This window comes from Rissa tridactyla, chromosome 2 (genome assembly GCF_028500815.1).
Source record: "Rissa tridactyla isolate bRisTri1 chromosome 2, bRisTri1.patW.cur.20221130, whole genome shotgun sequence".
NCBI lineage: Eukaryota > Metazoa > Chordata > Aves > Charadriiformes > Laridae > Rissa > Rissa tridactyla.
In genome coordinates this window covers 10,294,189-10,582,546 of record NC_071467.1, presented here as the reverse complement: position 1 = coordinate 10,582,546, position 288,358 = coordinate 10,294,189, and the positions used below count along the sequence as shown (strand labels likewise).

The 288,358-nt window shown below is 41.6% G+C and overlaps 1 protein-coding gene across 2 annotated transcripts; it reads right to left on the bottom strand.

Annotated features, from left to right (window-relative positions):
- Positions 1-150,913: 150,913 nt before the first annotated feature.
- Positions 150,914-279,151, bottom strand: ADCY8 (adenylate cyclase 8). Of its 2 annotated transcripts, XM_054193173.1 has the most exons (18): positions 278,213-279,151; positions 246,817-246,966; positions 228,354-228,484; positions 225,599-225,710; positions 213,499-213,626; positions 204,080-204,238; positions 199,675-199,945; positions 193,309-193,506; positions 186,416-186,516; positions 181,203-181,404; positions 177,786-177,875; positions 176,277-176,449; positions 173,282-173,363; positions 167,586-167,744; positions 164,284-164,430; positions 157,548-157,640; positions 152,898-153,012; positions 150,914-151,401 (listed from the first exon to the last, which is right to left on the bottom strand). In XM_054193173.1, exons 1-18 carry the CDS (start codon positions 279,149-279,151, stop codon positions 150,914-150,916), a joined length of 3,738 nt encoding a protein of 1,245 aa, XP_054049148.1. The 2 variants fall into 2 exon arrangements, with proteins under 2 accessions (XP_054049148.1, XP_054049149.1); XM_054193174.1 differs by lacking the exon at positions 193,309-193,506 and having other exon boundaries at positions 278,213-278,752.
- Between the last annotated feature and the right edge of the window lie 9,207 nt (positions 279,152-288,358).

Here is a 288,358-nt window from a genome sequence, read left to right as displayed (position 1 = left end):
TTTAATTTCCTGAAAGCCACCATTCTCACAAACACAGCTAGGGTGCCCACTCGATGATGAATCTATTTGTATCTCCAGCCTGAGTCAAATGAAGCTACTATTCTAAAATCTATAAGGGTAAGTGGATCCGATACTCACGTGGACACGCTCCTTTTCTGCTGGGAAGCTCTTACAGACAGAAACGTTAACAGGATTTACAAAATCCATTTGTTTGCAAAACCAGCATCTCCGCGTGCATTCAGTGCATTCAGACTCGTGAGTGCCAGCAGGTGCCCGAGCTGCGGCTGGCTCGGGCGGCACACAGCCCGCCTAGTGCTGCTCCCCGATTCCTCCCGCTGACAAAGAGCATGTTTTCGCTCCTGGGATCATGGTGAAAAGCTGATTCGAGTGTGCCGAGTCAGGAAATTCAGAACTCAAATGACTTGAATGGGTGGATTCAGTCGGGAAATTTTGAAAGTCGGAGAACAGCAATGGGATGCAAAGCATTTCTGTTGGCGTTTCCAGAGCCCCTTATGGCGGAGGATCTCTAAGCTCCTTATAGATATTAATGAATTAAAGCTACAGCATTCCTGAGTGCTGGGTAATTTTATTATCCCCTCTGCTAAGAGGAAAACTGAAACACAGGGAAAGTGGCTGGCCTGCGGTTTGTCTGCTCAGCTGCTGGAGGAGGAGGCTTCGGGATTTCAGCACAAACCACACGGCAGCAGTGTTAGCGGAAAAGCTGTTGCTTCCTTTGGGGAGCAGGGATGGTATCTAGTGAGTAGTTCTCCTTGAGGGCATAAATACAACGTATTCTGCCTTTGTGATAGCACCAGAGGTCTTCTCTGCCCCCCTCACTGGGCTTCCCAAAGGATCTCAGCGGGAGAGCAAGTTTGCTCAATACAGACTCCTCAGAGAGGGAGCAAGGAGGGGGGGCCTCACATAAGGGACAGCTGGCATTTATTTGGACTTAGTTCTCATATGGGATAAAAAGGGCCCTTTCCATGTATTCAGCACTCCAGAATTGACCAGGGAATTTATCTTTGCAAACACAAGTGTGAAAAGCTCAGGGCTGCCAAGGCTGTTTTGTTTTGCTGTTTTTCTCAACAGTCTTTTCTTTCCCCTCCATGTCTTTCCACCGATTTTTCTTTCATCCAGGTTGTTTTCATGTCAGAATTTGGACGGGTGTCCCATACCAGCCTCAGCAAAGGGGAGGAAAGCCCATTGCTTCAAGAAATAAAATAATGAAAAATCTTCAGGTGTCAGAAAAATTAGGAAATTATGAAATCAGGCCAAATCCGACTAGTCTGGCAACATATTTCAATTCCCCCAATTCTTTGGTGACTTTGGAAATGGAAATCTGTTGGCTGGCTTCATTCAGGGAATCACCAGACCTGGAGCTGGGGGTCAGTTGTCTCATGGACGAGCTGTATTGCAACGTATGCCAGCATGTGGGAATGGGAATTGTCCCCTCCTGTTTGACATCTGCAGCTGAGCTTGTCCAGTGTCCTCCCTGCATTGCCAATGGGGAAGCATCAGCCCTCTGAGCTCCTCTACATCTGCTGCCTGCTTTAGGATGGGTGAATTATCACCACCAAGTGTCTGCTCCTCTTATTTCATTACTAGAAGAGACTCAGTGATGAGACAAGATGCACTTCTCTATATTTTAGTTACCTTCGTCTCTTCAGATGAATCCCACTCTTCCTGTCCTGGCTAAACCAGGAGCCAAATTTTAATTTACTGTCTGTCATGGTTTCAGCTAGGATGGAGTTAACTTTCTTGCTTGTGGGGCTGTGTTTTGGATATGGTACCAGAGCAATGTCAATAGCGCACTGATGGTTTTGGTTGTTGCTGAGCAGTCAAGGACTTTTCTGCTCCTCGTACTGCCTCACCAGTGAGTAGGCTGGGGGTGCGCAAGAAGCTGGGAGGAGACACAGCCGGGGCAGCTGACCCCAACTGACCAAAGGGATATTCCATACCATATGATGTCTGCTTAGCATATAAAGCTGGGGGAAGAAGGAAGAGGGGGCAAATTCAGAGTTATGGTGTTTGTCTTCCCAAGTAACCATTACGCGTGATGGAGCCCTGCTCTCCTGGAGATGGCTGAACACCTGCCTGCCAAAGGGAAGCAATAAATTAATTCCTTGTTTTGCTTTGCTTGTGTGTGCCTTTGGTCTACCTATTAAACTGCCTTTATCTCAACCCACAAGTTTTTTCTCACTTTTACTCTTCCGATTCTCTCCCCCATCCCAAATGGGGGGTGTGAGTGAGTGTCTGTGTGCTCCTAGTTACTGGCTGGGATTAAACCATGACACTATCAGCAACAGTACTGGTGAGACGTGGTTCTTCATGACTGCTGCAGGCAGTGAGCTGAGGCTCGGCAGAGGTATTCAGCTGAGTTTCACTTAGCTACTAGCAGGATATAAGTTGCAGTGACACAAAGCTTGGAAGCTCATTTACCTTCTCCCTTGGATGCTTTTTGCAGGTCATGAAGATGTTTGCAGCGTGAATGCGGCCTGACAGTTATCTCACTAATAGCAGTTTCCTGTATGCTGAGATTCACTGTCCTCTTGCAAACAGTAACTCTCACTGCACTGTGCTGTGGTCCATATTTCCAAGGCTTCTTCACAATAACCTTGTGTGATGATATTCTAATGAAGATTTGTAGAACTGTCTGTAGCAGTTGTTTTTACGTCTTAGGCACTTGCTTATTTTCCTGCTGTGTTTCTGATGTTTTCTTCTTGCTGTACTTCCTTTTTTTTTCCCTCATACTTATTCTGGGAAAGAGATCTGTGAAGAAGGTGAGTCATGTGCCACGTGGATGGGAAGGGTCATGCTTACAGGCTCATTCTGTTTTCCTGTCAGGGGGGTTGAGTCAAGAAGGAGCTTTTGTCTGGAAATGTTTTATCACCAGCAGAGCTGGGTCAGCGAGTCGTGAATAGAGAGGCTGCTGAAGCAAGAGCAGATCCTTCAATTGCCACCTGAAATAGATTGGAAATGTCAGACCACTGGGGTAGTAGCCATGACCTAATATGAAGGGTCTTTGGCCCGACTGGCAGACAGTTTGCTCCTCCATCTTTTAATTGTCATGGTCCAGCACTTGGTGTCCTCTAGCTCATGTTCCCTGGGGAACTGCTCTTGTTGACACATTTGACATCTGTGCCAGGATGTGACATGCCGCACTTGCATGGTCTGGTCAGATGGCTGGGATGCTGTATTCTGGTGTCACCTACAGAAGAGAAAAGCAGAAGACGGTGGTTGTGTTGGGACTGTGGAGCAGCACTGGTGCCTTCTGCTGTCTGCCTGCCTCCGTGCCAGGGTGAAACCTGGACGTGAGTGCTTAACTAGCCTGCTCTACTCTGAAAGTAACCAGATAAGTGGAAAGGGAGGAGATCAGAAAAGATCAGGAAATCAGGTTGCTGCACAACCACAGGGCTCAATGTGTTTTCTTTTTGGCCATGGCCAGGGTGTGCAGCCTGACAGAAACACCACCGGGACCTCTCCTGCTCCCAGCATGACGCGGTTTCCCATTCAAGGTGAAGCAGGGTGGTTTCTGGTTGGGCTCAAGATGGCAGGGATGGTTTCTAAGTGATGCCCTGCGTCCATGCAGGATGAGTCCAGGTCCCAGATGGCATCATGATGATCTGCTAGCCATCGGGGGAGAGGCAGATGCCTCTGATGGAGGAAGTAGCCCTGTCTGGTTGGTGCCCCATCTGATGTATCTGGACTCATTTTGAGGAAGCTGGTTTTCATCTCACTGTGGGCTCTGTGGTGCTTTACATGCTGCACTTATTTTTTGGATAAAACAGGTGGCACAGGAAACCCAAACAGAGAACTAGTGAAAGCTTCCTTCATTTTCTATTGCTCTTTGCTAGATGCAAATCAGCTCTTTTGGGAGGGCACCTTGCCTCAGTTCTCAGCAGCTGATTTCCCAGGGACGGAGAGGAGAAAGATGCAAATTAAAGGTCTGTGGAGCCTTTCCCCAGTGGTACCCACGTGAGAACGTCTCTGCCTCTGTGTCCTCTCCTCACCGCAGTGCCTGGAAATACCATAGACTCCTACGATGCTAAATAACGTCTGAGGCCTTGCCCACATCTCAGAGAAACTTGACCTAGTTTCTCCATCAAAACACCTGCATTACCGAGCTCACTTAAGCGGCAGATCACAGACTGAGCAAAATCTTAAACATTAAGGATTTTTCTTTTTTCCTTCACAGAATTAATTTAAAAAAAAAAAAAGTGGCTGCCAAACAAAGTCTTATTTCATTTTGATTTATTCTAAGCTGCCCTAAATATTTTGCTTTCCTCTTCTGTTGAGTGCAGTATTTTTTTACTGCAGGCTCATGGCAACACCGCAAAGATCTGGGGGAGGTGGCGATTCTGGATGTGCAAATGCAATGAGAAGCAAGTGGGTGCTGTGGAATATGTCCATGATAATAACAGTTACTCTGAGGTTTCTGTTAGTTTGGACAACACAGAAAGAATTAACAGCATTGACATTTATGTTAGATGTCATGATTAAGGTGCCAAATGTCACTTAAGATTTAACTGCAATGAGGTTAAAGTAGGAGAAAATATCCCTTCTGATTACAGGACTCAGCCCAGGGAAAGAGGTTCACATGTGAATTTTTTTTTTTCAGTGGCTTGGGCTAGGAACTTGGTTCTCTTTAAAAATGTCATGCTTAGATTCTCAAGTCCATGTCTATAATTCGGTATTTTCTGATAATGTCCCAGGCCAGGGAACTGCAGAGCAGTGAAGACAGCAGGCTCCATCTTTATGGAATATATTGCCCCCGGTGTTATCCTCGACTTTATTTCAAGCAAAGAAATCAAATAGTGGCCTGCGAAGAGGGGAGCAGAAGAGAAAGACTGCATGTCTACTTGCAGGGAGGATAAAGATTCGTATTCATATTTCAGTGGGACTTCAGAAAGCACAGCACTGATGTGCTTTTTCTTTCGGTTATGTTGGCCTGAGAGTGGTATAGCCCCAACATTTTCCCTGGGGCTTTACTCCAATGGAAGCACATCCCAGGTGAACTCTCTCTCCATGATGCCTTTCTGTCTGCTTAGTCACATCAGGGCTGGGTGTGGAGGATTGGCGGTAACAATGCTGCTCTCCTGGTCCCTGTTATAGATGGTCTTACTGGAAAAATCTTTTTTTTTAAGGGTAAAGGCTGTTTGCCTCAAAGGATTAGTTTTATTATACCAACATAAAGGTAACTTTGCCAGTATAGCTGTCAGTCAAAGAGGACTTGACCAGCAAAGCAGTCCTGGGGTCGAGGTAACCCAAGTCCTGCTTGTCCTACAGCAAGGTGCACTGCAGTAGCCTGGTGAGGACCCTGGCAGATGTTGAATGTGACTGCAATGGACAGGGAGTATTGCTCAACCTTGGAGAATTTTTCCTCATGTTCAGCATAGTTTATTTTGGAGTCCACTGTTGCCAGGAAGAGCTGCAGTGGGGCTGTAAGGTTTCTAAGGCAGATGTGGGGTGTCTTCTACCAGCATTTTGCTTATCTCATGCACCACCTGGTGTCAGATGTTGTTTCTGAGGGTAACCTTTCTGTGGTCTGGTTATACAGAACAGCATCAGGAGTTATTTTATTTGGTGAAAGTTATTTTGCCAGATGAAACTTATGGCTGAGGCAAGAAGTGATGGATTGTTTTTCCCTCTGTGTGTGTGACAAGTCTGCCCAAGGCTATTTGGCCACGCTTCACACCACAGCAGAGAGAACTTCCCTCTTGCTCATGAATTCATCCAGTTGTCCAAGTTCTTCTTGTGTTGTCCCAAGCTCAAATGCTTCCCTTTTGTCTTTTAAGAGAGGAAGACTTGCCAATTCCCCACATGCGTGTGCTCACATGAGCACAGAGAAAGCACTATTTAATACTCACATGCATTATATTTAACAGCTGCACAGCTTTAGCAAAACAGGAGTTAGACCAAAATGTAGCTCATTGTTTTTAATAAAAGGAATACCAGTCTTGCCAGATGTGGTGTATGCTTTTCCAAATGAACTAGAACAGTGTCCGCGGCTGAGCATGATGTGGGCTTGTGCAATAACATCACTTGTTTTTGCATGTCCATGAATGGCAAGGCACAGACTGGTGTTTAATTGAAGACACAAAGGGTTTTCCTCATGAGAACAGAATGAACATGAAGGAAATGGAGTACAAGCTATTTGCTATACTGTTAGCTCTACTACAGCAGTAGCCAGCCCATGGATCAAGAGATGTTTCTCCCAGCAAAGACAAACAAGGCTGATGGTCTCCCTTATGATGGCTATTGTCATGTCATACTAATGAAAGCTGATGCAACTGAAATATAGAGAACAAGCTGAATGTGGAAGATGGAGTTGCAGTTCTTGAGACGGTTGCTGTCCTGGTCTCCTTGCAAGGTTACAAACAGCATAAACTGAGCAATGTACAGACTACGCTGCAAAAAACGGAGGCATGCAGGCTCAGAAAGGTGTGTGAAGCTGAGCTGATGAGAGCTTTCCTTGAACAAAGAGAAGAGCCAGGAAACATCACTGATGTATGACCAGGTCTCCACCAGATGTAGACTGTAGTAGCATCATTGACTGTGCCTTGATCTTCAAGTACCATACCGTTTCTAAAGCTTTTTCTGCTTGAGCTGTAGGAGACTGCAACGGTTGCCTTGGCATTCTTGGTATAACATCTCTAAGCCATCCTGGAGCTGCAGCTCCACAAAGAATTTCTCTCCCAACACCAGGGGTGGATGTGTGACTCCTTCCGTGTGACTATTCCTGCTACTGTTTGACATCTCCATCCATTGGCAATCTCTGACATCTGGAATTCGCTGGGAGAGGAAAAACAAATATCCTCATACCACACCACCTCTGAAAAGGTAGCCACAGTCATTCTCTTTCCGGTTTGATGTTAGGATTTTGCTAAATGGAGAGGAAGGAAGGATGTTAGGGTCAAGCAGCCTGGTTGTCCTCACCGAGCAGCATAGCCCCCATGTTGAGCTGCTTTCAAGCAGCTCTGCACTTTGCAGAGCAGATGTGTTCTGGAAGAGGGAGTACGTTCAGGGGAAGTCTAGGTACTACTGTGCTGTAAACAAACTTCCCTTTTAAACAGCTTGTTTCAGTGCTGGCGCTGGATAAACATCATCTTGTTTTAATCACCGACTCTTATGGCAGCAGCAGCACCCGCCGCAGCCACTCCAGGTCTTGATCCTGACATCATAAAAAAAATAAATATTTCCTCTCCTTGCTGGTACCGTTCAGACTAAATAACTTCACAGCTTGAGAATGGATTCACTTAATTCACATGTAGCTGGGTTTATGATGTCAATATGCTAATCTGGCTATTATCATCTTTTTTTAAAGCTAGTTACCATAAGGGCAGCAGAGGCAGGCCTGGCCACAGTGATTTCAGAGGCAGAGGAGGGTACATCCTAGCTCAGGTAAGAGCTAATTGCTTTCAGGTGGCCTCACTGCAGCCTGTGTTGGAGCCTCAGGGTCCTAAATCCTCTGGCTCCGCACGCCTTCTCCAGCACAGCTCAATTTCTAGGATCAGCCTTTGCATTCTGTGTATGTCTGGGAAAGCCATTCAGTGCATGGAAAAAAAAAATGTCTTATTTAGTGAAGACAAGGTCTTTAAAAAATGGAGTTCTGGAGGGAGATTTCCCTCATCGGGGCAGAGGCATTAGTTCAACATTTGGCACAGGTGAGGGATAGGCTGGGAGTTCAGACTCTGCCAGAACCAAGTGATTCCTCATCAGGGGTTTAAATGCCACTGTGTTATCTGAGATCTTTCTCAGACTTGTCATCAGAGGCATAATTAGCAGCAATCGCATGTGATTCCTCCTCTGTTCTGGTCTCTTGGCAAATTTGGGCGTGTGCTTTCCATTGCTGACATGTCACAGAGTCATTCCCTACCAAGGCAACTTCAGAGTTTACCGGGAGTGGGAGTATGGGTTTAGGGACCCTCAGTGGCCCCCACCCCCAGGTCTTTGCTTTGAATGCTTCCATGTAGCAGCACTGGGGAAATGTTGTCCCACACCAGCTTGCTGCCAGTGCAGGAGTGACCTGGACTTTCTCAGAGAAGGAACAAAGTTGGGTTATAAAAGACTTGGATGTTCTCATTGGTGCTGAAGTCCATGGAGTTTTCTATTTTTTGTTGTTTCCTGTGTCTCTTCATCATGGTGTGGCAGCCCAACCTTCAGGTTTGCAGCACCAGCAATGCCTTGAGAGGTGCTTGAACCCCAGGATGGATGAATCTGCCCTACACCCACCTTCATTTTCAGTCTGCAAGCTGATAAGTCAGTATAAGAATATTTTAGTTTGTGTTCAGGACCTGGAGGCAGATTTTGAAATGAGTTGCACACAAGGCTTTCTCCATAGTAACTTATCTGTTGTCCAGTGCAGAGCAGCATTTAGCCTTAGGTTGTGTATGTTCCCATTTTATCGCAATAAAAGAGGCAGCAATGTGAAAAGCTACTAAGAGCTCTTTAGAGCAAATGTTTCATAATTGTAGGCCATGAAAAAATAAAAGTCCCTAAAGAATTCAGACAGCACAATTATAGCTCAGAACTCAGCAGGTACCAAACACTGAGAATTAACATCTCCTGCACAGGCAGCAGGCTGGTGTGACTGACTGATGACATAAACACAAAATAGTAAACATATTACTTTAGTTTAGATTCAGATACTGCTCAGTAGAGTTTTTCCTACTCTTTTTTCGCTATGTTCGTTGTCATAATAGTCGATTATCTGATTATTAGCCTACATTTTTCTTACAAATGTACTAGCGTTCAAGGCATGTTATTGGACTCTATGATTACTGTTCATCAGTTTTTCACCCAGACGACCACCCTTCTTTGGATTAGTCCCGGAGTGGATCTGTGCACCTCAAAGGTATGTTCTATCTTCTTCCAGTGTAACTCTTGACAAACATTTAATGTATGGAAACTCTGTAGGAGAAACAGGTCCATCATCACGCTTACGTGCTGGACATGCAAGGGGGAAAAGTATGACAGGAATAGCACTACTGTCCAGGTAAAATGCATGTATCTAGCTATAACAAGCCACACTAATGTTGATACTTTGGGCAGCTTTACAGCAACTGCATAATTTCTTCTAAAGAGTGTAAGAAAGCAAAGCATGAGAAAATTTCCAAGGAAAATGTACATAGAATGAAATGCGACTCTGCAAGGAAACTCAAACTGAGCTCCAGGAATGGGACAAATGTATTGCTTGAGAGGTACGTGATTATTTATTGTAGTCCTAAGGTAGTTATTTTTAATTATTTAGCTTATTAGCTCATTATTTAAAAATGAGTTAAGTATTTTTAGGTACTCCTGATTTTACACCACCTACTCACAGAGCTTTCTCACTCTTACATATCTGTATGGATTTTTTGTAACAAAAAAAGTAAAGATGCTGTTACAACTCAAGAAAGAGATCTTGGAGCCATCATTGGCAGTTCTCTGAAATTGTTGACTTAATGTTAAGTGTAATGGAAGAAAGTCAATACAATGCTGGTGCTCATCAGGAAGGATATTACAGTCATGACGAAGAGTCATTTTGCTGCCATGCTCTGAATCTTGTGTGTGATCCTGGTTTCTACATCTCAAGACAATAAAGAGTTCGGGGAAGTGATGAGGAAGATGACCAAAATAATCTAGGGATTGGAGAAGCTGCCCTATGAGGAGGCACTGGAAAGGCTGGGTCTCTTCTGGATGAAGAGAAAGCTGAAGGGGGGATATGATTGGGATTGACACCCTCAGGAAGGTGGTGGGCAGTGTGACTGTAGAATGGTTACTGACCACATTCCACAATACTGAAACTACCCGACACTCACTGAAACCGGTAGAGGATCTTTTAAAAACACATAGTTTTACATATGGTGTACTGAACTTCTGGCATTGCTGCTATGGGAGACTGTGAAACAGGCCATGAACAGCAACCACAGGGAACTTGAACATCCCTTTTCCAGTGAGTGTCAATGCTGAGGGAGCGTGAGGGAAATAAACCACAGATAGTATCATCTGGGCCTGTGTGTTCTCCCTAAATAGCATCTCCTGCTGTCACTGGTGGAATAGATGGATGATGGATCTGACACAGCAGGGTATTTCTAATGAGCTTATGCTCTTATGCAGAGAGTGCTGATTCATTTTGAGTTCTGAAGAAAACCAGGGAAATTTTGAGCTAAAAGGAGAAAATTTCAGGGGAAATTTTGGGGAGATACTGACAACTTTAAATAGAATCTAAGTACTGCAAAAAATCAGGCATCTTTAACAAGCATGTCACCTCTTAATAGACATTCTACATAGCATACATTTCTTTTTTAAATATCATAGCACCGTAGAGTAACTGGGGTTGGCAGAGACCACTGGATGTCTCTCAAAGCAGGGCCAGCTTCAAAGTTAGATCAAGTTGCCTGTTGTCCCTTTGCAGTACACCTCTGAGAAGTCTGGCTCCATCTTCTCTGTAATGCTCCTTTTAGGAATATAATCATTCAGTGAGCAGCATAAAAGTGATGTGAAGTTTTTTCCATGTGTATTCCAGCAATGGGCTGTGACCTTGCATTAATACAAGTTTCCTGTGGATGGATATATTTTCTATGAGCGTTCCCTTCCCATCTCTCTTCCCTGCAGGACTTTATCAATGCAAGTGTTGAGTGTATAACTCATTTCCTTGGAAAATGCACACTCCATTTTATAGGAAATTCCTGTAGAAACATAAAGAGGAACCTCAGGTCTCAGAACCGCTTCCTCTTTTCTCCAAGACTGCTGCTATAAAGGTGGTGAGAAAACAAAGACTGATTCTGATCTGCTCTCTACTCTCCTCCTCCGTGTTCTGGAAACGATGATGAATGTGCATGGGCTGGTTCATAGCATACGTAGGAGGGAAAACTTCCAAGATTGTTCTTTTAAATAATGCCATGACAAGAGAGAAGTGGAACTGCACCTTCCCAGGGTCTTGCCAGGATATCAGTGCAAACAGGACTTCAAGGTAACAGGAAAAAGGGGAACCTTTCTTGTTCCCCTCGTCTCCTGGCAGGCTGATCACAGATCACGTGTCTTGAGTGTAAGACGTGGTGACAGCTGGCTTTTGAGTAAAACAGGCAAGGAGTGAAAAAGGCTTTTTATGACTTTCTACTGTAAAAGCACACATATGGACGTCTGCAGACAAGACAGAATTGTCCCAAGGACTGTGGGAAAATACATGAATTGCTCTGTATTTTGGCTCTCATTAGCCACTGCTGGGGGGAGTTCAGAAGCAGGTATTCTTGACCCTAAAACCCTGCTTTCTATGATCAGGAGCTGGAGATACTCTGCAGGGTGCCACCATCACTGAATATAGAACAGCCATCACCTTAACATATCAGTGTCGCTAGACACCTTGACTGCGTAAGTTCCTCGGGGATCATTATATAGGGTCCAATTACACAGCAAATGGAGCTCTATGGAGAAATGCCACTTACTGGAGCAGAGGGCAGGACCTTGCTTCGAGGAATGTGGAGGCATTGCAGAAGCAATGATGGCCCTCTCAAAGCGGCTGCTTGCATTTGCTGCAGAGTGGTGCTGCTGGAAGTAATAACACTTAGCACTGACACAGCACTTCATGCAAACATTGGGCAATTAATCTGCAAAGCAGCAGGAGATGCTCTTTGCAACTGGTACTGTAAGCACGACTAACGGACTAGAGTGAAGAGAGCTATTAAAAAACATGCTCACGTCCAAATTGTCCCTTGGCAACTAAAGAAAAACTTCCAGAATTTACCATGTCTTCTTTGTTTTATTAGCCCTCTTAATATTCAAATGAAGAGAAAGTTTTCCAGAGCTGGTCCTCAGCCTGCCCAGCTTGCAGAAGCTTGGCGGACTTCAAAGGAGCTGCAACAATTTATTGCGGTTCTTACTCCAGACATTTTGTGAGGACGAACACATATTCTAGCTGGAAAACAGTTCACTTATAAAGATTATAGTATATCCCAGTTACCAGAACACTGTAGATTATCTGTTTTAATGGGTTTACCCACTTCCCTCCCTTGACTCTTTGTAGTTTAAAAGTTTGGAAACAAAATTGCTTTTGCTACTGAGTTAATTTTCCATTTATCAGCATTGACTGCTTTTTCCCCTCCCCCAGTGAAGCCGCACAGGAGTGGCCGTGGGAGGAAGGAAGGAGAGTTTTGTGGTTACGGCTCAGATTTGGAAGCTGCGATGCCAGGGCTCTGCTGCTGGTCCTGCCCTCTCTTTCCATGCGACTCAGAGCAAATCATGTAACTTGCCTTCCGAAGCGCTCTGTAGTATTTGCTGAGTGCACCATGTCACTGCATCCCATGACCGCATCCTCTGGCTGTATCAAACAAATGATTTTCACTGATTTTATATATGAACACACCCATGCTTTGAAGGCAAAAAAATGCAGGGAGGGTAATTATTTGGCATCCTATGGAAATGTTGAGTTCTCATTCTGGTAAGGGTCCTTCCTCAAGAGTCTGAGCTTTAATTCCCAGGGGTAAAATCCGGACTGCTTTAGGTCCAAATCCTCATCATCCTTGGGACATGGGTGACTGCTACTGTGCATTTAGAGCTGTGTTCACAAGGGAGTGTAGCTGTGGCAGCCCTTGGTTTAGGTACTCCAGCTCTTTGTGCCACGTGGTCAGCTATGGAGAGCCAAGTCCTTGGGCAGAGCATTCTCAGAAACTGGCAAGATTAAGCCTCATCTCTCACTAGTGAGGACAAGTCACTTCAGGCAAGTCAATCATTTTAAAGGGTCTCATCCCTGAGCTTCCCGGGGGGGTAAGCATTGACTTGCAGCATAACAAAGGCTCATAGGAAAGAGAAACAGTAGGATCTTTGCTCCAGTAGCATAACGGTATAGGTGTGGATCTGGGACAGATCCCTGCATCAATGTGCGTCGTTGCTTCGCATAGCAGAAGTGCTTTGGACAGGAGAGGTTCAAGTCGTGCCGTCCTAGAAGGCTTTATACTGGCTGCTGTGGGTCCCTCCTGGATGGTGAGAGACAACAGCTCAAAATCACACAGTTAAACTGGCAAGAAGGAAAAGCGTCAACGGAGAGATTTCTGCTGTCTGCCATTGTGGTAACTCCACAAGCCACTAGAGATTACCAGAAGGAAGGTTTCTCCTAGGGTTTTGCTTCTTAATATCATCCTCTGAAGTTTATCTGCTTTCCAAACTCCACCCTGAACGTGTATTTTCCTTCTGTTTGTATACCCCTTATACCTTTGTGGGCTTAGGAAAGCCTTTTCTGCAACCTTTCTCAGGGAAGATATTTAGATATTTCAGTAATCCTAAATTAGACCCTTTTGGTCCCTTGTTGTTGCTGACATTTTCTGAATTTCCCTCTAATTTGTCAGCATTTACTTCCTCTATTACAGTTCTAATGACGTCTACCACATGTAATGGCTAGCAGAATCACAGAATCACAGAATGGTAGGGGTTGGAAGGGACCTCTGGAGAACATCTAGTCCAACCCCACCATCCAACCTTACCTAGAGCAGGTTGCACAGGAATGCGTCCAGGCGGGTTTTGAGTGTCTCCAGAGATGGAGACTCCACCACCTCTCTGGGCAGCAGAATAATTCAGGAGTGCTTGGCACCTGAAAGTGGAAAGGCGCCTTCCCAAAGATCTCCCAGTAAAAATGTGGAATAGCAAAGAGAAAGTGCTACACAGACCATTATAAATAGTTCAGGCGCTGCAATGACAGCTGAGAGAAGGTCATTGAGCTTCATAGAAAAAGTGAACTCTGAAGGAGATACAGAGCAATGGAGGTCATTGACGGTTAGCAAGAGAGGGAGAAAAGAGATGGAGACCAGTTTGGATTGTGGTCAAGACGCCAATCTGGATGGGTGTTCAGGCAGCCATAGGGAAGAACAGGCAAACTACATTTTTAAAAAATAAGCGAATAAGTGGGAATGCACTTTAAAAACAGACCCTGGAGAGTTGGTGAGGGACCTGGGACAGACTTAGCTGGGCGAGGTGAGGAGGTGCAGAGACAGGTGAGGCACAAACAGGAGAGATATTTGCTTGGCTGCTCTTGCTCTCAATTTGCCTTTTTCCGTAGCACATCCAGGACTATGACTAACATGTCACACGTTTTTCCCTACCCCTGCTCCTCATGGGGATAGAGCTGCATTCCTGGGAGCGGAGTTTGTTGTGGTGGGTTTCCTGATGTCCTTAAACTGGTTGATTTTATCCGTGTAAACGTCTCATTTTCTGTTACTTGCTGTTTCTTTAAGAAGAAAACTATCTCTGTGGTTGCCATGGAAAACCCTGCATATCTCATGAGACTGAACCACAGAATATATAGTGCAGCCACAGAAAATATCTGGAAATATGTTTGCCTGAGAGTTGCAGTCCTCAGGAGCTTGGCAGCCTTGTAAATGGAGATGCCTCAGCTGGGAAAGGAAATTTCTTTTCCCCAGGCCATTAATGTGGGCACGGGGATGGGATGGTGCCTGGAAATCCTTCGCCTCTGTTAGGGGGGCAGGGGAGAGTTGGGGAGCATCTCAAGGATGTCAGGATGGCACGGAGCCATCGCTGCTGCAGAGCGAGCCGGCGACCCGGTGAGGACCATGGCCATCGGTGCCTCTGCATCCCGCTCACCTCCGCCCGGCGACACCTTCTGAAGGCTGACACAAAAATGCACACAGACAACGTGCGCAAGCCCCACTGCTCCGACTGCTAGCCAAAGACCTGATTCCCACACCTTCCTCTAATCTAAAAACCACAGTTTCCCCTCACTCCAGCTGCCAAAACCTACAAGTTCCCCCACAACTTCCTTAACACAAAGCCGTGTTTCATGGCAAAGTGAAACTTGTCAGTGAAATCTATTGGGATGAATATTGAATTTAAGATAGTGCATTGATGGAACTATCCATTTTCATTTTTATTTTTTTTTTTTAAAAGGCTATTAAGAATGCCTCAATCGATAAGTTTAAGGGGTCTGGAACAGAACTAGGGCCAAGTGCCACTTTAAGACTCCCAAACTGTCCTCTATACTGCCAATTTTTATTTCTTTCTTTAAGTGAACATTACTGGCTTATTTTTCCAACCCAAGAGTTAAAGAAAAAGTTATTTAAAAAAAGGAGTAAAAAGAGTAAAAAAAAAACAAACCAAAAAAAGAGAGAAGAACAAAGGCCAAACGTTCATATCTCACCAATCTCTTTGAGGATGGATTCATTAATGTTCTGTTGTCTCTATTTTGGATGGCAAACAAAATGCCTAATTCTAATGCACAGATTTGCCCAAGAGCAGTCTGGGGGTAGTGAATCTCCCCCATGGTTTTTGGGCTCAAAGAGCTCATAGGGATGGAGCAGTTTTACAGCTTTCTCCTACCCCTACAATATGGCTGCCTCCAACCATGCTGTAGCTAAAGTTACCAAACAGTTCTACTATAAGACCTTGCTTTTAAAATACAGCAATTTTTGCGAAGGGTCTATGCAAACCAACATTTTCTAAAAATGCCAGCTGAGGTAATTCTGCTGTTCCCAGGAGTGAGGCACGACCTGGGTGCACTTGGCACAGGTCTCTGGCCCCTGGGAGCTGATTGAGATGTCTCGTGTGCCCAAGGATGGTGAAGTATGAACCAGGGCCCCGTGAGGGACAGCTTTGTGGGTCTGAAAGCAGTTTTGCTCAAAAACAATGCAACTTCCTAGTTCTGCTGCACTCAATGCTTTGCACACACTGCAAAACTTCACTTGCAAAAGAGCCACACACAGGACACCGCTTTAGGGGTGTTGGGGAGTCACTGAAATAAATTGTAAAAGCTGGCAAAGTCCCCATTACTGTTCTTATTCCTTATCTTAAGCCAGCCACTGGGTCTTTCATACACACAGGAAGGTCACGTTGTGGCTCAGCGTCGCCTCAGCCCACATCAGCTCCAGCCCCAGTTCTCCTGAAGACTATAAGGGTATAGCGAAGCTATGCAGGGAGAAAATTAGGAGAGCCAAAGCGCAGCTAGAGCTCAACCTAGCTACAGCTGTTAAGGATAACAAAACATGTTTCTATAAATTCATTAACAACAAAAGGAGGATTAGGGAAAATCTCCCTCCCTTACTGGATGCAGAGGGAAACATAGTCACAAAGGATGAGGAAAAGGCTGAGGTGCTCAATGCCTACTTTGCCTCAGTCTTTAGCAGTGGAACTAACTGTTCCCTGGGCACCCAGCCTCGTCAGCTAGGAGACAGGGAGGGGAAGCTGAATGAGGTCATCACAATGAAAGAGGAAGTGATCAGTGACCTGCTACGCCACTTGGATGCGCACAGGTCTATGGGACGGGACAGGCTACATCCAAGAGTGCTGAAAGAGGTGGCAGATGTGCTCACCAAGCCACTTTCCATGATCTACCTGAGGTCATGGCTAACTGGGGAGGTCCCAATGGACTGGAGGGTAGCAAATATAGCACCCATCTACAAAAAAGACAGAAAGGAGGATCCGGGAAACTATAGGCCTGTCAGTGTGACCTCGGTAGCAGGGAAGGTCATGGAGCAGATCATCTTGAGTGCCATTGCAACTCATGTAATGGACAAGCAGGGGATCAGGCCTAGTCAGCATGGCTTTAGGAAAGGCCGGTCCTGCCTAACGAACCTGACCTCCTTCTATGACAAGATGACCCAATTATTGGCCGAGGGAAAGGCTGTGGACATTGTCTACCTAGACTTTCAAAAAGCATTTGACTCTGTTCCCCATAGAACTCTCATGGAAAAACTGGCGGCTCATGGCCTGGATGAGCATATGATCTGCTGGATCAAGCACTGGCTGGATGGACGGTTCCAAAGAGTGGTGGTCAATGGAGTTAAATCCAGCTGGCGGCTGGTCACAAGTGGTGTCCCTCAGGGCTCGGTGTTGAGACCATTTCTGTTTAACATCTTTATTGACGACCTTGATAAGGACATAGAGTGTATCATCAGCAAGTTTGCAGATGACACGAAGCTAAGCAGGAGTGTTGATCTGCATGAGGACAGGGAGGCTCTACAGAGAGACTTGGATAGATTGGACGGATGGGCCAATGCTAACGGTATGAGCTTCAACAAGGCCAAGTGCCAGATCCTGCACTTGCGCCGCAACAACCCCATGCATCGCTACAGGCTTGGGGAAGTGTGGCTGGAGAGCTGCCTGGCAGAAGAGGACCTGGGGGTTCTAATCGACAAGCGGCTGAACATGAGCCAGCAGTGTGCCCAGGTGGCCAAGAAAGCCAATGGCACCCTGGCTTGTATTAGAAATAGTGTGACCAGCAGAAGGAGGGAGGTGATTGTCCCCCTGTACTCAGCACTGGTGAGGCCACACCTTGAGTCTTGTGTCCAGTTCTGGGCACCCCAATACGAGAGAGATATCGAGGTGCTGGAGCGAGTGCAGAGGAGGGCAACGAAGCTGATGAAGGGCCTGGAGAATAAATCTTATGAGGAGCGATTGAAGGAGCTGGGACTGTTTAGTCTGAGGAAGAGGAGGCTGAGGGGAGACCTCATCGCTCTCTACAACTACTTGAAAGGACATTGTAGAGAGGTCGGTGCTGGTCTCTTCTCACAGGTCATTAGCGATAGAACAAGAGAGAATGGGTTCAAGCTGCAACAGGGTAGGTTTAGGCTGGACATTAGGAAAAAATTCTTCCCAGAAAGAGTGGTCAGACACTGGGATAGGCTGCCCAGGGAGGTGGTGGAGTCACCGTCCCTGAATGTGTTTAAGACTCGTTTAGGTGTGGTATTAAGGGATAAGGTGTAAGGGAGAACTTTGTAGAGTGGGGTTGACGGTCGGACTCGATAATCCCAAGGTTCTTTTCCAACCTAAATGATTCTATGATTCTATGATTCTATGAAATGAGCTTCAAAAAACATAACGAGTTTTTCACGTGATTGAACAGGCTTTGTGAAAAGTGCCTGTGTGTGCACAGCCGCTGCATATCCACATGCAAATAAAGAAAACCTTCCCCATTTCTCTTGGCTATTCCTTTTTGCCCATCCTACAGCATTTTCTTTTCTTTATTCTTCAGGCATCGCTGGTAAGAGCAGCACTTTTCAGTTCTTAAGTAGAGGTCTGTGTGCACTGGCAAATTGCAAAATATTTGGCAATGGAAAAAGGCTGTGTTTATCTCAATGTTACCAATGAAGAAATTACAACAGGAGGAGGACTTTGAAGGGATATATCTTATTTGCAGCATATTTCATTGCTCAGTTATCCTATTTCTAGTAACTGTTACAACTGATAAGAAAAAACTTTCCTTTCCATCAAATATTTTCAGGAACCCAGAAAAATATACTGAACCAAGATGAAAAGTCAAAAGAATGAAAATAATTTGTGGATCAAAAATCCTAAAAATATTTGGCTTTGATGGAAAGCCTCATTTTAAGTATTTGGAAATTTTTCATTTAATCTTTACCTTATTTGCCCTTATTTTCCTTTTTTCCTATTAATGCCTTACTCAAAAATAATCCATTAATTCATATATTAATATATCCATGAACTCCAACAGCGAGCATCTCAGAAGTAGCTGTTACATGTAATGTTGTTTATTTAGATTTACGCTACTGAAAGTAGAAACAACAAAGCAAAACACAATTCAGAGGTTCAGGCTCAGCAGAATGTATTGCTCCCGTCATTAGTTAAACAGTTAGACTTTTTCTGTTTCTCAACACCATGAATTTCCCTCAAACAATTCAACACACCTGGACACAGTTAGGAAGAAAAATATAAAACACCTCCCAAGTATTGCAATTAGGTTTGTTCTGGCACGTTCTGCCTCTGTCTTCTGGTGGCAACTGACTTCTGGCGCAAAAAGTTGTGCCAAAAGTAATGTTTTCTTTTGCACACAACATATGGAGCTTTTTTGCTGAATTCCACCGTGCAGCATGCTTCTGGTAACGTTGTTGTCCAACCTGGGAGTGGGACAGCCCAGCACCACTAGTTACTGCCAGGAGTACCAAGATGTTATTGGTGCTACTAAAAGGAAAGAGTGGCTTGCAAGTTGGTGAAATGACTTTCAACGCAGCCAAAGACTAACTGGTAGCAAAAGGGGGAAATTTCTGATCTACACATGATGGCTATGAGCACCCTCAAATCCAGAAGGTGGAGACGGGAAGGGGATTTATTAAAATGCGAAACAAGGAAAATACTCAACCTGCAAAATTTTCCAGCCTAAGCCTGTACTTGCAAATGGTGAACCTCTGCCTCACGCTGGGTGTAGCTATATCTCTAGTTAGCAAGTATCGTTTTACGTGACATATCTTTGGCCTCAAGAACAAAACAGATTTTCCACACAGAGCGTTTGCAAAGAACTTGATGATATTATTTGCAAAATATTTGTGTTGTTTCAGCTTCCTCTTAAAATGGTATTAAAGCACTTCTGAAGATGGTTTTCAGGCCTCATTCATAATGTAGTCATATTATTAGGTTCAGTAAGAAGTATTTTCTTTGTGAAACTCTTCAGAAACTGAAAGTAAATTGTCACAAGCCACCCTCAGAGTACTCATTTTTTCCTCAACTTTCCAAAACTTGAGGGTAGTAAATGAGTGTGTCACTGCACAAATTGATCCTTGGAGGGGGAGCAGCATCCAGCCCCTTCTGTGTCCACTCACCCATCTTCCAGCTGGTGACTTTGGGCTTGGGCCAGAGTTGAGGCATCACATAACAGCGGGACCTGATTAAAGTGGCCCAAAGAGAAGCTTTGTCATCCTTTCTCTTAGGCTGACAAAAAATGTTGCTAATAGAATAGAAATGCACTTGTGGGAGAGAGCGTGATGCAGATCAGCATGGTTCTGGAATAACAGCCTGAAAGAACAGGGGAGGGATGTGAGGAGAGACTTGTGTGTTGGACCTGGGTGGAGCTGGGAGGGAGGCTCTACCTGCTGAGGTCTAGCTGGAAATACCCACAGCCCAGGTTAGGAGAAAGCCCTGAAGTAAAAATTAGGACTCTGGACACTATAAAGTGTTCAAGCTGAAGAAGAAACTGGGTAATTCAAAATGCAAATTAAAACAGCCCTTTCACGTTCAGAAGCTGGGCCAACTGATCCCAATGAGATGCTGTGAGCCAAGAGGGAGGGCTGCAAGGCAGTTTGGGGGCTTTCAGGACCTGCAGGGAGTTTAGGACCAACAACAGCATGTGTGGGCTAGATGTGGATGTAGGGGCATGACAGAAGCACTAGCAGAAAAGCCTGGTCAGCTTGGCTGAAGACCGAGGAGAGTTTGCTTTCCACCAAAGCATTTGATACAGCCTCTGCAGAAGGAATCATAGAATCATAGAATCATTTAGGTTGGAAAAGACCCTTGGGATCATCGAGTCCAACCATCAACTCCACTCTACAAAGTTCTCCCTTACACCATATCCCTTAACACCACATCTAAACGACCCTCAAACACATTCAGGGATGGTGACTCCACCACCTCCCTGGGCAGCCTATTCCAGTGTCTAACCACTCTTTCTGTGAAGTTTTTCCTAATGCCCAGCCTAAACCTACCCTGTTGCAGCTTGAACCCATTCCCTCTTGTTCTATCGCTAATGACCTGAGAGAAGAGACCAGCACCAACCTCTCTACAATGTCCTTTCAAGTAGTTGTAGAGAGTGATGAGGTCTCCCCTCAGCCTCCTCTTTCTCAGACTAAACAGTCCCAGCTCCTTCAATCGCTCCTCATAAGATTTATTCTCCAGGCCCTTCACCAGCTTCGTTGCCCTCCTCTGCACTCGCTCCAGCACCTCGATATCTCTCTCGTATTGGGGTGCCCAGAACTGGACACAAGACTCAAGGTGTGGCCTCACCAGTGCTGAGTACAGGGGGACAATCACCTCCCTCCTTCTGCTGGTCACACTATTTCTAATACAAGCCAGGGTGCCATTGGCTTTCTTGGCCACCTGGGCACACTGCTGGCTCATGTTCAGCCGCTTGTCGATTAGAACCCCCAGGTCCTCTTCTGCCAGGCAGCTCTCCAGCCACACTTCCCCAAGCCTGTAGCGATGCATGGGGTTGTTGCGGCGCAAGTGCAGGATCTGGCACTTGGCCTTGTTGAAGCTCATACCGTTAGCATTGGCCCATCCGTCCAATCTATCCAAGTCTCTCTGTAGAGCCTCCCTGTCCTCATGCAGATCAACACTCCTGCTTAGCTTCGTGTCATCTGCAAACTTGCTGATGATACACTCTATGTCCTTATCAAGGTCGTCAATAAAGATGTTAAACAGAAATGGTCTCAACACCGAGCCCTGAGGGACACCACTTGTGACCAGCCGCCAGCTGGATTTAACTCCATTGACCACCACTCTTTGGAACCGTCCATCCAGCCAGTGCTTGATCCAGCAGATCATATGCTCATCCAGGCCATGAGCCGCCAGTTTTTCCATGAGAGTTCTATGGGGAACAGAGTCAAATGCTTTTTGAAAGTCTAGGTAGACAATGTCCACAGCCTTTCCCTCGGCCAATAATTGGGTCATCTTGTCATAGAAGGAGGTCAGGTTCGTTAGGCAGGACCGGCCTTTCCTAAAGCCATGCTGACTAGGCCTGATCCCCTGCTTGTCCATTACATGAGTTGCAATGGCACTCAAGATGATCTGCTCCATGACCTTCCCTGCTACCGAGGTCACACTGACAGGCCTATAGTTTCCCGGATCCTCCTTTCTGTCTTTTTTGTAGATGGGTGCTATATTTGCTACCCTCCAGTCCATTGGGACCTCCCCAGTTAGCCATGACCTCAGGTAGATCATGGAAAGTGGCTTGGTGAGCACATCTGCCACCTCTTTCAGCACTCTTGGATGTAGCCTGTCCCGTCCCATAGACCTGTGCGCATCCAAGTGGCGTAGCAGGTCACTGATCACTTCCTCTTTCATTGTGATGACCTCATTCAGCTTCCCCTCCCTGTCTCCTAGCTGACGAGGCTGGGTGCCCAGGGAACAGTTAGTTCCACTGCTAAAGACTGAGGCAAAGTAGGCATTGAGCACCTCAGCCTTTTCCTCATCCTTTGTGACTATGTTTCCCTCTGCATCCAGTAAGGGAGGGAGATTTTCCCTAATCCTCCTTTTGTTGTTAATGAATTTATAGAAACATGTTTTGTTATCCTTAACAGCTGTAGCTAGGTTGAGCTCTAGCTGCGCTTTGGCTCTCCTGGTTTTCTCCCTGCGTAGCTTCACTACGTCTTTATAGTCTTCATGAGAGTCCTGCCCCCTCTTCCAAAGGTCATTTCAGTTTCTTTTGCTACCAAAAATGCATGCTTGCATCTTCCTAGGGTGGCCTCTTCAGTTATCAAGAAGCCATTAAAAGACAGTTCCTAATTCTGACAGTTCTATTAAATACGTGTTGCGATTTTTAAGCTGGTGAATCTCTTTATTTACCTGTGAAATGCTCTGTTTGCAGATGGCGCTGAAATGTGATATGGCCCTACACACGCGCGTCAGTTTTATCTCAGAAAGAACCCTGCTCCCTGACAAGCTAAAGAGGAAGAAATCAACAACCTCTGACATTAAGACACTGAATTTAGAGTCCTGGACAGAGAAAAATAATTTTTAAGATGGTGAGGAACTCCCTTTTCCTCACAGATAAGGGGTGGGTTTAGTTGTATGCTCTAAGCAGAGAGGTTGGTCGCAAATAAAGCCATTGGAGTTCAGCAGAGAAGTGGGTAATCGCCTGTTGAGTCTCAGATTATCTTGTTTCACAAAATGGGTTACGTGACCACAGGGAGGCAAAAGGGAGGAAAATTGCAGGCAAAAATGGTTAAAAAGCTTGTTTGAGCAGGGAGAGGTCTTCTGCGCCCGCTCTGTCCATTAGCTCCTGGCTGCGTTGCTCCCATGGCTGCTGGGTCATGGTCAATAGGACACCGGGGACAGGGATTTCACTCCATGTGGTGCCAGGGAGGTGGGACATTGCCAGTGGACGCAGTCCCAGCTTTCATACGTGAATTTTCAGGGGGGGAATCTGAATCGCTGAGGGACTGTAGCAACCTGGCATGTCACCGCTGTCCCTAATCGAAATGAGCTAATATTGTAGTGATAACTGCCTGTTATTTTGGCATTGCTTCACTTTATCTTTCTAAAGCATTCCCAGGGAAAAAAAAAAAATAATTCGCTTGCTTCAAACCACAAATAGAGGTAGGAAAACACAGAGACCGCAGTCCCACTATGGGGACGGTGCATTAGCGTGTTGCCCAGCAGCGCTAATTTTGATTGAGACCCAGCATAGAAAAACAAACCTGGGAACCACTTTTCCATTGAATTAGCTGAGCACCTACCATGAAGTTCAGGCTGGCTCTGTGTTTTCATGCTGGGTTTAAGCTTGGCTTTGGGATGACAGAGGTCTGTCATCAAGTTAAGCAGTAGAAGCAAGTCGTAACTTTTCCCAGCCTGAAGCCTGTCAGGCTGAAGTCAACCTGCCCACAGGTTTTGAACAGATTTGAGATGGCAGAGCAATTTTTTATTAGATAAGTGTTTTGTATTATGAAGTTGCTGTGGTTCTTATTTGATACCAGCTGTCCTAAAGCCAGATTTATTTTATGGTCAAGCCTTCCTTTCAGTGATTTCTGTGTCATTTGTAGTTTTTCCTTGTAATTCACAGAGGTTTTGGTTTTCTCTGAAAGCTGAATCAAACCTCTGGTGCAAATAAATGACAATCCAATTCAGCTTCTTAGCTCTTGCAGTAGTGACTCTACCTGGTTTGGAAAACGGCATGGCAAAGTGATTTGTTCAGGAGTACGTTGTTTGGTAGAAGCTATTTTGGGAGGGTAAAAGCCTGTGATAATCCTTCCTGTGGTGAGATGGAAGGCTTTCAATTGCAAGGCTGCCACTGCTATGTTTCTCTGTCATTAAGTTACTTAAAAAGACAAGCAAAATATTGCTTCTAATTTTTCTTAAATACAGTTGGTGCATTTATCACAACATTTTGCCTTTTCCTCTTGTTTGGTTTCATTCCATGTCTCTCTTTGTTGCGTGGGTTTCTGCATTTCTACGGGCTGTCCTTTGACTAGTGCTGTCACAAAAAACCTCCAGCTCATTCCTCCTTCAAGAATAGCTTCAGATATTTATACTGTAAAACAAAGTCTATGTTGTGTGCTTCAGTCACCGGTGCCATTTCTACCTAATGTGCACAGTGTTGAACCAAAGAATTAAGAGATTAATGTTTTTTATTAGACATTCTGTGCAATCATATAAACCAGACGCAATGATTTTTGTTACTTTTTTTTTTTTTTCAACTTTCTTCCTCAATCCAGCATTTCCTTTCCATTTTTTCAGGAAACCTCTCTAGGAAAAGGTGAACAAAACCACAGCTGTCTCCTTTGTTTCTCTGGAGGGCCTAAAATACCATGGTATTTCAGCAGATGATACCATGGTAACATTTAGGATGATGTTAGGATCTAGGCAGGCTGAGACAGACCATGCCGTTCTCACTCTGGATCAGTCCTTGGGGTTCCTCACTTCCAAGGAGCATCACCAGGGATGGCCATTGAAGGCCAAGGGTGAGCTCCCACTGTTGTACAAGCACCAACAATGGTCCAGACCGAGGTGTTTCTCTAGAGAGGTGTGTAAGCCAACTTGTAGATCCACACTGTGCCTCCAGAAGCCCACTGTGATGTATCTGTACCGGCTGCACAGGCAACAGCAGCACAGCAGGAAGGATAACACAGAAAACCAAAGTTGCAGTACCCATGGAAACACACTGAGATCTTATTAAAGGTGTCAGAAAACCACCATGATGGAGATGTGCACACATTTTTGAGACTGGCAAATGTTCCTCAGGACACATCTTCATGTTGTTTTGTTCCTTATTTGACACATCCTTGAGGCTACCGAGTTTCCTTTATCACTCACTCAGGGTAGCACAGATTGAGTCAGTGCTTTGCATTTTTTTTTTCTTTCAAGCTCTTTGCCCAAATATTTGAGAATATTTTAATGCTTGCAGCACTGCTCACGCTTAGCATCCAGGACGTGAAGACAAGGCTGAGTAGTAACTGACTTTTTAAAAAACAGCCTGCAATAATCTTGTGGATGTTCAATTTGGATGTCCAGATCCAGGTCCTCTCTTTTACCACTTCATTGACGCCTGGGTAAAACTATGCAACACTACCTTGAAATGAAAGGCCAGGCCTGGGGTGATGAAGTAGCTGGAGGTGGGAGAATAAGAATTTCTGGGCTCTGGAGCAACCGTCTGCAATCCTCCTCCCCACTGCCTTCCACCTGCCCCAGCAGCTCCAGAAAATGGGATGCAAATGGTCAAGGGCAGTTCTGAGGCTTAGAAGGCTATAGTCTGGAATGTCTCTAGGAATTTCAGCAACGTTAAATGAGAATAAAACCAAAAGGTTGACTGAACAGAAATATCCATTTGTCACTATCCCTAGAAAAGTTTCTGAAGAGCAGATTTCCTCTGCACAGAAGATTGGGAAGCCAAATGCCGTCCCACCAGAGAAAACAAAATGGAATGAAGAATTAAATGATGAAATGAAATGAAATGAAGAAGAATGAAAAGATGAAATGCTGTCCCACCAGAGAAAACAAAAGGAAGCACGGACAACTCCAGAGCCAAAGGTCACCCTTTTCCCCCTCAGGTGCAGGTGGAGGTCGCTGAGACCTGCAGGCTGCTGGGGTGGCTGCAGGCTTGAGTCCTGTGTGACAGACCCTGGTCCTAAAAAGCTGGTGTGTGACTGTGTGGGGCAGGTAAGGAAGGAGTGCTGGAGAGGGCTGGGAAAAACTAAGTCAGCTCTTGTAATAACAGCTGCAGTTGTTCGTAGTAGGGGTCCCTGGCAGCTCTGACTTCAAATGACTCTTTGAAAGCAAGTAGAAGTAGTTACCTCATGATCAGAAATGATGCACCAAAATTCCTCTTCTGCCTTGAGGCTTATTGACGTTTATTTCTTTATGTTAGTTCAAGTATTAATGAGATCTCTCTCCTGTTTTCAGCAAGGGCTGAGCTTGCTTTGCAGCCTTCTCCTTAGCTGAGTCCCTCACCTCTAATGTGGCTAATGATGCAGTCATTTTGGGATCTCTTGCCTCCAACCAGATTTGCTTGAGGTTGACCTGTGGGCTCGGAGAATGCACACAGAGACACACACAGGTGGCGAGTCCAAGCAAAGTTGTGTCTTCAGAAAATCAAGTGATAGTTCTTGGAGCTGGGTGTTGTGCTGGTTGTTACTGGAAAGTAATGGATAAATGTAGTAATGGATATAATAATGTAATGGAAAATAATGGATAAAACCAGCCTGAACGTATGGACGGAGGCAGGGATGATGTAGGAGCAGGGCAGGGCAGGTCGAGGAGGGAGGATGTCATCTTGGGCTGGGGCCCCTTTTCTCACTAATGCTGTGCTCTTCCTCAGCATCAGGTTGCCATCTCCATGGCTCATCATGCTACCTCGTCCCAGTCCAGCAGACCCCAAAAGCCAACAAACGTGGAGATGAGAAATTGATAGCATATCAACAACAGGCAAGAAGTGTATGAGCCCACAGAGGGGATGTGCCAGGAGGGTGGGCAGGGTTTTGGAGCTTGAGTTTAACGCAGGGAGGCAGGAAGAGAGAGTCGTGTGACCGGGTGAGGGCTCCTGCATCGAACTGCCTTGTTTGCTTCACTGCTGGTGTGAGAAAAATGGGAACGACACAAAAATGACATCACCTAGGGTAACGTCCTGATCTGTACTTTGCACACTGAAAAACACTTCCGTTTGGGGTTGGGAGAGGGATGGGGAAGCCTGGAGATATTAATTTCTCCACAGCTGCAGTCATAGTTGATACTTACTGGAAAGTGGTGACCGAGTACTCCTTCAGCTCAGTGGTTTGAAGAGTACAGGATGACCTTGCAATGTGGGAAATAACCTGCCAGAAAAATGACAAAGCCATGGACAACGCAGTGTCTGGGGCAACCTTTCATCAGCTGCACTGAGAGAAAACATGCAAGACAACCAAAATAACATCCTTCAGCATTGTGTGACCCAGAAAGATTGAAAATAAAGAGAGAGAGAAATGAAATGGAGACAAAAAAACCCAGTGTTTTTGGAGATACTCATTAGTGGTGACTTTCGATAGTTTTGAGCTGCAGATAAGCCTATGCTTACATGTCTGGGAGCAGAGGCTGCTTTGGGAGGCGCGTGCAGCTGCTCTCAGACCCATTTTCCAGTTCATGGTTCTCCTGTTTCCCCATGGTGCTCAGAAGCCCAGATCATCCGCTTTGGGGAGCAGGTCCACTGCCTGGAGGACATGGGACTGGAAAGGGATTTGTTTGTGTGAGACAACTGGCATCTGACTAATCTGTTCCAGTTCACAGACTGGTGCTTCTCGCTGGGTGTCTCTCTGAGCATCCCAGTTGTGCAGTCTGCAAACGGCTCCTGAGTGAGCCACTGGCCATGAGATGCATTTCCTCCCTTGTTCAAGGTTACTCCTCGGCCCTGACTTGCTTCACCACCTACCAACTGGCCAAATCGTCCCCGACTCTTCAACGCTGCAGTGATTTCAAAGGACCAGACACAAGATTGGCAGGATCTGGCCCTGTGGAAACAGTAGGAGCTGCTCCATTTTCTTTCCCTTAAGTCAGCCGTGCTCTTGGCATTTTTGAACCCATCTCTCATGGCCATCATTATAGTGATTTAACACATCAAAGAGTGCTTACCGTTGTGCCTTGGGAGACACTGATTTCATAATTGATCATCAAGGTAATAAAGCAAAGCAGAGCGGTCCCCTCGCTGCCCGCTCCGAGGCTTTATGTGCTGCTGGGACCACCGCAGGGAAGGAATATTTGTGGGAGAGCTGCGGTGCGTGCAGAGAGGCCGAGGAAATCCCTCTGCCTGAAATACAGACACGGGGGATTGCTTCCGTGCAACTGCTGATCACACTTTATTCTGGCCTGGAGCAGCCAGGCGTTTCAGACATGCAGAAATTTCTCCACTTGCATGTGCTGAGGCAAGAGTTTTGTCAAGGGAAGGGTCAAGTTTCTGCCACGCTCCAAATTATGGTGTTGGGGATAAGAGCTCATAGATGTAACCACAAGGACTAGAAAGAGCATTTCAAGCCTTTTTATCCCGGGGCAGTAGAGGCTTGAGGTACAGCCTGTCAAAAGATTTGTGCCAATTTCTTCTTGAGGCAACATCTTATTTTCGACAGAAGCCATCCAGTCTCCACAGCACAACCGTACCAGAGCCATAGATCTGCTCTGTCTGCCTGACCTGAGCCCTGTCGCACTCCAAATCCAAATGCCATATCAGGCTGCCTCCTCTTCTTCTGCCACCTTTGAAATGAAATGAAAATTGAAATGAAAATGCTGGTCATTCTTGAAAATAATGGTCTCATCCCAGAAATGCGCATAGAAAGTGACAGCAGTCGTAAGTGGTATAGATCGTGACAAACTGAGTTTTCCGAGTCACCTTATTGGAAATCTTTAATTAGAAGCATCTGTTTCACTGGTAACAATGACCTTTAGCATGAGCGTGAGGTGGCTGGTGGACGTGTGGTGTGGAGACCCTGGCCACTGGCCCTGCTAGCGAGGACTGTAGGCAAACTGCCGGGCACGTCGGCACTCTGTCAAAACCAGAAAAATCCTGAGTTAGTCACAGCAGGAAGAGAGACAGCAACATCAGAGCACATTGTTGCATCCAAGTGGTTGGTGACTATTACAGCCTTGACAGTCTTCCAGAGCAAAAAGCTGTACGCAGCAACAGTGCAAGCCCAAGACAAGGAAAGCAGATGTTCCCGGCTCCTCCTCCATCCTTGTTCCCATATGTTGACTAAGTAGGTTTTGTAAAACAGAACATGCTGTAAATCAGAGCTGCACAGAGCTCACCAGTTGGGTTAAATGTGGCTTTTAGGGTGCACAAGTGAACCACTGTCATGTACAAATAAGGAGACTACTGCTTTAAGCTTTCCCTGAATGACCGTGCCGGGACCCAAGTGGAACACCATATGCTTCACTGAACTAGTCCTTACTCTTTTAGAATGATAATTTTCTGTAATCCGCATTTTTTCAGATTACCTGTGCATAGGGATCCCATGTCAGGGTCATCTGAGCAAGAAGTTTCTCAGCTAAAACTACTTGAACGTCTCTGTCTTGTCCTTTGTGCTCAGGACTGCCATGGCTCACAGTGGTATTTTTGCACGATCGAACGGTCTCATTTTGGCCGTTTAGCACCAAATAGTGCATGATGCTGTGATTTTTGGGAAAGCCAAATTAAAACCACTATTTGAATCAGGATGTGTGCGTTTGTCTCTCTCAAAACTGACAGTTTACACTGCACAAGATGATTTGCAGGAGACTGAGTTTTGATTGTCTAGGGATTTTGGAATAACAGGAAATATTCCCAAGCAACGGTAAGCATCTGTTAAAAAAGCTTTTTTAGTCATTGATTCAGTGTTCAGGAAGCTGCTTCCTCTTATACACATTACTTAAAGTCTTTGGGTCCCTGGTGAGCTCTTGTATTGCTCTGCAGCTTGGCCCTTCCTCGAATCGTCCCAGCTCCATCTCCGCAGAGAGGTCTGGGGGGGGGAATCCCACCCACGCAGAATAGGCAGGGAGAAGCCCCATCATGTTGCTCCTGTCTTCACGCAAAGATCTTCCACAGCCTGAAGACCTGTCCTCACGGCAGACCTGCCCAGGGGTGATGCTGGAAACCCACAGTCTGGTCTTGCAAATCATGTGCTCGAAAGGGCTCCTTCCTTCTAATACATTGACTCAAGCACTTTATTAAGATTTATCATCCTGTAACAAATCCATAATTAGCAGTTGAAAGATAACTTCGTAAAATCAATATACTCTAACGTCGTTCATGTAATATACAGCCTTTTAGCTCTATATGGATTTTCTTTCTTATAAATATTTTATCCCTTGTATTTCCCATTTTGCACTATTTAATAAAAAAAATTTGAAACTTTAAAAATTAAAATTTTCTATGGGAGGAAAATCTTTCATTGGAGATAAAAGTGGGCTTATAATCTTCTAGTATACCTTTATTTTCTAATAGTTTAACTGTAAAATATACTCTGTTCTGGTAAAAAAAGGAAATACTTCATTTACAAATGTCACATTCAAAAAAATATCAGACAAAAAAAATCTGTAGAAAAACATGCTGCTAATAAATTATTTTAGTCAAAACAACTTATTTTTTAAATAATACATTTTCATAAACAACTAAGCAATATTAAATTTTAAATGAAATATTTCAAAGTTGTTAAGATCAGGGAACACATCAGATCAAAATAATTTTTTTTTTGTATTTTAGTGAAAATTTTGCTTTTTCCTTGCAATTCAATATGGGAACATGCTGCTGATTCTCATGAAATAGGGGATCCACTTCTATGTCCAAATTAGTTTAAAAATTCTTTCTTTACTTCCAACAGGCCACCAGAATTTTTTTTTTTTAATAGACATTTTATTACACTTAATACACAAATTAACATAAATTCTATTATGGAAACAAATCAATGATATTTTAAATGGTGAATAAGCATTCCTTTACAATCTTAACATGCCCCAAATCACAACATTAGGCCAATGATTGAGAAACTAAGACACCTTCTCTTTAAAACTAGTTGCAAGCAATATCAGAAACACTGTCCACACTGACTTGGAAGTTTTTGAGACACAACAAAATGGTCCATTATGTTTTGAATAAAGCAGTTTTTAAGGGGTTTTCCGGTTTTCAAAGCCAGTTCACACCCGAGGTACCTGTCCACACACTGGTGTCTATTTGCTTACCACCAATGTAAGTATGAGAATCAAATATTACGGCCTGCCTGACCAGAGGACATCGGTGGCCTGATGATTTGTGCTGCAAGGCCTGAAGTTTGGGTGTGAATTCGTGGGTTGGGCAGGGCTCCGGCAGAGGTGGGAGATGCTCCTTCATCAGGATACGGGGCAGCTGGCGTGCTGAGGGATGGGTGCCCAAACCAGAAGTAGAAATTGCACAATCCTGGCTGGTGTCTGAAGCTGTTACACTCCTAAAGGACGGGTGAATTGAGGCTGGGTTGGGCTCAGCACCCTTCTCTGTTTGTGGTCTTAGATATCTGCATTACAGTTTTTCCTCTGGAAAACAAGGAAGTTGGCGAGCATCAGCTCTGGAGTGGTAGAATAGTTGCCCAAGAATGGGAGAACACATTGTCTGGACACCTGCTGTGGCCTCCAAAGTGAGATTTTTACCTTAAGCAGTAGTATTTAATGCACCAAAATATGCTTTTTCCTTCATCTTGGGCATGTGGGGAGGAATCCAGGTCTCCTCGTGATGAGATCCTTTCCTCACTCCCCACAGTGTTGCTGAAACATCACCCTGCTCTCCCGCAGGAGGATGTCTAAAGCCTGCCCCAGGTCCGAGGGTCTGGAGGCTGCTATTTAAAACCTGATAGTGTGCCTTGTGACATGATGAAAGAAAAAAAAATCCATTTCTGATAATGAATCTTGTTATTTTCCTAAACTCAGAGGAAATCTGCAGCACAGCTGGTGGTCCTGGAGGAGAGTGAAGGAATACTGCTTAATGAGAACCTGGTGGGTTAATTAGTCCGTTGTATGATGTGGTTAGTCAATAGGAAAGAAACACTTGGAAATTTTGAACGGCGTAATCATGATTGACCTTAAGGTAGCAGTGGCCTAATAAGCAGTTAAATGTGCCTGAGCAATAGGGGATGTTTGAGCAAGAGAGGATTAGGAGGAACTGTGCTGATGTGTCTCTGCACAGTTTGAAGCAGCAGACCTGCAAAAATGAATGTATTACTGAGGCTTTTAGCAGCAGAAGAGAGACTGCAGCTTTTCCAGCTCAATACGTGGTATCTCCTTGGTGTACTGACCCGCAGAGTTTGCGGGAGCACGCAGAGGGGCAGCAGATAGTGCAAAAGATAGGAGGGAATATAGAAAGGAAAAAAAAAGACAGAGATCTGAGCTTTGGGTTCATGTTTCCTTTTGGCCTACTCAGAGGTCCCCAAAGGGTTTTGTCTTCCTCTCCCCGGCTCAGCACCCCAGTCACACGCACCCACACTGCCTCCTCCACAGACTCCTTCAAAACGCATGCTTTGCAACCTGTACTTCTCCCTTTTGGCTTTAGGACAGTTCTTGCTCTGTTTTTTGGGATTTTTTTTATGTTTGCTTTTTCAAAAAGTCTGTGCTAACTTGAAGTTCCAAGTATATGGTTATTCCTTGCACGGTCATTCTGCTGTGACCTACAAAGTTGCGTAGTCCTTCTCACGTGCGGGTCTTTGGCAAAAGCTGCCACTGCCAGCGTGTGCTTGCTGTGAGCGCAGGGTTTGCCTCCCTGATGCCCCGGGCAGCTCAGTGCGGTCCTCCTTAGGGTCTTCGCTCATACCTCCCATCTCCTCTGACTCAGCTGATTGCTGAGCATTTTGCAGAGCTGGCAAGGACCTGGCCTTGGCCTCGGTTCTACTAGGCCTCCAGCTCCCTGCCATTACTCTCCTATTGCTACTGGTTTCATTTCATCTGCTGTCCCGAGTCTGTTGCTATTTCATATAAGCCTGCCAGATTTGCCTGCATGATTGTTCTTTTGTCCAGATGGATGTTTAGCTCAGGCTATTTAGTGCTGATCTGGTTTTCCTATTGCTTTGTGCGTACCCAGGGGAAGAGGTTTTGTATTAAAATTCTCCTGGAGTGCTGAGTCACTTGAACTCCGCTACTGTGTCATGTGCTCAATTGTCTGAGTACGGGACCTGGTTATGTCATATCTTGCAAAATGTGTTTTCTGTTTCCCCATCGGAGTTTTGCCTGAATGGCTTCCAAATTATCCACCTACCAGAAGCTGGGAAAGTTCTCTCTCATGATGTAATTCCCATCTTAAAAGTCTGTTTTGATTTTTTCCAAGAACCCAGTTGGGGTTTGATAGCTGGGATACTTTTTTGCATGCTTTGCTCTTTCTGTATGTCGCTGGGCACTTGTGAGGATTTGCTCCTTGTGATTTGTCCAGCCGTGTAATCCCCAAGTGCCAACCATTCATACTATTGCCCCATCAAACCATAGCCACGTTACCGTGTGCTCGGAGACGTTCCCCTCATCTGGCAAACTCCTGATTGCACTCTGAAAGACATGTAAATGTTGCTGGTTGGGCTTCCGCTAGGGATTCAGTGTTCAACAGACTCTCCCTGTGGCTCACTGAGGCTCAGCTCAAGCCCAGAGAAATTCGTTATCCGCTGTGCTTCCCCAAAAGTCTTGATGCGATGGTCAGCAGGCAGTTTTGCCTTGAACGAACCAAGTGGTCTGGCTTCGCTCACTGGTAATCAACTGGCCACAACTGGAGTACTGTGTCCAGTTTTGGGCTCCCCAGTTCAAGAGGGACAGGGAACTACTGGAGGGAGTCCAGCGAAGGGCAACCAAGATGATTGTGGGACTGGAGCACCTCCCTTATGAGGAAAGGCTGAAAGAGCTGGGACTCTTTAGCCTGGAGAAGAGAAGGTTGAGGGGGGACCTGATTAATGTTTACAAGTATCTAAAGGGTGGGTTTAAGGAGGACGGAGCCAGGCTCTTTTCAATGGTTCCCAGCGACAGGACAAGGGGCAATGGGCACAAGCTAGAACATAGGAAGTTCCGTTCAAATACACGGAAAAACTTCTTTACAGTGAGGGTGACAGAGCACTGGAACAGGCTGCCCAGGGAGGTTGTGGAGTCCCCTTCTCTGGAGATTTTCAAGACCCGCCTGGATGCAGCCCTGAGGGATGTGCTTTAGGCAATCCTGCTCTGGCAGGGGACTTGGACTAGATGATCTCTAGAGGTCCCTTCCAACTCTGAAGATTCCGTGATTCCGTGATTCCGTAATCAGCAGTGACACTTTTTTTTGCCATTCTGTTCAGTGTTTTTAGGTGGATGCAGATACCCAAGTGTCTGTTAGGCTTTCAGTGCTATTAGACGGGTGAGTCAGTCTGTGCTAATTTCCAGAGATGTAACAATCCATTTTCTTTTCAGCCTTGTCACTTCCTTCCTGAGCGACTACACTGCACATTTCTCATGTCTCATTGGCTGCAGAGATGCTTATATTTATAGCTTCACTTCCTTGTCCGTTAGAGTGCTTGACCTACAGTGGCTGCTGTCTCACCCGGAGGACATTCTCTGGCTCTGCTTTACCAGATCAGGGTTTACATCGTCCTGCATCCTGCTGGGTCCTATAAACCCCAGGCATGTTGTAAGAGTTTCTTGTTGATGGTTTGTATTCATCTGGTGGTTTTAGCATGTTTTTTTTATATCACCAACATGTAGTCACATTTCTGCAGCCTTCACAGAATCACAGAATGGTAGGGTTGGAAGGGACCTCTGGAGATCATCTAGTCCAACCCCCTGCCAGAGCAGGGTCACCCACAGCAGGTTGCACAGGAACGCGTCCAGGCGGGTTTTGAGTGTCTCCAGAGATGGAGACTCCACCACCTCTCTGGGCAGCCTGTGCCAGTGCTCTGCCACCCTCAGGGTAAAGAAGTTCCTCCTCATGTTTAGGTGGAACTTCCTATGCTCAAGCCTTATACTGATGTTTATTGTTGCTGTGCTGAGCACTGCAGCTGACTCCACTGTTTGCATGGAAATGAATCAGTTGCTGATCCTGCAGCCTTGTGGTGGGTGTACTGGCAGCCTTCTTTTCCAGACAACATGAGGCCGCGTCAGGCAGTTGAATTGACCCAGGTCTGTATTATGTTTCTTAACTAGCTTTAACTGTAACCTGTCGTTTCTGGCCTCATGACTGCTACTATCTGATCCTGTCTCTTCAGTAGATCAGCAGGCTTCACAATTTTCCAAGAATTGCCCCAGATTGAGATTTATTTCTCCAAGCTTAAGTTTCCTTGGGGTGAGTTCATCTCAAGAGTAAAACACTTAAATGTACGTTACCTGTAGGGATCTACATATGCATGAGGTCTCTAAGCCTACATTATAGTCAATGAAGGTCCAGTCCAGAGAGCTGAAAGAAATCAATCGGCTAACTTTGGGTGCCTACTTTGAGGCAGAATGGCTGAATGGCTCTCCATTGCAATCTCCATTGCCTGTAGTGACAAAGGAGCGAATGCTGTTGTTTAAAATGACCCGCATGCTGTTTGAGATCCCCTAGGAAATCTGAGACATCTGCAGTGGATTGGCCAATATGACAGAGAGCAGCAGATGGAGACCAGAGCAGATGCTCCACAGAACCTAAAATTACGCTGGACACTTCAGCCTCCACAAACAGGACTTTAGACATCTGTCACACATCTAGACACCCAAGTTTGGTTATCTCACTATCAGAAGAGTGTCTGGGGCTACTTGAAATGCCCCTGGATGCCCCATTTGGCCTCCAGTTGCTGTTCCTGGGCATCTCACGGAGCACCCAGTTTGGGCAGCTGCATCTATCTCATCATGTTTACAAAGTGCCAGAGCATTATCTCAGCTGATTAATTTGCCACATATCTCCACAAACACTGCTATTTGTTTCTGTGGTGTGTTTTTTCTTCCTTTCCCCCCAGTGAGATAATGAAAGAGTTTTCCATGATTTTCTCACCAGAATTCAACAATCAGCTCTGAACAGAGTCATTACCAGCTTTCACTCTTCTCATGCTTGTGCTTCTTCATCGTGCCTTCGTATTTTCTTTCTAGAGGTCACAGCTGTTCCTGTATTTTTCTGTTTAATTCTCATTTATTCCCTGTTCAAAATGAAATGGCCAACGAAACCTCACCTTTTTGTGCTGTGTAGCAACTAACAATGTTTAGGCTTCCATAGCTCTGCTACTATCAGCTATTTGCAAGCTCTTAGTAGCAGAGGTATTTAAGAGTGCAATTTGTATTCTACCATATGTAATTAGGGAGGGTTAGGGATACCTCCTCTAGACTTTTTTCTTCTTTCAGTCTGTACTTCATCTTCCAAAATTCACATACACTTATGAAGGGGTAAAGTAGAAACATTTTTGTTATGCTAAAGAAGAGAGAATGCTGGCAAATATCCTGATAGCCATATTCATGAGGATTATTTCTCACTGTTGAAACTGTGGCTCCAGATTGCATGAAAATAAATATTTCCTAATTAAAACACATAGAAAACAGAAGAATGAATGTGTATATATAATGGTTGAACACTCAGGTATTTTATTTCATTTTCAGTTGTGTCAAATGGAGCACTTAATTGCTCCAGCCACTAGCTTCAGTCGCTGACCTACATTTATGTCAAGAACTGCATTAAAACATACAAAAGTAAAAGACAGGGATGGTTTTAGATAGCTTTTTACATTTTTATCTGATGAATAAGACACTGTCTCTGAATTAGGGACAGGTGTCACCCAAGCCGAGATCTCCAGTAGGTGTAAATGTGACTCACAAAAAAGGGGGATGAAAGATTTCAGGTAATGGCAACAGCCCCCGCCTCTGTCCCCAACCCACTCATGTATGTTAATTTAAGAAAAGCAAACATTTGTAAAAGAAAGCCATCCAGCTAGAAGCATTGAGAACATGTGTTTTCCTTGTTGCAGCACAGCCAAAAGAGACAAAGTTCCATTTACACAGTATCACGTTTTGCCAAATTAACAGTAACAGTACTATTAATATTTAATATTTATATGGCACTGTCATCAGGAGGCCAGTCGGGTCTGATCCCTACTGTGTGAGATGTGCAGACACTGAAAATGATTTAGATTGTTTTTATTTATGTTGAGGAACTATTGTAATGTGCTGCAATCCCATTGTGCCTGCCAAGATGTGGGCCCCAGCTCCAAAAGGCTTAGGTGCATTTTAAGGATAATTTGCTTTTATAACTGTGAGAGTTTCAAGTAAAGTTATTTCTTTGTAGTTTTTTGACATAGCATTAAAAGCTGAGTTTATATGTTGAATCAATCAATTATGGGGCCTGGTTCTGGTGATGTTCAGGATGTTACTGAGCAGTGGCATTTCCCATGGCTGGGATAGAGTTGCAGAAGGAAAGGTGTATATATTTCTGTTCTGACATGGAGAACTTGAGCATCGTGGAGTTTTATCTTCATGTTTGGGTATAAAAACAGGTCAGTTTGAACCAGTCCAGCTGGTGTGAAGTTTTAGTTTACCAAAGCCATGTGAATTTTTCAAAGGATTGGATAACCACATAAAATGAAGCTCCCTGGGTATTGTCCTAACCCTGTGAATGTTCCGTTTCCCTCAATTTAGGCAGTGCAAGGCATGAGCTGTTTGCCATTGTATGAACTGGGTCCTTCAGCACAACCACGAAGTAAGTAAAGATCATAGTATTACTTTTACTACTACTACCACTACCAATCTCCCGTCAGACATCTCTCAGGTCATTTTAGTATCCTTAGCTTAAATTTTAATAGCTTCTCTTTCAACACACACAGGTCTGGTCTGAGGTTCATCCTGATGTTAACTGACCAGGAAGGTTAGTTTCTGGACAGTTGGAATGATTGAGCCACCAACTCCACATAGCTGTATAATCCTAGCAGAATATCTATATTTTTTTTTAGTGTGATGAAGTTACTCCTGTGTTAGTGCCATTTTGGTAGAGTGCTTTGCCTGCTCCTCCCCAGGGAGGGACCCTGGGCAGACACCCCATGGCTCTTCCTCCCAGCCTGGAGCCCATAAAACTGCAGCTGCCATCACAAAGGCATCCAGGATGGCTCACAGGTACCATGGGAGCTGTACCTGGGGCTGTAATCGGCTCTGTGGTCCTGGCTTTGGTGGCTTGGAATAGTCTTTGGTTTTATCCACCAATGTAAGAAAGGAGTTGGAGATTTCCATGAAGCACATTGTTTTCTGAGTTAGCAGCGTAAAAATGATGGGTTTGAAATCAGGAATGAGCAAGCTTTTTGCTTCAAGCTTTGTGCTTTTGACTCTCCTGATCGTCCCCACTCTCCATATTTTGGTTTGCATCAGTTGTTTCAGAATGCATGAGCCAGATCCCTTCAGATGAAGTTAAGCCAAATGATGTGCTCTGGGCAACCAAGCACCTAATGTGCTCCAGCAATCAAGAGGAGTTCTGTCCTGAGGACTAGATTAGCGCTGTCCTGAAGTAAAACCACGAGGCGTGCAGTGTCGCTGTTAGGTCCTTAGCGTAAATGGTTTTGCTGCTGTTGCAATCTGCGATAGGATAACCTGGTGCTCCTGTTGTACCACTTCACTTGTGAATGCAGACGCAGCCTGAATCCGTGTGTATCTGTAAGGAGCACATACACACACGCAAGCTCATTGCCTCTACGTGACAGCCCGTCTCCCAGATCTTCAATGATCCCCCTGGTACTTAGGAGCCTGGGGATTCTTCTTTGGTGAATAAATTGCAGTAGGAAGATGTGTGTGAAATTTCTATCATCTAGGATCCTTAGTAAATTCTCCTGTGACAACTGCATTGAAGAAAACTAGGTGAATATATCTGGAAAGTGTTTCTTAGAGCTACATGCAATGACAGTTCAATGCATTTATATCATTCCTTGCAGAGTTATCTTGCATTACTTCCAGAATGCTTGCTACAGAACAAATTCAGGCAAAATAAATAATATAAATAATATAGTCTCATACAGAGATTTTCCAAACATTATTTTTCCTAGCCAGCTAAAGAGATATCCTCAGCTCTGAAGACAACAGAAGAAATTTCATCTTGATCCAAGTATGCCTATCATTCGGGACCCAGGGAAGCCAAAGCTTTGAACATCCAAAGGCTCTGCTAAGTCCTCATCTGTTCCCGTTCTTACCTGACTTTATTCATGCCCCCAAGTTATACTGTATAGGCATAAAAGCAAACTTCACAATCAAATTAAATGGTTGGCCTAAATTCTACTCTCTCAGGCTATCTACTTTTAGGTAGGAAAGGAGCACTATATTTCATATAGGTTGTGAAGAAATACCATGCTGTGCCTTTAATGTGGACTCATACATAATTCAGGGAGCTTTGTTCACCAGAGCTTGTTGGGGTTTTTTTTCTCGTTGTTTTTTTTTTTTTTAATTTTTTTTTTTTTAAAGACAGACATGTAGTAGCGGTTAGGACTTTTTTGAGGCACTTCACAAGAATTTTACCTCCTCATCTACCAATGCTGTGGCTTTAATACATCATGGACCTATTCCAGCCTCTGGCACAGTTAATAGTAACTTTCAACTTTAAGGCTGTAGTCTTGTAACATAAAAATCAGATGAATATTTTTCATCAGTGTCAATTCTAATAGATTTCTGTTTACTTACAGTAAGACATATTTGCGTTCCTATGCACCACTTACCTTCCCTCCGACCCATCCATCTACTTCTCCACCAAATCAAAGATTTCTGCCTCCAAATGGAAATGATCACCTATCAGAGGCCCCTTCTGGACCATTTTTTCCAGCAGTTTCCTAACCCAATCTGCAGTGCACAGTCATATACGGAGTAAGAAATTGTCCAAGTACGAGGAGGTGAGAATGAAGCCAAAACATGATTTGTGTAGTCCTAGAGTTGAACCTAAAGCTGTGAAAAACATATAAATAACATAAAATATGCTCAGGTTTGAGTAAGTTTTGATTGTTAAGTGTTCTTCCCAAAAGTGGCACGTCAGTGGGTTTAGAATTGTTCCAAAAGTCAGGATAAATTTGTCATTTTTGAAAGTGAGGGGGAGAAAAGAGAAAGAGATACAAACCGATAGATTACTGGATTTAAAACCCACCTGTCTCCTTTCTTTCAATAGTTCATTTGGCAAGGGACTCATTCAAAATGCAGGAAATAACGCTTTAGTTTTCTCATCTGCCTGAGGAGATCTGAGCCCACCTTAATTTCCCAGGAATGGCCCCTAATCACCAGACCGTTCAGTATCTCCCAGCTGAGAGGTAGAGAGAAGAAAGGTTGTTTTTTCAATAGCTCCCATAGAGTATATTCTACTTTGTTTACAATATTGAAATATTCATGAGACTGATGTCCTGCCTCTCTGCTGCAGAGCCTAAACACCGTGATATAGAGTTGTTCTCTCTGGCCTAATGAATATTTCAATATTCTATATACAGTGGAACAACATCAACAGGGGAAAAAAAATCCAGAAAGTATTTCCCAGCTGAATATTCCCCTGTGCAATAGCTGTAACTTCCTTCCTAGGTTCAGATCTCTGGGTGAAAAGTGGGAACTGAACCCCCGTGTCCTACCTCCTGGCTGGACTCTGCAACCACCGAGTAAAGAAGTGGCAGCGCCTGTTTGGGGCATTTAAAACAAAAAACACTGCCATTCTTTTTTTTTTTTTTTTCCCCTTTTAAAGAGGGCAAAATAGCAATACATATCTTTATTTTTCAGCAAATTAAGAAAACCTGTAAAGCCCTCATTGGACCTCGCCTGGTTTTGTTCACAAACTCAAGAATTTGGTAATTTGCATGCCTCCTGATTTATAATTGGTGGAAAAATATCAAAGGAAGGTAAGAAAATTTTGCAGTTGTCTAATGTGAAGATCTAAAAAGCACCGTTTGGAAATATGATGTTAGCAATTTTGGAGTTGCCTTCTGATTGTCTCCTGATGTATAAGATCAAGTACGGTCCATTTACAAATTAAGAGAGTGGTGCGTTGGATTTGTTTCCCTTTACTGGTAGATACAGAAATTCCACATGAAAGTTGTTTGGTCCATGAACATGGGGAGCAGACCTTTCAAATGAGGACTATTTCTGAATACATGCTTTTCAGGGTATTGCTGCTGTTTTAGAAATTACTTCTTGGATTTACTTCAAACTTATCAGAAAAATATCTCTCCTGGACATACACCAAATTACCTGAAATTTCAGGCTGTCGGTGGTTGTCCTGTCTCTATTTTTTGATCCAAGTAGGGGTAAGAGGTTCACAATCTGGTTTATTAAGAACAATGTCTTACTGCTTTAAATGTAACCCTCTTAGTTTTTTACCATTTTACCTTCTTGGTTCGGCTGAATTGCAATTCATGCCAAAAAATGCCCTGCCAGCACTGAGGCTCCTGTTTCATTGCTTTATTAGGTCTTGAGCTACATGATTAGCCTGAGGGATAGATTCACAAATAGCAGCTGCTCAGCTGGGGTGTTTCCTTAATCCATGCCTCTCCCTTTCACAATCAAAGCCATACCGAGGTACGAGAAAATTATCTTTACCCTACAGAGCTCTATGGAGTGAGTAGGGAAGTGAGTAAATGGGCATGTCTCTACTGGAAATCTTGTAGAGGCTCAGATGAGACAGCTGCACTTCAGTGATGGAACTACTCTCTGTTGGCACATTTAATCTAAATTAATTTTTTCGTCTTTATGAAACAAACTAAGATCTAAACTGTCTGGGGCATTGGAAAAAGCAAGCCCCAAAAGATAGCCGTCACCAAGCTGCTGTGTGAGCAGTACCATGGAAGCACTGAGAATGTTTTTAATGCTAATTATTGTACCTAATAAAACATATTTATCTTTCTGCTTTGGGAATCCTGTGCATGTGCTGTATTTGTCCATTCCTACCTCTCTGATGCTTTCCTTCATATACACTTGGTAATATTTTTCATAAGGAAAATTATAATAAAATATAACATATGGAACTCAATTGTTTGCTTATTTACTTTGGCATAAACAACAGTAGTTTCACTGAGCTCAATTGACCCAAACCTCAATTGATGAAATCACTCTGGAGTTATTGGTTGCAATAGAAACCTACTCATTTATATTAATTGAAAAACTGGTTAAATGAAGCTAAAGTGATATGAAATTAAAGTAAATGAGAAGAGAATCAGTGCCATTTATTTATTGTTTTCATACTTAATTTTTTTTCTGATACTATTCTGTGAACTATTTCAATGAGTATTTTACAGCCAACAAAGTAGAATCTGGTGGCAAAAAAATTGTCTATTTTCTAGTTCTAATGAACCAAATTCCTTTCATACTAAGACCACTCTTCTCTGTCCGAAAGCTTTTGGATGTGTTTGGGATGTGTTTTGAGACAATAGGAATTATTGTGTTAGTTGCAGAAAGATTTTCTGTCACTTTATTGGCCTGAGTTTTTGAAGACGGGCACATAGGGTAAGTGGGGCTGCATTAAGAGGTGAAATACGAAATTGAAGGCAGGGAAAACATGACTCTAAATTCTTGGGCTATTGGATTCATGTGGATATGCACCCTCCATGCACACGGGTGTGTTTGTACATAATTGGAGCTCAAGAGAAGTTTAAAGGAGCAGATGCAAGACAAATGGCTCCTGTAAGAGCAACATGCCCAGTACTTTTTTGAAATTTTGAAGCATCTTTCTCCTCCAAAGAAATTATTATAGTTATTGTCCTTTCATTACTCTAGAGGCCTATTTCCTGCAAGGATTCAGAATAAAATATGCCACTGCTAGTGAGATAAATAGTGTTTTATTTCTGCTAGCTGTGCAGAACAGCACTTCAGGGAAAGGGAAGCAGGATTCTGCCCTTCCTTTTGCCTCATGGAGGGAATATCTGACTAGTTTCCCATCAAGACTTCACTCGGTATAGCTATAAAAGTGATGGAATTACAGAGTTGTATTTCAGACAATGATTTGAAGCTTTGCACAGGTCAAAGTCAGGCCATACCCTCTGTCAGCTCGAAGGGAGATGGGTAGGAACTGTCACGTATCTGAAAGTCTGAGGTAAGCTTGTAGCGTCTAGGACAAGCAACCGCAGAAGTTCACAGAGCTGAAGGAAGGCTGTGTGCCCACCAGTCTGCCTCCTTTTTACCCATTATTCTAATTGGTTTGATAAAGGATATAGCTTCTGCCCATGAAACTCTCAGTAACACTTTTTTTCCTGTTAGATATACAGGTTAAACTACGATTTTACTACAATTTTAACAGCTGACTGTTCTTTTTAATCTTTTCTTGCTCGTTGATAGTCAGGTTTGTTTTTTTTTAGTTTGAGAATTGTTGTGTTTTTTTTTTTTTCCTCTCTTTTTTTCCTATGTCCCTGTCTCAGGGGCAAATAGAGTGCTTGCCTATTTGTCTTTTGGTGCCCCATTGCTTTGGTTGTCACAGCTTGATGTTCAGTGATATATATGTGCCTGACTCTGTGTGTGGTCCTCATTGTGCTAATTGCTTCTCCTCTGCGTGAAAGGAAAGCTTTAGATAACTGAGTGCTGCCTCAGAGATGCAAGCATTACGAAGATCTGAGGTTATTCTATTTTTAACGTTTCATAGCTCTGAGTTTGTGCATTGAAATAGAGGAGTCTGAAGGTGATGCTCTGGGATCACTGATGACAGTGCGAATTTTGACATTGGTGTTAATAAGGCGCAAGACTCCTTCTTTGAGAGCTCCAGATAGTCCTTGCTGGATTTGGAGTATTTGCCCAATGAGAACTGTTTTAAAGATAGATCTGTTTCTCTAAATAGCATTTGTTATAGACAGGCACTGATGACAGAGGGACACAGAGCTGGCACACAGCTTACAGCACGCACCTCCCTTCTGCCCTGCAGCACCTCCACGGGGGAGCCGTGGGTCTGGATGGGCATATGGCAAGAGGTTGCCTTCTTTGGTGAGGCTGACTCACCTAATCCTTAAGTGAAATAACACCACACAGAGCAGGCTTCTTTAAGCTGCATATTTGTTTTTTACTTTGCAGCTTACAATTATAGCAGAGCATATGGCAATGCAGATGAGCAGTCAAGGTCCGGACCCCTGGGATGAGCGTAGCTGCAGCCCTACCTCAGTGAAACCCAATGGCTTATGCCAGGGATGACTCTGGTCCCAGGAGCCATCTGCTTCCTTGCTGGGGGAAAGCTGTGCTGCCTGCGTGGAGCTGGCTGATCAGAGACGCAGAGCTCAATGCCCAGCTCAGACACGCAGCCAACTGCAGGAAAATGCAGGGAGTAGCACCACCAGGTCTCCTTTTGAGCGCCTGCGGTAGTGCCTAGAAGCAGTTGAACCCAGGCTATATATCAGTAGTTTTCTGCAGTATCCCGAGGCAGGGGAACAAAGGAAAACAAGCTTGTTAGAATGGTCACGTTTCCTTGTACTTCTGCTAAGGGATCTTGCCCTGTTGCTCAATATGCTGCCATCCCATTCCATCCAGGAGTAATGTGACAAAAAAAGAAAAAAAATCTCAAATCTGTGCTGCTGGTTGGGGACATTTAGTTAGACAATTTGCATTTCAAAAGGATATTTGCTTTAATACTTACCTTTCAGAGCTCTGCCTTTGGAACAGCATGTACCATAAATCTATCAGGTGAAAAATCCTGGCACAGGTTGTCTGTCTGCCTTCGCTGCCTGTAAGAACCGTCTGTTAGCTCAGTTTCTAAGGACAACTTCTAAGTCTGCTGTGGTTTTGATCCCCCAGTGCTGTTTCTTTGTCATCTGTTCACTCCCACTACAGACATCACTCTCCTATCAGTATTTAATTCCTGTGCAGTCTGTGGACCTTGTTCTTATGCCACTTGCCCCAGCATGTGTCAAGGGTGACACCAATTGTGCCAAACGTGGTAGATCTTTTGGCCAGGGTAACTCCACACTCCTGGTCTGAGGGTCTGATTTTCCCCCACCACCATGCGGGGGAGGAAGGAAGGACCCTCAGATGTTTCTCCTGCCCTGCGTATGGTTTTACCACAGCTTTACTCACTGCAGGTGGCTGGTGAGATGCACATCAGCATGGCTGAGTCCAGCTGTTTTGAGAAGGGCCACTGCAATGTGGGATTTATCCCGTGTTTATGTAAATGGCAGCAACTGTTCAACATTGCTAAAGGACAGAGAGCGGCATTTTCAAAGGAGAAGGTTGGTACGACTATAAATCCTATGGAATAATGGGATTTGTATGGGGGAAGTGTCTAATCCCTTTCATAATAAACAGATTTATGAATGACAGATGTGGATAACTAATGAATGCTTCCAATTCAAGATCAAGCATTGAGTGAGCAGAAGAAAATGTGGCCGCAGCTCTGGCTGAATTTTAAGCACCACTTAAAATCTCAGAGTTCAGCCGGCAAGAAGACCTACTCGATCATTTGCTTCTGCCTGTGCTCTTTACTTCATTAGTATTAAATACTTATAATTCTGCAGACACAAGGTGGGCTGAGAACAAAGAGGTGCAAATAACTTATAACATTTCATGCTTTATCCAAAGTGTTCTTTAAAGCTGATTCACTATGAACACTTGAGCACAAACAGTAAGTGTTAATTGAATTGAATTGAGTGTGAATGCACACATCAGGCTTGTCAGCAGTAATAAGGCCAAAGAGAAAACAGCGAGGAATATTATATCCAAAGAAAAAAAATAGTTCGAGAGGCACTCAGGGCTGGATAACTTCTCCAAAGCATGTAATGTGCTTGGGATTTGCGCACATATGGTAAAGTCTTAATAGAGAAATTAGAAAAGGAACTATCTTTTTCTTATTGGGTCACCTACTCAATCTCCCTGTCAAATTAGGATCCTTCTCTGAGGTATTCCCTTCAGGGTTAACTTTCTAGTGTTTTATTAATTCTAATATCACAATTTTGTCTGCACTGACCCAGTGAACACAAGGAACTCCTTGCTGCAGGTTAGCCTCGGAGAAAATCGCTTAGTAGGTTTTTAAAAAAGGCCTCGGTGCATTTGTTAATAACATCTGCACCTGCGCTATTGGCCAATGAAACAGAGACTATCAATCTGGCAGTATCTGGTCTCAAGACAATTTCTTTAATGGTATGCTATAGCTGGTTTAGAAGACATTTATATCAGCGTCTAAAGCATCTCTCCGTTCGCTTAGAGACAGGAAATCAGGTTTTCTAACTGAGCTAATGTATCAGGTTTTCTAGGGCATCCATCAGCAATGTAGCTAAACTGCCCGTGTCAGTGCAGCAATAAATATGAATGCAATCATGTTAAAGGGTGCACGGCGTGATTAAAGCAGCTGCACGCTCAGCACAAAAGATGGCCTCAGACCAATCTCGCAGTGGATGGGCCACATCTGCCATACGCTACGGCAGGGAATGACAGAGAGGGATGCTGCCTGCGGGTGAGCTCCTCCCAGGCACGTGTCTGAGCACCTCGCCGTAGCCAGAGCACGGTGAAGGGCTGTATCCATACCAGTCATTTCAATGGTGTCAGGGAACATTTCAAGGAACCAAAACTTGATCGTTTGTGCTGTGAAAATACCAGCCCAGGCCCCAGCACTGATATGGCTTGGCTCAAATTATCCGTCTCTTAAACCACCCCCCCCTCCCCCGGCCCCTTCTTCACAGGTAGTTTGAATGCAGCCACCCTACTCCACAGGGCAGACACAGGTTGTTCTCCAAACTGTGAGAAAAATGACCCCGGGTGCATCTGACATGCTGATACAGGTGCGGTTTACAGTGTCCCATCCCCACTCCTGCAAGCAGGGACTTCTGGGCTTGGGTCCAGCCTTTGCACTGCTCACAGCAGGCTTGGAGCATCCAGAGCAGAGCATGTGAGAAGCAAAGCTTATGAGAGTTCATAGGAGGATTTTGGATGTGCCTGCTGTCAGGACGATGTTGCCACCCTTGCACGCAAGGTCCCGTGTGGTCTGTTCCTGCCTCATTGCCTTTTCACAGAGCTTTTCTCACTTGCTTGCCTGCCACAACAATCTGCATCACCCTTTGTAATCTCCAGGATTGTACCCATACAGATCCTGGTGCCAAAAAACCCTGCCGCTGTTTTTCCTTTGCTCTTTTCCATGGCCGTCCCTGAAATACGCCCTTTCCAAAAAGGCCTGTGAAGACCAATTCCCATATAGAAGAGTGTAACTTAACAGTCATGTAAAAACAATTCATTGTAAAAGACATGGTCTGCCTATTTATCTATGGATATGAATATATGTGTGTATGTACCTCCACTTATCTTTCACTCTATATATATCTATATCTATCTCCACACACATAGATAGGGAGATAAATGTAAGCCAAGAGGGCAAAACTAACAAAATATTTGAGATGCTTCTGTTGCCCTCCTCTCCTATAGCAAATGAAGTCCTGACAAATTTTGTGTTATTATCCCAACAATTCTTCAGTGACAAAAAGAGAGGAAATGGGCAGGAAGAAAGACAAAGTGGTGGCAGAATGGGTAGTAGATACAGCCCGCCCAAAACCTGTTCACCAGAGCACTGCAAGTGATGTGTCCTTGACCCACATACTCCTGGGTGTCGTAACCAAATGAGCAATAATAATAAAAAAAACAGCCATGCATCCAGAAGATAATCTTTTACAGTTCATTTCAGGGGATTATATCTGAGGTTTCTATTTAATAAAAAATCCCTCAAACCTAATGTCATGTAGACTGATGCGTAGGACTAGGAAAAATAGTTACCACTGAAGTGATTTAGGGTTAGTAACCCAGACCACCTACGCATTATTGGACTGAAAAATGTCCAAGTTCAGTTTTCAAAATGCTTCTCTAAGAGTAGCCTGCATGCCATATGTCTGTAAACGTTGCCTTCTACAGTACGTACAAGGAAATCCAACAGCCTTGGAAAGCTCATATTTCATTTGATGCTGCTGCTGTGTTTATAAGAAACAGAAGAAAAATAATGATCTGATGGCAGAATATGATTTATAGCTTTATGCGTAGGAGTGGGATGAAAACCCTGCCTCTTGGCAGACAGACTCTTGTCCTGCATCTTTCCAGTTGATTGCAACTCAGCGACAAACATCTAAAAGGAGTGGAGTTAGAGCTGACTGAGTTTTCCATTTAGGAAAGGCTGGGAAGCGGCCAGATACCTAAAAATGATTTTTGACTGAATAATCTAGGAGCAGACAGAAGCATTTCCGTTAGCCTTCTGCATTGCATTTTCCTTTTAACTACATTTTGGTTTTGTTTTAGGATGTAATTGCTGACTTTCTGCAGAGCTGACAGAGATGCAAAATCAAACCAGCGTCCTGGATTGGACATTTCACATGTGGAACTGGCACCAAACTTCAAAAAGAAGCAAACACAGGGAATCTGAGTGGCAAACAGTGACAATACAAGTCCCCGTAACTCACTGAGAGGTCCAGTCTTGAAATTCAATCCAGGAATGAGGCCAGTTTACACCAGCTGAAATATAAGAACATGAAACTGCATAGAAGATAGGCTGAGCATCTTCACTATGAATGATCAAAATCAGAGGGGCTTTATTTTCAGTTTTTCAATGGAAAAAGTGTGAGGGACATAATTTTAGCTCAAACCCCAAATCTTGTTGACAGCAGGATGATGCTAGTTAAATGGTTTCAGCCAGGACAAGTCACTTGAAAGCCCATTTTTTTGACTTTGAATAAGTTGTAAGATCTAGCACCTTTGAAGTCCAGAGTTTTTAAATATTTAAGACAACCAGAACCCAACTGCCTTCAAATTACTTCAGTGGGAGTTAGATAGATACCTGGTTTTGAAAATCTGGCTGAAGTGATATATAAAAATGAGACTTCAGTTTGGAAAGATCTTAAAAATTTTTTAATCTATTTCTTTTTCAAATTGTTTAGCATGTAAATGTGGTTTGGCAAAACTTCGTCATAAAATGAAATCCAGGGATAACTTTGGAAATTTTTTTTTCATACTTTCCAGCATCAATGATAACTTTGATAATTGGATATGGTCTGGCCCCATTCCTAATTCTAACACAGAGCAGAGGGTACTTGATACAAAACCGTGAACTATTTTTAGAGAATATAAAAGAAATTAGCTGCATAAATGGCAGCTGTGCAGCAGAGCGCACTGAAGGGTCTTTAACAAAAATATGACAAATCTGGAGGAGGGAGACATGTTTTTGCCACTTGTAATCCGAGTTACTGCAAGGTGAGCGCTCCCTTCACGTTTCTTATTCAGGCCCTAAATCGGTGACTCTCACATGACCGTGCATATGAACAACCACCAGCAGATGAACAGGACGGTTCCTGAGCATCAGCTGAACTGATCTGTCTCTGTAGGCCATGGCACAGTCACTACTTCCTTAAAGCCCAACAATGAGTGGTTCCCTTTTGCATCCACTTCCCCAAACTGGCCCAGGGACACATGAAGCCCCTCACAGCACTATCAAAACAGGAAAGAAATGAACTATGCAACCAACCCAGACATTATTTATCTTTAATATTGATACTCCTGCTACCTCGAGCCCAAATGCAGCTGTGTATAAGATGCAAAGCCAGAGGCCCTGACCTATGCTCATATATCAACTAATAAACATTTCAAGATCAGCAGTGACTAGAAATGTCCATGCTCAATTAAATCAGATCCGGCCTCATAGATGATATCGTCGATGACTGCTCAATGACCTCTGGTAGCTGATCTCTGGTAAACCTCTACCTAAATCACAGATGCTGTCGTGTTTGGTGGTGTAAGCCGCAAGACGAAAGACGTCAATGGCTTGAAGACAGTATTGCTATTTTCCTGCACTGTGGTGTTTTCTGCAGATCAGAGCAAGGGCGTGTCAGCATGGACAGCACGGGTCAACCTCAATCTCAGTAAGAAGCAGTTTATGCTACAGCAAAACCCTTGTACAAGGCTAACTGATGTGGAGTATCAGAAGGCTTTTCCACGAATGTTGTAAACCCTATTCCCACCCATCCAAAATCCTCCTACACAGAAACCCTCCAACATGCAAGCGAGCAAAACAGGGGCAAAATAAAAGTAACAAATGAATGTTTAACACTTAATTTATTTTTTACTGAGTTGGAAATAAAAACCATGCTGCAACATTGCGGCAAACTTTCCGTGAATATTTTTCTTTGTATATTTTGTATTTTGTTTCCAAATGAACACTGCACCCTTTAATTAACAAGGGTGGGAAATACTGTCCTGAGGTCAGAGCAGTGATAAAAAGTGTACAGCTCTAGACTCTGTGATGAGACACGGGTCCTCCATCTGCCAAAAGCCCATGTGTGGTATTAACCAAGTTATTCACAAGTCCCCTGTGTCTATGGCACGTTTTTCTTCTCCAGTGTTTATACATGGGGAATCAGAGGAGTCCTGAATTACAAGCACAGCTTTGTATTTAAATATTCATAAAAAGATTAATGGCTGGCATTTGAGCCACTGGTCTGAAGTTAGACAGGTCCAGCTTTTAAGTATTTAATAGAGAACCATAATAAACATGGAAAACTATTTTTAAGAAGCAATTTTTATGCAGGTGAACTATAACGGATGCCTACTGGCCTTGGGCTCGCTAAGCTTTTGGTGGAGGTCTTCATAATTGCCAAAGGTAAAGCACAGATTGAAAACACAGTTCAAGGAACATTGTCATCAGTAAAATGACAGTATCTGATTATATGACTCAGTGGTTCAACTAACAGATACTTTAAACCAACTCAGATAAATGACCAAGAATGGCCTGAAAATGAAATAAAGAAAAAAAAAAAGAAAGAAAGAAAGAAAGAAAAGATCTCAAGAATTTCTCTTGGTGCTGTCGGAAGGTGTCTCATCTTTTATGGTTTAATGCAAGACCTTTCTGCCTCTGGAAGACTCCAGCATCACCCGCTAGCGTTGCTGAAGCGAAGGTCATGCCTGCCTTTCCATTATAAATCCCTCTGTCTCCCTCCCTTCTCTCTCTCACCGCCTCTTTTTCTTCCCAGAGAGTTTTATAACTCAGCTGTAAGAAATTGCTTCTGGCTGAAACTTGGCAGCAAAAGTCTGATTTCAGGCCAGGAATGATCCCCCTCCCTGCCTGATTTTCAAAACCCTTTTCTTTTGGTCAGATTTAAGCTGCAGAAGAGCGGAGCAGAGGGGGAGGGCAGCGCGGTGGCTTCGGCACAGGAGCTGGCTGGCTCCGGCTGCTTTCATAATGCTTCAGCGCCTCTTTATTTTTCCAGCTGAAATAAGGGTGATTTCTGCATAATGTGGCAGGGATATTTTTGTGTATGTGTTTGTGTTTAAAGCGGAAAATGGCTGAGTCATTGCTGCTCGAAAGCGGTTTTGCTGTGTGAGCCACTTGCTTTCTTTCTGGTTCTCCTTCATTTTCCTTTGTGTTAACGTTTAAAAGGAAGGTCCAAAATAACACGCTCCTCTGTTGGTCAGCAAAAAAATGCCTTCACAAATGCTTGTGTGTGCCTTGAGAGTGCTCCCGTAGTGTCAGAGCTGAACAGAAAAATTGAAATGACAGTACTGTGTCTGATTCTGTAGCCCCTACTACAAGAAAGTTATGGACGTGCTGGAACGTGCCCAGAGAAGGGCCGCGAGGATGATCAGAGGGCTGGAGCACCTCTCCTATGAGGACAGACTGAGAGAGTTGGGGTTGTTCAGTCTGGAGAAAAGAAGGGTCTGAGGAGACCTTATAGTGGCCTACCAGTATCTTAAGGGGGCCTACAAGAAAGCTGGTGAGGGACTTTTTAGGATGTCGGGTAATGGTAGGACTAGAGGGAATGGATTAAAACTAGAGATGGGACGATTCAGACTGGACGTTAGGAAGAAGTTCTTCACCATGAGGGTGGTGAGACACTGGAACAGGTTGCCCAGAGAAGCTGTGGATGCCCCATCCCTGGAAGTTTTTAAGGCCAGGCTGGATGGGGCTCTGAGCAAACTGGTCTAGTGGGAGATGTCCCTGCCCATGGCAGGGGGGTTGGAACTAGGTGATCTTTAAGGTCCCTTCCAACCTGAACCATTCTATGATTCTATGATACCGTCATAACAGTGGTGGCATAGTAAAGACCTGGGAGTGCTTTAGATGGTGTTCCTTGGGTTACGAGAAGGCTTCAAAACCCAGACTAAAATCACGTCTCATTGTGTGAAAAGGCAATGAGGATTAGTCCTGACTTAAAAGCTACCAGCCAAAAAAAGAACAGAGACAAAATAGGAGACGAGATGCAGGGGCTCAGGGCAGAGACCTCCATAAGGTCACCCAGTGGCCATCGGCACATTTGAGCCCAGCAGCAGCAGCAAGAGGGGCATGGTAACACAGCCAGGGGCCCACCGTGGCTACCAGCTTTGTGCGAATGTTATATCCACACCAGCAATATTAAAGGAACGGCCGCTGCTGGGTGGTGCTTACAGAAGGAAAGGTAATGCCGATGCTAAAGATGGCTGTGCAGCCTCTTCTCAAACACCCATATGTGTGTAGAGGAGGCTCCTGCGCTGATTCTCTGCCAAGTCCCAGCAGCTAGTTTATCTGCTCCAGGCAGTTTGTGACCCTGATACTGAAGGGGCACCATCCAGCCTTCAAGTGGCTTGAAAATACTGCTTTTCTCCGGTGCTTCTATGAGGGTTCACTAGAAGGACCTAATTGTCCAAAGCCTGCTGTGACACGGAGCGGGGTACTTGAGGAGGGTCAGCCTCATGCATCAGGTTGTTCCACAGCGTAGCACCTGCTGGCTTCAAGTGCATATGTTCCTCTCTGGACCTGGGACTATTAAGCCACATATCCAACAAAAAACATCAATTAGGCTGTGAAAATACAGGAATTGGAGACTTCCCACGTGGTGTCACAACATGGGGGAAGAGCCCTACCTTGCTGCATCTGAGGGTGTTTTTCTCAACTGTGGGAGCATCTTTGCTGCTGCTTGAGTGGCTCTGCCCTTTTATCCCCGCGGCTGTACCCTGCCCGAAGAGAGGGACTGCTGGGGACATCAGCCCCTGTGCGCAGCGCCGCACCCAGTCCCTGTACTGAAAATGATCTTTAGGCCCCATGGAAAAAAATAGCATGTGGTCATCTAATTAAAGACTGTATCATAAAGCTTATACAGTGGGGCCAATTGTGGTTGACCTGGCGACTTTAATTCTGGTATTTCCAAACTTCAGGCTTTGGGAATTCTTTTGCCTCTTGGTTTTCATTTGTTTGCATCTATGTATTGCCCTCTGCCTCTGATCACACCACTCTCCTCCTCCTAAACATCCCTGTGGCTTCTGCAACCTCTTCTTTTAACTTCCACCCACCCACATCCCACAGCGCTACTGCTACCTACTTCTCCCTGACGCTTGGGCATGGAGAGACACGTGGATCTTGTTTCCAGTATTCGGAACCACAAATATTTGGGGTGGAACTGGAGAGAATAGTTTGGTCAGCCCCTGCATCTGCTGCCCAGAGCACAGCCTGTGTGGAAGGAACCGCTGCTGAATTCAGCTGACTCAGAAGTCTGAGAGGAGAGTGTGCAAAAGGAGATATTTTAGATATTTTCATGGAGAGTAGCAGAAAGTGTATTCTTGCTATCTTAGTGACCTCTGAGTCAAAGTCCCTACTTGTTTCTGTGAGGAATACTGTGTACCCCTCAAACCACCACAATAGTTTGTGGTTTGAAATACCCAATTAAAAGGACTTCTTTTTTAAGGCACCTCTGTATGAAGCCCATAATGCAAATCTGAAGGAAGCTATTACCTTTTTTTTTTTTTTTGCACACCACCATGATCTCCTGGAGGCACAAGAGATGAGCACGGGGAATATTTTAATTCACATGACGCGCTTTGCAAAATGAGACGGGTAGTAGATTACCTACACTCTGCTGTGACTAGGCTCAGGTAGCCACTTCTTAGAGCTGTGTCTTGGTTGCAGAATCACTCTGTGATGGCAGTAAAGATCTCTGCAGTCCTCACTTTTCCAAGAGGCAGCTGTTGAAGACATAAGGATTCAGTTTGAATTAATCCAATGTGAGTTTTGGCAGTAAATTAACATGCTTAGATTAAGGTCACGGTCATCAGAAGGCTTCCTCTACAGACAATGGAAGCATCTCCAGACAGTCATTGGATTTAAATCCTGAAGAGACCTCTGCCTCCCTCTTTAATGATTACAAAGCTGTGGCTCCTGACTCAGGTGCATTTGCTAAATATCTACAGGGCCTTCCTGCCCAGCTCATGCAGTTGGACATGGATGGGGAAGGGAGCCTGGAGGGAAGCCGTAAGCAGAACCAGCCTGATATTTGTTTTCAAAGCATGCAGGGAGTCATCCCCATGGACTGAAGTTTTACGTAGGTCAGGGATGCTGTTGTGTTCATTTTGCCTCTCTCTCAGAACTTCTCGCTGGCAAACCTCCCCACCTTGGGAAGCAGGACTGCCAGCCTCCGGCACTCAGAAATCATGAGTCAGTTATCAGAAAAATCCATGTGACAAGCCTTAAAAGCAAGGAGGTATTAAAAAAAAAAAAAAAAAGAAGAAAAGAGAGAGAGATGAGAGAGAGATGGCTGGATTCTTCTGAGTTTCCTTCTGGTTTCTGAGGCTTTTAGGTTTGACTAAGATTCATGTTTTCCAAGACTTGTCCTGCAACAGTGAGGTCTGGAAACTTAATTTTCTTCAAGAGAAAGCTGAGATTCTTGTGCAATACATGCTTCCAGGAGCAGGGTCTTTAAGAAAAAAAAAAAAATTAAATAATGTGAGCTGTAATAAAAAACATTGAGGTTGGCAGTACTGCAGAAGAGCTGGTGGGCTGTGGCTCTGTGAGAGAAGCAATGATGAGCGAAGCATAGAGTGTCGTTCTGAACTTGAACTCTTGTGCTTATACTGAGCTGAGCTATGTGTGTTATGCCAGATTGGGTCCATAAGAATGTTGAATTTCCTCTTTTTCTATGTATTTAAAACCCTGAATTTTCCTTCATATCCCATCCAGAAATCTCAACACAGTGTTTTTGATTATTTAAAGAAAAAATTGTCACTAAACCAATGGTGCTCTATGTGGACAACTCAAAACTATTCCCTCGCCCTAATTAATTGACATTGGCATCATATTTATTGGATGTGCTTTTAATATTCCTTCCCCCTTTCTTTTTTTCCAATAGGACTGGCCAAATCAGCTATCCTCACTCAGCTCGTGTCGTTTGTGGGTGGAAATTTACAGCTTCTGAAGCCGAGCAGAGATGAGACAGCGAGAGAAGGACTCGGGACGTAGCTGGGAGATCACGTCTTTGTAGTAACTGCTCTGAGCCCCAGTGCAAAACCAGAGATGTCCCTGAATGTGATCTGCACCGCCTTGATCCATAGCCTGCTGCAGGACGAATTTTCTGGGGGAAGGAGAATAAAAGGAAGAAAAGGCAGTAGTTTAATAGGATTTAATCTTTCCATCAGCAGCGCTCAGCGCGGTGCGCGGTCTGACGGGAGAGGCAGTAATGCTGCACAGCCCCCATGAAATTTGCGGCTGCATCCACCCCTACGGTGCAGTACATCTCTATAAACATCTCTTCCCTGGCCTCTCTCAAGCAGTAATTGGTAAAGAGCACTTTAAACCTGCTCCAACTGGCAGTGAAATCCTACTTTTAAAATATTGGCTGGGGCAACTTATTTGTATGTTTTGAACAATACTGCACGAGCAATTGTAGATGCTTTTGAGAAACATTACATTGTGAAAAAGCCCCAGAGAATCTCTTCGTGACCATTAGGATTTAATTGTGGAAGGCAGAAGAGGAAAAAAGCAAAGGACAGCAAGTAATGGATCGTTATGACTCATGTTGCCTCAGAGGCTTTTTTTTCAGCTGGTGCTGTGTGTATGGCTATTAAGTTATTTTATTATTAAATTTGGACTGACTTCTTATGGTAAATTTGGGCTTAAAAATTACCAGCTTGGTACCCATGAAATGTGTGTAAAAGGTGCAAAATACTGATAAAAGGATCCACTATGGAGAATAGAAGGGTTAAACTAATATAGAAGTAGTTTTAACACATGTTAAACCTAAGGATAGATAAAAGCTTGGGGATTTACCGGAAAAAAATAAATCTCTTTACCTAAAAGGCCAAAAATCCTGCCTATATTAAAATAAAAATTAAAAAGGAACATTTCTGGGGCTTCTACATAAAAAACCACCCCAAAACATGAAAACAAAACAAAAAAAAAAACCCACAAACCAAATCAAAAAACCCCCAAAACACAAGAAAAAAAAAAAATCCCTCTGAAAATTAGGAATACTGAAATCTGGAACTCCTGTTTCAGTCTAGATATATATGTAATGCTTTGCAATCTTACCAGTGTTTACCCTCCTCTGCTTCATTTCTGATTTTAAAGCAAAGTTTTTTCTCTCTCGATAAATCTCATTTTGCGTCCTTGATTACTGTTGCTCAGCATGTATTTCCCATTCTTTGGCCTCCCCTCTGAAGCCTAAACTGTAAATTTTTTTGAGGAGAGGGACTGTCTCTCATTATGTGCTATACAGACTTGCGCACTACAGATCTCCAAAGGGTTTAATTCCCAGGGAAAGATGCTGCCAAATTTTTTGCTGGTGGCCCACTTCTGATTTCAGTTTTCAGCTCAGAACTTCATTCCTTGTTGCAAATCCAAGTTCTGGAACTATCTTCAGGCTTCCCAGGAGTTTTGCAGCCCCAATGATGAGGGGCGGAGGTCAGGCTACAGGCACATGGGGATGAGAGAAGGCAAAAAAACTGAAAGAGAGCTGTGGGAGAGGCTGGAAAAGCTGTACAAAGGGGATGGGAGGAATGAAAAATGGTAGATCTCCCTCCTGGGACAAGATATTCCCCTCCATCCTTCTCCCTGCTTAGTAGAAACTACCATCTTACCACCTCCCAGATTCTTCTTGGGTGCATTAAGTAATAACTGTAATAGCAGTAGCAGCACTAGCAACAGCAGCAGCAACAGTAGTAATTAATAGTAATAATAACAACAATTTGTCTTCTTTTCATCATCAGGTGAACCCAAGTGGACTTTCACTGTGGTTCCTTCTATATAGTGCCTCATAATAAATCTTTGTGGACCGTCTTATCTGTCACTCTGTCAAGTGAAAGCTACATCAGTGCTAATACCAAGGTTAAAAGTAAAGAAGGGAGCAATATCTCAATTATCATTCCAGGCGCATGGTGTAATTGTGCTGCTGGCTGCTGGCCATGCAGCTCTTGTGGTAGCAAACAGTACTTTCCCAGCCGCCCTGTTTTCATATGGACCGGGAAGGTCAGAAAAATCAATTAGCAATATGGGATGTTAACGAAAGCCAAGTCCAAATGCAACTTCAGAAACACTTTTCTGAAAGATTAATATATCTTTAAAATACAAACGGACATCTGTGTCATTTTTAAGGGCTGCTTGTGTCTGCTGCTCCTACTAGAAAAAGCCAATGCTCTCACTCTGTACGGCAACGCTGTCACTTATCTGCCATACGATCATACATCAGACGGAGCTTGCTGAACTTGGTGGTGTCCATACAAAATACACAAAAATTACCTCATCTCCATCTGAGATGGGGTTTAGGAAGCAGACAGACACACCAAGTCGGATGAAAACGGAGACAGCGACAAGGTGTGATCGCAGGAGTTGGCCACCTTACACACCACGACGTGCAGGTCTGATGATGCTGCCAGACCCCGGGGCGAGGGTCCGCGCTGCCATAGTTCAGGCTTTGTAGTTAGAGCAGGGAATAAACCTCACACTTCTGAAGTTTATGGCCAATGTAGTGCTACCTCAGGCAAGTCACCTTCCTTTTAGTGGTCTCTAATAGCAACACCTGGCAGGGGCATTGTAAAGTTTAATGAAATGCTTCACTATCCTACTGTTAGAGATGCCAAAGACTGTAAAGTGTCATTAAATTAATTGTCATCTGGCACATCAGTCTTCAAATGGTTTAATCTAAATTGCACCTCTGATTTCTAAAATAAATATTTTATTTCTCTCATGCAGGAATGTGCAAAGTAAAATATAATCTTGCTGCTCCCAAGCCCTATTTAAAGTCATATATAATATATTTGTTAGGTATTCATGCTCTTTTCCTCATGGTTTCCTCTTCCAATTATAAGGGAAATGATTTAGAACTGCAAAAGCTACTAAAATTGTCCCCTGAGCTCACGTCTGAATTTTCCTACCTAGCTGTATCATTCAATTAGAATTTTGCTCTTTAATAGGTGCTTTATATTTTAATGCAATGAACACTAACAAAACCACACTGGGCAAAATGACAAGATCTGACGATTCTCCCAGAAAACAGTACTGCATTTCCTAGGCTGGAACCTTGGTGGGTACACAAACTACATTTGCGCCACTTGGAGAGCATGTTGTGTAAAGAAGACAAGAAAAGTTGACATCCAGCTGATGTGCTTCTTTTTCCTGTTCCCCTGCAAAAACAATAGCAAAAAATCACTTCAATTGTTTCTGTAATTTATTGAACTAGGTGGGAGCATGATCTTTAATGAAACGAGAAAGGAAAGATCAAGTAGGTCAATCAGGGACCTCTGAGGTCCCATTATGCTGAGCAATGGTTGAACATGACCACGTAAGAGGAAGCCTTCTATTCAAATGTAGAGTCACAAACCACGTGAGAATTAGGATTTCTTAGTTGGAAACGAGTAAGCATTATCCAAAGCACCTGCTCTGTTTTGGAATTGACTTGATCTTTCATCCTCCAGAGCCTGGGATCTGGGGCTTAAAAAGTGTCACAGAGAAGGAAGATGGGGGCTAGGAATCATCCATCTTCAGACACATCCACATTCCTCCCCCACGTCACTGAGGATGAAGGGCATGTAGGACAGCTTGGCTAAAGCAATCTGCAGCCTCAAAGGCGAGGAGTGTGCCCTTGAGTATTGCACTTTTCAGTGTAACTCTAAGTGAATATAAATCCACTGATTGCTTGTCATGGCCTAGCCGAAACTTGCTTAGGGGAAAGCTTCATAGGAAGATCATTAACAGTGACCATTAGGTGGAGGTTAAGAGTATTTTGTCTCCTTGGAAAGCTTCTTTTTCAGAAGGATTCCTTCCCCTTGTTTCTTCGTCAGGGAAGTATGCAAAATAAAAAAAAAAAAAAAGAAAAAAGGAGAAAAAAAGAAGAAAATTTTCCTGTCTTTGTACCATTTGATTACCATCATTTAAATAGATCACTGTCTCAAAATGCTCAAAAAGTGCTCAGCCGCTTTTTGTCTCAAAGGCTGGAAAATGATCATTGGGAACACAGCTGTAAGGTAGGGCCAACCCTGATAATTGGTTAAAGATGACATTATCCTGGCTGGGGAATAAGCAAAAACAGTATATGGCAGCTAATTATCTTAACACCATCTGAAGTTAAACCTTTTTTCCTTACCAATCATATGAGTACAGGGAGAGAACATCAGGCTACGGAAAGAAATGTATCAAAAACTGAATGAAAAAAGAAAGAATTATCCCATTTTCATTGTCAATCTTCTTTGGCGTCCCTGGTGCAATTCGGTTTTGGTCAGTCCAGTAAAACAATCATTCCTTTAACTATAGCAAAGAGCAATTTACCGATTATCTGTTTCCTAAAAGCATTGAATGCTGAGTATCCTGTTCCATTTCCTGTCAGATATTTACATGCAATTAGATACAGGCGGTGGGAATGTAATGTGAAATGGGTATTTTGTTCTGAAACATGGCACTGTGCCTGCGCTCTTCCCCATCTCCTTAAGCAAAGTTCAAGTGCCAAAATGAAAGGCGTGTTTAATGCCAAAGGTGATTCAAGTTCAGGCCAAAAATAATTCCAGACAACTCAATTCTGAATTATTTTCCTTCTAAACATTTTTTTGGGAAATGGAAATACTGCCGGCTGTTTGAGGCCGGGATGCTAACAGCAAAACCTCTTGCAAGCTATTCAAATGTCAGCCACTATTGTGTACAAAGTCTTCCATATCACTGTGGAATTTGGAAGAGGAAGCCAACAAAGCAGACAGATTTACTGTGTACTTGCAGAATTTTCCAGAAACGCTAGTTTTTTGGTTTTGTTTATTTTTAAAATAAAAACGTTGTGAGAATGTGCTTCTCCTATAACATTTTTGCCCTGCTTCCAGGATACAGGTTGCCCACATAAAGCGTATTTACTGATATTTGATTTTGTAAAATTACATTTCAGGAAGATAGTCTAGATAGCTTAAACTTGAAGTTAAGAAATTATGGGTTAAATATTGGGTGTGAAATAAAGTACATAGAAAAAGCCAAATGAATACATTTGAAGTGTCTTACTTTTCTTGTACACTACTGCAGAACAACCTTAGACCTTTTCTCCTGTCTTTTTTTCTCTTATGTAGCATTTATTCCCAGTTATTTCAAATGGCTTCTGAGGCAAAGCAGGGGGATTTGTTGCTCACAATGACGATATTTTGAACCACGTATCCAATGGAGATGAAACATGAAACCATGGACTCATTTCTGAGCTTCTTCAATGTGTATTTTTGGATAAGTCCTTCCATCTGAATAGACTTTAAAGACAACGGCTTTGTAGACGGGGACGTGATATGTGATACATCCCATGGAGGGCCTTCAAAATTAGATTTGGGGTTTTGAATTATATTAGATAGTACTGTGTTGGAGTCATGAAAAGGACTGACAAACCAGTGGGTTTGGCCCTAGGTGCTAAAGAAATGTCCTGATGGATGTGATGTATCTGAGTTTTACTGAAGAGGCTTAGCTGAAAAGTAAAATTACTGAAAAGAAAATTGGTTCTGTTTTACCTCAAACCATGATGCCAATTTATTTGATAACCCTGTAATGGAGTATCTGAGCACAAAAGTGGTGGGGAGAGAGAAAAAAAATTGTGATTTTTTTAGAAGGTTCTTCTCTGACAGGGAAAGGTGGAGCCTTCAGCCCATCTGAAGAGATTTCGACTACTAATTACTTTGTCTGAAATGCAAGAATAGCCAGAATCCAAAGATTTTGCACCTTCTCAATTGCAGCCAAGTATGCAAACAAAACCATGAAGAATCATAATGGGGAAATGGCTCCTTCCAAGGACTTTGAAGACAAATGCCCTTGCAGGCTTCTTGGGAAAGAGCAAACCAAAGAGCCAGAGGTTCAAAGACAAAATATTAAATAAACATGAACTAGGCCTGAATGGAAGGTAGAGAGGCAGCATGTAAAAAATATTCTTGGAGTAACCACAGTTAACTGAGACAGAAAAGCTGACAGAGTGGCAGTCTATGCAATGCTGCTCGAAAAAAACATCTAGTCCTGAAGGCCGCTCCAGATGCTGTACAGTTGTGGAGGTTGAAGGGACAGTGGGGGTTTCCATCTTTGCTGACACCAGAGAGCCTCAGGATTAGGAGCGAGAATCCTGCAGGAGATGGCTGCCAGGACAGCCGTTTCCTTGAAGAGTCTGGCTCTGAGATGAATGCCATGGGGGTGTAAGTGTGCGGTGGGTGCAGAGACACACGCTCACTCTGACACTCCTCTGAGCTGGTTGCACCTGAGCTACCTCCAGCAAGAAGCTGTGGAGCTCCGTTTCATGCCGTGCTGAGCCTGAGTGAAGATGCAGAATTGAGCGCTTGGACTCCCAACAACCCCAGTGAAAACAGCCAATTTGTTCTCTGGAACCGGCTCTTCTCTCTGGCCGGCTAATGTCTTTCTGCTGTCATCTTTCTGCTTCTCCGAGACGTACTGTCAAAGAGTCTCAGCAGGGAGACCTGTGAGAAAGCTTTATAAATAATAATCCATGAAAGAAAGATAGAAATCTATTCACAAAAAATGAAATAGTGAGCATGAAACAAAAATTCATTAAAAATGTATGACCAGAGTAATAAGACTAGCTTTGTTTTGGCATTGGCAGCCTGCAGAAAAAACAGGAGGGAGAGAATCATATTACACAGATGAAAAGGAAGGGAGGCAGAAAAATGGATTAAATAGATAGCGATAGCTATACACTTTAGCTTAAAGGATTATCATCGAAAACCATATAAATCTGAGAACGTTAAAAATCAGGAATGCCAAAAGGGGCATTTGGATGATGCAGAATTAATTAAAGAGAAAGAAAGACAAAGACAGAAACTGCACTTCACAGGAAACAGAGAAAGGAGTGTGAAATCTGCTGACTTCAGTGAAATCAGCATCTTGATCTCCTTGCCAAGAGGACAGAGAGAAGAGATGTGAGCAGCTCTTTGGAGACTCTACATAGATGATGGCACTGTTACTCTGTCCTGGGTTGAGCGACACAGGACTTCACTATCTTCTAATACTGGGGAAAACTGCACTTTTAGAAGACTCTAGTGTCTGAATTCATGAAAATATTTACTTTATAGCCAGCTAGGCTATGTGGGATTCAAGGTCTCAGTGTTTTCAAGCCTTGCCAGGTGCAGGGATGAGGAGGAGCAAAGCCTGGACATTTGACCCAGGCTGGTCAACCATGAACATCACATTCAATATAAATGAGAAAGTCTGTTGCATAGTTTCTCTCTCCCTTGATGGCGGTGGTCCAGAGAAACTCCTTGCCCTGATGCGGGACGCCTGAGCCCTTCCTTTCCTTCCAAAGCCATTGCACTCGCAGTGTCCGACATTTGCTGTCCACTGCTGGGAGTGCACAGCTTCCTGCTGGTAGAATTGGCTGAGTATAATTCTTGTAAAGCTTATATTAGTATCAGGATTAATACTGATTCTTTAGTATTATTGTTAATTATTTAGTCTTATCCTATTAAATCTATTTATATTTCAACCCTGGTGTTTCCTTGCTTTCCCTGATTCCCCTTTCCGGGTGGGGAGGGGTCATCGGATGATAGAATAATTGTCTAAAGGACAATAAATTGTTATAGGTTTTCTCAAACCATAACATACTCTCGTACTACTCTTGCACAGTCCTGAGAAATGTTTCCCAGTCTTTTGAGAGCTGAGGCCCCCTTCAGGTAGGTGTAGCCACCCACATCCCCACCTTGTAGCCCTGCCAGGTGTTGTGCCAGATGTTTTCCTATTGGCATCTGCCCTAACCACCCTTTTCTTTCTGCTGTGAGGAGGACTGGTGAGCTGCTAAAGGTATTTCAGATTGTGGCACTTGCTCTGATATTTTCAGGACAAGTAAAAGAAACAGCATAATAATCATCCTTTTTTTCCCAGGTCTCTAGTCTGGCCTGGGGCATACCATAGGCCACGAAACAGCACCATTTCTGCACTAGGCACATCACGTGCCTCAGTGCTAACTGGCATTTCTCATTAGCTGCACTTCCAGGCTCCTGTTTACTTCTGCCTATCAGTAGAGCCGAGTAGGCAGACCCATTTTACATGACAAAAAGTCATCTCAGAAGGAATTGGCCAATAAGCCTGGATTATAGCTAGTGCCATGTAGTGCCAAAAGTGCCAGCTGGTGGCTTCTGGAGGACTTCCTCCAGCCACAGTCTCATGCTCCCTGGTGCTTTGACTAAAGCAGAGGATCAGCGGGGTGGCATTTTGAAGGCCTCGATGCTCCCCAGTAGGTTTGTCTCTGAAATAGTGTGGAAACGAGAAGCATTCCCTCCTTCTAGGTTGCCTCCCTGCTTCCCAAACTGGGAACGACCCAGGGCGGGTTAACCACCCAGCACCAAGGGGTGAAGTGATCAGGTAGTGCTGGTGAGAGATGCAACCTCTGCTCACTCGAGTAAGCCCATGATATACGAGCCCATGGTATTAAATGGTCTGGAAAATAGCATCTATCCTTCTCTGCTTTGCGTCAGTAGAATATAGGACCACTGTGCCCTTTGCTGTCCTCTCCTTCACACGGCTCCCTTTGCTTTTGAGTTTTGTCAGGATGGTAGATTAATATTTTCTTAATTAAGCCAGAGCCAAAACCCAACTTTGTTCACATGGACAGAGAAGATTAAAAAAGAACGATTGAGGTTAATAACACATTACCTCGGTGTGAACTTCAGAAATGAGCTAGCTTGATTCCAAAATACCTTGGTAATTCTTTGAATGGATTACAGATTCTTTTTAGGAGAGAAAACATACCCAAATCCTCCTTGGCTAGGTTTAACTCTCTGTGTCACATTCTGCAATCTTGTACTGAGCCAAAACCCACGTTTGCTCCAGTCAGATTATAGAAACTAGCTTAAATTTGTATCTGGGAGCTGAAGTCACTGTGTGACTTTGAGCTGACACTAGACAGTGTAGAGCAGCTGAAGGCTGGGCACTGGAGAACAGAAGCAAGGCAGGTTTCAAAAGCTGCAGCAGAAATGAGTGGTGAATCCAAGGATACCAGCACCTGTCTTCAGATCTGCTCTCGTCAACACTTGCCCTGCTGCATGCAAGGCCAACGTTAGTAGTTATCTGCCAAAGCATTCTCAATGAAGGCTTTTTGGCCTGACATAGGTATTTGGAGGTCAATAAAGTAAGAATGTATAAGATTTTAATGCGAAGATAAAAGGTCCTAGAGTCTGTGTCTAGAGGAATAAAATCAGGAACAGGCTGGCTTTACGTTTTTAAACGCCCAGCAACTACCATAGTAATCCTAGCACAGCCAGCACACAGCTTAATATTGCATGCTTAGATTGACTTAAGAGGAGCAAATTCATTAAGGTCAACTCCAGTCCTCATCTCTGTCCTTGAAACAGAGAAGTAGCATCCTTAGTCTTCCCTTGCAGTGAGTCCTTGTGATGAGATGGCACCTGCAGCCTTGTCTGGTTGGGGGATGTTTCCAGTCCCTACCCTGAGTCCCTGTGTTGAACACATCATGAATAACATGGTCAGTGTCTGGAAAGCTGTTGGCAACAGTTAGAAATAAATGTACAAGGACATGGTTTTTAATAAAATAACACAAGCCAGAAGCCCCGGTCCAAACCTGGCTCCTGTTTTGCTGCTTATACATAATAATAGAATGATAATCTTTTGATTTCAGAAAGTTTACTGCAAAAATAAGCAAGGTAGGCAAATGTTGAGGAACTAAGGTTTCGTTTTGTTATACAAAGTTAGGAAAGACTGAATCTACTATTTTTTCCCTTTATTCCATCCCGTTGTCCCAGCTATAGGGCCTCAGACCACCACAGTAATCGCTCTTGTTCCAGTTTTGCCCATGTAAAGACCGCAAAGTCTTTTCCGAAAAAATCAGTAGGCTTGTTAAGTTTACATTTTGATGAATACTTTTTTTTTTACAACAATGAGAAAAACAAACAAACAAAAAAGGCAGAACCTCAGTCATCTCAGGCTAAAGCTCACTCTGCACTACCAGCTTGATTTAGAAATGTTTCTGGGAACTCCTCTGTTTCTGCTCTGCTCTCTGGTGCATGGTCTCCTGTGAGAAATACGTTTGTTGTCCAGGAACTTTTAGCTGAATCAGAGCAAGCATTTTTGAGACAGGACTATGAAAAAGGAGACGTTTTTCATTCGTGTTTTGATTTCGGAGGAGGGAGGAGAAGAAGGAAGGAATTAAACTTCTATGTCTCAGAATTCAGGTTAACCAGCCTGAATACTATATATATATGTATGTGTGTGCATATATATATATATGTATGTATTTATATATATAGGTGGTTGGCAATATAGAAAAAATATATATATTGTCTATGTATAAAGATATATACGTGAATACATATAGTGTGTATATATATATGAGTCATATGAGGAGAGGCTGAGGGAGCTGGGCATGTTTAGCTTGGAGAAGAGGAGGCTGAGGGGAGACCTCATTGCCCTCTACAACTACCTGAAAGGAGGTTGGAGAGAGGTGGGCGTTGGCCTCTTCTCCCAGGTGAATAATGACAGGACCAGAGGAAATGGTCTGAAGTTGCGGCAGGGGAGGTTTAGATTAGATATTAGAAAGAATGACTTTACGGAAAGAGTGGTCAGGCACTGGAACAGCCTGCCCAGGGAGGGGGTTGAGTCACCATCCCTAGAGGTGTTTAAGAAACATCTAGATTTGGCACTTCAGGACATGCTCTGAAGGGCAGAGATTGTAGGTTGGTTGTTTGTGGGGTTTTTTTGTTTGTTTGTTTTGGGTTTTTTTTGGTGTCTGTATGGTTGGACTCGATGATCTCAAAGGTCCTTTCCAACCATGAAGATTCTACGATTCTATGATTCTATATATTATATATATATAATATGTTATATATGTTGGCTATATATATTATTTCTATATAATATTTACTTCATTCCTGGCTAAAATCTTCAACTGTTTACCTAGGAGGCTGATTGATTAATTTTAATGCAATCTACAGCAAATACTTGGACCTCTGAGAACTTCTTAAAAACTCAGTAGTATTCACAAACTTTTTCATAGCTCAGGACTTGTGGAGTTTGTAAATACTGCTGGGATCTCTGGTGGAATTTGTACAGTCTGCCAGATAAACTGCTTTGAAGCTTTAGAGCTTACTAACATAGAAATTGAATGAACTGTTTATAAGGTCTGGTACTGATGTCACCCATGTAAATTTTATAGCCATGTTTGAATACAGTGAAATTAATCCTGATTTATTTTCATACCTGTGAAATAATAGCCAGGCACTTAATTGTACAATCTTTGTGGCAATTCATTATTTCATCAGATCTTGCTATAATCAAGAAGTAACTCAGGGAAGGAAGGACTGTGTTGCATTTTCTGTTACATTTGCAAATGCAGCAATTAGTAGTGACAGAGGCTCATGAATAAATAAAAATTTACTGATGGCCTCTCATCTATACATATTTAAGACCCTTTTATGATTTGAGGGAAGCAATTGATTTGGACCCAAGTAAGAGACTGTGTTATGACCACCTCTGAAATGTCTGCAAAGAACTTCCAGCTCTACTCCAATGTGCAAAGTGATTAACCACAATTTAAATGCTATATTGCCTTCACTCCAAACACTGGGCTACATCTCAATAGCCTCATCTAAACAAACACTTTTCCCTTTGTGTTATGACTTCTCAGAGAAAAAGACTGAGTTTCCTGAAGAAATACAGTGCACGGAGATTTGTACCTCCTGTGACAATAATCTGTGGCTGTTCCCCTTTCACTGAGCCGTCACATTCCCAGGTGAGATCCTGGGAGATCAGATGTAGCTGCAGTCTGCTGGGAAGAGATGAAAATGCTTTCACTTGCATTTTTGGGTCCAAGCCAAATGGCAGAGTGATGAGTGGGTCAGGCATGATGTGGCAGCAGCCACTTAGCTACCTCAGCTCCTTGGTCAGTGAGGGACTCAAGGACACGTTTAACTCTTTGCTGTTAAAAGTGCAACTTAGGCATGTACTTGGGTGCTTTGTTAATCAAGAATGGAATTCATTGCATGCTTTGCTAAACTAGTGCTTAAGTTCTTGTGGTTGTTGTTGATAAGACGTTGTCTATAACCTCTGCAACAAAGGCCCAGTCCTTTGAGACTCTTGTCGTGCTCCCTCCCAAATGACTAAAGGAAGTAACAAATGTCCAGATTTCTCTAGGACTGGGATTTTAATCTTTCTCTTTGTTTATTACATGTTTGCAAGTCTATGTAAATGTAATAAAGCATGGTACTATACCATAATGATCGAAAACATAAATATTTAAGATGCTTATACTGTAGAAGACATTCGTCATGGTGGTGAAATTGCAGTCAATTCTTATTTCAGTACAGACTGTCTAGAAACCGATGGCATGTTGAGGATAGATTACGCTCGATAGATTGCCCCAAACTAATGCCTTAAAGTGAGCTGTTTGCTAGATAAATCTTCTTTATCATCTGTTTGTTTTGACAATGTTACTCTTTCATCTTCTAAGCTCCATCTGTCTGTCCTCTATTAAATCTACCAGTGGAAAAAAATCAATAATCTATTACTCTCCCGATGACCCCTTTGTTACATTAGAAGGAAATGCATGTTCACCTGGGTACATAAGGGGGTGAGGGGTGTGTGCATTTGAGATTTCACAATTGCCAAGTACCAGCTAGATGTCACTTGCACCATGTATGCAACCTATAGTTCACCCTTTAAGAAAGACCAACATACTGGTGGCACTGTGAAAGTGAGAAATGGCAGTGGTAGTAACCACTGTCTTAGTTTGCCTTTACCCGCAGGGCCATGGTGGATGTCTTTGGCAGCTGTTAGTAAAGAAAGTGTAGAAGTTTTCCGACAAAGGCCTTCCCTTTAGTTATTTTCTGTCCCTTCCTTCACCCTTACCAGCACCCTTTGCTCCCACAACTTCCACTTTGTCTAAGCAAATCCCAAAGCTCTGCCCACATCTCAGCTCTCTGGAAATAGGTGTCTGCTGCTACGGGGCAAAGGCAGTCGCTGTGTGGCTTCTTTCTTGCACTTTTATCTCATGACTGGGGGGATGTCAAGTGGTGTAACTGGAAATCAGACTGGGGAAACTGTTTTGGTCTTTACACTTCCCCTTCCTCCCCCACTAAACCTACTCTTTCTGACTCAGCAACAGTGAGAACCTGCCCCTCCCCATAACTGAGTATATAAATATACTATATTCTGCCTCGATTCAATGCACTAGGCAGTGGGACACAGAATAAAAACGTTTTGGCTACTGTAAGCTTCCTATGTACCCTTTCCTACATAAGCCAAAGCATTGAGTCTGTAGATAAGAAAACAGAGCCTATTTGGATCATGGTAAAAAATCCTGTTTAAGCTGCCGTTCAGTGCTGTACCTCAGAGAACCCTGATGGATTATGTACTTGCAAATAATGTTCACTCCATGGAGAAAACTTAAAAAAATTCTCACTGATTATTATCCACAATGAGGTTACTTCACTAGCTCTGGGCATAATGAAATGCTGCTTGGTTTAAAAAAAAGATCTGCTGTTTTTGTCTGCTGAGATGACATTAAGGACATAAAACTGTGGAAATTTACCAGTAAAAAAAAAGTCAGAAGTTCACTCAGTTGGAGACATCAGAGACATGCCAAAACCAAAAGCTGATATCCAACAACCCCTCACTGAATTGAAATAAATAAGACTCCTCCTAATTTCAACTAACGCGTTTAAGTATGTGGATGCAAACAACCCTAACAGGCGTCTTCCACTGTGCTCTGTGTCCTTAACTCCTGTTGAGGTCAACATCTGCATTTACTGTCTTTATTGAGATGGCACTTAGCCAGCAGCCCAGCCCAGACCCACTCACTGGACCTTCGCTAAGGTCCTCTGTTGGATTTAGGTGTAGCTGGGATGTGCGCATCAGAGCACTTAGGACCACGCAGGTAACTTTTTGACTCACATATTGCTGTTTAGAACTTTTTCCTCAATGTGCAATCTGCAGGCTATCCACAAGGTTGCTGTGTGGGTGGAAGGCAAACCAGACATGGATAGAAGCATAGAGACGACACTTCACTGTTGCATAGACACAACTAACGAGACTTGGGGGCACATACTAAGGCTAAGTGAGGAACAGCTATTCATTCCAATGACTACATTTTCTAATGAATAAATAACATTTGGCCAGGAAAGGAGAAAGGACTTGTCTGAGTCTCAAGCCCTGTTGTTTGGACTATGGTTCAAATTCCTACATCAATAATTATTCAGAGAATGCAGAATAGCTTTCTATAAAACTCAATGAGATGCTGAAACACAGTCAAGTGAGAGCAGCAAATGGGCTGCTGAGCTAGTCAACCAGGTATCTGGGCAGCCAGGTCCAAAGCTGTGATTTGGGTATGGATTTGGGGCTGGATGTCCTGACCTTAGCAGGTGTCCTAATAATAGCATATTGGCTTTCCTAAAGGAGGGAGAAGCATCTCTCTTTCTTTTTGGCATTTTGACCAGAAATCCTATCCTACCATGGAAACCTTTCTTATGAAAATTTCATCAAAATTGGCATATTCCCAGGAAAAGTCTCCATTTCAACAAACTGGCATTTTCCAATGATAAACTATGTTTCTGGAAAATCCCCAAATAACTCTACTGCTTGGCACCTGTTTAAATTGCTAAATATTGAATCAAGTGGTTCACATTACCACGGAACACCATAGCAATTTTCATTATAAGATACTTGGAAAAAAGCCAGCTATATCAGAGGGGAATTTTTGCTGGGAGTCTCTCTTTTGTAGTACCAAAGAGCACTGTGAGCAGGGATGATCAGGCCACTAAACATGTGAGACTCCCCCTTCATGATCAAAACCCTCAGGCTTTGGTTGCCCAAGATGAAGCACTGGCAGCAATGCCGGCCCAAGGTATAGCTGTCCCTGTTTGCTCTCACTCCCACATAACCCCTGACACGTTTCTGCACAACCCCTTATGATGAGCTGTTTTAGAAAGAAGTCCAATATGTTTCTGTGAAAGTGGGTTTTGTCCACCACAGCTTCATAGACAGTTCTGCCCACACATCCAAGAAAGGACTACAACAGGTTGGGAAAAAATGCAGGTGTGAAAAGGGGCAAAGCAGCCTTATGAGGGTCCTCCTGGCTGGAGGCAACCTGCAAGTCTCTGGGGCAGAAGACCAATGATAAGAAATGTGACATTGTTCCTACCCCAAGAAGGTATTTGATGTAAAGATCTCTTTCAGCCTCTCCTTGTCGGCTTGATTCAAAACACACCAATGTCCACAGGAGTCCTTTTTACTGACTTTGAGAGTTCTGGTATCTAAAGTTGTACTGTTTTCTAGCCTATCAGTAAGAGTCAAACCAAATTATGTTTGTTTGCTTTTGGTAGGATAGAAATAGCAAATCCCTGAGGATATTTTCTTGTTTTCTTTGGAGATCGTGAAGATTTCTTACTCAGATGTAAACCTCAATGGTGAGATTCATCCTGATGTTATGTATTTAATATCTTTACATAACTAATGATCAGGCATGATTCATCTCAGTTACCTGAGATGTCTACTTTGGAATGAGTTGAAAGGCACCTCAGGGAACACTGATTCTGTTGATTACTTCCCGTCTGACCATTACAGGTGAAACCTCTTCCATGGGTTGGAAGTTGAAAAAAAACATCTCTTAATGGTCATGTTAACATTTGTGTCACAGAGCTCTTAACAAGTTTCTTGGTGACTCAGATGGCCTAGCTTCAAAGGGGTGAGGCATGACTAGTCTGAAATGCTTATTTTCTGCCTGTTTATGGACACATACATACACAGAGCTACTTAAAATACATACATGCAGAAAGCCCATTTTCTTCCATAATCTGTAGACTCTCCACTACAAAGACTCGAGTCCTTGATGTCTGGCACCCTGTAGGTTCACTTACATGACTGCACAGTGGATGCTTACTCCTGTTGTGAGTTGTACATCTGCTTAGCACAGCTGTGAACGGCCACATTCAGTACAGGGCGGCAGAGAACCGAGTCCTGTAGAGTTTCATCCTCTTTGACTGCAGGTTTTTTCTGCCTTCAGTGCACAGCCAAAGCAAGGAATTTCCAACAGTCAATCAAAACGTGTACTTAACCCAATGAAAATCTGAGGAAACGTTCCCATTGACAGTAAAATGCGTGACTAACTCAGGGCAGGTCTGACAAAATCATTAAGAAATCATGAGATACATGAATGCAGGTGAATTTCCTTCCTCCTCTTTCCCATTTCAACAGATACAAATTACATGTAATTGGTTATTCTAAAAAAAAATAAAAATCCTGTATGACATTTATTGGTTGTAGGGCATTTGGAGGCTAACATTTTCTATTTATTCCAACAGCATATGGAAGACAAGCAATCACATGGCAGGACATGGGGCTGTGGAAAGACCCCCTGCCATTTCCAGCTGGAACCCTGGATCAATGTAAATTCATTGACCTCTCTGCTACGGCTGTTAAAGTGACTTCTTGTGATGTGGGTTCCTATTTGCTGGAAATGGGACTCTTCAGAGTGGCATATTCTGTAGTATTAGCAGAGCAAGGAATAAATGAATGGCTCTTCCACAGTTTGTTCCCTCTCTCCCTGCTGGTGAGATAATTACTGTTATTACATTGATGACCTGTTGTTCTGTGAGGGGAAAAATGTGAGGAGATTTATATTGGTATAGGCAAACAGTCCACCTCAGATGCTGGAGGGTGCAAAAACGTGGTTTGGCCATTAAGAAAGCCCTCATTCTGGTGGACTTTCATGGTGGGCAAATTTCTCATTCTCTCGGAAATCTTTAGGGGCGTCCCAAAATGCAGAAGTTAGGGTCTGGTAGATAATAGAGACTTTTTCTGCTCAAATAGTCTAAACACTGAACAATTCAACTCCTATTTAGGAACTTTACCACAGAAACAAATAGGATTTAGGGTGCTGGTGGAATGGAGATTTTAAAAGGTTTTTTTCCAAAGCTTTGCCAGTATGTTTAAATTTAGGCCAATATTCAGCAGTAAGCCAATGAAGTAAGCCCAGAGTAGCTTATCTGCAGACACCTGTGAGGCTGCAAAGATCCTTGTGCTCTTCTGTACCAAGGTAACACCATGGGAAGGTAAAAAGCATTGCAAAAGGCCAGTGAAGAGATGGCAAGGTTGGGGTTCACGTCAGCTGAATTTGAATGCGGCACTTGTCTTACACCACACAGAGGTCAACAACTGGGTTAGTCCTTGTGGCTTGACAGGTTTACTTTCCAGCTTTGACACCTATTCCCAGATGCCATGAACTGCCCTGTGGAAATTCCAATTTCTCTCCCTTACTACAGGGAGAGGCTAAACAGTTCAGCTGCAGACACCTACACTGCAGCCCTGATGCCAGCCGAGGTAGCATTTAACATAACAAGAGAAAGCAGCTTATGGAGACAGGAACAGGATCTAAGTTAACATTATGAGCACCAACTCCTCAACATGACTGCGCTGCCCCTTCCAAAGGAAACATCATTTTTCACTGCAGAAAAATGCACCACTTGCAGCTGAAATCTCACAGTAGTTGTTCCCTGCAGTGGTATGTGGATAATACATCAAATGCAGGAAAGGCTGGAGTCTGTGGGGCTCCCAGAGGCAAGTGCAAAGTCACTTTCTGCCGTCATTTTCTGTAAAGACTCCAAACAAGGTTAATGGTTGGCTTGTTTCCAGATAGATAGGATTTTGTAGCAGTTGAGTCATCGCTGCCAGGGCTGAGTCTCAACCTGAGGGAAGTTTTTTTGGGAAAGATATCCTTGTTAGTAAGTACTGAAAAACCTCAGTGTCACCAAAAAAAAATAATCTAATTGTTGTGGGGAGAGCAAGGGTTAAACACACATGGGGATATTTTTTGTCGCACTGCTTTCTTTGCGAGTCTAATTTTTCCTGCCCTTTCCATGGCTCTCTTGGGAAAGACTGGATGGATTTTCCTTGGAAGTCAAGGCAGAAACATGAATGTACGAGCATAAAATGAAAAGCTCTTCAGTCAAAAGATTAGTTCACAGCGAGAGTGAGTGGAGTACATGCTAAACACATCAATATCAATGAGACCTCTCTGATATGCCTTGATATGCAGTCGTACGCCATCTATCAAAAGTGTTAAAGATACAGCTAAAGTGAGAAGAAAAACCCTTAAGTTGAATAAAGCAAAAGTCACAGATCAAACCTTATTAATGCCTGTCAATCACAACACCCACGTCAGAGGAAGAAATTAGCACCTCCTGACACAAATCCCACGTGTACAAAAAACAAGTAATGCACACGAAAAGGCACAAAAAGGGATGAATATTAAAGCAATCACTCAAAGGGAGGATTCATCTCCTGCTCCTAACTACGCATGAAGCAAAAATTAAAATGCCTATAGAGAAATTTTATAGGCAGAAAAGCAGCTGGGTACACCAGGGACCAGAGTCAGAGCGTGGAAGCTGTGAAGAGCAGATGAAGAAGAACTCAGTTTGATCAAATGTGGATGAATAAATATCAGGGAACTGAGAATTAATGAATACTTAGATGAGTAATGGGGCTAAACACTTATTTAAGACTAAGCACCTGTTTAGAAGGAAAAATAGTCCTTTTAAAGTTCCAACAAAAAGCAAGAGGCTGAAGCCAGAGCAGTGACAAATATTGCAGTGATGGAAAGCCCCTACAGTGCTCTGGCTGGAGAGAGATAACAGAGGTAAATAACTTTAAAGTCATGAATTTAAGGGGGTGTGTGTGTTTGATTTTCTCTCTTCTTCAGTACGGGTCAAAAGGACTGGAGTTTGCAATCATGTTGATGGAAATGAAAAGACCAGAGGAGAGCTAGGGAAAAGGAGAATTGCTCTGTGTCTAATTTACTGTGAGGTGAGGGAAAACATAGTGATGAGCCACATCATAGTCTTGTTTAGCTGTTTTGCTGCTCTGTACAGCAGCACTAGAAATACTGATGTCTGGTCATCCATGAACTTTTGGTGTCTATAAATATAACACTGCCCCTTCCTGGCAGCAATGATCAAGTCTCTGAAATCCTCCTGATCTCTAAGAGGACTACTCCAGGGGCACCCCACTGCTGCTGGTCACCCCACTTCAATTGCCTTTATAGTCCCCAGTGTAAGCACAAATCAATATTCTTCTATTAAATTTGGGGACTCAAGAGCCATTGGGGATCTGCTTTTCTAGCTTATCATGGCTGGGTTTGCTGGCAACCTCCCTCATCCAGGGCTCATTTGCTCCTGGCCATGTGAGGCCAAGGATGAGTGTGTGTGTGCACGTGTATGTGTGTCTATAAAGGGAAGGCTGGGACTGTACTTTTTGCTGAGGGAGTTACAGATGCTGCAGCCTACTCTCTCTCTTCTCCTTTTATACTCCTACCCCCATCAGGAGCTAGAAATACTCCAGAGACGGCAATAACCTACGCTGGCTGGGAATGGTGCCAGAGTGGCTGTTGGCTGAGAGTTGCTGGAGTCTGCTTCAGCCTGGCCTTTCATACCCTCTGCACGACCCTCCTAAACCCTGGGGGATTCGTACCCCTCTGAGCCCCATTATACCATCCATCAAAGAGCTCCTCGCATGAGGGAAAATCTCAGTTGGCCAAGGAGAGCTGGAGGCTGGGCAGCACAAAGACCTTCGCTCACTCCCCAGTGGAGGCTCTTAATTTTTAGACTGGCTGATTGCATATATGCCGTGTGAAATGCTCAAAGTGACTACTTCCTGGGATTAGGAATTAAAACAAACAAGTAAACAGAGAAGCAATGTTAGTCTGCTTCTGCCCTACTATTAAAAACAGTTTTATGACCTGAAAATTACACGCCAACTGATTTTGGCAGTGATCTCTCAACTAATCTACTCCGCACATATATGCATCTGTCTTCTTACTTGCAGCATTAGCTGTCACCACGGGACTCTGTCTTTATTTTCTTCAACAGATTTTCAGTGGGTTCTTCAGCCCTAAAAATAAACAAGCTCTCCTGGGGTATGTGTTTGTCTCCTCAGCTCCCATGTGCAGGTTTCTGCACAATTCCTGCTAGCTATATGGAGATTTATATCCCAGAGCTCTGTACAGACCTGCCAAGTGGCAGGATGGGAGTGGAAGCCAACAGATGAACTATGGAAGCTGCTGGGTGTTTGCAGCAAAAGGAACACTGTCTTCCATAGAAACATGGGGACTGATCTTGCTTATCCTTTTGCATTTGATACTGAAATGGTCAATCTGTTTTGGGGTACAGGGCCTTGTACACTGGGACCACCCTGATAGCTGGGGCCTTGGGACCAGATCTGTGGCAAAATGTGGTGAAAAATAAACTGCCCTGAGTCACATGGTGTGCACCTGTCTTAAATATGGAAACTCATTCCTTTTTGCATGCACCTTCAGTTCCATCAAACTGTCAAACCCTTTGGGCCTGCAGAACTCAGAGGACTAGCAAACAGGCCATGAGCCCTACTTCACCATCTGAGCCCAGCTGATGGATTTAAGGGATTTAATTTTTTTAATTACTGCACTTGGAGAGTTGGCCTACATGAAGAGCTCTGAATCACAGAATCACAAAAATGTCTAGGCTGGAGGAGACCTCTGGAGATCATCTGATCCAGCCTTCTGTTGAAAGAGGCCTTAGATTAGGCTATTCAGAGCTTTGCCAAGCCAAGCTTTGAATATTTCCAGTGAGGAAGACTTCACTCCTTCTTTGGGCAACCTGTTGCAATGTTTAATTGTTTTCACAGTGAAGCACATTTTTTATAACCAGGTGGAATTTCTCTTGAAGCCAACTGCCCAGTGCCTCTTGTCCTGTCACTGTGCATCCTTGTGAAGAAAGCACCTTCATCTTCTCTGTAAGTATCTTTAGGTATTGGAAGACTCTGATTAGATTCACCCTAGCCTTCCCTTCTCAAGTCTGAACAAACCCAGTGCCTTCAGCCTTTCTTCATATATCAAGTTCTCCAACCCTCTGATCGCCTTGGTGGCCTGGACTGCCTCAGATTTTTTAGCAGCTCCAAGACAAGTTGCATTTATCTTCATTTCTGTACTCATCTTGGCACCTACTGTCCCTGTTGGGTCAGGCAAAAGAAGCAGCCATACATGAATATGCCACAGAAAGTGACCTGTCTCCTCCTTTACAGGGCCCGAGGCACCTTTGCAACCGTGCTGTAGGAAGCTTCTTTGGCTGTAAAGCCGTAAGTCTCTGGTGCATCAATCCGGTACTCGGGTCTCTGAGGCCAGCGGGCTAGTACACAGTTCATCAGTGCTAAGCATACTTACAGACACACACGCAGACACAAAGTCCCTGTCGGAAAGCTGGTTTAACTGATCTGTTTGGAATGCTCAGGCCATATGGTTCTGATTATTTATATAGATAAGTGTGTGTATTTTTCTCTGCCTAAAAATAACCAGACTTAGGGAAGGAAGATGCTTTTGTGTAAATTATTTAAAAAAGGGAAAGCTGCTAATCCCCTGAGAAAACCCTCACTAGAGTTGCACACAGTGCCAGGAAGCCCCTGAGACGACAGGGCGTAGGGCCTGGTGGGTCAACCATGCTTTAACTATGTCCTTTTACACCCTCAGCATGGCCACCCCAGCTGCTCCCTCTTGAGTTAGTGCACATTCCCGCAGAACAGCTGATGAAAGGCAGCTGCGGGGCAGATATAACTCCTGGCCTTCTGTGTTGTGGCTTCTTTTCTCCCTCTACGCTCTGCGTTTTCAACAACCCCCCTCAAAGTCTCACCAAATGAGGCTCTAATGAGGCTGGAAGGCTGAACGCTAACATCTGTGACTCCTCACCGTCTAAGTTGCCATGGTGGTGGTTGCTCTAAACTGCTTAGCAGCCCCAGGCAGAATGAGCAATGTGGATATGAGCAATGTGGTGAAGAAATTCAGGTCTAAGCTGGGGCTGGATCTATCTAAGATGTAAACTGAGTTGGATGACAGGCCCCCAGGTATGGTTGAAGAACGTGCTCCATCCTCTCTTCTTCTTCTTCTTCTTTGTGTGCTTTGAGGCGGGTATCTAAAGCAGGGCAAAGTATTACCCACATCTCCTTGCAGCCACCATCTTCCCCCTCCATTTATCCCATCCTTGGCTGGCTATGCTATCTTGGCATAATCAAGGAAGGGAGCTAGGCCATGGTTGCCTTTTAACTGGGGATGTTTGCTGTTCTTGGCAGTTGGCTGTCCTAGAAACTGTGTCCTCCGACTGTACCTATGCCTACTGAAGGATTTCATGAGGTTAAACACACTTGACAAGGTCTCAGATGCAAGTGTGAACTTGATGGAAAATGTGCATACTGTTCATTCTAGTACAAATAAACAAACAATTAAACTTTTAATTTCTCCTCAGTTATGGCACCATTCCTTGTGACATTCTTCACAGTGTTGCCTTTTTGCTGATGCTAAGTAAAAAAATCCTCTTACAAGATTTATATAGATCTCTCTCTAACAAGGACTTTCTATCGCACAATTCATAACCTTCCTTCACCCGCTTCCATCCCCAGTCTCATCCTGTAGGAAAGTGTTTCCTGAGGGTGACATTGTGAGGGGACTAGCTATTTCGGTCTCCCTGACATTTCTCATTACAATCTTCCTCATTCCCCTAAATGGTTTGTTTCTGTCAGCGTTGCACAATCTCTTTCATGACAGTGGAGGAGATCTGACATTTAGCTGAGCTTTGCATTGCTTATTTGGGTGTAACAGTGCAGTGAATGGTTATTATTAATATTATTATAATTTTCTGAGGTTGCTGTGGGAATGTAAAAAGTCATCATTCTGCATCCCAGTTCCTCTACCGTGGTAAGCATTGGCCTGGCAGACCGCTGACTCACGCTAGCTGCCCCCAGTTTCACAGAAGATCCAGACTTGTGTCCCATCCAGGACTTCAGATCCCACATGCTTTCATGGCCGTCATTGCTGCACTCTGGGAGAACTTTCTCATTTCATCCTCCCAACACTTCTGTGAAGCAGGGAAAATAGAATTACACCCGTGCTGTACGTGGGGACCTAAAACGTGAGTAGACCATATTAATTTGGTTTTGATTCCACACTGGAAGGCTGTGGGAGGTCAAGAGCTTAGCTCAAATTCCCCCCTTGGAAGCAAGCGGTCTCACCGCTGGATGACCTCTTCATCTCTACAGCTACGTCCTTCAAGCCTACGGGGACCTCATCTTTTGCTTCTGTTTCTCAATCGGTGTTTTCACAGCAGAGCTCAGGCTCGGAGCTTTGCTCTGGGCTGCGTTACAGAGCACTGAACTGGCACTCGGTTAAGGAGATGACTGCCAAGCAAGCGGGGTCCAAAGCCTCTCAGCAGCCCAGTGGATGCCAGCCAGCCCCAGCCACGTGGCACCTTCTTCCTGCACTTTGGGAGCAGGGAGATGGGATTAGTCTTCCCACTTTGCCTTCAGATGGCCAGCAATATGGAATTGATCTCAATCACGTCTCATGAGAGACCAGATCCCCTTGTGTATCTGGTCGGAGCTCCCTGGGTTCAGGTCCAGCAGATGAACTGCCGTACCATGCCATAAGGGTATATACATGCATAATAATGATAAATATGGTGCAGAGAAGTTTTAAGATAAAAATCTCAGACTGTGGCTTGATCTATGGTAGAAGATACTGAGAAGTGCTGAGTCAGGATCCCCTGCTCATTCAAAACAGGTTGTCAGGGGAAACTGTTCCAGTTTCCACCTTCACTTCCTCTGATAGACTCTGGGATTAATTACTGATAAGGAGTCAGAAAAAGAGATTTCATCTCTGCTGAAAACCAGCTAGCCTCTGTTTTCATGCTAGTGGCAGAACTAGTGTTATTGCTTCAAATCCTCCAAAGATATACACCAATTAATAACAACAGCGAGTTCCAGAGATCCAGCGCTCAGCCCCGACCCATTTCTCCAACGCAAGGACTGTCACTGGAAGTTCTCCTGGGAGAGTTTAAAAAAGCCCCAAACAAAACCAAACCTTCGAAGCAACGTGTTGCAGAGATATGTTCAATGTCACAAGGAGCAAGTGTTACTTCTGTGGGGATCTAACTGACAGTCATTCTGGAGCTGAGACAACACCACAAAAATGGGTAAAGATATTCCTTTGAGATGACCTCCTAGTTACCTTCTTTCATCACAAGCAATTCCTAATTGTCAGAAAGCATCCTTTTTTTTTTGGTTGTTGGAGTTGATTTCAAGGGCTAAGAAGAGTAAGAAATTTTCCTCCAGGCAAAGAAAGGTAGCTGGAGATTCACACATGTTTTCAGTGGAAGTACACTAAATCCGCATGTCTACATTTGGAAGCATTCTCTGTTGTTCTTGGACATGAAAGTAATGAAGTTAAGCTTTCTGTTTTACAAAAAATAAAGTCTAATGGAAGGAAATCAGTCTGTAGAGCCAATTTGGGATTTTCTCCTACATTTTTTTTATATTTAAGGAATTTCGAAAGGTAGGTTAACTCCAGCCCAGAGATGAAAAACCTGAAAAATTCTTATTCCACTTCCAACTAATTAGGATAAAATAGGGATGCCTTGTTTTAGGTTTGTTCCCAATACATTTCCCAAATTCCTGTTTTCTCCAATATTTTGGTATATTTTTCTTGCTCGAAATTATTTCTTTGTAGATGTGTTAAAGCCTATCACTAGGTTCAAAAGTAATATGGGATCCTGCTGTCCCCAGACAAGCCTCAGTAGCTCTGCTTTAAACTCCTTTTTAAGGGCTAATCAGCTGCAGGGTCAGCAGGCTGGGAAGAAAATATGTGCAGAAGGATTTTTCAGAAAGCACACCAAGAAGTCAGTTTAGAGCTGAATTTAAGTTCTGTGAAATGAAGATTCAAACCAATAGAAATGTTTCCGTATTTAAGGATTCCAATGAAAACAATTTTGATTGGAATTATTCCCTTGCTGGGTTTGTAAGCCAAACACTGCATCATTTTGCTAGAAAAGAAGAGCCAGATTTGTTAGCTTCCAGTAAGTTTCACAGTCTATTTTCATTCTTTATGTGGAGTGAAATACAGAAAGTAAGTACGGAATGACAAAAATTGAAATGCAAATTAAGTTTTAAAAATTATTTGCTGTGAGCGACATAGAAATGTAAATGCACTGAAAAATATGATCTCAGGGTTGAACATTTCCCCTGCTTAATTTCAAATTGGAGAGGAATTTCTGTACTTTCAAATTGCATTTTATGGATGATGTTTGCAATCCTCTCCCAGGTGCATAATACAAAGGAGTGTTAATTATTTAACGATGTGTACAGGCAGTCCATGGGAATGGGGAGAGTAGGAAATAAGCAAGACGAGTAGAAAGAAGCAAAGAGAGCAACCTAATGTAAATAATGAAACTTGTAAAGCTCTGTCCTAAAAAAACTTTAGTATTACCATAGCAACAGAATACAGGAGCATGGCATGGGCACCATCTCCATCCCCCTCAAAGACAGCTGCTGCTGAAGGGAAGTGAGCTTCTGAGATGAGCTTTGCAGGTTGTTTTTTTTTTGGGATCCTTTGCTTAGGAGGATGGAATCTGTTCCCTTAGATTTAGATGCCTTCCAGGAGATGCATAAATGTTCCTTCTGGCACTCATTCCTTTTTTTGGCAGAGCTTGGACTCTTCCCAGGGACTGCTTCCTGGAAGAGTACTGTCTATGCCAGTCCTGAGAAACAATCTTTCATACCTACTCCAGGCTCAAAGCCAAAATAGAGCTTCACAGCATATAGTTTCTGTACTCAGACCATAAATATCATACCCATGCCCTCTGTCAGACCCCAGACTATAGTTAAGCTAGAGTTCTGTGGACCAAGTCAGAGAGGACTGGAGAAAGTGAAGTTCCACCAATGCTACAAGACCCTGCAGTGGCAGAAATTGATTTTAGGAGTTGCACCAGGATGTTATTTGTGTGTCTACATGGGCCCTGAAAGCCAACTCTATAGATAACCTGGGTAACAAAGAAATTTCCATTTAAACAATCCAACAGGTTAGTGCAGCTTCCACTGAAATTGCCAGGGGCTGGGTTTTTTTCTTCAATGGAAGCAACTCTAAATCTTTATTGCTTCATAGTGTTTTTTCATACATGCTAGAACTTGGGAGAATTAAAAAATTCATATACCAAGTTAAAATAATAAATAATCAGTGAGGGGGCTTACAATTCACAGTACATAAGAAAAGATGGACCATTATAGCTTATTATAAAGTTCCCCTTGTAGCCAAGCCTTGGGGTTCAGTGCCATAACATAATAAAGCCAGTGAAACTGTAATTAAACTCTGCTTCCCCAGCCCCTTGAAATTCAGGTGGGAAACATGCAGGAAGGGGATATGATTCAAATGGTGATGGGAGGGAATGGTAATAACACAGAGTCAAAGAGAGGTCATTCTGAAACACACCTTGGGGACAGCAGGTGTGGTAATAAATTAACTGTATATACTTCTTCAAGGCAGGGCGAAAGAGACGCAGAGGAATTACAAGGAAGAGTAAATTGCACATGGCAGAGCCTGCCAAGCAATAACCTGCTGATTTAGGGTCCATTCTTGGAGGTGCTCCATGCTCAAAATGTCTACAGACAACTGGACAAACAGGACCAGGCTTGTTCTTGCAGTGCGCCCCTTTCCTGTCCTAGTGCCTTTCCAGCATCCTGCATTGATCTAGGAGTGACAGAGATGGTTCCCCCTGGCCAATAAAAGGCATTGGAACACAAGGTGCCCTTGGAGAAGTTTTGGATCCATCATTCCTTCCATACATACACTGAGATAATTGCAGCGCCACCTAATCTATTTAGTGTCCCATGGCTGTGGAGCTGACCTCCTAGTCTAGAAAATAGCTCTTGGGGAACTGTGGTAGCCTGCTCTCCCCAGCTAATCCAGGAAGGGGGGGAATTCATCCCTTTCCATCCCTTATCATGGAGGGTAACTCAAGGGAACAAGGCTTTGAGGTACAGCAAAACTCGCTCTGCCCTCCTGTGTGCCATTATCCTGACAGGGAGGAGCACAGAAACCTGATGGTGCAGACACTTACAAAGACCTAAGACTGCAGTAGCTTGATGTTTTCACCCAAGACTCAGACAGACTCAGTGATGCACACAAATAGGCTCATTACTGCTCATTTCATCCTTGTCCAATGTTTTATAAACTAGATATTGAAAATCAATGTACGACTTGCACCATTTTGAAAATTGTGTGGACAACCCCCTGAACAATCAGGAGAAACCCAATCCAGCGTTAGCAATTGCTGAACAGACAGTTTTATGGCTGCAGCCTTCAGGCTTTGGAACAAAAGAAAAGATTTTACTTGCAGCAGTTATTGCAGTTGAATGTTAATCACCCCAGACTATGAAGTTTTGTTGACATTTGCAGGCTCTGAAATTACCTGACCTAGATTCTGCAAATCCTTTTTTCTCATTTCAGGAGACCAGATTTGAGAAGCAGATCTCTGTTTGTGACATTTTAATGACCTGCAATTTACACAAAAGAATGGGAGACTCAATAGAGAGCTTTTGACAGTACATTTTTTGGTAGGAAGTTTTACTCTACACTCCCTCTTTTGATCCTGTATCCATATGCTGAAAAGTTTTGTGTACGCAAAGATGGTAGGACTGAATCTTAAAAGGAAATCAGAGTGCTTTTCCATCTCTTCTCCCCCAGTGTATGTTGTTTATATAGATGCCATGTTATACTCTAATATAAAGATAGTCTTCTACGTGATAACATTTACAAAATACATCCCAGCTGAACTGACAGAAAGTGGGTAATTTGCCTGTCTGGATTTCTGGAAATAAGGAATTTTATAGTGAAACAAACTTGGCTAATCTTCTCTAAGAGCTACATTTTGCTTTATGTCTGAAACATCAATAGTTTTCTTCAGTTCTCTTTGAGAGAAAGAGACTGTTTAGCATTTTTGTCCAGTCTCTCCCTGCTGAAGGGTGTAAGGGGCTATGGAAAGAAATAAGATATCTTTAGTTAATGGATTTTACATGGTAATTAATGGGAGAAAGATTGGTGGCCTTGCTTTCTACGTACAAGTTTAATTCACTATCAAGGGTTGGTAGAGAAATCAATGATCATAACATGCCTTGGATATTCCTGCCTAAAGAGGAAGAGTCTTTGCCTATAATGTACAGAATAATTATGTTCTTGAGAAATAGCTGATTATCTTTGTACATGTCACGAGTAGAGATGACTTCCTTGACATCCAGATCCAAGCAATAGCACAACACATCCTGTCACAGAAATGGAATTCATATCAGGACAGGGCATGAGAAACAGTTTAGAAAAGGACAGAAAACAAAATGATGCCTCTATGTTATTAGATAGGAGAGAATCATATGTAAGAACCTACTGGAGTACAGGTTAAAAAAAATGGGAAAGAAAATAACTCCTGTCCTACTCAAACTGGGCAATGCAGAAAGAAGCTAGAATTGTCCAAAAGAGGAGAAAAGTCTAAGGAAAACTGAGCAGGTCTCCTGCAAGGGTAAAGGCAGAACAGCCCAGCTATTTTCCAGGAGAAAGAGGGGAAGCTTTTATTAACTACTATGAACTGGAGACATCAAAGAAAGGTTCATTGCACAGATCCTGGAAGACATTGCAAATCCGAGGAGAGTTGTCTCTTGGTAGCAGAGAAGCAAGATGCTGGGGAAGATAGGTGAGCAATGTAAGGAGGATCCTTTCAGTTCTGTAACTTTGGAAGGGAAAGGAAAAAGAGGAGACACTTTTCATCATAGCTCATGTTGCCATTATGAGCCCATATGTGATTCCAGGTCAGAGACAATGCTTGAATACTTACAGATTTGAAATACTACAGTGTAAGATGTTTAGCAGTTACCGCTTCTGCTCAGCTTTCATTGGACTACACAAGTGTCTTCTCCTCAAACATCTGTTTGCAATGTGGGAACGTAAGTGGCAAATCTTAATGAACATTGTAAATTGATTATCTGAATACTCTTGAAGTATCATAAAATTATGATCCTCCAAACACAAGAAAGTTGGTTTTTTTGGGAAAAAAAAAAGACATCCTGTAGGAAAAAGCACCTGTGAAGCATAAACATTTCCCAATTATAAAGAACAGGAAAGAAATGGGAGTAAATAACCATGAATGTAAGTTACAAGTTTAAAATATAAGTGGTTGATAGAAAAAGCTAAAGAATCAGTGCAATAGAAACAATTGACAGGATTACAAACAATAAGAGCAAATATTTTAGGAGAGCAAAAAAAAGCTAAGGTCAGGTATAAGTCATTTACTGGATACAGATGCAAGATCATTTAATAAGTAAATGTAAAATCATAAATAGTAATGTAAAAATGTTCAGCAGATATTTCTGTTATGTATTTGAAGGACACAAAACAAAGAAGAAAACACCAACCCAAGTGATGTTGTGGATGAAAAAGAATTTTTTCTACTCTTATCTGAAGAAGCTATGAAGCAGCACTTAGTACCAGACTTCTTCAAGTAAACAAACCAAGAAAATAATTTACATTCAAGAGCTGAGAAGGGCTGAGGCAAGAATTACCCTAAACCTCTGTGATTAGTTCGTAATTCATCCTGGTAAATAAGGCATCATCAGACAATACTCCTGCGATTCCTATAGTTAGAGAGAAAAGGCATAAAGCAGAGAAGATCAGTCAGCCTGATGTTCCTTGGGGGCCAGACAGTGGGCCAGTGAATTCAGGACTCTGTCAATGAAGAGTTAGAGCTTAAGAAGGTAATTGACGGGAGGCAAAATGCTTTTAATGGAAGGTACATCTTGTTAAACAAGTCCGTTATCTCTTTTTGATAAGATTATAGGTTTGGATGATTAAGACAGCTGTGCTGAGGTGGTACCTTTGGATTTCTCCAAGGCTCTTCACTTAATACGGCCTGACACACTGATTAAAATCTTGCATTAAAAGGAATCAACAGGGCACAAAATAGATGAAAAACTGGCTCACTAACAGACCTTGAAATGGAGTTGTTAATGTAGCTGTTCCTGAGTGAGGCCATTAGTATAGGACCAGCTCTTGGTCTGGTCCCATATGATGTTTTTATCCCTGATGTAGCAGGTGATAATAAATATTTGCTGGTTAACACATGTTGTGAGAAGGATGATTGGAAATGTCTGCTTTTTTAGTTTTCATCCAGAGAATTAAATCTCATGTGGCCTAATCAAGGCACAAAGACAGGAAAGACAGAAAACAAATGTCTCCACAGGGCCTATATGGGAAAAAAAGGGTATGTTTGCATGGGAGTGATACTTTCTTTAGACACAACATTGCGTGGTTCATTAACAAAATATCGCATCCAATTGAGATGACCATCCTTACAGACAGATATGTAAATAACAGAAAAAGTCCAGAAGAGGCCAAAACATTATCTGGAAGCTAGGAAATTAGCCTTCCTTTAGAAAGTTTAAAGAGCACAATCTATTCAGGTTAAAGTGAAAGTGGGAATGAAGGATTTGGTCCTATCTGTGTCCCTGGATATGGTTAAGAACAGATGTCAAATACATCAGCAGTTTAGGTGAAGCTGATCCCTTCCTGGAACAAGGTGAACCAAGGGACTGCTCAGGGTCCTTCCCAGCCTTGTCCTCTATTATGTTGTGACATGATGTGTTATAAATTAGAAAAAAATGGCAATGTCCTAGTTGTGAGATTACTTAAACATTGGAGCAGCTACTAGCAAAGGTGCTGAACTCACCTTTGTTTGAAGGAGTTTAGCTATCTCTATTAAAACTGGACTAAGTTTTTGGGGAAGAATGCAATGGCCTGTGCCACTCTGCAGGATCCTGGTGGCCCGCTGCCTCCCGGCCTTGAAACCTGACTGTTAATCTACAGATTGGGAATATTTCTCTCAACATACCTTTGCTACTTGCACCTCCATGCATCTTCTTCCCTTCTTTTCCTGTGGCACCTGAACATCTCACCGTCTTCTATTAATTTAATATTCACAATCCTGAGGTTAAGGCTCTTCACGGTGCTTCTTCATTATACAGCACTAGCTTCACAAAATTGCCTTTGAAACTGTTAATCTGGACTTTTCGGGGGGCTGAGGTAATTTTAAAAGCCTGATGGGGTGGTAAAATGTTCAGCCGTATCTTCACGCTGCTCTGTGTATCCCCTGAGGACTTGGACACATCTCAACTGCTTTCCTCTGTCACCCTTCGTGTCTGGCTTGGGTCTTCTTATAGGGTAGTACTGCAGTTTTCTTCCAAAATGTTTGTGTCAGGGAAATCTAGCTGCAGATAGATGATTTAAAGTATATAGAGTGTTTTACTTGTTCAAATAAAGAACACAACGTCAGAATTGAATCCTCCTCATTTAACTGAAGGGTGAATGGAGTGGTGGTTTGGGTGCAGACCTTGGGCTCAGCGCTGCGTGGTGGGGAGGAGCTGCAGCCAAAGGACCGCTCTGCACATCCCAGCCTCTCCCTGGCCCTGCAATGGGCTGCCACGGAGAACCTCGCCCAGCAGGTCTGGTTTCCCATTTCTCGAACCTGTTTCTGCAACAAGGGCTTATCCCTGATATACGAAGAAAAGCCAGTCATACTTGGTAAAATTCCAAGAAACTAAGTGTCTTGGAAGAAAATTAATATGCCTTTGCTGTGAGCAGTCATGCAATTATTATAATGCAATCTTGTTCCATAGTTATAGTTTACTATTATATTTAATGTTTATAAAGCAGGTTGGAAGTAAAGTGCACACTTTTATTACTTTGCAGAACCCAATGATCAGAAATATTCTTACAGTCTAGTTCCAAGAAATAATTGTCTGGTTCTGGTTTGTTTGGAAATAACTCAATCCTAAATTATTGGGTTTTTTGCATCAAAGAATTTTGTCTTCTTCTTGTGCTTTATTTTTGCAAGGGATATCTCAAACTGCATTGTCTTGTAATAATTCAACAAGATGTCAAGGCTAGACTGTAGCGCTAAGAAAAACGGATGGCAGGTTTGGATAATGTCACAAATTGTGATGTGGAGAATACAGTAGACAAAATTCACCCTCTCTGCAAAGAGTGTTTTGCAAGAATTCCTCATAGAAACTCCTGAGACTGAAACATTACTGTGAGTACCAATACTGATTTAGGGAACCAGCAGGCTAGGAGGGATTATTTTCTTTTCAAGGCAGTTCCATTTAGCCCTTCTGACTCTGAGAGAAAAGCTAGAACTCTTACATTATCATCAGTCTTTTGCCTTATTTTCTTTTCTGTCCTTGTATCACAGTTTTTCCCCTTAGCAAACAGAAGATACAACACAGTGCTGCTCAGTTAGAAAAGCTCTTTTGGAAAAGAATGGATGCTGTCAAATCACTGTGCATGCTCATTTTGTTTTCTGAATTCATTACTAGGTCTCTAAAGGCAACTTCTGATTTATTACTCCAGGAATAATTATTAAAATTATTAAGGCTCATGGTATCTGGTCTCCTGCTGATAATGTTTCTATTGTAAACATTTTAAAGAAAAGTTGATAACTTAGTCTAATGTACCCTACAAAACCTCATTCCCACTGATTTCAGTGGGAACAGGGTAGCATCAGTTGATTCCTACTGATTTCAGCAGGATGTTAGGAGCCGTCTAAATAGGAATTAGAAACCTAAATACTTTGTTATAGCAGGAGCTTAGGGAGTAATAAGATGGATTTCTGTTATAAGCTGGGAGCTCATCAGCAGGAAATAACTAAGGAGAAGAAAGACTTGTGTGTAACAGTCAGATAAAAGCTGAGCGTGAGCCACAAAAGTGATTCAGCTATAGAGAAGGCAAAGGCAGTCCTGGAGTGTCTCAAGGAAAGTATTTCCAGCAGGAAAGCGTTAAGTTGTGCTGCATACTGCACAGTTCTTGTCACCCATCTGAAAAGAAAGATGAGTTTATACTGCAGGAGTCACAGACAGAGGTCATGGTGGTGACCAGGGAAGGGAGAGTTCATCATTTGCAAAGAGTCTAACTGAGCTGGGGGCTTCTCTGGTCCCGCAGAAGGAAGAGTGAGAAGGGATGTGGCTGTCGGCTACAAATACACCAACGGGTGAACACAAGGGAAAGATCAGAATGAATTAATTTCAGGGATAGAACTAGAAGAACAATTAGGTACCAACTGCTTATGGATAAATCTGGGCTGGAATTTAGAAAAATGGTTCTAATTGTTGTGTCAGTGAAATTCTGGAAGACCCTCTGGTAGTGATAATGATTACAAAAATCCCTCCTCCTGTTAGTTTTTATTTTTTAAGTTGAAACGTGATCAGCTTAAAAACTGAACTCCACGATACAGGGCAGCTGGGGATGAGACTTGGCCCAGGAGATTCTTCCAGTCTCCTGCTCCTGGGGATGTTCAGGATTATTTAAACACAGGATTGTCCTCCTCTGTCTCTCAAGGAGGCAGGGATTTCCAGTGGGGGCTAATTCCTGCCAACTTTTTGTGTGCGACAAGAAGAGCCTGGATCACAACAAAGCCTGCCACCAGTCTCCAGTGTGCCCAGTCTGTGGAGATCTCCCATTTTTCTGGGGTATAGGGTTGTCCTTAAGGATGACTGGGGAAAGCTCAGGAATGTAAAGAGAGGTCAGTACCATTTTTGAAAGTCTCAACAAAGATGCTGCTGCAAGAAGTAGGACAAATGAACAAAAAATGAGGATGAAGCCCGTTCTTTTGCAAGAGATGGGAAAAAAGAAGTCTGTCCTGCATGTCCCTTTGGGACTATTTATCTTTTAAAAAAAAATGGTGTTTTCTCTCACTATTTATTACTGCTTGTTCCTGAAATAAGAAATACTGATTCTGGAGTCCAAGGTGATATAAACTTTTTGTGCATTGAAACAGTCTCATGGCTATCATTCTGACCTGATGGGGTTTTTTTTCTGTTGTTTTGGGAAGATGTCACAGAGCGCTGAGGTCAGCCCTGGCTCCCAGGCTAGCTTGCTCAGCTCAAGAACTCCATGTGCCCGGAGGGAGGCTGCTTATAACTTAACAAGCTGAATATAGCTTGTGAAATCTCATCATTTCCACTGAGCCTTATAGTGCTTAGACTTGTACAACTTAGGTGCCTGTCAAATGAGGCTTTAGGCAGATTTGCTAATGACCTTGAGAGATGGACAGTACTAAAGCAGCGCTGAATGTACAACATTTTCCATTTTAGGCTGACAGAGTTGGGGTTGTTCAGCCTGGAGAAGAGAAGACTCCAGGAAGACCTTATAGCAGCCTTCCAGTACCTGAAGGGGGCTACAGGAGAGATGGGGAGGGGCTTTTTATCAGGGAGTGGAGTGGTAGGATGAGGGGTAATGGTTTTAAACTGAAAGAGGGGAGATTTAGATTGGATATCAGGAAGAAATTCTTTACTTTGAGGGTGGTGAGACACTGGCACAGGTTGCCCAGGGAAGCTGTGGATGCCCCATCCCTGGAGGTCTTCAAGGCCAGGCTGGATGGGGCTTTGAGCAGCCTGGTCTAGTGGGAGGTGTCCCTGCCCATGGCAGGGGGGTTGGAGTTAGACGATCTTTAAGTTGCCCTCCAACTCTAACCATTCTATGATTTCAACATGTTGCACTCCACTGAGCACAGCTCTTCTGTGATCTCCCAGTTCAGGAGAGGGAGACTGAGGCATGATGGTAGCTTACAAGAGCCTTCTTTAATTAAAAAGAAAGTATCTTCTTTAATAAAAAAAAATGTGAAGGTATTATGGTGCTTCATTTGTTGGACATACCTACCCACTGTCTTCAGTCAATCTGAGCTGCAGCTCAGACTATTCAGCTTCCAGAAGCTGAAATTTGCCTTTAGTAATAACAGCCAACTAAATTCTTTAATATTCATTGCAGGAAGCACATTTACAGAAGGTGTTCACGGTTGATCATACTATCAGACAAGTAGGGGCAATGTGCCTGGCCACTTGAGTTATATTTAGAAAAGACAAAAAAAATCCCATTTTATTCTACTATTATTATTTAAGTCACACCCAGGGGGTCCTTAAGCAAACTGGGCTCGTTGTGCTAGATTCTGTACATATGTAATGAGGAGTCAGGAGTCTGGCTCAAAGCCTCTCACAATCAAAGCAATAAAAGTGTGAAAGTGGGACAGAGATGCTGGTAATTAGCCTATTCTGTGAGCCTTGCTTAGGTGTTGTAAGAATTCCCTGCTCTCTGTGCAGATCCTAGGAAATAAGTCCTGATCAGGCTCATTTATCACTCAGATGTCAGAGTAGCTGCTGTAGCTGAAATTGGGCATCTATGGGACCTGTACCTTCTGTTCACTATAAAAGGAGTCCAGATGCTGATGCCTGTTCTGGGGTGTCCTCCTTTTCTTCAGATGAACTGCGTGCTGTGGCAGAGCTGTATCAAAATTTAGTTCATTCCTTGATGGCAGATGCATTTTTCCTTAATTCCTTATAATTAATGGATTTTTGTAACAAGGTGATCGTTCACATACCTGGAACAGTTGAATACAGCTGTTAAATGGACTAGAGCTTCTGTGCATGCTAATGAAACCAGAAAAATAAGACACAGAGAAACAGGCTAGAAATACAGAACAAGAAGTAACACAATAAGTGTCAGAAAAATGCTAGTTGCTCTCATATAGTGAGTGGGAAATAGTTTGAGCAGAGGCATTACGATGATGGGGGACATATAATTTGTCAGTTCGATATTATCAGCAAATAAAGCAAAGCAGAATTGCAGTTAAAGACCAAAGAGATAATTGAAGCTCTTTGTAGCTCTTAGAGACTTTGCTGTAACTGCACTGGGCATATTGCATTAAGTTCTAACCACTGGAAATTAGAAGGCATTCAGGAGAGCAATAAAAATGATTAGGGGCCTGAAATTACTGACCTAGGAAAAAAAGAGGAGGTAGATTAAAGCGCATCCTTGAAAAGATGAAATGATGAGCTAATTGCTCCACAAAGAGCTCCACATGTGGTTTTCCACACCACCCAGAGCTTCAAAGGACCACAGTGTAGGTGAATGACAGTTCTGATGTGTTAGTGATGTAAAAATCCAGTTTAATCCAGAAACACAAGCTTTATTCATTTTTGATGCCTTCTGACCCTGAAATGCTGTTTCTATAACCACAAACCAAGGGCTGTAAAATCCCTTTGAATTTCTTCCTTCAGCCTCTTCTTTTCTAAGTACTTGGTGCCTTTCTTTTAGGACAGAAACTCAGATCATATTGGTGAAACACAATGCTTTTAAAATCTTTATGCAATACTGGCACAAATGGGTTATCTCTCTGCAAGGCCTGTGGGCAAACTTCCTGTATATGCCAATAGAAATTCAGTGAATAGATTGAAGTGAAAATATAGTCCCGAGCAAAGGAACTTTTTTCACAACTCCAAATTTGTCACTGCTCTATTTTGTGGTTTAATTGCCACCTAGAGCATTTGGATGCCAGCAGAAGTCAAAGAACTCATCTGTAAATATTTCACCAGTGCCAGTGGCAAGAGCCTCTAAAAATACACACTAGAGGACAAAAAGCTCGGGCTGACCATCAAACTTATGTCTGAAAATGCCGACAATCCAGTGAATTAATTTCCTGCTTGATGGTATTGTCCTGAGCATAGGCCAACCTGCAGTGAATCAAACTGGAGGACTAGGTATTGTCATCATGCACGCTACCCCCACGGGTAGTAGAAAAGTGCACTGACAAACAGACTGTTTTTCTGGAGGGTGAGCGGCGCAGGGCCAAGAGCTTGAAGCTGACTAGGAACTCTTTGAAGCAGGAGTTATTATTCGCAAGAGCTAGCCGTTATAAATAAACTAAACCACATCAAAGCTGTGGAGGTTATGTGAGGATCCTAACATATCCTTGGCTTTCCAGAACCCACAGGATCTGGGCTGAGCAGACCTGAGACAAAGCTACAAGTGCAAACTCTGGCTGCTCTTAATGATCACACCGTTCTTAATGATGATGCGGGAGAAAGAAAGAAATCAAGATCCAGTTCAGTGGCATGGTGCATCCTGCCTTTAATGTAAATCAAATTCGGATGAACTCCTTTGCATGTGCTCGTGTCACTCTGGAATTCACAGGATTTAAACAAGAGTCATTTTGCAGAGTAAGCATATGGTTAAGTGCTCTCTGAAACAGAGATGCTTTCCTGGAACACGATTGAAATCAGAAAGAGAAAATACTAAGACTGAAAATAAACACTGTGATAAAATAATCCGATCTTCTCTCTACCGGATGCCGTGAAATGTCACCCATGGGATCCTGTGTCACTTCTGTGGAGAGCTGGAACATAATTTTCTTCTTCATTTAAAGATCTGCCATGATGGAGCTCTAGCCTTGAGTTAGTTATGCCAGTGCTTATTTATTCTGTCAGAGCATTAAAAAGTCCCTTATCTCAGCAGTTGTTCATCACTTTGATTATTAAAAAAAGAAACTGTTACAAAACCCCAATGCCTTTTAGGGTCAAATATGTAGGTTAAGAGGAATTGCTTGAACTGAGCCCGTTAACCGATCCCTCCCTCCCACTTCCTCTCTGGTCACACCTTTTAAAATCATTAACTCCTTAGCCATACGTCTGTTCCTCTTGCTTTGGATCTAAAACATGCTTGGGCTCTGTGCCATAGCTCTAAATCAGGAAAGCACCTTAGGAGAGGAATAATATAAAAGAACATTAATTAATGGAGTAGCAAAAGTCTTCTGAGCTCCCAGTAACAGCTACCAAAACTTTGACAGATTTACTCTAAATGTGATCCAAATTGTACTTGCTGTGTGGAAAGCATGGGCTGCAAGGCTTCTCCCAGGTAGTTAAAATTCAATATTGTTCTATAAATTTTAAATGTCAAGTCATATCAAAGAATTTGAAGCCATCCAAGGAGTGCGCTGCAAACACTGCACGCTAAGTGCCCGCAGGTTCTCACAGCCTGCCAGCCAGGTATCTTCTACCTGGCACACACTCACCAAAGGCAGGCAGTCATTAAGGAGGCAGGTGGAGGGATAATTCTCTACCAGATCATTCATTTATTCTCCAGGGGTGACAAATTTGCAGATAGTATCGGCAAATCAGCTCTCTTTTGCAGTATCCAGCGTCCAGCATACTGACAGCGGCCAAAAAACCAGCACGTCACTGTAGTTCAGCATCTTCAAAATGACACCTCCCCTGCAGTCCTATGGCAGTGAATAACAACAAATTCCTGTAGAGGAGAAATAACAAAGAGTCCTTGTATTAATGCTACCCCTGAGCTGGCTCTTTTGCGCTGTGTGTGCTTGATGGACCTACTCCTATTCCTTCTTTGGAGGCATCAGCAGAGAATCTGTCTCCTTTTTCCCTTTGGAAGAGGACATGGTGAAATCCTGGCACCTGCGAAGCCGGTGGGGATTTTGCCAGGGTACCCTGAAAGGCTTTGAGACTGGGTGAAACGATAACCCAATTCTATTATTTGCTGCGCCTTTGTAGGTGCACTTCTGAAAGAGACTGGCTTCATTAAACAAGCGTACCAGGTATCAAAGGGTCGCTGCTGACATCAAGTGTGTTGGAAAAGTGGCCTTTACCACTGCATCAGCTGGGAGAGCTGAAAATGGCCTGGGTGACTCCCGTGGTGCTTTGGGAAAGCCTAGCAACTAATTTTTAAGATGACAGAGTGACACAGATTCACGTATCACCTCTCCCCCTTCATGTATCCCCAGAAATTAAAATAATTTAAAAACATCAGTATGGTTTTCCTAGATTAGCATGTTTTATCTTCACGCGCAGAAGGAATCTTTAAACTGAATGTGATAAAATTTGACTGCCAGTTACTGAGATGTTATTTTATTTGACACTCAGTTCCATCTCCTCTGTTTCTTTCTTGCCCTGTCCTTTCTTTTTACTTCAGTTTCTCACTGGATTTCTCCTTTGATTCTTTCCCTTTTCCTCTTTAAATTCTCCCCAAAGTAGAGATCAAACACAAAAGGTCCAAGTTCTAATCCAACATTTAAAATCACCAAGATGACAGGAAAACGTTCTGTGAATACTTTAGATATATAAAGAAGGAAAAGGGAGTGCATAGCTGCCCACCATTTAATGGGAAGAACAAAAAAAAGGGGTTATTGCAGAGAAGGATGAGAATAATTGCCATTTTTGCTTCAATTCTCTCCCCAAAAAAGATTACTTATGCCTAGATACATGACAAAATTAATTTCAACAAAGAGATTGAAATGCAAATGAGATCAGGGAGTGAACCAGAAGTCAACGGTTATTTATATAAAATAGATGTGTTCGGCTCAGCAGGGCCTGATAAAATTGAGCGGATTTAAAGAACTAGTTGAGGCAGCTCTGAATTGTTGGTGATTATCTCTGAGAAATCAGCAAGGGCACTGTGGTCCCAGAGGACTGGAGGAAAACACATATCGTGCCAGGGATTTCAAGATCAGCTGGTTTAACTTTGTTACCCAGGTAGGTACCAGAAAAGATTATTAAATAATCAATTTCTGCAGGTTTGTAGAATAATAAAAGATGCTTAAAAAGCGAGAGTGTAGGTGTATCAGTATCAAATTGGGCCAAACCAATTTAATTTCCTTTTTTTTGAAAGAGAATTGGAAAACCGTGTGGATACAGAAGATGAGATCTATTTAGCAAATTATAGATCCAGGTTTAGTGATGCTATTGGTGATCTCCCAATCGGCAGTAGCACATAAACTAGGAGAACACAGTTTAGACCACTGACAGCCAATGTTCACTGGCACAGGAGAGGGACAGAACAAATAATGGGTGGTGTTAGTCTGTTTTCCTTCATTTCCACCTCCCCATTTTCCACTAAGAGGGTCCTGGGTTGAAGACCAGGGTCTAAATGATGTCAGTGGATATAAATACAGATTGAGGAGCTACAGAGAAAGAGTGGATTTTCACAGTGAAAGAGGGGTTCAGTGGGGCCCAGTCTGGGCTCCTGTGCTGGTCATCATTTTTGTGAGTGATTTTGATGATGAAGAGACAACATGCTCAGGACAGCTGAAGAGACCCTTGGATGGAAGTGAGCTGTAAGCTTTTGGTAGGACGTCTGCCTTGAAAATAGTCTTGATGCATTGGAAAGGGTGTCTGAAACCACTCAGATGAAATTCAATGAAAGTCAGGAGCTGGGTGCTGTATCTTGGGAGGAAAAGTGGAGAAATACAAAGTGGCTAATGCTTGCATTAGTATAGCAACTACCAAAAACAGTATGGTGAATATAGCAGATCACAAACTGAATCTATATTAAAATGAGGGTGTGTTGCAAGGTTGAAAAATTTTCTTCTGAGAGGTATTGAGTGAGATTTTGGATGTAAGATCGAAGAGGTATGAGTTCCAGAATAACTTAAAAAAGATATAGGCAACATCAAAAGAATCCAAATTAAAGCCACAGAAAAAAATGAAGTACGAAAAGGATGAAAAAGTGCGTTCGTTAATCTAGAAAAGAGAAGGTTCAGTCATGGTCATTCAGCATGTAAAATGGTGTGATGAGGCCAACGAGAATTTCATCATTTGTGCTTATGGTAGGATAGGAAGAAATCAGTTCACATTAGTTAATCTGCAAGGAAAAGGTAAATTACATATTAGGAAAATGTTTCAAAATAAGAAATATGCAAAGCACAGACAGTGTGCAGGTTTTGTGGGATCTTCTTCATTGACAATTTCTAAGACTAGTAGGACAACAAGTTTTCATGGACAATCTAAATATAAATACCTGTCCTTAGGGTAAATTGGTCTATTGTCATTCTTTCTGGTCCTAGACTTCCAGGCATGCCTGATCAAGTGATGAAGTGAATTTACCCATCCGTGCTGCCTGCATACATGTAAAACATTGTCAGGATGTGCTGAAGCAGGAAAAGGGGTGGAGTGGCTGTGGTGCAACATCAGGAAGGAACTGACTCTGGCTTGTAGCGATAAGAAATGCAGAGCCCCATTTTTTGAGACTTTTTAAATATGGCTTGCACAGTACAACTTGTCCTATCTCTGTAGACATCTCGTTGAAGCTATTGGATTGGGACTGAAAAAAAAAAGGTGCTGGAAGAAGTTAAACTGAAATTTTAAGAGAACAGCAAATACACACAAATCCAAGTGATAATTTGCAGTAAGCCTTGAATGAATGACAGAAATGGGATAGCGCAGCATGGAAGCAAGGACGAAAACAGTGGCCTTGTGGCCATGAGCTGGCAATCAGAAAGGGTCCAAAAGGAGACACGTGATGTCTGTGTTTCTCCATGGTGGTGATTCAGAAGTTAGTAAACTTTAGATAATGAAATAAAGTGCACCCAAAATTTCCTTAGAGCTACAGTGTTCTCCCTGGTACCCAGCTTTGCCCAGCACCCACACCTGACATTTGAGTTCCTGGACCTCTGCATGTCTTGACTATCTGGACCTCATTTTAGAGAAAAGCCAATATAAGCTTGGAAAAACTTTTCAAATACATGTCTATGCTAAAAGCAAAACACAAATACTGTACTCATGTCTTGAGTTCAGTATTTCAAGCAAAATGGGTGCAGTGCTCAGGCTCTTCGGGGGGACAAGGACCTATTTAAACACTATCATTCAGCCTTGCTGATACCATCTAAGGTGTTATGATGGAGGGGTCATAAGAAGGTATATAGAGATATGAAGTTCTTAAGTAATTTGTCACATCAAAGTTTAGAACAAAATTTGGATCTTATTACTCTGAGGTTTAGCTCTGATTTTACATTTTCATCTGTTGCGAAGTAGAACACATCTAGATTTTTATAATGACTTTCCATTCTAGCACAACATCAATGAAAATCCTTCATGACTGAGCTCTATTGACCTAAACTTGTTAAAATGCTATTTCTATTTCATTAACTCTGAAGGTATTATTGCACTTTTACTGGCTCTTTCTTTGTAAGACTTATGTTTCAAGGCAATTTTTGAAAGCAAATTTTAATCCACTCTCTCCCATTCTTGCATGTTTTTTTCTTTCTCTAATGAATACTAATGCTGGCAAGGAACACAAGGTTTGACCCAGAAATAAATTTATGCAAAGCTTGTACACTCTTGCTTTAGGAACCTAAAGGACCTAAAGGAACAATAGTCAAAGTCACTTCATTTCTATTTCCACTGTACAGATTAATTAATTTGTGTCCACAAAGTGCTCTGAAAATTTTGGCTAGTGGTGCTTATATAAGTGCTAATGTTAATATTGTGAAGATTTTTTTCCTAGTATGTTTCAATAGACATCAGTATCAGGAGGGAACGCACTGAAATTAGTGGCTAGCTTGCTAGTATTCTGAGGCAGATTATTATTATTGGAGAAGGACAGAAGGTTTAGATGAAGTTTTGCTGAACACTTACATTCTTTGATCATTATTGACACGTGACTGACAGCCGTAACAAAGGTCTGAGATGGAGCAGCATATCTAAGTGACTTGTGTATGTCAATGTCTCACACACGTAGTGTTTGGGATAGACCTGTTGATCTTCACCTACCATTTTGAGGTGGGGTGGAGTAATTTACAGTTTCTTTATCATATTCATCTTGTCCTATATACAAACACTGCACAAAGGGCCAAAAGAAGTTTTCATTAGTCCCAGAGGACTGAAATTTAACTGAATTGCCAGGTTATACTTGTTGGGACAAAGAAAAATGCACACTCCACCATGATGCCTTCATTAAGGACCCTTAGTGGGAGAGAATGGTGAAGGAGCTGGGATGTTTCTAGTGTCTGTTTTTACTTAGGGAGACCCTTGTTCCTTTCTCCAAGCCATAGTCAGTTGTGGCCAAGAAGGCCAATGGCATCCTGGGGTGCATCGAGAAGATTGTGGCCAGCATTTCAAGGGAGGTCATCCTCCCCTTCTACTCTGCCTTGGTGAGGCCGCACCTGGAGTACTGTGTCCAGTTCTGAGCTCCCTGGTTCAAGAAGGGCAGGGAACTGCTGGAGAGAGTGCAGCAAAGGGTTACAAAGATGATTAGGGGATTGGAACATCTCTCTTATGAGGAAAGGCTGAGGGATTTGGGTCTCTTCAGTCTGGAAAAAAAACGACTGAGGGGGGAACTTATCAATGCTTATAAATACTTAAAGGGTGGGTGTCAGGAGGATGGGGCCAGGCTCTTTTCAGTGGTGCCCGGGGACAGGATAAGAGGTAATGGGCACAAACTTGAGCATAGGAAGTTCCACCTAAACAGGAGAAGGAACTTCTTTCCTTTGAGGGTGGCAGAACATTGGAACAGGCTGCCCAGAGAGGTGGTGGAGTCTCCATCTCTGGAGACATTCAAAACCCACCTGGACGTGTTCCTGTGCAACCTGCTCTAGGTGATCCTGCTCTGACTGGGGGGTTGGACTAGATCATCTCTAGAGGTCCCTTCCAACTCTACCATTCTGTGATTCTGTGATATATTCCAAGTCTCCTTAGAGCTGTAGTGTCGAGCTCTTGCAATGGTCATCTTCAAAGACCACCCAGGCTGTGGAGCAGTGGTGGAAAACAGCATCTCCTTGGCCTCTCAGTAATGCAGGGCTGATTTAAGTAGCTCTGATAAAATAAAACTCAAAAAGCTTGAAAGCACAACATAGCTAAATAAAATCATCAATGTTTTATATGCAGACATAGCTCATTTATCAGACCTCACAAGTATCTTCTCTCTAAGTGCGCCAGACTTTATGCTCTGGGTCATGGGACTTGGACAATACACTGGGTTACGTGATACTTGGCCTGGGCCGCCTTCTAGTGGTATACGTTCAGCCACCCTCCACAGTCGTCTTCAGCTAGGGGCTTTGACCCTTCTCACTAGGATATTCCGTTGTTATGTTCTGGTTTTTATTTATACTGTCTGAAAAGCAATGCGGTACTTGCATACAGCTGGTCAGAAACCACCCATGAAGCAGCAACAAGACAACACACCAGAGCACAAAGACTATCAGCTCTGACTTCTCTTACTCATTGACCATTTCATTGTGTTGTGTTACATATTAGCTGATTGACTTTATAGTTCCTACACTTAACAATGCAAATTGCACTTCTGGTATATGCCCACCCATACAATGGTTGTTACTGCTGTTTCAAAAAGCATATAAAAAGGTCAGTTAAATGCCAGGCATTCTGTTTCTGCTAGGCCCTAAATTGTGTGTTAAGTCCCGTCCATGTTGGACTTCTCAAAGTTTAGCTTCACAGACAAGATCTGGGTAATCAACTTCCCTGTTTGAGGAGTTCCCCTGATGAATAGATTCGCTCATTGCCAAACTTACTGCTAGGTTCACAGCCAGGGCTTCTTTAAACACAGTTTTCCATTTTCGTGGCACGTCAGCAGCTGTGATGCAAGCCAGTGCCCCTCTTCCACACTGTGGTGAAGTAGTGCATCCTGCATGGTCCCCTTCACAGGAAAAGGTGAATCTGGGAGGTCTAATGAAGACAGTGGCGGAGAAGTCCTGGATGTGATGCTATGTATGTCCTACCTGTAGGGTAACTTGTGGCAGAAGCCAATTGTGACCCTCATGTTCAGTACATGAAGCTCTGCAGGTCTGTTTTAAGTGTGTGTGCTTTGGTAGTAGCAGAGTTACTGCTTCCTATTTCAAAAAAGGGAAAAAAAGGAAGACTGAAGGAACTAGAGGCTGGTCAGTCTCACCTCCCGTCCAGCAAGATCATGGAGCAAATCCTCCTGGAATCTCTGCTAAGGCACATGGAAACGAATGAGGTGATTGGTGACAGCCAAGATGGCTTCACTAAGGGCAAATCATGCCTGACAAATTTGGTGTCCTTCTACGACAGAGTTACAGCATTGATGGATAAAAGGAGAACAACAGACATTATCTACCCGGACTTGTGCAAAGCATTTGACACTGTCCCACGCGACATCCTGGTCTCTGAATTGGGAAGACATGGATTTGATGGATGGACCACTCAGTGGATAAGGAATTGGTTGTATGGCACTCAAAGGGTTGTGGTCAACAGCTCAATGTCCAAGTGGAAATCAGTGACGAGTAACGTCCCTCAGGGGTCGGTACTGGAACCGGTGCTGTTTAACAACTTTGTTGGTGACGTGGCCTGTGGGATTGAGTGCACCCTCCGCAAGTTTGCTGATGACACCAAGCTATGTGACGCGGTTGACGCTCTGAAGGGAAGAGATGCCACCCAGAGGGACCTGGACAGGCTTGAGAGGTGGGCCTGTGCAAACCTCATGAAGTTCCACAAGGCCAAGTGCAAGGTCCTGCACCTGGGTCATGTCAACCCCAGGCACAAATACAGGCTGGGCGGAGAATGGCTTGAGAGCAGCCCTGAGAAGAAGGACTCAGGGGTGTTGGTGGACAGGAAGCTCAACATCAGTCAGCAATGTGTGCTTGCAGCCCAGAAAGTCAACTGCATCCTGGGCTGCATCAAAAACAGCATGGCCAGCAGACTGAGGGAGGCGATTCTGCCTCTCTAGTCTGCTCTGGTGAGACCCCACCTTGAGTATTGTATCCAGCTTTGGAGTTCTCAGCACAGGAAGGACATGGACCTGTTGGAACAGGTCCAGAGGAGGGCCACAAAGATGATCAGAGGGTTGGAGCACCTCTCCTATGAGGACAGGCTGAGAGAGCTGGGGTTGTTCAGCTTAGAGAAGAGAAGACTCCAGGGAAACCTTGTAGCAGCAGTCCATTACCTGAAGGGGGCCTACAGGAGAGATGAGGAGGGACACTTTTTCAGGGAGTGTGGCAATAGGAAGAGGGGTAATGGTTTTAAACTGAAAGAGGGGAGATTTAGATTAGATATTAGGAAGAAATTCTTTACTCTGAGGGTGGTGAGACACCGGCACAGGTTGCCCAGAGAAGCTGTGGATGCCCCATCCCTGGAAGTGTTCAAGTTCAGGCTGGATGGGGCTTTAAGCAGCCTGGTCTAGTGGGTCTAGTGGGAGGTGTCCCTGCCCATGGCAGGGCAGGGCGAGCAAGATGATCTTTAAGGTCCCTTCCAACACAAACCATTCTATGATTCTATGATCTGCAATAATTGCCACGTGGTCTAAGCAAGACGATGAAGCTCATCTCATTCTCTGACCTTATCAGCTGGTCTGATAGAAGACAAGTCCTATTCCCCAAACTTTGCTTCCCTCTTTGTACTTCTATAAACAACTACTTTCCTATTTATAAACCGAAGTGCTGCAGTGCTAAAGAGCCTCATAGAAAATTCTGGCTTATATTTTCCTTGGATGTAAGTGTGGTCTCCCTCATGTAGTGTCTCCAGGAAGCTCTTTCATGTGCTTTCATGCACAAAGAAATGTCATTCTACTGTTACTATTTATTATCAGGATATAGACATTTAAAAAGTTTTAAAATATCAGCTTTAAACTGGCCCAGTGATTACTCTATTGCTGTAAACCTGCAATGGGGAGCAAGGGACAGAAAGGAAGGAAACCTTTGGAAAAAATAATAGAATAATTCAGTATTTCTTTATGTAAAGAAAAATGGGTTCAGGCTTGTCAGTGTACCATTTATTAAACACTATTTTACTTTTGTTTTGCTATTTACTTCAAATGCCAAAGAACCTCTGAATTGGCAGTGATGAATGGAAGTTTTCTGGCATGCAGCACCACCGAGTTCAAAAGGAACAAATGTGATCAAGGCCCACTAAAACACGTTCCCTGTTTCATTGTATGCAGCCTCTCTTGTGTGTTTATTTAACTTCCCTCTACTCATACATGACAGAAATGATGAGATGCAAGAGTATCTGATAGCCTTCTTGCAAAAACATTGCTATTTTGACCCATCTCAGCAACAATAATATATTCAAAACAGATCTTTGGCTTAATACAATCCTTGTTTTCAAGGTCAGCCAAGGTTATAGTAACAATGCCTAAATCTTGTATGGTGAATTATCCCCAAGCTTGAAAGCACTTTGTAAAAGAAAGGTTTCAATATTAGTAAATCTGTTTTCAGATGGGGACAACGAAGCAAAAGTGAAATAAGTTTCTCCAATAAGCAAGTCAGTGGCAGAGCCAGGAATGAAACTTACTAGCATTATAACTTGAGGGATCTTAACCAACGTTAGACTATAAAACTCCTGAAAGGGGTATTAAAGTTTAATTTCAGCAAAGCTATGAAGTTATGCAATAGCCGAAGAGTGAGGCACTTCTGCAGAAGCATTACCTTGTAGTTTGCACTAGGGAACAACTGGCTGAAAGAGATCTTTGGTGAGTCTTTTTCTTGAGTCACATCAGACTTGTTAAAGCTTACCTGTTCCTGAATCTCAGCAAACTAATAAATAGGTGTTCTGGAGTAGCTTGGCCATGATCTGATGGGCATGGGCTGCCCTCAGGCAGAACAGGCAGTCAGAAGGCTCTCAGCTGCTGCTATAAATAAAAAATGTTATTGCAAGATGTTCTCTGTGTTGTTTATGCGTGAAGGCAATGCTATTAGGATAGCAGCCCTAGTCTGGGAAAGTCTTCTGTAAATGTATGGGTATTGTGCAATAACATCCCAAATGCTTGTGCACATACTGCATGGTTGGGAAAGGAGATAAAGTATTGGCTTTCAGCTGCAAAACTAAGGTGATGGCCTTTTTTATGGGATTGTTATCTGTGCCGTATAGTCCACTGAGAAATGAGAGGTTTTGGTGTGAAATTCAGCATTTCCTAGATAAGGAGCTAGTACTAAGAGCCTTCAGCTCCGAAAACAGCTTCTTCTTTCTTCCTGAACTGTCTGAAATGGACAGTGCTATGTCCCTGACAGTTTAAAGCTACAATTAATTGGCAAATGATTGATAATACCCTCCTTGCCCCCACCGCCAGCCAAGAAATTGGTGGCAAAAAATTAGTAACTGGCTTAAGGCTATGCCCTGTAAGCTCATGGCAAAGGGATGGAGTGACAGCAGGGCATGGTTAGGATGTCCTCATGCAAAACCACTAAGTGTTGGACTCCAGGCTCAACAAGTATTTGCTAAAGGAAGCAGTAATGGATGTAAATGCCTGGAGCAGGAAGGAAGGTGTGAGAGGAGGCCTGGCTACGTGATGGGGTCTGACTGCCATGGAAAAAGGGCCCTGGGGGAACTACCTTGGCATACTCTTTCCCATTCCATTTTTCCCCTTCTCCCCACTGATGTGGCAAGCTGATGGCTGTTGGAGATGGAAAGGGGCTGATATTTCCAAATCTGGGCCCTGGTAATGCAACGTGGCAACTCCTGCCAGTTGAGTGTAGGGACCAAACCCCACTGGCTGTTGTTTAAACCCTGCCACTGCTATGCCATCTCATGCATAGCCATGGAGGAAGGTGGCCTTGCAGAAACCCACTGACCTGCACAATATTCAAGGATGAAACTATGCCACCCAGCCACTTTCTCAGCCCACATTACATCCCATGAGTCTAGTACAGTACCACAGATACATGGCACTTGGCCACCTGATGTTTAATTCCAGGCTTATGCAGTGTTTGACAAACCCTACCAGAAGTTAGCGAACGTGGTTCGGTCCTTCCAGTCCATCTGTCATAAAACAGGTTGCACAAAATGCAAGCTATTTCTTAAAAGGGCCATTTTGGATATTTCAGAGGAAGGTTTATCTCTGAAGTGATCACCTGAAAATCCCTGTCCTCCACCAGCTGTCACCCTGGTCTCTGATAGCCAAATCGTTTCAAATCCTTAAACAGAGGTTAATCGGCTCTTCCAAATCTTATCTCTTTAGTCAGTCTAGGGCAACTTGGATATCAAGACCGTGCCAGGCAATTGCTTGTGCACTTTACCATCTTGCTGAATCCCAGACCTTGACAACTTGCTGTATTACAGGGCAAACAGCTGAATTGCATGTGATGTATGAAAACCTTACTAGTTTTGAACTTTCTATTTTCATTTTTGGGGAGTATCTCCTTGGTCCTGAATGAAAACTGGCAGAACAAGCTTCTTTGGGTGGCACATTATTTCTCCTTCTCACCAAGGAATGACTTTACCGGGGACAGAGAAGGGCTGAAGAGCATCCAGCTCCCTTTCGGCGGCAGCAGCTGCTGCTGCACCTTGGCCAGAGTCTGCTGATATGACTCTCAGTGTAGACATACAGACACCACCCTGTGCAGCCTGGGGGCCCTTCAGGTTAACAGTCCCTCCCTCTTCAGCATCTCTTCAGATTAGGCTTTGACATACATACAAAAGGAGGGACCGCTAGGAGATGCCAATTTTCCCAAATCCCTACTTTGACGCAAGGCAGCAAGAATGATGCAGGCAAGTAATGGCCTGATTCGAGCAAGCCGTTGGAGAGGAATATCTGCCTCCAGTGACAGCCTGCACCCTGCCGTTGTCCTTGATTTACATGAGCTCCGTTCGTGGTGGCCCTGCAGCAGCCCTGGGGGAGCAGCTGGGGACTGAAATGACCCTCGTTAGAAATGAAGGGAAGACACAGAACTTGTGGTTCTCTTTCGTCACAGAGGGAGGGGAAAAAACATTTCTTTCTGAGGAGCTTCAATTGGGCCCAGCCTGTTCTAACTACAAAGATGGTCTGTTTGGTTTGTTTTTTTTTCAGTCCTTAGGAAGACTGAATGACTGTCGCCAGAGATGCTCTAAAAATATCCAGGCGGATCTCTGGACTGCTCCAGGGAGGCAGTGAGCTCCCTGCAGGAGATGACAAGCCAGGCTTAGATCACAGCAGAACCCAGGTCAGGGCTGCAAAGCACTGCTTCCGTCATTGATTGCAGCCTGCTAGCAATTTAGAGGTGCTAATCAAAACTTTGGAGCAGTAACTTGTCCTTCAGCTAGGTGGGAGGAGATATAAGGATTAAACAAATTTCTCAGTCCATTGCTTTCATTTAGGCAAGCTTTGATCTTGTGCCTATCTTCCGAAAAGGTCTCCCAAAGGAACAGTGACTTGTGGTCATTGTGGCTTTGTCCTGCACTTTTTTCCCCTTGCCCTGCCCTTGTCACTCCTCTTTTCCTTGCATAAGTAGAAGGGGCAGGTTTGTCCTTAAATTAACTGAAATGTCAGCTTGTACCTGTAGTTCTTGGCCTCTACATCTTTGTATTGATTCATACCAGCTGGTAAATTGATCTACTTCTCTAATTACTAGACTTAGATACTATACATGAAACCAGTTTGTAAAGACAACATTTTCCTATATTAGTATCTCTATTGGGAGAAAAGTTTTTTTATTTTACTTTCCCTAATGTCAGTTCTGCTTTTTAACAGTTTTATGTTAATTTATGTTTTGTTGTAATAGATTTATGCATGCAGAAAAACGCTTGAAAATTATCATAAAACCTGGGGAGGGAGGGATGAAGGAGAAAGGAACTACAGAATCATAGAATAGTTTGGGTTGGAAGGGACCTTAAAGATCATCCTGTTCCAACCCCCTGCCATGGGCAGGGACACCATGGATGCTATGGGCAGGAAGGACCTTTAGTTTCTGTATATGTGTCCAGCAGCTGTTTTCTGCTTTGATTTTTTTTTTTGCACTGAGTGATGGAGAAGGTCCCCATTTAAGCATTTTGACGGATGTTCCGAGTCATAGGCAGTCTGCCAGAAGTGGCAAGTGGAGTTGTTGCTCTGAGTATATCCCACATGAACAAACTGCCACAGCAGAATCAGGAGGAAGATGCTGCACTCCCATGTGGTCTCTCAGTGATGCTCCATGTACAGTTTTGCTGCACACTGGTAGGCAGCAAGGTTTGTATTTGGGACGTTCAGCCCTGCTGAAGGAATTCCCTTGGAGTTGTGAGATGGTGAGACATTTGCATCTGGTAATCAGGCTGGGAAGTGAGAACAGTAGAATTCAATTGGTAGTGCTCTGTGAGCTGGCAAATGTGAGGCTCCCTCTGGAGTGAGTGCAGAAGAGCATGTCTGGGAAGGAATCATGAAAGAAAGTTTTCAATTTGGTACCTGGTCCCACTTTTCCAATGATTGGAGGGAACCTGGAGTTTGAGGTGAATGGAGACATGGGAGTGAATCTCACCTTTGTCATTAAGTTTGCGAGAACTTTTGTCTCTGTTCTCTGCCCCAGCCTTCTGCTTGGGAAGGCAAGTCCCAAGTGCTCTAGGGTTGACACACACTTCATCAATGTGCTGAACCTCGCCTCTCCCACAAGCAGCTGCACCTGCTCCCAACTGTTTGCATAAGCAAAGTGTGGAGATCATTTATTACTCCAAAAACGAGCACATTCTGTATCATGGACTCAGGTTTGCTTTGCCTTATGGAGGTTCCTTTCTCATGGCTATCTTGTCAGTGTGCGTCAGCTTGGCAAACAGGAAGTTTGTTGAAGGGAATAACAGTGCATGTATATTTAGGAGGGCACTAAGATAGATGGTTCTGACCCAAAGTGACTAATTGCTTCTGATAAAGGACTGGGAGACATTTGCACCAGTGGTTTCTGAAACTGCTGTTCCTGGTGGTGTACCGACAGGTAATGAATGAGGATGCTGCTGAACAGGGATGTAAACAAAAAAAATGGCAAGTTCAACTGCATCATAGCTAAAAACCAGGAGAGAAAGCAGAGAGCAGTGCCTCAGAAAGGTAAAAGGACAAAAATGTGCAGAGAAGAGAAATGTTACTGTCTTGCTTCCAGGATTGCAATTAAACAGGTGATAAAATGCACAGATACTGTGTCATTAATATGAGGTTCCAAGTGCTTTACAAACATTTTAATTACTAGTTCGCAGAATCATTCTGAGCCAGAAAAGTAGCATCAGCCTTTCATAGCCCATGTGGACAGGAGAATTCAAACTGCTGTTTGTCTCTTTAAAGAGGAGAGAGAGATGATAGACACAAATCTTTTATGGGGTTTTTTGGGGGGTTTGTTTGTTTGGGTTTTGTTTGGGTTTTTTGTTTGTTTTTTATGTACAAAATGCTGTTTTTCTGTGCACAGGAGAAACAAAATGAGTAAAGCATCCCCATTCTCTATTCGAAAACCACCCCAGCACTTAACACAAAAGTTCCTCATTTTCTTTCCAGAATGAGCTCTTGGACTCATTCAGTGTGATCCTTCCCTTTTTTATGCCCCCAGACTTCTTCCCTTCACCCCTTGCTCTACTCTGCCTCTTGCTCAAGCAGCCCTGGTATGAGTCAGTCAAACCACTTCAGTGCACCTATCTTGTTTCATACAGTGATATATTCAGGGTGGAACTGTTATGTTTTTATCTTTATTTCTATGAGGAATGTAATTGTTCCTACCAGTAGCCTACAAATAGAAAGATGATGAAGGCCTTATACTTCTTATCTGGGTCAAATGGTTTCCTAAATGCACGGATCAGACCCGAAAGCTTCTTGGTTTTTGAGTGGCTTGGAGAGATACCCCAGAAATCAGGATGTCAGCCCTTGGAAGACCCTTCTTCTCAGCTCTCCAGCTTTCCATGCTTCATATTGCAGCTGCAGTGACTCCTGGATACTGATGGATGCTTTCTGCTTTTCCACATCCCTCCCAGACCACTCTTCTCTACAGGAGCCATCAGATACAGCTCTCCCAGCCTTTTCTTGTTCTCTCTGTGACCCAACAGGTTCGGAAAACCTGAAGTGCTCTTACACCTTCCTTTAATCGTTAGCTTAGAAGACCAGTCTAAGACAGCTAAAATGACAACCAAGAAGATCCTGATTCCGAGGAGCCTTTGACGTCAGCAAGAGGCTGGGACACCTAAAATGAAGACCAAGAAGATTCGGACTCTGAGAAGCCTTTGACGTCACAAAGAGGCTTGGTTTCAACAGGGCTTGGGGATGCTGCTTTGCCCCTTCTTTAAGGCAGTCTTGAGCTCAGACTGACTTTCTACTAGTGAATCATCTGTGTGCTCCCAAAGGGCAATTTCATCTAAATCAAATGTGATGAACAACTTTTAGGAATGACAAAAACTGTGTATTTCCTAGGGGCGATGTCCTCATCTGAACAACAGAGTCACAAGGGGATGGAATCTTAAAACAGGGACAAGATGCTGCTCTGTCTTTCTTCCACCAAATAGTGCTCAGACACTCACCTCACACATGGGAAGGCACTTTAGGATTCAGAACACGGGGATAAACCATGTCTTTGCCCTGCTCAGGCCACTGACATGGCCAGTAAACCACAAGTCTTCCCAGCGCGTGGGTCTCAGTCTGATCAGTTGTTTGGCTTAGCAGGGCCTGAGGCACACAACCAGCAACGTGAAATAAATGTTTGCCCAACCGCTATTTTCAGGGCCCCCCATATCTCTGAACTGCATGTTTTGGGATTGCAGCCGAGCAGCTGTGCAGCCAAATACAAATGAGATGTTAATTAAGTAGAAGTAGGCAGGAGAACTTTTCTTTCTTCTTCTTGTAAGTCCAGGAGTGGGGGATGCCCTTTACCTCGGTGATGCCTTGGCACCTTCTTCACCTACCCTACCCTGCGGTGAAATGACTGGGATTACGCAAGCTCAGCACCTGTGAAAACATGAACCAATTATTTTTTAAAAGCTGGCAGTGAGTGCCTATCAAAGAGCTTTCTGACAGCAGCCGTGTTGTTTAGGAAAGGGTTTGTGTGGCACAATAATTATGTCAAGTTGTCCCAGCCCTGTAAAGACATCGCATACAGAAATGGTTTTGAATGTGCTTTAGAAATGCAGCTGGTCACATTCCCCTTCCCAGCAGCGCTCTCCGGGGATGCTGGAATGGGAGGGAGATGACAGTGAAATGTTGGTGCTGGTGTCAAGATGCAATCCACACTTAGTTGATGCCAGCAGTGGTGCTATCCACCATGCCGGGAGACACCATATGATTAAATATGAAATGATCATGGGGCATTTCACTGCTCAGAGGTGTTTATTTGGGTGGAACAGCATGGTTGTTTCAGAAAAATCCTTTTCTCGCTCTGTCAGGGCTTGCATGGGAATGGGATGTAAGAAAAAAAAAACAAAGGCATAGCAGGGTTTGCCCAGTAAGAGCTCACAAACAGCAGGGGAACAGTGGCAGCACACACAGGGGGTGGCAAGCAGCAGAGACCAGGGCAGGGCTGAGCCCCCGATGGATCCCCTTCCACAGAGAGAGTTGGCAGCATCCCCTGAGCCTGGTTCCTTTGGGTACCGCGCATCCCCCGATCTCTTGCAAGGAGGGCTGGAGGACTCCCTGCTGTGCAGATTGCCTCCCCAAGATTCCTACCTCCTCCCGGCAGCAGGCAGACACAGTTACCTGCCTTCCAGCCTGGGTTTAGCAGAGGAGCAGCAATTCCAAGGCCGGCTCCAGCAGCTCTCTTGCGAGCCCTAGTGATAGCAGGACCTGCCTGCAGACAGCCGGGGCCTGTGAAATACAAGCCTGTTCTGGCAGCGAGCACCTGCTAGGAAAAAAGGGAAAACGTTTCATTCCTATGCTAAGTAGGTTTCTTTTTCCATCCTCCTCTTCTCCCTTTCTTTCCCTGAGAGGACTGAAACACCATCACTGACCTCCATGAAGGTCTGCAGAGTGGAGAGACTTGTATTGTGTTCATCCCCAAGGCAGAGAAAAGAAAGGGGCCAAGACAGAAATGAAAAAGGGAGGGCAGAACTATTTGAAATAAAAATAAACATTTCTTCCTATGACATCTGAAATCTCAAGACATTTGCATTCAGGAGGTTGTGCACCTGGTAACAGCCATTTAGCCCCCCATTCCACTAAGCCATGAAACGCATGCCTTCATCCATGGGGAATGGTTGTGTGGAACAAGGATGGGCACCCAACTGCTGTCCTGAGTGGGGATGCAGTTCCCAGCCAAAAACCTGGCTTTCTACTAGAGCTCAGAGTAGAAACATCCTGATGTTTTTGTGAGCTTTATTTATTCCAGAGGCCTTTTCTCCTGCATTTTATCACAAGTTCACTCTAGGCCTTAGAAATTGGGATGCTGAGTATCGATACACGCACACAAGTAGCACAGGTAGCTTCTTTCTCAAGTAACATTTTTATAACTGCAGTTTTGCTTTACAGGCAAGTCTGGTTCAACGGAAAAATCAAACACCCAACAATTCATATCCAAGTTCATATTCCCAGGCAAATGGTGACGGGGAAAACAGAACATGCAACGTGTTTCGTAATTCAGAGAATGTCTAATTTACCATCCCTGTACTAGAGCAAAATTACTTTTTAATCTGAAAACTGGAATTAACAACTGGCAGATATTGTTAAGGACAATATCTGCCCCATACGTGCTCCTAGTGAATGTGCCTCTGCCCTACACAGGTCAGATCAAAAGGCAGTTGGTGTATCTCTTCAAATCCAGCAGCAGTCTCATATTAAGGGAATTGCTGAGAGCTGTCAGGATATTGCTTCTGGAGTTTCTGAACAACTAACATTTACTTCAGGCTTCTTCCCTCCCATCTGATGAAATTAGAATGACTATGACAGGGGGAGAAAAGAAACCAGACGTAGACAAGGATCTGAAAGCGGTGTGTGTGTACTTGTGTATGTATATATATATATACACACATACAAACACTACTAATTTTTATAGTCATCCTGAGGAGTTATTTTAAATCTTCCTTATTTTGCTTGTTGACATGAAATGGGCAAATTTAAAAAGATAATTTGCACTTTATGGGGCAAGTTCTGGTCTTTTGTAGTATTGTGCACAATATTTACATTTATACCACAATAAAACAACACACTCCCCCCACCATTTATATACTTATATTTACACGATAATAATAAGGAAGATCAGAATTTTGGAAAAAAGTGTATCCTGCATATGATAAAAAAAACCCTCTCAGTTTTCTTTAAATAAATAGACATTTTCCATCTGGCTAGTACTTGGTCTGAAAATACAGTTTTTTTCATGAGCAACTTCCAGAACTGATAAGTCTGAGAGTTCAGAGTTTCCGCCTTGTTCTCAGCCAGCTTCTTTTTTTATTGACAGTGTCTGGGCAACTATAGGAATATAGCAACAAATCTGTTCTTCCTGGACTTCTAATTGCTTCAGTCTTCTAAAAAGCTGTCTGGCAAGGGTGCTCCATTTATCTTCAAGACTGAAATTTAAGTAGTTTGGAGACAAAACAGTTGAACACAGGCCTCATTTTTCTTTTAGCACAGGCAGCAAGAGGTTTCCCACTGACTTAAAACAAGGAAAGCTGGATCTGTGTAGACTTCTGGATATGCTTCATCTAGGCTTAGGCACAAGCATTCAAGGAGACAACTCATCATTCCAGGAAAAATTACCTGGTTTACTCCATACTGACTGTGAAAAGGAAACCAAAGGGGGAAAAAAATGTCAACTTCACCGTATGTCAAGGTGATCCTCTTTATCACCGTGACCATACTGTACCTTACCCTGTGATAATCCAGCTTCTGGTTCAAACCTCTCATCTGGGATGGTCAAAATAATTTAGAGACATTCACTTTATCTCCCAAAACCTGTATGTGGGGAGCATAAAATAACAAGTAGGGGAAAGGAGGAATGTGGGGGAAGGCCTGGTCCTGGTTCCCAGGTACTCTTTACAAATAACCATCCTCTTCCTGTAGAGGGGCAGACTCCTTCAGCTCATGTGCATTGTCTTCAGCCCACAGTATCCCAGACAGGCATCACCTCAGGTTCTCAATCGTGTCTCCCACAGTCGGCAATTAAAAGGAAGGCAAAGCAGTCCAGATGATTCTAAGTAAGGGACATTTTAGTCCTGCCTTGTTGCACGGTGATTACAGAGTGTTCAACAGCTTCCAGGGCTGAATCAGGCCTCTGGTCAACGCCTGGAGAAGTGGTTGCTCCCCTGGTGGCCCAGTCTGTGTGACCATGGAGAGAAAGATTTGTGTGTCCTTCTTAAAACACAGTCTGTTTGGTTTTTAGGGGTTTTTTAGGTTTTGTTTTTTTACGTTTAGGGTTATTTTAAGATAAGAAAACGAGAGTGATGAAACTTATTCTCAAGAAACCACTTTTATCTTGCTTTGCTTAAAATTTTTTTGTGAAATGATAGATAACAGGACTGAAAATCCTCACATGATAGCCAGTGGCATTTAAAGTTCAACCAAAGACTTTGACATATAAATAATAATATGAACCATATTTATCACCTGATAAAGCACTTTCTGCTTTCCATGTACTCTCATAACATCAACTCATTAATCCTCATAACAACCAACAAAGTGTTTTACAGTTGAGAAAACACATGGAGAGGCTCTGTTAAGAGACCAGAATAAGGCTATAAAATGACTTCTGGCCGTTCGAAAGAACACTAAATACTCAAGGTGCTGTGGCAAAATCTGCAATTATATCATAAATAAAAAACCTGTATATACAAGTGCAAATATACACTTCTCTATGTATACAGAGAAGAGAGAGTCTGAGGAGGAGGAAGGAACAACATTTAGCAACTTGTAAGTCTCCTACCGAGATGCGTAGGGCAACGCCACCAGCCTGGTGGCTGATTTGAAGTGGAGAGGTACAAGTCCATGTCCTATCTTCCTCACTGCGAGCCAAACCTAGAAACTGCTGTCAAATGACAATAAAATGGCCATTTGTAGGTAGTATGAAGATCTGTCAGAAAACTACCCTGTGGTTTTAGCGCAGTTTGTTGCTCTGTTCCTCTTGTGGGATTTATTGTTTTGCTAAACTAAAGTCTGACACAAACACTTTGGTATATTAAGTCACAGTTTGTTATAAAAATCCCATTGCCTCTTTCAAAATATGAAATATTGTCTCAGCTACACCTGTTATCATCCATTATTTTGGCTGTTCGTTAGCATGAGGTTTTACGCGCTTATGATAAGCTGTGTCACAAACTTGCAACGTGCTTTGCTAACACAGCTTTAGGCCTGGACAAACTTTTCAAGATCTCATATTTCACCTAGCAGGTTGCAGAAGGCTTGTTGGATTGCTAACCCAGAGCTTGCTATTTCAGAGTTCTGCATTTTTCCTACTTTCCCTTCCGAGCCAGGTTTTATCTAACAGCCAGATGGCTGCTAGAAAACAGGAAGGCCTGTAGGTGGTCTTTATGATGAATATTTTAGTAGATTGGTACAGCTGCTTATTCGATGGTCAAATAGAGATTATGTCAGCCTACAGAAAACATGCAATTAACTAACGAACAGTGAATATAAATGTAACTGTGCATTTTTAAAATTTGTCTTCATTTTGATCTGATGTTTATAGCAGGAACAAGAGCAAAGGATTTTATAGCACGTATCTTTTTAAAGATGATTAGTTATGGCCTTTTATAGCTTCAGTCAACAAATAGACTGAACCAAGCTGGTCTTCTGAAGTCATATTTATAAATTAATTGCTAATATTCACCAAGCTGTGAACTACTTTGAAATGTGAGAAGTACTGCATTAATCCACTGACAGAACCATCAAGAGAAGGATTATTTTACACGTAGGTGTTCACAACACTGTATGAAGATTGCAACCGGGTTTCGTACCCCTCCCTAGCACAGGTATTCCCTCTTTAAGCATCTAACAGCTGGCTAAATCGGATCCGTGGCCAGCTGGTCAGTCCCGTAAGTGGGCAAGGCAACACAGAAGAATACTGAAGTGCTACAAGGAGTGCAGTAGTGCAAAATGAAACAGATGGGGTACAATTTTTCACCTCACTGGAAGATTCAAGACAAAAGCAAAACAAGAAACTAAACCAAATTGCTCTTTGGAGCTGTAAATGAATCTTATTCTGCCAGATTGCAAAACATAAAGCCTATACTCCTATAATATACCTACATACCTATATTGTTTGTTTGGGTGTTTTTTAAGTAAGAATTTTGGAATAGGTCATCTTAATCTGCATGATTAAGACTAATGGATATGTCATTTGTTTATATAAAAACCATATTTTTAGTTTAGGACAATACACATTTCCAATAATTTTTTAAGAATATTTACCAAGGTAATTTCAGGGGGGCGGAAAAAAAAAAAGTACAATTAATATTAGTACCGAAAAAAGACCCAGGTGCAGCAAAACATAGAAAAAGGCAAACAATGCACACAAAACCCATTATGGCCATCTTCACCATTAAATAACTATACAGTTATGGTCAGTGAACACCAGTGTTGAAGAGGCTCAATTAGAATCGATTGCTAAAGAGGTGTTCCTGAGGCATTTGGCTTCACAGTAGAATTAATGTTGAGGTTGCCTCCTATATACAGTTTCATATCTTCTCTGTCTTTAGACTACAATTAAGATTAGACTGCAGTTAGGTTTAACCCTAACTGTTAATCAATTGCTGTGCTGTCTGTGGAGTGTAGCTAAACAGGAGTCTCAAATCTGTGAGCAGTTTTAAGTAGAAGAACAGTCTCACTGAAGCCAGGGAAAGTTGTTTCTCACACTTTTTCTCACTCCTTCCTCACAGCTGCTGCGCAGTGGTTTTTTTCCCTTACTTGAATTGTTATCATGGAGGTGGTACCACCATTGCCGATGGGCTCAGCTTTGGCCAGCAGTGAGTCTGTCTTGGGGCTGGCTGGAGTTGGCTCTGTCTGACATGAGGGCAAGGCCCTGGTATCAACCCACATTTTGCTGTGTAAATACACAGGAAGTAGTTTGGAAACATCAGCTTTGATTGTCCTTCAACTGCCTTCTCAATCTGAATAAAAGGTTACATATCTAGTGGGCATTTGGGAGATGTCTAGGTTTTCGGTCTGGACACATGCAGATGTGCTAGAATTGAGATTTGAGATGCTTCTTCAGGTGGAGTGTGTACAAACTTCATGTGAACGAGAACTGGGAGAAAGGAAGAAGGCAAGTGGCACTCCATGCTGCCTGAAAGCTTGGAAGATTTATACTTGTGAAGATGACTCACCACACAAAATTTTGGCAAGGGATTCCTGTTATTTTTCAGATATACACATACCTCTTTCCTGCTCTGAAAGAATAAATTGTGTGCTGTTAAGATACTGCTCTACTGTGTCATTGCGCTGTCATACGGTCCAAATCCACAACAAAGTTGCCCACTGAACGTAGAGCTGGATAAGCCCTTGAGAAGTTCAGGTCTTCTCAGGATAATAGTCCATGTGCACCACAAGCCAGCAGACACAGATTTAGATATGTCCTCTACAGAACCTGCAGAACATGCCCAGTCATACCCGAACGATGAGGGTAGAGGCAGTCCTCAGCCCTTCCTGAGGCAGCCACGTGGAGACAGAGCACTCCTTGGTTGCACCTGCACTGGGGTCAAATCTTGTGGAGAATAAACTTAGCCACTCATACCACACATGTCCTTGCATGGCTGGGTTATGGCAGCGTGATTAAGAATCCACTGAATCAGAGCCCTAGGGTGGCTGCTGTATGAACTGGAAATATCAATTGAATATGACAGCATGGATCGCACTCTGAAACCCATTTTTTTTTTTAGCAATGACTGTTTCAGTTCAAATTTGCAAACTGTCAGCTTTGCTGGAGAAGTCCCTTTCTTGGATGTTCTTTAGCTTATCATTTTCCATGACATGTGTTGCACTGTAATAGTAAAAGCGTTATCCTGAGAACAGCGTTCTGTGGGTGCTCTCCTGCAAAGTGAGTTTTCTTCAACTTCAGTTCTGCTGTCACTTAGCAACCAAGAGGATAACCAGTGAAATTCTAAATATTATCTTGTCAGGGAGATCAAAACACAAAATGCATACTGAAATTGTTGGGGAAACTGCCTCACCTTTTTGGTTTTGGGTTTTTTTTTTGCCCTTGCTTCAGCATCTCTCAGTGGCAGATGCACAAAATATTGCTAGTCATAGTGATCATGTACTGCAGTCTAAGGATCTGGAAGACAGTTCCAGAGACGGATGCCTTTTAATACTCTTTAAGTCAAAAATGGTCCAAGGAGATATGGAGGTGGATCTGCTGAAGACAGGGTTACCACTCAGGATACTACCACGAGTAATATCCTTTACCTGCTGATGTTGCGATGTGATCAAAGGTTTTGTTCACAGAGATCAGTGAAACTTCACGTACTGGAAGGGTTACATAGAGAACACAGCAAGATTAAGTCTATGCAAGAGTTTTAGAGAAGCAGGATACAATTGTAGATTGGGACTGTGGACAAAGAGTTGGAAGAATTGGGTCCCACTGGCTTAACCCATCATTTTTGCCTTGTGATTTGACTTCCCGGGTCACTCAGGCCCCAGAGTATCACATAGCGATTCTGTTTCACATCCATGACTGAGTTAAAAACATCTTCGTAGAGAGGCAGAGCGGCACAGAATATGCATTTAAAGTTTGATGGTTATTTAATCTCATTGTAAAAAAAGGTTTTCAGTGATTAATTATCCATTAAAACATGCTATTTTATTTCCAGTCTGAATTTGTCTTGCTTTAAAAGAGTCTGTATTCTGTCCTTTTCTATTACATTAAGCAATCTTTATAGTGGTCATCTTTTCCTCATGGAAGCATTTATACTCTGTCATCAAATCATCTTCTCGCCTTCCTTTTTATTAAGTTTTGCTATTGACCTTTAATCTCCATCCCTAGTGCTGTCTCCAACCTTTCCTTAGACCATTCTGGAACTATTGTTTCTTAGAAACTAGAGAAAATAAATAAAAAAATCTCACAAACTGTACAGTTGGTGGAACCCATCATTCTCCAAGTGCAAACATTAGCACTGGGCTCAGTAACCTAGCACTGAGCTCCTCATGCAAAGATAATATTATCTTCCTTTTCCTGACTATCATTTCCTTTCCACAGTTGGGTATGAGGCTGGGTCTGTTTAGTTATTTATTGCAAAAAGAGTCAGTGTCATCTGGCTACCCTCAGGGAAGTAGGAGCTGCCTTTTTTTGAAACATAATTCTTTATTATGAAAGCGCATCTTAGACACTGTGATGAACCTTAATGTAGCCCGTATTAAATGACATATTGCAAGAGTCCATCTTGCATATGTTCTAGATCACACTGGATAATTCATCTTCCCTTAGATAAACTTATCAGGTTTTGAGTCATTCTATATCTTTACTGCTTACTGTTTTGTCATTTCTTCTGGCTAATAACTAGCAATCATAGACTATAAGATTAGAATGGACTTCAGTAAAGGGGCCTACAGGAAAGATGGGGAGGGACTCTTTATCATGAAGTGTAGAGGTAGGACAAGGGGTAATGGTTTTAAACTGGAAGAGGAGAGATTTAGATTGGATATTAGGAATAAATTCTTTACTTTGAGGGTGGTGAGACACCGGAAGAGTTTGCCCAGGGAAGCTGTGGATGCCCCATCCCTGGAAATCTTCAAGGCCAGGCTGGATGGGGCTTTGAGCAGCCTGGTCTAGTGGGAGGTGTCCCTGCCCATGGCAGGGGGGTTAGAACTGCAGGATCTTTAAGGTACTTTCTAACCTGAACCATTCTATGATCTAATCCATTTTGCTGAAAACAGGCAACTAATATCTAATAAAAGTCTTGATCAGGTGAGGTTCAGAGGTTGAGCGAAGTCACTCCAGTTTCATAGCTAGTAGCACACAAGGGCAGGGGAAGATATGATCAGCATTTCCACCTGCCCGTCTTGAATTCTGGGCGTGAGTGATCACGTACCTGCTTACAACTGGATCACTTGGAGGTGGTCTTCAGTAACGGTCCCCAGCAAGGTCCCAGCTCATGCTTTTGAAGCTGGAGGTCCTTGCCGACCTAACAGCAGCAAAGTTGTCCCCTGGCATTCTACTGGGATGGTTGGCAGAATTTAAGACAAACAAGCAGCTCCCTCAAGATGTGGCTCCTGGATTTCAGAAACCAGTGGCCCAAGCAGGCAAAGCTTTCCACGAGAGGAGACTGTTAAAAAGTAGCAGCAGCTACTGCCGTCGAAGACTATGTTGTCATCAGAGCAGAGGACTGTGCAGGGGCGTTGCAGCCTTAGGCCATACAACTGCAATTGATGATGTTAATGTTTCCTGCTAAAATCCATGTGGCTAAGCTTAACTGATTCTGATAGAGTTGTTTCTTATTAAATAGGGAGAAAATGAACAGGAAAAAAACATTTAGGAGTGTGTATGTAGTTCAGAATATCATGAAAGTAAATGAAGAAAAAGCAAAAGAAGTAATTTCTCTCCATTTTCGGTTCCATTAATAGTAGATACGCTGCCTTCAGAGGCCCTGAGGACTCTGTGAAAAAAACATTACCGTCCCCTTCCTGACAAAAGTCACAGAGATAAGGTGACTTGGGGAATGTCACACAATCATCATTAAATATGTGAGTTGTAAAAAACCCCCACAGGTGTCTGACTTTCATTTCTAAGCACTGCTTGATAGATAACTCCTACATTTATTCAGAAAATACATAGGGCTGCTGTCACTGACAAATGATTTATTTCAGCTCCCATTTGTAGCCACACAAATGATAAAATTAATCTATATGCAAGAACTCAGAGGACAAAGTCAACTCACTTCTAAGATGATGTTATGGAGGAAAACAGACTTCCAGTATGTTTTCCTGATCACTTGCCACAAAAGATCTGTCTGATCACCTATTGTCTACTTATTTTATTATTTCCTACTGCCTAACTTTGAGCTCCTTAGACCTCTAACCAGGAAAGAAGACCATGCTGACAAATTTCCAGGATCTCTGGCTAAAATGCTGATGGATTATCCTAAACTGACGTACACCACATGTTAGCCTGGACTCTTCCTGGGATGCAGTTCGTATAAAAGGGACATGCAGCATTAAGCAATATCTGAAGCCTCCCAATTGCACACCTCTTTGCTTTTATCCAATCTTCTCACTTTTTCTTCCATGTTTTCAGAAGCGCTGGGCCTAATCTGACTTCTCTTCCTTCTGTTTTGGAGTTTTCTTTTGCAATGGGTTAACCTTGGCTGGATGCCAGGTGCCCACCAAGCCGCTGTATCACTCCCACTCCTCAGCTGGATACGGGAAGAAAAGTACAATTAAAGGGAGATCACTCAGAAATTACTGTTATGGGGAAAACAGACTTGACTTAGGGAAATTAATTTAATTTATTACCAATCAAATTAGAGCAGCATAGTGAGAGATAAAACCAAATCTTAAAATACCTTCTGCCTACCTCTCCTTTCTTCCCAACCTCAACTTCACTACTGATTTCTCTACCTACTCCCCCTGAGCAGTGCAGGGGGACGGAGAATGGGGCTTGCGGCAAGTTCATCACACGTTGTCTCTGCCGCTCCTTCCTCCTCACACACTTCCCCTGCTCCAGCGCAGGCTTCCCATGGGGTCACAGCCTCCCTTGGGCATCCACCTGCTCCGACATAGGGTCCTCCACTGACTGCAGGTGGATATCTGCTCCACTGTTAACCGTCATGGGCTACAGGGGAACAGCCTGTCTTGGTGAGACAGGATGGTCTTCACCATGGGCTGCAGGAGAATCCCTGCTCCAGTGCCTGGTGCACCACCTCCCCCTCGTTCTTCACTGACCTTGGTGTCTGCAGGGTTTTTTCTCTCACATATTCTCAGTCCTCTCCTCTGGCTGCTGTTGTGCAGCAGTTTTTGCCCCTTCTGAAATGTGTTATCCCAGAGGCACTATCACCATCACTGATGGGTTTGGCCTTGGTCAGCCGCAGGTCCGTCTTGGAGCCAGCTGGCATTGGCTTTATTGGACATGGGGGAAGCTTCTAGCAGCTTCTCACAGAAGCCACCCACCGCAACACACCGCCAGACCCAATCACATTATAAGCTAGCAATAGATCTATTTTAACCCTTTGGCCACTTCTGTCTTCCCGCCATTTACTGAGTCTGATGAGGTTATATCCTTTGTGTGAAGCTTTATCTCTTCATGCTCTTCGTAGCTCTCAGGAGATCCTGGGTCCTGGAAGACTGTGATTAGCCTACAGGTGCTAAATACTTACATTATCACATAAGAGCCAACTCCAATAACCTGTACTCATATAAAACCCTCTCCTACTGATTGCCTAAAGTGACCCTTACAGTGCAACAAGAGGAGAAAATTCTGTGGCTGCTGTCCTTTCCACAGCGTGACAAATACACAGTGAAAGAGTAACGTGGGAGCAGATATCAATAATGGTCCAGATAAAAAGGCACAGCAAGTGGCGAGGGGTCCATATGCAGGGATGATCCGTATTCCTGTTTTTTATATGGCAGCTGCACTTTCCCCAGGATGGCACATACTCCCATCAGCCAGTACTTCCTCAACCTGGTGGGAGGCCGAACCTTCCCTCCTGAGATGATAATTTGATGCCTTTGTCTTCCCCTGCAGTCTGTCATCCTGTAGCACTTGTGATGTTGAAAGCCAGGGTGGGAATTTTAATGTTCCCTGTATGTACGTTTATGAACTATGAAAGAAATTAAAATTAGCATTTCTGTGCCATTGGCTGGGGGCCATAAGTTGGCTGAAGGGTATCCTCATTTATAACAGCATCGGCGAAAGGAGCCGATATGAAAGCTCATGAACTGTTTCCGTCCCCTTTTGATAGTGGTTGAACAACAAAGAAAGAGCAACCGATGTTCTCACATTAAACATTTTGTTCAATATTTAAACATCAAGGCCTAAATTTTTAACATGGTGCGGAAAGCTTCAGCTGTGTGCCTCCCATGGAAGGTAATAGGAGGCGTGGAGCTAAATCCCACCACAGCACATTTAATATTTATCCCTAAAGGTTTCTGCTGCTGCTGAAGAGATTTGAGCACATCGCACTAGCTGAGGCTTTCGGAGGGATTCCAATATCACCTAGATAATTATGCTTTTTGCAAAGAGCATATTAACTTTCTGCTTAGGGGAAAAAAGCCAAACAGTTGTGCCCAGCTGCAGGCAACAAAAGAAGTTTGTAAGATTTAAAGGGAAATCAGAGGTTTAGTTAAACAATCCAGCCTAAATAGTTTAATATACTAATCCAACAGGACTAGATAAAAAGATAAAAGAAGAACAAATAGAGCCTATATATTTAGTATCCTGTATTTTTAGATCTTGTCTGCAAAACATGTTTATTTATGTTATCCTTTATTTAAGCTCCTCTTTGTGTCTATGCAACTTCAGTGCTCAGATTTTCATCAAATCTCTGAAGAGTCAATGGCACATACTTGTTCTATGCTAGATCATTTGAGTCATTTTTCCAACATGCTCCTTGGTTCACACTCTTGTCTGGGGAAAGCTGTGCCAGTTTTATAGTCAACACAGTGTATTTTTCCCTCCACTCTTCCTGAACTGTGCAATTCACTTGGGGGAGGAAAATCTATACCCGTTGCCACCCCACAGACTGCTGGGATACAGAGGAAGAAGCCTGGTGCCTTCCACCATGGTTCTCCAGCCTGTGATGCAGTGTTGGTCATGGACCATCAGTTTGAGGATGCAGAGGAGCACAGAGCAAGAGGCAGGATTACCCCAATGAGGTTAGGGTGTAAGTGGGAGGTTAGATGAGGAAGTCTGTGGGTTCTCCCACTTTTTCTTTTGGCATACAGATACACTGAGAAGTGTAGCTGTAGCACTTCATGCTTCCCGTCCTGTCCTTTTCTTCCCAAAACTGCTGAGTGAATAACTTTCATGGTGATGGGGTACTTACCTGGGCACACCTCAGGTGTTAGCTCATAGTATGGACTGTTTATGAGTCTGGTCTTGAAGCTGGACTCAGCAATGCAGGCACAGCCTATATTCCTTATATTGTGAAAGATCCCATGCAAAGCCTTGCGTAGTTTTTCTCTCCTTGGAAGTAACTCATCAGCGTTACCTTGATTCGAACAGTTCTTGGCCTGTGCTGTTGAGACCAGTCCCAGAAGTAATCAGATGGCATTTGCAGATTCCTGAAGAAACCTTTATAGGGCTACAGCTGATTAATGAGATGTATCAATTAAACCAGTATATGGACTACTATCTAGTAACTAGCTGAGCTAGTGATGGATCAATTAAGAGATTTCAGGAGTTAAAAATTTCCATAATCTGATTAGGGTTATCTGTGGTTTGTTAAATGTTGATTAATGGAAACTCTGAGATAAAGTTTATAATTATGATGAATTTTCAGTATAACAATATAAAAGCAATAAACACTAAGGCATGTGAGAAACTGAGAGAGGGCATTTAGCAGGGCTACTTACTACACAGCATTTAACCAGCATATTTCAGGGTATAGTTACTTTTTTATCATTATGCTTATAGTTTTTTAATACATATGAGGAAATGAAAATAAGATTCCTACGTGACCCTAAAAAGTTAGTAATTTTAAATGCAGGTAAAAAATTTTCATTGATGTATTAGTAAGTTCTCCTGTTGAAGTGTCCAATACACAATGCTGGAGAATTACTACAATGGTAATGCCAGACACCATGTGTTTTTCCCACAGAAGAGAGTCTGTGGGGCTTGACCCCAGTGCAGGGTAGCTACTTGAGCCTAAGGTGGGAATAGGAGGGCTGATCTTACATGCAGGTTCCAGAAGATTTCCTTCCTCCTCCCTGAATTACTCTCTTCACAGGCTGGTTATGCTTCTGTGCCAGGTCAACCTCTTATTCATCTTTAGGTGGAGCCAAGAGACCACTAAGACATACCACCAATCTTGCAGTCTGACTCTGTTATGTATAGAATCTGGTGAAATAATAATATCATTATTATGGTGAGCAGCATCGTTATTGCTGAGCAGTGCTTACACAGCATCAAGCTGGTGAGGGGTCTGGAGAACAAGTCCTATGAGGAGAGGCTGAGGGAACTGGGCATGTTTAGTTTGGAGAAGAGGAGGCTGAGGGGAGACCTCATTGCCCTCTACAACTACCTGAAAGGAAACTGTAGAGAGGCAGGGGTTGGCCTCTTCTCCCAAGGGAATAACGACAGGACCAGAGGAAATGGTATGAAGCTGCGGCAGGGGAGGTTTAGATTAGACATTAGGAAGAATGACTTTACTGAAAGAGTGGTCAGGCACTGGAACAGCCTGCCCAGGGAGGTGGTGGAGTCACCATCCCTGGAGGTATTTAAGAAACGTGTAGACATGGCTCTTCAGGGCATGCTCTAGTGCCCAAGATTATTGTTTGTGGTGGGGTGTTGTGTGTGGGGTTGTGGGTGTGGAGTTTAGTAGGTGGGTGCTTTTTTTTTTTTTTTTTTTTTTTTGTGGTTGGACTCGATGATCTCAGAGGTCCCTTCCAACCACTAAGATTCTGTGATTCTGTGATTCTGTGATTATCTTCAGTGGCAATGCTTGCAGCAATGAATCAAGAGGGGTATGAGCTGTAGTCTGCTGGTATGGTAGAGACGTGATATGGGATGTATCAAATAATAAATAAAAAGCAGTGGAAATCAGACTATACCCCTCCAGCTGCAATTTTACAATCACTGCTCATAACTGTGCAATGCACTTTATTTCATTTTGCATACGGTCTTCCTTATATGCTCCTCTTAGCAACTGGCAGTATGAATATGTGTTGATTTTGGCTGAGGTATAGTTAATTTTCTTCATGGTAGCTAGTATGGGGCTATGGTTTGGATTTGTGCTGGAAACAGTGTTGATAATGCAGAGATGTTTTCGTTATTGCTGAGCAGTGCTTACACAGCATCAAGGCCTTTTCTGCTCCTCACACCACCTCACCAGAGAGTAGGCTTGGGATGCACAAGAAGTTGGGAGGAGACACAGCCGGGACAGATGACCACAACTGACCAAAGGGATATCCCATACCATATGACGTCACGCTTGGTATATAAAGCTGGGGAAGAAGAAGGAAGGGTGGGATGTTCGGAGCGATGGCGTTTGTATTCCCAAGTAACGACTGTGTGTGACGGAGCCCTGTTTTCCTGGAGATGGTGGAACACCTGCCTGCCGATGGGAAGTGTTGAATTAATTGCTTATTTTGCTTTGCTTGTGTGTGTAGCTTTTGCTTTGCCTATTAACCTGTCTTTATCTCAACCCACGAGTTTTCTCTCTTTTACTCTTCTGATTCTCTCCTCCGTCCCACTGGGAGGGAGTGAGTGAGTGGCTGCGTGGTGCTTCATTGCCGTCTGGGGTTAAAATGTGATAGAATAGGATAAGGCCTTATATATCCTACTGCGTTAGAGCTTTACCAAGCATTTGCAGATGCATTTGTGACCTGTGAGAGCATTGCTTTGGTTTGGGACTGCTTTGTTTTGGGACAGCACAATGAACAATACTCCTGTGAAACCTTTCAGGAACCTGCATGAAGGCAGCACAGCAAAGGGTGTGCTGCTCTGTAAGAGAAGATGGCTGGAGCTGCAACACTTTTATGAGTGAAGTTGCCAAACTTCCATTGTTCTGCAGTTGCCTCCCTACAGTGACCAAAGGCTGAGGAATTACAATGCTAGTGAAAGAAAAAAACAAACCACTTGCAGGCTGCCTCTGTAAAAATGTATGTGTGAAACTGGAGAGCAAAATCCCCTCCTAAGCCCATTACTAAATTATTTATCTGAATTTTAATTGCTGTCGTTGGATTGAGTCTTTTGGCTCAGACATATGCATTGAAGGCGTTTCTCTGAATCCCTTCAAAAGTGTTCTAAGGAAGATGTCATGTTACAATGCAATTCCTCCTTTACTCCTGTCTTGCTCTGCACAGGGAATAAGTCACCTCGTTCCTTTCTGGCATGCAGCATTCCACAGAAGTGGAAAATCACTATCAAGTGGAAAAATGTGTTCTTTTTTGATCCCACAAGTCACAAAAATGACTGTACAAAGTGAGGTTCCTTCTGGTCTCATGAAGTCGGAATTGAAAGTAACTTTAAAAGATCTGATACAGTGATATGCAACTAAAATGTTTTTTTTTTCTCAATTCATTGTCATTTATTACTTCCACCTAAAATCAATCTCGTAACCAATCAGTCACCCTTGAGAATAATGTCATAATTTCCTCCACAAGTTGAAAAGATGTTATCTGTCTGAGGAGGTGTTCTGAAACAAAGCCACCACAATCTGGAAGGATAGCAGAAAGTTAGATGGATGGTTACTCTTAAACCAAGTTTTAATTTATAAGGTAGTGAGTTCTGCAAACCAGATGGGATACCCATGTAAGAGAGGTAAGCCTTCAAACACAGGGGAGGAAGCAGTCCTGACATACAGTGAAGGGACCAAAAGTAGATGAGCCAGAGCTGGCAGCAAAGATTAGGAAAACCTCTAGTTGCAATACCTTCTCTTGAGGTTGCTGATTGGAGATGTGGAAAATTATATTAGGGAGGCAATGAACAATTCAACCCTTAAGGGAATAAGAAAACTGTAAATTTTAAAGCTAATTTAGTCACAGCCCTGGTGAAAGCTCATTCCTTGGGCTTTATAACTATCTCATAAGATTCACTGTCCATTTTAAACCCAGTTCACTTATTTTTATTTGTTTTACATGAGTTCTTAACAATAAATCATCATAACTTTCATCTACAGCAATAAAAGTAGTACTCCTGCAATCGCCTGCTCGTACTGTCATCCAATTTTAACTTTTTGTTTTCACTGAAGGTATTTACAATGACTACAATAACCTGTTGTTATTGCCACCAAGTGTAAATACTTTATGGTACTTCTCTTTCTGTCTGTTTTCACTGGGAAAAATCACAAAAATACTGGGCTGGAAGAACCTTGTTACTAAAATAGGAGCAAGTGTATCCAGACTGTCCCTGGCAGGTAACATCACAGGAGCACACAGAGAATGTGGGCAAAGCTGTGATGGATATAATGGCAGAAGATAAGCTGTTGCTCTAGTAAGGGGTTAAACTTTGACCATCTCATGGCAAACAGTTTTTGCCCAATCAGGACTCAAAATCACTATGGAAGGAGGGTCCATGGCCTTCTGCAGGTATCTTTTTCCCGTGCTTCACTACCCGTGTTGTGGAAGGGTTTTCCTCAGATTTAACCAGGTTTACCATGCTTGAAATTAAACTCAGGATTTCATGTGGGAGCATGTGGAAAACAGAATTAAGAGCACTGTTAGCAAACAGCTGGCTGCAATTCCTTTCAGTATGAGCTCATCTGCTCTTGTTCCTTCACGCTCCTTCCTTTTTTTTTTTCTTCACTTCTATTCCTTCAGCACTGATCTTTTCTTTTCAGGGCTTAATATGGTAATTCTTAAAAAAACTCTCAGAGGCCATATTTTGCAGAGTGTTTATCTTTTTTGTTTCTCTCTAGATGCCCACTGGCATCCCTGAGCTCAGTTCTGTAACTGATGCTTCAGTAATGTGAAGACTAGAAGAGTGATGATGTCCCACAGCTTACACACATCACACCTGTTCATTCCTCATGGAAGGAAATTCTTCTTTTTGGACAGCAACAGCAATCGCTGCCCAGATGTAGCTTCCAAAGTCTATTTTTTCCATGTTATCGCTAAGCCCATTGATCTTCATGTTGTATTTGCATAATTTCTTTCTCCTCCAGAAATGCAATGTGACACTTCTGTTTACTGAACGTCAGCTAATGTATAAAAAAACATGCATACTCTGTCCCTCATCTAAAGTGCTTTTACAAGTGCATGCCATTACATCAATCAAGCTGTTAATGAGAATCCTGATTAGGACAGGGCAGAAGAGACCCTTTTAAACCTCCACATGAAATGCTGTTTCTGCATTATAGCCAGCTAATGGTGTGGAACTTTACAAGGCAGTTATCAACCAATTGTTCAGCCACTTTAAGGTGAATTAGAGACTATATTCCATTTGTTTATGAGAACATCACGTGAGAAAGTTTCAAATAGCTTTCTAATTTTCACATATCACACTTCTGTGTGCTCTTCTAATTCAGCTGACCATCTACATAGCTGGTAAAACAGTAAGTCCTTTGCTAACTCCAGCGCTTAGCCCGCTCCAGTTGGCTGCAATGGACATCTGGCAGGTTCATTTCCCATGGCAATGCAAAAACTTCTCCCCTTTTTCTTAAAATGTTTTATTTCCCATTGTTCTTCAGCTTATGTAAAATCATTTAGCTCAGTACTTATATTCATTTTGTATGTGCTTTTATTGCATTTGAGGCATCGTTAGCCAAGTAGATCTAGTGAATTGCTTACAAAATTTAATCTCATAAATTTCACTTTGCATAAAATATGAATTTACATTAGGTTTTCAAGGTGTGCATCTTCTGGGTAAAACTACCATTTCTTTGTAAGCAGAGACGTTTGTGTATTATGAGCAGACACACATCTGTATGTGGTGTCTGAGGAGAAGTTCTAATATGATGTTGCATAAGGCATTGCCTTCATAAATTAATGAGAGGAAAAATTAATCTATTTCATCTGAAGATGCAGCAATGTCAATCACAGTTATCTTGATTAGATGGCAAGAAGTATAATTGCTGTTCAAGTGAAATGTCTTCATTGATTGCTGACTGTGTAATCGTGAGGCTTGATAAAACACCCTGGCAACATGGACATTAACGCTATGCAGCTTTTCTGGGATTTTAAAGGAGGTGTAGTTATATGGTCGGTAAATAATTGTATTGAAGCAAGGTATTCAGTTCTTTGTCATGCTGCACTTGTAGGCGCTTATACAAGGTAATTGAAACATTATTAAAAGACAAATTTGTAAATCCCACTCTGTGTGGGCTGAGGAAGCAACCACATGAATTGATTCGGAAGAACTGGACCTTGGGCCTTTTTTTTTTTGCATAGGTCAAAACTGACACTTTAAAAGGTTAGAGGGAGCTTTACACGGGCCAGAGCTGTAGAATAAGTATTCGAGGCTGCTCCTGTGAGTAAGGCAACATCTCAGGCCTCAGGTCAGCTATGACTTTTAACACATTCTCTGTGATCTTTTTCAAATTAGGCTTTTCATACATTAGCACTCCTAAAGTAATACAGATATTACACTTCTTCAGTAATCTTCTCCTTACAGTAAAGCTGCTGCATGGCCTCAAAAAGACAAAAGTTGAAGGAGACTAATCACATTTTGGGGTTCATATCCTGCTGTTAATGAAGAAAATCCCCTGGCTTTGCAGGCTGAAGTCTCCCTCTAACATACCTGTACAGGTTATTTCCCTTGCTGAGGGTTTGACAGACACTACAAACTAAAATCTTTCCATCCCTAGGGGTGACCTGATTAACTTTACTTTGAGAAGCAGGATATTTTTAAACCTCATTTTACACCGCTTCTGTCAGTGGTGACAATTCATTATGATAATGAAGGATAATAGCGAGGAACTTTTTTCCAGCAGCCACAAGAGATCATCTTTAATTCTCTATATAGTATCCTTATGAAAAACCTTAATTCTGCTTGAACAATAGACATCATATTAATAACAATGATAAAAAGGGAGTTTCTGAAGAGAAGTACATTAATATCAGCTTGAACATTAGCTAGAGAATTAAACAAACAATTTGCTTGGTGAAAAGCAAAGTGGAAAGATAATGAGCCATCAAGCCTTGAAAAATAAAAGCATAGTAGGATTTTATAATTACATTTTATTGAGGCCATTCGAGAGTGAGGGGAGGCAGAATGACTTTGGAAGATCTTGTGTATGGACACTAAGTATTGAAATGCCGACCCAGCTCTCTCTGCAAAGGACGGAGCCAGACCACTGACCTTGCAGTTCTTCTTGAAAGGAAGAGCTGACCTCCTCTCCAGGATCCTAGTTCAGCTTTACATTGCATTACCAGAAACTTTGTGTGATACCCACTGCCCTCAAATGCCAGGAGGGAGGTACCTGTGGAGGGATATAACTTGCTTAGTTTTAGGTGTTTATAATATAGACTCCAATATGGGACCACGGGATCCCTGTACAATCATTGGAGATCTGTTCAGTAGAGTCAACAGGGTGTGGGGTGTGATTTGTCTTACTGCAAAGTAGGTGCCCACATTTGACCTTATGGGTCACAACCCAGGCTCCACTGACTCGTCATTGACTACAAGGGCACTTAGACAGCTGGTCAAGATAGATGCCAATAGTTGGGATGAATTCCTTCTTGGGGTCTGGCTTGCAAGATGCCAGTCCATAAGCGAGTAGACAGAAACACCGTGGATTAAACTCCATTCTTAGTACTTCACTGTGGTCTCCCATAGCTTTTTGTGCCCACTTACCCCATGACGTCGGTTACTCTTGAGGTCGGGTGTTTTGACACATTGGACCTGCATCGTCGTACGCATGGGTTGACATAGAAATAAACCAGACCCAGAAGTCTTCAAGTAGAATTCATTTCAAGCAGTTGCTTGTGGGATTAAAGACTGTCTGAGTCAGTTTCTACCCATGCTGCTGTTTGTATTGAATTTACCAATGTTAAACAGTAATCACAGTGTCTTTGTAGCTGGTTGGGGGCTAGTCAAACTACAGGAAGGCCCCAGCTGGTTTTAATGAGATAGGAGAGAAGCCTTTAGTTAGGCATTAAGTGTGAGACTTTGCAATGAGCTGACAGGAAAGTCATGGTTTTATATCCCTGCCATGGGAAGCCTTCTGTTGGAATAAAAATGAGTCCTCTTCAGGGACTGCCAATTGCTGATGTATCTCTCTAGAAAATTTCTTTTTTACCAGTTCTGTAAAATACACATCCTCAATGTGCTAGTCCAGATCTTGTTAGAAAATCTTCCTAGACTTGAGGTGCACAAATGGGAGCTTGTGTTTGGAGACGTCTAAAGAAGTTTATGCAAGGTTTTGCAGAAACTTCTCTCACTTTAAAGAGGAGAGAATATAGCCTTTGTGCGAGGCTGGATGAGTTCTGTGTGAATACCTGTTGAGGGCTAGTTCTAAGCAGATAACAACGTATTTCTGATATCTTTTTAGGAAAGCACTATTTTTGCTAATATTTCCTATGCCACAGAAAAAGAGTGAAATAACTCATCAAGAGTATGAGAAGAAGTCATTGCTTAGTAGTTCAGAAACATTTCCTGGATGTGAAATGGCCATTTAAATATCCGTAACTTTTGAATTTGACCACTGGTTCATTCTTCCTGTAAACCTATGTCTCAAGGCAGTGATTTCAATGTTAATTACATTCTCTCCTGATTAAAGCAGGTGGTTGAATTAGGGGTCTATTACACAGATCATTTCCTGTTCTAAGACTGGTAAACGTATAATTGTGCTACTGTTCTTCAAGCTATCTAAGCACAGGTCTGGAATTCTCTTTCCTACTTGCAGAGCTGGGCAAAGATCTGTGCAGCCTCCTATTCCTGTGAATAAATGCTTTCTCTGCTGCCTGAAAATCTAAATCTCTCACAGCCTAAATTTCCTTAAGCATAAAACCAATTAAAAGCATAGAAGAATATCTCCCAAAACTAATTAGCCCTTCTTAGCCAAGCTTTTAAACCATTCGGTTTGAAGCTAGTGAGCCACCTCAAGGCAGAGACATCTGCCAGGTCTGTGCAGCCATTAATGCGCAGCTTTGAGGCTCAGGTATTGTAGACATCAGCTGGAAAGAAATAGATTTGAATCTACACTCATTGTTCATAATGGGCTGACGCTGAGGTATCCTGGCGTCATGCAACGGCGAGTGAAGGTCTCTATACTTCTATAACTGACTCCCAGAGGGACCCGAGGCAAGCAAGCACCTTGAGTGGTTCAGATGATGAGACATGAGCTCTCAGGTGTGCCACGCTTCTGAGAGCCACCCACCTAAAGGTCACGGGTTCTTCTACAGCATTTCAGCAGTAGAAAAAGAGCCATTGTGCTATTTTGCTGAATAGCGCCTCTCAGGGCTGTGACTGCCTTCGGTTCCCACATGCTCAGTGCCCAGATGCAGGGTCCAACCGCCCCATCAGGTACTACGAAAGAGGCTCTTTTTTCTTCTCACCTCCCTGGAGCTGAGGCACAGTCTGAATGACAAAGAGACACATTCATTCAAGTGAACAACACCATAACTTGAAAAGCATCAGACAATTGGGATAGCTCTGAAAATGTAGAGAAGAGTGCTCAGAAGATGAAAGGAAAATGATCCTGGCAATTGCTGTTCCTTAAACTACAAATAAAGTGATGAGCGTGTCCTGAAATGAAAAAGTTAGTGACACTGTGTGCAAAAAAGCATGGGACATTTTGAAGACTTGACTTTTGACAGAATTACACTGCAAAGGTTTGCCCTCTGCAGCTCTCCTTAAACATCAGGATCTAGATGGACAAATGAAATGGGAGAATCGTCTTTGGATTTCAAGGAGATATTGTGAATCATGTTTAAATAAATCTTGTCCAAAGTATTAATTCAAAATGTCTTTGAAGGCAAGTTTGCTAAAAACTACTGAAACTGCAGCATTTTTGAAGAGCTGGCTGATGGGTTACCGTTAGAGTCAATCTTGTTTAACATCCATGTTAATGGTCTAAGAAGGCTGAGTAGGCTGCTTGTTAATGGGATTCTTAGACTATTAAATTGAAGGGAAAAGTGAACACCAGGCAGGAGAAAGTAATAATGATAAAAGGACACAAAGCTGCCAGCAAATTACAAAATGAGGTTTGGTTTAGAGGAAAAGAAGCAAAATGATCCAGTGAAAATGATTTTTGTTTTAGGCAGCAGGTAGAGGAATATTAAAAATTAATGGTGCTGAATAAAATGTAGAGACAGAAATCTATGGGAATGTTATAGGTGGAGGTCACGGTGTTTGGGTCATGGGGATGGCCCAGATGCTTTCTTCCTCTCTGTCCTATTTTCTAGAGCTCTGCAAGTTTTCAATAAGCTGCTACTGAAACTTTTTGGTCTGCATAAACAAACTGAGCAAAACAAACTGATCAATCAGCTGAGAGGTGTCAGTCTTTATATCCAGAGCATCATTGTACAGAGGTCCATGCATTCAAAATGCTGAAGATTCAAAGAACAAAAAATAAGGCATTCGGTAAACCAGAGGAATTAAATAAAAAAGAAGAGATTAGTTGCTAAATTAATCTAGCTAAATAAGGTCTTGTAACCAGGGCTGGGTGGAGTTGCAGAGCAGATGAACAGGAGCTGCTTTTCCATGCCATGGCACCGTGGCTCAGCGGTGGCTTTTCAGACGTGTCAGTGCACTGTAGCGCAGGGCTCCAAAACACGGTGAGCAGATGAGAGAGGGGCTGGGTGGCAGACCTGCACCTTTCATGATCAGCAGCTGATGCATGGATAGGATAGCCTGGGGAATCAAAACTGTCACTGTAGGTATCTGAATTGCCCCCAGAATATTTGGGGATTGAATAAAATGGGACATCAATTCCCGCCTGCCTTGGTAGGTAGTCTTTCCCAACACAAAGTAGTATCTCTATCTGTAGATGCAGGACAGGTGTTTCTTATCTCCCTTCATTTTGGATGCTGTGCAGGGGACTCCCCGTGTGTCTGTGGGGCAGAGAAAACTGTGACATGCAGAGATTGCACCCTCTAACAAAGCTGTTTCATTACGTGCACCTGGCTCATAAACCCTGCAGGCTGCTCTCCTGCCATCACAGGCAACTGCAGTCCTCGCCAGTCACCAGCTGAGACACAGCTCAAAGGCAATTCTTTTGATTGGAAACCTCCCAGGTCAATCTCAGTTTCATGGATGAGGTTCTCCTTGGGATGTTACTGAGCTCTTTTTTCTCTGACCATTTCAAAATCTCATCAGACCTGAATAATAGCACCCCAGCAGGTCATAAACTAAGGAGTGGCTTGTGAAGGTAAGGACTCCTTCTTCTCCTGGAGCCGACAGCTCCATGCAGAGATGACCTACCCAGTGTCTCCTTGCATCTCTTGGCGCAAGGTGGTGAAAAGAGTTGCACCTTGCAACTCTTTTTCACCACTGTGTGGGCTTAGGGAAGACTCCTAGGAGAACCTCCCCCTGATATATGATCTGGGCTTACGCTGTGGGGCACAACAGAACCAGCTCCTGGGAAAGCTGCCGAATGGTGATGATGTCAGCTTAAAGCACTGGTAAAATAGCTCAGGAGCAAGAGGTGGAAGACTGAGGTCCTTGTAGTAGAGTGCATCAAGCTATTCCAGCCCAGGGTGGATGGAGGAGTTTGTGAACATGAGGATCTCCCTGGACATGGTCACCTAGAAAACAGCTTGTTTATGGCTTGTTCTTGGAAGCAAGAATTGGCATGGCCATGCAGCAGATGCAGAGTGAATAGGTGTCACTGTGCTATCTGGAGGGTTCTGGGAGTGAGTAGATGCACAGATAAGTCAGATGGGCTTGGGGTTGGGGTTTTGTCCAATGTCCTTCTCTGTGAGCATGGGCAGCCCCTTCTTGAAAGCAGTGGCCATAAAAAGCATAGATACTTTGCTGTACTCTCAGACTGAGTCCCGTCCATCGCTCCAAACCTACTTCTGCTCTTGATTTTTCTCCTTGGCTTAATTTCTGTATTTGTCTGTTTCTTCCCTACAAAACCTCACATGCAAAGACAAACACCACCACCACAAGGGTAGAAGACACCAGACTTCACACCTCTTATGCCCACCCCAAACTTGTGCCACTCCTTTTAATCTGAGAATTTTGGAACTGGGATTATCCTATGCTCCGTGTTATACTCCATGGATAGCACACAAAGGATATAGCTTACAAATCTAGAAAGGTAAAAGGGCCTTGGTCTTTGTTGGGGCTTATATAGGACAATAATAGATGTATTTAACGAAGGAAAAACATTAATGGAAATGCCTATTCCCATGAGGAATGCAAATGAGAAGTTTTTGAAACATGAAAGTAACAAGGAGAAAATCGTAGTGACTCTTCCAGCCATAACAGTACAATATGATTCTTCAACTCATCTGATTTCAAACGATTCTGCTGCCGGGGGTGGGGGAAAAAAGAATAAAAAAAAAAAAAAAAAAGAAAGAAGCGAAGCAAAGTAAAGGCCTGTAAGTAAGATACATTATTTTCTAGAGTGAATAAGTGTATTGTTAGTGTTCACAGACAAAATAATGTGGTGAATTCATGAAGTATGAATAAGCAGGGCTGTCATCACAGTTTGGCAACCAGGACTCTTCCATGTGTCCCTGAATTGCTGCAGAACTGAATGTGTTGCTCATTGCTGAAAATCAACAGGTCAGACACTAATTGGCATCACTTCCTTCTCTCATCATTTATGCTGTGTGTTGTGTGTGTTAAATGTTACTGCAGGGCCAGTGAGTGGAAAACTGTGATTTTACATTGAGTTCACCCATTTTGCCACATTCTGGATGAGGAAAAAAAAAAATAAATGATTCCAGAAAATTGGGACCTGAAGGTGTTATTTTGTTTTTAATGCTCAGAGCATGAGATTGGTTAGGGTGTTCCTTAAATTAAACATGAGGAAAATAATGACTTATGGGCTAGAAAATTCTGCAGGTGTAAATTAGCGTAGCATCAGTTGATGCAACACAGCTATACCAATTTGCACCAATTGGTGATTTACAGAAATTTACATTGACTTAGAACAGCATCCTGATTTCCTTTGCATACCTTCCCCACATGTCAATGCAATAGGTATTTTTGCTCTTCATGTTTGGACTGGTTGTTAATGAGATACGTGACAGGTGGTACATGAATTTATTGAAGTGACACTGATTTAAACAAAACAGTAATTACTGTAGCAAATTACTGATGATAACATTTGCCTGGCTCCATCATAAGGTAGTGCAGTCTCTTACTGTGTGCTATTACATGGTCAGAGGAGGTAAAGAGAGCTTGGAGTTCACGTGAGTAGAGAGCATCAGTGAATTGCCAGACTATTTTGCACACTGAATAGCATTCATCACCCATAGTAAGGCACTCACAGCTAGTTATGCCAGACATTACTTGAACAAATAGAGCATTTTCTGTCCTCAGAGAATGCAAACATTATGCAGTGTGTTCAAGTGGGCAGATTACTGGACTCCAGTTCAAAGAATGGAGTTTTCTTGCCTGCTGCGTGACCTTGAATAAATTGATTTGCCTCTCTGTGCCTTAGTTTTGTCATCTATAGAATTGTGGCTATGTTGCCGATCTCCACTGGAAAACGTTTTGAATAAACTGCTGAAAAGAACATCCTAGTGATGCCTAGTTCATTATCTCTAGCAGACCCTAGCTGGAAAGCTTTAAATTTTAGTGCCAATCTCATAGTAGATGAATCCATTCTGTTGCAGTGATTCACCCTCTTGAACTGAGGTCTTAGGTCACAACACCACTTTTGACAATATATTTTTCATTGTTTCCTGCAAAATAAGAGGGAAGTAGCTGATCTATATTACTGCAGCATCATGAATGAATTGCTTGATGACTAACTTTCCCACTCCATCTGCTACATGTCCTCTTCTAGGATATGTGGTCTCCCCCTTTAAACTTTTTTTAAGTAATCCAGTGAATTTACACAAAGAATGCTCTTTTTTTCTCTGAATGATCACAGAATCATGAACACAAAGCATTTGTAGTTGTCTTGGATATTGGAGTTCACTTATACTAAAAACTGAGATGTAGCACAGTCCAACAGGAAGACCCGTAGTGATACTCTCCTCTGGAAACAGCAGGGTGCTGATGGGGGTCTTTGAAAAAATCCCCTCAGGTGAACTCACTGTGTTTCAAAATGCCACTATTTTATACAAAAGTCTAATATTTGGGTTTACTTCAGCAGTGACTGTGAAGTACCCCAAAGAACGCACTAGTTTAATGAATAAATCTGCTTGGGGAAGGGGGAGGTAGGGTGATCCCCCAAATCCACCTCCCTTATGGTTTACATTTAGCGTAGCCAAGGCACCCCCAAACAACTAACCTGGCCTGCTTGTATGTGCCACCTTTGCCCGAAGAGACATCTGAAAGGGGTTTGTAGTGGATTTACAGAAGAGTGCTCCTTCCTCTGCTTGGGTTAATGACCACTCCAAAGCTTTTGTTTGGTTTTGTTGTCAGGCTGACGACAGGCCATGCCCAGGGAAAGAGAGACTTGGTGCATCTTGCTGAAAACTCATGGGAAGACTTTAGCGTAGTATGGACTGCCTGAGTTTTGGAAATGTCAGACACTTCTGAAAGACATAAATATCTGCCTGTTTTTTTATAGGATTCAATCTTTGTCTTCCTAAAGAGATAAACTTTAACTGGAGAGGAAAAGAGATGCAGAAATAATTGTGAGATAACACATTTAAAGTGTCTCAGCTGATGCTGTTTTCAGTGCCTTATTGAGAGACCGTGTCTCATTGCAAAGCTGTATCTACAGAGCCCTGCAGTCCCACAGACTTTTACAACACTGTTCTGCTGAAATGACATAAAGACCATCAGGCCTCACAGGTTTATGTCACGTAGTCTGTGGATATTTTCCTTGACAGTGAAGGAAGCTGGAAGCAGCCTTGGCTGCGGCTCATCCAGAGATGATTGCATTATCTGCTCTGGGCCACCCTGTATTGGATAATAACATTTGGTTACTCATACATAAAGATCGTGTGGCACCATTATTCAGAAATTAAACATGTTAATAAACTAGTACTGTGAAAGGGAACCTACTATGGCTATAAAACATTCAGATCAATTCTTATGATTTACCACCATAAAGTTATAGTGTATGTTCATGATGCCACTGGGAGAAAACATCCTTAAATTGCCTGTGACTTTTGTAAATCATACCAACTTTAGCAGTCCTTTGAGGATCTAGCTTATGTTTATTCTGTTTTTTTTTTTGAAGATTTTCTGTTCTTTCCCTATTTTGGATAAGAAGACTGCATGGAGAATGGTAAAGTGTACTTCTTATTATCATAATCGTATCTGTGCCAACAAAAAATGTTTCCCTCAAAATAAACAAGGACTTGCATAATCTTCAGCATTCATCATCTCAAGCAGTTCCATAAAGAGATAAACCCAAGAATGATCTTTCTTCAGCCATTTTTTAAGGTTAAAGCTGCATTACCCCAAAGAATAGATCTCTTCTTGGAAAATGTTGGATAACAATGTACTTGCAGAGGTGAAATTCATCTGTAATGCGAGATGCAAGCACAGTGCAAGTGACACTGAGATCCTCAGAACTGATGGGCTGCAAACTTGTCTTGTGACCTGAGTTTGCAGGTAAATGCGTGGCTCTCAAATGCAATGAAGGTGTGTGAGATCACTCTTCAGCCTCACCCACTGGGAGCTTGTGAACATTTAATGTCTTCATCATATATTGGCTTTTCACCTCAGCATTTTCATATTTAATGGAATGCAAAATTCAGCTGTTAATCTTGTCTGACTCTTTGTCTTCAAACTCTGGAATGGGACCAGTCTCTCAAAAACCGCATTGGCTTCACAGCTCATCCAAAAACATTTTATTTGTCTGTCCTAGAGATCATGGCAGTAAGGATGAGAATTCTGCTTTAGCTGCACTAAGTAAACTCTTATGTATATTTTACTTTCTCTACAGATGCATATATATGTGTGTATATATATGTATACGTTTATATAACACCTGTGTATACAGGTTTATACTGTATACATGCATATATGTATATTCCCCTGCAGCTCATTCAAGAAAAAATTGTTTCATGCTGGTTTCACCGGACCTGAACAATGTCGTTTTCCGACATGGATAATTTACATTTGAGGTGTTTTATCAGACAGAGAACGGCATTCAAAGAAAACCTCCTCTCGTGCAGAAACTGTATGAAATAAACCAAACTTCTTTCACAGAGATCTATCTCCAGTCTCCGCGAATTTAGGTCAGGATAGATTTTGGTGAATGAAGCCTTTTATTTTTTGTTCTGAATGGACGTTTTGTCTATTATCCCACAAGAGGGCAGCAAAGGAAAATGGTTGCCAAAACACAAGACAAAAACATTCAAGGACATTTAAGCATTTAAGTTTCCTACTGCGTTTAATAAGATACTGAAAATACCATTGTGTGGGAACTAGGAGAGCTTGTAGAAAGCCACCTGGTGAGAGAAAGAGAGATTTTTTTTCCAAATACTCTCCAAGCTTCCCAATCTATTGAGAGCTTAATGAAGTTACTTGCTATTACCTTCAAATATACTCCCCAGTCATGTGATAATAGCACAGCAGCTAAGCAAGGTCTTCTGGGCTTCAGCATCCTCATCTCCAGTGCTAATTGCTCTATTCTCGCAGAATTTAAGTGCTTTCACCCAAATCCCTCCCTCCCTTTCTAAGCCACTCTTTGCCTGAGGAAGCACTGTCAAATGGGGAAGGTTACACTTGAAGAACAACCTGGTGACAATGAAACCATCTCACTTTTCACCCAAGATCCCACCTAAGTAATAAAGGAATCATGATTTGGGGTGGGGGCGGGGGTTGTTGTCCGGCAGCCTTAGCTAGAGCTATTCAATCAGGAGCCAGGGTGTTACAGCTGGTTCGAGTTGCTGGGGGACTGTCTGTATGCCACAGCGGCCGTGCTGAATGCAAATAGAGATTTAGTCAAAGAAGTGGTTCTTTGCCGCATCCTACATTTTCATTCATGCGTTCTGCAATCCTGCAGGCAATCAGGGCACCAGCATGTTAATTACCTTTAAAATATACAGGAGACTTTTCCCCATTTTGAATGTTTGAATGTTTCAGCTTCTAAATAAATGACAAACAGAAGGCAGAGGAAAAAAAAAAAAAACTCGCACAGGAAAGTGAAGGCATCTTTCCAAGGGCTGCATTAGGGCTTGAATGCGGACCCAAATCTCAGCCATTCTGTTGTCTTGGGATGATGGCATTTTCTGCTGCTACTGCTGCCATGTTGTACCGAACAGAAAGTGTGCTCTGGGTGACACCTGAACACAAATAAGAGGGACCACACAGGGACAGGTTTGTTTATTCAAAGCAGGATCCCACTCTGTGCTGATTGCTTCCAATGAATGCGGTAGAATGAGATGTGAAATGCAGAAAGACACAAGTGTAACATTACAATTTAGCTGAGGCTGAGGATGCAAATAAACTATTGCTTTAAATGATGCTCTTGGGTCTGGATGTGAGACCTGGGCATCCCTCCACCGTATGCCTGATTGCCAGAAAAGAAACCTGAGTACCTGCCTCAGGGGAAGCACCAACGTGCTCCAACCCTCCGACCTGCTGCTCAGATGGAGAAGTGGACCGTGTCCCCACTGCCATCTGTGGTAGATGTGGCCGTACAGAGACGATGTCTTAACTGGGACTGGGGCAACTTTGGCTGCCTGGAAGGTCACCCTAAAGAAGGCTATTATGTTACTTCTGTGTGCCTCTGTCCCACCTGGTTTGCTGCAAACCAGCCTATTTCTGATTTCCTGGTGAAACCTCACTCCTCAAACTTAAACTGGCAGTTATACAATGGGGGGTGATGGCTTCAAAATGGAAAAGGGTAGATTTAGGTTAGATATCAGGAAGAAATTTTTCACTCTGAGGGTGGTGAGGCACTGGAACAGGTTGCCCAGAGAAGTTGTGGATGCCCCATCCCTGGAGGTGTTCAAGGCCAGGCTGGATGGGGCTTTGAGCAGCCTGGTCTAGTGGGAGGTGTCCCTGCCCATGGCAGGGTGTTGTAACTAGATGATCTTTAATGCTCCTTCCAACCTAAACCATTTTATGATTCTATGATTCTACGATAACCACTGTACCCTGTCTGCTGCTACTTACAGACTGACATGGTCCAACATTCACTATGGAACTTCAGGCTTTACGCCCCACTGCGGGCAGCAGGCTGGGTCCTGCCGGGGACCTGCTTGCAGCTGTGCAAAAGTTTTCTCAGTACATCTGCCTGGCAGCAGGGCACCATGTCTTTACGTGGTCTTTGTGTCATGCTTCTGCTATGGCTTGCTGCGATGGGGTACATGATCCTGTGCCTTCAGGGTTGCAAGAATCAACCCTAAATCTCTTCCAGGGCAGGAAAGGCCCTGGCCAAGCCCCAGTTAAGACCGAAAGAATAGCACACATGGTATACAACCATGCACTCGGTATAACACTTTCAAGTATGGGAAAATGAAATCTTTTTCATGTTAGACTGAACATCTAAAATAGTAAGTATAGCTCGGCTCTCGAGAGCTCTAGCAGATGGATGGACTGGGAGTGTTTTTTAAGCCAATGTGCATCTCTCCAAGCAAAATGCCACTCTCCATTATTCTGAGCTGGAAGAATAATGAAAGAATCAATCAAATCCTCTAACAGTGACAGAAAACAGACAAAAATCCATGTGAGTCTCTTTTGAGGCTCTAAGAGGATTAGCCTCCTCAGGCAGGAACTCTACTATAAGGGTTTGTTTATGGGGAGGAAGAAAAGTTTGACAGATGTGTATGGTCAGTTCAGCAAAGCAGCCTGTAAAAACCATGTACGCTATCTGCAGTGACGCAACTCAGTTCTTTAGGTCAACGTTAGGATCAAGGATTCGAAATGCAATTTTGACACTGACATTAACGGGCCAAGAAGCATCACACAAATCCCTCTGGTGCTTAGGGCTTTTGATTTCCTTCCCTATTCATCCCATTTGTCTACTTTGGTTGCAAACTCTTCAAGGCTGTCACTATAGACACACTTCCAGGAGCAACTAGTGAAGTGATTAATACAACCTGAGACCCACTCAGAGTCTCGTGGAGTCCCACTGTGCTAGATCTGTGTGCAGTGATGGAGACGAGGGGTGCCAATGAAGCCTCTCTCCCTTTAGCAGTGTCTTCTGGGGTGACAGCACTTCATGTGAGATTGTAGTAGTGCAAGAACCCTGCTGAATACTTCCCCTCATCCACAGTGTGACTGCATGTGGCTCTGTGTCTGATAACATTTCCAGGGGCACTGAAGAGATAATTAACTCCATTTACACCATATGGAGTGGAGTAAAGTGGGATTCCAACCTTGGCTAGAGCCTGTATTACAAATCAACAAGAGTCTGGCGTACTATAAAGCCAGTGTAGGATGAATTAACCAGACAGCTTGGACCTTGCATTTTGTTCATGGAAGAGAACGTTTTGGAGAATAAAATGCATAAGGTAGAGTTGTCATGATTTTCTAGTACAATAACTCCAGTAGAAAGAGTTTTTAATATTAACTTTCCCCTTTAACGTCAGAAAGTGCTGGGTTATGTGATACACAAGGTGAAACTACTAAGCAAGATTTATTTCTCCCAGGCGATTGAGATGACTTCCAATGACTGATGCCATTCATAGATTCGGGCAGGGTCTGGGGCTGTGTTCTCCTGGTCAGAAACAACGGAGGTCCCAGAACTTCATGAGTCACAATATGTCATGAAGGTTGTTTTAAACAGACTTTACTTTGCAGTTGCCAGGGGCTATCAGCAGGCACCCAGTCAATGGCAACTGGTACCTTTGTGGGGAACAACAATTTCTCTGTGCAACTGGAGCGTGGCTGTGTTCATTACTGCAGCATCTTGTGTTAAACATACAGAGATGTATACACTGGGTAGCTGCAGTCCTATAAAGTTCAGGGTTTACTGAGGTCCAGCAGGGAGAATGGTGGTGTTCTGGGTATTATTGCTCACGGTTCTTTTCATTTAAGTCTTAACGACACATCTGGCTGCTTTATAGGACGAAGATACTCAAACAATCCCTGTCCCAGGCTGAAGGGAAACACAGGAAATACTGGGGATTGCCAGAAAAAAATCAGGTTAGAAAAGTCCATCTGTTCTCCCCGTCCCCGTCCTTCTCATTTTGATTCCTATCATCTCATTCAAAGCATGACGATTTCCCATCAAACCCACACATTTCCCAATTGATATGCCAAACCTTTCTAGGTTAGTTTGGGCCCTACAGCTGACCTGAAAACCTCAGAAATGTTATGTGACCTTCTGTGAAACTGATGTTATCTTTAAGCAAAGTCAGATGATTTCCATGCACTTTAATTTGGGCTCTAAACTTTTTGCTCAGCTATAAATACAGTAGCATAATATTTTTGGGTATATATCTGGCTTCTTTGTTCCAGGCAGAGGGTGTTGGGCATGAGAAGAGCATCTGATGCTTATTTGTTAGGGGCCCACATGAGTTAAGATCTCCTTTTAAAAAATGATGCACTGTACAGGACTGAAGGCAGCTGACCTTTTTGCACATTAGCGTTCTGTGCTGGTGAAAGAATGAGTGCTATTTAAGGGTGTCACAGGAAAGCAAGAAAGAGGGAAAGTTGTTTGTAGCTACTTAAACAATGATTACACAGTAAATGGATCTCAGAAAATACTGGAAGCATTTCTAATGCTAGTGGGTTTCCTTTGCAAGCAGCATGACAGATTTTCAGATGAATTAGACTGCGATAGTCACCAGATGAGAGAGTTTTCCAGACCCATTTTTAAGACGACCCTACAGAAATTATTTGATTTTTTTTTCAAGCTCCCTGGTTCCAACAGGAGTTTGTATTGTCTCTCCCCTCACTCCCCACCCAATATCTTAGATGTCTTGGTCCTTATCAACTTAAAACTGAGGTGAGACTTAGAAGTGTCTTGGTTTCATGGCAGCTTGTCTCAGATATCCAGGTCTGAGGCTGTGTTTGCCCATGTGCATGTTCTGTGCGCAATTTTGCATCCTTTCGATTTCCAGTACCTTTGGCTCTTTATAGCTTTGTCGTTTTGATCATAGGACCAGCTGTCTTACCAAAAGCAAAGGAATAATTTGCACTGAAGTCTAACAAGGGTTCGGGAAATGCCAAGTGTGGGAAGTTTCATCTGCTAAATTTGTTTTATATGAATGTGTATACAAGTATTTCAGCACCAAACTTGATGTGATGCAGCCAAACGCTATAGCAAAGGTCAGGAAAGGTATCTGTTATGATCTGATTGCTCTGGAAAAAAAGGCTATTCTACTCTAATAGTCCCTAATGTGCTTTGGCAACCACAGTAGTGAACGTCATGCTCCTGAGGGCTTGAATCCAGCAGGAGTACAAGATTTAACACAAAAAGTGCCAGGACTATTCCCTGGAGTGGCCTTTCAATACTGGTAGGATCATGATCATGAGGGCCAGTTGACAGGAAAGATCAGATTAGGAGGAAAATTCACAGGGGTCTCTGAGATGCCAATAGCCATTTTATACTGTTTGGCTTGGGAAGAAGGGTCTCAGTTGAACTGGTTGTTGTTCCAGTAAAACTTTGGGCTTATTTATTCCTATGGATCTCCAATCCATCTCTCTGTGACTGAGATTTGCATCAGAAGACTAGAGGCCAGAACTGATTAAGGAGTCTTTAGGTGCAACTGCAAGGATTTAGGTTCCCATGAATGTTTGAAGCAATGCAATATATGTACCACTGAGGAAAGTCTTTGCTGTCTTGCTGGTTGGGATAGAAATTGCAGGACTTGGTAGACAGACAGGCTCCAGGTCACAGATTAAAAGCAAATAAAGTCAGAAAGAAATGTCAGTTTTGTGCTGGACCATAAAACTCACTTATTTAGATTATCTAGCCCGAGGTACTTTCAGTGCAAGATAATAAAAACCTTGGTCCACGGATGTAATTTGCAGAAAGACTGTGCCCACGGGCAATGTCCACAGCTCTGTATACATTGTCCCTACGTCTCCTTGTGGTGGAATTGTGAAGAGGCTGCCTACACAAAAGCAGCTTCTGGCTGGGTCGTGATAAACAGGCTGGATTTATCCTGAGCAAGGCTACTCCCTGCTGTGGGACTCAAAATTAGTAACTTGGTCAGCTGTGTGTGCTTCATATTTTTCATTGCTCGGCCCAATAGTTTCATCCTGCCCGCAGGTGCGAAAAGATATTGCTGTGGCACTTTTACCTGTTTCAAGTTTTAAATGCTTTCCTCTTCAAGTAAAAAGTGACCTTCTGCCCATAGAAATATAATCTTAAGTTTTCTAGGTAAATGAATTTAATAAGAGAGATTCATGATTCCCCTGCAAGCTGTCACACATTGAATCTTTTCACCTTTTTGGAGGAGAGAGGAGAGGTTGTAAGTAAAGACGTGCCTCTAGTCTGCTGCAGCTTAAACCTCAAACTAGTTAGAAAAAAAGGTTGTCCTATTTCAGAACGTTTATGTGGACACTACACCACCGTCAACCCACTGAGCTGGGCTTGCTGGTGTTTCCCTTGAGTCACAATGACACCAGGACACCATGAATAGGTGTCCAGCAAATTACTTTCCAGTTCTCTTGAAGAGTTTATTTTGAAGAAGATCCTCCTCTGCTAGATGCATTAGGAAAAGACTAAACATCAGAATTTGTGGAATAAGCTGCATGAAGACAATCAGTAGAAGGGAATCATGGTGCATGACAATTCAGACAAAATTGTAATTACAAATTTTATTTTTTGTTTTAACCAAGCCCGAGGGGTTTAGGGGCATTAAACTATTCTCCCTCCATTTAGATGCTGCTGAAAATGCCTTGCCAAAATAACCCACGTGAAATCCTCATTTCATGTCCCTAAGCAGGATGATGTGTCTTTGAGAAGTCTGCCCTGCCCTGAAACTGTGCCTGGTCTGAAATAACTGGGTGGACTCAAAGCAGTTTTAAAAGGCTTGAAGTACGCTGGAAACTATGCTCCCTTCTCCTGAGGCACCAGAAAAGAGAAGAGTGTGGCTGGTGTGTGCACTGCGGTGATACACTATTAATAATTCAAAGCGGCAGAGGCTTTTCTTCTGCCTCGCCATTGTCACTTTCCCATACAAATCTCTCGCCTCTGTCATTTGCTGGGAACTACTAATCCAAGTGAAATATTACGACTTAACTTGTTCTCATCTTGGTGACAGAATTAGGTAACAGTGCATTTTGGGGAGGGAAGGGGAAAAAATTTTTCTTGTCGGCCTTTGTGAGAAGTTTCAGAAATGCGTCATGAATTACAGGTTGCAAATAGGTAATTGGGTTATTTGGAGGATACTTTCTGAGCATTTAACATGCCTCTCTTTCTTCCCTCCACACAACTTCAGAAGAAGCTTTTATTTCCATTCTTTTTTTACTGCACCCTGTGTTTTCTATTCAGCAGAGGCTTTTCTGACTGTGGAACAAAAGCCTCATCAGGCTGGGCATCTTATGTACGTAATATCATATGCTTATATAAAAATGCCAGGGAGACAGCATGATAAAAATCTACTCTTGTAGTGAACCCTTCATCCATTTAACTCAAGGCCACATTTTAGTTATAAGTGAAAGTATGAACACCCTCATTGCATCCAAGGTCGTACAACTCAACTACCACAAAGACTTCCTGAGATCTCACTACATCTTCTGTGAACAGACTCCTGTTAAGAAACTAATGCTCATCCCCAGTGGGTCTTACAGCCCTTACTTAGAAGAAATGCAGTGGGGCATTATTGCTCTGAGCAAGTAAGGAGAAACAGCACAGTGAGGGGTGGTGGGCGTGGGAATGGTGGAACGCAATTGGGGGAGTAATCCAATTTCTTTCCTGATGCTTGACTACAGAGTTTTTTGCTAAAATCAATGAAGCAGTTATATAAGTGATAGGGAAGCTAAATAGCTTGGTAGAGTGTCTGTCAGTGAGCTGAGCCACTGGTTTGCAATGCTTCCAGTGACTTCCACAAAGGGAGACATATAACAAATTATGTTTTTTCCTGTCTCTGAATCAATTCATGAAATGGAAAAGGTTTGCCTTCCTTGTCTTCAGTCCGTACTAGCAAGGGCTGTGAAACATTCCCAGGGCTGAAGATTTTGCCTCCTGTTTTGGTTGTTTATCTCAGTGGTGAAAAGAGAATGCCAAATTCATGGATTTGGAAAAAAAATAATCTTGAAATGTACAGACTGCCTGTCGGGACTTTGCAGATTGTTGAAAGCCTCATTGTTCCCCTATCGGTGGACTCAGGCATTTCTATATGAAGGAAGCATAATTTCAACAAAGGTCACTATAATCTTGTTTTGGACTCTTCAGGAGATAACAGATTCACTGTTTTTCATGGTAGTTTGTTCCAGTGGTTAATCATGTTTGCTGTCAAAAGTATGTGCTTTATTTCCAATTTGACCTCGTTTAACTTCCCATCATCATTTTTGTTCTGCTTTTCTTCTTTGGTTTAAAGATGTCTGAAGAAACTACTATTTTTGGCGCATGAAAGTTTCCCTGTATTGGAATTAAATCAATTAACTCCAGCGAAGACTTCATTTCCATAAGCCACATTGCCTGACTCAGTTCTGCCACTGACCTCCAGCAGAGTTTTTGTGAACCCATTTTGTCATCTGTGGTGGTCTTAGGGATCACAAGATGGAGCAATTAAGACTGTTACAGAACTGTGAACCAGGGCTGAAAGGGCCTGACATCTGAAATGGACTTACACAGAAGACAGGTGCCCAAATCTGAAGTCATGACCTTGAGCAAAGGTGACGATGGCTGTTGTCTAGATGTAGTGGTTTCTACCTCAAAGGAGGAACTCTGCTTGGATACCAGTCTCTGCTCCAAAGACAGGTTAGGAGTTTTGTTTTATTGAGGTTTTTTTGTTTATTTTGTGGGTTTTTTGTGTTTGTTTGTTTGACTGGTAATTACTTAACCATTGGAACATGGAGCAAAACCAACTTCTTCCTGACTGCTTTGGTGCTGAGATACAATACTTTCTGACATCCACAAGACACATTCCAGCATGGGTTTAGAAAAAAATGGATAATAGATTGGAGCTGTAAAGATGCTTTTTGGACTCCTCATTGAAGAATACAGATTGGGGTATGGCTAAGTGTCTGAAAGTGGAAGTTCACATTGCAGCTGTTGCCATCGAATTTTTCTTTCTTGTTTGTTTGTCAGGTGATGCTCCACAAGAGAGAATACAAAGGCAATGGGTTGCTATGCCTAGCCAAGACTGGCTAATGTCACTATGCTTTGCATGGGAACACAGCTTAAATGTGGAGACAGCAAGAGGTAAGAGAGGGTAAAAAAAAGGCGTGTTGTTTAAGTTGATTTTTAAGTATTGGACATGGGTGTGTTTTTTGTTTCTGAATAAATTCTGAATGAATAAATAAAATGGAAATTATGAAAATACAGATTTTTGTTTGTTTTGGAGGAAGCAGCATTTAAAAAAAACCCCAAACCTAAACCCATCAAAGTATTTGTTGGAGATAGTTCCATAAAAACTTGCCTGCTAACATCCACACAATGGTTTCTGAGAGCTAACGGGTCCTGCCAAGTTAATTGCCAGAAAAGGGGGAGTTTAATGAGGCAGCAGGTGACTGCATATGGCAGTGTCAGCTGTGGCATGGGGAGATATTCCCTGTGCCCTCATTACCCTGCGAGCACGTCTGGGACAGCCAAGTTGCTGAGTGGCCATTATAACAACTTGCAGGTAACTAGGCTGTTAACGAAGAATGAGCTGTAAAGCAAGTGTCTTGACTTACTTTGTGGGATAGGTCCTGCTAGGGTCTGCTTCCCACCCTCATTCAGATGGGAAAAGTGTTAGGCTACAGGTAAGGTCAGGCTAAAGGAAGAAGGCCATGGGGAAAGAGCTGGTGTCGCTGCGACTTCTGGTCTTAGACGTACAAAGCGCGCCGACCCCAGAGACGAGGATGTGACTCCTGCCTCCCGGGCAGAGCTTTAGAGCATCGATCTGGGCACAGCCAGGGGAGGTAATCGCTCATCTGAAGCAAAATTACTTGGTGACTTATAGAAACTGCAAAAACTGACAGCCTGTTAACAATAGTCTTTGTAAGGAAAGAAGAGTAAGAAGAGGCAGTTGTATTTTTATTATTTTAAGTAGCTGATGAGCTAATTAACATGATACTTAATATCCCATTGCTCTGAAAATATCCCTTGGCATATCCCATGTCACTGCTGCTGGGAGTGGGTTTTACAATCAAAAGTCATTTCACACACATGTCATATGTTTTAGAACCTTAGATTTTCAGCAAACCAGATGAGATTTCTTCTTCTTTTTCTTCGTTTGGCAACAGCGGTGGTTTTTATTGTTTGCTTTTTTATTTTTTAAATATTGCAAAGCTGAAGGAGGCACTGATTTCGAGACCCTCAAAAGGTACACAGACTGTGAAACAGGGACATGTTCAGCATATCAATATTAACGTATTTATCAGCCAGAAAAAAACACCTTGGGCTGAGGGAGATCTGGGTCAGCAGAAGTAGCATGAGTGGCATTTTACAGGGGATGCTGTCTAACCAGCCCTGCACATTGCTGTCATTTTCACACGGAAGCACTGAATGAATCAGTCTGGATGTCTCTGTAACTCTGACAGCCATCACCTAAAAAAGAGCTTAATGGAAAATGGACAGAAAAAGGTATTATCTTTTTCTAAAAACTGGGCCTTATCTACTAAACTTACATAAAACAAGGAAATATTTTTTCCACCAGGAGAGCTAATGAGAGCATTCCTTAAATCCTAACTGAACAGCAGTAAGTTTCAAGTGCCTAGAGATATGCATATTGGATTTTTACCCCTTCCCTCCCATCTGCTGACTGCTCTGCAGTCATATATTTTCCCTTCCTCCCGCAAAGTGCAGAGCTGGGGAAACCACAAATGCTTAATCGTGTCACTGCCACTAAGCAACAGCAAAAAAAAAAAAAGATTGATGGGGAGGTTAACAAGTTGGCTGTGCAATTATAATGCTTACCATGTAGCACTGACGATGGTTAATGTGGTTATTTCCTGCTCCTCTGACCATTTCACTGCGTGTTCGTCAAGTTGGCTCCAGAGCCGGGCTCTGCCCTCCCTGCGCTGCAGCTTGACAGGGGGCTATTAGCCACCTTTGCTGCGCTCTGTATTTGTACAAACTCCTTGACTCCCATTGCATTTAGGAAAGTCAGCTGAAGTTCTGCCCATGAGGAAAGGATTAGATGAGATTCTTTTTATTTTATTTTATTTTTTTATTTTTTGCTGAGCTTTTAAAAATGTGCAAATGACTGCGAAGTGATCAGGAACGAATTAAAGCCGAGGACAGGGAGTGATATTTCCCCGCTGGGTGCAAGGGCTATTTTTTGAATTACATTTTTTCCCAGCACACACTTCTAAATGGTATCACACCTATCACACTGTTCTCAGAAGAGGTAAAATCTCTTCTGTCTTGACTCCTAATGTGAACTAAGAGTAGATACCTTGACAGGTATCAGTACCTAACTGTGACTTTCTGAATAGATATTACTAAAATTGATGAACGGCATAAATTAATCAACACTAAAACCTTTTCGCTGTCCTGCAAACAAGCACTCTTGACACAGATATGTTAGCTGGAATATAGAAGTGATGGTTGCAAATATGCACTCGGAACAGTACAGAGTAATGATTTTGGTACAGAACTATTGTCCAGACAGTCAATATTCCATCTGCTTTAATGATTAAGGAGAAGTACTTCAAAGCTGGCATAAACTGCCCTTGATGTAGTTGATGGTATGTTGCTTTTCAGAGAAGAAAGCTGCAGATTTCAACCTGTTTGTTTAGAAAACATTGAAGTCAGCAGAGCCTATGGCACGGAGCTTGTTGGAGGGACCGAGGTACAAATTTCTGAGCAAGCAGCTGGCTGCTGTTTGTCTCTGTAGGGCACATTTGTAGAAATAAATAAGGTGACATCAAAGAGCATAGTCAGCTTCTGCCAAGGTTTCCTCCTCTTATTGGGGAAAATATAGGACAGCTCTCACTATTGGCTAGCTGGTTTGGCCAAAAAGTTACGGTATCAAGGCAATTTGCCTTTATTAATCCAGGCATGCAGGTTTCAAAGGATATTAACCAGGTGTTTTGGCTTTATAGGTCCTTCTTGTATGAGCAATTCTACCCTGTATGAAGAAGAAACTCTGAAGGTAGAGTTGTGAGGGAAAGCTGAATACTCTAATGGTACCGTAAAGTCATGGAGTAAAACCAGAAGGCTGAGAGCATAAGTAAAAGGTGCTGCTCCACTGAAAACAGATGCTACAATGAGGAACAACATTGCTGAACCTTTGAGGTCATCACACTTGAAAAAGGAACAAGCAGTGCAATTGCTGGGGCGACAAATAGATAAATAGTGTAGAAAAATAGTCCCAAGCAGGGATTTACCTGTGGCAGTCACAGGTGAAATTCCTCACTAAAGAATTATTCATGGCAATGAGCTGATTTAGCAAACTCTTTATCTGGTTAACACAGACTCAGGCTTCATTAGCAGCCAATTCTGCTTGGGTACACAGTTATGCTAATGGGGATTTTGAGAGGATAACACAGAAAGCCATCCCCGTCTGTGAGAAGAAGCAGGAGATTCGGGCCTGTGATAAGAAGCAGTGAAGTTGCCCTCCCAGCTCCAGTCTCCAATCCTGTTATCTAGTTAACACCTTCCATTCACTGCTAATTGTCATTACAGAGGTTGGCAGCACTGGTGAGAATTAGAAAACCAGTTCAGCTGGGATATTAGCAAGAATTAAATGTTTAGAGAACCAGGAGAAGTGAACCAATGCAGCACAGAAATAAGCTGCGAAGGAGAGGACAGCTGTTAATGAGCTGTTTGAGCCAGCCAAAACTTACTTCTTTAGTGCCTCAAATAGCACTGTAATTGTGAAATTAATTTAACTGCTTCAGTTGCTAGACCTTCCTCGTCTTCATCTCCTATAGTGTCAGCACTGGCCTGGGTGAGCTGAGGGGCTCAGCTTTCCCCGTGTGGCATAAAAAATGACTTTTGTGGGGATTCAAAGGAGTAATGAATTTGCAATGAGGGCTCAGTTACTGGCAGCATCATCACTGGGTGTAACGTTTCAGACTGCTCTTTGCTCTCTGTGCTCAGACCTATCGTTCAGTGATACAATTTTCTGTGGAATTAATTTCATTGTTTTTATTACTTTTTATTTCTGAAGATGGCACTCAGCTGATTAAATTTTGCCCCACAAACCCATTCATCAGGTTATTTTACAATGAAAAGCATTATTTTTATCTTACTACAATTAAAAACTTTTGTGTTTTGGTGCCTCTTTTGTGAGTATACATTAGTGTCTTTTATAAAATGAAGGAATCGATATTTCCTAACCATATTGGCCACCTTTTAAAAGCGGGTTTGATCCAGTGGTGATGCTCCCAAGAAACCCCAGTTTTCACTAAGAACTAGGTAACAGCCTGCAAAAAGCAAGGCCTGTATTTACAAAGAATCCGAGTGTCGCACTGTATTGGTTGTGTACGGTCTCATCTGGGGATTGCTGTGTGATTACAGGTTCTGCTGCTTCCATCTGTGATTTACTTTAAAGATAATATTTACTGAGACAAAACCAGCTCCTTTGAGCATACAGACTTGATGAGAGGTTTGTTTGTGCACTTTATAGCTCAGTGTGAATCATGGCACTGATGCGTATAGGAGCCTGTGCTATATATTTACTATTTCCAAGGAGAAGTTGATTAGCCATCCCCCAAAATTTTATCCTGCTTTTGATGCAGGGCCTGTAACACCAAGGTGTGCCATTGCCGCATCCCAGCAGGACTGTGTCTGTGCTGGCACACAAATCATTTGGGGTGTCCTCAGTTTTGGCCTCTCCTCCTCTCGAGGTAAATGAGCAGGAGTTCAGCAGTAAACTTCATCTCCTATTTTACTCCAATGCATGCTCTTTTTACAGCCTCAGATAACCCTTGTTTTGGTGAGAACTCAGACTGGTGACATGCTAAGTTCTGGAAGGTGACTCCAGAGAATTTGATTACTTTCTTGACTGGACAATAGGCTCAGCTGAAAGCTCCAGACATGTCATTCAAGGTGTAATTCTGTCATCTGCTCATAGGTGGCTTGTGCAGGTCAAGATACCATAGTGCATTTGAGCCCTCCAGACAGTACTGACAGATATGACACAGTACCTACAGGAGAACCTCAACCTCCTGGCTTGGGTGCAAGAGGATAGGTGGTTACCAACAGGCAATTTATCTGTCTACAGTGCAGTCACCTGCTTGTGAGGAGGACATCTTAGGCTATTTTAAGAGCCAGTGGACTCAATGGAATCAGTGGATTTAGGGCAAGCTCCACCTATTCTATCTCCCGGATCCTCACATCTGGGCAGATAGCACACGTTAAAATCCTTTGGCTGTATTGACTGGCTTTTCCCTGGCTCTTATGGAGACCAGGCAACAAGCTTAGGTGCATATCTTGAAGGCAACTAAAAGTGAGAAGAACCTACTCAATCTGCTTATGCCTTTGCTTTCACCCAAATAGTGTGGACAGTATTCCCTCCTTTCCCCATCATTAACTCCCTATACAATTTATGTTCTAAATCCCTCCAGTCAGGGGTTTATTCTTGCCCCTTTCTGCAAGTAGCTGGCACAGCAGTGGTATCCTACAGCTACTATGTCTGGACATTCAGAGGTTAATCAAACCCAGGGAAGAGATGACGGCACCATTTGTTAAACTGTAGGAATTTGAATCTCATCGAAATATCACACGAGAAAATAATCACACTTCTTCTAAAAAAAATTAAACCCTTTTTATTTGTATATTTATTTTTATATATAAAAGAAATACAAAAAAAGAACACAAACAAAATGCTGATTATGGCAATTCAGTTTTGTCAGCCCCCTCTGCCTGGGCTGCTGCCTCAGGCCCACCGGGAGTGAGCAAAGTCCTCCGGTTGTAATGTCCTTTTATGATTCCAGAGTTATTGTTCTCATTAAGGATTTGCTTCTGTTTTTGCCTGTTAAGAGACTGTACAAGTCCTAATACAACAGCTGCTAATGAATACTGTCCAGTCAGTTTTCTTGGTTGTAAGATTAAAGGATTTGGTTGAACTCTTCCTAGAAGAAAATATGTTTTGATTTTTCCTTCCTGTTCACTGATACCTTTGACATAAATCTCTCCTCGGTAGTCGAAGGCAAATCCCCGGTCCTTCAGGATCAGATACGTTTCTTCAGGCACTTGTATTCTGTCACTAACACCTGTGCTGTCCATTCGACTTGCTAAATTAACCGTTTTGCCCCAGATATCATATTGGGGTTTCTTAGCACCGATAACTCCCGCTACGACAGAGCCATGGCTAATCCCTATTAAAAAAAAAAAATTAAAAAAAAATTGGGAAGAGAGAGTCAGTTAGACAAGAATGGCTAAAAACTGTATTTGCACTTAAGAACCAGATGAAGCCTGGTTCAGATACACCTATCCCTAAGCTTAAAGAGGAGGTGTACATACAAAGAAGGTAAGAAAAAAAAGCCAGAAAAGCTAGAAAACATGAAAAGTGATACCCACAGGGTTATTTTACAGGACGTCCATCACAGCGGAACCACAGTTCTTGTGTATCATCTGTATTCTGTGCACTATTGCCAGAATCTAAGTATCCAGCAAACTGATACTTATGTAGTAGAAAAGAACTCTCTGGAAGGATTTCTGGGTTTACACTTGTTGAAGGCAACCTTCTTAGTGCTATGCAGTCACGAAATTACATTCTTATGTACCATGAAGTGAAAATATTGAAGTATTCTACAAAGTTATTGAAAGACTGTATCTTGTAAGATTGTTGCATAAATTCAATACAAGCAATAACATAGAAGAGACTATTTTTTTCTACAGCAGTGATTTAAGAATACATTTAGTGATAGAGAAAGGCAGATCTTTGCAAAAAGGCTTAGTTTTATAGACTTTTTTTAAAGAATATTTTTTTAAAATTCATGATAGAAATTATTTCCAAATACTGTTGCATTCATGCTCTATGAAATCTTTGCAAGTGATCCACACTTCCTAAGAATGGATGCATGTTCCCTGAGAAATCTTGGGAACTGAGAGTTTTCTGTTCAAAAATGTAAGGAAGTGCAGGTCACAGATAATGATGCTGCGACCCCTCGTGCTGTGACTGATGAATATACTTCAGGTTTTTTGTGTCAGTGTTGTCTGTAAAGGACATGTTTCTTCCAGGTGATTTTTGGTTTTGGCCAGTGATCCAGTCAACACGAGAATCCATCAGATTCACTCCTGCTATGTGCCATCTTTTCATGTCCCATCCTACTAGCCATTCAGAATATCCCATCCAGGATAATAGGTTCCCCATCACAGCAATTCAAAGCTGCTGCAACTGGGACAGGTCAAGTCTAAACTGCAAATTAATTTTTGTGCAAAACCAAAGTATTACACGCAGGGTTTAGAGTAAGCTACTATTACCCCTTTACTGCAGAAGAATCTAAGACAGAGAGATTAATTAGAGACTGCAAGCCAGTATCAAGCCTGGGGTTAGGTCTGGGCTGCCCAGTTCACTTTTTGTGTTATACCTATGGGGTCTTGGCCAGACTTACTAGAGACAGTAGCTTAACTATGGTACCCATTCACAATTCACTAAGCCTTAGAAGGCAGTCCTCAAACCAGGGTCCGTATTCTGCAAATTTCTTATTTCTAACTTTGCTTGGGATTAAGTAAAATGTAAAACAGAGGGCACAGTATTTGGAGTCTCTTAAATTGTACACGTCCTTGCGACGTTCCTGAGGTGCACTTACGGAGTCAGATACTTGCAGACAAAATCCCACTTTAGTTCTCATGTTTGAACTACGCTTACCAATACGGAGTTCAAAGTTGTTAAATGAATGCTTGTTGATCTCCTGTATGCTTTCATTCAGAGCGATGGAGAAATCGGCCAGAGCACACAAATGCCCCCATTTGTCTTCACATTGCTGAGGAGTAAGTTATAAACCAATATGTTAGAAAAGTTTTGCATTTGCCCAGCTCCCACCCATCCCTACCAAGTTCCAAGTATCTGAATTTGGAATTTGTAAGAACAGTCTCAACATACTAGATCCAAGAGAGGTAATATGAACTTCTCTTGGGGTAATGCTTGCCATTTATATTAAAACACTTGCATACCTGGATACAGAGAAGCTTAGGGTGAAGTACCAAAGAAAGTAATTTCCTGTCAATAATCTGACAGGCAATCATGGGAATTAACGAGGCTTATGAAATCTATATAAGGCTGAGAAAGAAAGTATAAAGAGGATTGAGATAGCTTAGGTGCAAGGGACAAAAACTAGTGAGAACCAGGGATGACCCACGTAAGCAAGAAGTAGAGCGAAAGAAGTGGAAGATATAATTCTCCTTTGGTGAAACTGTAACCCAGGAAAAGCACTAATTCCAGTGCTCCCCGGGATGGAATAGTGACAGGAACAAAAAGGCAAGCCAGGCAACCCAGGACCAGTTAAGTGGAAAAGAAAAGGCTATTCTGTAGCTCATTGTTGCCTCTGCTTAGAGCAGTCAAGTCATTCCCTGCTCCTTTCCCTCCATTTCCATTCCTACCAGGCAGTTGATATACAGATGGGGACCAGGAGTGGGTTTTAATCTTCCCAGAACACCAACAGAGCAGATGGTGGGGCAGGGACTCTAAAAGGGGGACAGAGAACTCCTTAATTATTTCTCTGAGTAGGCAGTGGAGTAAGGGACAGCCCTGGTCTTGTCCCAGTAGGGGTATGATGTCATGTCTTCTATTCTGAAGTCAGGTAATTCTTTCATCAAATTTCCAGTCCATAGGAATGAAGCATTGCAATCCCCACCCTGGGTCATGCAGTCCAGCCATTTGCAATTTTCATCATCCTCAGAGTTTAATACTGAACATAAGCATCTCCCTGGCATCACCCTGTTCTGTTCACGCTGTGCTCAGTCCTTGTCCTCAGTCTCACTCAGTTCACAGCATGCCAACCTCTGTCAGCAGCCCACACTTCCTAGATGCTGACAAGGTGATAGACATGTATTTTGGAAGATAAGTGTATTTAAAATATACATAACAATTCCATTAGGCTGTTATAGTTCTAGAAAAAGGATGAATTAATCAGTCTTGGAAATGCTGCAAAGATTTTCTCCCTTTGAATCTTTACCCACATCAAGAGTCAAAAGAAGTGGTTAGGAGCTGTGTAGCTATAACCAGCTACCTCCCTGATGTTCAGTCCTTCTTTCCTCATCTCTGCACAGAAGCATTTTGAGTTGGAACAAAAAAAAATATCTCATGCCTGTCTAGTTTTGTGGATCTTTAGCTATCAGCATCACTTGTTACTCTGTAGGTGGGAGATGCTCAGCTAGTTACACTCCACATGTTTTATAATGTATTCTAAACAAACAATGGCAATTTTCTAGTTTATAAAGCTTATGCTAATCTGGCTTCTGCTTTCCCGACAGTTGCAATCAATGTGGGCAGATCTGATCCCCACTCTGTGGTTAATCTGGGGCAGCACACCCTTTTTTGTGGTGGTCTTCCTTGGGGAGAAGCACCAGTTGCCAAGCAAGACAGATTTCAGCAACAGCCGACTTCTCGCTGGATGGTATTTTAGAGCCTCATCTTATTCTTTTGGAGACCCCGTTTCCACGCATATTCTTGGATGTAATTATGAATGGATTTCTCTCATCTGACTTATCTGAGGTTTATGGCTGTGACTGTGCATGTGCCCTCTGTGGCTGATTTTCCCCTCAACTTCATTTGCATTCTGCAACTGAGGGCAGCATGCAGATTTCTGGCTTTGTGATGTTCTTCAGAAGGGGATCAGCAGAACTGCTACCTCTTTAGGAGACTGGTTGACAGAGTCCCTTGGGAGACAGTCCTGAAGGGCAAAGGAGTCCAGGAAGGCTGAACATTCTTCAAGAATGAGGTTTTAAAAGCACAGGAGCAGGCTGTCCCTGTGCACTGAAAGATGTGCTGGTGGGGAAGAAGACCAGCCTGGCTGAACAGAGAGCTTTGGCTGGAAATCAGGGGAAAAAAAGAGAGTTTATAACCTTAGGAGGAAGGGCAGGCAACTCAGGAGGACTAAAAGGATGTCGTGAGGTTATGCAGGGAGAGAATTAGAAGGGCCAAAGCCCAACTAGAACTTAATCTGGCTACTGATGTAAAAGACAGTAAAACAATGTTTCTACAAATATGTTAGCAACAAAAGGAGGGCTAAGGAGAATCTTTATCCTTTATTGGATGCGGGGTGAAACGTAGTGACAAAGGATGAGGAAAAGGTTAAGATATTTAATGCCTTCTTTGCCTCAGTCTTTAATAGAAAGGGCCAGGTGTTCTTGGGGTACCCAGACCCCTGAGCTGGAAGACAGGGATGGGGAGCAGAATGAAAACCCCATAATCCAAGGGGAAGTGGTTAATGACCTGCTGCACCACTTAGATGCACACAAGTCTATGGGACTGGATGGGATTCACCCAAAGGTACTGAGGGAACTGGCAAAAGTGCTCATCAAGCCACTTCCCGTCATTTATCAGAAGCCCTAGTTAACCAGAGAGGTCCCGGTTGACTGGAAGTTAGAAAATGTGATGCCCATCTATAAGAATGGCCACAAGGAGGATGTGGGCAACTACAAGCCTGTCAATCTGACCTCAATGCTGGGGAAGGTTATGGAGCAGATCATCTTGAGTACCATCACGTGGCACCTACAGGACAACCAGGCGATCAGGCCCAAACAGCATGGGTTTATGAAAGGCAGGTGCTGCTTGACTAACCTGATCTCCTCCTATTTCAGGGTGACCTGCTTAGTCAATGAGGGAAAGGCTGTGAATGTTGTCTGCCTAGATTTTAGCAGCCTTTGGCTGCCTTCGGCACCATTTCCCACAGCATTCTCCTGGAGAAACTGGCTGCTCATGGCTTGGATGGGAGTACACATGAGTACACTTACTCCTGGGTAAAAAACTGGCTGGTTTGATGGGCCCAAAAAATGGTGTTGAATGGACTTAAATCTAGTGGGCAGCCAGTCACAAGTGGTGTTCCCTAGAGCTTGGTATTGGGCTCGTTCTGTTTAATGTCTTTATCAATGATCTGGACGAGGGGATCGAGTGCACCCTTGGTAAGTTTGCAGATGACACCAAGTTGGCCAGAAGTGTTGATCTGCTTGAAGATAGGGTGGCTTTGCAGAGGGATCCGGACAGGCTGGATTGATGGGCTGAGGACAGTGGTGTGAGGTTCAACAAGGCAAAGTGCCGGGTCCTGCACTTGGGTCACAACAACTCCATGCAACGCCACAGGCGTGGGAAAGAGTGTCTGGAGAGCTGCCCAGGGGAAAAGGGCCTGGGAGTCTTGGTTAACGGTCAACTGAATATGAGCCAGCAGTGTGCCCAGATGGCCAAGAAGGCCAACAGCATCCTGGCTTGTATCAGAAATAGTGTGGCCAGCAGCACTAGGGAAGTGATTGTCCCCCTGTATTTGCCCCCTGTAAGGCCGCACCTCGAGTACTGTGTTCAGTTTTGGGCTTCTCACTACAAGACATTGAGATGCTCAAGTGTGTCCAAAGAAGAGCAATGAAGCTGGTGAGAGGGCTAGAGAACAAGTCTTATGAGAGGCAGCTGATGGAACTGTGGTTATTTAGCCTGGAGAAAAGGGGGCTCAGGGGAGACCTTATTGCTCCCTACAACTGCCTGAAAGGAGGTTGTAGCAAGGTTGGGGTCGGTCTCTTCTCCCAAGTCACAGGTGATAGGACAAAAGGAAATGTCCTCAAGTTGCTCCAAGGGAGGATTAGGATGAATATTAGGAAAAAATTTTTCACCAAAGGGGTTGTCAAGCACTGGAACCGGCTGCCCAGGGAGTGGTTGAGTTGCCATCCCTGGAGGTATTTTAAAGATGTGTAGTGTAGATGTGGTGCTGAGGGACGTAGTTTAGTGGTGGGCTTGCCAGTGTTTGGTTTAGGGTTGGACTCAATGATCTTGAGGGTCTTTTCCCATGTAAATGATTCTGTGATTCTATGCTTCAGTTGAACCGATGGGTCTGCTTTCTTTTTGATGCGTAATTTATCGTGCTGTCTTTAGATATACAGCTACATCGTCACAAAAATGTATAAATGCAGCCTTACACTTGCATAAGTATGCCGTCAGTTAATAGATCTGCTCCATATACCATTGGAGGCTGTCAGCCAGATTCCAGCCTGAATTACAGTGGTAACTTTAGAGTATGTCCGAAGATATAGATAGACCTGCTCTAGATTCACATCAGTGTGATTGAAAGGAGATTTTTTTTCTCTCCTATAAACCTAAATTTGAGGAAAGAATCCATATGGTTCTTGTTCCGAGCACAAGATGGCATTTCAATTCATCAAGAAGTGCAACTGTTCTCTGCCAGAAGCCCCAAATGTCTATTTTCTTTTATCAAACACAACTCTATGGAAATCATAAAGATAACACTAATATTCTCTAATATGAATGGTTGGACACACCAAAAACTTTGCTTCTTAGAGAAAACAATTCTCTTACCTGTTTTTCAGGTGATAATCCTGACACGGCCATGTATGTGCTGCCAATCGTTTTAATTTTTTCAATATCTTGAAATCTCTCTTCACCTAGTAACTAATACATACGTAAAAAAACCCACTGTTACTTCTGTAAGTCTTAATGCAAAATGCTCCTACAGATATTGAAATGAAGTATTACAGTTATGGTATCTTCCAGTTGGTCACAGCGCACAGTACATGCTGGGTTCTGTGACACACTGAGCTGGGACTTCTGCAACATCATGTACTCACAGAGAGCATTCAAGCTAAATTCTGCCGTGCTCTGTAAAGCTGTTTGGTAAATCACATAATGGATAATATAAGACATGCATATTCCAGCCTAATCTAAATGTAGATGAGTCCTGCGTTTCCTGAGGTATAATCACTGAAAATTAGTGAAGGCAGACACTCTGTGTATGTATGTGTGAATATAAGAAGACTTTTAAGTGTTCTTAAATCTCTTTTGGAGGAACTCAGTTTGCAAATTAAGTGCTGCTACAGTAACAATCCGGGTCATGAGACCAGTGTTAAAGGGAATTCAGTCCACTTCAAATAACCATTTTAATAATTTTACACAGTCAATGGATGGAGGTAGATGCCTCCAAAGAAATTCTATGAGAAATCAAGTCCTCCTGTATCCCATGCTTCCCTCTACTTACTGCAGACCTAACACTGGTATGCCCATTGAGTCATTCAGTCCACACTTTTGTTATGTATTTTCCCCTTCTACAAAAAATACAAGGAACAAATGGGAAGTGGTAAACATCTGTATCTATTTGGGACAGCTATAGGTGCTAAGTAGCCATAAAGAACTTGTCACATTGAGAACCTGCATGGGGAAGAATAAATTTAGTCTAGTGATTAAAACACTGAGTGGAATGGGAGTGACAGTTTGGTCCCTATTGCAAGTCCATATTCTCAGTTTAACTTAGGACTTCCCATGAAATAGAAGCCAGAGCCTTACATTCCTTGAGAGACTTAAGCAGAGTTCAGGTTGTGAACTCTATCAATAGAGCTTTATGTGGGATATGGGCACGTATAACTTCATCACAGGATTTGTGTATTTCTGATGTTAAGCCCAGGAAACTTCATGATAAACAATACGATATCAAACACATTTAGGTATCAACATGTTTAGGCAGTCCTGGAAGAAAAAAATAAAACAGTTCACAGAGAAAAGGAATTTCGAACTTTCAGTTCCAACGGCTCAACTTAGTGGGGATTTAAATGAAAAAAAATTCTTGCTGTGGTCAGGCAAAAATTTAATGAAGCATTTCCCCCCTTTTTTAAACACTGTTGTGCATTCTTTTTCTATCTTGTGTGCTTGAGTTTCCTGTCAATTAAAAACTAAAGGGATTGTTTCATTCAAAGGGAGAAACATACCAAAGGCATAACATGAAATATCCCCTGCCATGGAACTAACCACAGAGTACGTCAGCCGGAGCGCCGGGGTCTTGGAAGCTATGCTGTTCGTGTACAGATATCGCACCATCTGTCTCTAATGGGAGGCTGCACAGCATTGCGCGCAGGGAATACAAAGCCATATGGTTAATGGCTCCCATCCAAGTCAGGAAAGTCCAAAAACTTGACCTGCTTCTCATTTTTCTTCAGACTACCAGAGAAGCCCATTATCTACGTTTCTCTCCTACAAGGGCAGCTCTTCCAACTGCTCTCTTAAAGAAAAAGATCGCTTCTTGTAGCTCTGCTTTTGTGAGCAGTCTGAGAGCACCAGGTGTGTGGGCAAGGGGAGAAAATGGTCTTGGTTAAAAACAGCCTATATTTTCATTTCCAGATGGTTGCTGGAAGCAACAGCAAACAGCACAGTAATCTTGAATGTATGATAAATATCTAAAATGACTCTTTTTAAGAAAGAAAGGACGTATTGGCTGCAAGGTAATTTAGAAGAAATAATCTCAAATTATCTTTTTTCTTCTCATTCATTGTTGTTTCCAAATCTCTATTTTTTTCCTGCTTTATCGTGTCCGTTAGATAGCTTCTTTTCTTCTTCAAATAATGGTTTATTTACCAATTACTGTCTTTGAAGGATGGTGGATTTTGATATTTGGGAAAAATATTCCAACACAGTCCTAAATCATCTGCTATTTGTTACGACATTTTAAATAGGCTTGCTAATTTACCAAGATAGTCCAGGGAACATTTTCAAACACTAGAATGTGGTTGGTATTTGAAAAGCAACTAATGGTTTGTTGCTGCGTTTCATGTACAGCCAAGGTTATATGGAGGTCAGACCCTGGGATATACACATGCAATGAGACATGTACAGAGTAGTCCAACAGAAAATGTTCCAGGACATGGCACACAATTGCAAAGTAATCAGCAAAGTCTGAAAGCAGGATCCTGCGTTCCGTTGAAACTTCTATTTGTGGCAACATAATATATTAAAATCTGTTCTCATAAACACCATGTAAATCACTGCCGGATAAAGAAAATGGGGGAAAACAGAGCCCATGAACGAGAAAGCTCTTATTGAAGCACAAATCCCAACTGTAACATCACAAAGATACATAAGTGATAGATTAAAAAGGCTAGAAAGAATATTAAATAAATAAAAAAAAAATCCTTAAAGACTCATAATCTTCAGGAGAAATGTTCCAATATTACTTTTTTGGTGCAACATCTGTAAGAATGGGAGTTTAGCCCTGTATGTGTCTTAAGACTACAATCATGTAACAAATGGGTAATTATAAAAGTAGATTTGCAATGTTCATTTTTGTTTTTTGATGTATGAACTGCTCCTGTCAGCACCTCTGTGATTGGGTACAAAATAAGAAATTATATATAACTATTCTATAATGATGCTATATGTCAAATTAAAAAAAGTCTTCTTTTTTCAGTCCAAAACACAACACCTCCCATTCTGCCTCAGTCAATAGGAAGCCTGCCTGGATAATTTGGAAATGAACAGATTTGTGAGCCATCAGGGGAAAAAAAAACAACCCTAAGTAAAGGCTGTGCTTTGAGAAGAGTCAATTACCTACTCCCCAAGACTGACTTTTGGACCAGGTTCCCTTGGGTCCCTAAGAAAGACCCGGTCACAGCCTGGCTCCTCTGTGGCCTCCTACCCCATGCAGTTGTTGGTGGCAGGTTCTGTTCCATAGTTCACTATTTTTTGTTTAACTGCCCTTGATTCTCTAACATAGATCTGTTACCTGGAAAACAAAACAACAGATCTGGACTGTAAGCTTTCTGTTTTGTAGTAACAAGGAAACTCTTCTAAAAAGAAGAAAGAAATAACCCAGATCTCCTTCTCGTGCACTTATCACATTTTCCAAACTAGGTCAATTTTTATTTTTACTACCACTTTAATTCAGAAACATCTTTCTGGCCCTGTGGACGCAGCATCCCCACTATTATCTACATAAAGAATGGAGGGGACTCACAGTAGAAACTGATTTGAGATTAGGAACTCAATTCAGTTGTCTAAACATAGATGCCTTGTGTCCTCTAGAGCATGCTTCCCTGAAAAACCTCCAACGACTTGCTCCAGAACAGCATAAGTTTTCTGAGGGTGCAGTATGGGACCTGAAGATCCTATATAGGTGTCTCAAATCACCTAGGATATCTCAAATGGCACCAGGAACACTCCTGGCACCAGTGTTACACTCCTGTGCTAAGAATTCTACATTTGGGTATCTCCACAGGGGTGTTCACGTGACGCTGAGGAGCAAAGTTTTCCTATGTCTAACAGATCTGCTCTGCTCTCGAGCTGCACATCTGCATTTTGCGTCCGGGGCTGTATTGAGACAGCAGGCAATCTTGGCAAGAAACCATCATGAGAAACAAGGAATAGTGACGTTATGTAGTGTCAGTCAATAGTTACGTGGAAAGATTACTGGCCCTGAAGCATCATACCTGGAATTACTTCTGGTTCCCTTTTTGGATTGCTTAGGCAGAATAAACTAATGGCATGACCATGATGGAAGTGGGTTAGCAATCAGCAGGGGATCACATAATTTCATTTACTACCCGTACCAAGAACACATCTATTATTCAACTAAACATGTCTGGGACATAATAAAGTCCCTAATTAGGTCCTTTACTAATTACAGAGCAGGTGTTAGGGGCCTGGATGCAATATTGTGTTAGGGCTTTTGATGAAAACCTTGTCTTCAGTAATTGCAACAGCAGCAATGGAATTTTGTTGTGAAGATTATGTGAGCGTGCATGACAAAATATCTTAAATTAATTCATAGCAATAGCCTTTGCATTAAGTTTGAGCCATAATACTTTTAATCAGATCTGGAAAGAAAAACAAAACTATTAATCAAGAAGAATGCTGACAGCTGTGCAAGATCTCAGCAATAAGAAGCAGGTATCTTAAGGGAGCCTATAATAAAGCTGGTGAGGGACTTTTTAGGATGTCAGGTAATGGTAAGACTAGAGGGAATGGATCAAAACTAGAAATGGGTCATTTCAGACTGGAAGTTAGGAAGCAGTTCTTCACCATGAGGGTGGTGAGACACTGGAACCTGTTGCCCAGAGAGGTGGTGGGAGCCCCATCCCTGGAAGTTTTTAAGGCCAGGCTGGATGGGGCTCTGAGCAACCTGATCTAGTGGGAGGTGTCCCTGCCCATGGCAGGGGGGTTGGAACTAGATGATCTTTAAGATCCCTTCCAACCCTAACAATTCTATGATTCTATGATTCTATTTATACCTATAGGGAAAGCAGTGCTGGAGCTTATCATGTTACAGAGCTCTTCTCATAGGAGTGTAGGTTTGTGTTCTTCTAAAATTCACAGGGACACATCCCCTGTGAATTCTTCTACTTCCCACTAGTAATTTTAGTATCTGTCCAATTATATGGATAAAATCTCAATTTCTTTGTCTTTCAGAGTTTGGTAATCTTAACCCTGGTCCAGTTTTTGTGAGCTACCAGTCTGTGAACATTCCCCATGCAGATGGCCAGGATGAGGAAGGATGAAGTTGCAGTTAAGACCCTGATCTAGGTTCATAGTTAGCTTCTAGCTTCTGGCATGGGAACAAGTATCTTTGTTTTCAAAAAAATGTAGGAAAGTCAATTACCCTTTCGTGCTTTGTTTTCCGCCTATGAAATTAAGATAACATAGCTCCCACCAGAGGAGCAAATTGAAAATAAATTCTTCAAAACTTTTGAGAGGCCTTAGGTACTTGCTGCTTAGGATGGAATAAAAAAAAAAAAACAAAACCAAAACCAGAAACTTTTTTTCCTAATCTCTTTTTCTCAGTTGTGTGCCTTCCACTTTCATCTTTTCTTCCAGTACCTTCCTCTAAAACCCTTGGAGGTACTTGCTCTTCAAAGAACACAAAACAAAACAAAACAAAAACTCTAGGCTAGATGCTCAAAGAGAGATAGATGTTTAAAGTAGGACTGAGCTAGAACTAAATAAATTAAAAAAAAAAAGAAGACTCTGATTCTCAAGTCTTCATTCGGCTGTATTCTAAACCCTGGAGAGGTCTGAACTCTGCCAATGCTTTATTTTCCTGGAAAAAAAGGAGCTTAATCTATGGATGGAATTCTGGTCCAGATGCAAAGACTAATTTTGCCTTCTTCTCTTCTCTCAAAAACTCTATTTTTTGCTCTCTGATAATGCTTTTTGAGTTTAGAGACAAAGTGGTAAAAGATGTTATCTTTTTTCAAGCCACAGCCTAAGTGGAGTTTTTTCCTTCTCTGTTTTAGACAATTGCTCCATGGTTACATAGCTCATGTGGGATGTGAGATTCAGATACAGCTCCTTTTGAGGGAACAAATTCTGTTTTCTTGAACTGCATCTTAGTTTTAAGCTGGCATGTCTTCTCCAGTTGATACTCCACCACAACAGAGAAATGAGTTAAAAAATTCCTTGGGATAAACAGATTAAACAGAACATGGGTTTCTTGGGCAGGACATAATACCACCTGTCTAAGCACCTTTACTGACTCATTGGCAGAGTATGCAATACCAACTATGCAACTAGCTCCTGACTTCCCCTTCACTTATCAATTTTCCCTTGCTTCCACCTGGCAATATGTACATTGAGGATCTGACTTGTTTTCTTCAGTTTACCTTATCACCTCCTCAGCTTTCTTTCTGAAATTAACTGGACAGGTTACCTAAATAAATTATTTTTCCTTTCTGTGTCATTTCCATTTTATTTTTTTTAAATTTCCCTTCACCTCTGAATTCCTCAGTAAAGCAAGCAGCTTTACTTCATTCACTTCTGTATAACATACCTGACCAGACAAGTCTCCTTGGTGGTTAATATGTCGCCACTTTTCATTCTCTACCCAACGTTCGCTTCTGAGCTGCGTGCTTCACATTTAACTTGACACAGTTTTACCTTAAACATTCATTGAGTCCATTCAAGCAATGTCTTCAAAACAATATGTTCGTCTGTTTGCATTTAGACCACTACTGTTGCAGATATCTTCATCCTTCTTTTTTCTACAGAATTACGGCATGCTCTACTTCGAGAAACACTGGAGGAGACTGTGCTTTTATTTATGTGTGTTTATACTCGAATAACTATTGATTTCAGTTTTTATCTCACTGGGTCATTCAGACCAAAGTTTGGCAAGACTAAGTGCAAAAAAGCAAAATAGACAATTGTAATTGGACTAAAAACCCCAGACAATTATTGGAAGTAGAGCAGTTACAAAATTTCATAATTTAAGATGACATATTTAGTATTTGTGAACTCATATTGTAAAGCACATCAGATTTTCGCTAGTAGCTGTTATTACCTCATCAAAGTCTGCAATGATTTCATTCAACAAGCGCAGACATTCTACTCCTTGGTTATTCATCTCAGTCTGGGAATAGAAGTCAGCAAATCCAGGAATAGAAGCAAACATCACACCAACAGCATCATAGGACTGTGAGTATAATTCCTAAAAGAACAATGAAGAAAAATTAGTTGAAGGGGTAATATAGGGAAGAGAACATAAATGGCTGCAAATAAAAGAGGTTTCCTATTTTCTGCATGTGTAATATCTTAATATCTGAGGTTAGCATTACTATATTAAGTGTTAGCCATGTTCAACAGGAGGCTGACAGCTCTCACATTTTTAGCACGGATTGTATGCAGGGTTTGTCCTTTCTTTGAAAGCACACTCTTTCTGCTTCTGAGATCAGGGGACAAAAATGAAATAGAACTTTTCTTTTGATTTGTATGGGGAGCCACTTGAAGAAATGAAGGATTCATTTGCAAGCATAAATACCAGAGAATCAAACCCTGTTAGGCAAGTAGAAGGAACTTAATGTTTATTATATATTATTGTTTAAGTCTGTCTCATGAATGTTTGCAGTTGACATATATTTCTAAATTTGTTGATTAAGAGGGATCAGATGGCACCATTTAAAATGTCTAATATGACTTATTCGTAAAAAGTCCTCTTAGTTACCACATTTTCTGGTGGATAATTTATAGGTCACACTACTGCAGCTCTTTACAAGTTTATCTATTAACAGGTTTTCAGTGAGCCCTTACTCTGTGGTAAGTTGTGGTTCTCCCAAGGTGACCATGGAGCCATTTGGCTTTGGGAGATGTTCCTTTGAAAGGAGGGAGAAACAGAAATGAGGGTGATAATGGAGTTACTGGGGGCAAAAGGCAGCTTACAAGAGATCGGACACAGGAGGCTATTAGGATAAACTATGTTCTGGGATAAGATTCCACTTACATTATCCATATAATTCACTCTGGTACTGAAAGACAGATTTATTTATGGATGGATGCTGGTCGTTATGTATGTGAAAATGTGGTCAGTTCTTCTCTGAGCCTAAACAAATTTTTAGGAGCAAAACTAATTTCAATTTTAAAAATGCCAAAGACAGAGCCCCCCACAACTCCTGATATGCTTTTCTAGTGGGTAATATACTACAACCATATGCATTCTCTTTTGTTTATTTTTTTTTTCTACTTTCAGCTTCTGTAGTTTCACCCAATGGCAGATACTTTCATTTCTGTTCTGAGACTTCTCTTATGACATTCTGACCTAGAGTAGTTACTTCTCAATGTTCTTGTTAGTGTGCTTTAGTAAATTTCAGTGCTTCGGTCATCATGACAAAAGCACATACTGCTGGACGCCATACACTTGATGTGAACACCTCAGGCTCCTCTTCTTCCTTCACCCTGTTTCTCCCTGGAAAAGCATCCTGAATCCCTGCCCTGCACTTTGCTGTGCTGCTAATGCTGCTAGTTATCTAGACTCTGTAACAATACATCCTACAGCAAAAGTGGGGAAATTTTGCTAGTTCCCAAGGACACTGCAAAGCTTTGATTGAGAAAAAAAACATGATTGATTCCCTTTCTGTTCTTACACTTGCTTTCACTGAAGAACATCTGTAGGGTCATGGAAGCTGTATTCTAAGAACACTCATTCCCTTTCATAGATATTCTTTACTGTGAGGGTGGTGAGGCACTGGAACAGGTTGCCCAGGGAAGTTGTCAATGCCCCATCCCTGGAGGTGTTCAAGGTCAGGCTGGATGGGGCTTTGGGCAACCTGGTCTAGTGGGAGGTGTCCCTGCCCAAGGCAGGGGGGGTGGAACTAGATGATCTTTGAGGTCCCTTCCAACCCAAACCATTCTGTGATTCTGTGATATAGAAAAAAGTAATACACACATTAGTCTGTGGATGCCTATGGAAGACTAGACAATACATGCTAGGAGAAGCATATATGCATGCAGGCATACTCTTTCCTCAGATTGTGAAGACAGAAAACAACTGGCTGAGCCTTCAGCTGCTTACTTTTTCTATTTTTGGTAAGAAGCATCAAGACAGGAATAACACATCCACAAGAAAACACTTACAGTACACATTTGATAATTCATTTTTTGAGAGCACAGAAATTAACTTAATGGTCAGACATGAACTGCAGGATTGATTGTACTGAAATCTGGTAGATGTTACAGCCAGCCGGCTCATGCATAAATCATCCCCAAGTAGAGCCACTCTGGAAATTGCCTTACAAAAAGCAGAGGTGGTGGAATTGAATTCAGTGGCAAATTATTGAAGCATCAGCAGTGATCCATGGGGCATCTGTTTGCTTTTGAAGATTATTATGCATGTAAGTGTATGTGAATGAATGTGTAAGAGAGGACACGTATTCCCTGAAAATCCATAATGCAGATACGCCAGAACACACTCATGGGTAGTATCGGGGTCTGCTCCATTTGCAATGAAGCAAATGTTAACTGCCCCAAAAAGGCAATTCAGGGGCAATATGAAACAGTAGAAATGTTCTCTTGGGTCTGAAGATGCAAGAGGGTCAGGTCTGTTGCAGCCTGTTGCACAGATTCCTTCCATAATAACTGGCAGGGCTCTAATAATAGTTTTGTCTTAAGGTTGAACAGGCATTCTGTTAAATTCACAGTTCTTTTTTAGGAATTCTAGATTTTCATAGACCCAGAAGTTGGAAGGGACCCCTGAAGTTCATCTAATATTGTTCTGACTCAAAGCAGGGACAATTAGGTTAAGTTTATTGTGGCCTTGTTCAGTTGAGGGTTGAATATCTCCAAGGCTGGAGATTTCACAACCTCTCTGAGCCCCGATGAAATGATTACTTTCCTGGGACTTTTTTTCCCCTCTTGTATCTAACTGAGATTTTTCTTCCTGCAACTTGTGTCATTGCCTTTTGTCCTTCCACTTGCACATTAGAGAATAGTTTAGCTCTGTCTTCAGTTGAGGGCAATGATCCTCTTTCAGTCTTTTCCTCTTAAGGTTGAATGAACCCAGGTCTCTCAGCCTTTCCTTACATGTCATGTGCCCCAATCCCCTAATCATCTTGGTCGCCCTCCACTAGAAGTGCTTCTATATGTCTCCTACTTGTGAGCCTGAACCTGGAAACACCACTCCAGGTGTGGCCCTAGAAGTGCAGAACCCTTTATCTTAAAACCTGAATGTTTTTTTAATGTGGATCAGATCCCAAATATTGGCAGTGTTTGTGTAATGAATCCTTTTGAGACCTAGGTTCTAAGAATTTCCTAACAAATCTGCTTTTCTTTTGCTACTTAGAAAAAAGTGTTAGAAATAGAACTGATACATACTTCATTATCCCGATCCTTCTCCAGGAAGTGACGGGCAACGTGACTGGGTAAAATATTCCGTAGCATATTTTCATTGTGCTCCCTTAACTCCTTCATTTCATTGATTTCTTCTTTTGCTTGAACACGCCACAGAAAATCCAGCCTTGCTGTGTATTCCAGCTATAGTTCCAGAAAGAAAAAAAAGGCAAAAATAAAACCAGACAAGATAAGAGTAGAGATTGTATTGTCATCCTGGCAGGCTGCTCCTGCCATGTAACCACCTCCAGTGCTGCTGAAGATCTTTGACTCTGAAAGAATATGGTTTCATTGTCAGAAAAAGAGATTATTTCTTTGCCTTGTGTATGGTGAGTGTCTCAGAGGAATCTTAGGCAAAATAATATTTGTCATATTACAGTGGGTAGAAAATGTCACAATTATTTTCCTTTTAAACAACTCTTTATTAGTTAGATAATGGAGTCAGACAGGACATAAGGTATTGGAAGATATCAGTATGAAATAAATTTGTTCTCTCTTTCATGTGTTTTCAAATGAAATGGGTTTCATGAGACAATAGCACAAGAGTCATTCTAAACACTTTGCAGAGACAGAAAATTTACTTCTCAAGGATGAGCATCTTTCAGCAAATCTATATATAACAGCCCAACACACTCCCAAAGAGGACTTTCAAATCTGTGGCACCAAAATAAGGTATTTCTACTGTTGGGACATGCAGTTTTTTGCAATTTAAGTCTTTTAAAAGATAGTGAAATATATGCTATTTGATAACCCCCTGAATACTCTGTCCCTGATGCAATGTGGATCCAGAGTTGCAGTCCCAATTTAGTATGTACACAGTGGCAATGCCTGACACCCTCACCTACAAACCAAAGTTTAATAGTTTTCAGTGCTGTATGTATACAGAACAAAAGGAAGATTCCTGCACAGCACAGCTTATGTATGCATATATATATATAAGCGCACATTCATATATACATAAATGGTGACTGTCCGCTAGCTGAAGCAGGAAGATGTCAAAAAATCACATTGTTTGCCCGAGAGGCACATGTCTCAGCACATGGACAAGACCAACACTGCCAGAACTTTTGGGTACGTTACACTGATGGAGACTTTTAACCAGATTTTAAAAGGGGTGATACTGGAGCTTGCACAAGGGGTGACTTATTAAGCTACAACCTTATTGAAAATGATGAAAATATGTCTCTGGGTAGTAAACTGAAAGATAAAATAATTTGTGAGGCTTGAGATGCTCTAGCTGGAGATAATAATCAAACACCCACCAGAGAAGCATATCATACCAACAAATAAATGCACTTTACAATTGGGAGAGACATCAAATGGTTTGCTGAAAGGTGCTGGGATTAAGGAAGTGGTTGGGATATAATTCACGTACGAAGCTGAAGTAAAGGGCAAGCCTGCTGTGGGTGGAGTGACTGAGAGGGTGTTCAGGCATTGTTTAGTAACTCGTCCACATTTCTCATCACCAGCAGTGATCAATGCCAAACTGTTCAGAAGAAAATGTAAAGCACCTTGCAAGGGGCCTTATAGTTTGACTGTATTCCAGAGAGATTTCCTTCCTAAAAGCTAAAAGTGGCCCTGGCTTGACATAAACTTCCAAAGTTTGTATTCATTTTAGCAGTGATCTACTTGTCCTCTGGATGCTATTGCCATCTTTAGAAATGATTAATCTCTTTTCTAGTTCTAATATTTTGATCTTTCATCTTGTGTCTATTAATTCCCTAAATTAACTAAACAAAAAAAAAAGCTCAGGAAAAAATATTTTTAAACCATTTTTTAGACCTTTTTCAGTTTCCTTCCCCCTGCCTTTTGTGCTAGAAGACAGAGCCTATACCAGCTCATAACTGGCTTTTATCTCTGTGAAGGCAACATCGACTATAATTTTGCAAGGAGTTCTAAAGGTATTGGCTTGGAGCAGGAGCTGCTGGTGGATTCTGAGTTCTTTGATGCTTCAGATATTTAATGCCACTACAATAAGAGCTTTGGAAAAACCTGTAGTACATTTTTTCACAGATGATTTTTTTATGCTGCTGTACAAGAAAATTTCACAGCTCTAAACCCAGCTCAGAACAGCATCATCTAATCTTTACATTTCAGATAACATCATTCCAGATATCTATAATCACATTGTAACACAAAAGATTTTTCTTGAATCATCAGTGGACAACTGAGATGAAACTGTCAGTTCAGAGATAAAAGGGTGTGCTTCATATGAGCTTTGAAAATAGAAAGAAAACACTTTGCTGAGTTCTGATATTTGTTAAAACTAAAAAAAATTATAAGGTTGAGTCTTGGGTTTACTTTTTGATTGTGTAAAGAAATGGGCACATCCTGGGCACAGTGGTGACAATAAAAATGACTGTCTGCAACATAAATCTTGAAATGTCCAGGTTTTCTTGCTCTAACAGCTCTACAAAACACCCTTAATTCCTATAGTGACTGAAGAAAATAGAGAATACGTATTACACAGAAAGCCTGACTATGTCTTCTAAATGCTGTACAACCCAGCCTCTCTGAAGACAATTGCCACGTGCAAAGGACCAGTGTTTGAGGGGCAGAATATTCTTCCTTAGAGAGTGAGAAAAGAGGATTTACATTCCAAAGGGACACTTTCAACCACTGAAAACAGTCTAACTCCAGATAAAACAAGCAAATATCCTTTCTTCACTACAGTAAAATCCAAATACAGAAAGGATAATGAAGAGATCTGGGGCATAATACCAGAATTAGGTATGTCTCCTCTCTCTTTTTCAATTGGGAAAAACTCCTCTTTGCATTTCCTCATTCCTTCTCTTTTTCCCAAGCATGAAAAAGGTTCAGGAGGTCAGGTTTGTTGCAGATAAATTGCTGTGTAGGAGGGGGGTGTCAGATCTTCCTCCCTTTCCACAAGGCTCTGTAGAACTAAGCTGCCAAAGTTCAAGGCTTCCCTTGTACCAAAGAGCCCCAGAAGTAGAGGAACAATCCAGTCAGTCAGTCATCACTTGCCTACACCACAACATTCATCTGGCGTAGGCAAGAACTACACTCGGATCTACAATCTAAAAGCAACTAGAGAGGGTTTTGCCCTCAGGGTTTTGCCCTCTGTTTTATAAGGCCTCTTTTTAGGTCTAATTGGGGTGGAGGGAGAGGAGGCACTGAGTCTGCTGTGGGCAGTTTTATTCCCTCTTTGCAATTGGTAAAACCTTCCCTTTTAAAGCCATGGCAGAAGGTTTCACTCAGGGTTAATAAGTTATTTATATTGTGTGTTTTCACTAGAGATGTATTTCTAGTAGAGAAGACTATATACGGTATTGTATTTTGATAAGATTTCAAGGGATAGTTTATGTTCATACAAAATGTTCAACTGAACTCATCAAAAAGATAAAGCAGTAAATGAACACATTTTACAACAGAATAAGTCTAGTCTTGAAATTATCCTCAACACTCTTTCATGTGCTTTTTTGCAAGTTCAGCTTTTGGAAACACTGCTGTAAAATATGTATTACTTGTGTTAAAACGATGTGCTTCTAGATGAAATTGGATTTCTAATTGGGACTTAGTCTATTTAGCCTAATGTCATGTAACAGTTACACAACAACTTTTAATTATGGGTTTAGCACAAGAGACCCATGAGATTTATTGGCTGAAGTACAGGTAAGATTTTAAGAAAGCTCTGAGTCTAATTAGATGGTCTCACACAACTTTTTCTTGAATCTATTTTAAAATTCTGGGTACAAAACTGGGGATTAATTTTAAATCACAATGCATAAAGAACAATAGTTAGCTGTTCAGAAATTAAAGGCCCATAAACTTAATCTTACAAAAGTAATCTTTTTTGTAAATCCACCTAGAATGAGGCAAGTTTTAAGCTATTCTATTTCAGAATACTTTTGCAGTTTGTGAGAAGTAAAACTGTGCTGGAGGACAGCTTTATTGGACTTACTGTGCTCCCCATCAATTCAGACTATTGCAGAGATTATTTTTTTTTACATGTGCTCTGGATGAATTTTTTTAATATATATTTTAGTTGGCATTAACTTTATAATCGGAAATTAAAAAATACAAGGAAATGTTCCTGAGTACTGCTGTTGGATATTGTCAAATTGACAGAGTGGCCTTATGAATCGTTTGGGAGAACAATCAGCAGTTAGCACATCTCAGGGACTGTTTCCAACAGTAGTTTGAGTGCAGCCACCCTGTTTTATGGAACAAGGAAAATTAATAGAATAGGTAAAGACTGTGCTGTGATGACTGGCATCTGGGCTGGAAAATACTTTCAAAAACCCCAGATCAGGCTTTTGTAGACAACTCAGTCAGAACTGTGATCCTGAAGAGCATTGCCTGGATTATGCCTAATCCTTGGTCTACCTAAACTCCTTTAGTGTTTTCTTTCTTGGTATTTACCCTCACTTTAGACCATTCTCAATCTTTGCGTATCTTAAGAATCATCAGCAATATTATAAGGCTTATCATGAATTTTGGATATTTAGATCTTATTTGTTGCATATTTTTCCCAAATGGGCTTTATATCTTGATAAAGATCTATCAAAAAGTACATTGTTTTCCATCAAACTTAAATCTGGGCACAAAGCACATTTCATCCTTTGCTTCCACTGCTCACTCATTCCTCATTTCCTCAAAAAGAAGATAAAAAGGAAGAAAATTACTGGAATATTTAGATCTCACCTTTTTTTGCTCTTCTATGGAAAGAATGGAGCCTGAAGGTACCTGCACAACTTACAAAGTTATTGTGTTGTAATATATTGTATAATATTGTGTTATTCATCACAGCAACGTTCCTCTCTTATTGCCTCACTCAAATTTGGATTGAGAAATGCTGGTATTAATCAGTTTAATGCTCTTTAAGGGAAAATCTTTAAAGAAGTTGAACATGCAGGACAATGTCTAAAGGCAATTGTGGTTGCTGCTTCCTTTAATGTAGTTTGCCTTTATGTGAACAGACACTGCCTGAAATCAGCATGTCCAACATGCAGCAGTCTAGAGGTTGCCAGCCAGAAGTGGTGGAGAAAACACCCTGCTTCAGGCAGCTTTTACTCAATGCATTTGTTGTTTTAAATTGCAGTTTGTCATACTTCACTCTCCCTGTGCACTGTGTATGGATTCTTGAAATACCTGGATTCTCCTCAAAGATATTAATCTTAAAGCTCTGAGGCCCCTAAGTCCTGGTTATGATCTTGGTCCATGTGAAAGGATTCTTGCAAGTGGTCTGTGACCCAAAGAAGTTAGTGTTGATGCTTAACCACAAATTTTCATCATTTCCTCAAGCCTGGAGTTTTTCCTCTATGAACATACTAAGCTATTTCATGGGAGTTTTATTATTTACTGTTTGCTATTCCCTTTCTTCGTTTTCGTTTTATGCCTACTCAAGTGAACTGAAGCAGTCAGATGCTACTAGAATCGTACATGTACCTAAGATTAAATTCCTGTTTGTTCCTTCAATTTCTATTAGAAAATGCAATATAACCTGTGTATTGCTGAATATAATATTGCACGTTCCTTAAGAATGCTAGGCAGTGTCAGATGTGGGCTTTTTTTAATCAGATTCTGCATATGGTTTATTAAATTGTTAAAGGTCATACGCTCAAGTGGGTAAAAGGCAGTTGATATTTTGAAAGTAATTATTGTCACATCATGCAATAGCAAGTGATACAGGGAACGGTTAAAGCAAATGTTTGCATTACCTGTTGACCATGATAAAATACTGCTAACAGGAACATTGCCATCAGTAGTAAAGATGCCTCCTTTGTACCCAGGAAGTCTGTGCTGGAAAAAAAATCCAAAGTAAAAGACAGTTATTGATTTGTCAGTGTTATAGTTATTCAGAAATTTCATTTCATAATGCACCCTGGTACTTTTTGTTGTTCTTTAAAAATACCCTGTATTTGAAAATTTAACTTATCAATAATTAATTCAAGAGAACAGGATTGTAATTAGAGTGCTCACGGTTCAGGGACAAATGTATTAAATAACTAAATTTTAGTCTACAGTAGGTACACAGAAGGTGATGATCTTTCTCTTTCAAATGTGGTATGCAAACCCTGTGTCGGTCAGTCTCTTTTCCTGGGAGCTTGATCAACAGCCATGAACACCACAGGCCCTGCGGAGTACAGGAGTTGGGATCTGGATGGGAAAACATTGAGGCTGGAGCTGGGAAAGGGAAACTTCCAGATCGTGAAAGTAAAAGCCCAGTGAATGGGCCTAGAGATAAAAGATGGACCCCAAGGCAGGTGCTGAAAATTAAACATTCCCACATTGTGAGGAAGGTTCGGAGAAGATGACAGGTGAGTTAAGGAAAGGGCATGGATCAAAGGGAGAAAACAGTAATTAGGACTGGTTTTACTGAGAGGAGAGCAGAGAAGTGTCTGCCTATGACATGGCAAGTAAAAGAAACGCTTGCAGACAGTAGGAAAGCAAAGAAAATGATCCAAGAAGATACTGGCTGCATGAAATCTGCTGTATGAAATTGCTGAGATGCTGTGTATGGATCCTGAAGAAAATGTGAGAAAATAAGGTGATAGGGGTCCAGAGCAGTTAAAGGGGGTTTCGATTCTCAAGATAAATTACAGTTATGTGGAAAGATGACAAAACTGAAGAAAGTGAGTATCTCTGTAATATCGGGATATTTTAAAAAAGGCGTGTTTCCCAGGAAAAAAGACATAAATGAAGAGGTTGGGGAAATGGTAGGGCCAATCCTATAGTAAAACAAAAGGGAGAAAGAACTAAATTTGGAAGTGAATCAAACATAGATACATAGCAATTATTTTGGTGAAGGGAGATGAGGAAAGCTGAGGAAATGGTTAAGAAGTGCCTAAAGCTTGAAGTTATGAAAAAAGTTAATAAAGGAGTAAACAAGAAGCAGAAGTTGGAAGAGACTTTGGGACACTCTTCTGTCTATCTTGAGATCTAAGAATAAAGCGAAGTCCAGACCTGGAATGCATTTTCTGCAGTAATTCTGAAAAAACTGTCAGGTGATATTTGTCAGAGGAGGACTTCTATGACAGAGAAATTAGAAAGAGAAATAGCAGAGCTTTATGGGCACTAAACCAAAAGGAAACTTTCTTGTGACAGAGCTAACTGAACTGAGTTTACGGGCCTAATGAAGAGTTTTCTGTGAGGAAATGTGCCACTATGCGATGAGTCATCGGCATAGAGCAAAAGACAGGCAGGAAACATCTTTGTCATCTGCAAATATTTTGGAATTAAAATGTTTCCTATTTTGAAGCCGTGAGAAACACAACCCCCCAAAGGTTTCATTGAGAAGGACCCCTTGTACACTGGCTAAGGGCAAAAGCCTTAAAGGTCTTACTTATGAACTCATCTGTTATTGTGTATCGTGGTAATGCAGCAATAGCCACAAATACATGAACTAGATGAGTTTTGTAAGGAGTTGCAAACCCTCTTATTCAACTAATTGGTATAACTTAGAGAACAGATAAGTTTCTAGGCACACAGACTTGAACCTCATGCTTCCTAATGTCAGACCTGAAGTTCACGTCCTTGTCCTGAGTGTGGGGCATCTCAGCTGAGTTCTCTATGTCCTGGCCTGTTGGCTATTCTAGAGGGTATTCCCACCTCTTTCTTACTCTTCTGTGACAAAAGTCACTGGAGAGTTTCATTGACACAGGGAATAGAAACTACTCTGAATTCTCTAAGTTTTTCACACAAGGTAGAGTCTTTCTTTACCATGCCCAATTAGTGACAAAAATTAAAGACAATGATCGTGATTTCTACTTCTAGTTACTTGACCAATGTATTGCTTACTGCCATTTGCCATATTTGCTGGGCTGTGCTGTGAGTATGTTGTATGTCACATTATTACTCTGTAGCAGTGTAACTAGCATTGGAAAAAGGAATTTCATCCTAAATCTTTAGTACCTTGCTACTGTAGGAAGCTAGCAAGGAAAGATGCACGTGCAAAGCCTTACTATGTGTAAAGATGTGGCTTTTGTGAGAACTAATTGTACTGCATATCCATGCTTTTCTGTCATTCTGAGGATCTGGCACGCGCTTACAAGCACAAGCAACTGCAGTACTAAATTGGTCAAGTATCAAAGACTGAAGAAGTGTTTTTCTGAATGAGCTAAATCACTTTTGCTCTAGTTTCAGTTATTGAAACACTCCATGCACCTCTGACTCTGCAAATTACTGTAGTTCTGTCCTCCTCTTCAACTCCTCTTGCTGTGAAGGAAGCCTGGGAGGAGGATTCTGTCCTTCAAATGCCCTCCTACAAAATGGAATCATCCTTGTATTCCTTATATCTTTTACAACTACGTGTTATAGTTTGAAATTCATACAGTTAAACTCCTGCCCCTAAAAAATCGTTTGCTCCTGTTTTCTTAAATTGAGGTGAGAGTTTCAATGAGGACTCTGCAGTTTTCAAGAATAGAAGCAACCAATGTATATGCACTATAATGCATTTTTTTAGCAACAAGGATAGGCTATGGGAGACACAAAAGATGAATCTTGATCAATATTTAAATGTCCTCATAAAATGAAGATTTAAATAAAAACGCCTAAGAAAGAATCACATTATAAATCTTTTTGGATTAGTCATTGCCTCTTGCAACTGTCATTCCATACTTAACTATGGTGCTCTCCAATATGCGTATATTCTGGCAAGACTTCACCCATTACCTTATTAAAAAGCAGTTCCTAAAGGGGGCTGTGAACACTTACTCTCCATTGTGATTAAAGTTGTCATATTGCAGAAAAAGGGAAGCATAAATGGTCTCAGTCAGCAGAGAATAGATCGCAATCATGATGAGAAGTACTGCCAGCTTCAGCACAGAGTTGAGACGAAGAAAGACGGCACAAGTCACCATTGCCAGCACACCAGTGAAGACAAAATACTGAACAGAAAACAGCAGTGGTTACTTCTGGTGATCAGTGACTACGTATTCACTCCATAAATATCTACATAAATGATCAAGTGATCAGAAGTATAAAAAAAAATTGCTCTGGATTTGAGTGCTCAACTAAGTCTCCTTAGGGTACAGGGCATTTCAAAAATAATGGCTTTGCTAAAACAGAGTGTGAAATTACAAATTCTCTATTTTTTCATGGCACCTCCATGCTAGCAGAAATCCTCCTCTGAGCCTTTATGGCATTTTCATTGTATTAGAAGGGAAAAGGATTCTTGTATAGTGAAAAGAGGAAAAGGAGAGTTGTAGTAGTTTGCTAATGAAAAGTCAACTGAGAGAAAATAATTTATATTTCTTTGGATTCTGAACTTCCACAAGACCCACATTAATCAGGATGGGAAAATCATATTCTGCTTTAACCCTTTTCCCAAGAGAAGATAAAACCACAGGTTTGGGTGGTTTTCTACTTTTAATTTTTTTTTATTTTTAATATTGCTGGCTGAGCTTAGTTAAAATGTGATGCCTGGAAGTTTTATTCATATCTCATTTTCTAATCTCTTCATTGTCTCATTTTTCTCAATATTAGTCATCTGTCAAATGCAATCCATACAGCTGATACTGGATATACAGAGACAATCATGGCCATGAGCTGTTCAAATTTAAAATAGCAAACATCAACACCCACAGTCCAAATGTAGTTTAATTTAACTCCTAACATACAGCTTTAGGAGAGATAGCATTCATTTTTTCTGAGTACGATTTTTCTTTAGTACAGTTCCTCTGGAGGAAAGTCTGCATCCCTGCGATTTACAGCATAGTGCTGGCAGTATCATGACACTGCCATATGATTTTCTAAGCAACACACTTCTTTTATCTACGCATGACCAATCCATTGAGTTTCTTGCCTACTTGCTCATCACAGACAGGACTTTTTTTGCTCCAACTGAAAATTTAAAATAACTACAGCAGAATGACTGCTGGTTTTGCTATGTAAGAATTCATCTCCATTAGCTTCATATGAATAAAGTAGCGTGTTTTATTGCACTAGGCTCATTGAATCATTGCTGGATGTGTTTCCAGCATAAAGGTTCTGTATGAAGTTCAGAGGTTGAAACTTGGTTGTAATGCCCCATTGGACCATAAGATTAATTCCTTCTGTAACCCGCCTCTGCTTTTTCTATCAGCATATGGATAGACACAAAGGTTCAGCTTCACAGTGCTGTTGAGGCACCTGACTCCACCATCAGTACACAGGTCATTGATTCTAGGTAGAGGTAACCTTTATGGATCTGTGCCTCAGATTCAAAAGTACCCTCAGAAATACCTCAGGATAGGAACAGATGTCTGTAAAAGATGCAGATGAATTGAACGTCTGGTTCTTCAGGGCTACCGGTTTGTCAAAATCACACCATAGCTGTGAAGAAAGAAAACAAAATCAGGGCTATATTGTGTGCACTGGGGACTAAGTGCTCGTGTGGCTGTCTGGCTGGGTTCAGGGGTGGAACTGGCTGACCTGCTGCTCTCTGTGCTGGGTCCCTAACTGGCACCAAGGACTAAATAGACCGGAAAAAGACATACTGTTAAAATGAAATGGAAAGGGAGGAGCTATTCATGCTACAAACATTCAGCACCTGAGTAGCCTTCCTATACTGTCTTGTCGCCAAAGGGGAGAGATGAGCTTCTCCAGGAGTTTCAGAGGACTCATATTGGACTCTTAAGAACTATCCTCCCAAACTACTTAGCTATAAACTGCAGAGAAAATCATTAAATTGGGAGCATAAAATCAGGTTGTATGTATGCACTTGTTTACAAGCAGGTTTTTTTTCTGCTACGTTGCTATGGACAGTGTTATCCTTCTAGATGTGGGACAAAATCCCATGGCATCATGAAGAATTGGCTTGTGCCGGAAGATAATGTGGTCCCAGCACTGCAACTGTGATGCCTAGAATGGAAGGGAATGAAAATTCATTCATGATGCAATGGTTTTGAGAATGTAATACTGCCTTTTGCTGTTATGACCTGCATTCACTTTAATGGTATTTCAAACCAATTGTATTAAATATAAACATAACAGCAGTGTGGAGTTGCAATACATCATGCTCTTAGAACACAGGGAAAAAAATCCTTAATGGTTTCATATTTTGACAGTTAAAGCAGATGGAGTCTCCTGTTACGTATATTAATCCAATCTGTATGTTTATACTAGGTCATTTCATCAACCTGGTATGTTCAAGCTAGTTCCCCCGTCTGTCTTTCCAACAGAGTTAGAGAGTTTGTTTAATGAGGCACAATTTCTTATAATTAAATTCTAATGAATTTTGAACTTGGAACTCTCTTGTTTGTTCTTTCAGCAATTCAGTAATCTCTGCAATGCAGCAACATTATCCAAGTCGTCTGTACAGTGCAGTCCTCCGTGACAACAGAGAGTTAATTGGTGGTACCTTCTGAAAGTTTATGAAGTGTACAGCACCCCTCTGCATGGCAGAGTGCCCTCAGAACCACTCTGGGTATCTTTTAAAAAGACCTTCAGGATCAGAAACTTTATTCTAATTTCATAACAATAAGCATGTACTTGATGTAAAGAACCACAAGACTCATTTGCCCCCCGGGTGAGGCCAAAGCCTTATGGCTTTTACCAGAAAGCATCCGAGTCTTAGTCCACTCCAACTGGGAGCATTTGAACTCAGTGGATGCATAAAGCTGCAAGGCTGAGCTGCATTACCTGTTCTTAAATGCATGCAGGTCCCTCCTGAGCAAACTATTATTATGGCAGAATTTTGACATATGAAATAATAAGGCTACATGAATGTTGTGATTTCCTGCAGAGGTCAGGACTTGGTGACTCAAGTCATTGCCATTCTAAATATATGACAATAAATATAACTGTTTACTGCTTTATAGAAACCCACTGGTATGACAGCAAAAAGAATTACATTTCCTTTGACGTCTTTTGGATTAGCCACCCCACAAGATTGCAGTGGACACAATCTTAAAAAATAATCCACAATGTCAGAGGAAAATCTTGTTATCATCATATCCATAGCAAATTGGGTATGGATAGCCCATTAGGGATCGTCTTGTTTCAAAGGCAAGATTAATTCTAACAGAATCTTTCCTGACAGATATTTATCAAACATGAGTTAAAAAACTCTAAATTCTACAACACACCACAGTGATATATACCGTAATGTACCACTGTCCCTATCTTCAGGAAGTTTTCAGCCCTATTGAACTTCTTGTCATTTACCATATTTGTATTTTCTCTGTAAGGACAGCAATCAGTAGCTACATTCTTCCTTCTCTGACTAACTCTCCTATCAGTGACTGCATGGTATTAATAAAAAACCCAGACAGATGCTGAGTCGTCTTATATTGGCAACCTGAATTCAGCCATGAAAGAATGACATCAATAGAACATAATAAAATCTCATATCTGTTAGCAAAAGATGAGGCAAACCCTTGAAGTATCAGACTTCAGCATACTTACTCCAATGATATAATCGTAATTATTATTAATTATTACAGGATAATTATTGTTGCTGTTGTGTTGTTATAGTTGCTATTGTTATTACTGTGACTAAATGCTTTCCTGGTGTCATCTAGAAAAAATAAATCTTTACAAAGAATAAAGTTCAGATGAAGAGCACTGCTATCAAAAGGTGCCCTACAAACGCAGAGTGTGATTAAAATTTTACTTTTAATCTATCAGTGAGATATTTACCTTCTTCTTGGCTCAGGCTTCAACACCTGCCAGGTTGCCTGACATGATAATTCGCCTAATCCATGCAAAGCTGTCGCATATTTCTGAAGACATCCAGATACTCAGAGCTCTATTGTATTTGCATACAAGACCCCACTCTTTTATCCTGTGATATTGTATAGAGCTAGGCCCACAGTGTTCAATTACCAATATCTTTATTTAATCACAGCTACTAAGCAAAGCTTGGTATATTCCTTTTCCTCACAGATATGCTGATAAACTTTGCTCTAGATTTGTCACACTTTAGAGTCTTAGTGGAGATGTGTGAATTAGGAGGGAAATCAGAGTAAACTCCCTATGCGGGCAGTGGAGAGAGATCTTTTTATTGAGACCAGTACGATCAAAAGAAATCTTTGTGGATGCCTGTTTTTCTGCACTGCCTGCCTGCACTGACAGAGAAACCTGAGAGTGACTATGCCCATAGTTTGGTACTTGAGCTAAGGTGAATCTGGGCTGAAGGGGTTTGTCAAACTGCTAAATGAGAAAGGCAAGATATGTTCAGAATTTACGCTTTATAATTTCTTTTTACATGCTACGGTTACTGGCTCAGCTTGACCTGCTTCGTGCTTTCTTTGAAGGTATTTCCGGGTTTGGTTGACACTTCTCATTTTTTTAGTAGTCTAATTAATGGCAGATGAGGAATTTAATATCTATAAGCATTACTTGGATTGACAGTCTTTAAGAAAGTATATCAGCATGTCAGAAAATTACAAATGGTCCTCAAAGGATAGATATATTGAAGAGAAAGTAGCAAAAGGGTTTTAAAAATAGATGGTACTCACGAGGGAGAAATAATTAGATATTTCAGAAATACATAGTTTAAGCAACAGATTGAACTCCCTGAAGCTGTGGTGCTTTGCCTTTTATATTTAAATCATAGCTGGCTTATAAACACATTAGTTAGCAAGTCCTGTAGCAGGCTTAATAATTCATAAATCATCTTTTCCTGTATAATATTCCCTGGTTAACCTATAAGCTTACAATATTGATGATAGCTCCAAGAAAATTAATCAGAATGGATGCAAATATAATGACATTTCTGGCCAGGTAGGTCTCATTAATCCAGCAGCAGGTTTTCCGGAGCATTAAGGGTAAACATTTGTAATCCTCTGCCGTAGTGATTAGCACAAGAGCGGAGTGCAACATGATCAGAATAGAAAACTGGATGACCATTGGTATCACCCTGGGAAATAAGAAAAAGAGAACCCGTCATTAAACCTCAACACAATACCACTGCTAATAAAAATAAATGTGTAAACAGTTAAGACTAGGAAAAATCAGTTGTCATAAATCTGAGACAATTGGCCTAGGAAAAAAAACCCAGAGGAAGCAAAGATCTGTTCATGTTCCATAGCTCTGCCCTTGCTTCACATGGTTTCTTGCTGAGAAACTGCGTTGAAGAAACAAGCCAGGGAAATCATTGGCAGTGCCTCTTGTCTATATAGAGTTTGTGTGGCAGGAATGTCCTTTCTTGTGGGACTCAGTTGTCCCTTAAGTTTCTTTCAGAACAAACCTATTCAGCCTCTAAGATCTTGATACCACTTACGTATGAGCTGGTTCCTGCTCTAGTAGACTAGTTTGGTGGCAGTGTAGTAGTGTTATTTTGTATACAGCCCAACACAGGTGTCTTTCGTAAACTCATGCTGTACTGAGGGTCATAGACCCTAAAGTGAGTACAATAATGCAGCCTGTTTTCTGGAGTAAGCCAGGATACAATAATAACAGAAATGCAGGATTCCACTCATTTTAATTATTAGTGGGTCCTCTGTAGCTAAGAATCTCATTGGTTTCTGAAAAAGTAAAAGAACTAATCTACCGTTTTCATGGAAGTCCTTTAAAATACACAGCATGTGAAAATGTTTTCTATGATCTACAAGTTTAACTAAACATGTTGTTTGGCTTACCCTATAAACTTAATTCTTACAAATGTGATCCTTAATCAAGTATTGCTAAATGCATACACAGAATAGATAGTTCAGTTGCTTTGAATAGACCATTAAACCTCGTAATTTCTTCTGGTCAAACTTTCATTATATTTTTCTGAATTTATGCCCTTTTCTTGCTTAAATCCGGGACCTGAAGTCAACCAAGTAACCGATGTGGTTGGGAAATGTGGTAAATTGTTTTACTTTGCTGAGAAGAAAGCACTCAGCACTTCACAAGTCAAGTGGTTTTGTCCCTGTTTGTGCCAGTCATTGTCCTTCTGTGTCTCTTTTCCCAGAAATCAAACACATGCGAACTAAAAGTAACTCCATTTCTCCTGGAAACCTCTCTCTTCCTCACTCTACTTTCCCTTGTCTTTTTGCTATCAAGAGAATGATTAAACTTGAGGCTTTGAATTAAGTAATTAAAATTTCTAGTAAAGTAGTTGTATATGTGCCAGTACACTGCAGTGATTAAATCATAATGTCTCGCAGAAAAAAAGCTTTGAAAGAGGACTATCAGGTTCCTCCAGGGAAACTTCTGCACTTCCAAGTGCAATATTCTGCAATAGCCTTCTTGCTTTCCAAAGCCAAATGACTGAGATCCTCTTTGGAACTGATAGTTTCTATCTATATCTCAGATAAATATAGACAGTCTATATATGCGGATGTAGCCTACCAATTCTGCAGACCTAGCCTGACCCAGCTCCCACTGAAACCAAATTAAGGCTTTCAAAAAGATTGGGGTCAAGCCTCAAGAGGTCAGACCTGAGGACACTAAACATGAGTTCTTATTTTGGCCTGCCAAACTCTACATGCAAGACCCAGTGCTATTGAATTAAGATACTATAAAGGGAGCATTTAGGAACTTAAGTTTGGGATTTCAATGCAAAATGCAGCATAACCTGTTTAGGTGCCTGAGAAACCATGGTCTTGTATTTGTTAATAATAAATATATAGGCAACAAGAATTCTTCCACTGTAGCTGTTCGGTTGAAAATTGATGTGTTTCTCTCTTGTCTAAGCCTGCTTGAGATAAAAACAAAACTGAAGTCTGCATATTTATGACCTCCTAGAGGATCAATCCAGTATCTGTGTTAAGATTTTGTTGGCAGCATGCTGATAGGATCAAGTACAGCAGAAGACACAGACAAGGTTAGAGGAATAGCAACAGCCATAATACTCTTCTGTTCATGGACTTCCCCAGAACTGGGACACCTGTGTTGGATCCCCTCTTCATTCAAGAAGAGATTCAAAACCAAATGCCTTTATTTCTAGGGGTTTCCCTACTGTCAAGGTCAAGTGAAGTTTGAAATGGATCTTTTGCCTTCCCTCTTTATGTACAGTCGCAAATCAAGAGTTGAGCCTGAAGGAAAACTTACATAAAACAGAAGATGCAGATGTTTAAATGAACAACAGTTTGAAATCTATTTTTCCTCCCTCACAAGAATAACACAGTGAAAAACTGACAGAAATAAGAGTAGTTCAACAGTCTACTCTAGTATGATCTATTGCTCGTGTGAGCATATAGAAAGTTCATTGCAGGAAATGAATTAAACTCCCAAGCCTCTCAGATGGAGAAGATGAATCACTGCAAGGTTGGCAACGTAACATAATGGCTTCATAGAGGATAATTACAGCAGAAATATGGCATTAATTTATGTCACTTAGAGTAACTTCCCCAACTCGATATTTCAAAGAATGAAAATTATTGCAAAGATTTTTAAATGCAGTGATGTGCCTGCCCTGTCAGGGAAAGTATGAATGGATCAAACGTTTATCCTGCGTGAGACAGATATAAACTGAGATAAAATTCTGAAACTCCCATACGCGGTAGATGCAATAATAGAAAGAAGACACAGACTAAGGCAACCTATCTGGGAAACTCCCTGAAGATCCTTAGTAAGATATGTTTTATGATGATTTAAATAATGTTTTCTTTCACTGAATTTCCAGAAATCCCCAAAAGATTCAGCTTAGAAAAATATTCAAATATTTAAGCAAATATAAAATGCCATCCTTGTTCAACAAAGGTCTGAAGCATGCATTGAAAGACATTTAAGTGTGTTGTTAGGAAATGAGTAAATTACCACAAGGAGTGTGAATTACGGTTTGTTAGTTGTTTCATGGAAATGATGTCCATGCTTTTCCACCATGGTAGTTTACTTCTCTGATATCTACTAGAGATACAGCAGATGAGCATGCAGCTATCTCCAAGACTCTCTGAATCCAAATTCTGCCTAACTTTGTGATCACTTGTTCATGTGCTCATACCTTGAATTGTTTTTAGATCTGGAACTCTGGAAATTTGAACTTCCAGATTATTTCCTCATTCAATATGTTTAAGCTTATTGAAACCTTCTGACTCAAACCCCCTCGTCCTGTTATTTTAGGGTTGCTCATCTGTTGACCTCGGCTCATTTAACTGGCATGCTTTTTTAAGACTGAAACACATTTTTTGAAGCAGAGTATTAGAACTTGAAAAATTGAGACTAAAATTTGCCTTCTTGAATCTTGACAGTGATCTTCAGCTCCTGAAAGAACATAAGAACTGCCATAAAACACCCATGTTGCTACAAATCTTCTCTCACAAAAGGGATAGTGGTAAATATCCTTTCCTTAAATATCTTCCCAGGTTTCAGCAATCAGCCTTTAAGGGCATTCTTGAGGCCAAGGTCTCATACTTCTATTTAAAAAAACTCTGCTGATCTTATCTTGCAGGAATTTATATAGTCTTTATTTGAACCTATTTGTATTTACAGCCTCTTTAACATTCAGTGACAGAAAGGTCCACAAAGCATTTCTGAAGTGCAGGGAATAGCACGAGACTACTGTGCAAGATGGGAAAACAAGTGAGACAGCTGCAGGCAATGTGGTTATGTGACTCCTTCTCCCTTAATTCCAACAGCACTAGACACCCTCGTGAGAATTAGCAGAGATGAATCTGTGCAGGTAGAAAAAATGTCATTTTTTTTTTCTGGTATACAAGTGATTGATATAGCAGCAGAAATTTTTTTGGAAAACAGGTTCCATTAATAAGATCCATAAATCTTCTTGTGCATACTAAGAAAAAAATAAAAATAACAGCTACCATAAGTGACGAATTTTGAATGTGTTTTGGGAGAAGAACTTTAAAAAAACAAACAAACTTACTAGTATTAGAACAATATAGGACATAAGGAAGGGGAAGGTCAGGTACTACTCTGGGTACTTTCCCAGCTGAGAACTACATAATACATGGGACACCACTGTTGCAGAGTGCAGTTGCCTGCCTGCATCTCACCACCATTTTGGCGTTCTTAAACATAAACATGGTGAAACAGGTCTTCCAGAGATGATTCAAGAAATATCGCTGCATTACTGTAACACAATGAATCTCTTATTTCTTATATGCATAGTGTATTTTCAAGGTTATTCTACAGGTAGCCATAAGTTAAGGTTCATCTCAGTGTTAGAAACCACCTGAGAATTATTTTTGTCTGAGCACTTCTATTTTAGCACTTGCTCTGACAAAGGCCAAATGGGACCATAGGCATGTTTTAGTGGCAGTCATATTCTGCTGTCTCTGCTATGATGCTAGAAAACTGATGTTCTCACTCCTTGTCTTCTCACTCTTGTGTTATCGCTATTAAATAGTAGACAAAAATGCCAATTGATGAGTTTGTGTGGAAAATGTGGACGCACAGGTCTCAGCTATGTCACGTTTTCGTCTCCTTCATAGGAAGTTTTTGCTTGGTCAGCCCCAAATAAAAGCAGCAGTGAAAAAAGATCTACCAGATCATCTCCTTGCTGCTTATAGTGGCACAAGATTGCTTTCCCCAGTGGGATAATACGTATCATCAGCAACGAAGCACAAAAGTACAATTTTCTTAGGTAGCATGTAAGAAACAAAACCAAAACAATCCCTGATTCCCAGTCACTTAGCAAAGAGGCACTGTTATGAGTATGGATCATGTTTTACTTCAACACTGGAAGCAGCAGGCCACATCATGTCAAACTTTTGTAACCCAAACTTCCCATTTATCTCAGTGGGGCTTCTGCTTAAAAACATAATGTAATGTCAGTAGATGCTGCTGCCTTACGTGAAAACATGTAGCTGCAGATAACATGATACAAAAGTAGTTAATATTGGGTAAAAGGGAAGAAATATTTATGAACAGTTTTGGGGAACAAGCAGATTTTACTGGTTCATTCCATGTCAGTCCTAGAAATGTTATCCCGCTGTTTCCCCAAGAGCACCTTCAGATATATAGAAATATATTTCTGTATTTACCTGGAAGAAGGAAGTAAGCTTTGGATAGCGGTGATAAATACAAGAACAATAAATGCGCACACCAAGTTTGATTTGAATACTTCATCCCGCATTTGAGAATACTAGAATAGAAACAAACCAGAAGAGTAAATTAGCTGTTAACCCAGGCAGTAGTTTAATAAAGACTGATACATATAGGAGACTTCGGGGAAATTATCAGGAAGAGCTAATAAATCAATAAACCTGAATTTGTTTTTAAAAATGAAACACAACAAATAAATCATTAATAAGCTGGTAAAATACTTAAACCAAGAGAGAAAAACTCTGTAATTATTTGCTTTAAAAGTCCTCAGGTAGGTACTAAGGGCTTGTGCTGCTGACTGGAATACTAAATACTTAATAGCATAACAAAAGGAACCACGGATTTCCTCACCTGAAGGCAAACACTGAAGTCACTTGCAACTCTGCTTGCATGACATCATGGAGGTGTCTCCACGCTTGCCAAATTGAGGCCATTATGTTTTCTTTTTTACTTTTCTTTTTGAAGAAAAATATGTAGTTTGGGACATTCTGTGATTATTTGGGATGTGGGTCATGATCTCTGTGTCCTAACTTACCCAGAGACTGTGCAGATACTTGGCAATACGGGCATTCTCCAAGGAGAAAATAAAGATATTGCGTAAAAGACAATTTGAGGTGTATTATTATTATGATGATGATTTATTGCAAAAGTATTTTTCTCCAGCATATCAAACCATTGATAATACTAGCGGTTCCCCTTTTATAGGAGTTACCAAGAAAAGGAGTAACGGATACATTGGTGAATCACAGTCAGTCAGTTAAAAATTACCCAAGTCCTCAGCTGGTATTTATCACTGCTAATTCAATTAAACTCCAATTGTTTACAGCAGATGAATATTGGTCCATAGACATATTTTTGTAAATCTTTTTATCCTATACTCATGCCCCTAAATTTTGTTCACCTAGTAAAAAATCCCACAGATGCTTGCCCCGGTAATTTTTTCTCCTCTGAACAACAACTCCATTTTATTTAATCTCTTGCAGTTTTGAAAGCACTGAGAATTACATGTCCAGACAAAAGGAAATCAAAGTCAAAGAGATATCAGATATCAGACTCTTTCTCCAACAATTCAGAAATAAGGCAAACTGCAGTTATAAATGCCTAGAGAGCATTATCATAGAGAAAAATTAAAACCGATTAAGAAATGTATCAGGAACATACTTTGAGAGAGGTCAACTATGAACCACATTTTATATGTAATCTGCTTTTGAAGGAAGATCCTATCTAGACTTAGATGATATTCACTATACAGACTTTTGGTTGGGACTTCATCTCAGCTATAAACGTCTGGTCAAAAGAGTCTCAGGCTCCTGAAATGGGGAAAAAGCTTCTCTCTTCCCTGCTCCCATTTGTTGTGAGTAAGAGAGGGGGCTTATTTGTTGGTGTGCCTCATTTTGACTCCTCCTCTGCTGGATTATATCCTGTGCCTGCTGTTGGCAGAAGCAATATCACTTTGACATGATTTTTGATGGTGGTTACAGGCAACTCAGCTTAATTTTGCTGCTGGAAGCACAGAGGCAGTGACCCTGATTTCATGTGTGGGAAAACAGAACTGCATCAGTCCGCTTAAATAATGGACTTTGGTCCATATTGGACTGTTTTTTTGTCCCCAAAAAATATAGTCCCCAAAAAAATAATGGTTTTTTGTTTGTTTGTTTGGTTGGTTGGTTGGGTTTTTTTGTTGCAGCACTAAGAGAACCAAAGGGAAAAGAAAGGTATGTATGTTCCTTAAAATATAACATGAAATCCCATAACTGTTCCTTGGGGAAATTATAGAAAGCTAATTGAATGAAACACAAACATGGAATTGCCTGCTGTGTTGAGCATTATGTCAAAAGGATGAATGTTGTGGTCTAATCAGTAACAATGTTGTGAGGAGAAATTGTTAGCATCTCTGAGGCAGCACAAACATTAATGATAAATGTAGCACTTCCGTAGAAAGCTACCCCTTAATGACTTGGAGAACTAACTGAAGGACGGACTAAGCCTCAAGGCACTTCCATAAGTATGGGGAGGCACGTTGCTGACTAGAGCCATGAAGAGTGGTAGGAAGAATCGTGATGTGCCCAACTCTGCCATGAAAACCTTAGCTGCTACCTGCACTGGCATGACTTGCTCATGGCATAGCGAAGGCTCACCCTCCTTCCCATGGGTCCCATCTGCCTCCGCTGTTGGGAGGGAACTGTTTATCTACCAGCCAGCCCAGCCAGCTAGCTGAAACTGAGCTTGTGTAAGAAAGGCCAAGTTTCCACTGCCAAGTCATGCTGCTTATTTCTCACCTCTCCTCTCTTTCCCAAGGGTCTTTGAAAGGGAGTACTGGTAATACAACAGGCTTTCCATGTTCCCCTAGACAAGGTGTTTGGGCGCTGGGGAGGACGGTTTTTGGTCTCGCTGCTGCTCTTGAACTCAGAGAGGACCTTATGGATGAAAAGGGAGACCGTGGTTTTTTTTCTTCAGAGCAATTGTGTTTGTGCCATTGGGAAAGGTTCTGCAGTACAAGGGAGGGACAGAAGATGTATCAGGAAGCCCAAGGAAGGAGAAGAGACAGATGAACTCCTGAGAAGACCAAATAGTGGTCACAGATCCAGTTGTTGGCCAATGACAGAAAAGAAAATGCTGAACATGCACAGAGTTTGCCAAGAGTTTCTTACAGACCTTCTCGCCATTGGAATTTTCTGGGTTGAAGGAAAGAGGTGAGGCTCATTTTTGCAAGGATACAGCATGCGAGAAGGGCAAAATTTGTTTCCTACTCATTTAATTTCTATTTATCTCACCCATCAGAAATTCTGAAACAGAGAAACTCAGATATTTAGGTCTAATATTTGACCAAAGAAAATCTGTACTGTGAAATTCAAAGTACTTTTTGATATTTTCAGTGTCCTCACCTCACAGAAAACATGTAGACGCTTCACCTCTAAGCCCAGTCTGATTTATGATCCCAGTACAAATATGCAGGAAGACTTAGAATATCTTTATCCAAATCTTTACATTGGAAAATTTCCTTAGCAAAAACCCTACCAGCATGTAAAATTTCTGGCCCCGTTACTATGATTTATCCTATATGAAAGTATATGGTACTGATATTTCCGAGTCACTGCTATTAAGGCAGAGCATCATAATGATATCTTTTAATTATTGGAAATCATCTAAAGTAGTATCAGATTTTTCTTATAAGCAATTCCATTTTTGGAAACCCTTAGTGTATTTTCATGCTATCATTAGAAGTCCTCTCCTGTGATGAGTCTTTTGCTCTATCTGCCTATACCTTATTTGTGAAAATAACCTCTAGCAAAATTGAGAGTGAATGAATCTCTAAATGAGATATCAAGTACTAATGAGTGAAATACAGATTAGTAATCACTAGTCCATTTGGGTAAAGAATCTATAAAATATACCAGGTGGGGATCCTGCACAAATTCTCTGAAAAATGAAAAATTACAAAATTCACGTGCAGATATATGTAGTGCATCAGGGATATAACCCATTCATTAATGTAACCGTTACTCCTTGCTATGGGATCTACATTTATTCTATCACCAAGAAGGACACAGAGCAATGAGAAAAGAGAGCACTGGGGAGATGTACAGATGGCTTAAACTGCTGTGATATACCAGTCTTTTAAACCACTGTAAACCAGGAGCTGTGCTAGCTCCCATGGTAGTTTTGCGCATGCTGATTCCAGAAAAAAAATTTATTTTTATCTTTTGAAACCTTAAAGGAAGCAAAACAGCACTTTCATTGCTAGCATAAATCTGCTGTCTGCAATTGTTTTACAATGAAAAAAACAACCCCAAAACAACCTAGCCTGTTTAAACAGAAGTCCAGCATAACATTTCAGATCTATTCCAGTCACCCCAAAAGATTTATGATCTGACGGCGTGGTAGTCCTGTTACTAACGCAGGAGAAAGAAATACAGTTTACTGTTCACATGGTTGCTCACTCCTCTGTGGTTTGAGGTACAGAGCACTAACACAATTCTTATTGAGCAAGGTTAATGTAACACTTCTTGATCAGGATCTCAGCTATGGGTACTGGTTGTTCTGCCTACTCAATAACCGTAAAGATTGAGGAGAGAAGTACTTACAGGTAAAATAAATAAGTATTAGGCAGATGCCAGCGCTGTCTGAATGTGTGATGTCTGAATGTGTGATGGCTAATTGTGAGGGCACAAGATTTTACACAGGAGAAGCTACTTTAGTTCAGAGCTCCCTATGAATTGAAGCTGCCCCGGTCTGAAAAGAAGGTGAGTGTCAGCAAATGAGAACGGCAGCGTGAGATGGGAGGGCCATAGACATACGCTCTCTACTTGCTCAGCAACGCTGCAGGGAGCAGCTCAAGATGCTGATGTAGAAGGTCATGTAAGCAGTTGCAAAATGTTAATGACTAGAAAAAAGCGTAATTCCAGACTGGAAGGTTAGGGGTGGGGAGGGCAGAGAGAAAAGGCTTCTGAAATAGCTTTGTGAGACTCCAATTTAAATCTGAGTTTGTTTTGTTTTGTTTCCTAAATGAGCAGGAAGAAGGGAGAAAGTGACAGTAATATAAGATAATATGGAGGAAATAGTTACTTTCTGTAGCAGTTCATGCACTATTTTTTTCATGACTGTCTGTTTTTTTCATGACTGCCTGTAGACTATAGTTTAACGCTAAGGCTACTGGGATGAACTTGTAGATACTGCACAGGCAAAAAAGGAGGGAAGGGACATTTCCCACATTGTCCCACAAGACATTGCCCCTTCCTCTAATGAAAAGGATGCTGTGATTCATCTTTCCTTAATCCACATCATCCCTTTGCATTCTGGTGCACTCCCGATCTTTTTATGTGCCCACCCGTTGGTGCCCCAGCACCCTGAACACAAGTGAGGAGGTTGCTGGCCAGCAACTCCCCAACTGTTGGAGGTGGATGAACCAGAGCGCGTAAAACAGTGCTGATAGTTTTTAAAACTAAACTAAACTGTAATGCTAAACCCTAGCCTGATTTAGAAAGATTTAGTCTGCCTACAGGAAGGATTTTGTGTTTGTATTGCCTGTGCTTACTGGTTGAGACCAGCACCTAAAGGAAATACTGAATGAAAGCACCAGTTTCTAAGCATTGCATTACAGGTTGGCATTGGAAATGTCATACTGAGAAGAAAATGTATTAAAAATTCTCAAAATATTTGCTTTTAAATAGATTTTTTGTCATCCAGGTGCAATTCAAAACATTATCGATATTTAAAATCTGGCCTATGTAACATGATGGATTAGAGCATGGTTGTTTTGGTTTTTTTTTCCTTCTTGCTTAAATTGCATTTAAATGAAAATCTATGCTTTCTGTACAGATTTTTCTTGTGGCTGCCAGTTGTGAAGTCTAAAAAGACAAGAAAATTTATATTCTGAATACAGGATCTGATTCTGGGCAATGTTCCTTTACTCCAGCCCATGTTGAAACCTCATTTTTATTAAATAGTAATGTAAGACTAGGTGAACTATTGACTAGCTTGCTCATTCAGCAAGTTGTTTGTGACCAGGTTGTTTTCTCTTTTGCACAACAAAATTTCTAATATATCATCCCCCATCTTCTACATTAAATGCTATTTTGTCTAGACTTTTTTACCTTATCTTTTGACCTTGTGCCTTGAAAAGATTAAAGATTACTCATGATTTTTGGGCCTTTTGGTGGTAATTCACAGAATGTCAGAAATCTTGGATTTCACTTCTGCTGCATCCCTGTCAGCTTTACATGATGACTGCGCTGAAAGATATATCTTCATATCTTCTGTTGCAGCAGTAGTGGCAAATTCGGCTTTGGGGATTCTACCTTATGTCTCAGTGTCATAAATATTCTCTTCGGGAAATTGAATATTTTCTTTTTTTTTTTTAAATGAACCTTTCTTTTTCCCTCTGCAGGATTGTTTGTGAAATAAGGACTTATATATATTTCAAGCAGAATTTTTCTTCTCCAGTGGTTTTTGTTAAGCTCTCACCACTGATACCACCTGAGGACTGGTCTCCCGTAAGCCAGGTAAAAAAAAATGTTTTTCAGTGGAGGTTAAAATGACGATGGAGAAGTGGGCCTCCATGCTTGCAGTTCCCCATTATTTTTCTTTCTTTTCAGCCTAAGTGTACATCCTATCACAGAATTGCAGTTGCTGCACTGTAATAGCATAGAGGTCAATGAAATCATTTGAGATCTGCGCAAACCCACCCCACGTCATCAGTTTGCAAGGAAAATTCTCCCATTGCCTTATCTTTTTTAACTTATAACTTACATCTGCATGTAGATTGAAATAGAAATTTACTACTCTTGAGTAGCAGCAAAGACACGAACAATATTTACCTCTTAGAAGCAGATGTTAAAAAAAGGATGTTTAAAACAAAGAGTTGACAAATTAGTTTTGACTTGAAATAAACATAGCAGCTGCCTAGAGAACATCAGATGGATCCTATGACTAAACAAAAGAAACACATCTATATAAATATAGATATATGTTTTGAATAGAAGTGTCTATTAATATGCTCAATCACTGTTTGTGCCAAAGCAACCTGTCATCTGATGGAAAACTGCTTGTACTAGACAGCAAACGAAACCCGGCAAATGGCTGTTGTTTTCAGAAGCAGAGTTTGCTCAGTGTAAGCATTTCCCAACAATGAAATGTAATTATTGCAGCATTATAACACCTGCATCATGGCACTGTATGACCTCTAGCTCAGTCCCAACTTCTGAAAACTGAAACAAAAAGAAAAAGAAAAACAGAACCAGAAAACAAACAATGCAAGCTAGAACCTACAGCTTCTCTAGGACATTTATTACAATCTGAGTTGCGAATAATGCAGCTATCAAGACCCAGCTACCTTATGCTCCAGGCTGGAGTCTTTAAACATCAGTGAAAAAGGCTTGATATGCTCTCTTCTCAATTTATCGCCACTCCGTAAGTCGATGGTGTGCTCTATTCGCTTGTTAATTTCCTCAGGCCCAGACTGGACATGCAAAGCTTGTGCAAGATGGTTTGGAAGCAGATTTATTGAATTTCTTGTTAGGGCAGCCAGAGTCTAGGGGAAAGCACATGCAAACAGAATAAACCTGCTGGTCCCCTTGGGTTAAAAATGCAATGTTTTAGATCATGTTGCATTGCAAACCATTACAGCATTCCATGCAATTCATTCAATGAAATCTATAAAAGTTTAAAATAAGAAGTCTGTTCCACTAAACACATACAGTACATTAAGGGGAGAACTTTAATGCCCTCTTTTATATAGACTAAGAGGTTTGCTGTTGCACTGAACACTGGAAATATATTTCCCTTTCCAGATTCTGGTAATTAATTATTACAGCATGCATGAGGGGAGTACACACCAAAATCACAGCAGGGTACCTAAACTCAATGGTGTGTTTTAACAACTAAGAATGGAAGCTACAGAAAATAGAAGTCACAAACCAGGAGTAATGATATTTTTCTGGATCTTAAAGTTACTGGATGTGTGTAGTTAAGGAACAGATTAGTTAGGCAGGAGTGAAGAAGGTGACATTTCTGATTACTTCAGCATGGGTTTTCAAATAATATGTTCTTCTTCACTACTGGTATATTTCAGCCAGTCTAGATTACAGTTAAGCTATATGATTTAATTTAACTGTAATTCATATTATTATTTTAAATATTATCTCAAATGCATTATTCCTTTGGTATTTCATTGACTAATTAAAAAAAAAAAAAGAAAATACTTTTGCACAGCTTCACAAAGGAAAGCTAGCAGAGGTAGTATGGAGGGTGCTTCACCTTCACAAAAGAGGTAGAGTTTGCTTTCATGAAAAGAATAACTCAGTCCAGTTTCATGGTACCATTTCATTACACAAACCCCAGTGAAGCTGCACTTTCCCACTTGAATGGGAAAATAAACTCTACTACCTGTGATATTACCAAGGGTTAACAAATGTTAATGAATAATGGAGAGGATATAAACCTTCATACATCACAGCATTAGACATTTCAGAATTATTATGGACAAGAAATACACTTCTGCTTGAGAAATATTATGCTATAGGTCTTCACTGGAAAGATCTTCTGCTATATCTCCTACTGGGCATTGTTGGGAACAGGAGTTTGGGATGGATTTGTCACTAGGTTTCTTTGGAAAGCCCATTCTTTTGGATCATGGGATTATGTACAGCAAATGATACAGTGAGGTTTCCCTTGTTAGTTTTCAAAGTGTAGTCAGCAATTATATTCTAATGAATCTTGGAGAGCACATTAAAACACAGGTTGGGTCTCAGGTACCAACTGCCAAACACCAAGTGACAAATTTACAATCCTAATATAAAGTCCAAGGACTCTGTAGTCACAGATAGTATCTTGTTTTCTCATATTCCATCTTTTGATGAGTAACTTAAGAGCCCAATGTTTAGGCAGAAAAGGATATTAGGACTGAAATCTTCTGTCTATTGAAGTGAAAAGCAATCATCTTCCTGTTTGCTTTAGTAGAAGAAACTTCAACAGAGAAGATTTGGCAAACCACTCTACTCAAATCTCCCCATCTTCTCTCCAATAAATCAGTATCATCAACATTTGGAGAAGAAAAAGTATCAAGGAAACTTTTCTCATACTAAAGTTTCAGATATGTCTGGATCTATATCTTAGCCTTGGAGTTAGGGTGGAAACTTCAAGGTTAGAGCCAAATCACATGAAAACAATCCATTGAGCCAGGTAGATAAATATTATATTACTAACACTAAAGCACTACTTCAGTTTAGGTGTTCTTATCTCTTTTAAACCAAGCTATGCAGAAAAGTCATCATCAATGTGTGCTGTCTAAGATCACACAAGTGGCTTTGAAGTGACTGTCAAAGGAAGAGATCACATCAGATGCTGTTGTGTGCATTAATTCCTCAGAATTAGTTCATATTGCTATATCTCCACTGGCAGTGAGGGTGGATAAGATCCCTAATGTTTTTGTTGGGCATTGTGTTTTATTTACCTGAGCAGAGTGATCTCAGTTCACCCTAGTAAGTGACTACATTTTACTTCAAATTATATTTTAAAATTTGATTAACATGAAGAACTGTCTTCTTGCTGAACGTATGAAGTGGTTTACAATTCGTGGTAGATGAACATGACATATCACCACTATGGCAACGATGCCCATAGTATCGGTGCAAAATTGGACCCTGAAGTTACATTTATTTTCAGAGGATAACAAGGAAATTCAGATTTGAGTTTAGTGGGGTTTTCTCTCCCTCACACCCACACACATACCTAAGAAAACGGGTTCCCTGTAATTAGTAATAACAATAATGAAAAATACAATGCAAATTATTGTCCCAAAAACATTTTCTAACCACTTTTTGTCTCTGTATCCTACTCTTCTCTAGATCTTTTAAGTCTGTCTTACGCCAATGTAAGGAAATATTAGTTCTCCCTATTACCTCTCCTACACTTTTGTTTACAGCATTTTGAAAGATACAGTTGTCAGTCCTACAATGGACTTTTGAACTTTCCTGATGCTGACAAAAATCACTCATCACACAGGAACATATACATGGTTCTGTTAGGAAAAAGCCCAGCAAAACTTGCATCTGACGCTAAAAGACAGGATGAATTAAAACAGACAAATAATAAACCTCCAACTTTAGATATTTTATATAGAGATTTAAAAAAGGTAGCTGGGATTAAATTTTACTTCCTTCTCCCAAAGTTTTCATGCAACAAATCCAAGCATCCTGGCCTCAAAAAGAAGGGAAATTTTTAGTTTAGAAAACTCTAGGAAGGCTTCAAATTATTTTTCTCATACTGCAAACACCAGGTCTTGAACAGAAATAGGGAAACACAAGGTCACATGTTTAAAGAGACAGGATACAGGTAGGTTGTGGTTCAAAAGGAAACAACTAAATAAAGTTGTCTATGTGCTTGGTGTCTAAGCTTCTGTTACTGGCAATATACACTGTTGATACTTTCAGTTGCCCAATCATATGTGGGTATGGTCAGCCAAGATGCCCTAGGGTGTCCTGGACAACAGTCTGGAGCTAGGAGATATGGCACACCACCTACAGGAACTCCATGCACAGCTGGTCGGTGGTGGGGACCAGCTGGAGCATACTAGGGTACCTCAAACTGCATTAGGCATCCACAGTTAAGAAGCTGAACCAAGCTCTTACTCAGCATCTTTCAGCAGAGGTGTTTAGCACTATTTGGGACATCAAATACCTGGCTTCTAACTGATGGTTCAGATCATCACAGGTCTTTTATAGGCCCCTTGTCACATGGATGTCTCAGGCACCCTATAGAACTGCATATAGCACTAGACCCTTATGTTTATGAGCTGAGTTGCGTGGGAGATCGACACCTGGGACAGTTGGCAGACATACAAATGCAGGTGCCTGGGTTTTAAACTGAATCCCACCCTGTTGTTTATATTTGTCTGTCACCTTGACAGTCTTTAAGCATAATTTTTGTGAAAATTGGTAAGAGTCATTGCAGCCATCACTAAAATATGCTTATACAAGACACAGACATTTTAGTTTGCTTTTTTCCTGATTCGCGTCATTACAGGCCCATCAGATGCCTCCAGCACCACACACAGGGACCATGTTATGCTTTGAGCTACTTCTTTTGGAACGCCCAGAGAAGAAATCCAACTTCATTGGCTATTAATTTCTTTTAGAGGAGGAGGCCTTAGAATCATAGAATAGTTTGGGTTGGAAGGGACCTTTAAAGGTCATCTAGTCCAACCGCCACACAATAAACAGGGACATCTTCCACTAGATCAGGTTGCTCAGAGCCCCGTCCAACCTGGCCTTGAACGTTTCCAGGCGTGGGGCATCCACAGTCTCTCTGGGCAAATGGGCCTTCACTGTCTTAACATAAAATAACTTCTGCCCAACTTTCTGTGCTTTAGAAAAAAAGCCCAGACATCTGTTTCAATAACAGAAAACTCCATCCATATTGGGCATGGTCTGAATTTCAGAGCAGACACTTGCATCCTTACCACCAGAGCTAAGACACATGGTGCTAACAGTGCTCTAGGCACATGCAGCTTTTGTTAATGTCTGTGACTGCATACATAAAGAGTGGGTATTCTGTTCCTTACTCATATTAACACAACTTCAATTCACTGTTTTAGGCTGCCTGTAGAAAATGAGGATGAGGTAATGAATTGAGGATTGTGATGAATTTGAGTTTGGCAAGAGAACTCACCAGAGATTTTGCCATCTCATATTCTTCCTAATATAACTACAGCTAGAATTATGACACGTGATCGGAGTTGCTCAAATTTTATTGTAACTTGGGTATTGGGTAAAGAAACCATTTAAATGGTATTGGCAAATATTCAAACATACAGAGTGATTCGTTGTTGGGTTGCTGCTACTTGGATTCTCAGAGTTTGCTGCTGCCAGTGACCTTTAGGTGGCATAATTAGTGTTATTAAATGATTATTCTGTCCAAGGCTGACACACCTCTGGGAAAACCTACTATATCCTAATATAATTTAAATCTATCATCTGAATTTTGAGCTGAAATACATTACTTATGAGCAGTAATGCCTATTGTCTCAACTTCAAAATTGTAAATCACATAATAATTGAATCACACAGAGAATACCAGATTTTAAAAATCTTGCCTCCACCAAAAAGCTTATTGTAAATCTGTGTAATATAAAATTATAGTTATTTCGAGCAGAACACCAAGTTCTTAAAAAAACAGTGAGAAACTATCCCAAAAACTGATTGTTGTCATAAGACAGAAATTTTCTTTAAACCAACTCTTTAGTTATACCTATTTCATCAGTTTTCATGGACTTTTTACCGGTTTATTGAGTGGAAGTTGTTCAATAATAGAATAAAAACCCTGATCCTTTATTTCATTCCTCCTCTTTGTTAGTATCAAGGTCAGGTTTAGCTGAGAAAATGATCAATGAAATGATAGCCTACTCTGCATTGATTTTTTTGGACTACAGAAACTGGAATGTTTTAAAGGGAAAGAAGAAGAAGCACAGAGAGATCAGAAGATATTCACAGCAGCATGCACTCAAACCTCTATTCCTAATGAAATGAGAGTATAGGGACAGGTCAACAAACTACAGTGAATACTAGAAGGCAGCGTACATGCAGATACACAGATGTACAGGACATATATAAAACAGGTGTTTTACATAACAGCAAACTACGCCATGCTCCTGTTCCGTTTGAAGAGACAAAGAGACCACCATGGGCTGACTGATTGTGAAGGTTTATCACTTCTGAGCAGATTTGCAAGAAGCGGAAGACAGTTGACAAAGCAAGACCTCCACACAACAACGCTTGAAGTTCAACAGACAGTGGAGACAAGTAGGACTAAGGATGTGCAGCAGAAGAAAGGATATATCATGTCATTACAGATCCCTCAGAAAAATGGAAGAAAACTCCAGCTGACCTTGTTTCATAAAGACTCATCAATCTTTCAAACGCAGTGAAGAGAGGGGTGTCTGAGGGCATTTTAACCTTTCCATCTCTAACTCCTCTAAGCAAGCAGACTTTACAAGCAATTTTTATGACTGCGCTAATATTGCTGGTTCCCAGGGTGCTAGCAATTAGCCAAGCAATGCTTTTGGAAAAAATCTGATCAGGAGCAGTTTTTATTATCTCATATTTCTGTTGAGCTATGCATGACCTTAGAGTCTAACTTACCTGCTGCTGAACATAAATTATGTCTTAAAATCTAAGTTTTGTATGTTTTTTTATTAAAAAAAAATTTAAAAAAAAAGGTAAGAATGGACAAACAGTTTTCACAAGGTGGTTTTTTAAGGCAGATCTTTTTTCTTTCCCTTATATATCACAAGCTACACTATGCTTCTTCCTCTGGCAAAATGTCCAGTCACTCAGGCCTTTACTTTGATGGCAGCGCAGTGAAGCTATGCAATGAGATACTCACTCTGACTAGAATGTCCCAGCTAGTTTAGTAACATTAGCTTTATTTTCATTTACTTCTTTGTGAACTAGTACAATTAAAACTAAGCTGTGTAGCATTTAATTTCAGTTGGAAAAATCACAAAACCTCTGGTCCCCTGGAATTTCCCCAGCCTGGATACGTGATTTATTTCTGCCCTGAAACAATTTGTTTAATCCTCTGCTGTTACAGTACGCATTAGAATAAAGGTTAGAGATGAATTTGTCTCCTCTGAGGCTTCCGTTATTGAAATGCACTCAAGCATGCGTTCATACTTGATGATATTAAAGGAAGTTTGACTTACGTTCTGTTTTCCCACTATGTTATCAAATGGAAGTTCAGGGCTCCACGATCCTTCAGTAAATGTTGCTCCACTGTTTCTTCTGTTGGAGGAGCTGACAGCCTCTTTCACAATATCTTCAGGCAAAGTCAACAGACTCTCCTCAGGTTGTTTAATTAAATAAGTCTCAATGTTATGTTTCCTCAAGAATTCATTACGCTCTTTGCCATGTCCTTCTTCAACTTTATAATCCCCATTCAGGCAGTCCAGAGTGGCTTTGGAGATGTGAATTCTCCTGCATAAGTGAAATAAGTAGTAGCAAATACTGATTGTGCTCTAGTATACACAGTTAAGAAGGATTTTATGAACTCTGCATCATTTTTAACGTGATGGATAAATAGAAGGTTTTCTATTGTATATGAGGATTTCTATAAAGGAAATAGTTTATTCAACAAACATGAGCTTAATTTGGGGACAAATACTGTCAAGGTGTGTTCACATCAATAGGATCTCATGGATGCACAAAGTCGTCTCACAGGAAAAACACTTTGATATTCACACCTGATACTTTTTCTCACAGTAATAGTTTAATGGGAGACCTTACTGAGTAAAATACTATTCAGAGTGAACGAAAATTGCCACTTCAGGTAAATATGGAGAGAAGAAAATATATGGTACGCATTAGAGCAGTTTGTGTGAAAGCTCTTTAATTTCCTTCAGTTTCCTGAGGTTGCTTAGACAGTTGAAATTAGTGGTCTGATTGCATCTGAAGTGAATTAGGGAAATAGGGAAACTATATAAAGACAGGTGGGGTAATAATTTCTCTAAAACTAAGTGATGAGTTTGAAAAGCTTTTGCAAAAGTGAAGTTGAATCCAAGAGATGACACACAAAAAGCTCAAATTTTACAAAAGCGTGATAAGGCTTTAGATGTCTTACAATCAAACCTGGAGCCACTTGGACTTAACCATAATTATGATTGCTTGAGGACACAAAGAAGTTCAGGTAAAAAAAAAAAAAGTAGGTTTTATTTCTATTTTTAAGAAATCTTCAACTTCCTACATGTAGGGTAAATTGCAGACACCTCCAAAACACATCCGCATGGTTAGCCATGCTATACTTTATAATGCAGCTTCATAAATGCAATAAGAGGAGGTGTTCGTTAGTTCATTAGGCACTTAGCTAACTCAAGCAAATAAATGTAGTGACTCCATTAAAATACTTTAAAAGCAGCTCATTTCTCAAATTTGGATGCATGGCACTTTGAAAGTCAGGCTTGCAGAAAGATTCCTAAAATTCGGTCAGCTAAAATTCTTGATAATTTCTTAATGACACATGCTGAGGCATTTTTCTCAAGCACCACAAATTGCCTTGTCTCCGCTGAAGGAAATGGTTCTAGCATGCCCATTGGGAACTTTCTTCTGGAAATTAAAGGATGCCACTGCAGGGTTAAATTGCATAAAATATCGCTGGAGTAGAAAGGCTATAAGCACATATAAAGTCCTGGTTGTCTTAAGCATTGTGAAACACCCAGGGGTATCAGAATTTAGCACAAACTGGGTCTATGTAGAGTATTAAATACCAGTATATAATTAAAAATCAAAAATTTGTATTTCAGCCATTCTTTAACGTGCCTCAGCTTAAGCCAATACAGGTTTTGTACAACTTCAGTGAAAGCCATGCCATTATGATGTCCACACCAAGAGATTAATACTCTTTTGTAGTCAAATGTCAGTAAAACTGACAATAAAAACCAGTAAAAACATCTCTCAGATATAACCAACTTTTGGCATGGACTTTAAAACCAGATCATATGATCTCTCAGGAAGACAATGCATTTCCTAGCTCTTAGAAACCCAAACAGACAAAATTGATTTAAGTGAAGGACTAATTAACCAAAAAAAAAAAAAAGGAAAGAAAAAAAAGAAAAAAGAAGAAAGAAAAAGAAAAAGATACATTAGTTGCCAGGGTGACTATCTTTGTGCTGAATTTCCACTAATGCAATTTGTGAAGACTGGATTATAAAGCTCTGAAATATGGATTTTATAATGGAAATGATAACAGCTTTAACTGGAGCGTAGAGCTGGCTATTGATGTAATACCCTTAAATGGACCAAATATGAATAAATAGTTGGTAGATTAAAAATATTTTCTGGTTTCACCTTTTGTACAGCTTACTTAAAAAAGCTTAAAATGTACAGCGGAAAGATGTCTTTCTAATTTTATACGAATGCAGTAAATTGGGAATCTGAGCATTGAAGTAAAGAGGTATAGCCTGTCCAACTATTGAAAACATATCAGGTCCGAAGTTTTAGATGATAACTGTCATCGATATGTCCTGGAAAATTAATTATTAGCTAGGTCTTATGCCAATTAAATATCATAGATAATATCTAGGTATGCCAAGTGAAGACTATTAGAAGATGAGTTCCTGGCAGAAGACTGTCTCTGAAATAACAATGTAGGATCTTACGCGGTTTCCTTCTCAGGTGTTGTGGACACATCTTTTTCCTCTTAGAAACCCAGAAATGATTGCTTTTTATCAGTGCTCCTGAGTGCCTCCTTCCATGACACTTGGACTGCCCACTTATGTTCCTTCACTCAGTGGCAATCTCTCCCCGCATCACCCATGCTTATGAGGTCGCAGGGTGATATGGAACTGGTGAGAGGAGAAGAGCTGAATCCCGCCTCTCTTGCCCCCAGACTGGGTGGAGGGATCCTCCCCATCCCAGGCAGGAGGGCTGCCTCCCTCCACTGTGCGCTCAGGAAAGGGCTGGAATTCATCTTCGTTCTTCTTTCCCACTGTGGGAACAGGGCCATTCGTAATCCCAGGGCAGCTTTTCAGGGCAGCTCTGGGAATGGGAATGATCTCAGAATTGTGGCAGGCAGGGGGGTTTGAATGCTAGTGGCAAGGAGAAGTAAGGAGAGGCTTAACTGCTCTATTACATCTGCTCTGCACACTAGGAAAGGCTGATGTAAATCACTGTTTGAGGGACTTAGTGAATTGCTGTCACATACAGGCTTTGTTCTGTTGGCAAAGTGATATACAGGAGTGGAAATCACTCTGCTCCAATAGACTGCAACCCAGCCAGGCACTTTATCAGCAACAGCAAGGTGGTGTGTTCTCTGGGTTATTCATTAATAGCCGTACTACTCGCATGCATTAATAGCAATAAACTAGACTTTTTGCAGGTGCGGATGGTGAAACTTAGCTGATTGATTTGCTCGTGTTAACAAAGCAGCATGTGAGCTTTCTTAGTCATCTGGGGTTATCATGTGGGATAAGCAGCAGGGAAAGAATTTTTTTTTCTCAGTTTTATACACTGGTGACATATGCAGAGTACAGAAGTTGTTTTCAGAGCATGCGATGTTTCATTTTCTGATGATTCTAAGAATATATATTACTATAAAGATCTACTTTGGGGAATGGTAGAAGGGGCCTGCATTTGCAAGTACTATATAAAGCAAATATCTTTCTAACTTCCTGAGAACATGACAGCTCTGAAAGATCCTGATTTGTGTGTAGGGAGTATAGCACATGACTCAGATTTGATGACTTAGAACCTCTCTCACTCAAAATACAGCGTCACTTTGACTTTTTCCGCATAAAGATGACTGCTGCTATTGCTTCTACATTCCATGGCCAAAAATCAAATTTTCGTAGGGGGTCTTTTGCTACGTCTTTCATCAATGGAAAGTGGAATGGAAAATGAACAGATGATTCCTGCAATTATTACTGTTGTTTCAAATTTAGGATTTGTAACTTCCAAGCTCCCATGAGATATACACCATGTCAGGCAGAAATAACGTTCTACCTTCCGGGTGGATCAGCCTCCTCAGACAAAGCAAAACTAGGCAGCTCAATGGAAAACCATATATTTTCACATATAGACAGGCTGACATAAATGTCTCAAAACATCTACTAAAGCATCAAATTATTTAAAAGACTTCCTAGGGAGCCTGCTGTCCATAATGCCTTGTTATTAGTGTAATGACCTATGAACACATAATTCTTCCCACACTTTGTGCATTTGAAAGAAAATAAATTACAGCCTTGTGCCTCAGAACAGCATTTGAATACAAAAGACAAGAGATGAAACCTGGAAAAACTCAAGAATGGTCAACATTTAACTGGGAAATTTGGGCTACCTCTGAGTACTGTATGTGCTGAATACAACCCCTGACTTTTTTCAGGAAATCATAGCTGGCAAAGAAAAAGAAATATTTTTGTCTTTTCCAATGCCTCTGCAAGCTGGCCATTTCAATATTTTGACCATAGCCTCACAAATCGCTGCCAACTGCGAAATAGCAAAAAGAAAAAAAAAGGTCATAGTTGATGAAATAATGTAAGACAGTTAATCTGTTGGCAACGTTAACAGTGTACTGTGTTGGCAATGTTTTCTGACTGTGGGAAATACACATCGCCTTACCCAGGAATTCCACCTGACTCGAGTTTGTTTGCGATATCCACGTCCCAAGACCAGACATCAAACTGCCACTTTCGCAGGCCCAGCACTCCACACAGAACCGATCCCGAATGTATCCCTATTCTCATGTCAATGTCATGCTTCGTTCTTGACCTAACATATCTGTTAAACAAAACAACAAAAAAAAGAAAAATAGGCTCATGAAAGTATATGCCACAGTTTTCATATCCTTTAGAAAAGGGTACAATGTAAAATACAATGTAATTTGTTATAAGGAACCACTTAGTCTGTAAAATGAAGAGATAGCTTTCTAGTAGAAAAGTACAGGTAGTGATAAAATGACTGTAAAAGCCAGATTATCATTAAGCATTTAATTGTATGCATGGGTCAGTGGCACATGTTATTATTCTGATCAGACAGAAAGAGAAAGATACGGAGAGAAAAAGATGTCTGAGTGAAGTGTCTGGACTCATTGAGTCCTTTAGCTTGGAATTATAAAAGAGCATTCAACAACATTACAAAACCTACTACCATCAAACCCGCATATACTTTTATATTCTATTGTGCTTTTTTGAATATTTTTCAATATTTCAAAAATCACAGAATCACAGAATGGTAGGGGTTGGAAGGGACCTCTGGAGATCATCCAGTCCAACCCCCCTGCCAGAGCAGGGTCACCTAGAGAAGGTTGCACCGGAACGCATCCAGGAGGGTTTTGAATGTCTCCAGAGATGGAGACTCCACCACCTCTCTTTACTTTATTGACTGAAATTTTCCAGAGTGTCCGAAGGTGAATTATTTTCAGTAGATTTGTCCAGAATACCATTTGCTCTGTTATGACAATAATGTGATTCTAAAATTAGTTTCTTCATTCTGCGTGATGGCAAAGACCATTTCACCTCTTCAAAAGTAAACACATGCAGGCTATTTTTTAACAGTCTCAAAAAAGGGACTTTGTCCCAGCACTGTTTTCAATTAATATGTCTATTGGTTATAAAGTAATTTTACTATGCTAAAACAGTATCTTCTTTTTCTGATACAAGACAACATATACCGTTCATAGCCACAAGTACCCTAGTAGTGTCTTAGACCTCAGACTGCCTATTCCAAATCAGTATTGAGATCCCCCAGCACATCACCGTGGGAAGCTCACAACTAAAATAATTGAGCTGTATCCATTGGGATGACAAAGAGAGCACTTTTCCAGTTCTGCCTATGTGACAATTATTTGCACCAGAAATACTATTAGAGCTAGCGTTCATTATTATTTGAATAGCATGCTCAGGATAGGAAAAGTGCAGCGTTGCTACTGTTGGTCTACAAACAAGGGTGCTGTTTCTCTGTACAGAGTCCCAGTTCTACGGTCACTGAAGTCAATAGCAGCACAGCAAGATCACACAACAGAGCAGGCAAAGAATAAACAGCTCTATTTCACAACTCTGAAGCTAACTACCGTTGCCTCAGATGCCTCAGTCATGACCTTGACAGAACCCCTTGAGAGGAGAAAAGGGTAAATTGCTCACTGCATTCAATACTTGGCCTTTCATCGTTGCAGTGGAGCATCAATTCAGTTGTGTGGGGGGGGAAGAAATGAGAGTTTCAAAATAGAGTGAAAGTAGTCATATAAAAATGTGAGGGATTGAAAATCAGTAATTCATCTTTATTTCCCTTTCCTGCGTATTCCGAAACCTTGGAGAAAAGCATGCATATGGTATGTCCCAGTGCAGTTTGCCTGCTACAGGAGATCTGTTCATCGTATCAGGAAACTAACACATTTCAGATGTCTAAAAGAGATTTAAAATGAGTTAATCATAAAATAATAAAGAAGCAGCTTTGGCAAGGGATTTATCTGTGTTCTGATATTCCGAGTTTATAGTTTTCGTCTACAAATTCTTTGCTGGTTTGCAAGCAAGAGGGCTTGAAATACCAAAATTAAACAAAAAACCACCTGTGTCTGGAAGGTGGGACATGGAAAAAACTCCTCCACACTGAAGTAGTGCCTAAAATGTTGTGAGAATAGCTAAGAGAAGAGAGAGCGCTGTAATTTGTAATGTGTTTTGAAGATTTTTTATAGATATGCTACAAAAATATCTAAACTCACACTCATAACTGTCAGAGGAACTATCACACAACTCCCCACATGATCGTTTCCCCAGCCTGCCTTTTTCTTTTGTTCAGACTAAGATAATTATTTCTCATTTTATGTCTGATTTCCTTATCTTGAAATAAAAAGCTAACTGGATATGGAGGAATAATTGAGAAAAAAACCTTTTCATTGGAAAATACACACAATAAGAAGACTTTAGGCTTAATAAAATGGTTTAATAGCATATATTTATGTAATCTCTCTCTCTATATATATATACACACACACTATTAGACCAATTTAGATTTTTAATACTATAGTATTTCATTGTTAATAACTACTAGTATTTAACATTGGACAAATACTAGAATTGGGCAATCATCAATGACATGAAATCTAACAAGTCCAAATGCCAGATTCTGCACCTGGGATGGAGTAAAAAGTATATTTATTTCTTCTGCCTCTTAAATCTACTCAACTATCAATGAAGCTTCTAATTAAAAAAATTATTTGCTTTTACAGGCTCTCTGCAAATACTTTGACAAAGTGTGTGCATGAAGCTGCATTATTGATGATCTATAAAGCAGTCCGATACCTGTTTACCTCACAGGTTGGCTGATATCTTATCCAGGATGAGGCAACTGTAACTGATGCTATTTATGCCATATCTTGTTTCAGTCAAGTCAGTGATAAAAATTTCATTGATTTTAATTGGATCTTGGTGTTTCCTTCTGGCCACCATTCTTTGAAAGGTATTTGATTTTTGTACTGCCAATCAGAGACTTTCCTATTTACATGTAGAAGGTGAGCCAAAAGTCAGAAATCTGCTTTTCAACCTTCTCTGTAGCTGCCAAAACCTGAATGCCCTGGAATTCATGACTTGCATCTTCAGACAGTGACGCATTGGCTACATCTGTGCTGACCGGTTTAACTGTGCAAGGTTCTGTCCATGCTTTGGGTTACTTAAAACAGCCCCAGAATGTTTGAGTTTTGTTTGGTTGGTTGTTTTTTTCTCCTGGCCAACTAGCTCTCTCAAAACCTCGTCCCAGGTTCAAGAGTTCATGTGTGTCAAAGACAGTTTCAGTAGGCAACTGCCTGATTTTGGAGGCAAAGAGAGTTGAGAATAATGGAGTTAGTCAGTCTGTGCCACTTTTTCTTGGTGACAGCTGACATTCCCTGGGGCTGTTTAATTTACCCATCAAGATATAGCCACTGTCATCCTCATGCAGATGTAATAGGAAAGTCTGTGTATTCTATTTGAAGTAAATTAGGGTGATAGCTGACCCTGCTCTGAGCAGATGGTTGGACTAGTGATCTCCTGATGCCCCCTCCAGCCTGAACTGTCCTACGATCTTAAGGCTCAATTATATAGAAAACTTTTGGGTTGGACTCCACAGATTGGTGGAATTTTCCTAAATGAACTCAAATGCTTTTTGGTGCTGACTTGAGAGGATAGGAGGTGACCTGAGGTAAGTGCTCGTCTTGGTGTGATTGTGGGAACTGTGTCATGCTTGTGAATGAACCATCCATTATATTTAAAAAGCAAAGTAACGGGGTGTGCTAAACTACTGAACAGTTCGAAGAATACAGCTAAGGTACTATGACTCACAGGATATAACACTTTGTAGATGGACTTTACACAGCATTGAATTTACAATTTAAGGTTGACATTATCCCAAGAAGCCAGTTTAAAATAGCTCCGGGGTGAGTTTACCTTGGAACTGGAGCTGGTTTCCAATGTCAGCAGAAACTATTATCTGGAGAAGTTTCATATCGTCAGACTTATCATTAATATAACTGACTTGCTCTGAGTTCAGACGGATACTATGGCAACATGGACAGAGTTAAATCACTGCTGTGTTCCTGTTTCTTATGTCTGTCTGCTCTGAGAGGCAGGAAACTAACATAGTACAAGGGACTACAAACGATATTATGAGAAGTCTGCTTTTTCATTTGAAAGCTATTTTATAAAAAGCCGTACAAATATATACACTTCTATGCCATCTTGCCAATATAGCTTTGATTCTATTTGGTGGCACATTCAAAGAAAAGAGTTCTCAGAGGTACATGAATCTATTAATCTCTACCCCGTTCAATTCATGTAGTCACCCAGCAGCAAAACCAGGGAAAAATATACTGTCCTGGCACCCTGTTCATTCACAGTCAGTGGCTGAAATGGACACACGGAGGTGACGTGGGTGATCAAGTCCTAGCGTGAAACCTATTCGCACCATGGCCTGTGTGAAAAATGCTGGCTGAATTTGTGGGTATCTTGTAAAGCCCCTTTCTACCACCATACAGAAACGAAGGTAAGCAATAGGTTTTGGTTTTGTGAAGCATTTTTCTGTCTTTTGTGAATCAGGGCTCATGACAACCTAGGCTGAGCCTTGTGTGTTATACAAGAAATAATCTGTGGAAGGAATCCAGAACTGGATCAATTACATTATTTTATAATTACATAATTAAGTAATGATTTATTAGTTGTGGAATATGAAAGTAATTCCTGGCTGCTGCACTGCCTAAGTAACTTCTTTAACAAGCATTGATCGCTTCATGATTTTTTTTTTCAATACCTGACAGATGACATTAAAAGCAGTTTTTCCTGTGAAAGGCAGGAAAACTGCCAGGTCAGTCACTGAGATCATCTAAAATAGTTGTAGTGTTCTGGGGTATTTTTTGTTTGGTTGGTTGGTTTGGTTTGGTTTTATGTTTTGTTTGGTTGGGTTTTTTTTTCTTTTTTTTTTTTTCATCTCTCATGAACTGATGTTAATATTAGTAGTTAATTACAGACTTTTAATGAAGACAAGCTGTTGTCTCATTTCTGGAGTTTAGCTTACATTGTATGCTGGGACTATTTTTTCTGTCATAATAGTTACTTTTTCAGCTGGCATTTTAGTGGGAAATAGCCCAAGAGATGAAATCACTCCGAACTCCTTGACTCACCAAACAAATAGGTTTGTTTGAATTTCCACTCTTATGTGGATTGCTGTGGGATTTCCATCATTACACCATGTGAGCGAGTCCTTGAGGAACTGGGCCTCCCACAGTCTCCCTCCCCCCTCTCTTCCCAGTCACAGGGATTTTAGGAAAAAGGACATTTGAGAAGGTGGTGGTGAAAGCAGCAGCCTTTAACCCCTGGAGGCAGCCCCTGCCGCTTGGTCTGCCACTGTGTCCCAAGCTGAAAAGCAGAAGGGACAGCCACATTGTCCGCCCTGGTACCCTGTGGCACACGGGCTGGTACCTTTTACCCACTCGTGCTTGTTTGTATTCCAGTAACTTGTACCTGATGGAAGTATTTACTCTGGTAAGAAATCCAGTTTTGATTTGGAAACACTGAGGGACAGAAAAGCCATCCTTTCTCTTAGTAATACCATGGCCCATTTTTAAATCTAGTGTTTTCTGCCCATAAAATATTTTATGTGCTGCTACCAAGTAACTTCTCAATCCTTTTGTTCTCTCAGCGAAAGAGATCAAGCTTCTCTTATTTTATTCTCTTAAAGGCACTTCTGCTTCACAAATTATTTTTGTGACTTCTCCGTCTACCCTTATTAAAAAAGTTTAACAAGCTTTTTAAAATGAGGCCACCACACTAAGATTCATTATTCTCATCTCAGTCTTGTTATTGACAGACTACGCTGGTATAATTTCCACTTTAGAAATACTCTCTCCTCTTCTTTAAGATTATTTCCTTTACCTCTCTTCACAGTCTTTCTTTTGCTTCCCCTTCCTTTCTTGCTTCCTCTCCTTTATCCTTTAACTCACTTTCCCTCTTAACTTTCCTCACTTTGCTTCACGTAGCTATTCCTCTCCTCGCAGCACAACCCAAAGAATTGAAACCCCCAAAGAACAAGCATGCTAATCTTTGTCTGGGGCATAACGTGATATTTAGAAATTATCTCAGTTCAGAATTACTTTTATGTTATATTCTGTATCTTTCTCTTATCTATTTTAGTATATTTGAAGAAGCGATTGTCTCACCAAATCTAACCTCATTTTATTGGTAGGTCTTAAACTAATGTTTCATATTTGACTGCCAGCAAATAGATAACCCCGTCTTGAATTTTATCACGTATCCCATCCATAATCCCATCCATCTGGCTCTCCAGCACAGCTTTGGAATTTCACTAACACGCAATGAAAACACCGATGACTGCTTTCTTCTCACAAATCTTTCCCCCCTCATATAGACATAAAGATAAAGATAAGATGGCAGCTCTTTTTTGTAGGTAAGAGCAGTCTCATATTTAGTTTCTCTGACTGTTATCTCTGACACCCATTTAGCTTGGGTGATAACTGCTAAAATGAAACATTATCATCTGATGACTAAACATTCCACCAGTATCTCATTTCTATCAACTCTCAGCACAGACAGACATTAATACAATAAAGTTAAATATAGGAAGAGTTACACCGCATGTGAAAAGATATGAGAACCAGATGAATAAATGAACCCTTGTGAAGGGTTTGTTCTTTTCATTTTAATTTGCATTTCCAACTGCAGCTAAAGACAGTGTACAGGAGGTTGGGTTTTGCAAGACAGAAGGAGTTAGGGTTCTTGCTCATGCACAAATGTGATGGGGCAAAACTTCCTTGCTTTAGAGTAAGTATCAGAATCCATGGAGCCTTCCTGTGGCTGAAAGTTGTATTTCAGTAGTACTCAATGGTTATGGGGTCAAAGTACAAGACTACAGAGTGGAATAAAAATAACCGTTTTTCTTTTATAAGACTTGTAACATGACGCAGTGATACAAAAAAATCATTACAGAGAAAATAATGATCTTGGATTCTTTTGTTGCATTCTGAGCAGTTCCTTACATCTGCAGAGAGAGGTGTGGAGCAGCAAGACTCACGTCTAGATTCGTGGTATATGAGCTGAAGAGATCAAGTTGTAGAGTCTCAATTAACAATGAATTAAGACTTTAGCTGTATGGATACAAGCTGTATTAAAACACTCAGAAGTCCCTTGTGAGTCAATCTGCCCATTAGATTTGTTTTACACGTTTTTTAATGAATAGATTTGAAATTCTTGTTCAATTCCTGCTGACCATGCACTCATCAAGAAGACTAGAAGAAAAATTCAGTAACGGCACCCTGAGATGGTAGATTTTGGGGCAGTGCCTCACCAAAAGTGTTGGCCTTGATCCTTGCAATGTTACCAACTACCTGTTGTCAATGGATAGAACAGGAATCTTGGAGGACCTGCAGGGGAAAATCTGGTCTGCCTAATTTAAAGCTTCCTTCTACATTAATTGGATAAAGAATTTAAACTGGTACAAGAATCAGGGGTTCTAAAAGTGCCTGGATTACTCTCCACAGCCTGGGTGCCTAAATCTCAATTATAGGTGGGATGTTGTAGCATAAATACTGGTTTTTGTTTTAATGTCTAATTCTTAAGCTAGGCTAAGTGCTTGAGCTAAAATACAGCTAAGATTTAAAAGTTAAAATAGAGCTTTGCAAGAGGGAGGAGAAATAACTGTTCATGTAACCTTTATGAGTAGTGAAATTTTTTGGAAATTCCCTGTAAAGTTCCTCTGATTTGCAAGAAGGCTTTCAATTTGCCTATATAATTTTGATGTAATTCTGAAGTCTGTCATTTCTAGTAGGTTTTAGATCTGATAAAATTCTGCAGTGACCAATATAGCAGAAACTCAGTTTTCAAAATAAGTTGGTTGTTTGTTTTTTTTTTCAGTTTAATTTTGAGAGATATCTACTAATCTAAGTTCTAATTAATAGACTGTGGATAACTCTGCATTCTCTCAGAAATGTGGACTAAAGTATTTGCAATATCCCATGGAAGGATTGGTCCTCCCTGTGAACTATATGAGCACACATTAAGATAAGTATATAAGGCTCCTATACTCTGAACAGAAAAGCCTGGGGAAAGAAATTGTGCTCATTGAATGACCAGAAATTCAGATACTGAAGTTATCAAATAAATTAAGGCAATCTGAACTGAATGTGTCTGGAATGTCCAAAGTCCTCATGGACTTTGGTTTCTCAGCTCCCATTGAATATAACTGTAATTTAAAATACTAAAACTACGGTACCATTTCTACTGGATTACTGCCTTTGAGACCCAGACTTCCGCATGTGTAAGGAGGTTCAGAGAGATTTACTATTTTAGAAGAAATATGACTTATAATGGGTTTGCTGCAGATGGTATTACCAAGCAAATACAAATGATCTGATGTGTGTCTCCAAGAATTTTTTACAATGCTGGTAGCTTTTTTCGTCTGTGTGTGTTCTCTAATTTGTGTTTCACTTTCACTGTGGGGATTCCAGAAGCAAGATATTGATTACTTTGTGCAACATTTAGACTGTGATAATTGAATCCAATCTTCTTAGAGATCATTGTTGTATAATCATTATTCAGTTATATTTTCCATTAATTAATTTTTGTCAAATTCTCTCTCTATTAAGATCTCAGTAATGTAGGTACAGTACGCATTAGCTGTATGTAATGAGACACAGATTAAGGGAGGAAAGCAGTCTGGAAAAGAAGAAGACAAAGAGACTGGACAGCAAAACAACCACAGAAAGAGGGGAGTGCTCGGGTTAAGCAACACTGCTTTAGGGAAGACAGCACCAGAAGAAGTACTTGGAGAAGAGGAACTCAGCAACATTCATATAGAGGATAAAAAAGATAGATAAAACCTCTCTTGGAGCATTAAATGTTGGCCACTGTCACAGTAATTCATTGGACAAGCTTTATACATGGACTGCTGAAACACTGTTATTATTAATCTTAATTGCATCAAAATACAATAATTACCAACAACACAACTATGTTTACATGATGGGAACATATCCCTTAATTAAAACACTTCCAGCCCTTGTGGATTTAAGCACCCACCTGATTTAACAGGTAAAATTTGCTCATCTGGCAAATCTTAATGCTTATGAGTTTGTCTATGAGCTACTTTCCAAGCTGAAGTATTGCCACAGTTGTATATTTAGGGTTTATATTGTTTTATTTTATCAAAGGGATTATTGGAATCAATTCAGTCTCCTCCTCATCAACCCTCTCCTAAAAATTACAACAGCACAAAGTGAGAACTGTTAACATCTGTGAAACCTATCACTCGCAATGCATGCACAGCTGTCGTGTTACACGCTCTGAAACAGCACAGGTTAATGAAACGCATTTAGTACCTCTTCCCATGCATTACATGGATCCAAAAAGTCCTGCCCTTTTCACAGTGATAACCCTACGGCCTCTGAACCACCATAGGATTTACATGTCTAGTAATGGCATTCTCAGACAAGAAGTTCAGGACGCTGTCAGAAACAATGAAACAAGAAGAAGAAGGAAAAAACAAACAAACAAATGCATTACCTGATAGTTTTGATCATGCTGAGCCCCATTTCAACACAGCAGTGTGCATGGTCTTGGCGAGGTTCTGGGAGCCCCGACACACAGTAGTAACAGTCCCCCAGGATCTTTATTCTGAGACAATGATGTTCCTATATGTAAATGTATCAAAAAGAGAGAAAAGATTTGCAGTTATATCTTCATAATTTTAAGATGAATGTGAAAGTGGTTGAAAAAAGTACTGAAAAGAAAAATTCAAAAGCTTGTTGATGGATGTTTCCTGATTGTGATTAGAACAATCTTGATTTATTTCACATTTCGAATAAAGTACCTTTATATTTCCAGTAAAAAAGAAAATAATGATTTTTGTGTTACGCTAGTCAGAGATGTCCTTGCTGATGGTGAGAAAAGTTTCATCAGAGTCAGCCGGGAAGCGAGGCCAAGGATTCCGAAATGCCAGCTGAGATAATGAATAACCCATTTTAGACTATATTCCTCCAGGGCATCCTTTCTGCCCCTTTTTTACACTGAAAATAAATGAAAAACCTCTTTCCTCCCACTGATAATCCTCTCTCACCTACAGTTTCCACTGTCACCCTCAAGCATTCCCAACAGCTATAAGAGCTGATCAAGTATCTGCATGCTAAGATATCAGAGGAGGTGTCTTTCATTAGGCTTGTACTGTGGAGAAATTATATTTATTTGGCATAAAGTCAGAGAGATCCTTTACCTTAGGAGAAAACACTGAGTTTAATTTTTTAAATACATATTAACAGCATCATTATAGACTGAAACAGCATCTTACTGTGTGATTGGATCATCATTTTAGAAGATTCTTTTCTAGTGAGCAGAACTACCCAAAACTTTTGCGGTTTCCAGACAAGCAAAATAAATGAGCCCAAGATCAGCTGTAAACTTGTCCAATGTATTCTGCTGGCTTGGCACTCACAGGAGATGATCAGTGCATGGGAGCAGAGACTATAATAATTTAAGGACAGAGCTGCAAGCGTCTAGAGGCAGAAGGTGTTACAAGTTGAATCAGGAAAGTATTTTTATGATGGAGAATCGTTGAAATAATAAGTGCAGTATTAGCATTCAATCAGTAAAGGCTCCAGTGACAGAACACTAAAATTAATACCAGTCATTACTGGGGAGCAGGCTTGTTAGACGATAAAAACCAGTTTGTTAGATGATAAAAAAATTTGGCCTACGGTATTTATTTCAGCTTTTCTCTTCTCTTTCTCTCTGGCAACCTGTGGTGGAGGCTGCACTAATCAAAGGAGTGGGGATACACTAAACCCCCTGGGGATGAGAGAGCTTTAAGTAGGACGTAGGAGCAAATGTGAATGCTGACTGTGCCTCAGGAATTGAGCACTGGCCAAATGAATGGAACTCAAGGTTATTATTTGAGATTTTGCCTAGGAAGAATGAAGCTTTGTAGTCAACCTCCATCAAGCCTTCACAAATCTCAGAGTGGCAAAGGGAACCTAAACACTTGTACGCAAAGCTTGTGCAGAAGTCAGCTGAAGTTTTAAGCATGCCAGCAGGGGTCAAAGCTGCTCTGGGCACAGAGCCAAAGTAAGCTGATTCGCCCTGAAATCTCCTTAAACCATCAGTCGGAGCTGACTGTGTTTGAAGCTTTGGGTAAGTCTCCAGCTAATACCATTGCTGGCTCTCAGAGTGCAATGCCTAGCTGCCCAAGTTTCACAAGGAAATTCAAGACTAAAGTCAGGTTTCTTAAAGGTCAAAATTCATATGTAACTCCCCTCTTTCCTTGTCCCCTTCTCTTCAAGCCCTCTGCAGACCCACACAAGTGAACACTTCTGTATTTTTTATATGGTTGCAACTGAAATTGTACATCCTGAAATCTACCAAAACATTCATTTTTTACATATTTCCTCCCAAATGAAGGACTTAGAGATTCGATTTTACTGCACTTTCCACATATTTTTTTTTCTATAGAGTGAAACGAGGAACATTAAAGTTAATCAAGCAGCGAGGACTCAATGGCATAAATCAGTGCACGTTAAACTGTTAGCGGGCTTCCTTAAGCTTCTCTCTGTGTCCCCTGGTTAGCAAAGTTCAAAGAGATAAAGATATTATAAAACACAAATTCTAAACTTCTTCGGTTTTTCTAATAGTGCCATTCAATTGATTCATATTCTAATTGACATTTACTTTTACATCTACAAAGTAAAAGGAGCATTTATAACGCCATATCAGTTTGACTGAGGTGAAGTAAAGCAAAAGGCAGCACTTTAAGTTCATTCAGACCCACTACAAATACATTACAGCTGATAACCACATAGTACAATACAGAAAAAAAGGGAAACTCAGGCAATTTCCAAGAAAGAAAGCAAGAAAGACAGGCAAGTCTCAAGTAGTATCATATTTTAGTATTATAATTACATTTTTACACGCAACTTTTATTATGCAGCCTTGCACCTGTAGTACCTGCCTGTCTGATGATGTTGGAATCCCCCATTAAGCGAGCATCTAATTCAGCACGGTTAGAGAACATAGTTTTCAACAGAAAAAAAAAGCCCTCAGCTGTTTAGCTCTTAATGACTCATTTAAACTGGCTGAAGTGCTGATTCCATTAAAGACAGAAGAGACCTCTGTCACCTGGCTGCTTGTGTCCTCATTTGCTGAAAATCAGAACAAGGCAGACCACTTCAAAAAGATGTGATTTTTATAAGAATAAGAAAGAAGAATCTTAATGCATAACAAGGCCTGCTAATGAGGGTTTGATGTATGCAAATGTGAGTGCATGTGTGTGACACAAGAAATCCGTTCAGCTGCACGTGAATGTATGCTTTTTCTTGTCGCGGTATGTCATCTCTACACTCATTTGCCAAAGCTCAGGAAGTCATCTACCGAGTGAAATATCCAAATGGAGGTGACTATATATAGGTATGCATATGTCAGCCAGCAGTCGAGGCTGCCATTACAGTCAAAGGAGAGCCAGGCAATGCCGACAGTGAAGCCTGGGAAGGGGTTCAGCTCACAGATAAAGCAGTTGGCTGGGCTTCAGTTCAGATGTCTACACGTAAACTTATGGTGTATCGGTAAGACCCCCTCGGTGTGTGAGGCACCCACACAGGACTAGCAGACATGACATAAGACGTATGTCCCTCCGGAGTGGTGCAAGGGCCAGGAAAGGTGTTTCTATTGCCACAAGAAGCCACAAGGAGCACTTAAATGACTCCTTGTCTTCCTTAACTTTCCTGCTAGTCAAATCATCATGACTGTTAAACATGAACTGTGTTACAGTCTGAGTATATTGGCCTTACCCTTTTATTCTTCCCTTATTATTCCCATCATACCTATCTTAAAAGTAAACTGTGGATTTTTTATCACTGGAAATGTTTCAGCTAGAAGAAGATAATTTAACAACTGCCAGGAAGGACAGAGGGCTAATGGCATCTGCCTTTGGCAGAGGGAGGCTGCGTGGTCTCCTGAGATTCCTGCTGATAGCTCTGTAGTTTAATCACATCTACAGTTTAGATTAGATGCTTTGTCAGGCTGGTTGTATTAGTACATTAAAGTTAGATTCATGGCTAATGTGGGTAGCCATGCTGTAGTTGTAAAAAGGAGACTAAGTTGTGTAAGGGCCCACTTGTCTTTCAGTGGTATAAAAGCATAATAATAGCATACAAGATTTTCTTCACACTCTAGACCTCAAGCCCACTTCCTAAAACATCTCACTGCAACGGTATCTAAGAGTTGCAAGTTGATATTAAATTAAAAGTGAATGAAAAATATAAACATGTATGAAGAAACTGTAAAATGAGTGAAGAAAATGGCCATACAGGAATTTTGATGCAGCAGATACTACACTACAGTGTTAAATCCTTACACTGTTATGAGGCTGTTACGATCTTCTCTTTATTTTATTCTATTCCTCTTCCCCTTCCCATCAGCAATTCCAGAAATTGTCCTTGGGCATGTATATGACAGCTGATATTGTACAGACATTTCCACCAGTATCCATCAGCCTCACGCCCCTCTCAATACTCACTCATTAATGCCATTTACTGAAGGTATTAATGAATTTCTCAGTATGTCACAAATAAGGGCTTTTTTCCCCCTTATCTGAAGCTTCTCGTATGCTACAAATGAAAGATTAAGGGGCCTGATTCTGGCAAGATCAACCGAAATCAGTAGAAACTTTGCCTGGTGATATTGAGCAGCCTCAAACACTCAGCTAGTAATAACAATAATTCTAGATCAATTCAGTGGCAATCGATAAGAAATCTTTTTCCAAATCACCTTAATCCAGTTTCCAAATCACCTTAATCCAGAGCAAAAGAAAATATGCAGATTTTTCATAAATAATTACCTCATATGTGTGAATGATTTATGTTTAAGCTTATTAAATACACCCTTAGTGACTGGAAAGGAAGCAAAGCAAATTAGCATAAAGTGGAGCTGAAGAAATCAGTTGCTCAAATATCAAGTTACTGAAAGACGCAGTCAGAAACTTTGTTAATGTTTCTTGTTTCCTTGGGCTAAATTTCTGGTGAGGGGAAAAAAGTGATTGTGTTTTGTAAGTTACGCCACTTTTCCAATTCTGCCTGTGGTGAATTAATCACTTCACCTACTTTGGAAGGAAATCCCGTAGGCTAACGAACAGCCCACAGAAAAGTCCACATTCACAATTTTTATAATTTCAAGCTAAAACTTTAGAACACTGTGGATGAGAAATTACTGAGGCTGAGCTGCAGAACAAAGAGATCATACACGTAAGTCTCCTTTTAAAAGTTGGCCAGAGTGGGAGGAGGCAGGGAGTTGGCCTTTGTGTACAATAGCTCAGTTCCTGAAACATTTGCCAAAGGTGTAGGAAAACTGGATAAAAGGCCTTTTCTCAGCACAAATGAGGTCTAGTCCAACGGTCTTAATCAGCAGGCTGTTTTGGGGTGGGCTGGAGAGAGATGTCCATCCAAATTCCTCCTATTGCAGCTCTGTCGCTTTGGAAAACAGTGCTGGGACCTTGACAGAGCCAGATGGAGGGAAGTTCCTGAGTTATGGTTGCAAGGACTGTTTTTATTTATTATATACATAAAGGGAGAAATGCGGCACACTCATCCTCTGCCTGGACCAGGGAATACTTAAATGTAGTCCTTTATTTAATTCTTTTTTACATAATTTAACAGATCACACAAGAACTGCTTTCTTTTTGAGACTACCCTGTAGCGGCATGGTTAGGACTTCTCCAGGCTGTCAGAAAATATGGGTTTAGGGTCTCTTATGCTGCAGAAGGAACTGATGCACATTCGTGAGTTTTCTAATATGTTATATCAACACTTCTGTCCCTTGACGTACTGTGGGAAGAAAAACCGCTGTGGCTGCTGTGTCTGGTGAGCAGCCATCCTTGCCAGGTACTGTTGATTAGTAGATGATGCCATAAGTGGTTTTAGGCACAGAAATCCCTGTTAGAAAGATTCAAGGTGTGCTTCTTTCCTGCTAAAGCAGGATCAATTCTACATGGAATTCTGCCCCTTAGGGATTTCTAGGACTGCATGTACATAAAGGGTAGGGTAGACATTTCTCAAGAATATAGAAACATAGAATTGCCTAGGTTGGAAGGGACCTTTCAGATCATCAAGTCCAACCACCAACCTAACTCTGACAAAAATTATCACTAAACCATATTGCTAAGCACTATGTCTACCCATCTTCTAAATACCTCCAGACCTGACGATTCCACCACTTCTGTGGGCAGCCGGTTCCAATGCTTAATAACCCTTCTGGTGAAGAAATTTTTCTTAATATCCAATCTAAACCTCCACTGGGGCAACTTGAGGCTGTTTCCTCTTGTCCTATCGCCTGTTACTGGGGAGAAGAGACCAGCCCCCACCTCACTACAACCTCCTTTCAGGGAGTTGTAGAGAGCAAAAAGGTCTCCCATCAGCCTCCCTTTCTGTAGGCTGAACAATCCCCACTGCCTCAGTCGCTCACAAGAATATAATTGTGAAGCCTAAATTTCAGTCAAATCCCAATTTAGTCAATGAAGTGGGTTTTAAGGTTTGATTTACATAACTCTTAACTCCTAAATGACAGAGGAATTTTGAAACTGAAATTTTATAATCTCTCATTTTCATCTGACTTTTTTCATAAAATGCCTGTAGACTATCACTTCTAAAAACATTTTGTGGACTGGGTATTTTTTTGAATGTGCAGGTCTTTTGATGATTTACTGGGCTCTTTAGCATCTGAAATACTGTAACTTTAGTTAAAGCGCGTTGCTTAACAGTGTTGTTTATTCACTCACATTAGACAATTAATTATTAACACGTGAGAAAGGAAAACACTCTAGAATAAAGCACTGCAAAAAGAGCATTCATGGAATCATAGAATGGTTAGAGTTGGAAGGGACGTTAAAGGTCATCTAGTTCCAACCACCCTGCCCTGGGCAGGGACACCTCCCAGTAGAGCAGGTTGCTCAAAGCCCCATCCAGCCTGGTCTTGAACACAACTTCTCTGGGCAACCTGTTCCGGTGTCTCACCACCCTCAGAGTAAAGAATTTCTTCATAATATCTAATCTAAATCTACCCTCTTTCAGATTAAAACTGTTACCCCTCATCCTATCCCTACTCTCCCTGACAAAGAGCCCCTCCCCGCTTTAAGTACTGGAAGGCTGCTATAAGGTCTTCCTGGAGCCTTCTCTTTTCCAGGATGAACGGCCCCAACTCTCTCAGCCTGTCCTCACAGGAGACGTGCTCCAGCCCTCTGGTCATCTTTGTGGCCCTGCTCTGGACCTGCTCCAACAGGACTATGTCCTTCTTATATTGGGGGCCCCAAGAGCTGGATGCAGTACTCCAGGTGGAGTCTCAGCAGAATGGAGCAGAGGGGCAGAATCACCTCCCTCGACCTATTCATTCCTTCCCATTACTGTAAATTCATACATATCCTCATAATTAACTAAATATCACATATGTACACTCATAGTACAGTTAACTCCTCTTAATACGGTATCCCATATACACATGAAGAAATTCACACCTTTATTTACTGGCATATATGTTTAAACAGACAGGCATTTTTAGGGAGTCTCTAGAGTTGTTTGGGTTATATGCTTGAAGATCATTTCACAAAAGAACAAAGGACTGCCAGCTCAGAGGTTAAGGGAAAAGTAAAGTGCTGGAACAGGAATGTCCTTATTGAGGAGACAAAAGAGCCTTTAATGCCCTCCACCTTCCCTTTTTGATGCCAGCTGGTGCAGGTGGTGTACTGGGGCTGTACAACGATGCATTCTTGCTGAGCCTGCCAGTTAGGCTGGTTTCCACCCCTGGAAACACTGGTCACAAGTAAGACTGGTAATACACTGTTGGAATAATTTTTGGCAGGTTGTCTGCAATCTCCCAAGAGAGAATTTAACCAAGGTTACAGAAAAAGACCACTTCATTTAGAAAAAAAAAAATAGACCATCAGTTCTTTAATAAGTAAAAGCAACCTGTGATTCACATTACATAAATAACTCTCCCTCAAACACCAGACTAGTGACATAAGGAGGAAAAAGGCTCATATTAAAGTGTAAATTTTCCATTCAGCATCTACAGCTCCTCTGAGTAAGAAGTACTATTATTCTGTTTTACCGTATGACAGCTGATGAGACTGCAAAGAGGTGGAGAGTCTTACAGAGCAGTCATTTTACTCTTATATGAAACCCATGGATTTTAATTTTTCAGGGGAAGATTTCTGTTTCAGCATCAATATTTCATACTAAGAATGGGTCCAAACTCAAATCTAAGACTGTCTGTATTCATCTTTCTACATGTGTCTAAACTAAAATGCCATGCCTTGATTTTATCTTTAGGTCTCAGTGATGATACATCTCAGCTGCTGTTGCAACGAAGCTTACAGATGTCTGCTTCTCTGTTTAGGGTTTTACTCTTTCCTCTTTGTAATATTGGAAACTGAATCTCCACACAGCATAGATACATTTAGAAATTTAACTCATCATATCAGCTGACATAGCTAAGATACGTCTAGCACTGCAGAGAAGGCAGAGGAAAAACAAACGTCAAAAATAAGTATTATTTCATCAAAACAGGATCTTTTTTAGGCTTAAGTATCTTACCAAATGTCATCTTATTTCCCTTCTCTCCTCAAAATTTCTGCCTAAGGAAAATATTAATATTAATTGAGTTTCTGTTTAGGCCTTTCAGTAGAAGGATATGTAGAGAAATGTTTTCTTCATCTCTGTTTTATGCCAACTTATTCCTTTCTAACTGTCACTTTTCTCTTTAATAACTATAAATCTTTCACAAATATCATAGAGTGATTAGAAAGGGGAAGTAGCTGTACATAACAATATTATGTTTCTTATAAGAAATATTGAACTGAGTTCTAATTTTCATTCAAAGTCTTATGTGATAATGATACAAGTATTATGGAATTCATTGTTATTAATTATATGTGCCAACATATGCAATAATACCTCATGTAATCAACTGAAGATTAAAAAAAATCTCAGAGCTCTCATTGCTTCTGCATTGCACAAAAAAAAAGGCCGAATAAGAGATACAAGAAACTAAGCTAAATTACATTTTTCAGTAAGCTGTGAAATAATGTATTCTTTAATATTATATGATTTAGATAAGATGATAGAGCAGATCAAACAATCCTTTATATGGGATTATAAATTACTACTTTTATTTAGAAGTAAATAAGATTTTATAAGGATTTTCCTTAAAATCTAAAGAAACTGCCTCAAGGTTTCTGCAATTTACCTCTTTGTTTTGACAATAATTCTTAGCAAAACCGAAGAGTTTGAGTAACAGTATCTATTTTAAAGAGGTATGATGACTCTAGCTAAGCTGATTAAGAACTAGTTAAGTGATAGTTCTGAATCTAGATGTGAATACGTAATCCTCATTAGTGGCACATCCTTCTAGGGAGGTTTTGAAAGGACTGCTTTCCAAAAGGCCTGTCAAGGATTTACAGGCAAATATGGAACCATTGCTAATAACATTTGCAGAGGGAATAAGACTGGTAGGATGATTAATTACCATGCAGGCAAGGTGGTCATAACCAGACAGCAAGACCATACAAAATGCAAAATATTATGTTTCGGTACAATAATGTCATCACTGTAAGTTCAGAAACAAGTGATCTTTGGGCAGTGCTGAAGAGAGGACAGGAGGAATAGTGATGATCTGCCTCCACCACACTAGCGGAGGGTAGTCCAGGAATACTGCTTTCAGTGCTAGCAGCTATGCCTTAAAAGAGATTCTGAAAAATTGGAGGCAGTCTAGAAAACTAGGCCCAAAAATTATTTGAAAGAATAAATCTAACAGACAAAAAAGCCTCAGAATAAGGCTAGTCTGATTCTTTTATCAAAAGGAACTCTGAAAAGTGACTTGATCAAAGCACACAATGTATTCCCAGAGAAAATCAGTGGCTATGAGACGGACCTTTTGTCTAGGAAAAATAGGTCATAGCAAGAATCAATGGATTCAGAGTCAGGAAAAATCAAACGAGAAAAAAGCCATACTGAATTAACAGTGACTGGTAAGGCTTCAGAATAGATTCACAAGATAGACAAGTATTTCTCCATCTCCTGGAACCTTCAGATGAAGTTCGGGCATTTTTCCATAAGATACACCTTTGCCAGGTGTGAAAGCTTCATACAATATAATTTGTGTAGGTTGATAGGTCCATGTAAATCACAAGTCCTTAATATTTGGGTCATGGACCAGTCAGTGTCCACTTCCAAAATTTTCCAAAGGCAAAAGTTAAGTTATGTATTTTAGGCAGCTGGCCCCTCCATAAAAGTCCATAACCCTGAGTGAGAAGTCTTGGTTTCCAATAAAGTACAGAGAGAGAGTTCAACTCCTTGGGTTGGACAGAAACACCAAAAGCAACGTAGAGCTTCTGTTCCTCTCTAGGGCTGTTGGGAATCTCTATTGTCGGGACATCAGGCAGTTATCATGACATCCAGGAGCCACAGCCAAGGAACACAATCAAAATGCCTTTCTTTTTAATACAGTTTCATTAGTCATGGTTGGATCACTCTAATCTTTGTAGTTAAATCTGTTCAATTTCTGCAGTGATTCTTCCTTGAGTCTTCCACCTTTCAGAGGGTTGATCTAGGCAACTGGATTAGTCTCGTCAATGATATGCAGAAGAGAAAAGCAAATACACTGACTGGGAAAGGAAATGCATGAAAGAGCCTGAAGTCTTGAATTTAGTGACTGGGAAACTTGCCTGAGAGGTGACTGTCCTGATGACGAAGTTTTGCAGACAGACAAGTTTTTACATCCCAGACTCCACAAATTTCTGGGTAAGAAATTAACTTCTCAGCTATTTTAGACAAACTGGCATATTTATTACTGTTTCTTCAAAATAAACTCACCTACTTCTTTGGGATGCATTTAGTGTTCTCCGTGAACATTTATCAGTTTAGGACTGTGACAGAAAGATTTCTAGAAGGTTTAAGTAGGAGATGTATAACAAACCACAGATAAGGGGAAAACCTCTGGGCATTTAAATAAGCAAAATTTTCAGTTCCTATAAAATATTAAAACCAAGCAAGGAAGTTCCTTCAGGGTTAAGCAGAAATGAGGGAGGATTCTCTGGATTAAACTTTTAGATGTAAATGCCTTCCTTGTTCTTAACTCCTTTATTGGATCTAGTCCTTCTATACAAAATCTCTATCAGGTAAATATCATTTATGGAGTCATTAGAAAATATGGTTAATGTTCATGAAAGAAGAATCTGTTCCGCCAAGCATGCTAGGCAAAATTGAAGTGTAAAGCAAGGCAATAAATCATATGGTGTACATATTCTTCCTAAAATACTTCTGTGACATACATACATTTAAATTGGTTTGAAATACATTTCTTCAAGTTAGGGTAGCTATTTTTGTCAAGTCATGTAGAAGCGGACATTACTCCTATAAGCTTTCTAAAAGACAGGACTGAGGTAATTTCTTTCACTCTGCTTGGTTTTAATGTAGATCAGAGTTGATGGGTGGTTTTTTGTTTGCAAAACAAATATTGTAGATTGCATTTACCAATTTACCAGTGTCCAGGCAATGGGTTATGGCATCAGTCTGTACGTGAGAAAACACATTGCTATCTGAGATAATAATAGCTGACTCAAAAGAGCTGTGAATAATTACAGAAGTCTTGCCTTTCTTGACTTTGATTTGCAAGCCTAGAGACAACACCAAGTATCTTACTGATGCAACACGTGCACAAATACCTCATAGTGCCGAACCAGAAACGTAAAAAAATCAGTGAAAGATGTAGATGTGTGTGTTTCAGAGCAAGTCACTCTTGGCTCCCTTTATAGTAAATAGAGACCATGGTTAATGATATTCAGGAGGTAACTTCTGTTTTCCCATAGTAGGTGTCTACTTTTGGTTGGTTAAATTATAAGCTAAACTCCATTAAGTGTACTTCATTACCTACACTAGCAGCCTTATTAGCTATCTCAGATGTTGACACCTAAAGATAATCACATGAAATGAAAATTCGACCAAATAAACATAAAAAAGAAGAAAAGAAAATGCAAGCCTAGCAAAATTGATTGTGTTTTCTGCCTATATTTTTGTGCTTTGCTCTTTTTCTAAGCAGTACTAATTAAGTAGAAACTAATTTTCCTAATGTAATAAATTCCACTACTATGTTCAATTAATTTTATTGCTGCATTAGATAGAATCCAACCTAAGGACTGTAAAACCTGCTAGTAACTAAGCATTGCAATGACTGTGGTGGTCGATTATATGTCCTTTAAATGAATAGGTCTTTAACCTTCCACAGTTCTTAGAAGAAAAGTCAAAATAAAGCTATGGTCTTAAAAAAAAATTTGTATTCCAGCAAGGATCAGAATTACAAAACTTCCTTAGAAACTGTGGTAGAAAATCTGGTCTCATGCCATTCTTGATCTAGCACTACAGAAGCACGACGTTCTGATGACTATCTGAGCTTTCACTTTCACGGGACCCATCACTTTTGATAAAACTTGTCAATTCCTTCCAACCTCAGTGGCTGTATAAAATCCCAGTGGGGAAAATCTGAAATCATATTGTTCAAATTCATAGAGTATTTCCCAAAGCTTCCAAATACAGAGTTGAATTCACTTCCTTTTGCAAATAAACTGTGTTTAACTCACATGTGCTAGTCGATCAAATCTGGCGAAGAGTTCATTCAACATTCGGACCAACTCCTGAGCTGACAGAGTTGTGGAGAGGTTGGTGAATCCTTTAACATCTGCAAAAAGAATGCTAAAAAAAGAAAAAAATATTAATATCGCTGTCTATTTCCTTTGAAAACTGAATGTGCTAAGTTACTTTCTAGTAATTTACAAGTGAAGGACCACTTTAAAGTCATGTTATCTTTGCTCTAGACTTGGAGATTCTGGAGTACTGAATACAAATATTGAAGGGACTAAAGAAATACTACCAGGTATTACAAAGGGTTTTGCCAAAAATATGTTATGCAATTTTGGAATTTCAGGTCATTCAGGAAGATATAGTTAAACGTTAATGAGCACCATTGTCCCCATTGATCAGTGAGAAGACTGAGGCATAGGGGGGTTGCATAAACAGATACACTTGGCACCCAGCTGTATGTTAGTATCTGACAGTGCTCTTTGAAGGTGGGTTTATTTATATCTGTTTTTTACAATGGGTTTTATTTCATTGATTTCAATTTTTAGTGTGGTTTTTAGGCTTTACTTATCTCTGTGTCATACAAGACTCAAATTCTAAGACAACAGACAGATTCATGACGATCTTGATATATCCCAGGCTCAGGACAGCTTTATTGCATCTAATTTTAGGGACTTGACAGATGTACCTCCGTTGGAAGTATAGTGCCATCTATTTAAGGTATGAATCTTTGTTTGGATGATTCCTTGTTCCTTCCACTGACTTCACAGGGAGCCCGGTGTGATTACTCTTTGAATTTAGGTGCATCAAATTGTGCACCTAAAGTTATGGTAGGATCTTTGTCAACAAACTAGTTGCAAACAGAGCTCTAATCTATATTTCAGCAGCCAGTGAATTTTCTAGCTGTGCAACTTTGGTTGTTCATTGTGCCGACAGTGAGCAGAAGCAAATATAGAGAAACATAGACATACACATAAAGTCTGTGGTGTGCAAGCTGTCATCCAGACCAAAGCTTGTAACAGCTCAGTACTTAGCAGCTAAAGAAAGGAACGTATTGCCTACTTTAAAAAGTAGGAACATTCAAAAAAACACATATCATGCTGGCACAGACTGGAAATAACCCAAATGAACCTCCTTAGCACTTCAAAGTCAACTAGTGCCTGGTGTTACCACCTGAGTAGCTGAAGGTCTTTCATTTCTGTTGAACGAGATCACAGTTTGACAGTGTCCGAGAATCATTAATGTAACCAATAATAAACACAGTAATGATGAGGTGGACAATAAAATATGACTAATGATAATTCAACTAATCTTCAAACGTATGGGCTGGTAAGGGTATGGGTGACGATTAAGTAAGAGGATCACTAGCTGGGTAAGGTTTTTACCAGTGAGAAAAAACAAAATTAAAAGGTAAAGCACCAAACTACCTGAAGAGGAATGCATATTAATAATAGCTTAACTTGATAAAAATAAGATTTCTACAGTTTTCATTATCAAAACAACAAAAAACCCTAACTGGATACTAATTTTGTGGATTCATATTCTGTTGACTTAGGTAGTGTTCAGCACTCAACAGTTAGAAAAAAATAGAGTGAAACCCAGTTTTGAAAAGATCTAGTCCCTGGCATCTGTACTCTAAAGCACGGAGAATTTTCATTCTAAATCTCTTTCTAGCATAAATTATGTTTCAACTTTTCACCCCTGACTATAACTCTTTCCCATTCAAACACAAGGGGACATCTTCTCCCTATTTTGATTCTCCCACAACAACACTTGCTCTGAGAATGAAATAGGGTAATGGAAGACATTTTAATTTAGTGCAATTCAAACCTTTTGTAAGGGTCCCAGATACTTTCCACCAGATTTAATAAAATAATATGTCTGAGCTACTGCAAGGCCACAGAAGCAGCAGATAATCAATTTACTCTTCTGCAGAAGTTCAAATTATGTTTATTGAACTCGTCCAGACAAAGTTATATTTGGGTTCATCAAAAGACAAAGTTCATGCTTTCCTAGCAAACCAGGTCCCATCATATCCAAGGATGTTTATTTTTCACTTCCTTCAGTAATGGCTAGTCATGCATTTGCCCTTGTGGTTTAGGACAAAATTACGGCAAATGTTATTGGCTTAGCTAAATATTCTGATGGTCAGGAACCACAATAAAATCAGAGAGTCTGTAATGTCATGGAGCGGTAGCTGATCATTCTGGTGTAAATCTACAAGGAGGACTTATTTCTTTGAGTAGCAGCTCACAGGATTACCATCACCTTCCCGCTAACTAATTTCAGGAGAGACAAAATTTAGAGAGTGGAAAAAAAAAGAAAATGGAATTGTGAAAATGACAATAAGAATGAATGAAAAAGGCTACTAAGCAGAGGAGCCAGGTGATGTGTCTATGTCTTTGAGAGCATCTTACAAGTCTTTATCTCATTTCTCAGTGTGTGAGGTCAAACAGAAAGCTGTGGCAGAATCTTTTCTGTGCAACCTTTCTGTGCAACCCTGACCACTTAATTAAAGTGAAAAAATACACAAATGGTCCAGCCCCTAATGTTCAGTTCAAATGGATCTTCCCAGGGCAAAGGCATCCAGCCATCCTAATGAGCAAAAGAAGGCACCAAATTGCTTATCTGCTCAGGGATTAAACAAGGGTACGCTGATTTTCTAATTTAATAAAGCAACAGAAGGGAAATTCTCAAAGAAGATACACTTAGCTGCATTTGAGACCTTAAACATTAAAGAGAGTCTCCTCCACACACCTGACATTCTCATAACGATGAATGTAGATCTTATGAAACTGGTGTTGCAAATGTTCATCTTCTACGTTGGTCATATCATTTATCATTTCCAGGACTACAAACCGCGGTAAAACAGAGAGCACCAGCCGTTCCTAAAACAAAGAGGAAACCAAAGTGTCGGTATCAGTCTGAATTAGTACTTCACAGGAAACTGATTGAATTCTGCCCTATTTAAAGAGCTGGATAACTGGCAATTTAAGATGTGACCCTCCCTTCTAAAAATTCTAGCTCAGACCATTTGTGATAATTCACATTACCAACCTGAGTCCAGAACATGGACCCTTCTCTCTCCTTCCATTCCTAGTTCTTCCCTCTAATGTTTTAAGCTTGCTTGTTGTTTACTTAAAGATCCATCCTGCTTATTACCTCCATTACAAGCTTCTCACTAAACATTGCTTATAAACCTATCAAGCACTCCATTCCAGGCAGTGGTAGCTTGATTAACAGATATGGGCCAGAGGAATTTGAAAGTCCTCAGATGCAAGTAGGATCACATTTTTATTGTTACTTATTTATCAGAACTTACAGACCGTGTGTTTAGTATTCATAAACTGTATAGTTAATAATAAAGCTGGAGAACAAATAAAGCAAAAAATAGGCAGAGGAACCTGACTCCTCTTCACTAAGTGAAAAGGACAGCATTTAGACTAAGCTTAGTTGTATTGTCAGAGATTAAAGACAGGGATCACCTAAGAAATGTTTTATGGGAAAGATTTAGCCATAGACTAGTTTGTATGTTAATAGGGTTACAATAGTTAACAGGAACTAAGTTTTAAAGTGACTTGTCAATCTCAGAACCTCCTCAACAGTCTGTGGCATGGAAGTGCTTACGTAATTTTGACAAATGGGACTGGGTTTCAAAGTTCCTTGAAACTCTATATGTAATCTCAGAAATAAGCATTTATATGTGACAGTGAGGCAGGTTTCCAGGATGACTCATTTTGCTTGCAGCCCACTTACTTAACTTCTTTTTTGTAGATCCCCCCAGACAGATCTGGGCTGAGCAGTTCTGCTGACCCAGAGCTGACCGTTCTTTTTCCCAAAGGCCTTGTATGACCTCCCTGTCCCATAATGGACTCACGTCTGTTCACATCATACAGTAATGGCTGTACAACAGCAGCCACCAAAACAGTTCATGGAATATATAGCCTTCTCCCACTCCCAAAGGTATGTGGGACTGGGGAGAACGGGTTGTTCTGCAGATGACAGCCTATTCCTGGCCATTTAGGTCCTGAGGGAGCAGATAGGCTTTCACTTATTCATTGTATGGACATTCATGGCAGAGTGCCATCAAGAAAGAAGAAACTACTTTATTGGGATGTTTGCAAAACAGGCAGTTGGTTGCTGGTGCTTGTGGGAGTCTCCATTGCAAGGGTCCTCATGTGTCTTCAGCTAGGTCAGCAGAGTCTCCTCATATGACTGTTCTGCTCATTTCTTATAACCTGGCAGGTCCATGATCCTGTGTGACAACCCAAGTCTTACATAGTTCATCAATATTGGTATATTTTAACCACAAACTAAACATTTCTTAAATATCTAAACTACCTACAAAAGACCAGTTCAGGTTCCATAGACCATTTCTGCAAAAACAGTTTCCATTGGGTATTTACAAATGTCTTATCTATGCACAATTTAATCGCTTCAGCAGCAGGAGTGACCTAGAAAAGGTCCTGGATGGGACACTCCACCTAGAATATTAATTAACACATTTAAACATATAAATGGGGCTAGACAAAGCAGGAGTTGCATGTGGGAATTTCTAGAACTGCCCCAAATTCCCAGCTCCTGTGAGAGTCCATCAATGTTTAATTGTGAAGTTTCAGTCAATCTCCTGCTTTCAGGGTGGTTTCAAGTTAGTAATCTGTATATATTAGTGTACATACACATTGTACATATACAATTAGTTTTCCTGTGTAAGTATACACATACGTGTACATATATTTGTGTATATATACACAAAAGTGCTGCTTTCCATCCCCTGTCATAATACAACTACTAACCACATTTAAGTAGGGCCAGGCAAGCTCTCAAAAGATTATTAAATTCTTTCATGACAGCACTAGATCATCCCCTGAGAGATTTCACAACATCCCTGTTGCAGTGGCTCATCAGTTTGACAGCTCTGGCAGATTTTGCAAGTATCCCACCCAAATCTGCTTCTCTGCAAATTAAGCTTTCTTTTTATCCTTTCAAAGTAGGTATGGATAATCATTGATTGCCTCTTCCCTGTAACAATTTTTCTGTACTGAAATACTGTTATTGTGTCCTCTTGCCCTCAGTCCTTTTCTAGATTAACCAGATTTCCCCAGTATTGGGATATATCGCTCCAAATCACTCTGAGGCAAAGCTAGCAGTTTTTCACTGAACTGGCTCCAAATTATTAACCATCTTTTGCTTTATGGGATTGCGAAGAGTGAAATGTTATTGAACTAAAGAAGATAATGTCAGTTCTGTGAGCTACTTATCACCAAATTTCAGATGACATTTTGGGGGATACAAAAGGTCTAGGGAAAGCCAGATGTGAACTTCCAAATCAGACACATATGGAGACTGTAAAGAGGTGGAAGACACCAATGAAGACTATTCTTCCAGGCAATGCCCACGGAGGAACCACAGTGCAGTGGGAAACTCTTCCTGTATTTTCAAAGCAGTGTAATCGTACTACTGTGGAGAAAGCACTTACTTGGTACTGAGCCATATTGGGGGCGTGGAGGCAGTTTCCAGACTAACTCTTCCCTTTTATACTTAGGAAAGGCAACTACCCTTTCTCCATCCCACTCCACCTCATCCATCACGCTTTCAGAAAGGCCCTTTACAAGTTTGGGAATTGAGAGCAGTGTTGAACTTGGACACAAAGTGGGAACATTCACCCCAACACTTGTAGGAGGCAATATCATTTCTAACTTACGACTTTTACAGTGAAGATCATGAAGAATTCCTGCTCTGAGCGCCTTAGTAGTTAGTAAACAATCCTCAGCTACCATGAAAACACATTGTGGCTAAACACCCTCATTTGTCTAGATGGCAGCCCCAGCTGAGGTGAACTGTACTTTTACTTAAGAAGGCAAAACACATGCTGCTATTAGCTTCTGCCGGAGCCGAGGTGTGTAACACTCCACTCTGAGATGGCAGCTTTCTCCTGGGCTCCTGCCTGCATAGCATGCTAACATAGAAGATGAGAGAATGGCGACAATACTAATCTTAAACCCACCTGTCCTGCAAACCTTTACTAAATCAAGGGCTGTCTTCAGGAGGGAGAGAAAAACAATGATGCGAGGCAGTGATAGTTGATATATCTATAGAGCAGGCAGTGAGCTATCACGCAATGAGCTCATCCTTTATTCTGGTAAAAAACCCAGCTCAGACCTTCTGTTTCCCCATACAGGTTGTACTAATTTTAGCACATCTGCATTGTCTTGATTTTTTTCCATTCTTCCCACCTGGGAATTCGACTATCCTTCACTCTTCTTCTGATGTGTCAACACTGGGTGTGGTGCTTGTGATAGCAAGAAGAAAACCAGTCCCTCAGGAGGTCCTTTACACTCCTGAAAACCCAGGTTTTCAAAGGAATGCCTAGCCCTAAGGTAGCTCCACTCTCAAGCAAATGTCCCATGGCATCTTAAGATGGCATGTTTGGGAACGGCTGCTGATTGATACTCCAGGAACCAGAAATATTTTTGATATTTTGCGTCGTTCAGCCTCCTATAACAGAAGGCACTTAGGCTGTATATTCTCCTATTTCTTCAATATTAAGATACATTTCTTAATATGACGATACAATAAATCTATCCTTCAAATAAATCAGATCAGTCTTTCAAGAAGCCATATGATTAAAGGGTTCAATGGGTTCCTGTGAAGATACTTTCACAATAGCACAAAATCCTTTCACTGTGAAAAGAAATATGTTATTTCCTACCTTATCCTTGTAGGAAGACAAATAAGAATACAAATTCAAAAAGAAAAGAAGATAAAAGAAAGAAAAGAAGATAAAAGAAAGAAAAGAAGATAAAGAAAACAAACAGAAATCCTGGTTATTATTGAACTGCTTATGAAATCTGTGATCAGAGAACATAAAAAGAGGCCATTTCATCATAGACATATGACTAAAATGGAGAATATACTTTTTTAACAACAGGAAAACCTTATACTCCTTGTTTGCATTCACTGAAGAAGGTATCAAGCAATGGTTCTAGAATATTTATTTAAAATAAAACATAGTTCACTTGACACATGCACACTAAGCCAAGAAAAATTTGCCCAGCACATTCGATATCTTACCCTTCATGCTACTCATTAAGGTAAGTTAAACGTTCTTGGCTGCACATAAGATCTGGCAATGACCCATAAAACCAGAGGTTAATTAGTATGCCTCTGCTGCAGTTTTCCTCTATTAATACTGTAGCACGTGAAGAGCTCTTATCAGGATCACAACCGAAAGTGCATATACAGCTCATGTCACTGTTCTGTATTACGTATGTCATGCTACAGAGGAACACTACAAGAAAAAGAACGTGTAAGTGTGTGTATCTATATATATTTTTATGAGGCACTCCAACCACTAGTCGATTCTCTGGTACTGACACATTTAAAGGACAGAAAATTCTTCCCTCTACAGGCATCAGCTGTCTTTTGCTGTTCCAAGCTGCTCTTATACCACGCCAGACTGACAGGATGGTAGGGACGCTGAACCAGGCCTCTTCCAGAAATCAGACACTAGTGTAGATCATGCCCATCCTTTCTTTTCCTACGGCTGATGCTAATATTCTATGGACCAGGATGTGTCCCTCTTGACAGGCCTTTCACATCATTTTGCTTCAATCCAGCAGTGAAAAAAGATTTTCAGTTATCTAAGAATGAGTGTCAGGTCATTGTCCCCTTGATATAAGGGTCCTTGCCACATAACTCCCCTTTTAACTAGTTAAATTCCCATTTCACAGATTTAGATACTGTGGCACAGAAGAACAGTGCAAATGTGCAAAAGAGCAGTAGCAGATCACAAGGAAAAAACGAAAATTTTTATAGTCTTCTGTTCCTTACTATATGCACGATGAAAGAGGCCTTATATTTCTTGTCAGTCTCTCCTAGAAGGCATACTCAGAAAGGGAGGGAAAGACATGAGGAAAAAATACCTTCTCTTTTTCAGAGAAAGGCCTAATAAGGAAGTGTCATGATCTCTAGGGTGAAGGAAACTACGTTATCCATCTTTGTTGAAAGCTTGCTAGTTGAGCAATTGGCAAAGTGGAGACAATTCAAAGGTGAGCAGCAGTAGTGGTAAGTGGTTCGAAAAGGAAGAGAGATATATTTGTTCAAGAGAAAAGATGTAGAAGAAAGAAGATAGCAACAAAGGAATGTTATAAAAGAGACCGTGATATATTCTCCTGCTAACCATTCATGACATGAATCAGCCCTAGTCTTTAAGACGGAGCAGTCAAAGTTTAGGGTAAATAAATGAAAAAAGAACCTTTAACCAAAAGAATAACCAAATAAAAGAAAAAAGACCAGTAGAAATCATTGAATGGAACAAACGGATGGTAGAATTCAGGTCTGGATTCAGACACCTGAATTTTGGTGACTACAGTGTAGGTCACTCTCCAGTGAGCCTGGTGAGATACTTAACAAATCAGATGTGTCTACCTCGGTGCCACTGCAGGTCTCTCTGGGCCCCATTGTCTGTATTGACTAGGTCTCAGCTGACTGTATTGGCAGCTTAAAGGTGTGAAGAGCATGTAGTCACCTAATTTAGGGTTTAGACCTCACTCCTACCCAATCTACTCCTTCAGAAAATTTTGAAACAGTGAAATAAATCCTGCAGTGGAAAAGCAAATTAACTTCATGAGTCACATGTCTGTTTAAAGTCCCAAGACTGTAACACTGTTGCTTTCTCTAATGCCCACTTCTCCCTTTATGCATCTGCAATAGTCATTCTTTGTTGAATAACTTTTCTGTGGTCCATGTGCACTGATCCCCTGTGTCTCTCGTACTGAAATCAGGGGGTATCAACAGTGCTTACAACTACACAAATGTAGCTAGGCACATTCATGGAAAAGTGTGAACGTGGCCCTGATAAGTAAATAACAACCTTTGGAACATTTTTTTTTTTGAGAAGAGATAATTAACCAGCGCACAAGGTCTCAGTCCTGTGAATAAAAACTGAACTGGAGACCTTTCCACTGGTGCTGATCAAAGAAAACAAAATACCAACAAGCACAAAACATCAACAAGCAACCTGGGGCCTGCAGGATGTTGCCAAGAGGAAGGTCAAACTCCCCAAGGTTTCCCTGCTGATCATGTGAGGGCATCACCCCTGCGGGGTCTGCTGTCTGTATAACCTCCCTGCACCGACTCCCCTTAGATGGTTACACGGCAAATGACAGAATGCTGCCTACACTGACCTGGGATTTTCCTTTGTTTCTCAACATCTTTATCAGGGTTGGCTTTGCCAAGGGATAAAAGTCCCCTCTTGAATGACAGTTTGATTTAGGTTTTGTTCTTCTTCCTCTACACATACATTCAGATGGGTGAACTTACGTGTATCTTGTGTGAGGAAGTCTTTGGATCAGGGAACAAGTTGCTTAAGGCTGTTCCCAAGACGCTTCTGTTAAATTGGAGTGGACATACCCCAGAAATGTTTAACTTGACAGAGACTCCAGAGAAACTACTCCACAATTTTCATCTTGATTTTTAAGAATCGTTTTGCTAGAACGATTAAGCTTGGCTTTAACAACATTCCCAATTCATACCATAGAAGCTTTATTGTTTCAAGCACTGAACTTGAAAGCATGAGAAAAGGCCTGATCGGAGCCATGGCTTTAGGCTTTCTGGAGTACAAGAGCTTTTGTTATGTTTAGGAGAAGTAGATAAAAATGGTATTGTTTTCTACTGAAAAACTGACAATGATCAGAATAGATGTAATTATTGTAGATGCCACTCTAGAAAATGGGAATTAGCAACTCTCATTATGATGAACAGCTCTAAAGAGAAATTTCTTCATTGCTATGTAGTACGCAATGGACAGTCTATTTGCAGCTGTACTTTCTTCTGCATTATCTAGACAATGGCAAGTAATTAATAATATTGAAGGAACTGAAATATCTAATATGTTAAGACTTGTGGGGTTATGAGGTTGCCTGTTAACTTTTACTACTTACTGTGTTAATATGCAATACGAGCTAGATCAGCTTTCTTTTATTTGAATTCAGGCAGTTACCATTCCCAGTCATCCCATCCTTGGCTGCATGTTCCATTTAGGCATCTGCTGTTCTCAAACAAAAACAATGCCAGATCACACAGGAGGTTTTGGAGTCTCCTTTTGTTTAGCTGTTGGCTGTGAAACATAGTTAGAATCTCATCCAAACTGATAACCCAGTGTTTTTGAGAGTCATGACTTTTTATAATGGTATCTAATTAGTTGTTAATCAAAAAGTATTATAAAGTTCATGGTAATGCAAGAAGGAAAAAGCTTTTTCCACACACTTCTTGTCGGAAGGACATTTTATCCAATTGTTTTCTCAATACTATTGTCCGTAACAGCCTGTAGCACATGCTGAAGGGAAGGACCGCAAGATACTGCTGGTCCTTTGCTTTGCTTGGATGATGAATGGTTTGAAGATTCTAATACCTGAAGCCACATTACAAAGTCTTGGCAGAGCTTGATGATTAAGAGTCTATTGCCAGGTGTCAAAGGAGGTTCCTTTCTCATCAGCCAGTTGGTTACGTGAGAATATAGCAAACTTAATGCCTGCTTGCCCTGTGCTCCCCGAGCTGTAGAAGGCTGATTCTAGGGCTGCCAGTTTGTATTTTCATGCCTTCCCAGTATCATTTTGGCTTCATAAACACTTAGCTCATCCTGCAACATGCTGGGAAGTGGTGGAACAACCCTCCCTGTCAATTTTTTTTTGGCATGGTACTTGTTACTGCTGCTGCGTGTAACTTTTATGTGAAAAATTGTATTCGCCTATAAAATACTTACAAAAATATTTATAAAACTATTTTTCAAAGTAACACAATTAATCATGAAACTAAGTGCAGCTGATCCTTACACTGTATGTCAGAAGCTCAATGAATCAGCTCACTGAAAGACCACATGATCACCACTAATTTCCCATACCAAAGGAGTGATTGGGACCATGTGTCTGGGGACAAAGGCTGCAGTGGCCACCTGTTAGATCTGCTAGGCTACATCACGACGCAATCTCCTGACACTGCTTTGTCATTTGAGCTATCTCTTAGCTTAGACAAGAGGAACTACAGTGCCAGTGTCGATATTGAGTACGAGCAATGGTTAACAATCCCAGATCCTCTGGATCTTCACACGTGATTTTCTACCTCTTGAATGAAGAGCGCGTTATAATTACATTGCATTGTGAAACCCAACCATGTAACAAAGACATGCGGTGAAAAGCGGGAGTTACGAAACAGCTTGTATTACCACCCTGCCTTGTTGACATGAACATTTACGCTTACAAGTGGTACTGTCCAGCCCCACAGTAATCCATTAAACATATCTAATACATGGAAAGGCAAATTTTATGGCTGTGTAATTTTGTTTCTTCCGAATCTCATGATGATTTTTTTTTATTTATTTATTCTGTATTAAACAATTGTAGAGAACAAAAATATCCAGAAGAAAAACATTTATATGGAAATAAGACACATATCTCAACAAAAAGTATTGCACTGTCTTCTAGTGTTTTGACTTCCACAAATTCCAGTTAGTTTGGAAGGATAGAGCCATACCTTAAGAACAGGAGAAAGATAGCTACATCTACTGGAGGCTGATTCCGTAATGGCATAACCTTAAGCCATTCCTTATTTTACAGGAATAGAAAATGAGATCAATACAGCTCCTACAATTCAGTTTCGTTCTAAAATATCAGAATAGCCCCATCTGACTTTAATGTCTGTAGTGTTATGCCCCGGTACACTTTCACTTCTCTAGGACTGCTTTGACTTGTCTGCTCTTGAATCTTCATGTAATTGTTCTACTTTCTTTTTCTACTTTCTGTTCATTTAGATGTTCATTTTTCCATTTTGTCACTTTTTTGCTGTTTTAGAAACTACTAGGCAATTTCAGCAAAATATACATTTCTCAACAGTACTAGTTATTGCAGCTAATGACATGGAAAATGGCAGAAAGAAAATTCACATGCCATTTATTTTTCAGCTTTATATGACTGTAGAACAAGATATAAAAGAGCTAGGAGGTCAAATCAAGGAATACACCTTGTCAGAGACTTACAAAATTTCAATACTAAACAGCACAAGCTGGATGAAACCTCCTCTGGGAAGTTTCTATAGCTGGGAGTAATGGTCACTTTCTGAAAATCAAATCCCTTTTAATAGGCTTGTAGGTTGGTACTTAAATACTGACGGTGTGAAAGACCTTCAGCCTTTTCATAAATGTTAATCCAAAATTTTTATTTCACCTTAAATTATCTCAGCAATGGCATCAGTGACTTGACTCTGGCTAGCTTCAAGTTGGTACTGCTCACGGTCAGATAATTTAAAACTGTTATCTGGACCACAGAGTCTCTATTAATTGTGAAGCTTGTAAGGACGTTTTTAGAGTCCTCCTACATTCATTTCAGGGTACGAAGGAAAGTTGGTATAAACCTTCTTTAGTACCCTAAAAGTTCTGATCCTGAACAAGAAAGAAAAATGACCTTAAAATGATTAAGTATATTCAGAGCTCAGGAAAGGTACTAGTCTGATGAATTTGGAGCCTGGAGATCTTTATTTAAGCAGAGATGACTGTACTGCAGACCAGCTGGCAGAAGTGTCTCATCGCTGTCAGGGATTGAAACTATTTCATTCCCCTTCCACATTTCACCTTTGTCCACTTCCCTGAGACAATCAGCAAGGGTCGCTAGTCAGTGGAAGCTGTGATAATGGCTTTTTTTTTTTATTAGACACCTCTCTCTTTAGCAAGGGGCTGAGAACATGGGAGGCACAGGTCACCAAAGCCTGATCAACGAGCTATCAGTCCTGTTCACTATCGACCAGCACAGCATTTGAACAGCCTGGTTTATAGATGAAAAAAAAACATACAGATTTTCAGAAAGTAGTTTTATCACTAGTGAATCCTACTAGGGAGGGGAAATAGAGGTTTCCTTCTCACCTATTTCTTCTAGGGAAAGCTCCCATGCCTGAAGTCCTGACACTCTTTGGGATTATGTTTCCCCTGTATAAATTGCAGTTCAGGGCCTGATTCCCATCTCTCCAGCACTGGCTGTAAATCTCGCTATTCTGTTTGAGTCCATGTGACTACTCCAGATTTGCAAAGAATGAGAGAGAGGGCAGAGGATGATTTTTATCTTCATTTTATCTCAGATTTCTACTTGAAGGCAAAATGTGGGGGTCATGCTCTGATGATGAGAAACGAACATCAGCAGCAAATGTGAAGGAACAACATCTAAAATCTGACATGCAAGATGTTGTGTTTCCTACTGCAAGTTGGTCGAGCAGATGGGGTGTTTTGAGACAAGAAGACGTAGAAAATATATATGTTGGTCCTGTGATGTGTTCCCTGGTACCTACAAAAGCATAAGTGCATGTAAAGATTGCTTCTCCCCACCCCAATAAGGAGGAAAGTCTGTCAATGGACTTAGGAAACAGGTCACCTACTGAATCACAATATGTGTATGGATTGTGAAGAATATACATATTCCTTCGCTTGTTGAATTAACTAGTGTGTTATACTTTGAGTTTGATCCTCCAAGTACCAAAGGAGCAATGCTGAGAACAAATTCCTATTGGGATTGTGGTTCTTTAAAGAAAGGCACCAAGATTAAAGAAAGTTTTGATAACTGTGAAACATTTCTGAGCACCTCACATTCAACAGATTGTTTCCTATAAAGAAAAAAGCTGACTAACATGCAATATCTAACCAGAGGTTTACACAGAATTTTTAATTGTGAGTTTATTATTTGCCCTTTAAAAATAAAACCTCAATTATTTTGATTATGTTTTTTATTTATGAAGCATTTTAAACTGCTTTTGTAATGAAAAAGAAAAGGTCATGTGTTCTCTAAAATTCAGATTACTCTTTTTTTTAAAGCAAATCTGAACTTTATCCTCATACCAATTTAGAGGGATTTTCATATTCTTAACACCAATATAAAAAAGATGACTTTATAGTGTTTAACCCTCTTAAAGTGTCCTTTTCAATCCCAGTCCAATCTGCTCTTACTTTAGAGGTTGCAAAGTCCTGATAGTTGATTAAAATCTAGATCTGTAAGAGCTTGATAAAACCTGCACAACATGTAAGCTTCTTTAAAAAAAAAACACACAACACAACAGAGTTCATCAATCTCCAGAGAGCTTCTTAAAGCTGTGGGAAATAGAGATTGTTGCAGAGTAAAGTGCAAAAAAAATCCTCTGGAAGTAGAGGTAGAAAGGAAACAAATGGTCAAACAGAACAGCTTTCTAATGGAAAAAGAGATTAAGATAGGATTACAGTTTTTCCATGGATAACAGGCAGAAGAGACTAAATATGCCAACAGCAGACTGTTCTGAAGACTAAGGGGTGTCTTCTCCTTCTACAGTCCTCGTATCCACACTGGAAAAATATAATGTGTGTTCATACCCAGGAAACAAAACAGCCCTGTTCTCACCCAGACAAATGGTTCTTTAGGGTGGTTAAGCTCAAATCCTTTGTGGAAATCAAATGAAATATTATCCAAACTGCTTTAACTTTCAAAATTAGCTTTAATTGAATTTGTGGAGTCCTCTATGAGAAAGGGATTAGCTGGAAAGTAGGTGTCCAGTAAGCCAGTGGCAGGACTTGCCAGGAGGAAATGTCTGCTAGCGTGTTCTCATAGATGACTCTTCTCATTGGACCGTTTAATGAAGGAAAGGGTTTTCTTCTTGTTCCCCACTAATCTGACCAAACCCATAATTATGACTGCAGATGCCTGTCTTCAACCCACCTTTATTGGAAGCATCCCCAGGAGCCAGGTGGGTCAGGTATGATGTCAGCCTGGACCTTCTCGCCTGAGCACTCCTTGCAAAACAAGAGTCAGACACTGGTTTTTCCCTACCAACTCTCTGTCTTAATCATTTCTTCTTCTAGCCTTCACCTCCGTCTTCTCTGCCAGTGTGCTAGACACCCAAGAAAATATTCATAAGGCTTAGGGAAGACACTGAGAAGTTTTATTTCCATATAAGAGGACCTTCCCTTGGTGGAATTTGAGATGATGCCTGTGGAGAAAAGCACCTGCTTGCTAAAGACCGTGTTGGAGGGGGATGTGAAAAATACAGCTAAAGATACTAGTGCATTGTGGCTTTAGTACCTTCTAGCACTGGCTAACTCCACTGAAACTGCACAAATGTAGGGCTAAAATAGAATAATTTTCTCTATTTGGCTTCTCAGAGCTTAAAAACGAGGATTTCTTTCTGCTTTGAGTCTTAGTCCCTCCCAGTAGCTTAGCACAGCAGTGGCAGTGCAGCTTTGCTGTGAGCTCTGCGCAGCAGGTAGGGAGTTTTCTTTTCATGAATGATGCAGAAGCTGCTACAGTGAGAACAAGAACAAACACCTCACCAGAGGATGAATATAAGCGTCACACAGATCTGGACCGATTTCACCTGTCATCTCAAACAACTGCAGAGAAGATCCCTCTTTCATAAGATGCCATCAGGTGTTCTAAATCTACCAGAAATAATGCAAATAAAATGTTTCAGAGAGTATTTATGTTTTTTGGGTTTTTGTTTTTGTACACTAGTCCAACCCACAGATTATTCATGTTAGCAGGATACAGTCCTACAGCTTTGCTTAGGTTGAAAGCGGCCTCCCTCCCATATTTCCCTATTGCTTTGTCTGGGCTTCATTTGTCTCATTCGTCTAGAGAGGTCTTGGATGGAGAGTAGAAGTGTGGCCATCACATAAGAGAAGCCTCTTAATTATGAGTAAAATGACTTTTCTCTGAATAGTGGTCCTGTAAGGTTGTGGTCTTATTACAAGATAAGAGGTAAATGCTGGGCTGATTTTTAAAGCTATTTATCTACTTCTGTGCTGTTGCCTTCCAAGTCATTTTAAGCCTCCATTTCCAGCTTCAGTCATAAGAAATTTTTTTAAGTCAAATATTAACCTCCCTGCACAATAATTGTTTTCAGATATGTAAAACGTGGCATATCTATGTGTGGTGGAGAGACAAAGTTGTCAGAGAGACTCTTTATAATTGAATGGTTATATCTGAGGGTTTAAAATGTTAGACAAATTTCAAGTAGAGGTGAGTTGCTGGAGAAAGAGCAGCTGAGGACACCAGAGATACATTATAAATTCAGTTCTTCATAAAGTCATCATTTCAATATGTGTCTGGATTTAATATGTCATTCATTTAAAACTTAGGGATTTTTTATGATGAGAAATAAAAATGAAAATGAAATTTAATTCAGGTTACTGCTCTTCATTGAGGGCAATTTCACAGCATGTTCACAATGAGGGAAATGACATATTCCTTGTTTTTGAAAGTTTTGCAGTAGCTAATTAAGAAAGTAAGCTATACTTTCTATTTTCATTGCCCAGATACGATGAAAGCAGAATTACCTGCTGTGTTCTTACAATAAAATCAAGGTAAAAAGGAAGACAGTGTTTTTGAAGTGGTTCTGAACAAAGTACAGCACTGGGTGCCAACCTTTTTGAAAAACATAGATATTAAATCACAATATTGACCTAAAATTTCAAACAGATAGTGGAAAATGATGATATTCTTGGAACAAAATGGACTTAAGAAAACTGAGAACCTCATGTTTGTTGTTTATTCATAATTGCGATGTGTTGAAAACAAAACTGGAGGACATTGTGTGGCTGCCATTTCTGGTTGGTTGATATAAGTGCATATATTAAGCACAAGTGGCTAACTACATTTCATTAGAAAATATTTAAATTAATGATTTTATCAATAACTGGTAAACTGAGACTTTTTTTATAACATATTATTTTGTCTGTGCTACCTTCTCTGTCTTGCTTCTCTGACATTTCTATCTTTCTATGATAGTTTTTCTGGTACTCATGAGCAGTGGAGTCCCATTTAACTAAGACAAGCTCTGCAATGTTTTAGATCTTCACCAAAATTATAGTTTTGTAATGAAAATTGGGAAAAAACTAGACACAGATGTTTCCTCAGTTTCACAGAGTTCTGGGATTTCCAAATGGTGTCACAAAGACAATACCATACAGTTAAGTGCATAAGCAACATTGACAGTGACTGCTGGAGTAATTCTCCTTTGTATCCACAGTACTGTTCACTTTATTGGCAGAGTGATTAGAGTTAGAAAATTCATTGTAATCGAAAATGTTGATAGGTACTTGTTAACAACGCCAGGTGCTTAAAAAATAAAAATTTAAAATTTAGATCCTTGATGAAGTAGTCACTTTTGAAATTACAACTAAAACTCCTAACTTTCTGAAATACTTCTGAAAATTTTACTCAAGAGTCGTGTTGAGAGTAAATGGTGATGGGGAAGGAAGGATGAAAAAAGATGTAGGAGCTTAATTGCATAGTTTTGGAAACACAGTAACTGGAAATTAAGTCACTCAAAGGGTTTGAAAAACTTTGGCCAAGCTCCCTAAAGTCTTTTCCATCACAGGGGTCTGCACTTTGCCCTCTTCCTTCCTGTGCAGTAAGAGAATGAATTGCAATTAGTGTAAAAGCTGAACTTGCATCTGACAATGAACCAATGGAGCTAATTCAGATTTACGGATATTCATCTGAGACCGTAATACGGCATACAGACATTTCGACAGAGCCAAATGGCTTTGACTGTCAAACTGGAAAACCCCATAGCAATACTGAAATAGAGCAAGGAGTCCTTAAACCCTGAAAACCCTGCTGAAGGAAGAGATCATAGACTGCTGGAAAATAACAACATCTGTGAAACAAACTATCACATCTAAGTGTCCAAATTTCAGCTCAGAGTAGCATAAACAACAACAACAAAAAGATTCTTTTCCCCTTAGTGGGATTTTGGTGTTTTCGCCTTCTATTTTCGTTGTACTCTACAACAACGTATGATGGCAAATGAGAGAATGAAACTGCTTTCACTGAAAAAAATTCAGCTCATCTATACGAAATTCATCAGGAAATACAGAATCATCTCTTGCTTTGCACCACAAGACACCAGCTGACAGAAACTTTATATTTGTATTCCAGAAAATCTGCACTCATTAGGGGATTCTTAAAAATCTATGAGGCCCAAAAAGATCCTTACTTATTAGTATTATTGTTTCCTTGTACAGCTCCACATGTCTGATGGTACTTCTTGCTTGCCTCTAAAACATAGATTATACAAAGTTTGGCTCATGACTGGGTGACTTTCCATGACTGGCTCTTTTAGGTGTTACACAATACTGAATAATGATAGCAACAGCATTTACAGTTATTAGAATGATAGATGATTAGAGATGACAAATCTAAGGGATATTGAGAAATTGGAAGGGTCATTTTGCGAGTGCAGAAACTGTATTTCCTAGTTTTAACAATGCACAGTAATCAACAGAAGTATATCTGAGGCATTTATATAACCTTCATGGTTATAAAAAATTGGAGTCTTATTCTGCATTTACTTATGGAAGAGCATACCATTCCTTGTTGCATTTTTAAACTCATGGGTTTTTTCTTACTTTAATTCTACTGGTCTTATGATTTAAATAAAGTAAGGACAAAACAGACCCTACGGGACCTATCTGGCAATCTGTCATACTTCATAAGAAGTGTCATACATAGGACATGTCAATACAATTACCCATTGTAATTATCTATTATTTCCAGTTTAAGAAGTGGAAGCTGTGTGGGGTGGAAACAAACCTTGAGAGATTTTAAATATGTCACCCATTACTATCAAAAGTAGCAGTACCACCACCAAAAGCCACAAAAATGTTGACCCTGCTGTAAGAAACCTGAAGTTTAGACAGTTTATGAGAAGTGGAGGAGAAATAAATCAAAGTGAAACAGAATTCAAAATTCCTGGAATTATTATCTGGAGGAATTACATACATAATTATTCCTCTACTTTCTCTGCACAGTTTTAGCTCCTCAGCCATATTTTTAGAAATTTTCAGAAGCCACATCACAACTATTGGACTGCACACACTTTTTCCTTTGTTCTGCCCCACTTCATGTATCAGACCTATCTTCTAGGAAGTCATAGAATGAATTTATTAAACTTCACCAGGATTCTATCCTTACTTTTTAAAATGTGATATGCATTAACAGGTAATACAACTTTTACATTCATGTGAACTACAGATCTCCTGTGTCATGAAATATGTGTCTTCAAGATAGAAAAATGCCAGCAGTCTAGCAGTCACTGAATTATTGCCTGCAGATACTGATCAAGTGACCATGAACAAGCTGCTCAAGAAAAGATGTCACCTAAAATGTGACATTGCCAGTCTTCTTAAAGAAGATATGTTTAGAAATTGCTTAAATGAGCCACTACTTCAGAAGCAAAGGGAAAGGACAGAAGACTGAGGGAAACAGGTTATCCATTCCCCAAGACATTCCAGTATTGGAATATTTTGTCATTGTTGTTGTCCCAAATACAAATGAAAAACTGAAAAACCTATTACATGTATTTTCTATGTATATATTTATAGGCGTGCACAGTTACACAGTTTCAAAGTTCCAACTAAATTCACTGGAAATATTTCAAAATGTTTTTTTCCTAAATTTTGGGTTAGTTTGTCATTAAACGGTGTTTTAGAAGAGATTTTTCATTTGCTATCCTGATGTCTGTCTGTTTCTCTTGTGGGCATTTTTCTTGGCCCAAATACATTTTCCCTGATGCATTTCCAGTCACATGATGTCGATGACACACTACTTTGTTTGGTTATAGGTGAGCGTCAACTGCAGTGAGGTAACTCTCCAGGAAGTTCTGCCTTCAGGGGACAGCACAATCCTGAAGCCTTGCAAGGCACTGGGCCAAGACAAAATGCACAGTTCAACATTGACTGATGAAAAACAAATATTTCAGATCCAACCCCTACTTTCCACCTCACCAAAAAAAAAAAAATTCTGTTTTTTTTTAAACCCACCCAAAGGGAAACAATCTGTCTTTGTTTTCCTAATAGGAACATTTTCAGCAAAATTGAGTTTCTCAAAAAAAATGTTATCTTTGTAAACATTTCATTTTTCATGAGAAAATAAAATAATTCTAATGGAAAATCCTCAGAATCACTTGGAACAGGGGAATCTTTTGCTAGTATTTTATAAAGATTTTTACAATGAACTCTACAAAACAATGATCAAAATAAAGCTTACAAAATAATATTATTTTCTAAAAGCTTAGACAAGAAGAAAAATGCAAAAAAAAACCCAAACAACAAACTCACAAAAACCCCAAAAGTCATAAAAATGTGATCCAAGGGTTAAGATGAGAGCAGAGCATCCTAGACAGCATCCCTCAAAGCTTCTTCAGTCAACAGTGGCTGGAGAGGTGTTCTGGCATAGGTAACTTGCACTGCTCAGCACAGTCACGCATCCATACTGAGTCATTAGTCAGTAAAGCCTTGAATATGACATCTTCCTAGATCTCTGCGTAAGAGCATGACTTTCAAGAAGTAAATGAAATAAAATTGAGAAGCAATGTACATATCTATACAATGGGACAAAATGAATAGCTAAGTTCATTTGAGGATGAAATAGCAGTGTAAAATATATATATATACACACACATATATATACACAGGTTGTATCTTGATCTTAATGCAGGTTTTTAAACAGCAGGTGAATTTTCTGATATTTCAGTGTATAGCATGCTACATCTCATTTCTGCTCCCTTGATACAAACTAATAAGTAGCAAACTTCTTTTTATTCAATGCCTCTTATTCTGGATTGGAAAAGATGATGTATCTAAGAACAACCACCCCTGCTCGGATCAAAAGTTTACCTAACCAAGTATGTTATTGCACACAGTAGGAAAGAGGAGATTTTTAGGGAAGATTTTAAGAACAGAGAAAGTACATAGTGATACTTCCCTGCAGTGACCTCCCAGCTCCAAAAATTCATCTGTGAGCCAGAGGCGATGTTTTAGCATTTTCTCTGCCTAGATAGAGTTCACTTCCATGAACTTGCTTAGTTTTCACTTGACTGATACAAGTTTTAGTATCTAAAACTCTCTGAAACAGCTTAACCCCTCTTGTCTGAAGAACCATTTTAAAGCACCCGCCAGCTGCCGTTTCATTCTGCCTCTTCTTCTTATATGGGAAAAGACAATGAACAGCCATTCTCTATTCATCCTGTTTCCCAGTGAAAATCTTTCAGATGCCATATTGGATCAATACACACCAGGAAAATAACAGCATGAAACTCACTTAACCTGCACAAATCAGGTGGCATCATATTGGAGTCAGCGAGGCTACAAAAGCCTGGTCAAGTCTTATTAACAATTCCAGTTAATTCAAAAATAGGATTGTTTCTGCAATACCTGTCGCTGATTTTCTGTCTCTAGTCTCAGTCTGGCTTCTACACATCTTCTGGTCTCCAGGAAGGCTTGACGTTGTGCTCTGTCTGATAGGTAGCTAATGAAGATTCCTGCGGTGTTCATACACATAAATAACACTGCCTGAGCCGCTATCTGCAATGAACAACAAATAGGATTTGATCAGATAAGAGAAGCAAAAATACCTGTTTAAAAAGAGAAAGAGAGAGAGCGAGCAAGAGAGAGCAAATGACTCCTCTGCAGTCATGTAGGCAGTAAAACTAAACCATTAGGAAAGTTTACATAAAAGAATCTCTTGGATCTTAATTAGAGGCATCAAACGTGTAAAATTCTCTCTGCCTTGAGGAAGAAATACGCAGTATTCGGGGGCATTAAACTCCAGCTGAACCACAAACGATGTTTCCAAGAACTGACTCACAGGGCTCTAGTCAGGAATGATTACAAACATAATTAACAATTTGTTTTTGCACTGCCTCTTCTGTACAAGCAACTTTGTGATTTGTTCCATGGCTTAGTTAGAGAACAAGGCCATATTAAGGAAAACAAAGAGTATCGGTTAACTAAGAATTAATATTGGTGATAATAGTTATTTTGTTATTATTGACTAAATTAAATAAATTCATTTTCAGCCAATGCTAAAGCATGAGTTGGCACAGTTGGATTCCTGAACCATTCAACAGGGGAAGCTGACGGGATAACCAAATGCTTGCGTAGCCTGTGCCTGTGCACACAGACCTGTCCTTCGCTGACGCCTCCACAAAAGCCACGCTCTTTTTCCTTGTAGAAGGTGCAGCACAGCTTCTTCCTTTGCAATACGAACTTAGCCAAGTGGGAGTGGATCCTTGGACAGTGTAAATTTCAGTGGTTTATTTGTCTTTCATTGATACCTCTTTGTGCTCTGTATGTTTGGAAGGCAGGGCACATCGGCACTGCTGACGTGAGGATTGTTTGGGAGACAGAGTAAGAAACTTTTAATATTTGCAGGCAGTAGAGACAGAACGCAGACCCGCAGTTTCAGCAGCTTTCTCCAATACCTCATCCCTGTTACAGGCTGTGATTTCATGTGAACTCCTCTCAGTTTCCAATTCACCCTGCATTTTTTTTTAACTCGCGAGAGGGTCAGGAGTGAAAAATAAGTCCAGAAGCCATTAACATTCCTCAAATGCAGCATGTAGGGTGAAACTGCTCTGACTGCTACCTCAGCTAGAGAAGCCATCAGGGCACAGTGAACCAGCTGAAAGTCTGGAAAACCAGCTCCCCGTCTTCCTGCCAAGGTCCAGTCACAGCCCCCGGGCCGATGAGGTCCCGCTGGGTGCACCCTGCCTTGCGGGATCACACCCTTCTCCCAGTGGGAGACCAGCTGGGGAGCAGGCGGGGGCTACATTACCCCATGTACCTGCCCAGCAGAGCCACCCAGCCTCTGACAGCGATGGGCCATAAAGCTATGGGTGATACCTACAGGATCATGCCAATGTCAGAACAGCCACACCAGGACAGATCAAGTGTTCATCAGTCAGATTCTGTCTCAGCAAACAACAGAGAGTGCCCAGGTAGGAGTACAAGGATAAAACAGTAGACACAAATACAAGAATAAAGTAAACATCCAGTGATGCTTTGTGAGAACAGTCTTGAACACTCCAGCAATCTGTGGTTGCAGAACACCATGGGCTAGAGGTTGCATTTTTGTACTGTTATCTGATAATAAGTCTCCCTAAAATCAAAGTGTTGCTTGTCCTAATAAAAGAGAGAAAACATTTAGGAGAACTCCCTGATCTCATTGTGACGCTGTGCCGCAGATCTGCAGGTCTCGCTCCTCACATTCACGTGGGTTTGAAAGTGAGATTTTATATCAGACCAAATGCATCTGGCAGAAACTTCAGCTTTATATATTCCCGTATTTCTGAATCTGGAGTATTGTTCTATGATAGTACAGGGAATTAATTTACAATTTGTATGCCATGATGAGATAAGAATGCATATCCTGGCTCCAACTGAAGTTTTCTCTAACCTTTGCCAGTAATAGATGTAATAGGCAAAGCTTGAGAGAAACAGGGCATGATTAGCATGATCCTTGCATCTTCCTGGCTTCCAGGATCCTGTGGTTTACGGCACCTCTGAGCTGGAGGTGGCATACTCTATCCATCTGCTTAACTTTTTCTGATGCCTTTCTGAAGTTAATTGTACTTTTGGCCCCTATGGCACTCAATGGCAAAGATTTCTACAATTTAATTAGGCATTTTGTGATCAAAATGTTTCCTTTTTTTTGCTTTAATTTGCAGCCTTATCATTTCTTTGAGTGCCGCATCATGCTTATAATATAAGAGACAGTGACTAATCATTCCCGATTCATCTTCCTCTCACCACTCCTGATTTTACTGACTTACAGCATTACCCCTCTCAGCCTTTTATTTTTTAAAAGGGAGGAGTTTGAGACTACTCAGTCTCACTGCATTTGTCACTATTCCACCTCTGTGCTTACTGCTTTTCCCCTGTTATCTATCTACCTTACCCTCTTTTACTGGAGTCAGGGTGCTCTGGACCAGCCAGCTGCCCCCACTTTCCACCTTTGCTCCAAGATAAAACCGAGAATACAGCAATTCAGCCCACGAGATAACTCCTTTCTGGTGCAGGCTCCTAAGAGGCGTGTGCTGAGCTGACATGAGACAGGACGAGTTGAGAATTACGTTGTTCAGCAGGACGACTGAAATCAGCTGTGGGTGGCTGGAGGAGCCAACGTTTCATACCTTTTTGACTGACTTGAAGATAATCAATCCTCACACACTAGGAAAGCTCAGGTATACAGAGAAAAAAAAAAGAAAAGCCTTTCACAGCATTTGAAACGTGCATTTCAACAATGAAGGCAGTGGCAGGTGCTCTCGTTTGCTTGCAAATGCGATGGCAAGTTCCTCATGAGCCCGGTGCAGTTACGCACCTCTGCTAATGCTCAGGACTAGTGCCACTCTTAGAGCAAAGGCAGTAGAATTTGGCCTTCAATTAGATTTCATGAGCACAGGGAACTACTGGAGCGAGTCCAGCGAAGGGCAACCAAGATGATTGTGGGACTGGAGCACCTCCCTTATGAGGAAAGGCTGAAAGAGCTGGGACTCTTTAGCCTGGAGAAGAGAAGGTTGAGGGGGGACCTGATTAATGTTTACAAGTACCTAAAGGGTGGGTTTAAGGAGGACGGAGCCAGGCTCTTTTCAATGGTTCCCAGCGACAGGACAAGGGGCAATGGGCACAAGCTAGAACATAGGAAGTTCCATTCAAATACACGGAGAAACTTCTTTACAGTGAGGGTGACAGAGCACTGGAACAGGCTGCCCAGGGAGGTTGTGGAGTCCCCTTCTCTGGAGATTTTCAAGACCCGCCTGGATGCAGCCCTGAGTAATGTGCTTTAGGCAATCCTGCTCTAGCAGGGGAGTTGGACTAGATGATCTCTAGAGGTCCCTTCCAACTCTGAAGATTCCGTGATTCCGTGATTCCGTGATAGTTTGATTCCGACAAAGGGAATTATGGAAAACATGTTACAGGTAAAACAACAGCTTACTCAGAGGCAGAATCTGCTTTTTTTACACATAGTAGTCTGATTGAAACCAATCCAAAGAGTAAAGCGCTATGCCTTGCAAGGATACTAATGTCTGGCTCCTGTTAATAAAAGAATAAAAAAAGACATATAAGACTCGAGTCTCTCATTGCCACTTCTTTCTCCTACATTTTACTGTGGCCAATTCCAGAAGTCTTGCAGGATTTTCTTCTGCCTGTTGTCAGGGCCACAAGCCAGGGCGAACTCTGAGTTTATAAGACATACACAGTTTCATGTCTTTTTGACTGGCCTGAAGATAATCAATGCTCTCACAGTAGGAAAGCTGAGGTATAATGTGAAAAAAAGAAAATCTTTTCACAACATTTATAAACTCTTTAGTGTATTTGTACCTTGCACAGCACTCAAATAAGCAACTGCAGCAGAGACAGCAAGTGATCTTAAAAAGCCATGAGTGATATGTTTTGACGTTAAATAGGGCTCTGGGGAGGTCTTCTTGAATATTTATAAAATGCAAAAAGAAGGTACCTGTCACCACGCTGTTTGGGAGTATCTGTGTAACAGGATCTGCACCGTCCCTGCTGAACCTGCAGTTGCACAAATGGCATAATAGGATGAACAGCGCTAAAGAAAGTTACTTGACAAGATCATGCAGGTAGTTAGAAGCAGCTGTTAAAATTTTTGCAAAACTCTGCTTCCCATATTTCTCATAGGAGGCGATTAAGAGCTTAGTTCACAGAGAAATCACTTGGCAAATAAATTTGCATTCGTAAAGTGTCCTTCGTACAGGCACCTTGGAGCCCTTTGCAAAATCAATATGAAAACTAGCCAAAAACAAAGGCAATGAAGGAGCAGATGCAGGTCAGACAAGAAAGCTAAGTTTAAATTTGACAGTACACATTGATTCAAATAATTTAATTTTTATCTGTCACTCATTGCATAAAAAGGGCTTAGCCAAGACAACTGAAACTGGGATAATATTTTGAGTGGATTTGCAACCACCAGATCTCAGACAAAGAAACACTTAAAAGGCTCTAGACACAGCTGGTCAGGAAGAAATATCAGTCAAAGTATGTACAGTATAGTAACGTAAGAGAACAGGAAAAACAGAATTCATTGAAAACACAGTGAAGTAGCTCACAAGTCTGTTGTGAAGTGGTACGTGAACCACGATCACAGACAGCTTATCAAGACAGAATGGAATGTAGTTCAGGAAATGGGAATTTCTGAAGGGTACAGGTAAGTTAGTGAGAGCAGAGCTGGCCTAAGCGTAACAACAGCAACTTGTAGGCATTTCTGCTATAAGACCACCTAACTGAGTTTGCCTTGATTTGGAGTTTGCACAGATTCCTGTGAGTTTATGAACAATTGGGAGTGAGTTAGAGAGGGTTTGCAAATGCCAGAAATTTTAAAACTTCAAAAATCATGACTGAAATATGTTTTAATTTTGACACAAGTTTCCCTCTTTGAAAAGGTGCACATGTCCATCAGGGACAATTACATAAAGCCATAAGGCCAGCTGTAGAGTCTCCTAATTCAGTGCTCTCTAAGACCTGTTTATGGAGTTTAGACATCTATGGAGTGTATAAAAATTGAGTTCAGCATTTCCAAAGAGCCCATAATCTGAGGAAAAGTGAATACTTAGAAACATTCAACAAATCCAACAGATTAGAAATATGTTGATTGATAGCTAGTCCTAAAAGATAGTAATTGCTGCAGACAGTCTTCATCATGAGTAGTTGAACCAACGGTAGCATACATGCACATGAAAAGCACAGTGGAGGAAGAGGAGAGAAAGCCGATAAACTTTAGAAATAATTCCAAAACGCAGGAGGACAGTGAACTTGTGTGTTACTACCTCAAGTGCAGAAAGAAACCCTAGCGTGCTCTGCAGAAATTAACCTATTATTAACCTCCTCAGCAGGTAATTTTGTTCTGCTGCATAGAAACAGAGCAGTGCTTGGGCTGATCTCGCCAAAATACATCTGAAAAGTAAAGAAATGGTTCTCAATGTAATCTCCAGATGGACATTCTCAAGGCAGATCAGTCCTAAAGAGCAGAAATTTCATTAATCCACGAAATGACCCTGTGGAAAATTATTGAATTCTTTTCCTATTTTGCTTCCTAATTTTGGATTGGCTTCAACAATGGATTAGAATACTTCTTGTATGGTTTGGGAAACCTGAGAAAGTAAAGATGTTGTGCTTCTTTAAGAGTGTTTTCAGCATGTGCCACATAAAGAACTGGTTGCTATGGTAATTATTATTGGTTAATTAGGTTTGGAGAAGCATTTTGATTCATCGTTAGTTGTTTAACTAAAAATAGCTGCTCACCACAAAGTTGTTTTTTGTAACTAAAATGTCTCAGAAACCCCATTGCCCTCTCTCCCTTCACCATCACCCCCTTGCTTAGGTTACTTCAAAGGAAAATAACTTATGCTTTTATTAGAACTTATCACTAGGAATGAACTGAGGGTTGCATGAGAAGTGTGGGATTTGAGACCAAAATGCTCTACTTCGTATAGAATAGGAACATCTGGCAGCGCAGACTCTACCACTCTCTCACTGCTGGGCTGCAGCAAGCTGCTCTCTCCAGCTGAGACCATGATTTTATGAATCAAAGCTCCTGGCAGTGAAACTAGTACCTGTATCTCTGTACTGCCTCTTGCCCACCTTGATCCCTCAGCACAACTTCCCCTCTGTTGTGCCAGATCAATTATTTGTGGGACCATACTGTGAACTATATCAGGGAACTTGGCCAACTTAAAAAACAAACATTTGGCGTTGGCAGTGATTTTCCTATCTAGAGCAGTCGTCTGATTGAGTTCACAGCACAGCCTCCACAGGGAGAGGAAGCACGTGAACATTCATAGTTGGCAGTACTGCCAACTCATTAAACTGAAATCATTGCTGCCTTATTGTTAAATCACCTTGTAAGGAGGTTTTTTTTATTCCCCAGGTTCACTCCTTCTGATTTCTCCTGGGTCTAAATGCTAAATGCCAATGGCCATGATAGAAGGTTGGTCCTTTTTTTTTTTTTTAGATTGTGGATGTTTCTTCATCAACATTTATTGGAAACCGACCTATCTGACAAAGGTGACCAAACTGCTGCCATGACTTTCCAGAAAGCTTGTCTGTCCCTCATCCTCTATATTGTCCAATGCATAAGTACAACAGCTGTTTAACTCCTAATCACAGCTGGAGTGAGTGCTAACTCTTATCTGATCTACATATACATAGCTTAGTGAAAGACAGGAGATACCATACACCTGAGAAAACAGGGACGGAGAAAGGTATATTGTTTATTCTTGGTAAATTTAGTCAAGCACAAACTACGAGGGTTAAGAGTAGTGCTTTACCCCCCCTGTTGTGAAAGGAGCCATTTCTATCAGTGTCACCTCCTGATTTTGTGTTTAGAACTGAGCTTTGTGGTTCATCTATGCACAGCTCCCACGGGAACATTGGCTCATTCTTCAAAAACTCAGATCTTGTTTATGTCTCTAGGAGAGCTGAGATCTTTTAAGTCTGGTCTTGCTGCTTCCAGAACAGGCATTAGAGGACTTCACTATGTACTTAGGGACACAGTCTGGCCTTTAACGTGCATGAAATCTGTAGCTTGCAAGGCAAGTTGGTCCTATCAAAACACAGGGTATACGCCAAGGAATTATTAGATTACCCTCAATGAGAGTAACTGGTCTCAGACACATTTTTCTCCATTCTATAGAAGAACATCCTAACATGCTTATTGCTCCGGCACTGCTAATGATTTAGAAAACAAAAACCACTTTCCCTCTGAACAATGACAAGTTTGCATAAAATCAATTGTTCTAGTTCAAGACAGAATTCAGAAATATGTATCTTTAACATTCAGAACAAGAGTTTAATTTGCTGCTAGAAAAATAGCTATTTCCGTCTTGCTCTTCCTCTCACTGAATCCATTAGAAAAGTAGGAGATTGAAGGTCTGATTAAGTTGCTCATAGGTAGCTCAAACCATACAATTTGGTAAGTCAGTCAGCTATCAACTGTGGCAAGACGTTTGCAACACGGTGTGGTACAAGAGATCTTTCAGGAACATCATATCATATCATATCACATCATATCATATCACATCAGACACATGAGGGCTGACATAACTGGAGTGATGCAGAGGCACTCAAGCAAATACATAACCCTACTAGCACCATTGGGCAGCCCCAAATGGCAAATATTTTTCAGCACATCTCCTCTAACTCCCCTTGAGTTTGTCTAAAATTTAGGGTTTGGGCAAAATCTTAATAAAATAAAAAAATCTATTCTGGGACGTTGGATTACCTTTTTTTGGTGCTTTTCTTTTTATAAATGTTAAAGTGACTAGACACATCTGGGACAATGTCAGTAGTAGGGTCATAGCCCATGCATACAGAAGAATGGACAGAGATGGGTAAATGAGCTTCAATTTTAGTAACTGTTTTCCATGGCTACAGGGTACTCTGCTGAACTCTGTCTCTGACCCTCATCTAGGAACTGATCCTGAACTGCACAATGAAATCTGGTGATCACGTCTCCTGTTCACTGAGCAGCACAGCACTCTTTTGTCCTCATTTTGCACACAGGATGCTATTGCGGATACTTGAAATGTTCCTATTTAAAATGGACAATCTTATTCTTTGACGTGAATTATCTCCCCTATTCAGTGTTTTCTGTGTCCTGGTTGGGTACCCTCCGCCTGTACTCTGAGACGGCTGCATTGCAGGGCAATAACAAGGAGAATTCTAAAGCCAAACCTTCCAGATGTCACCATTTTATTGTCCAAAAACTTCACCCCATTTGGTGTTTTTAGGTAAATGTAAAAGACTCAGACAGGAATCTCTGACGTCTTCTTTAAATATATGTAACCTTGAAAACACAGTATACGTACTACAGAATTACTTTAAATTACCTGTGCTGTCTAGCCAGGAGTAGATCCTGTAACAACCCACAAAAGTCAGTAAAAACCAAGGCACAGCACAAATCCTGGCTCAACAGACAAACACACTGGAAGCAGCCCATGGCAATCAAGGTAGGTTAAGAAACTGTTGAAGTGACGGTATTGCCCTGCTCAGTGCTCAGAAGAGAGTGTAAAGCAGCTGTGGAGTTTCTCTTTCTGCACCTCCATTTTTCAGACTCATGAAGCTCAGTCTGACACTAAAATTTTCCCTACACGTTTTTTTATGTGAAGTTGACCTCCCTTACAAGCTGCACATTTACTGTTCAAAACAAATACCAAAGTAATTACATTCAATAGAAGCCACATTCCATTTAAAGCCACTGGAGAAATAAATTAGTCCTAATAACAGTTACAGCATCTAAACAAAGATTTATAATAAATTAATCTGAAATGGGGAAGAACACTCACAGCATCCTAGATATTAAGAATGAAAAATTAATCCCGGATTTTTTTGAACCATCCCTTACCAAAAGTTAATTGCATAGCATACATGGATATCTGAATTGTAAATACCTGTCTCCCAATTCAGACGTACCATTATCTGGGGACGAGGCATAGATAACTTTCCAGTGACAAAAAAATTCATCTGAAACCCAGTCTGGAAACGTCTGAGAGCGTCAATGAGTTCTAGGGTGAGCCTGGACACTGTAAAATTAAGATGTCTAAAGCAAAAGTCACTTTTGGAAATTTTCCTCAAATTACCTCAGTAGTTCTGTCTAAGTCAATGCAAGATAGCCAAGGCAGAAGAACTCCTAGTACTTCCCTTAATAGATTATACAACTGATTAGGAGTAATGGTAGAAAAAAAAAAAAATCATCAAGGCTGCTTTGCAGCATTGGAAAGAGTTTAACTACATTTTAAGGAAAACAGAATTAGGTAGTCTGCATTTCCACTAAATGAGTTTGGGGTGGTGTTCTGCACAGCTGCTTTTATTGCTCTAGATAATGGCTCTTATCCAAAGTAGGATGTCAAAAGCGAGCGGGCAATAATTATGTTTGTAGGGCTGACAACAGTTCATCTTTTCTGACACATTGCTGTTTCCATCTGATCAAATGTATGCGTGTCCCAGCAATTACCTGCAGTATGTCCGCCATGTCTCTTCCCAATGGCAGTGGGAATCATCATGATGTGTGCACAGGTGACCCTGCTTCAGGTGTTCTGCAGAGTTATAACAGCCGGCACAAGAGAAGCTTTTCATTTTTCTTCCTAGCTATGTAAAGCCAGGTCATGTGTGTTTTCCTCTCAATTATCAAGCTGTGGCCATAGGTGGAGGAAAGAAGCAAGATTTTACAAATAATTTTTTCCCCTCTGGTATTGCAATGGAAAAAGAAAATAATAGCAAAATGTGATGATCTAAAATTACTCTTGGACTCTTTATCAAGAAATAATGACAGCCTTATGAAAGCCACTCCAGTCCGGGTGAGAGTGAGACTAATATCTATTAGAAAGTAAATTGGTTTAACTGAAATAGTACTGAAAATACCGGTAATGAAAAATAGATGAGGGATATCATCGTGTTGAGTGTCCTTTTCCAAACAACCCCTGCCCTTCAAAGCCTGCGCATACTCTGATGGGAAGCTCTGATGATCAGCTGTTTGTGTTAATCAGTTATACCTGCTGGCAAACAAACCACCCCCCACAGCTGTTCTTTTTTTAGAATATTTACCAAAAAAAAAAAAAAAAAAGGCAAAACAGTGCTGGAAACAAAGGCTCTTTCCATTTTATTATCAGCTTTTTTAACTAAAGGCCAATGGCAAGGCTAAATTTTTCCTACAGTTGCACCTGTAGGTGGCTGTCATTTTGCACAGGTGCCGTTAGAGACAGAGTTTTCCCATTGAATCTACAGCTGACCGATGTGTGGGAAGACTAGAGTAGATTTACAGATCCGGGATCAGGCTGCAGGTTTGCTAGCCCAGACATAATACGGAAAATATCTCCTCTATCCAAATTTCCCATTACGGCTGCTATGCTTCCATTTTAAATTATTTTTGGAAAAGTGACCTGAAAATCCCAATGAAAGCAATTTGGTATTCCCTGTGTTTGTTTTTCCCCTCAGTATCTCCTTTTGTTGTTGACTATGATGAAAATCAAGAAAAGACAGAATTTAGCAATGACTTTTTTAGAGTCCTTTCCTAGTAAAATATTTGGAAAAAGAGAAATAAAAAAAACCCCTACTTTTTGCCTACTTTTTCAGCTATCCCTGATGCTAACATTGGGCTGTAAACATGGCAAATCACAGCCCCTGAGGCCTGCCCTTACTTTGGAGAAATCTTGGGTAGCATAAAGGTGGTGGACTGCAGTCTGCCTTCAGAGTACACAGAATTTTGGACATCCTTAACCACACTGAGAACCAGTTCTGATATGACCTTGGGAGACCACAGGAAATACACATGGATGAACCTGCAAGGAAAACTTTAGGATGGTTGGGGATGGGCAATAGGGCCCAGGAGACTTTGTCCTCCAGAGCTGAGCTGAACACAGTTTAGGCACAGTGAAAGACATGAATCACTCAAGGTTCAATGGGAATTTTATTGATAACTATCTAACGTTACTCACTATTCTCTTTAAGTCTGCTTTATCTCAATATTTTTAACTCTCAATTAGGAACTATCCTGGAGATAGGCAAGGGACATGGGAGCAAATGGAAATGTACCAGACAAGAGCCATGAGAGGTTACAGCATTCCAGACCAGCTGGATTAAAACTTTATCTCAGAGAGTTAGGCGAGGACAAACATTTTCCTTTGTGAAACCTGTGGGTGTTGTTTTGCTATTAGTCACGGTGAATGCTTCAGTGTGGTGAGCTAGAAGAAGTCAGACTGACATCAAAAGTACAGAGAGTGCTGTGGGAAAAAGTTGACTCAGTCCTTTGGCTGGCAGAATATGCCACAGACAAATAATGAAAGATTAGGTTTCTTCTGCCACTTTGCTAGCAGAGGAGACATATAGCACAGGGTTCATTCTGCATTGACACTGATGTGACCTAGGACTAATTCCTTTGAAGGCAGTGGCTTATTCTGGTGTAAAACAAGGATGGGATTAACATCAAACCCTGATATTTACCGTGGGCCAAATTGTCCTTGCCTGATAATACAAACCATGCCTTTGTTTTCACTGCTTGTGTAAGCATGGGAAATAGAAACGGGACTGTTCACGGAATATTAAATAAATGATACAAGACAAAACAACCGCTGTCTCTGATGTTGAATAATGAATCCTGCTGATACCAGTGAGAGCTGCTGGGAGTATTAAATCTTGGTGGACATAAACGAAGGAGAGAAGCCCCCCAGATGTTTTACATCAGCATAGCTGTGTATAAATTCATACAGGGTTTGATCCAGTGCACGGCTGAAGAATGCTGTCCACATTTTTGCAGGTTGCTTAAAGGCACCAACCCAAGAGCAGGGTCAGTCTTAATCTGCTCACACAGAAACTCATTGGCTTCAAAGGGAAATATGCTTGGGCAAAGCAGTGCTTGGTCTTAATGAGTATTTAGCTCACATATCTACTATTTAGATCAATATAGTCATGATATGTAAACAGTGCTCTCTTAGGAGCACTCAGCAGATGAGTCCTTGAAAAGAAATTGTGTGTGGCCTTGGACATGCTGAGGTATGAATACCAAGGCTGACGATGCTGTGTTTCAGGGCACAAAAAACACCCCAGAATTTAAGTCAAGAATTACCTGACAAAGTGGATTTGTACTGGAATTTAAGGCCGTGGAGAGAACATTACTTCTGACCCTTAAAAAATAAAAGCAAAGACAATCTGTTTTAGAAACTGACCTTCCCATTTGTTTGATGGTTTTCGGAAGCCAGACAGAGCTAACAGTTAAATCTATGAAAGGGCCCGAGGAGAAAGGACACAGTTAATGACAAGGTGAGACATTTTCTACTGTTTAATGCTTGATCCAAAGCCTGTTCTGTTTGATGGAGATATGCTTGCTGGCTCTGATGGCTTTTAAAGCAGTTTCCTCCAACAATCTTGGTTTGTTAGCTATGAGAACACAAGTGAAATGAAGCATTTCAGGTGTCCCAGGGAATTATTTATGCCCCCTTCTTGATAACAATTTGCTTGGTTTTTTTCCCTCGAAGAATTAACTGAGTTTTTAGAGCATAAGTTCTGCCACTCAGACAGTCAGTACAGTGACCACCCTTTCCAAGGTACATAAAAATGTTTCAAACTGCAAAAAAATCAGAATTTCTATTCTTAAAGGAAAATAAGGCCCCAGTCAGGCCCCATTGTTGAAGTTCTTGTATTTTAGTTTAGATAGTACAGTGCAGAAGGCAATTAAAACCATGTCTATAGACAGCACTACGAACACGCTAGGTGTCAATATTAAGCTGATGTCTGATGGCCGACGCTGTACAGTAACCACATGTGTAACCTATATTAAATTCCAGATAAAAACAAGAACAAGCTCAAATGACTTCTTCATGAACATTCCCTTCTCGTGAACACCCGTATCCATTGGGTAAAGTCAGCTCAGTTCATCATTAAATGAGCATAAAACTATGCAATAACCTTGCAATAAACACCCAATGTAGTTGTATCGTAAATAACTTTTGTCATGCATTCTGGCCTTTCTTGCCTTCTGACATGTTCCTATGTATTATTTCCACAAAGAGTTTATAAAAAAGAGGAAATCTTTAAGTCATGCCAATTATGTTTTTTTAAGGAGAAAAATATTAATAAAAAAGTAGTACCAGTCAGACTAAATACCTCACAAGATGATATTAAAAAATAAATAAATCTGTGAACAATGTCTGGAGACAGGCAAGACAAATTTGGCAAACCAGAAAAGTTTTATGAACGGCTATTTAAAAAAATGTCCTTAATGAAAACCAAAAAGTGTTTGTGTGTGTGTGCATGTGTGTGTTTTAACATTTTCAGTTCTTGGCAGAAAAACTACCCTCACATTTTTTTCCCTTTCTCTAGTTAGTAGCAAAGAGGTGCAACCACTGGACTTCTGGGCAGCTCAGTCTTGTAGGTGTGCAAATGCCTTTCTTAGACTGGTACAACTCTGGTGGCACCCAGAAGGGAAAATGTGGCTACCTAGAGATATTTAAGATTCAGAAGACACCTATAGTATGTGGCAGCATAAGATAGCTCTCAGCTCCCAGCTTCCACTGAGTACAATTGGAAATTGAAATGGAAGAGCCATTACCACTCAGAGTTGCAAAATCCCTCCTCTGGGAGATGGGGGCTCCTGCTGACCTCAGTATTCAATAAAAACTCTTTGCTGAATCACAAGGGCAGACACTGCTGATCTGCAGGACTTGCAGTTGTGAGAGGTGGTAGCTCAGGAGCCAGCCCTGTCCAGGGCTTGCAGGAACACAGCAGTACCACTGGATTTGGATGGGATCACACAGACATTCTGGAGAAATGTGTCCTAATCCATAAACTGTGAAGATGTGCCTCTCTTCAAAATGATGATAATGATAAAAAACCCCAGGATGACGCACTTCTACCTACCACCCTACTTTCACAAAGAAGAACAAGAATACCTGTATTCCACATGTGTGTTTTATGCTGTTTTTACTCTGAACAGAAAACCCAGCACAAATTTGCAAAGTATTCATTGTTACAAAGAGATTCCTGTATCTAGCAGGATTAGAAATGGCTGTCTAAAAATCTTTCTTTAAAGGTTTCTCTATACTTGCTCTGAACTGCCGATGCTGATTTTGTGGTCTGGAAATAAAGGCGTTTTGCTGAAAGACTGAATTGCCCTTCACAACATGAAAAACGTGATTAAAATACTCTGGCAAAGTCAGAGTTTATTGGCCTTGAAGAGAACATGAGCCACCATCATGTTCCCTGAATTACAATTGTGTGCTGCTAAGGCTTTTTTCTTTAGTGAAGAAGGAAGGGAACATTTTCTGTCTGTTCAAAAGTAAAAGCCCAATTCCCTGCTTTCCGTCAGGGTGAGATGCTCAGCCCTGGGAAAGGTGCTGTGCTAATCCAGAAACAGAAAACACCTCAGGTCTAGTAGCCCATAGCTGGTGTTACACATGGAGAAACTTTGCAAGAGAAAAAATACCCCATGAGGCTTCCCAGTGCGTAGGCTGGATATAGATGCAAAAGACGAGCCAGGATGCTCCCACCTCTCATCAATGCTCCAGCTACTCAGCAAGCATAAACTAATCTCTATATTTACTTATGGCACTGTATGGCTATATTGTTCCCATTTTTCGTGTGTACCATATATCTAAGGATAGTTCTAAAGTCAGCTGTAGTCCCAAAGATGTCAGAGAAAATATCCATATCTTTCAACGTACACAAGTACTTACATATTTTGCTTAGAGCAGGAACAACCTGGAAAATTCTTATTTTTTGTAATTAAGTGGCATACGCACCACAAATGTATAAAGTGAACAGAATCTACAATAATGATGATCGTCTAAATATGTTTATATATTTATTTTAGAGATATAAAAATTAAACACATCAGACCAGGTTTACGACATAAGAGAAGGAAGACTGAAGGTCAATTAAAAAGAGCTGATGATGACCTGAAAAATATTTTTCACTGTGCAAAAATGGCCCCTCCTTATTCCGCAGATTCACTCTTTGCTGTTTCTTTGCCTTCAACAGGACTTTATTGGCAAAACAGTCCTTTCACCAGTTGTTACCGTCTTGGAAGAGATTATTAGATTCTGTCTTTTTCTTGCACCATCAGCAATATTATTGGCTAATGGTTGATCCAACATGTCCTTAGCAAACCACAGATATAAATCCTTGCAGCTGTGGCATTTCAGGCTACATAAATGAAGCTAGTTCAGACTAATCCATCAGACTCTGTGTGGCAATCATTAGAAATACAAAATGGTTTGCTCCTTTGGAAACTGGGGGTTGAGAACACTTTGCATCATAGCTGGGATTAGGAGCCAGTATCATTTAATTATAGAAAGTAGGGCATGAGAGGACCTTGACAGGTCATTTAACCCATGCCCAGGTCCTGGATATTATCTAAATCACTCCTAAAAAAATGCCTCTCTAAACTGCTTAATCATACCTCGGGGTCAAGACTCCCAAGAAAAATGAGGTTATTTAAGTTATTGTTATTGTTACAAGGTTTCTCCTACTATCTAATTTAAATATTCCTTATAATAACTTAATAACACGTCATCACTTGATAGCTATAGGTGAAACAAAAACCAGTTAATTTCTTCCTGTCTGTAGGAACCCCTTCCATATTTGAAGGCTGTCCCAGTCTCCCTTCGGCTTCCTTTTCTCTAGAGCAACCCTCTTCCTACAGAAGTAGTGAAAATGAAAAATATCTACTGCAACTAAAAACAGTATGTTTAAAGATCATCAGTACTTTGTTGGGAGAAGGCTAGTTTCTAGTTTTTTGAAAGAAGGATAATGTCAGTTGCTCAACATATTGTCCTGGCATTGGTATACTGCCTAAGGGTAAACCTGCCTCTAGCTTTCCTTGTCAGCTAAGATTGCTGAGAAAGCCATAGTGAGACCACAGTTCACACACAGGTTTATCAGATATCTCCTATCACTTATGTAGCGATCTGACCATCTGAAACTGAGTGGTTGGTACTGATAGAGGAGCTCTTTTTGCTGGTGGAAAGAAAAGGCATGTGCTACTGCTATTCCTCAAACTCTCCCACCTGTAACATTGCACATACCACAGAGATCTAGCAGGTGGAGACAGGATTGTTCCCCATATAGTGTGCATGTGCCTGATGTTTGCTATCAGCTTGTGCTCGGGGACTGCCTGATGTCATCAGATGGGGATGGAAAGAGCAAGGATGCTGCTTTGAGCTTCGAACCATAGAACAACTCTCATGAAGAAGTGATGTGACAGGTCAGGTGATGACATGTGGTGGACTTGGTTGCGTTAGAGTTACGGTTGGACTCGATGATTTTAAGGGTCTTTTCCAACCTAAATGATTCTATGATTCTATGGTACAGACCTGCAGTTAAGTCCAACAGTAGGACTCGAGGCTGGAATGGACTGAAATGAGCGCAAAAGGCATGGTTCGTATATTAAACCAGGTCTCTCACTGCAATCACAGGAGCTGTGCCCTGCACTGGCTGTGTATTTGCTTCAGGCTGGATTCAGAGATATTAATTCTGCCCTGCAGATCCTCAGCAGATCTTCGTAACTGTCTACTTGGAACAATACCTGTATTGCTATCACAGAATCACAGAATAAATTAGTTTAGAAGGGACTTCTGGAGTTCGTATAGTCAAACCTCCTTCCCCAAAGAAGGATCACCCAGAGCAAGTTCCCTGGGATTTTGTCCAGTCAGGTTTTGAATATCCCTAGGGATGTTCCTCTACAACATCTCTGGGAAACCTGTTACAGTGTTCAATCACCCTTAGAGTAAAAAAGGTATTTTATGTTTCAGTGGAACTTACTGTGTTTCGGTTTGTGCCCATCAACTCTCACCCTGTCACTGGGCACCACTGAGGAGAGTTTGGCTCCATCTGCTTTACTACCCCCAGTAACATATTTATACATATTAATCAGATTAACCCCACACACCTCCCCCTGAACCTTCTCATTTCCAAGCTGAACAGTCCCAGCTCTTAGCCTTTCCTCATTTGTCAGATGGCCCTTCATAGTCCTCCTCTGGACTCACTCCAGTATGTCCATGTCTCTCTTGTACTTGATAGCCCAGCACTGAGCATAGCACTCCGGATGCATTTCACTAGGGATGAGCAGAGAGGAAGGATCATCTTCCTCAGTCTCCTAGGAATGTTCTGCTTAATGAAGCCCAGGAGGCCCTTGGCCTTCACACTGTTGGTTCATGGTCAATTTGTTGTCCACCAGGACCCCCAGGGCCTTCTCTGCAGAGCTGCTCTCCAGCTGGTCAGCTGCCAGGCTGTACTGGTGCATGGGGTTATTCCCCCACAGATGCAGAACTTTGCATTTCCCTTCTGTTGAACTCTACAATGTTCCTGTCAGCCCATTTCTCCAGCCCAATGAGGTCCCTCTGAATGGCAGTGCAATCATCCAGTCTACTAGCCACTCCTCCAAGTTTTGTATTGTCTGCACTGTGTAAGACTGCTTAACTCTATTGAGCTTGGTGGCAGTTCGTGGAACTTAAGGAGTCCCATGAAATACTCTTATAACCACTATAATGAGATACTCTTATAACCACTTAAATGGTTTAAGGAGTCCCTTAGCTTTAAGGAGTCCCTTAGCTTGTGGAGTGATGAAAATCTCAGTTGCTACCTCCCTATACATTTAAGTCCCTAGATCACATTGAAAAATGGGCTCTAGGCCAGATGACTGTCGTGGGAATAGCTGCTATCACCACCTATCTTTCCATGTTTTGTAAACCACAGGGTTCATACAAAGTCTGTGAGAATTTTTTTGTGTGTGTATTTATGATTTGGATTTTTAATCTTTTCCTTATTCGTAGGATGCTCTAGCATTTTGGTTTTTTATCTGAGATTCCTTGAATTGTCATTTTATGGTAAAGGCCACTATGCTCTGACTAAGCATCTTGCAAGTTCTGTGCAAATCTGCAACTGCTGAGTCCATATTGATGTTAGCCAGAAGACAACAGTTTGATTTCCAGATTGCAGTTTGAGTTTTAAATGATAGTAATTAGAAAAAATGTCTCTTAATTAATGGTGTGCATATTTTCCATTTTTAAATTGCACCTATAAACTCTCTTTAGATATACACAAGCTTTAGGAACATAGTAAATATTATTTTGACTTGCAAATGTAATTACTGAACCTGAAAGCAAGTAACAAAAAAAAGAATAAAACATTAAATTCCACAGCATTGCCTTTGCTGAGTATTTGTATCTACCTAATACAAAAATATGTAAATCTATGAAGTGGTTTGAACCTTTAGAAATGTAAATATGGGATATTATTCAATTTTATTAGATATATTGGTTGGGTTTGGTTTTTAAAAAATCAACTATGTCAAGTTTATTTACAGTAGTCTCGTGTTGCAGAAGAAAACCAGAAGTGATCTCAAATACTCTTCCATCTTATACATCACCAAAAGAGTTCTTTAATAAATAACACTGGGATAGACCATTTGTAAATTCAATGAGGAAGTTTGCATGTTCTGGTGTCATGGAAAGAACCTGAACAGCAAAAGCTTTGTTAGCTGCTTGAAGAGGAAGGAACAGATACCTTAACAATCTTCCTACTAAGTTTCAAGGCCTCAGGATATCAAACGACTTAAACTTATACCCATCTTTATGTATGTGACTGCTTTTCTTGATTTTAAAATAATTGGCATAATGTTAAGATGCATTCTTTTACACTCCTTTTCCAAAGTCACATTATCTCTAAGAGCCGTCTCTTTAAAGCTTTTAAATTTTATTGTGTTGATTGTTGATGGGATTTGGAGTAACTGAATGCTTACGTTAGATATTCTGCTACGGAGGAATAGCAAAGAGTGGCTGTCATTAAAAAAATGTACATTACTATCCCTTAAAAATAAGTAGACAGAAGGACATTTTTACACAAAAGAAAGTAATAAGTCATTGGAAAAATAATTTCTAAGCATGAAGAGCTATTAAGATTATAAGAAGATTACTGGAGGCCCTATCATCCTGTATTATCATACAGGAAATGGGAAGACTTGATGTGTTTTTCTACCATTTCTTGTGGCCTGGTGGCTAGTGGAACATAGCAGACAAAAGCAATTACATTAGCACAAGTGAAATACACATAATAAATTTTCCTTCTCTTCCCATTATTGTCAACAAGCTGCTATTATTCTGGGGACTGTGGAGAACATGGAAACTATCATGGCATCAGTCAGAGTGACATTTAGCTACATTCTGGAAATGTCAAAAAAATTTTTACAGCAATGTCCTTGGGCAAGATTCGTGTGACTTAAGTTCTGCCTAAGTCCCAAAGAGCAATTTTCATTGGCTACTCTGAAGGACCTTCAGATCTTGGAGGAATCTACTATAAATATCTTCGTTCCTTTTTGGGATATACTGCTCCCTTAATGCTTCAAGTATAGGCACTTAGCACCTTGATCAACCAAACCAAGTATACACGTCCTACTCAGATTCATCGCAATTCAGAGGAGGGCAGGCAGGCAGGGAGGCTGCATCCCTGCAGTGCACTAAACAGCATAAAGGAATGTCTTTGCAACGCAATCATCTACGCTGCTAAACCACCAGAATGGTTGCAGGCACTGTTCTGGCCTTGGTCAACCAACCCTCCCTCTGCAATTTCCATGTGTAGTTTGGCAGTCATCATAGACCTGCTTTTCCTATGGATTGGATGCAGGCACCGTGTTTGGGAAGAGTTAATACAGCTACAGCCTTTGGGGAGAGGGATGGACTGAATCCTGAAACGTGTCCTAACTTTGCTTAACTCTTTGGGTGGCACAGAGCTCAACAACCTTCAGACAATTTCACTCAGTGCCCAGGAAGGAGTGGATTTCTTCTTGCTTACAGCATTTCACAAAGATCAGGTCTTGATTTCTAGGTTTCCCTCAGTTCTAGGTGAGGCAGTTTGGATCTATGGGCACCAATCCTAAGAAAAAGACCTATAAAGGCAACAAATTAATCAGGGTTGGAATCTTCTCCATTCTTCTCATTGAAACTGGGCCACTGCATGCTGTCCTCAAGTGTCGCAAGTCTAAAGGGCGGGGAAAATGGCCAGTCTGGATGAATAAGGAACTTCTGATGGGACTTAGGAATAAAAGGAGGGTTTACCACCTTTGGAAGAAGGGACAGGCAACTCAGGAGGAGTACAGAGATCTCGTTAGGTTATACAGAGAGAAAATTAGGAAGGCAAAAGCCCAGCTGGAGCTCAATTTGGCCACTAACATTAAGGACAACAAAAAAAGCTTTTATAAATACATCAACAAAAAGAAAGACAGGGAGAATCTCCATCCCTTACTGGGTGTGGGAGGGAAAGTTGCAACCAATGATGAGGAGAAGTCTGAGATACTGAATGCCTTCTTTGCCTCCGTCTTCAATAGTCAGACCAGCTATCCCCAGGGTGTTCAGCCTCCTGAGCTGGAAGATAAGGATGGAGAGCAGAACAACCCACCCATAATCCAGGAGGAAGTAGTCAATGATCTGCCTCTGCACTTAGACGTACATAAGTCTATGGGGCCAGATGGGATTCACCCAAGAGTACTCAGGGAGCTGGCAGACGAGTTCACCAAGCCTCTCTCCATCATTTATCAACAATCCTGGTCAACAGGGCAGGTGCCACATGACTGGAGGGTGGCTAATGTGACGCCCATCTACAAGAAGGGTCGGAAGGAGGACTGGGGGAACTACAGGCCTGTCAGCCTGACCTCAGTACCAGGAAAGGTCATGGAGAGGATCATCTTGAGTGAGCTCTCATGGCAAGTGCAGGGCAGCCAAGGGATCAGGGCCAGCCAGCGTGGGTTTAGGAAGGGGAGGTCCTGCTTAACCAACCTGATCTCTTTCTATGACTATGTGACCCGCCTTCTGGACGCGGGGAAGGCTGTGGACGTTGTCTATCTGGACTTTGGGAAGACCTTTGACACCGTCCCCCACAGCATTCTCCTGGAGAAGCTGGCGAATCATGGCATAGACAAGTGTACTCTTCGCTGGGTTAAAAAAACTGGCTGGATGGCCGTGCCCAGAGAGTTGATTAATGGGGTGAAATCCTCTTGGTGGCCGGTCACCAGTGGTGTCCCTCAGGGCTCAGTTTTGGGGCCAGTTTTGTTTAATATCTTTATCAATGGTCTGGATGAGGGGATTGAGTGCACCCTCAGTAAGTTTGCAGACGACACCAAACTAGGTGGGAGTGTTGATCTGCTTGAGGGTAGGAAGGTTCTACAGAGGGACCTGGACAGGCTGGATCGATGGGCCAAGGCCAACTGTATGAGGTTTAATAAGGCCAAGTGCCGGGTCCTGCATTTTGGTCACAACAACCCCGGGCAACGCTACAGGCTTGGGGCTGAGTGGCTGGAAAGCTGCCCAGCAGAAAAGGACCTGGGGGTGCTGGGGGACGTCCAGCTTAACATGAGCCAGCAGTGTGCCCAGGTGGCCAAGAAGGCCAACAGCATTCTGGCTTGTATCAGGAATAGTGTGGCCAGCAGGAGCAGGGAAGTGATCGTGCCTCTGTACTCGGCACTGGTGAGGCCTCACCTTGAGTGCTGTGTTCAGTTTTGGGCCCCTCTGTACAAGAGGGACATTGAAGTGCTGGAGCGTGTCCAGAGGAGAGCCACCAAGCTGGTGAGGGGTCTGGAGAACAAGTCCTGTGAGGAGAGGCTGAGGGAGCTGGGCATGTTTAGTTTGGAGAAGAGGAGGCTGAGGGGAGACCTCATTGCCCTCTACAACTCCCTGAAAGGAGGTTGGAGAGAGGTGGGGGTTGGCCTCTTCTCCCAGGTGAATAATGACAGGACCAGAGGAAATGGTCTGAAGTTGCAGCAGGGGAGGTTTAGATTAGACATTAGGAAGAATTACTTTACTGAAAGAGTGGTCAGGCACTGGAACAGCCTGCCCCGGGAGGGGGTTGAGTCACCATCCCTAGAGGTGCTTAAGAAATGTCTAGATGTGGCGCTTCAGGGCGTGCTCTAGTGACAGAGATTGTAGGTTGTTTGGTTGGACTCAGTGACTTCAAAGGTCCTTTCCAACCATGAAGATTCCATGTGAAAGCAAGAAGCATGGGGCTACAAGGAGGCCAGCAGAGGAGGCTGCTGGCACTGCATCTCAGTGTTTGTATAAACTATATGGCATTTACTTTCAAGTCCCCCCAGCACAGATGGACTATTGTAAAGGGATGTTGGTGTCACATATGATTGGGCTGAAGTAGAATAGAATAGAATAGAATAGAACTTCAGTTGGAAGGTATCTATAACAATCATGTAGTTTAACTGCCTGACCAGTTCAAGGCTGACCAAAAATTAAAGCATGTTGTTTAAGGGCACTCTCCAAATGCCTCTCAAACACTGATGCTTGGAGCATTGCCTACCTCTCTGGGAAGCTTGTTGCAGGGTTTGACCACGCTCTCAGTAAAGAAATGCTTCCTAATGTCCAGTCCAAACCCCCTGTGATGCAGCTTTGAAACGTTCCCACCTGTCCTATCACTGGATACCAAGGAGAAGAGCTCTGCACCTCCCTCTCCACTTGTCCCCCTCAGGAAGCTAGAGAGAGCAATGAGGTCACCCCTCAGCCTCCTTTTCTCCAAACTAGCAAGCCCAGGGTCCTTAGCCGCTCCTCATGCTTTTCAGCCATTAAGAGAATTATGTGGAACCAAGTCTTTTTAAAAAAGAGTAAAGTTATATGCAAACATTCCCACTCCATTCAATGTATTCACTATTTAACAAAAACGTGTGGGGCTGACAGAAGTCAACGCAGTATTCCTCTTTTGGTGCATCATGGAAGATGATGGGCATGTTTTGCATTAAAATCTCAAAGCAATTCAATGTATTAGTCACATATTACAGCAACTGAGAAAGGCAAATTTACAAATAAAATGAAGCATAGAAACATAAAGTGATGTGTGTGGGTCAGCACAGGCCAATGATAAATTTAGTGATGAAATGGGACTGATCCTCGTTCCTAGTCCCTAGCTGAAATCTGTGGTGAATAACACTCCTTCGTCTAAAAGAATATGCATGTCTGGCACATTAAATTAGATTCACGCTGAGCAGGTGTGGGATGATTTCTATGTCAATTATAACTATATCTATTATTCTTATGAAGATTATTAATACTAGTAATCATTAGAGATACTTTCATATGTGATGGAGAATCATAGGATAAAAGAGTGTGTAAATCTAGATCTTGTGCAGTTATTTCAGTAACTGCCATAGGATTCAAGTAATTTTTTTAACTAAGATCCTTATGCCAGAGTTATAAAATACGTGGTACACAGGATAATACCATGTAGTTCTTCTGCGCTGATTGATTTTCCTGGTTATTATTATTTCTTATTTGCATTGTGACGATAATTCTGGATTGATGGATGAGGCTCCTGCTGTGGTAGAAGTAAAGCAAGCGGCACAGAATAGATAGCTCCATCCCTGAGTAGCTCCCAGGTAAACAAACCAGCAGAGTTTGAACAAAGGAGAAATAATAAAGTGCCTGGAGATCAGATCCCTCCAAAGAAATAAACTGATTTTCCTAATTAGGATTCTGCCACTGTTGAATGCTTCCACTGATTTCAGTAAAGAGGGATTTCTGTATTTTATTTTTAAGGGACTATGCTGTTAAAAATAAGGAAAATAAAGATACGGAAAAATACAAAACTGTAAAGTAACGATTAAATCAAAATTGAAAAAGAAAATTGAGTAGGTAAAATAATTAAATCATTAAACTCGTTCAAATAGTATTTCATTTATACCTGGGGCTACTGTTCTCTAAATTAAAACTAAGAGCATCATATAAAATTATAATATCAACACCAGACTATTTGGGAGAAGTACGATTATTTGTTGGGATTGTGAAAAAAAAATGGTTTGGGTTAGTTTTGACTTTTTTTTTTTTCTTTACACTGATATGCTTCAGCTGATTCTCAGACTGCAGCAATGGTTAATTAATGAACCCAGCAGCCTTCCTCTCTCCTCTAGGGCTAACTGCGTGAAACCTTGCAGCAGAAAAAGCTGGCAAATGAAATAGCAGCACTTCTTAAAATAGTCGCTAATAAACAAAACTTGCACAATGAAATATTACTCTGTCTGCCAATGGCTGCCTGGCTTTGCAGTTCCCCCTGCGTACATTGCCTGATATTTTTTGTTCTAGATCAGGCAGCACCACACCGGTATCTCTGTCTGCAGACCTGGGTGTTTGGAGAGATAAGAGTGACAGAACTCACTCCAAGAGATTCCTGGAGGAGCTGGATGTCCGCATTTGTGTTCTCTTTCAGAAGAAATGCAGATTCAGAGCAATTCAGAGGAATTCAGGATTCAGAGGATTTCCCTAAAGAGGGTCCTGAGAAGTGTTCTTCCGGGCTCACCTAAAAATCCTAATGTCTGTGGGAGTTTATCACACTTTGTTGGCTTTAAATCAGGTCCCTAAATCAGGATGTTGGGAGTCTCTGGGTCAGTCAGGTCCTAATAAGATCCCTTAGTAAGATCCTTAGTTCCCAGAAATGCTAAGTACTGGGTACTTTTTGTACTTGATCCCTTTTGACCAGCCAGGTCTCTTTCATCCCTGATCTGAATGAGTGAGGCTGGTACCAAAATGCTCAAGATTCACTGCAGCACCAACTGGTCGATTTGCATTCATCTCCCTCCTTGGGCCAGATTGCAACTCTACAGTCCCTCCTGCACTGGGGCTGGCTACCAGCTGCACTGCACCAAAAACAGAGCAAGTGCAACAGAGTGTGTCTCTGACGGAAGGGCTAGATGGAAAAAAAAAAAAAAAAAAAAAAAAAAAAAAAGAGAGGGAGGTTCAGAAGCCACAAGACAAGGTCCTTGTGCACCTCAATTTGCAGACACGTGACTACTAGAGTTTAAGCCAGCAACCTATGTTGAATGCCTCCATGCTCTTACAGATCTTTATACAACATGCAAAAAGAACCTGATGTCTCCGATTGAATATAAAGCAGCCAGCACGATGAATGGGAGGAGAGCTAGCTAGAAGGGAACTATGAAAGGCAGGGAGTATGTCTGAAACTTCTTTTTTCCCCAGGACTTGAAGATTCACTGTGAGGTTTTTCCCTTATCTTTGGGCTGCTTAGACACAAACCCCCTTCCCCTACCTCCCCTGAGGGCACTGCCTATATCTTTTTGTTCAGACTTTGAACAGGGACTACCATTGTCTTTTGAAATGGCTGTATATCTTCTGTATTGCATCTCAATGGCTGGAGGCTCACCCCTAATTCAATATCTCCTGCCTCCCTAGGAAATGTCCTCCCTGTAGGCTGTATTTGGTTTTGAGGAGATAGAGGGGCAGCAGATAAGGAGGGAGAAAATAATCTGGGGAAGCTTTACCACCCTGAAAAAAGAGATTCAAGATTCATCAGGTCAGCGAGAGGGGACCAGATCATACAGTCTGCTGGTTGGGACATGTGCTTGAGGGAATGATTTAATAACATTATATAAAACACTAAAATGTTCAGCAAGGACACTGCCAGAGATGAATTCCTTAATCAGTTGGTTACAGAGTCAGGATTATTCTTTCTTTCTTTTTTTGGCTTGATGGATCTTAACCTTTTATCTTCACAGAAGTACATCTGTGCTAGGAATGGGGGAAGGTTTAATTTGGAAACTCTCTGGTGGGGCAAAAGAGGTGGATTTCAAACCCCTCTGGGGAAAAAGGGATTTAAACCTTGGTCCGCCACATCCCAGGTGTGCCACATCTGCCACATCTTCATCACTGTGTTTGTTACACAGAGGAAGAGCACAATCCCCTTCTCATCTGGCTTTGACATCAGGCAGGCACTGGGTGTGTAGTATAATCGCAAAGTGTGCTCCCACTAGAACAGTGTTTGGATTCTGGCTAGGCTGCATGGTAACTTTAACATTGAGTCATTGAGGCACTTCACGGGATGCTCAGAAACACAAGTGCAGTTAAGTGCAAGAAGACTGCACTTAAAGAATTGTGATGTTAACAAGGTGCCTGCAAGGATGGGGTGGTAGGAAGGAGACAAATAATGGTTTTCAGGTTTGGAGTTTCCGTCAATCTAAGTATCATTTTAAAAGCTTAATTCTTTTCTGTATACTAAATTTCACCTTTGCCATGAAACACTCTAGTTTTCCTTCTGCTTAGCCAGCTATTGCACAAATAAGGAGAATGGAGGAATGAGTCCTTCCACTCCCCGCCTTCTCTCCTCTCTGGAAAGAGAAGCATCCAGTAAACAGTTCTAGTTTTGCCCCTGTTCAGATCACATCATTGACAGGGTTGAGAAGTGCAGTAAGAGGATCGACTGGAGATGTTTATCCCCTTCAGTCTTTTGTGCAGGCTAATAAGGATCATTCCAGCATGATCTGCTGCTAACTGTCAGCTCTAAGTGCGCTGCTCTGGTGTGTGATTATTTTGCATTAGACATTGCTATTTTAGAGCGGTTCTTCTTTCTAGGCCATGAGAAACACAAGCAAGCAATAAATAAAACCTTAAAAACAACCCAGAAGTGTCCTGACAGCAGAAAGTGTCACATCAAATCTAGCAAAGCAACTTTCACTGGGGACAAGTGCCCTAACTGTTGTAGGCTGAAACTCACTGATAGAAGCAGGTTTCATTCATGTTTCTGCCTGAGTTCCTCCATTTTGGAGGAACTCTCTGAAGGAAATTAATCATCAAATTGTAAATATAATTAATGCATTTGTCCTACTTAGCACAACAATGATGCAGCTGCTTTAGAGAAAAGTGTATCCAATTCTAATCTAATTATGCTGTGACCCACTGATACTGGTCAGGTGATATTACAAGATATAAAAGGAAACCGGACCATAATCCAGTCTAAAGGTACACAATCAGGTTATAAGTCACCCACAACGGACTACGGCAAAAAAATGAATAGTAAATAATGCTATGAAAGCAACCATAGGAGTAAAGATGGAGTGTTTTGATTCTGATTCTCAGATGGTAGCCAACTTTGAAATATCCTTATACCTTACAGATTTAACAGATACTCCACAAACATTTGGCAGAAATTTTGAAGAGATGAGTGTGTTTTGTACATACTTATGTACTGTTATCTATGATCAGATTTTGGAAAAGATGTAGCTGAAATATGCACATAAAAGCTGTCCGTTGCCACTGTATAATTGTACAGATTTATCTCTATAGGACTCCTTGTGACTTCATGAATCCTGCTTTTTCCGCTATTAATAGCCCTGAGAGAGGGCTTTGGGAAGAAAAACAAGCAAGCAAAAATCTCTCTATTAATTCACAGAACTGCCTAGACTTGGAAAGACAGATGCTAACAGAGGGAAAAGAAGGACTTTCCCTAGTCTTGGTATTACCCGCTTCAAGGTTGTTTCTAAATGTATTTTTAAAGTTTGATTTAATATGCGTAATTTAGGACTTGATCCTTCAAGGCATCCATTATGCAGGTGACTTACTCACAAGAGTAGGCTTACTGACTCCAGTGGAATTTGCTCACGTGAGTGAAGAATGCACAAGCAAAGGATTAGAATCCAGAGTATGTTGTAGCTTACATAATTCCAAGCCTGTCAAAATTCATATCTATATTATCATCTGCCTACGTTACATAACACTAAGGAGCTCTGAGTTGTTTATTCTTCCCCATATGCCTGAAACACATATGCAGTCTAAGAAATTTTGGATTGTGTACCACATTACCACCAAGGAAAAAGTAAGAATGAATGCAATACAAATTAAACTTTCATTTTGGATAATATCAGAGGCAAACACCAGCCCAGCATGGTATCTGACCAGGCACACAAATCAACGTACTTTACTTGTTTACCAGTAACGTCTTGCATTTCTCGTTTGTTTCCTGACAGAATCTTTAGTCAAGTCAGTAACAGTGTTGCCTTTACCTAAATCATGGTATCAGGCCCTTTTTTCATAGCTCTTCCTGGTTGAGGGGCAGCACATTGCTCAATATTTCAGGATGGGGTCAGTTGCATTTAAGGGTGGTCATATCTCCCCAAAAGCACTGAGCACTTGGTAGAATTGAAACTCGTGAGTCTATGTTTGCTTTGTTGTGTTTGGTTGTTTGTTTTTTTTAAAGAAAAAAAAAAAAAAAAACAAACCAACAAATCTCAAGGCAGTCTTTCCTCTTCGCCTTTACCTAGGATACTGGTTCAAATTAATTTTGAGATGCAAGGAAAGAAAAAGCAGATGACCTCTTCAGTCATCTGCAAGATACATCATTACTGCAAGAAAAAATGGGGAAGAGTGGGCTTTGTTTGTATTCATGATAATGCATACTTTTTTAACTTCAACAAATAGCTGAATCAGGCAGTAGTACTGCATGCTTGTGTTCAGCATTACTAATGATTTGAACTGCTTGTGAACATATTTATCAATGAAAACTAAGATTAATTAAGAGATTAAGGGAAAAGAGGTCACTGCACTTGATTTTCCTCTTGTATAAACTGTTGCAACTTTATGAGTTTAGATAGACTTATAACTGATTTACACCCGTGTGACTGAGAAAAGGATCAGTACCATTGTGCCCATGGATACTATTGAGTACACTAATAAATTGACTCCAGGGTAGACAATTCTTTCTGTTTAGAATTGAATTCAATATTTCCTCTGGATGAAATCCTGGTCTCATAAAAATCAGTGGAAAAGCCCTTATCTGTACCATGATCAGAGTTTTGCCCTCTGCTTTTTATTATTTTTTTTCATTGTATACTTCAACTCCTGGTTTTGGTCCAGTGTGAGCAGCCGTCTGCATCCTGAGGCACAGCAAGATGGTCACGGATATTGCTACATAATCAAATAGTTCATTTAGTCTTGTAAGGCTTCTCTGAAGGGAAGATGCGGTATTTTACCTGGGAAAATAAGCTCTGTGATGAAAGAGAGTGCTTTGCCTGCAAGATCAAGAAATCTGCGTTGCCTGAAAGATTTCCTATATAACCTTGATGACACAGTCATTTAGATTCTCTGTGTTCACCCATGAAGTAATAGTTATATACCCTTCATCAGCCATAAAAGCCTTTATTCTCTAACACTTGAAAACGCTCTGCAATCCTCTGGAAAAGATACAAAAACCGGTGCAACACTGCAAAGTAACTAAGCAGGGCTGCGCCTCTCCCCGGGAGCCCGGACCGGCCCCCCACAAAGCCCCTCGCCCGAGCGGTGGGAACACAGCGCAGGGAGGCGCGGAGGGTGCGCAGCGCCGTGCGCGGGTGCGCAGGCGGCGGGGGCCGCGGGAGGCAGCGGGCAGGCTCCCGCCGGGGCCGCTGGAGGGAGCCCCCGGGCCGCGCAGCGGCCGCGCAGTAGTCGCGCAAGCAGCCGCGGCTGCTTCAGCACCGCGCCAGAGGACAGCGCCCCGGCCGCCGTGCTGCGCGCCCCGCGCATCCCCTCGCGGTGGGTCCGCGGCGGCCGTTCCGCGGGGTGGGGGTGGGGGAGAGAGTCCACGTCCCCCTCCGAGCTCGCCCTTCCATCGGGATGGGGAGAAAACCCCGGGATGGGGAAGGACCCGGCCTCTCCCATAACGGGTTGGAGGCAAAGGGCCGAAGCAGCGCCTAATTAGGCGATGTTAATTGGGCTCTGGAAAGGCGTAAATCAACACCGACGTGTGGCAAGCTGTGCGGATCCTGTTAAGGAGATTTATATGTGTAGTTCATGAAGGCAATCATCTGGCTGGTAATCTCTCATTGTGCACTGCTCAAAGGCAAGTTCATTCACACAACTGGCAAGGTACCGGGGCTGCCAAATGAAGATATTAGTATCTCTCCTGAGACACGTCTTTGTTTGGAATGGCTGTGGGAAATGTGTGTGTGTGTGTGTGTGTGTACTGGCTAAACAGCCGTGACACCTGTGCATAATGAGAGAGCAGCGCATTACTCATAGCTCCGGGATAGGACATGGAAGTAAATTAAGAAATCAGCATAACTCACACAGCTTTTGACCCAGCAGTGCATGGGAGAGGGACGCGGCGCGTGGCTGCAGTTCATTCATCAGCACATTACCAAGAGCTGGGGAACAACTCTGCGCAGTCTGGTTGTCACACAGCCATAGGGCTCAGCCAGGCGCAACACACTGGGACAGCTTTTCCCAAAACAGGGTGAGCCTGGCCGCTGGGCAGTGAGGTCAAGACAGCCCACAGCTAACAAGTGTGTGGAGGAAGGGGACGGACAGCGGGGGGTAGGGGTGTCAGAAGGGCTAGAGTCTGAGGGAGGTAGACGTACCCCAAGAACCATCATCATCAAAACTTCCCAGTGCAAGATCAGCCACTTCCCAGCTGCGCATCCCGGCACTCATCATGTAAACAACATGCCACCAACACCACATTCCTCTGCATCCTCTCTCCTTTGGGGATTATCTGCCAGTACCTCCACCCCCTTCCCCCTGACTCCCCAGAGCTAGCCAAATGGAGATGATAATCTGCTGTGAAATATTGGTAGCACTGTGGCAGTCTGGGGGGGGGGGGGGGAGGGGAGGGTAAGGGAAGGGAAGGGAGCAGCAAGAATCTCTAGGATTAATTTACCCTAGAAAGGCAGTGTTTTCTTGCCTTGCAGGGATGTTGGGAGTTTGGTGCACTCTCACTTTCATGTGGAAGAAGCCAGGTGAGTGTGAATTCAGGTTAGTCCTGGTTTTAACACCTCAGACCCCGTACTTCTCAGAGGTTTGCACTGCACCACTCCCCCGTGTAACCATTACTCTGTCCTAGACATCACTTGTAAAGACGCAGCACATTTGCCCCACGACCACCAGCAGAAAAGGCTTCTTGGTGCCCTCCAAAGACAGCCTAGGATGTCACACCAAACCTCCAAGGGGAACTTTCCCCTGATTTCACTGGGGCATTGCTTTGCTCTCCCAGCAAAGGAGTGGCATACTTTGCTCCTGTTTTCCCGTAGCCCAGATCAAGCTGCACTGCACGTATGAAAGTACCAGTCCTCCCAGCAGATTCAGAGTTAAAAGGCATGAGAAAGTAGAATGACAGATGAGCAGTGGGAGAGCTTGGCCAAGACAGAGTCGTGTCATGCCATGGACCACTGCTGGAAGTAAGAGGGGGAATGATAAATGACCCATCCTCCCCACTTGCCCCAGGATCTCCCCTCCCCAAGTCTATTTCAAGGGATAACAGTGAAGTGAATGTACAACGAGAGAGGACAGAGTGGTCAGGAAGTGTCCTCATCCCCAGCTTGAGGTGAAACCTTGGGACAGGCATTGGAGGAGTGAGGAGGGGAAGAGGAGAAGGTTGCATTTTGCCTACGGTCTCCCCTCCAGGTAACAAACCTCTGAGCACCTGACTAAAAGGGAGAGGATCTCTTAGGACACCCCACACCTCCTCTCACCCAGTCTGATGGGGCAAGAGGAAGGTTCCCACCCTTTCCTCACCACGGTACCTGGTTGAGGGAAGTCACAGCCAACCTGGGGATAACCAGCTGCATGACGAGCTGCAGGACAGAGGTGACCAGCCCAGCCAGGATGGCCCACGTGAGTGGCAGCGGGAGCATGCTGTAGGTTGCAAAAAGCGTGAAGAGCACATAGCCAATGCCGTCCCCAAGGAGGCCACAGCCCAGGCCGGCTGCCAGGATCTGTGTGGCCATGGCCACCCAAGTGACCACACCGCTGTACTGCAGGTAGGTGTACGAGGTCGTGTCCTTCCTGACCACCACTAAGGCACAGATCACCACCTCGATGCCAGTGAAGAAGCCCAAGAGGATGCCCTTAATGGGGTCCATGGGAGCAGAGGCCAGGGTCAGGTGGAGGAACAGCAAGGTCAGCTTGGTCAGCACGTCCAGGATGTTCATGACCACCTCGGATTTGCGCCGCTGGCCCAAGAAATAGCGCTGGTAAAGGCGCTCCAAGTCCCGAGACTTGAAGGAGTTGCGGAGAGTGGGGAAGATCACCCCGCGATAGGTATAGCCCCAGTTGAGGAAGAAGTCGGAGTTGCTGGGGGCACAGTCCAGGGGCAGAAAGCCCAGGTCCCCGCTGCTGCTCGTGCGCTCCGGGAAGACTTTGGTGCCTCCGTTGTTGTGGCGCTCGCCGCCCAAACTCCGGCCGGCCGACTGTCGCCGGAGGTGGTGGTGGTGGTGGTGGTGGTGCGGCGGGTGGGGGTGGTGGTTGGGGCAGCAGGTCTCCTCGGAGCTGAAGCCCTTGCCCCCACCGCTGCTGCTGCCGCCGCTGCTGCTGCTGTGCTCCTGGATGAAGCGCTGCTCGGTGATGTGGCGCACGGCCGTCTGCCACAGCAGGCGCTGGGGTCTGCCGCTGCCGGGGGGGGTCCTGTTGATGGTGTAAAGTTCATCGCTGTCGCTCAGGCACCGCACCTCCGAGAGCTCCATGGCGGTGACTGGCGGGGGGCAGAGCACCGGAGGGGGGGAGGGGGGGGACGGACGACGGGACGACCGTCTTTGGGGAGGGGAGCGGGGGGAGGGATGGAGCCGCGGGAGAGGAGGGAGGGGATGGAGGAGGGCGGGCGGCGGCGGCGGGGTGGCGGTGGGGGGATCACATTTATAGGCAGGTCCCCGGGTCCGGCTGTTTGGCTGGCGGCGGGGCTGGTTTGCCGCCGGGGTCGGGGGGGCGGCTGCGCCGGCTCAGCGCAGGCGGCCCTCGCCCCGCGCCCGCGCCCGCTCCCGCGGAGCCCCGCGGAGCCGCATCCCGCGGACGCCGGCTGCGGCGCAGCCCCGGCGCCCTGGCGGGCTGGGTGCGCGCCCTCCTCGGGGCGGTGAGCAGGGAGGGAACCGAGCCGCGGGTTCGGAGAGGAGGAAGAGGGAGGAGCGGAGCATCTACGGGCGCAGCCCCGCTGCCCGGCGGGCGATCCTTGGCCCCATCCGGAGGCTGGAGGCGCGGAGGGGTGGGGGGGAGCCGCCTTGCAGAGACCCGTTCACAGCGGGCAGCTCCTCTCTCCGGGGCTCCCGGGGCTCCGCTCCGAGCTCTGGTCCCCGGGAGCTGCTGTAATCCCCGCGGCTGCGGTCAGCGGGAGCCCTGCGAGCGGGGGCGGGAGGGGAGAAGCGGCCGGGTCGCGGGCATCCTCGGTCACGGCGCCGGAGCCGCCGGCCGGGGGCTGCCCGCCCGCATCCCCCCGGCGGCGGGGCATGCCCCGCCGGGCGCGCCGCCCTGGCTCACGGGGCGCCTCTGCCCGGGGAGGGCTCGGGGCTGCCATCCATCGCAGACGCTCGGCTTGCTTGGTAACGAGAACAAAAAAGGAGGGCAAGAAAGAAAGAAAGGAGAGGAAAAAAGAATCCCACAAAAAAAAAAAACAAGCCTAAAAAAAGGCGAAAGAGCGAGGAAGAAAAATCCCGCCCTAAACTCAGAGCTCTGGGAAGACCGCTGGGAGCATCCCAACTTCTCCGCGGGTCAGGGCAGGGAGGGCTCCGGCTCTGGGGCTTCCCCCGGCGGCAGGGAGGAGGAGAAGGAGGAAGGGGCGAGGGACAGGCGCGCAGGGAGCTGCGGGGAGCCGGCGGCGGGCGCTGCCCCGGGAGCGGCGGGGACCGATCCGGCGGAGCCGCCAGCCGCCGCCGCCGGAGTGGTGCTGCGGGAGGGCGGCCCGGGAGGAGGCAGAGCCCGGCGCGGTCAGCTGATGCCCACGACGTCGGCGGGGCTGCCCGCACCCCCCCCTGCCCCGTTAAAGCAGCCGCAGCCGCGGCGACGGGAGGGGGGCAGCGGGGGGAGGCTGGGGTGGGGGGCGCGGAGCGGGTTCCCTGGTCCCAGGAGGCTCCTCCCGTGTCTCACTTCGGTTTCTCCAAGCTGCACTTCGGTAGGTGCCCCGGACTGTCCCGCGGTGCCCAGCAGAGCTGATGCTGAAGTCGGGCATCCCTCCACCTAGAGCCACCTCGGGCCTTGCTCGGGAGCCAGCGCTCCTGCCCGGGGTGGGGGAACCGTGGGAACCACTCCACTTCCACCTGGGCCACCTCAGACCCTCTGGGAAAGCTGGCAGGGCTGTGGCTCTAACCGCCCTGTGTTAAGTGAGTGGGTTTGTATGTTTGATGTCTCCTATCCTGTCAGCATTTACATTAAAGCCACTGGATTAAGACCAGAACCTGTCCTGTGCAGAGACTGGAGTTAGAGCTACTTCTCGCTCCCCCATATTGGCAGATGAAATTGTTCCCCCTCCTCTGCTTGTGGGCCCTGTCCATGCCAGCAAACCTGGATGCTTTGTGCACAGTGGCACAGCCTGGAGAAGAGGATAGGAGGTATCCATCTTTGCCTCTCCCATCCCTCCTCTGCCCAGAATAAACCTTATTAAAATGTCAGAGACTTGTCCTGGGGAAAGGCAGTTTTGGAGCTGAAACCCCAAACTAGAAGCAGCTGAAAGAGAAACAGTTTACACATTGGACTCTTGCAAACTAAGGGAGAGGTGTTATCCTTTGTGTTCCAGAAGACAAGAATGATGCCTGGCAAATTCTTTAAGATAAATGCACAGCTGCCTTCTGTCAGCAGTGAGGATGTGCGGCAGTGCCTGGAAGGGAGCTGTATTCTATTGCTTGGACCTCTGACTTCTGTTGGGAGTCCAGGTGCTTGAACATGGCGTGTGTTCCTCGACTTTCCATGGGACTGAGCCTCCATGACCACCCCTCCAACTGTCATTATTTAATTCACCTTTTGTTATTATTGTAAGGAAGGCACGGAGATTTAGGAAGGATTTCACTGATTGTTTCTGTATTTGCACTACAATGGATTTGGGGATTCCAGCCAAGTCTATGTCCCATGTGTGAGGCAGGTTTTGTACAGATATAAGCAGAGGAAATTCTTGTCCTCGAGAGCCCAGATAAGGAATGAGTGGTGCTTTTGTGAACAGGGATGGGTCTTTCCTGTGGTTCAGCATGACCCTGCTAACCTGGAAAGGGTTAATACTAGTTTCACAATAATAATAGAGACACACATCCTTACTCCTAGAGAAATCCCGTAGAAATAGCAGCAGTACTTGAAGATAAAATTGTTACTGTAAGTGGGGAAGTCTTATATAAAGATTTATATATTTCTTTTGTAAAATAAATTATAATTATTAGTGGTATTACCTCAGAGCACAGAAAGAAGGCATCTTGTTCATTCAGATTGCTCGACACAAATCATTCCAAATCAAAGGAAAAAGAGACAGATATACAATGCAGCTTAAGGAGACACACATTCAAAAGAGATAAGATGAAGCCAAGATAGGGAGCTCCTAGTTCTCTAATGTTGCTGTAATTGCTGAATCACAGTGCTGGAAGGGTCCTTGAACCCCATGGCAGAGTGAGATCTACCTTTACCATCGTTCCTGCGATGGAGGTTCTGTACCTCCCCAGGCGGTCTATTTCTGTGCTTCTCCATCCTGATAATTTTCATATCTAACCTGAATTTTCCTTCAAGTATTCACTAAGCACCTCACTTCTTGTCCTGTCCACCATGGACAAGGAGAAGAGATGATCCTGGCAGTAGTCTATACATATGTAAAGGATGTCTCTTCTACCCATTCCCTCCTCCCCTTCTCATTTCTTAGGCTAAACAACCTAATTTCTGTAATTTTTTTTCTGCACAGGTCACTTTTTCTAGGTCCCTGATTGTTCTTTTTGGTTTGTTCTGTATTCTGTACACTTGTTTCGTGATTGTATTTTCTTTCTTCCCCTCTGTGAGATGCCGACAACTCAACTCAATTCTACAGTGGAAAGATTACTATGTCTTATGATCTTCACTCCTATTTATACATCCTGTGAGATGTCTGCCTTCCTCCCATCACAGGCTTATCCACAACTGATGACCTACTGAAACTTCTTTGCTGTCCTCACGGCCTGGGCAGGTGTTACTTGCTCCATATGTGCATAACAGCCTACATGAAGTATCTTGCATTTGCCCTCACCAAAATGCATTGTAGTTTTTCCATCCTGTGTGCCCAGTTTGCTTAGAACATTTTGAACACTAAACCTGCCCTCCCCCACGCCAGCAGTCCTCCCCAGCTCTGTGCCATCTGTGTGTTTGGTGAGCCTACTCTCTCCCCAGTGGTGATGGCAAAGTAGTGCAGTGCATTGGTGCCTGGTGACAGGACAAGGCGCAACGGACACAAGCTGAAACACACAAAGTTCCATCCCAACATGAGGAAAAACTTCTTTACTCTGAGGGTGGCAGAGCACTGGAACAGGCTGCCCAGAGAGGCAGTGGAGTCTCTATCTCTGGAGATATTCAAAACCCACCTGGACGCATTCCTGTGCAACCTGCTCTGGGTGACCCTGCTCTGGCAGGGAGGTTGGACTAGATGATCTCTGAAGATCCCTTCCGACCCCTGCAATTCTATGATTCTGTGATTTAGGTAACAGTTGGTGTACACATTTCTTGCATGTATTTCTGAATCTCAGCCTCAGAAGTGCTGGACACCTTCGTGCAGGGCTACTGAGAGGGGACAAGATCTTCTGCGCATAGGCACCCACTACAGGAATGCTCTGGGCTGTGCAGAGTAAGGAGGACGGCTGACCATCCTGGGGAGCCGGAGAAGGATAAGAATGCCGAAGCCCTGGTTGCTACTGAAGGGTGGACGAGGTGGGGGTCCAACAAGGTAATTTCACTCATAGCTCCTGAGTCCTGTTAAGTCTTGATAGGGCTCAGTGGGCCCTAGATTAGTACCATGCATTATTCAATCTTTGTTGCTCTTGGATTTTTTTTTTTAAATAGAGCTAAATGACTTGGCAGTGTCACAAAATCACTAAAAGCCATTTAAAAATAATACTGTCACTAGAAGGCTTTTGAAGGATGAAATCAGGCAGAATTCATTCCTCTTCTGTCACCTGAAAGTTTATGTCACACTCCTCTCCTCCTTCCCCCTCTCTACCCACAGCAGTAACATTTATATACAGTTTAATGTTATGATATTTAATCATGCAAATAATGATCTCATTCACTTTGGTGGGACTATTTATGTCCTCAGGATTGCAAGCCTGGCACTGTGCTCTGCAAAGCACTCCGGGGCTCTCCAATGAAGGTAGTTTCAATATCTAACACATTATGAAGGAACACTAGTGTTGCTGTACATCTTTATTTAAATACAGATTTCACAGAATAATTTAAAAAAGGAAAAGTGAACAATAGACATATAGCCTATCTATCTCTTCATGCACACACGAAATGTGAAACTTCAATAATGGTGGAAATGACAGAATATGAGCAAATTAGCTTTAATTTCCTCCTTACCTGTTTGGTTGGTGTTTTTTTTTTCTTTTCTATAACTTTTTTTTTCTTTTCTCCTTGGCAACAATTTAGACATTCTAATAATAACAAAAAAAAAAAGAACTTCTGGTATTGATTGAGTCTCCTTTTTAAAAGCTGTCTATCATTTTTCTCAAATGAATGCATATCTCAATACGATGTCTGTATGAAAGCAAGTAAAGGGCACAAGGGAATGGATTAAAAATTGTAACACTAGCTAGTAAAAGCACTCAAACTGATTAATGAAAGCCAAGGTAAAAGAAAAGCAAGGCTTCGTGGACTGAAAGATCAGAGAGAAAGAGGACAAGGACACATAGCTTAACAGATGATGGAAACAATCAACATTTGCTGGAGTTTGCAGATGATTTTTCTCAGTTACAGGGAAAATATCAATGAAATATTTTAAAGTTTGCAGGGAACGAAGCTAAATTATTGCATACCTCAATGATACCATATGGCAGGAAAAAGAAATTAAAAAGAAAAGAAAAAAGAAAGCAAAAAAATTGGTCAGTTCTGGAATGAAGAGGTAGCAAGAAATGTCAATTTTAATGCCCATATTTTAAAATAAGATTTTTACTTTTTTTCTTTTTTTAGTTTTTCTTTTTTCTGTGCATGCTATAGCTTCTCCATGTTGTGGAGCAACAGCTCTCTCATACACAAATGAATTTGTTCTCTCTCTCCCTCCCTTCACAGATACTCATACCCACGTACAAGGGTCAGCAGACAGTGTAAGCATGTGGATTTTATGGAGGAAGATAAGGGGTTGGGGACGAATAATCCACCTTTTAATCAATGGGTGGAGCTGTGTTTTCCCCCTGTCTCTTCCTGGTCTACTTCTTCCTCATCCACCCAGATATTACTCCAGTTTTTAAAATGGATTAGCAGCTGTGACCATTGCAACTCTTTTACTTAGGACTTTGTCAGCACTGGTGCTGACCAGGAATAAATTCGCCAGGCTGTTTTGTACTGAAAAATATTGGCCTGACTATTCATGCAGTTGGTGCAGTTTCCCTGAAAATTAACCTTCAGAAAGGTATTAAACATGATGGAAATTTTCAAGTCTTTCTTAGGAAAAAAAAAAAAAACCAAAACATTTTTAAAGCAGAGAATTTAAGTTTTTCATTTCCAAATGATTCTTTCAATTTTTCATTGTGGATGATAGGGTTTTTTTTCAGAATCAGAGATGAAACGTGATGGAATCTTTAAAGCAAAGAAGATTGATTAGAAAAGAAGACCATGACTCTTCATTGGGAAAGGAGATCCTTTATCCTAATTCAAAATCAAGTGCAGCTTTAATAATTTGAAAAAACTTCCCAAAACAGAACTGCTGTTCTTCGCATTGCTCTCTGGGCCACCCAGAAGCTTCCCTACACCCTTTCACCCTCTTCCAACCGTGTTTCAGAGAGTAGCTGCTTCTTCCCTTGTCTCTCCCCTTGGCACACCATCACTCTCCTGTAAAGCTGTTAAGACCAGTGAATCCCTGAGGCACCTGCATTGCTGAATGAATAATACTTTTCACAAAGCAGTATACAGTTCTTGATGCTTTATGGGATTCCTTTGAAGAAGAGATATTTTTTTTTTTGTTTTAATACGAAAGACTTGCATGTTAATTGCAACAGAAGTTAAAATGAAATGAACTATTAAATTCACCTCTCAATGTACTACAAGTGAAACCTTTATAATCTACAGCAAACAGACCATTCATAAGAATTTTAGTCTTGATTTGCTATCTGAAGCAGCAAGTGGTAGGAATGATGGGTGAAGCTAAAATTGAAATTAATACTAGAAAGGAGACTTGAATTTGAGCTATTCAAAAGAAATTAAAAATCTAAAAAAAGCACACAAGTCTATTCTGTATAACTTTTTCACTTGGAATAATAATGCTTAACTCTATGTAGAGGTTTTCACAAGCTCATCTCAAAGTGTTTTTCTTGTTACAGGATGGAGATGTTTCCTGTGGATGTATACGATAAATCTAATTACGCTGCAAATAGGGAGCTGTTATATTGTATGAGATTTTAAATCTAACCAGATCAGTATCTTGCAGTTACTGCAGTATAAGACATATCCTAAGAGGAAATCCCCCTGTCAGCCAGATCAAAGAGGGGAAAGTCTGGTAGGGTTGTGTATGCATGCGCTTATGTGCGTGTATTAAACCTTGGAACAGGAACAAAACCTAGAAACGTTCATGTTTCCAAGGGAAAGGAAATTCCTTTTTGTTTCTTCTCCTTCTGTCTTGGGGAAAATAATTCTATTCAATTTTTAAATAAAATATGAAGCCAACTTTTCAGCTCCTGGGAACTCTTTTCTTTGCATCTCTGTTTTTTTCATGAACCAAGGAACCTGGAACCTTCCAGGGATGTTGGTGTTGCAAGTAAAAGCTACAGAAATGCTGCGACTCTGGGCCAAAAAAGACTTGCACTGTGTCATCTTAGATAGAAAGCCCCTGAGTTGAGTTCTCAAGCAGCTCTTTACAGAGCTCAAAGGATGCCAGGCAGGTTTTTGAAAGAACCTGGCTTATGTTTCTGAAACAATGCTTCATCAGACACTTTGCATATGCAAATGTGTAGGACTTGTGTTTTGCTGGCCTGCAGATAGGCACAAGGTTTGATTCAGCTGGGTTCCTAGGCAGTACTTTTCCCCAGCAACAAAACTGTTACCCCTCACTCCCTTATCTTCTATATGAAGGTTTCTTGTATTAGAAAATGAACAGTATGTAAAATAATGCTTTAAGTGACTTGCTGTATCACAGAGACAGCACTGATGCCTGTTGTGCTGATATTAACAGTGATTTATTTCAAACTGAGCTCCCATCATAACCGAAGCATGTTAATCTGCTCATTGCCAGTCAAGCTGGGAATGGTAGGTGTTCTTAGACAAAATGTTTAGGAGGAATCGTTGGTTGACTCATGGCAATCTTTAGTCATTCTCTGAAATGATACTATTAACATGTATGGGATCAGCAGCGTACTTGTTTCTCCTTTCTATTACTTTGCTTTTACATTCAATAACATCTTCCTTGGCATAGGGGGAGGATAACAGATTCATGTTTGAGCAATCTATTTGACATTGCATTTCTCTAAATCACCAAAACCTGTCATTTTCTAGTGTTACAGGATTTGCTGTAGCAGATTAAATCTGGTCTGCTTTTGATAGCAATGGCAGGTTTTTGGTCTTCCAGAAGAAGATTTAAAACTGGCCTGTAGGTTGTCTGCCGTACACATGAGATTAATTTGATCTTCTCTTACATGACTAGAAAAGGTGATGTCAGCCTTAAAGGCTGCATCTACCCTGTTTACAACACTGTGAGGTTACTAAGAGCCAAGGAGAATAACACCTAATTGCCAGGTAACACAGGGATCTACAGAAAATCCAAAAGCCTTTTCAAGGAAACAGGCATGGAGAATGTCTATATGCTACACATATAGGGCTCTAAAGCCAGTTAAATAGCTTCATATGAGAATCAAACCACAGGTACTGTTATTGTGATTAATATTTATCATGGCAACATGAATAATTTACACAGAGGGTGGTTGTGGCTGCTCTCAGTTGTACAGGGAAGCAAACAAAATAATTTGTTCTGGAATCATAATGGGAGACCAAATATCTTAAATTCCAGTGCTTTGTAAGGAGGAAGTTCCACATTACACTGCACTCTGCTGCATGTTTTTTGGCATCTCTCTAATCAAGACATTTTCAGTGAATGTTTTCAGCATGCAGCAGCTCAGACATTTGTTTTAGCAGTAAAAGAACACTATGGTAGTACTGCCTGTTGATCCCAAGTGTTACTCCGATATGGTTCACATCATAATATATGAGAGATGTCTCTGAAAAGAAAGCCCAGTGTGGTTTTGATTGCTATAAGGTTTTGCATATTTTTTTTTTCCTTTGAATTACAGTCTCAACTTGTGACTACAACCCCATTGCATAACTCTCTTTAAAAATGTATAACAACAAAAAATTTCTGGTTCCAATGGATTTGCAGCCCAGGATGGGATACAGCACTTAGACATAGCACTTAGACCGTATGAAGTAACAGATAAGAAGTATGTGTGGGAGCAGTTGTGGCCATTGCAGTTAAGGAATGGCCTTTACATAGCAGTTGACCTCTTTTGAGATTTCTGCAGGAATTTTGGCAGGGAAGTATTTAAATATTTAGTGGGCAAGACAATAGCTTTCCTCATTTTTACAGAAGCTGACAGAGCCTTAGCAAAAGGCTGGCAAAGTGGTGAAGCTTTAGTGACACAAATTCAGGATAGAATATTGAAGTCTTTCTCCAGATTTGAACTAAGAGTTGTCCGAAACCACTCCAGCGGTAAATGTACTCCTGATCATTCAGCTTGTATATTTTTTCCAGCTAAAATTGGGAACTCTTA

Bases quoted from the DNA above. Each gene is read 5' to 3' on its own strand.
- ADCY8 (XM_054193173.1), bottom strand. From the start codon at position 279,151: ATGGAGCTCTCGGAGGTGCGGTGCCTGAGCGACAGCGATGAACTTTAC. The intron at 246,967-278,212 runs GTACCGTGGTGA...TGTTCATTGCAG, and splicing joins CTGTGACTTCCCTCAACCAG to ATAGCGGCTCAGGCAGTGTT. The intron at 173,364-176,276 runs GTAAGTGTTCAC...TTTTTTTTCCAG, and splicing joins AACTTTAATCACAATGGAGA to CACAGACTTCCTGGGTACAA.